The 224,805-nt window shown below is 39.6% G+C and overlaps 16 protein-coding genes across 31 annotated transcripts; 8 read left to right on the top strand and 8 right to left on the bottom strand.

Annotated features, from left to right (window-relative positions):
- Positions 1–7,158: 7,158 nt before the first annotated feature.
- Positions 7,159–15,058, bottom strand: she (Src homology 2 domain containing E). The gene is made up of 6 exons (XM_061716861.1): positions 14,165–15,058; positions 13,423–13,549; positions 11,818–12,072; positions 11,242–11,581; positions 9,527–9,646; positions 7,159–8,816 (listed from the first exon to the last, which is right to left on the bottom strand). The coding sequence occupies exons 1-6, from the start codon at positions 14,618–14,620 to the stop codon at positions 8,624–8,626; spliced, it is 1,491 nt and encodes a 496-aa protein (XP_061572845.1). The 5' UTR covers positions 14,621–15,058; the 3' UTR covers positions 7,159–8,623.
- Positions 15,059–16,378: 1,320 nt separating this feature from the next.
- On the top strand, positions 16,379–37,311 carry LOC133432041 (cingulin). Of its 5 annotated transcripts, none has more exons than XM_061716859.1 (21): positions 16,379–16,533; positions 24,315–25,176; positions 25,314–25,384; positions 27,056–27,125; positions 27,228–27,326; positions 28,107–28,228; positions 28,380–28,491; positions 28,664–28,876; positions 30,171–30,319; positions 30,503–30,529; positions 31,032–31,152; positions 31,251–31,463; positions 31,659–31,880; positions 31,980–32,228; positions 32,350–32,520; positions 32,634–32,795; positions 33,512–33,685; positions 33,824–33,942; positions 34,152–34,260; positions 34,359–34,522; positions 35,279–37,311. In XM_061716859.1, exons 2-21 carry the CDS (start codon positions 24,316–24,318, stop codon positions 35,406–35,408), a joined length of 3,558 nt encoding a protein of 1,185 aa, XP_061572843.1. In that variant the 5' UTR covers positions 16,379–16,533; position 24,315; the 3' UTR covers positions 35,409–37,311. The 5 variants fall into 5 exon arrangements, with proteins under 5 accessions (XP_061572843.1, XP_061572841.1, XP_061572840.1 ...); XM_061716857.1 differs by having other exon boundaries at positions 25,287–25,384; positions 27,231–27,326; XM_061716856.1 differs by having other exon boundaries at positions 25,287–25,384.
- A 5,743-nt stretch (positions 37,312–43,054) lies between these two features.
- On the top strand, positions 43,055–54,076 carry tuft1a (tuftelin 1a). Its single transcript, XM_061716854.1, has 12 exons — positions 43,055–43,226; positions 49,020–49,097; positions 50,137–50,238; positions 50,324–50,410; positions 50,803–50,853; positions 50,984–51,070; positions 51,741–51,851; positions 51,955–52,178; positions 52,260–52,365; positions 52,474–52,557; positions 52,758–52,852; positions 53,078–54,076. Exons 1-12 carry the CDS (start codon positions 43,167–43,169, stop codon positions 53,148–53,150), a joined length of 1,158 nt encoding a protein of 385 aa, XP_061572838.1. The 5' UTR covers positions 43,055–43,166; the 3' UTR covers positions 53,151–54,076.
- Positions 54,077–55,085: 1,009 nt separating this feature from the next.
- On the bottom strand, positions 55,086–59,593 carry c3h1orf43 (chromosome 3 C1orf43 homolog). 3 transcript variants are annotated; one of them, XM_061718384.1, is made up of 7 exons: positions 59,398–59,593; positions 58,124–58,225; positions 57,934–58,033; positions 57,787–57,840; positions 57,516–57,682; positions 56,710–56,768; positions 55,086–56,591 (listed from the first exon to the last, which is right to left on the bottom strand). In XM_061718384.1, exons 1-7 carry the CDS (start codon positions 59,470–59,472, stop codon positions 56,378–56,380), a joined length of 771 nt encoding a protein of 256 aa, XP_061574368.1. In that variant the 5' UTR covers positions 59,473–59,593; the 3' UTR covers positions 55,086–56,377. The 3 variants fall into 3 exon arrangements, with proteins under 3 accessions (XP_061574368.1, XP_061574369.1, XP_061574370.1); XM_061718385.1 differs by having other exon boundaries at positions 57,516–57,637; XM_061718386.1 differs by having other exon boundaries at positions 59,301–59,433.
- Positions 59,594–62,891: 3,298 nt separating this feature from the next.
- On the top strand, positions 62,892–71,332 carry si:dkey-92i15.4 (uncharacterized). Of its 2 annotated transcripts, none has more exons than XM_061716853.1 (7): positions 62,892–62,961; positions 64,640–67,303; positions 67,404–67,608; positions 68,311–68,409; positions 68,497–68,743; positions 68,831–68,941; positions 70,669–71,332. In XM_061716853.1, exons 2-7 carry the CDS (start codon positions 64,953–64,955, stop codon positions 70,830–70,832), a joined length of 3,177 nt encoding a protein of 1,058 aa, XP_061572837.1. In that variant the 5' UTR covers positions 62,892–62,961; positions 64,640–64,952; the 3' UTR covers positions 70,833–71,332. The 2 variants fall into 2 exon arrangements, with proteins under 2 accessions (XP_061572837.1, XP_061572836.1); XM_061716852.1 differs by lacking the exon at positions 62,892–62,961 and adding an exon at positions 63,509–63,704.
- A 3,269-nt stretch (positions 71,333–74,601) lies between these two features.
- On the top strand, positions 74,602–82,513 carry aqp10a (aquaporin 10a). Of its 3 annotated transcripts, none has more exons than XM_061716851.1 (7): positions 74,602–74,730; positions 76,230–76,353; positions 77,017–77,143; positions 77,806–77,943; positions 79,482–79,600; positions 79,693–79,910; positions 80,341–82,513. In XM_061716851.1, exons 2-7 carry the CDS (start codon positions 76,270–76,272, stop codon positions 80,549–80,551), a joined length of 897 nt encoding a protein of 298 aa, XP_061572835.1. In that variant the 5' UTR covers positions 74,602–74,730; positions 76,230–76,269; the 3' UTR covers positions 80,552–82,513. The 3 variants fall into 3 exon arrangements, with proteins under 3 accessions (XP_061572835.1, XP_061572834.1, XP_061572833.1); XM_061716850.1 differs by lacking the exon at positions 74,602–74,730 and adding an exon at positions 76,107–76,138; XM_061716849.1 differs by lacking the exon at positions 74,602–74,730 and having other exon boundaries at positions 76,111–76,353.
- A 3,528-nt stretch (positions 82,514–86,041) lies between these two features.
- atp8b2 (ATPase phospholipid transporting 8B2) lies at positions 86,042–116,099 on the top strand. 3 transcript variants are annotated; one of them, XM_061718381.1, is made up of 30 exons: positions 86,042–86,169; positions 89,991–90,058; positions 95,871–95,929; positions 96,018–96,131; positions 96,364–96,462; positions 96,579–96,640; positions 96,764–96,836; positions 97,172–97,242; positions 97,341–97,420; positions 98,023–98,181; positions 98,263–98,351; positions 98,558–98,754; positions 102,131–102,251; positions 102,344–102,431; positions 102,519–102,553; positions 102,642–102,801; positions 102,893–103,081; positions 104,040–104,155; positions 104,409–104,573; positions 104,857–104,968; positions 105,203–105,308; positions 108,040–108,277; positions 108,395–108,578; positions 109,810–110,033; positions 110,136–110,219; positions 110,459–110,704; positions 111,713–111,851; positions 112,175–112,305; positions 113,907–114,509; positions 114,609–116,099. In XM_061718381.1, the coding sequence occupies exons 2-30, from the start codon at positions 90,034–90,036 to the stop codon at positions 114,696–114,698; spliced, it is 4,059 nt and encodes a 1,352-aa protein (XP_061574365.1). In that variant the 5' UTR covers positions 86,042–86,169; positions 89,991–90,033; the 3' UTR covers positions 114,699–116,099. The 3 variants fall into 3 exon arrangements, with proteins under 3 accessions (XP_061574365.1, XP_061574367.1, XP_061574366.1); XM_061718383.1 differs by having other exon boundaries at positions 86,046–86,169; positions 89,988–90,058; XM_061718382.1 differs by lacking the exons at positions 86,042–86,169; positions 89,991–90,058 and adding an exon at positions 92,696–92,951.
- A 339-nt stretch (positions 116,100–116,438) lies between these two features.
- il6r (interleukin 6 receptor) lies at positions 116,439–122,930 on the top strand. Of its 2 annotated transcripts, none has more exons than XM_061718379.1 (10): positions 116,439–116,598; positions 117,704–118,318; positions 118,743–118,866; positions 119,460–119,638; positions 119,720–119,883; positions 120,009–120,153; positions 121,180–121,205; positions 121,304–121,358; positions 121,667–121,781; positions 121,928–122,930. In XM_061718379.1, exons 1-10 carry the CDS (start codon positions 116,517–116,519, stop codon positions 122,184–122,186), a joined length of 1,764 nt encoding a protein of 587 aa, XP_061574363.1. In that variant the 5' UTR covers positions 116,439–116,516; the 3' UTR covers positions 122,187–122,930. The 2 variants fall into 2 exon arrangements, with proteins under 2 accessions (XP_061574363.1, XP_061574362.1); XM_061718378.1 differs by having other exon boundaries at positions 121,177–121,205; positions 121,928–122,928.
- A 228-nt stretch (positions 122,931–123,158) lies between these two features.
- Positions 123,159–125,214, top strand: LOC133441015 (RIIa domain-containing protein 1). The gene is made up of 4 exons (XM_061718380.1): positions 123,159–123,252; positions 123,347–123,423; positions 124,778–124,824; positions 125,150–125,214. The coding sequence occupies exons 1-4, from the start codon at positions 123,172–123,174 to the stop codon at positions 125,212–125,214; spliced, it is 270 nt and encodes an 89-aa protein (XP_061574364.1). The 5' UTR covers positions 123,159–123,171.
- An 808-nt stretch (positions 125,215–126,022) lies between these two features.
- otoa (otoancorin) lies at positions 126,023–139,028 on the top strand. Of its 2 annotated transcripts, none has more exons than XM_061716847.1 (29): positions 126,023–126,157; positions 127,103–127,178; positions 127,319–127,380; positions 127,645–127,666; positions 127,919–127,967; positions 128,319–128,457; positions 128,804–128,863; positions 128,967–129,160; positions 129,238–129,371; positions 130,078–130,196; positions 130,304–130,443; positions 130,694–130,799; positions 130,917–131,132; positions 131,954–132,124; positions 132,297–132,437; positions 132,553–132,602; positions 132,992–133,112; positions 133,212–133,330; positions 133,432–133,567; positions 133,913–134,106; positions 134,183–134,273; positions 134,367–134,493; positions 134,609–134,820; positions 134,979–135,128; positions 135,206–135,348; positions 135,516–135,652; positions 135,758–135,855; positions 136,896–137,049; positions 138,415–139,028. In XM_061716847.1, the coding sequence occupies exons 2-29, from the start codon at positions 127,121–127,123 to the stop codon at positions 138,495–138,497; spliced, it is 3,426 nt and encodes a 1,141-aa protein (XP_061572831.1). In that variant the 5' UTR covers positions 126,023–126,157; positions 127,103–127,120; the 3' UTR covers positions 138,498–139,028. The 2 variants fall into 2 exon arrangements, with proteins under 2 accessions (XP_061572831.1, XP_061572832.1); XM_061716848.1 differs by having other exon boundaries at positions 126,034–126,131.
- Positions 139,029–149,440, bottom strand: znf687a (zinc finger protein 687a). Its single transcript, XM_061716845.1, has 11 exons — positions 149,354–149,440; positions 145,818–147,755; positions 144,748–145,003; positions 144,455–144,627; positions 143,902–144,086; positions 143,623–143,799; positions 143,372–143,534; positions 143,033–143,266; positions 142,827–142,939; positions 142,201–142,294; positions 139,029–142,111 (listed from the first exon to the last, which is right to left on the bottom strand). Exons 2-11 carry the CDS (start codon positions 147,732–147,734, stop codon positions 141,485–141,487), a joined length of 3,939 nt encoding a protein of 1,312 aa, XP_061572829.1. The 5' UTR covers positions 147,735–147,755; positions 149,354–149,440; the 3' UTR covers positions 139,029–141,484.
- Positions 149,441–151,677: 2,237 nt separating this feature from the next.
- On the bottom strand, positions 151,678–158,820 carry LOC133441013 (26S proteasome non-ATPase regulatory subunit 4-like). Its single transcript, XM_061718377.1, has 10 exons — positions 158,724–158,820; positions 154,928–155,068; positions 154,731–154,845; positions 154,144–154,230; positions 153,649–153,717; positions 153,316–153,531; positions 153,068–153,176; positions 152,810–152,947; positions 151,991–152,046; positions 151,678–151,920 (listed from the first exon to the last, which is right to left on the bottom strand). The coding sequence occupies exons 1-10, from the start codon at positions 158,747–158,749 to the stop codon at positions 151,750–151,752; spliced, it is 1,128 nt and encodes a 375-aa protein (XP_061574361.1). The 5' UTR covers positions 158,750–158,820; the 3' UTR covers positions 151,678–151,749.
- Positions 158,821–160,260: 1,440 nt separating this feature from the next.
- LOC133431908 (phosphatidylinositol 4-phosphate 5-kinase type-1 alpha-like) lies at positions 160,261–175,288 on the bottom strand. Its single transcript, XM_061716844.1, has 16 exons — positions 175,208–175,288; positions 172,329–172,363; positions 171,511–171,603; positions 171,228–171,358; positions 170,994–171,111; positions 170,363–170,515; positions 168,855–169,154; positions 166,244–166,479; positions 166,044–166,127; positions 165,876–165,924; positions 165,065–165,149; positions 164,816–164,986; positions 163,724–163,856; positions 163,584–163,646; positions 163,373–163,472; positions 160,261–163,285 (listed from the first exon to the last, which is right to left on the bottom strand). Exons 1-16 carry the CDS (start codon positions 175,251–175,253, stop codon positions 163,283–163,285), a joined length of 1,800 nt encoding a protein of 599 aa, XP_061572828.1. The 5' UTR covers positions 175,254–175,288; the 3' UTR covers positions 160,261–163,282.
- Positions 175,289–178,783: 3,495 nt separating this feature from the next.
- Positions 178,784–187,799, bottom strand: LOC133431892 (extracellular matrix protein 1-like). The gene is made up of 11 exons (XM_061716843.1): positions 187,561–187,799; positions 186,053–186,115; positions 185,403–185,465; positions 183,234–183,299; positions 182,998–183,030; positions 182,604–182,890; positions 181,632–181,837; positions 180,136–180,424; positions 179,829–180,040; positions 179,560–179,647; positions 178,784–179,437 (listed from the first exon to the last, which is right to left on the bottom strand). The coding sequence occupies exons 1-11, from the start codon at positions 187,637–187,639 to the stop codon at positions 179,252–179,254; spliced, it is 1,572 nt and encodes a 523-aa protein (XP_061572827.1). The 5' UTR covers positions 187,640–187,799; the 3' UTR covers positions 178,784–179,251.
- Positions 187,800–189,297: 1,498 nt separating this feature from the next.
- Positions 189,298–211,577, bottom strand: rorc (RAR-related orphan receptor C). Of its 3 annotated transcripts, XM_061716840.1 has the most exons (14): positions 211,384–211,577; positions 210,511–210,595; positions 205,957–205,986; positions 204,572–204,607; positions 196,929–197,014; positions 195,228–195,369; positions 194,800–195,156; positions 194,610–194,711; positions 194,404–194,525; positions 193,869–194,001; positions 193,682–193,789; positions 193,475–193,585; positions 191,647–191,756; positions 189,298–191,549 (listed from the first exon to the last, which is right to left on the bottom strand). In XM_061716840.1, exons 1-14 carry the CDS (start codon positions 211,420–211,422, stop codon positions 191,385–191,387), a joined length of 1,626 nt encoding a protein of 541 aa, XP_061572824.1. In that variant the 5' UTR covers positions 211,423–211,577; the 3' UTR covers positions 189,298–191,384. The 3 variants fall into 3 exon arrangements, with proteins under 3 accessions (XP_061572824.1, XP_061572825.1, XP_061572826.1); XM_061716841.1 differs by lacking the exon at positions 204,572–204,607; XM_061716842.1 differs by lacking the exons at positions 204,572–204,607; positions 205,957–205,986; positions 210,511–210,595; positions 211,384–211,577 and adding an exon at positions 204,087–204,330.
- A 5,702-nt stretch (positions 211,578–217,279) lies between these two features.
- On the bottom strand, positions 217,280–223,841 carry them4 (thioesterase superfamily member 4). Its single transcript, XM_061718376.1, has 6 exons — positions 223,414–223,841; positions 221,559–221,748; positions 219,890–220,052; positions 219,502–219,612; positions 218,580–218,704; positions 217,280–218,450 (listed from the first exon to the last, which is right to left on the bottom strand). The coding sequence occupies exons 1-6, from the start codon at positions 223,534–223,536 to the stop codon at positions 218,407–218,409; spliced, it is 756 nt and encodes a 251-aa protein (XP_061574360.1). The 5' UTR covers positions 223,537–223,841; the 3' UTR covers positions 217,280–218,406.
- Positions 223,842–224,805: the final 964 nt, after the last annotated feature.

Below are 224,805 nucleotides of genomic sequence, written 5' to 3'. Positions count from 1 at the left end.
AGTTACTGAGTTTGCGTTTGAAATGAGAAAAATTTTCTCTGCTGCTTATATTGCCGTTCCGATGCTGATTTGTCCGCATCTTTATTTTGACGGGACTCCGGTCCCATTGTCACCCAGTAGGCGCGCACATTCACGTTAACGCTGTTTCCCCAGCGGCCCGGGTCGCTGTTATAAGGGTCATCTGACTCGGGCCGCCTGGTCTGCAGACTGGTCCTTTCTCTGGGGTTCGTGTGACCCGGGGCCCCCCTCCTCCTCCTCCTCCCCTCCACTGTGGGCGGGAGACCGCTCCTCTCCCGCATCCATTGGTGCGGCCGCCGGCCCCGCCGCCGGCGCCTTCTCCGTTTCATCCGGTGCGGGTTGAGCTTCCCCCGCTGCCGCTTGGGTTGGTCCATCACCAGCAATGGGTTTAAAAAATCCCGTTAATTTGGGAATGCTTTTAAGCAACTCTTTTTCCCGAATCTCCTTTTTTACCATCTTTTTTCTTTTCTGCGCTCCGCTCTCAAACTTCTTCCCCGACATTTTGCAACTGTCAATCAATCATAGCGGGACGCACCCCAACACACTCTGATTGGTCACCCATGGCCTAAGGCCCCCCCACAGGCTGCGGGGCCCACGTGGGTCACTCGTAATTTGGATCAATCAGCAGCCCGTAACGTGCGTATAGAGTGATTGACAGGAAACCTGACAAATTACAAAACAATATGACTTTTTCAACTCATCATGACCCAAAATGATAGGCCCCTGAAGTTGGCAGGCCCCTGGGCTTCAGCCCAGGTAAGCCCGTGCATTAAGGCGGCCTTGTGTACAGACATCCAACCATACTAGCAACTGAAATACCCTCCTATGATGTGTACGTCCATCAGCCCAGATGTAGAATATAACCTACAGGTGAAGGTCGGAACATTAGAATATGGTGTAAAAGTTAATTTAGTTCAATAATTCAACTTAAAAGGTGAAACTAATATATTACGTAGTCTCATTACACGCAAAGCAAGATATGTTAAACCTTTATTTGTTATAATTTTGATGATTGAATAGTTTATTGATTTCATAATATAGAGATTTTTTCATTTGGGGTTTTCATAAACTGTGAGCCATAATCACCAAAATTATAACAAATAAAGGCTTGAAATATCTCACTTTGAATGTAGTGGGAAATAATATATTTGTTTCACCTTTAGTTGAATTTACTAAGAATGAAGTTTTGCAATATATTCACATTTTCCGACCTTCACCTATATATTATTACATCAATAAATAAGAGCATAATATGTGTCCGTATTGGTTCAATACGGAATGCAACTTTTAATTCCCAATTACGGAACAATTCTGTATTTTAAGGGACGGGTGGCAAACCTACACCCAACAAGCCCTCTTGAGAGCAGACAGTGTCCACTATTGACTTAAAGGGGACCTATTATGGCATCTAATACATATTTTAAACAGGCCTAATGTCTTAAAAACAAGCTTTTGATTGTTTTTGCTAAATAAATTAGAAATTCAGCCTCTGAGCCATGTCTTTATCTTCCCATTCTCTAACCTCATTATCTATGTGGGATTCTGAGTGGGCGGGGAGGCTATGATAATGATGCACTGTGCTGATTGGCTTCCTGAATGACGCGATACACCGCTACGAAAATATGGCGGAAGCTCCGGCCGGCGGAGTTACCGTGTCCTAACACCGACTACGTTTACATGCAGTCAAAATTCGGGTTATTGCTAATATTCCGGTTACTGAAACATTCGGAATATTCCCTTTACATGCGTGAGCAAACAGGGTTATCCCTGTATACATGGTGATTAATCATTTGGGATATCTGTATCAAAACAGCGATGCACGGAGAACATCATGACGCAATTCCCGTCATTTCCTCTTCTTCTTCCTCTATCCAAATTCAAAACAAACTTATCGCTCCCCTTCTTGTAAATCTCGCTATCCCGGTACTTTCTAGCGTCTACAAATGCCAAAATGTTCATAGCCTATCCTTCATTACATTTATAAAATGATTAGTCTCCTCCTGACTCCAAAAGTGTGGCGTGGTCTTGCGTTTCTCCGTGTTTAGAAGAACTTCCTGGACTCGAAAGACCAGGATTCCTTGCGAACAGAGCATGCGCAGAAAACAAATTCATGTTCCGTTTGATCGGGATATCCCGTCAGGCGTTTACATGACCGAATATTCGAGTTTTAAAAGGAGTAACCCAGGGGTCATATTCTGGTTTTTAAAAACCCGAATATGAGCAAATTCAGGTTATTCAAAGGGGTTATTGGTTTTTACATGTCATGCAAAACCGGGTTATTGCTAATATTCTGGTTTTAAAAGGGTTATTGACTGCATGTAAACGCAGTCACCGTGTTGTAACTGCATGCGATGCAGCGAGCGTCAGCGACAAAATCAATTCCATTGCTTTATTTTCTATTGGACTGTCCTAACTGGCCCCGAGCGACGCAGCGCTGCGCTCGCGTGGCGCGCCGTTTTGAGCAGAACATTTGTCGGACGCCCTGCTTCTATTTTCTTCCTGTCGCTCGCGTTAAAAGCCGGTTGAAAGCGCTGTAGGAAACGGTCATGGATGAGGAACGGCTGATCCAGTTAGTTGAAATGAGAAGTTATCTCTATCATACCTCCTCATTTCACTACAAAAACCTCAATAAAGTGGCAGCTGGCTGGAGGGAAATGGACAGAGAGCGTCCGATGTCACGCAGTGCGACACGATAATCGGACGCTCGCATGCAGTTAGGACACAGTGTTTAGTTGTGGGCGTGGTTTGCATTTTGGTTATGTAACGAAAAGGAGCAGAATCTGAACGGCTCGTAGAAGCCACATCACACTGGATGGCTCATCCGGGCGGCTGTACAGACACTGCAGAATTTGGTTGCTCTCCTCCTTCTCTGAGTTGGCAGGCTGAGGGGAGACCACTTTATATATCTTAAAGCAAGAGAAAATGTGTTTTTAATAATAGGTCCCCTTTAACAATGACCTTCACAAACTTGCATCGTTCATCTCTTTATCTTTAATATATCAGACCCGGGCAAAATACCAGCAAAGTGGCATTTTACCCTCTAAAATGCAATTCTTTGCCCCAAATAGACAGTGTATCACATTTACGTGAAGGCACCTTACCCTGATAGTGGCTTGAGGTGTTTCCTTGGGTTTCTGAAGCACCGAACCCACATAAAGCCTCAATTATGGTTCTGCGTTAAATCGACGCAGAGATTACGCCGTAGGCTCTGCGTTGGTGTAACACGGAACCATAAATCAGCCTTAACTCTCTTTCAAACACCGCCTGGGCTGTGGTGCAATTCTTCAAATATGTATCTGCTCTCCTCTGTCAGCCACTTACGTAAAATTGGATCAACATTTTTGTTTCTTCTGACCTCTGATCTTATTTCACAAAGTCAAACATCCAGTAGACACACAAGGACCCGGAGAAGGAAAGAAGAGGCAGACAGCTAAGGAAGGTGTGTGACCAAGTAGACATACTGGATAGATGAAGCCTCTTGCGCTGAATGATAAATGCAACACTAAGGGATATTTGCAAAGAAGATGCATCAAATTAAGTGGGGTGCAGCACACAAGTGAGTATAGGGAGAGGAGGGGAGTCAACAGAGCGTGGGAGGGAGGGAGTGAAGGAAGGATGGATAGGGGACGAATAAACAAAGTAAACACGTGTGCAGGATGGAGGGAGGAGGCGGTTGCCGTGGTGACTATAAAAAGCTCCAGGAGGAAGCGACCTGTTTCTCCTTCATTTAGTCTATTTTCATCACTGCCACACACACAAAGGAAAACACACATGCACTTTTTGCGCACAACACACACTCATGCATGTGTAACGGCATACATGTGCTCATTGCAAACCCATGAATGCTTACGTGCATTTATGGGCAAACACAGGCAAACTTTCATGGTCATGTTATCTTTGTAGACCTTCCTCTTTGTGTACAGTCTTCTCCTCTTCTCTACTTCCTCTCTGCAGTGAATGAGCTGACCTGACAGTGCTCCTCCTCTGCACTGAGTGCTGTGAGTCTCTTTCTGAATTATTTAAAAGCTGGGACCCCCACAAGTGCTTGTCTCCTTCTAACTCCCCCCTTATGCCTCATCTCTCTCTCTCTTCCATCTTTCCTCTGTCCCTTTCTCTGCTGTCATTCTGTCTTTTTAGTGGCTTCAGTCACTTTCTGCAGATCTTTCACATCCGGCAAACATTACATGCAAATCGTATCTGTGAATCACAGACTGATTAGTGGTGTAGGACAAAAACAGTGTAAGAAGTGATGAATGGTGAAATGTGACAAAATAATGTTGAGGTGCTTTGCAGTCAGGGGTGGAAAGTAACAAATTACATTTACTCACGTTACTGTAATTGAGTACTTTTTATGAGTAATTTGTCATTTTCTAAGTAGTTTTTGAAATATGTAATTTTTACTTTTACTCGAGTACATTTTGACCCAAGTATTTTACTTCGCTACATTTGAACCCCCTCACGTTACTGAGTACAAAATTTATGGGGAAAAAATTAAATGCGGGCAGAAACCAGCCACAAAAACAACTAAAAACGCTTGGCCAAACTTGGAAGACTTATTCGCATTCAAACGCACAAAAGGCAACAACATTATAATGCAGTGTAAAATGTGCCTGCCCGGCAGAACGGAGCTTTCAGCTCATCAACATCTAAAAAAATGTACTCTAACAAGTGTGGATGTGTACTTTAATATGCCTCGAAGTTGATTAATTGGATTCGTGACTCATCCTTTTTTTGCATTAAATAACTGAAAGTAACTTTTACTCAAATTACATTTTAAATGAAGTACTTTTGTACTTTAACTCGAGTAAATTTTTAGATGAGTACTTTTACTTTTACTTTGAGTAGGATGTAAGCAAAGTAAAGATACTTTTACTCAATTACAATTTTTCAGTACTTTTTCCACCTCTGTTTGCAGTTAATGCCCCTGCTCTTCGGGACTGTGTACTTTTTTCTCCATTACTTTTCTTCTGAGAAGTAAAGCCTAAAGAAGAGACGTGTTCATTGCAGTTTGGTTGTGTGTCTGCTTGTCAGCGAGATTGGACAAAAACTATCAAGTTTGGATTTCATATAATTTGGTGGATATGTTGATAATGGGGAAAAAAGGAAGTACCCATGAAAGTCAGGATTAACATATAACATCATCAACTTTTATTACTACAGATAATTTAAACTTGTATGTATAACTCTTTCAAAACACACTGGTGGCAGATTAAAGCGCAGTATTTGACATTTAGGGAAAAGCAATGCACCTGTGACAAATCAATCTTCTACTTGGAAAAGAATTGTGAGCTGTAGCGCATTTAAGGGAAAATCATCTTGTAATATTTCATAAGTAGTGCACCATTTTTGAGTCTAAGTGATTGCCATCGTGATAGGAATTCTTAATAAAAAGAATGAGGGCAAATAGAGAACGGCCATGCTTAAAATCATTCAATGTCAACTCAACATCAGCTCGGTGTATCAAAACCTGATTGCCACGATAAAAAGTTGATCAATTTGTAATTACAGGAAGATAAAAAGGTCACTTGTTCTTGTTGCTGTTAGAAGCCAAGAGTGGTATCCGGAGGAGTACTGGCCAGTCTGAACAGCTTTGTATTTGTTGATTTGTATTGACCCTTGCCAACTAAATCTCCTCCCCCCTCAGGTACTTAGGTTTCTTTTCTTTAATTCAAAATAAAGTATGGTCCCATATATCTATGTGCTGTTTGAGTATGTTGCTTTTCTGGTGCTGAGGGGTTTTTTGCACTTTCACACTGTGTATTTATACACAGTGTGAAGATGCCTTTTCCCCTCCTTTTTCCCAGTGTCATCCTTTCTCAGCTGATTGCACCAGTATACTCATGGCATATGTTCATATGTTATCTGTCTGTTTGTCTGTCTGTCTGTCTGTCTGTCTGTGCATATTTCTATTTATTCATTCCTTGGCTCACATTGTTTATGAGGCCAGATCACATTTACCCATAAAGTTTTAAAAAAGAAAAAGAAAAAAATAAATAGTAAAGTCACATGTTTACTGCTTCCACTGCCTGGACCAGGAGAATTCAATAAAGCATTTACGACTGTAGGCTGGATAAATGCAACATACAAAAAAATGTAATAAATAAATAAATAATACTCCAGCACTCCCAGCTTTTGTTTGTTTTCTGTTTTGCCCTGCTTTGGTATTCAGTTATGAGGGCAGAGGACTAACCAAAGCACATCACACGGATGCAAGGAGAGCAGATAGTGGTGTCTGCTGTTGTGTAATCTTCCCATTTGTGACACACTGGGACGCAGCGTAACCAAAGATTGGGGACATCTACTCAACTGGAAAGCTTGGGTTTAAACTTGTCTGCCGCCGTGTTTGTTCTGGACTCAACCTTGCACTTTGAGCCGTTGGGGACGTAACAATCGATGAAGTGATTCATGAACTTAAGTTTATAGGAGTTGGCTACCTTTTTCTTTTTGTCTTCTGCGATTTCTAGCACTGCTCTGACATCCAATGTGAATGGCTTCTCCATTCACAAATCACGATTATTCATAGCTGTTTTTATACTGCAGCCTCCTCTCCTCCCTCTCATCATTCCCCGTAGAGATGGCCCTGCCTCACTCTAACTAATCACCATGGCAACCTGGTAATCCCTGAATATTGCAATTCTGACTCCCCCTTTTCTCTCTCCCTCTCTTACAAACGGAGAGCAGGACAACATGAACACAAACACTCACACATGCGTGCAGACACGCCTGCACGTGCAGTCACACAGGCTCTGATAGAGATGCTCAAACCCACGCCGGTGTTCAGGCTACTGGTTCCACATTTCCCGCCACACGCGCATGCTTCCTTGCATCACTGTGAAGATAAATCCTCTTGTTATTTTGTGAGCATCGTTGCGTTTCTGTGCAATTTAAAAGCATCACCCTTGAGGTCGTGTAAGAAAACACTATTTATGTGCGCACTTTGGGTGTTTGCACTCTCAGGTTTGTCAGCATTTGTTTACTACAAACGTGTGTGCGCGTCTGTAATTGATTTCACACTCAGGTCAGCGGTTTTACCGCCACAAAAGAAAATGCGGCAGATTTACTCTGGTCATCTTTGTTCTTGAACCTTACTTTCACTTTTTCTGCCAGAAGGTCGGTTAATAACACTGTTTTCTCCTCCTGTTAAAATGAACTGTACTTTATTTACTGAATAAATGTTTTACAACAATAATATATAGCCCACGTCATTGTGAGAATGATCTAAAGAATATCCAACCATCATTTCATACATTTGGCTTTTATGCATAGGTACATTTTTGGGGGTGTACAGCGTGTCAGTTTACACCTAACAAAATAAGATAGCTTTACTGTCATATGTGGTGGCTCTGAAGTGCAAAATACAACAGAAAACATCATTACAGCCACACATTCTTTATCTTTACCAGGGTCTGAGGGATCTCAGTCAATCCCAACTATCTTCAGGAGAAAGGCGGGTACAACACATCCATCCCAGGGCAAGCAGAGTAACATTTTAGCAAAAAAAAAAAAAAAAAAAACACCACAAAAAACTTCATAAAACAGAATTTATAAAATGTAGAAAAAAATATATAAGAAAAAAAAACCCTACATTTTAGAAGCATTACATACAAAAATAGATCCTTTCCAAAAACAGAACGACAGAAAACATTTCACAACATGTTCCACCACAGCCAAGGTTGGGACTTTTGTTGGCTGTTCGTCTTTTCAAACATGCTTTGTTTTTGTTTTTTTTGAACAACCAAGCCAAATTTTGAGTAAGTCAGTGGAGATTGAGAGTATGGGCACAGAAGAACCATGCAAAACAAAGCGTGCTGTAGGGTTCTTTTTAGCAGGTTTTGTGAAATGTAATTTTGCTTTCTGTTTTGTTGGGTTTTATAATTCAGAGCTACTCTAATAAAGAATTCATTTTTAAACCACAGTGAAACGAAAACAGCGTGATTCACATGTGTATTTACATTGTTACAAAGTTCTGAGACCCTTCCCATTACAGTTACTCTAAGCACCCAATCAATGAAGGTCTTTCTCTCAAAATATACTGTACAGTGGTTAAAAAATTAGCCTGATTTTTAGGAGCGATCTGTGGATATTTACTGGATGGCAATCTACTCAATGATGATATCACCTTTTTATGTAAATGCATCTCATGATAAAATGTTATTATACAAGCCCTAGTTTAAATATGAAACCTGTGATAGTAAATGGTGTTGTGCATTGTGATAAATATTGTCCGTAGAACCTGCAGACAAAATAATTTCAAGAATGTACCTCACTGTGGAGAAAGAGATGGCTTTCCTCCAACTGCACACACATTCAGTCGGGGCTTGGGCAGGTTGATTTATTGGGAGATAAATCAACATGATGTGATCAATCTCTTGTGGTATCTACTATTGACCACTGGGTGGCACATGGAGGTGATATAATCATATAAACCCATTAAGGTAGTACACAAGATAGTACAAAGCAGCATATCTCTGAGTAGGCGCATGTATTAAAAGATATGGTTTATGTCAGCGTCATGTCTCTCTCACAGTTTATTTATGTGTGCGTTCATACAGGAGCCTGTATGCCTTTGTATCTCCGTGTCTGCAAATGTGTTCTACATACATATTCAGTGTGGCCTAGACACTGGGTGCTGCAGGGTCATGTGCTGTGCTCCAGTGAAAGGCAGTCTGTGTGTACAGTAGTGGCAGACCAGCTCAGGGATGGTAGAGAAAACGCAGCTGCTCTGATCCAGCGTGTAGCCCAGGCCCTTACTGCTCTTAGTCTGGGCCACGATGATGTGCACACAACTTTGACTGGTCCTGATGAAGCAAAACAAAGAGAAAGGCCTTGATAAAAAAAACAACAAAAACAAACCAAAAAACCCCACGTTTGTTACCACTTATCAGAGGATGCCAGAGCTGGCAAAAGATGCTGAAAGCACAGATGCTCCTCCATAATAAGACTATGTTTTTTCTCCACAAGTATAAATGTGGTTAATGATGTGGACTGCTAAATTAAAGAACAGTGAACAACAAGAATGGACTCAGTCGCATGAACACACACTCCCAAACCCCCAAAGGCACCACAGAATTTCAGACTTTATTCTAGAGAACCTGTTCCTGGGATGCTTACTAGAAGAGTCTACAAATCACACACATGCTCATACACTTACAACTTAGATGCTGTTGCAACAATGTCAGCTGTTATAGCTCATTTGGAATGCTTCAAAAATGGGTAAATATTAAGGCTTAATCCCTCTTAGGACAAAGATAAGTTAATGAATTCAGATTTAACCTTTATAGTAGATAAAACAGAGGAATATTACATAAATGTGTCTGTCTACTGTTCATGTGTAGACAGGCCAGTAGAGTGTTTAAATAAACTGGCACTTGTCACTGTTTCCTTTATAATTCACATGAGGATGAACTGACAGCATGGTCCAAAAATGAACTAAATAACTCTCTTTGTTAACTATCTATAGGCTGCTTTGTATATTATGCATGCACTGCCCCCACATGTGTGCACTCACTTCAGAGCGATGGAGTATTTGCTGGTTCCTGACTCGCTGTCTCTCACTAAGAAGCTGGCTTCCCTGCAGCGCTGCAGCTGAGCCTCAGCCTGCTGCCGGCTCACACTGCCATGGTACCAGCTTGGAGAGGCGGTGGAGGAGAAGGAGAGGGAGGGGGGGTGAATACAGACAGTAGGTTACTACCACACAGCTACCACACAGAACAGTGACACGTTGAGTTAAGTCACAAGTCAACTCGATGGCATGTGAAAATGATGAAAGATTTTTATTTTTTTTTTAAAGGACAAAATAAATAAAACAGTCCATCAATGAATTATTGGAAGTGAGAAATACAGGTATGCAATCCTGACAGAGCGATATGATGATGTCTATTGTAAAACTGAGAAAGCAAAGCGACAAAATGGAAAATAGCGACCATGTGAATGTGGCTGTGCCGACTGTTCAAACAGAAGGTGTTGCTGACAGTGGCTACAGGCAAGAGCCACATATAAAGAGGCTGTATGTGGCCTCGGAGCTGGGAGGCAAAACACACTCAACTACAATATGACAGATACACGTACTAACCCGCTCTGAACAAGCACAGAAGTGCCACATGAAAAGAAAGGCCATGCTTTAAACAAATGAGCAGAATTTGAAGGGTTTGCTAATTAAATGTGTCCTGTGTCCGCTCAGTCAAGTGGCACCTGAACATTGCACCCTTAATTACATTTAACATCCATTTAATAGCTTTTTTGAAATGTTGTCCAATTAAATAACACTCAGAATCTCTAAGAATTATTTGCAGGGTCACACATCATCAAAGATAATAGTTTGTGGTCACAACATAGACTTTCTCTGTGCTATATATGACATTAACTTAGATAAATGCTGTGTGACTCCAGACTTTCAGTCTGAACTGAGGGGGGCGCTGTGTCCCCCGAAGCCAAACAGACGGTGTAAAGACTAAAAACTTGACATTTTTGCCCTCATTCACTAGTGTAAGGCAGAACAACACAGACCAAAGATAAGAATTGTACTTTACTTTTGCGGTTTCTGAGAAATACTAGTAATTCTGATAAGGACTAATCTTGCACAGGCAGGAGATAAAGTCACCTGAACGTCTCAGCTCTGATCTCACTTATTTCCTTGTTAGTTCCTAGTTGTAGTGATCGGTTGATCCCAGCATGCAAAGACCTATTTTTAAAATCGTTTCTTTTTGATTATTTGTAGATTCTATAACAGAACTGAAAGAATTTGCAGCTTGACAATCTCACGTTTAGTCCATTTCTTTGGCTTGCTGATTCATGCTGCTGTAGTTTTATGGCTGTAAAACTCTAAAATAAAAATAAAATTTAATGATCCTCTAACCATTTAAACTCAGTATCTAACTCAGAATGGTGTGACAGTGAGAAATTGGAAATCCTCAGTTGAATTAGATGGAAATAAAACATTTCACCAAGGCCGACTGCATCTTTTGGAAATAAGCCAGGCCTTTGCCATCTGTATTGGAGCACATGTTGCTGGAGCATCCGAGTACATCATTTGGCATTAAGGTTGCTTTCACAGATGGGTTCATGATCACCGATCCACCAACATACCTGCAGTGCATGAGTGATGCTGGATTTTGAACTTTGCACTTATTGTACCGCAACTTTCTTTGGAAGGGGAAAGTCCTTCACATGCATCAGTTCAATTCCTTTTTATTCTTAAGTACAGTATGTATTTTCCTTCCTTACCTCTGCTTCTCCAGGGGCAGACTGGTATCAATCTTTGGAGTCTCCCCATCCAGTGGGGGGTTGGGTGAAGTTGGGGAAGGAGGGGAAAGTTTAGTAGGACTGGATGAGGGAGAGTGGGACTTGAGTGTGGGGTAAGAAGAAGATGGAGATGTGAGAGGGGAGAGTTTAAGAATAGGAGAGGATGGAAAGGACACAGAAGAGGAAGTTGATGGAGAAGTGGAGACAAGAGTCTTGTTGCTCCAGTTCCTCTGCCTCAGGGTTTGTTGCTGCTGCTGCTGCTGGCGACCGGAGATTAAAGCATTGTCTTTGCTGGGAGAACAATCCACAGCCTCGAACTGAGCTGGAGGAAACAGAACAGACAATATCAACCTTTCATAATAAAATCCTATCGAAGTATGGCAGACTTGCTAAAGTAAACACATCTCTGGAAATGAATTCAGACGGATAGTTTTGTTTTCTCTCTAAAGCAAACACAAATTTGTTGTGTGTGTGTGCTGTACAAATTAAATTCATGGCATCCTTCCTCCGCACCCTGCACCCCCACCCTTCCCATCATCCATTGCTTCTTTTCTGTACCTGACAATGCTCTAACAATATCCTCTTTTCTCCACTCCCAGGGCAGTTCGTACTCCCCAGCGGGACGGACGTCAGACTCCGGTCGTGTGACAGGGATCCACACTCCCTCACTGTCGCCCTCCAGTCCCCCTTCGTAGGGTGTGTCATAGATGTTTGGGGGTGAGTTCCTTCCCTCGTCGCCCTTCGCCTCTTTCTGACCTCGGTCCAGCAGTACGCAAACTTTCAGGAGGTCTTTGGAACCACGCCTGCGAACCTCTACAACATATGAAGGAGTTGAGAAAAATGTGTTATTAGATATATTTGACTTTTTTGTTCAAGTTGATGTACATCAATATTCAGTTTAAAAACATGCTCCATCCTTTGAATTTAACCTCTTACACCCTGAAGAGGCTGCCGCTTTATGACAGGACGTACTGTACATAAAGAAGCCAACTACAGTATCTTGGACACTCAGTGTGTTGCTCAAAAAAATAAAAACCACTTGATTACTGTCCAGTTAAACAAGCATTTAGTCAAAAATCCTTTCTTGCTAACTAACTTGTACAACTTTTTATAGAGAATGTTGTGCCCTATCTAATGCAACAGGTCCTAAAAGCTTTTATTTTTGTTTTTTAATCCTTTAAGACATATGACTCTTCATGTCATTATTAAATATACTTTTATACCTGCCTGCAATCTGAAGCAAAGATGCTAATTTAGAGTTGATTCAAACATATTTATTGGATTCAGGATACAAATTAAGAGCTGCCCCACTTAACATACTTTCTTTGTCATTGTCGTTTTACACTTTTGGGGAATTTTATTTGTTGTGTTTCTTCACGGCCTGACAGGTAGTCTGTGTGTCTGCACCATTGTGTGCCTAAACAATGGAATTACAGGAAGAAAAGGTCAACACAGTTGCTGATTGGCTGACTAACCAGACCACTTCCTGACTGCTGGGAAGTGATTGGGTAGGACTCAGGGGAACAGGGACCTTTAGGTTTTATACACTTTTTTTTTGGGGGGGGGGGGTCTTTTGATTGTTGTCGCAAGCAGGGGATGATTAAGTGTTAGCTGTGTGTGTGTTTCTGTGAATGTGTGTGTTGAGATGTGGCTGGAGTTGTAGGTGGGGGAGGGAGAGGCACTAGGGCCAACGTCCTATCAAGAGAATGGGGCAAAGGAAACAGAGGCAGGAGACAGGAAGCTGGAAGAGGAAGCTGCACCCATTGTCCATGCACAACACTATTACCATAGCAACCGTCAGTCAGGAGGGAAGTCAGCGGAGCGACTGGGGGTGCAGTTTGGCTCAGAGTCCTTTTAAAATCATAATTTATCAAAAACAAAAGTTGGTGTATTTATGTTGCTGTATAAATGTATTTCTGTCTGGACAATAAAATGCATGATTTTGACATTTTTTTAAATGTTTGAAAGATCTTATTTTTAAGCAATTTCAGCTGAATATGCAGCTCAGGTTTGCGTTGAACCACAAAGTCTGTCCAAAGTGAACATCGGAGAGGACAGTTTGAGACTCTGGTAGGCCAAAGAGGGGAAGGTTTAAAATGCGTGCAGTCAGGATGTCTTTGGGCACCTGCCAATACAGTTAATAGACAATGAGCTTCCCCTCACCTGTGATGATAACCTGGGCATCATATGGCTCCATGTAGCCATCATTCACCCCTGCTCTCTCAGCTTCTCTCTGCTCCTTGGTTTTCTCTGCATCAAACGGATCTGCATAGTCTTCCAGGATGATCAGCTGTTAAAAGAAATATTAAACAATGGGGGTCTGCTGTTTTTACAAATGCTACACTTATAAAACAGAGTAAAGATACTGGATCCCATATAAGAGCAGTGTGTGTGTGTGTGTGTGTGTGTGTGTGTGTGTGTGTGTGTGTGTGTGTGTGTGTGTGTGTGTGTGTGTGTGTGTGTGTGTGTGTGTGTGTGTGTGTGTGTGTGTGTGTGTGTGTGTGTGTGTGTGTGTGTGAATATATGTGTCTGCGTGTCCATTAGTTGTCTGAGTGACAACTAATGGGACAAGCGGAAATACTTGTGCAAAGAGGTCAGTGCATTGTGTTTGCCCGTTTGATCTTACACAATGAAGTGAAACTGCATTTTGTTCTTTTGAAATCAATGGAAACTAAATACAGGTTTAAGCACTGAGGTGGAGAGGGAAAACACAAAGGAAAGCACTGACCTCATCCTAACAATGAAGTTAGTCTTTGCATACAGATTAAATATTTACTTTGACATTGTCTGATGCTTTATTTGCTTCCTTTTCTGGGTTGAGCTGATACACTTAAAAAACAGTATATGAAATATGAAAATCACATAGTTGGTTCATGCATTAGCTCCATTTGACCATTCTACTCACCGTAGTTTTGACGTCTGGCTTTTCCTTCTCGTCCTCAGGCAGCTTTTGTTCACTAATCCCGTTGAGTTTGGGCGTCTTGTCTTGTTTGTCCACTTTGATCATCCTGCTGATGTACGCCTGCGCTAGATTAGACGTCTTCACCTGCCGGTTCTCATCTGACGCCCCGGTCTCCACTTTGCTGTTCTTTCGACCTTTGCCAGTTGTGAGACTATCCCACACCGTCCCACCATAGCCAGCATTAGTGCGCCCCAGTTCTGTGGCGGAGTTTTTCCTGTTTCTCCCGACCAGCAGACCCCCTACTCCTCCATCTTTACGCTGGTTTCCCTTCAAACTGTCTCGTGAAAACGTAGGTTTGGGTCGAGTTTGCGGACCAGATTCGGAGGCCGAGCGGACTCTTTCATTTCCGTTTTTGAGGTTAATGGGGAAATCCCTGAACCACTTTGCCATGGCTGTCATGAAATCTACACTTTTCACAGAGGATACAATAGATCTGTGGTCATTTATACTATTTTGTCTGTTAAGCGCCCCCCTCGAACTAAAGTTGCGCCGTGCGTAAACAGCTCCAACTTTACGCACACTTATGTTACTTAGCCTCTCGTTAGACTAACGTTGGTATGGAGCTCTGTCCAAGAAATCCAAGCATTCAGAGCCAACTTGTGGATGCTGAGCTGATTCCAACTGTCTGAAACTCTGACGATCACACTTAACTCCTGGTGCGTCTTGGAGATGTTTGGCCAGAAGGCTCTAGTTGCGGTCACCCTGCACCTGCAGCTGCAACTATCCTCGCAGCTTGAAGAGCAACTTCTGCAGAGCATAGACGCGAAAGAACTGGAAGTTTTTCTTTGAACCCAGTAAAGATCCCATTCCCGGACCGTGAGATTGGTGTGTTCAGTCGGCCGACCAAGCGAAGTGAAGAGATGGAGAGGAAAGTTGGTTTGCTCACTCAGATGTTGCTGGAGACGGGGGAGGAGCTGCGCGCACGGGGCGGAGTGGGAGTTGTTCTCTGGTAAAGATGCAAGTAAAGCCTGAATTATGGTTCTGCGTTAAATAGACGCGTACCCTACGCCGTAGGGTACGCGTTGGTGTAACGCGGAACCATAAATCAGCCTTAACAGGGAACCCAGGAAGACATCCGAAACTCAAGTAACACTTGTATTCTCTCTGCACCTGAAATCAATCCTGGACGTGGTCAGCCTTGTAACAGCCTGGAGATATTTTTGCAAAGAATTCAGGAGATTATTGTTTTCTGTTGTTGAGTTTTTGTTTCTAAACGTTATTAACAACATAAAGTCTACAACATCGAGTTAAATCCATCTGTCATTAGGATCTACGTATATGTATAATGGATTGTGTTGTGTTCTCATTTTTATTAATACGTTTATAAACCATATACATTTTTTGTTATATTGCAAAGTAAATCCTGTATTATATATGCATTATATAAATCCAACTTTTTATTTTTCATTCCAATGTATATACTGTTTATATTTTGTAATTAAATATTTGTAATTAAATATTTCTTTACCTTTCTCTGCATGTGTGTGTTCAGTGTACTGCTGCTGGACAAAGCGAATTTCCCCATTGATGGAGAAATAAAGGAAAATCTTATCTAATCTAATCTAAACCAGTTATATTTGTGTATGTATATGTATATATATATATATATATATATATATATATATATATATATATATATATATATATATATATATATATATATATGCAAATCCTTTACTCGCTGCTTATTTTTGTTTGTTTGTTTGTTGTTTACTCAATTGTTTTTGGACGCTATGCAATTAGAGCTGATTGATCCTATGATTGATATAGTATAGTAATAGTACAGTATAGTATTTGCCCCATCTACTGGTAAATTGAGGAGACAGCTATTCTGAGATAGGCTATAAAGAATCTGTATTCCATACAACCGATTCTACTTTTTAAACCCTTCTATTTATTTTATTTATTTATTTATTTATTTATTTTAAACTTGACATTAAAATACAAGCTGTTACTTTAGGAGCAAGTGAACAAGTGTAACAAGTGTAGCCTAGCGCCGGTGACTGACGTAAGCCTTTCACCAATAGCAAACGTCGCCAAACTCTCCAGCCCCGCCCACATCATTGCATCAGCCAATCAGAGAGCTTGATCTGGCTGGGTGGGCGGGGCGGTCACATCGCCAACAAAAGGTAACAGGTTGCATTCCCTGCAGCATAATGAACTTTACACTGCCGTGAATTTCTTTGGACTTGTCTTTTCCGTCCGCTCTCTGCGTGGATTTTGATGGATGTCCGTGTAGACATTTGAACCGTCATCTGCGTACGGGGAGGGAAACGTCCAAGAGGAGCAGAGGAATAATTTCATTGGAGAAGGTAACTTTTCGGTTGAATTTTGGGACTGTGATTATAGCCAGACGGCTAAACCAGACAGACAGCCGCAGTTTCCCAGACAGATATACACGCTGTCTGCGGGGGTTTCTGCTGCTGCGGGAAACTAATTTCCTCGATTAAACGGGTTAAAGTGTAATCATTTGTGACAGTGTGTGTTTTTATGTAAGTGCCAGTTTCATTTGGCAGCAAACGATGAGGTTTCGAGAGAAAAACAGTTCACTTCCACCTAACTTTACTTCACAATAACGCTTCTGTGTGTGTGGTGTGTGATATGAAATAACTAAAGAGTAAATATAAGTCATTAAACGTATAATGTAAGATTTTGATCTAGTATTTTCAAGGCTGTTATTACATTTAAAGTTTAAACTAGACGCTGTGGCTGTGTATACACCTGTGCTATAAAAGGTGTGTGTTATTGAAGGAACCTGAGAAGGAGTGTAACGTTCAGGCTCCAAATCTTTGTCGGATATTAAAGCTTTGAGGCGTTTTTATTCCCCCTCTGTAGCTTTTTTTTTTTTTTCAGATGATCAATGCATTTTTTTTTTATTAACAATTGCAAACATAACAATGGTAACAAAACTTCACATTATGCAAATTCACGTCGAATTATAACATATAAAGAGTACAACTCAAATAAAAAACAAAACAAAAAGCACAACACATTATAACCAGCCAGGGGGGATGAAATTATAACAGAAACCAAAACATTTACATACATTTATGGTTTTGATTGCCTTTGAATTATTAGAAAACTTAATAGAGTCCAGATACTGTTTTAATTCGCAATGAAAAGTAAAAAAAGAGGGTTTTTTGCATAAGAATTTAGATTTGTGGATGTGGAATTTTGCGAGGATAATCAACAAATTAATAATAAATGTTTCCTTTGGCTTTGATCTAATTGTTACATGGTCAAAAACACCAAACAACACATCCTTCCAAAATAAAATAAAATCAATATCAATTCTTTCAGACACAAAATTACACATATCACTCAAAAAAGTTTGAACAATGGGGCACAGCCAGAATAAGTGAGTCATTGTTTCCGAATTTACAGACCAAAAAGTACAGTTTGAATCAATATTTTTTTTGAATCTTTTTACAATGTGATCATTTGTAGGATAGAATTTATGAATTAATTTAAATGAAATTTCTTTAACTTTGTTTGTCACCAGGTATTGGTTGAGTGAGAGCCAGACCTTCTCCCCCTCTGTAGCTCCTCACAGCTCAGATGAAACTGATGACAAGCAGCAGCCGATTACAGTGTAGCAGTGGGGAAGGGCTCATGGATTGTGTCATGAATTTCTCTAATAATAGCACATAACGTGCCATGCCTCAGAGTTTCATGCTTAGGTAGTGAAAGACGGTAGAAAAACTGAACTAACAGGCTAGTCCGAGGTTACACGTACAAGCAATACAAACACTCAAACGTGAAATGAAATTCCTGATATCAGCTTCTCTTTTTACTCTGCTCAAGTGTGTAACAGCAACAAGTGTAAGGAATGTGAGCAGAGAGAGAGGGAGAGGTATGTAGGCCCACTCATGCTTTTTGGCATTTCTATGCTTTTTGGTAGCTCTAAAATCCAGCCTTGGCATGCCACTAAACTACTTTTGAGAAAAGTAATAAATGGCTATTTGTCTGAGGGTTTAAAAAAAAGAGTTTGAGCAAGTTTCAAGAGGGGACAGGGATCTGGTTTCATGTCAAGAATTTAATTGAGATGAGAATACTGAGGACCAAGGGGATTACTGTCCTCAAAGGAGGCATCTTTGTCTCTTACTTACACCTCCATGTGGGTGCTTTCTGACTCATGCCTGTGAAATGTAATGTTTCACTTTAAATGAAAAGGGGTAAGTTGCTCCTTAATACTATCCACTTTCAGTAAACGGGCTATCAAGTCTCCAACTGTTTCCTTGCAACTTTGGTCTGTTATTGCTTCAAAAAACAGTTAGTAGTTTTATGACGATTTAAAATACATTTTCTTTCTGTTGCAAAGTAAGTCCGAACCGCTCAACATAAAAGATCACTAAAGGAGTCCAAGGCAGATAGCGTCAAGACAGTTTTTACAGTGTGTGTTGAAGTTTCGGTTCCAGTAACCTTTACCCTTTGCGTATACTTTCAAGAGCAGACATCATCATGAAGATGATGATGTGTTTACAACCGAGTCAGCTGAGGCATTTCCACACGTTGCCACGTCTCTCTTCATTGGCTGTTATCTTCTGATTCTGTTTTTTTATTCCATCTCAGATCTTAACAGAGAGGCAGCTCTGATTCAATTAACTGTGTGAGAATTCAATTTGAGGCCAGAGGCCTAGGGTCCATCAGCACGACAGCAGAGTAATGGCTGGCAGAAGATCTGCGTACACTAGGGCAAGGTAGCTGCTAAGAGCTGGTCCATTCTTTAAGTCCTTATCAGTGGTTGACCATTATTTGTTTTTGGATGGCTGATGCAGAATATTTAACAGAGGAGAGTGAGTAAACCCAATGGTGATTTTGTTTTGTATTGTTTTTTTAGCTGATAAAACCCAACAATTTAATGACAAAGCAGATTACTTTTAAATGAACGTTCTTCGTTGTTTTTGTATACCGAAATACATCTACTGCACTTTCTTTGCTGCACACTTGATTTTAGAGAACATGTCAACCAGATACTGTACATGTCCACCCGTATTAAAAAAACATAATTCCAAAGCTGCTGGTACTTACAGATGGACTGTCCTTTTTATTTATTTAGTCTGTGCTCTTCATTTAATATTTAATAGCTGTGATTAATTATATCATTGAATGAGTCCAGAGTCCTTACAAACACCAGGAAACTGGACCACATTACACCGGTCATGAAATCGCTACACTGGCTTCCAGTGAGTCAAAGGACAGAGTTTAAAATCTTACTGCTGGTCTACAAAGCACTGAATGGTCTTGGACCAAAATACATGGTTGATCTGTTAGTTCCTATGAAGCTCCCAGACCCCTGAGGTTCATCTGGATCTGGTTTGTTGTTTGTCCCAAGAACCAGAACCAAGCAAGGTGAGGCAGCGTTCAGTTATTCTGCTCCTCACCGGTGGAACAAACTTCCTGTAGACCTGAGGTCTGCTCCAACTGTCAGCTCCTTCAAATCAGGGCTAAAAACATTACTGTTCACTCAAGCGTACTCTTAAATTAAACTTACCTGCTGTACTCTACTGCCCTTACTTTTTAACAACTTGTGCTTTTTATTATTTTACTTCTTTTCTTATTCTTACCTATTTGTTATTTACTGTCTAATTATGTCTTGTCGCTTTTAATGTCAATGTAAAGCACTTTGAATTACCTTGTGTTGAATTGTGCTATATAAATAAATTTGCCTTGCCTTGCCTTGAATGTTAGGTCGCTTCAACAACACTGTCTACGATTTACTCTCACTCTGTCACATTCTCATTTTCTCGTCTGTCGCTGCTTTCTCACGTCTCTTAATTGCCTCTGCTGTGATGTCCATTTGATGTCAGCCTGTCATGTCATTGTTATTGTGTGACATAGTTCGGTAAAGGGATGCACAGTTGTTGCAAGACATGATTGGAAAAGTAGTTCAAAGTTATTTTCGTAGGGTTTTGCTGATAGTCGGGGGGTAAGTGTATATATAGAAAAGCAGTCGTTCTGTGCGTGATTGAATATATTTGTATTTCTGATCCTATTCACTTTCTTTGGATCCACTTAAGTTTGAAAATATGTAATCCAGTGAGCCGTTTAGATATAAAGAGTACCATTAGAGACCAAAATCAGAGTGGAATTATTTGGTCCCCCCCATCCTTACCTGTAACTAACTTGCATCATGCTGTCATCATCTATATCGGGTAACGCAACACTTCACCAGTGATTTTTACAGTGCAGGATGGGGGTGAGGGTGGAGGGGAGTGGCTCATACCACACACTGAAACTGACATCTTTACACAGAGGTGCAAAAACAAGGCCTTCCCCCAACTTTCACAAAAGAACATAGTATGCCCTCTGTACAGTTAAGGAATGGGCCTTCATTTGCAAGTGACACAGATTTATTTGTTTGTTTAGTCAGTGTGAGGGGGAGAAGGAACAGTGACATGGGGTTTGCATTCTCAGAATTGCTGCCCTTATTTTCCGCCCCACATCAGATGGACAATGAGATGGGTCCCCCCATCCCTGTCCCTTTGAGCTGGCAGTGGGTTCTTCCTCTGACACAAATAAAATATTAATCTGATGGGGTAAAAAAAATACAGATGAATGGATATTCAGTGAGGAGGAAAAATGTTTTGCTTTAGAGTCACTTTCCTATAAGTCAGTCTGCCCTGACTCCACATATTTATTCACTTTAGAAGAACTAATCTCATTATGTCAGTAAATATTATTGAGCTTGTCATTCCACATGTCTGTGCAGCAGTCACCAGTGCGTGACGTGTTTGCTTGAGCTTGGTGTAAAGACAGTGAGCTGCATACTTTATGCAAGGCTTCACAAATTTGTTGTGACAAGGTGCTTCTTCCGTGTTTCCCAAAGGGTGGGAAAAATTGACTAACTGGACAAATCTAGTAAATTAGTCTGTCTAAGGAGAATGATAAAGTATCCTGGGTGTGAAATCTAGGATTCTAGGCCACCATCACAATCACATATTCTTCTACAAATATTCTAAAACCGTTGATTGATTTGTATCTGCATCTTTCTCGTAATAACTATTATACTGTTTTGTTTGCTCTGCTTATGCAGGCTCACAAAATCAGTCTTGGGGTAAAATGAAAATCTGTGTGCAGGTGCTGAATAATGCATGAATGCATGTGTCAGAGTGAAGCAGAGTTGTGTATTTGATGGTCACTTTTGCAATCCGTTGTGTGTATGGAGGAGAGGGTTCGCAGGAACAGCTTGACTCTGGATGTTATCACACACAGCAGTGATAAAAAAGAAAAGTCAAGTGTTTTGTTCTGTCACTTCATCCTCCCCTCCCTGTCTCACACCTCAGTGGAGAGGACTGGAGGGACTGTTGTAATGATTTTTCACTGAGTTTATTGAACCGTGTCACTGCTTTGACACAAGGGATGATAAAACATCTCTTCAGTTCTTCATGTTATTTCCAGTGACTAAGCAAAAAGTGTGGTCAGTCGAATCCAAATTTTAGAATTCCTCCCGAGAAGGGGAATAGAGAGTCCGTACTAAAGCTGGAGAGGACGGAGCAGTTTCCATGGCACCTGTCTCTATTAAAACTGTCAAAGTCTTGTTAGAGGAATTAGCTTTGGTATCTGTCACTGAAACATCTGGAGGTTTAGTGTAGTCCTCAGAAAGGGAGTGTCATCTCTAGGTGTGTGCTCTCAGGTTAATGACTAACAGAGTACACCGGGAACAAAGTTCACTCATGCAGTGAACAGCCAGAAACTGTGTCAATGTCTGTAAATCTCTGTTCTCGCATTTGTATTCCTTTAATTTAATTTAAAACATGACACATTCTCCAAAACTTATACACAGTGGTACCTTAGTTCTGTCTTCTATAGTTTCAAAGCAACGACGAGACAGGGAAAAGGGCTCCTGAGGAAAGCCTGGCCAGGATTTTTTAGTGGTATCTCTAGGCATGTTTCCACTCGCAGGACTTCCGGGTTGATTTGTTTTGGGGCCGGGCCGTTTGTACGCATCTCAATTACCAGGAACGGCCCTGTAAAAGCGGCCTTCAGGAACCTTTTGCAGGGCAAAAAATGGCCCTTTAGTAGGAGAGGTAATCGGGTTGGCCAACAGGACCCTCCTGGCGGGGGTCCCTGCTGATCAGGGTTTCTAAATTATGTTCGGCACTCTCAAAACATAAATCATTTGACAACAAATCATTTAAGCATTTGGACCAGAGACATTTTGCTACGAGTACATTTAATGAATTTGGAGATTACATGAAAAAACGATGGATGGAGAGACGAGTCAGTTCAGGTCTTGTTGCCATATTAAGATAAGATAAGATAATCCTTTAATAGATTACACCAATACGGCAGGTCTGTGAGTTTTATAACGTCTTGTTGGGAGATTTCCACCCATTCTTCTTGTAAAAGGTGCTGGTTAGGGGAGATTTTGGAACCATATTTCTTTTGAATACGACTACACAGCTAGATGTTTTTGTTGTTGTAATGCAATGTAAATGCAATTGTTGCTGCCAAAATGTGTTATTTTAACCTCATCATCACACAGGGATTTTCCCAAAAAACATCAAGCAGATTCACTTGTTAATTTGCAAATGTCTAACACCGACAGGCAAATAGGAGCTTTGAGGAGCACCAATAGGAGCATCTCCAGCCCTCCTATAAGCGTTTGCGTTTCCGTCTGAGTGCTCAAATCTCAAACCTTGCCCAAATCTTTGCATGTTAATTTTCCTCTCTTTCCCTGCAAATTACATGCATTTTTCTTAATGTGAGTCCTCTGTAAGTTAATAAAGCTTGGATGATTTAAAGGACTGACTCTATTGGTCCTTTTAAATAATAGGTTTTCAGTCTATTATTTGATCCCAAATAGTAAGAATAGATTCAAGCTTTATAAAGTGAGAGTGAGATAATGTCAGAGGATATGCCTTTCTCTTGAAATCCCTCTGTCCTTGGCTATGCCACGTATTAAATGTTCAATTGCCATGACATTTAGTTCAAAATCCCACATTAAAATACTTCAGACACACTTACAAGTGATCTTTGGCACTGTCTCTTCTCATTTCCTTGTATGTGATTGCCAGAGCAGCATAAAGCCAATGTTGACTCATACAAAAGTATGTAGACAGTTTGCCCTCGAGAGACAATAGCTCTTGTTGGAGTGCTGAAATTCCTTGATTCCTCCCATTGTTTAGCTTCACATGAACACAACTTCATGTTTTCTTTTGTCTCTGCTCTGCAAACATATATAGTAGTACCGTATCTTGTAAATACAATTTGGAACCAGGATACACGTGGAATCCTGAGTCCTATCACTCAGCAGTGTGAAGGCTCATATTGTTATCTTAACTATAATAATATCTCATTTCCAGGTAGAGCAAACAAGCAATCTTCCTGTGTGCGCTAGGGATGGGCTAAAAAATGTATCACGATAATTTCTGGCATTTATCCCGATAATGATAATAATGATGATTTAAAAAAAAATACCAATTCATCTCCACCTTTTTAACTATAAATCAATCACCACATTCAGTCTTTGGAGCCCCCAAAATACTGCTCTAAAAGAATACTAAATGCTACTAATTAAATTGAATTAATAAAAAACAATTAAATTAGTACACCTGTACTGCAAAACTGTAATGACTCAAATGAAACAAGTTTGAAATGTAAGAACAGATTCAACATTTATTCAAACTGCATGGCTTAAACAGTGGGATAACTGTGCAAACAGCAAAAGTACCATTGTCCTTCAAGTTTTCTTAGCTTATAAAATCACAAAGTAGAAACAGTACAACCTGATAAATAAAGAAACAGTATTGCCATCCTTTGCACTCACGTTTTTTTGCAGACTCTGCATATAATACAGTAGATGATGTTTGCTCCTCGTAGTCTTTTTAAATCCAAACCAATTCCAGATAATGGAGCTGGGGCCTGGTTTATCAACGAGCTCCTTGTCTCAGATCCGCCCATGTTTGTTACACAAAAACGTCATCAACGGGAATTTATCGTTTTTACCACGAGATGATAAATTCTTACCATGGGGAATTTTTTTGACGGTATATCGTGAACGGTAAAATATCGCCCATTGCTACTGTGCGCTAACTAAATGTTTTTTCTTCCCCCACCTTCTTCCCCTCTTCTCTGCTGTGCCTGACAGCATGACCACACAGTCCTCAGGACGGAAGACCCCAGTGGACCATGGAGTCCAGATCCGCTTCATCAATGACCTTGCAGAAGCTCGTGCAGGACAGCCCTTGTCTCAGCCTAAAGCCAAGAGTCAGTCCAAATATGGAGTAGCAATCAGGGTGCAGGGGATCGCCGGTCAGCCGTACGTGGTCTTGAAGGATGGACAGAAGGGGGACTCGTATGGGGTACGGCTCAGGACTGACTTCCCGCCTGACTACCGCAGCCTCCCCCGGAGGAGAGAGAGGGCCGAGCCGGGACCGGAGGAGTTAGATGTAGGTAGAGATCAGGGAGGGGCACTACGCCGGGCTCAGTCTCACGGCTCGCTGCTGGACAGGGACGGAGGGGCCAACAGTGAGGATTTCCAGCTGTCTAGACCACCTGGAGATGGAAAGTCTGGTAGTTATGGGAATCTGGATGGAAGAATTGGAGCAAGGGGAGACAGAGAGGGGGGCTCGGAAAGTAATATGTGGGATAGTTCATATCGCGCAGGGCTCAGTAGGTCACAGGAGTCACTCAGAGATAATCAGCCCTACTCTCACCCTCCTCAACAAGCAGATGAGCTTCACTCTACTCAGAGACAGACTCCTGTCAACAGACTCGTGAACAGGTTTGACGGTGCAACACCTGCAGGCCAGCAGAGAGGAGCCCCTCCTGCGCAACAGTATCACCGAGCTACATCTCCTCACCCCAGCCCCAACCCCTACGCCTCATCTCCATCCTCAACCCACAGCAGCTTAGGACGCAGCCAAGGCCCCAACAGCAAAGTTTCCGGCCACCCGGCCGGTCAGTGGACTCCAGCGGGGCCGCAGCAGGTGGACCTGGCCGACACACAGGTAACACTTCTTTCTGTTTCTGCTTGAGCGATGTGGTAGATTTTCAGTGAACACTTAACACCACAACACATGCAACATTGCAAGAGCAGTTTTCTGATCTATGTCTTAAGGTGACCCCTGACCTTTTGCTGGACCAGGTTCAGAGTGCTGAGATGAGTGGTGAAGAAGAGCAGGCCATGAAGACTGTGTACAACATCCTCAGACAAGGGTACACAGAACTGTTATTATTTTGTACTTGTCGACAAATCTGTCAGTATCCATTAAAGAAGCAAAAACCCACAATGGTCACTGAAATAACTTAAACCTGATCCCAGTGATGATAATCATAATAGTAGTTGATCAAAAATGATCTAATGAAAATCACACATTGCTTTTGAATTGTGGTTCAACAGAATCATGAAAAAAAGCAAAATAATAAAATTACAAATTTGCTGGTACCCTCAGCCCTCGTGTTCTGCCATCCAACCTTTTGAGGCATTCGAGTGATTTCTGTAACTCTCAGTGAGACTTCTGCACACGTAGACAGGTATGTTGCTCATTTCCTCATGAGCAAACTGCTCCAGCTGTCTAAGGTTTGAGGGCTTTTTTCTCCAGACTGCATGCTCCAGTTCTCTCCATCGATGTTTAAAAGGATTTAGACCAGGGTTCATAGGTCACTTCAGAACAGGCCAATGTTTGTTCTTTGTCATTCTTGAGTTGCTGTGTGTTTTTGGTCATTATCAAGTCAAGCGGGTGTTTATGGTTATTCCAGCCATACACACTCTAATGAAACTGGGGGAGAAAAAGGTGCAAAGCTTTAGGGACATGATGGTAAACAGTACAATATGATACAGTAGTGTAAAGCAACAGATATGGTGCAGCCACAACAATACTGGAGTTTGAAACATTTAACTAAAAGTCAGGAGCGATCCAGAGTCTATCAGGTGGAAGTTTAATTTTGTTGTATAGAAGAGAGTGATGCAGTTGCAGGGTTCAGGATTCTCCTTATATATCTCTGCGGTGACAAAGATAGCTGTGTAGTCGTGCACTTTTGTATTAGACACACTATTCAATGAAGCTCTCGCTGCAAATCATGAGTTCAACATATATCTAACAGGAGACCTCGTCATATATGTAGGCAACAAAGGCCTGGCTATTCACGCAAGGCAATTATAAGTTACATCTTAAGACACACTTAAATTTGGTCATCCTTCCACAAATAACTTGTATTTCTGGAAGGATGATACCAAATTATAGTCATTTTTCTGTCAGTGAATACAGTATTTTGACATTTACTGTACTCTGGTGACAGTCAATGTGCAAAAAAGTGCACAGCACTCACATTTCTGTACCGTGACCTTGGGAGTTCACTTTCAGTCTTTGTGGAAGTTGTTCTTGGCTCCTTGGTTAACATTCATGTTATCCGTCTCGTCAATTTGTCATCAGTTTCCTCTTGCAACCACGATCAGGGAGGTGGAACACAGTCCTGTGTGTCCCCTGGACCCTAAAGCTCTGAATGAAGATAGTAACTGTAGTCACAGGAACATCAAGCTGCTTGGGGATGCTCTTACAGTCTTTACTTTACATGCTCGTGTAGAATCTTCTTCATCGGGTCCATGTTCGGTGTGGTGAACACCATGATACCAAGCAGCAGAGTGGCGACTTATCACCCTTTAAAGATTGAAGATAGTTGGCAATTTTAGGATACTATTATTTATCATTACTTGTGTCAGTTTCGGGTTATTTCATTGACCATTGTGGGTTTTTTCTTTCCCTAATGGAAGAGTACCAACAGATGTGTTCACCTGTTTACGTCACTGCCTCGGCACATACAGATGATGTTATCACATAAAAGCCAAGGTAAACTGTACCTGCGGTAAACTGTAATTATTTCTCTTAGGTCTAGTGACAGTGATGTTGTCATCAGGCACAAAGTCAAGACCATTTTTCAGAACATTCAGAGCCTAAAGGTTTGTTCCTTTTGAACTTATTGAATTATCCATGGAGTTTTTCTGTTACTGTTTAATAGAGACGGTTGAAATGTATTTCTCATCTTACACTCTTTTTGTTAGCAGTCTAAAGAAACCCCCCGGGAAGAGTGGAGGAGAGAAAAAAGGGATCTTGAGATAAAGGTGGCAGAACTAGAAGCTGCCCTGCAGAAAGAAAGGAGGGTAAGTGAAGCGGAGAGAAACATGCAGACGCAGTGTCCTCATAACCTTCAGTCAGAGGGAAATATTTGTCCTTTTTCTTTCTGTTTTTTAATCTTTTTTTTCTGTCTTTGTCTGCATCAAAACTAAAGTTGGTGCAGGTCTCATTTTGCAATGCAAGACCTCAATGGTTTGAAGACACAGTCTACGACCTGGAACATGTGTGCAGGGCTTTTCGGTCTTTACTGTAGTTTCTGGGCCTTGGATCACCTACGTCCTTCTCAATTCAGCGTCCTGATTAAAAATGTCTGTCACTTGAGAATGTTAACATCCAGAGCGCAAAGTAACTCATCTCTTATCTTACAGGTCGCATTCAGCCAAATATAAGCACCTGTCCAAGTCTCCTCCAAATGACGGATAGCTTCAATAATGATTTCTTCTGGTTGAGAATAACTGCTCTGAGTTTTTATTCCCTTTTAACTAATTTAACCTGGAGGGCTAAGGAGGTCGCGGGGAGTGTGCTTCAGATAAATCCTTAGATTAATCCTTAAAGCCCTCTGCGCTAGTCAGAGGTACAGCCACAATAATCTAATGTCTATAATAACTCATTATATGTCCGTTTAAGGAAGCTTGGCAAGTCTTAATCCCTAATAGCTCTTAATAACTTAAGCTCTTATGCATATTGATCAGTGAGCAAATAAAGGGCTGCTACTTTAGCTAAAAGCCAGTTGTTTATGCAGCCAGAGACACTGATGTCTTGTGTTTCACTGCTCTCATTTATTCATCGCCCCTGCTTGTGTGTAGGACTCTGTTGGCAATTCTAATCCTGCTCTGAAAGCCGAGCTAGAGTCGTGTCTGGATGACAATCTGGAACTCCAGGACATGCTGGACCGGAAGAAGAAGGAATTAAATGAGACGCAGTCAGAGTGAGGACCCAGCATCTCAAGCACACCCAAACACAAAGGCTTTAGAAAGGAGAGCTTAGTACCACTAACTACGAGTCAGTCAGGAGCAAGGCAGTGTCATGACACAAGTTTTTTCACCATTAACTATGAATGTGTCTTGTTTTCCTTGCAGGCTGACTCAGCTGCGCATGGACCGGGAGAATGCAGAGACACGTGTGAGAGGGATGGAGGACCAGCTGGCGGAGCTTCAAGATGAACTCAGAAGAGAGAATGGAAGCAAGACGGTACCATGACACGCTGTCGTGCAAACACGACCACACACGTGTGCATAAAACTAAACCAAGTTCTCAAGAAAACATTTTATGAATAGATTATGGGTCACTGTAGAAAAGCATGATCTAATTAAGTTTGTGTTAGAGGTCGTGTCAGCTAATGAAGTTGATATTGTTTCTGCAGGACCTGATGTCTTGTCAAGCAGACCTGATGGAGGTTTGCCAGCTGAAACAGAAGCTGGAGGACACTTTAAGACAAAGAGAGAGGGAGCTCACAGCTTTGAAAGGTGCTCTGAAGGAAGAGGTGGCAACACATGACAAAGAGATCGAAGTGCTCCGAGAGCAGTACAGTGTTGACATGGAGAAGCTCCGCAGCAGCATGGAGCAGGTGTCTCAGGTGGGCATCCGCTGCTAGTCTGAAACACGGGGAAACGCACAATGGACATAAACAGCAACCATTTCAGGTCTCTGAAACTGAATCAAGACTAGGCTACTACGATTAACTGTAACCCCAAAAGTGTGGAGTGACAGAAGGATTTTTGTAACTATTCACACTGATCGCAGATTGCTTGGTTATTGAACAATTACATGAGTTAACTGTGCCTAGTCACTACCGTTATGGGTTCATGTAGACTTCAACTATGTGCATCGTAGATATATCAGTATCTGTTACTTTTAAACAAAAAATAATCTTTTTTGTACATGTTGCAATGACACTGTTAGCGCTTTTGTTAAACACTCATTACAGCCTCGTAAACACTTGTGTTGATTTTAAATGTGGCCACATCATCAGTGGTGTAACTATGAATTAACATCTTACACATAACCAGAGGCTCAAAAATGAGGAGCGCATGTGTTATAGCGGAGCCTGTTTACAGAACACACAAGAAATGGTATTTGTATAGTCTTGTGGACTGCAAGAACTTTGCGAGATCGCTCACGTTAAAAAAAGAGTAATTTCATTCTGAGGTTACAAGAATATTTACTAACTGAGCCATTGCTACCTGAGCTCCGGCCGTGGCAGAATCATCTTGTTTTTGGAAGGCGTCTTTTCTTGTAATTGTCGGTCTGAAATACGTTTTTCTGGCTGCTCTGGAGACTACAATGAGAGAATAAGATGGCTGGAAATCAGTATAATATGGTCATTTATAAATAGCTGAAAATGCTTTATATTAGGAAATACTACATATATTCATCTACAACATAATCTGTCACCTGCAGTATTTTGTTGTATTTTTATTTTTTTGTGGCTCTAGTGGACTTTATTCAAGGTGTGGACAGGAAGGGTGTAAAGAGAGAGAATGGGAACGACATGCAGCAAAGGGCCACAGGCCGAGACTGGAACCTCCGACCGCTGCAGGAGGACTGTAGCCTCAGTACATGGACCCTTGCATTAACCACTGTGCCACCCAGCAGCCCTATTTTGCTGTATTTTACATAAACCAAGAATTAGTCTTTTGTGTCAGGGTTTGATGAGAAGTCCACATTGTATTTTAGCTGAGGTCATGAAACAAATAACTTTCCAAACTATTATAATGTCATGACAAATGTTGTCAAAATCAACCGCATGCATTATGACTACGTAATGATATTGCAACATAAAGCTTCACTACACTTCAGTCACACACACACGGTGAGATGGTAAACGTAAACTATGACACAGTCTTATCTTTTACTTTTTCCTGTCTAAGTCTCACGCCGGGATCGAGGCGGAGCGACTGCGCGTGAACGCATCGGTGCGCACCTTGCAGCAGCAGCTGGAGGACTGCAGAGACGAGAGCAACCACTGGATGGAGCAGTTTCATTCCACCAGGGATGAGCTTCGGAGCAACAAACAAGAGTGAGCCTGTTCAGAAGTGGCCGTAAACTTGTAACATTTTGTCGACATCGATTACTTCCTGGGTTTTTACAGTTAACTTGCACATATTTTTAGAGGTTTTCTTTGCACTTACTTTCCTACTAATGTGTTCCTATTTTTCCCCCCTCTCACTCTGCCTTGTCGCTTTCTCCTTCTCTCTGTTAGAGAGCCACCCAGCAACCCTGAAACACAGTGAGGGTCATAGATTTAGCTACATTTATGTTGAGAGCTGTAGATGTGCCTAACTGTGCTAACAACCGTCTCACCACCTCGTAGTGTCCAGGCTATTCCAGCTCCGTCCTCTTAAATTCATGACTTTACAATAGTTATGAATTATAGTTTAAATTTGGACAACAGTGGCAGTGTGGAGCATTTCAGATTCTTCATTCTGTCCATGTAGTTGTTTCAGTAAAACATTGTGACCAACACGTAAAAGCAGAAACATTTAACACATGGAGGAGTGGTTTGGATAGTCTTCTATTTGTGTCTGTGTTTAGAAAACTGTATTGTTACCACGTCTTACTGAGAATTTGTCTGGCTGTAATGAAATAGCTTGGAGTGCTTATGTATATTGTGTTGTTTGACAATTATATAATTGCTTATTAATCATCACTCCACTAAAGCAAATGCAGGAGTTATCCGTATAATCCAACTGTTGTTGATCAGATAATGAAGCTGCATCCCATTTCATCAGGCTCCTGCAAAACCGCCTGGAGAAAGAGGAATTTGAGGATGAACTAAAGGAGCTTAAGGAGAAAGTGACGACAATGAAACAACAGACGCCAGATCCCAAACACACAGAGTCTCTCAACCAGGTGCAGTAAACTCATCCAAAGCGCCACATTGGTTACTGATGCACAAATGAATGACCTATAAGGCACCGTAACCATCCAACCATGACACGTCTGTTCAGGAGCTCCAGCATTGCAATGCCGAACTGCAGAAAACCAAGTCTGAGCTGGAGAAGCAGAGGACGGAGTTTGATAAGAAGGTCATGGAAATGATCTCTATAAAAAAAGCTCACCAGAACCAGGAGGCTGAACTGAAGTATGAAATCGACCGGCTAAAAGACCAGTTACAGAAGGCCAAAGATGACTATGCGAAAGCAAAAGAGAAAAATAAAAACGTCAGTTTAATCTCATCCTAAAGAAGTTATTTAATGTCTTTAATGTCCACAACAATACAATTTTACATTCATGTTGTAGTTTTGGTATTGGTGGTAATTAAAATGATAATCTCATGATGCATTTTGCCAAGAAATACTTAAGTTTTATAAAAAAAATCCCTTTTTTTGATTGATTGTCTCTTATTCTGCCAACAGCTCCCAGATCCAGCAACCATTTCAGAGTTGGAACAGAAACTTGGTGAAGCACAAAGAGAAGCGAGCCAGCTCAACGAGAAACTCTCTCAAGCTGAAGATGAACTGGAAACCACTAAAACACGCCTGAGCGGCGCTCAGATTGAGGTTAACTCTCTCCAAGACTCCCAGCGCGATCAGGAGGCTGCCAACACTCGTCTCAAAGAGAAGACTGTAAGATTAGAGGTAAGGTTGAGTCCTCGCATACTATATCCATCTCAGTCGTCTCATATGCCAAAAGCAGTTGGCCTTTAAGCTGTAAGTGTATTTCCTCTTTGGACTCAGGCTCAGTTGCAGAGCAACGCAACAGAAAGCTCAGAGACGGAGGTTTCCCTCCAAAATGAGGTGAGAGGCCTGAGATCTGAACTGGATGAAGCCAAGAGAAAAGCTTCCAGGTCGAGTCAGGAGCACCACGATATCAGTCTGCGTCTGGAGGACTCGGAGAGGGACAAGGAGATGCTGAAACAGACAATCAGTCAGCTAGAAGAGACCAAACACCAGCAGGAGAAAGCTGTGGAGAAACTCAACAAAGACGTAAGAAAGACGAACCCTCTTCATATTCTGTAAACAATCAAAGCTTCTACCACCAGGTTTGCTCAATATCATAAAATTCTTCACCTTTTGTGATGTTTTGTCTCCTCCATCATCTTATCAGTACGAGTCCCTGAACATGTCCTTAAGAGGGGAGACACAGGCCCTCAGTGTCCAGCTGGAGGAGCAGAGGGAGCGAGCTCGCAAGGAAATGCAGGATGCGCAGCGTCATGGAAAAGATGCTCAGTCTGAGCTGGAAAAAAACCAGCTGAATCTGAAAAGAATGGAGGAGGAAGTGTGTATCAATAGTGTTTGCTTTTTTTTTTACCTTTTTATTGCATGCCCTGTCTCTTTGTTAAGCCTTATTTTTTAATAGGAAAGTCACATGTGGTTTATTAATTTAATTAGATGGCAAAACAGAAGAGGGAGCTTCAGCTTGCATGCGAGGAGAGAGACAACCACCAGCTTGACAAAGAGCTTCTCACCAATAGATTGCGTCACCTCGAGGGAGAAGTGGAGGCCGGTAAAAACAGCCACAATGAGAAGGCCCGTGAGGTTCGCATCCTAGAGGTAAGATGCTCCTTTTTATCAGTTTTGAAGAACAAACTATTTGGGAGTGTAAGCACTGACCACTGTTTTCATCATTCTGTTTAGCAGGCTTAATCTGCACAAATAACATTTTTTTTCACATTTTGTTGGTATTTGCAATGAAACGAATGGACTTGAAGTCTGATTAAAGCAGAAATAAATGTGTATTTGTCACCTCAGGGGAAAATGTTCTATCATCCTCTAGCATAACATGAATAATTAAAACAATTTCGCAAATGTATAAAATTCACCCTTCAGTCTTAAGAAAATGAAAAGTAGAGTTACTGTTGTGATAGTGACAGATCTCAGATCAGCTCAAATGAAGCTAAATGAACCGGTGGCATCAGATCTGAAACGGCTGAATTAGGCCAAGACTGAGGAATAACTCTGTGCTATTAATCTTTTCTTTCTGCTGTTTTGTTTGATTTACTTGCATCATCACTGCTTGTTGATTCAGTTTTTGTACTAATGGATACATGAACGGATAAACAATATTACTTTCAAATTACTATTGTTCCATCTTGCTGTAAAAAGCTGTCAATACCTACAAATTACATGGGGTAACAAAATATTGTTTCACTTTGTTACTTCTGACCTTTGCTTCAGTATTAGAGGAACTTTATTTCATCAGAAATGCATACTGTGGCCCATCGCGGGGGGATTTCAGGCCAATTAAGGGTTCTCTTATTGTGTCTTAGGACAAACTGAAGCATATGGTGTTGGAAGTGGAGGAAGAGAAGAGTACTGGGGAGATGCTGACTGAACGGGTGGCCAGGAGCAGAGACCAGATCGATCAGCTCCGCTCTGAGCTCATGCAGGAGAGATCGTCAAAGCAGGACCTGGAGCTGGATAAGAATGCGATGGAGAGACATGTGAGCCCACCTGGACCACACTATTACTGCTGTTTGATTCAGCACATTAGCATCCTTACTTGACTTAAAATGGGCCACAAATCCAATACAGTCCATTAAGTTCCATGCTTTGTTGAACTGCTGCACGTGTTCCTGCAGCTGAAGGAGCTGAGGGGCCGCGTGGCTGACATGGAGGGCCAGTCTCGATCCTCGGCTGGAGTGTCCCAGCTGGAAAACAAAATCCAGGAGCAGGAAGAACGCTTGCTTATGGAGGAAAGGTACAGGGCAACAGAAATGGAGAGTGTGCCTCAAGATTATCAGCATTTCATGCACTGTTAGTTTAACTAACAAATAGTTTTTGAGAAGAATGCTGTGAAATCAGTGAAGAAGCCTCCAGCACTTGGTTCCATGTCAAAGTTATTCAAGTGCATGTGAGCAAATTTTACACTCACACGCTTACGTGTTAATGTGTTTTTCTCACTTCAAGGGAGAAGAACTCTATGATAGCATCACAACGTCGTTTGGAGAGGAAACTGAAAGAACTCAACATGATGCTGGACGAGGAGAGACAGGCACACACTGAACAGAAGGATCAGGTACAAATGAATGAATTTGAGATTATGTTTTCATTTTCTAAATACATTAACATCAAACTCAGAAAGTCAGGCTTACTTTAGTCTTGACTTGTTTGCAGCTTGCTCTGAGAGTGAAGGCTCTGAAGAGGCAGATGGATGAGGGTGAGACCGAGCTGGAAAGATTAGATACACTGAGGAGGAAAGCGCAAAGAGACATGGAGGAACAGATGGAGCTGAAAGAGGCCTTGCAGGCCAGAGTCACAGCTCTGGAAACTGAGCTCAAGTAAGTGTTTCTCTTCCAATTTGTTGCTCACTGTGAGCTTATGGTAACAACTATGCAACACTTCCTGACAGTGAGATTATTACACTGGTATTTGTGTATGAGTGAGTAAGAGAAAGACACCTCCTTCTCTTTAAGTCACAAGATTCGGGAAAAACTTTAGAACACTGTTGTAATTGTAATTATTTTTGTTTTGTTCTAACTATTGTGACACATTTTTTCCCCTGTTTTTTGCGTTTGTTTTTTTTTTCAGATGTACAGTGGACATGTTGCTACAGCAGAGCAGTGCTTGTGACTGTCTGCCCCCTTTTCCTTTTTAAAAGTTGGCATAAAATTAATGAAAAATTGTTAACAAAAAAAAAAAAGAACACTGTTGTAATGATACTTTGATCAGTGAACCCAGATTCTTCAACTGTAAGACAAAGATACAGGCACCTGGTAGATATTCACACATCCCCGATGTGGGGTATTTTCTCAGTATGGCTTGTTTCAAACATACTGGCAAATGCCAATGTGTGAAAGGGTTTTTTTTTTGTTTTTTTTTAATGTTACATTTCCTCATGTGCCACAGCAGAAATGAAATCACAAGTGTACCAAAGAAACAGATGTTGTTGCCTTACACAACCAGCAGAGGGAGCATTCTGACTGCCACACTTAAGAGCGCCGAAAAGCTAAATAGAAAAAAAGGATGATACTTTGTAGCACAACAACCTGGGTATTTGAATGCAAAATATAAATATAGTTATTTATGTTTCACAGGAGGAAAACAACTATGCGTCCAGCTTTGGATTCATCAGCCCTGAGCTCGGATGATGACGACAGCGTGTACGAGTCGTCCACCATCACCTCCATCCTCACCGAGAGCAACCTGCAGACCAGCTCCTGTTAAAACAGCAGCTCAAGAGCAGGTGGAAAGTGAGAAATTGTCCCACTGCCATGCAAAGGATGGAGGAAAGTGTATTTCAACTGGGAGAAAAAGCCAGAAGTCAGAATAGTATGCACTACAGACATTGAGGTCAGAAGGACTTGGGAGATAAAATATATGTACTAAAGAGATGAAATGGAAGGAAGCACCGCATCCTGAGACTTTAAAGGAATTTCCTCTGGTGTAATGCGCACACCGAGTACACTACCGCAATAAGGTACTACACAAGGTACTCCAACATACAAATCTCCCAAGAGCACAGCCAGTAACTGATTTACTTGGGAGGAAAAATTGAGCTGGAAACTGGGGGGACGGGACAACCAACTCTTCTTTACCTCTTGTATTATTTTATTCTATTTTTTTTCATTTGGTACAAATGTAATATTTCATGGTTGATACTCCTGCCTTATTTTTGCAACATAGTCCAGCTTGACTCGTCTCTGCTACCAGGTATTGTTCGTTGTTGTTTTTCCCTGTAGATTGAATCACCTCAAGTTTTGCGATTTATTTCCCGATTGTTATCGCTGCAATGGGGGGAAAAACCTGCCGTGACCCATACTGTAGAAGCAGAACTCAGATTTCTGTTTTCCTACATCTTCGAAGAACAAAGTAGCCGTTGAACTTGGGAGCTTGAAACCGATCTGAATACAGAAATGTTGGTTAGGGTACGCTTATATACATGTCTTCACTGCAGAGAAGTTGCATACTGTTTTCTCTGGCATAATAATCAACTGCTGTGCTTCAACATTACTTTGGTGCTGCTGATTAGAGTCATTTTATGATGTATTTTAAAATGTTGACACAATTTCCTGAAGTCTTAATGAAACCTCTGAGTTTTAGTCAGTCGAGAGATGCAGCAGAACAGCTTCTCTTTCCACCGTGTCTTTTCAGCTCTGTTCACAGCAGCCAGTTGAAGGGGGTGGAGTCAAACATGGATTCAACTCCACCCACTTTTTTACAAGATGTGCCTTATTTTATATTGGCATCACAGTTTTATCAACTACCAAGTTACAGCAAATGCTGCAACATGTGAAATATGGTAAAAAATAATCTGGGAAATCTGGATGAGTCTGCACTGATCTCGGTCTGTGATGTCACGTTACTCTGTAAATCCAAACTGCTTACTGAATGACATTTTTTTCAGACTTGAGCAATCACAGTCAAAGTAATATGTTTGTGTTAAGTTGGACATTTTGAGGTCGTAGCCACCTCAAACACCCAAACGTGCTGTGAATCCCCCCAAAAAACCAGACCATCTTTCCCATAATATGTCCCCTTTAAGTTCTTAAAGTGTTCCCACTGTCACATGGCTGAGTTCTGTATCCACAGTGCACATAAAACGGCTGACAACTTAATGGCATAATGGACTGCTTTCAAGGATAGCTTCAAGAGACTGAGAAATGCACACAATTTCACACTTAGTTTTAACTTCATGTAGTCAAATCTAATACGTCCAGTATTATAGGGTTCAGTATCCTACTTGATACATGAATTTGAGTCCTCTCCATCTCCCAATAATAAAAAAAATTACACAAGAAAAAAAAATATAAAAAGATTAAAATATGAAACAAATAAAATTGCCCATTGAATCATACGTGATACAAAAATTATTATTTAGAAACTTGAGGTGTTTTTAATTTCAATATATAATAAACACTTCCTTGCATTGCCTGTATTATTTCATATTTCTGGCCTAAGAAGTACAGAATGTTCTCTGTCCATGAAGTATAGACTTTTTTAACTTTTATTTTACTTCAAATGATGAAATGTGAATTGTATATGACATAGTTTGGGACAAGAGTATCCCACTGTCCAGTCATAAATGTCACATAACAGATTAAAGTGCTGAATGATATCAAAATATAACCAGAAATTTAAAATGGAATCTTAATGTTTTATGTTTTTTATAACCCCTGGTCCTTACTTATTGCACTTACCTGGACATTTTTTTTTTCACTGTAAACAAAACAATTAGATGATGAATGAAATAACTTTAAAGGTTTGTAAGTGAAGCTGTGTCAGAGAGTCATGAGAGCTGTGTGTGGACTAAATTACTGTTTATCAGAGAATAAAATGTTATTCAAGTGTTGTTTTTTTCTAATTGCAATTGAAAATAGAGGCCAAACAATTTCTATGCATTCCTGTATAATCACAACGTATCACATATGTACACTGGCAATGAAATCAATTGCCTTATTAATGTTTAAAGTATGTAAAGTATATTTAACATTTGTAGATTTTTTTTTGTTGTTGATTATAATTAGTTTGAACAATCATGTATAAAATTACATTTTTCTGCAATGAAAGATTTGTCCTCATTTTTGTGAGAATTATATTGATTCATGTCTTGTTAGATGTTTTAGTATGAAAAGAATAATTTTTGACTGGAAGCATTTCATTTCAGCTGCACTTCAGAAAAGAGTGTTTTATTCCATGTATTGATATGAGTTGATCTTCTTTGTAATTTCACTATCACAAGAAGACTTCCTGCCAACTACAATAAAGTTTACAGTCAAAAGATAAATCTGTTGACCTTTTTTTTTTTTTAATTTCTGAGGAAGGTTGACTGACTTCGCTGGAAGAAATCACTGAAAGTGAAAGTCAACAGTTCAGACAAATTCTCATGACTGCTTTATACAATTTTACTCTAGTTTATCGTTAAATTGTTTCTGTAATAGTCATAAATTACTGGATCTGGATGAATGTGTAGCCATAATTTATCATATCTGTTACCCCTGGCATGTTTGAAGACGCCTACAGTATTAAGATGCACTTTGTTATTCAAGTGTTGCTTTTTCTACTTCTACTGTAGAGCCGTGACCCAGCTGTACAGTAGAAGTTGTAAAGCAGTGTCACGTGTTCAACTGCAGATCCTTTTGTTTTTTATTAGATAAGACATGCGCATATATGTACTGTATGTAGTCTCATATGTGACATGTAGGGACACATTTTTTTTATTCTTTATTCATTTTTGGATATAGCAAAGTTTAAAATATTTTTTTTTCCTTTTTTGCTGTAAAAGTACTAAAGGAAAGTATTTTCACATATCCTTAAATATAGATAAAGAGAAATAGATGAGACTTAGCCAGAAGAACTGAAAACCCTGTTGTTTGACTTGACAAAGATGGAAAAGTGTATAGGAAAATCTGTGACCTTTTAATATCGTAGATATAGCAAGAGCAAGTAGATCCTCAGCGTGGAGGATTATCTCAGCCAGGGCTCCACAGTCTTGAAGGTGAAGCACGGTCATGAGGATGTGATGATATGGGACCACTTTGCAGCACTGACTTGTCAGCCGAACTGCCAAACCAAACCTCCAACAAAAAGCAGATGGAGAAAAAAACTGTTTGGGAAATGTATCCAACACTGTAATTCACTGAGAATGCATCGTTTATTCCAGTATGTTTTTAATTTTCAATGAATATAAACAGCTTACTTTTAAAGTTGAACAATGGTACAGATATTGAGAGGTGATATAATGTTGAATCATTTGGCATACAAGTATTGTGCAGAGTTGTGCTCATTTTTTTAAGCAGCAGCTGCTTGAAGTGGGAACCACAAACATGCCAGTGTTGTCATCTGTTATCTGTTATTGCAGAGCTGCTTTGAGTCACCATAGTTGTGATAAACATCCCGAAGGACAGAATCAACTCGGCTGTCGAATTGATACAGAAGGAATTACTTCCTGTTTATGGACATATTCACCCATCTGTGTTACTAAACAATTTGACCTTTTCCAAATCTGTCAAACCTTTGTTTTTTTTTTTTTGTTATCAGTTAACTGACATTGCATGTGCCTGAAAGTCAGGATTATTGAGCAAGAAGCACTGCTCAGTTGGGATTTACAAAATCATCTGATATATTGAAAACAAATTGCACAAACTATAACTGTGTAAAGGGGATCATGATCACTGCAAATGGGCCAGTTTTGTTGTGCTTTGAAGGCTCGCTGCTGCTGGAGCAGCACAGTGGGAGGCATGTCAGGAATGTGCAGGTCAGCTTTCTGAAGAAATTTCTTCAGAACTGCAGTAATGGTTTCTCTATCAGACCTGATTTTAAAAGATAAAGAATCCCATGAATAACTCTTATCTTTCTATCCTGCGTATATTTTATTATCAAGGAGCCTTTGGTCTATGAGGAAATCCAGCCTTCACTGCTTGAGAAAATGCACTTTCATGACTGTAAGCATTTATTTTTGTTGCGTGTTAATCAGCAGCCCAGAGCTACTCTGCAATGGCATACTGTACATAAAAGTATTTCTTGGATACTTTGCAGGCTCCACCTTTGGATCTGTGCCTCATAAATGTACAAATCTCCTGCCAATTTACCTCCCATGGTGGTATTGTGCGCTTGATCTTCAAAAGAAGTCCTTTTCCTCTTTTGTTCACTAAGTGACTTTTAGCACAAAGTCACGCCTTGATTGTTTGCTTTACTACAAGTAGTATCCATGATCCTACGCCTCTGGTCCAGCCAAACCTGTACAGGATCAACGTGTTGTGTACAGTTCCTGTTTTGTCAGATTTTAAAACTCCAGTGAACATTCTTTCCATGGGTGGGATTCAGTTTCCATAGTCAAGCGTCTTCCCAGACACAGCTGTTCAGCCTGACAGCTGATTGGCCAAGATCTGGGTGTATGTTCAGTTTTGAAATCATGGTCTGTTTGCTATTGCAAATGTCAGCCTTTTGTTGTGTAAGCGTAACGTACGATCATAATTTTTCCATTGGCCTCCAGGGGTTTCATGCTTAGAAATACAAGTCTTTGGGGTTTGGACCAAGTTAATTGCATGTGTGTCAGTAATTCTCAATTTAAAGATGAGTAATGAAGAACACAACTGTCCTCATTTTTTAAAACGTCAGTGCTATAAATATCTCTTATTGTATTCAACATCACATGTACGCTGTCCTCAGGAATTCAATGATTATTAGATAACATCATCAAGAGTGTTGTGCAAGCTTCAATTTATTTAAATGTTGCAATTCATCCAAAGAATTTATCACTCAAGCACAGTTACATTGTAGCTATTTTTTTCTCCTTAACAAGTATCACTTTTTGTGGTGCTGAAAATGATCGTATATAAATTCCAGACGCTGGATTCAGTATGAACATTTCCACTTTCTTCAGGTTCCCAGAAAAATGCAGATGACGCCTCCCAAGTGTCCTGCTGGGAGCCACAGCCCTGATAATGGTGGCGAGGGAGTGGAAAGGACAAAGAAAAACATTTGACTGTAAGACTCATTTTCATGAATTAAAATAGTTACATCAGTTACTGAGTAATTCACAGCTGTTTCCGCAGGTTTCATAATTGTATTAAGTCTCTTTGACTCCGTCACCTGACGTTCCAGCCGGTGACCATTTAATCCCAGACAATCTGCTTTTCTTTGTAGCGATGAGATTCTCTTGTGTAGACCTGTGAGCCTTTAAAACCAATCATTTAGATTAATCACTTTTATAAATCATTAGTTACTTTGAGCTAAATATAAGCATGTTTTTGTCATTGATCACATATAGGTGCTGCTGATCATGATCTAGCTTAGGCCTCCAGTTTTTCTCTTTTAAAAACATTTAACAGACAACAAAAGCATGACATTCATTTTAAAATGACATATACAGAAAAATAAGACAATATACTAAAACATTTAATAAAATGCATTATAATCAGTTGTGGCATAAACTGATAAACTGATAAAAATAATCCAGATGAGGTCTGATCATTGAGATGTCTCCAACTTTGCACACCCAGGGACTCCTTCTGATCTTAAAACATGAAAACACAGCATTAAAGAAGACTTTTTTTCCCGACTAGATATTATTATCGAAAATTTTATCTTGCGGATGGATGAAAACACTGAATGAGCATAAAAAAACGTTTTTTTTTAGGCGCTCTACAGTCTCCGTGGAAGACAAGGATGTATATAAATGTAATTCTTCCAACAGTCTGCCTTCTAATTGTGGATTAGTGTGTCTGAATGTGGTCAGATTTAGGTGTGTTGATGGTTTGTAGATGTGTGCATGTACATTCTTGCTCAGTGATACCTAATGTTGAAAAGTTTACTCATTAAACACCAGATTTCCCTTTGGGAAACATTAATGATTTTGATTAATGTGTGAAGAATAGTTTATTCTTCCTGTTCTTGTATTTTGTGCCCATCTCTACTCCTGTTTCAAATTCACTTAGTGTCTTCTCTTGTGTGCAACTCTGAGCTGTTGTTTGCTCCTCGGCAGCTATTAAGGTCTTTAAAGTCTTTAAAGACATTAAAGCTCTGTGGGGCAGCCTGAATCAGCTACACTCCAACGCTCGCTCTGTTACTTCTATCATCTTGTTCCTGTAAATGTGACCTCAGTCATGTCTGGAAGTATGCTGATGACTGTTCACCGACAGAGACACTCGACATGAGGAAATAAACTTGTACCACATTGTTACAAGTACGTGTTTTATGCTACTGCTGACATTTTCCCGAGCTTTGAACTGATTGAAACCCATTCTGCTACATCCGTGATAATCTATCTATCTATTGACTTTACTGAAGAATGCAGAAAAATGAAGAAATTGGCTGGTAACCATTCACCATTTGTACATTGAGCACATGTGAGATATAAAAGGGCTGAAACATGGAGTCAGGGTGGGATTGTGAATGGATTTTGGATGAACTTCTCTCAGTGGTTCAGTTCAGGGGAACCTCTTTATATCTCAGAAGAGTAGCTGCTACTTACATGTGGAAATGAGGGAAAATGGGATGTTTCAAGATGCCTGTTTGAGTGCACAGATAATTACGCTATAAAGTATAAATACACAAAAAGCCTTTTAAATTCTTCTACAAGTCTGAACAAGTCTGTATGTATTCTTCGTAAGTTTGCATTGTTCCCATGTGATGTGAGTTGTTTGTACAGATTGAACTGGGAAATATGTGTTGTTTATTTACCAGAGAAAATCAAAAGCAGCACAATGTTCATTGCAGTGGATAAGTTAGTCATTCATGATGAGGTGGGACATTGAAAAAAAAGAGAAAATGAAGTGAGCTTTTACGTAGGATTTGCACCAAAAGTGAATGAAATGTTCCTTTTCTGGTTCATCTTGAAATTTAGATTAGATAACTAGTTATTGTCATCTAATCTAAATAGATATAACAAGTCTCTTTTTTAATCACTGGGTTTCACCTCTGTGCCTCCACTGTTTTGTAGAGTGAGGAGGAACTTTTATAAGAAGCGTAGTCAAGCTTGAACCTTTCTCACTACATTATTCATGTGTGAATTGAGCTGTGTGCTTACCGAGCAATAATAAGAGTTTGACCATGCTCTGCTCAGCAAAGGATGACAGCAATTACATATTTCACAAATGCCCTCGGTATTTACTTATCTACGTGCTCCTCTGCCACAGTATCATGTGATGATGTGAACTTTCTGGAGGTTTTTGTTCCAGAAGTCGTTGTACCGGTGGCAGCAACTACTTTACAACAATGTGCTCACCCAGCCCTCGTAGTCATTCCCTGACTGTTTCCCTAGTTCCCTATTTGGCTGTTTCGGCCGGCTAGTGGGCGGGCTGCTTTGGTTTGTGGCTCACTCCCACTCTGACGTGGTGAGGAAAAGTTATTAGAGTATCAGGAGGCAGTAAAACACCTCACACCGAGCAGCAGCTACTCCACAGAGACACATCCATACCTCCCCCTCATTTATTTATTTATTCACTATTTGTTTTTGGACTATTTATTCTGTCTCTGTCCAAGATGAACGGGGTGACGAGGAGTCTGTGCACATTTGAAGACATCAGAAATCAAGAATATGCAGTAAGTTACCTCATGTTTTTATATGTTATTGTTAATATTTGTAAATGTATTTATGTGTATCTTCTTTGGTAACTTAATATTTCAAAATGAGGCACTCCTGGCCTTCTTCCAGTATCTTCTGTGCTCCCTTCTTTCCTCTACGTGGCCCTGCATTGTTTACAAGACTCCTGTAGCTCCTCCGTGTGATTTTGTGATTCTCTCTCAGATCTTCAGGCTGGCTTCATCTGCTCTAAGTGGTGTATTTACTGAAGTCTCTGGCTTTGGAGTAATTAAAGTATTATCCCCTCCACCCCTAAATACGCACGCATCGAGGCAAGCTCAGAATTAGTCCAAATAACATCTGTGTCTGTAACAGGTGCCTTCTGGACGCATCATTTAAAGGCTTACACTTGCAGTTGTGACAGGCGTGACCTGGAAAAGCTTTGCTTTAACACCACCTGGCCTGTGAGCTTTTGTTCAACAGGATTAAAAAGCACAATTTGTTCATTCAGGGCTCCTGCTTTGCTGACTTACTACTTTACTTGTAAATGAGCAGAATGTGTCTTTTCCATCATTTTGGATGTTGCCTTCACTGTATCTGTCCACCAGCGGTAAAATCCTTTATCTCACCTGAGAGAGCAGACCTCTAACCAGCACTGTAGTTTACCCTGACACTTTCACCATGCGCCTCCTCCTGAGCTCCGTACCTGCCGTCCACTGAGCTCCCGTCAGACATTACGGGAAAACTGTGGACCAAAGCTGCGTTGAATAAAATGTAACTTGAGATCAGAACTGGAGAACCAGTTGGACAGTTGTGTCAACATTATAAATGTAATTGCCGCCTTCAGCTGTGCAAATGTGAATCTAACAAAAGGTCAGCGTTCAAAGGTCAGCCCACATCACGCAACTAATAAAACTATAAACCGAGGCATGAGTTTGACGCAGTAAACCGTGTCTGTTGAGGCTTTCTTTAGTCTATTACTTTTTAACATGCAATTTTGCATCAACGTCACACAGAAAACAAAACTGAATAGAGTCAAATCCAGCAGGCAAATAGTTGCGGACGTTCAGTATTTACATATCTTACATGATTATTTATCTGAGGCTAAACAGAGCAGCCTGAGCAGAGGTCTGTGTGTATTATAAGAGGGCGGCGAGAGACACCTTAAATGGAGATGAGTCTGCCAGACACCTGAGGAACAGGAATGTTCCTGATAGCAGAGAAATGGGCCTTCAGGCATCGTGTTGTTTTGTGGTTTGGAACAGTAAGGACAAAGTTTCTCCACAAAGCAAATTCAAAAATCCTAATTATTCAGCTTAATTTTGATCTCTAAAAACCCAAAATATATTATTGCTGTTGATATTACGCTGATGAGACCCTTTCTAGATACCAGCACAACTCTCCGTCTAGGCATTATCTCACCTTGTCGTCACAGCTGAGTACATTCCTACTGTCTTCCCTCATTCTCCGTCAGGAGAATGTGACATCACAGGCTGGGAATGGGCCAGACATGACATATAGGTGCATCTATGCTGGGGATCAGCGAAAGCAGGTCAGAGCATGCCTTGTTCACACACAACGCAAGCAAGGAGGAAATAAAATAATTTGTTACAAAGCTCTCTGTTTCTGTAAAGTTTTACCTGATGACATTCTCTGCTTTGATAGTTCACCTCCATGGAACTGAGTTTATATCCAGTCACCTATTCAGGTTATCACATGATGATAACACAAAAGCAAACAACCAAACGGCCGTGTCACACCCTACATCACTTCTTCCTCGGAAAATGTAATTCATCATTTATTCTGACCTTTAGGGTGTAACTTTCACCCTTTACTGGCATCTGACCTTTACAAGTTCAAACTTAAACATTGTGCTGTCAGACATTCAGTTATTTTCACGATAACATCTTAAACATTTACTTTATGAGACATATAAAGTAGTATCAAAAAAGTAAAATCATAATTTCTGAGAGTGGAAAGTGGTGTTTACTTTTCTTTTTTTTCTTTTAATGTCAAATCTGGCAAAGAAAAGCTGTAAATCTGCACATTTAAAGGGTTTAGGGCCATTAATGACTGAGTTTGGTGAAGGACTAGAATGATCAGTTATTATTTAATTTTCTTTTGATCAACAAGTCTGCTAATCATTGCTGTAAAAACACAGAGTGTCTGTTAAAGTTGGATAAAGTGCAGCCTGAGATCAATGGAGTTTGAGATCAATCACTGTCAACTATTAAAACCTGGTAGTGAAACCTCTTTGTTGACTTAGCTTTCTGTTATCAGAAAGACCCTGATCTGAGTCATAATTTGGAGTTCAAAGCTCATTTGGACAAATATCTTGTTTGGCCTCTTTTGTCAACGTGACACGGATGTACGGTGGGTTTGGAGGTCTCACTCATTCGGATAAAAGGAAAGGAGAGTTTATATTCATGCTTTCCTTGTTTGAGTATTGCTCAAAAAGACGACTGTGGGAGGATTTCCTGAATCAAAGTAACTGAAACGACACCTGACGTGCCAGCAGGTTAGTAGTTGTTTGACACCTGTCGTCTAGAGGCAGAGGTTTATACTGCAGTTGGACAAGAGACAGAACTGACATCTGTGCAGCGAGAACATGAAAGCAGTTCACAAGAGAGACGACATGATTTAATGAATGATGATGTGAGTGCACACAAACCTGGGTGGAATTTATTGTGGTATGCAGGTGCTGCACCCGGAGCTATACAAAGGACCTTTTATTCTTTTACACTAGGAGAATAAAACACTTTTATATAATGTTCTGATCTAAGTGAGACACTTTAAATCTCTGCCTGTGTACCAGCAACATTCCCAAAGTTGCTTGCAACCCCTCAGTAAACTTCACCCAGATGGTTTACAGACCTCCCGGTGCCAAAGTCCAGAACAAAAGCATCTTCGTGTCCTTTTCCGCCAGCCTGTACAAAGACATCTTTTGTGTCCATTGTGGTGCGACCCGGCTGTATGTGAGCTCAGCTTCATGTTTCCACCATCAGGTGGAAGGTAACGTGCTCCTACGGTGACTCTATCAGGGTATTTTCCGGTGCTTGAGTGGCTGTATTGGTGTGCATGTGTGCACAGCGTCCGTGAGCACATCCAGCCTTTTGTCCGTGTTCCCAGGAAAGGCTTGAATTACAGGCTGCGTTTGAAAGTGGGAAAAACCACATTCTTGTGTGTGCAAGCTGATATAAAAGCAAAAGTAGACAGAGAGGCTACCACGTAAATACAGGCAGTCTGTGTGTGTGTGTGTGTGTGTGTGCGTGAGTGTGTGCGTGCATTTGCGCCTGTATGTGAATACTCACTACTGTTCTCCTGTTCTCGCCCCCTGCTTCTCTTTCCCATCCTACTTGGTGCCAGAACATCCACGTGTCCTGGCATTTTAAACAAGAGGAGAAGTTTTCCCTCTCCTTTCCCCACGTTGTGTTTATTATATTTGGACCCAGACTCGTGTTGTAGGCTCTTCTCCTTCTCAGTTTTCTCCCTTGTTCTTATTGTTCATTTCCTCTCTTTGATCTCTCCTCCATTTCTCAGATTTATCTGTCTCTCTCTGCCTTTTCCTGTATTACTGTAGCCGCCGGTCTGATGGTCTTCTGTGCTTTGTACACACGCCTTATCTTTTATGGCTGCTCTTTATCATGACATTATGCAACAAGAGGTCATTCATTTCCACTCCGATTGATGACAGGGTTTCCCTACAGAGGCAGTCTCAAGCTCATACTGTTTTAAAATAGATCGCCTTTATCATTTCATTATTTTATGTCAAATTAACTCCACAAATCCTAAATATCCAACATTTTACCATCACTTAAGACTGAAACAAAGCACACAAGTCTACACCTGTAAATGAAACACCAAGAATGGACATTATTATTATTAACCGTTATTTCCTGGCTGATGCTGCACAAATGGAAAGTTTAATTCAACAAGCTTTTTAAAGCGGTTCAAACCAGTGCATATGCACTTATCATGGCAGAAACATACAGAAAGCAGAGTTAAAGTGTGGAACAAACCTGAAAACTACAATATTTCTGTTTCACGTCACAGACACAAAGATAAAAGATAAAAAGATAAAAAGCACGTTATTCAACAATCCAGCTTCCGTAACATCAGGTGTCAGTCTCAGTGGCAAATGTCTAAGCAGCTAAATTCCACACATTTCTTTCTTTATTGGCCACTTTTCTTAAGAATATGACCAGTTAAAGTGATTGAGCAAATTGTGTGTGCATGACCATGTTCCCGCTCAGTCACGTCACTTTTGATGACGGAGAATGAAGGAAGACAGTAGGAATGTACTCAGCAGCTGTGACGACAAGGTGAGACAATGCCTAGAGTTGTGCTGTTATTTAGAAAGGGCCTCATCAGCGTAATATCAACAGCAATAATATATTTTGGGTTTTTAGAGATCAAAATTAAGCCGAATAATTAGGATTTTTGAATTTGAGAAACTTTGTCCTTACTGTTCCAAACCACAAAACAACACGATGCCTGAAGGCCCATTTCTCTGCTATCAGGAACATTCCTGTTCCTCAGGTGTCTGGCAGACTCATCGCCATTTAAGGTGTCTCTATAATACACACAGACCTCTGCTCAGGCTGCTCTGTTTAGCCTCAGATAAATAATCATGTAAGATATGTAAATACTGAACGTCCACAACTATTTGCCTGCTGGATTTGAGCAGCTAAATTCCACACATTTCTTTCTTTATTGGCCACTTTTCTTAAGAATATGACCTTAAAGTGATCGAGCAATTGTGTGTGCATGACCATGTTCCCGCTCAGTCACATCGCTTTTGAGTTTGGTCATATTTGATGCCATTTCATCTTTGATCTGCATCTGAGAGCTGACACAAGGAGGACACGGCCATCACCCATGAGAAAATAAATACAACACGCTGTGTTGGCTGGAATGAGTTACGCAACATCTCCTACCTCCTCCCTCACATCCGCATGCTTGTTGACATGTAGGGAGTTTTCTGGAGACTTCCACATACTGGAGGACACACCAAGTGATATCCTGCGCCAATTTTTTTTTGCTACAAAGCTTATGCAACTTCAGCCCCGTTTCCAAATAAGTTGCAATTCTGTGTAAAATGTCAGTGAAATGTCAGTTAAAAGGGAATTTTCAGCTCTTTGAACCATCAATTTATTTTAAAATCGATCAAAATAACACATCTGTGTTGCAACCATGAAATGAATATGAAAATATTCTCCCTAGCAGCATCTCTGCTCTCTTTGCATTATTTCAAACTAATATCAAGCTTAAAATATTTGAAAATCATTGACCAGGAGTGATCTGTGGGGGTTTGTTTGAGCCCATTTTCAAGTATTTGTGCATTGTTCAATCTTTGACTTAGTCCTCCCTCTTATATTGGTTAATGTGCCAGATACTTTATGGACACAGTGACAGTTTGTTACCATGGAAATAATCTTAGTCTTACTTGACACAACATTTTCTGCCTACTTTCCCAGAAATCCCCCTCCTCTCTGCTCCCAATTGGCTACGAGCATCTGGAGGGTTTCCGCCTAAGTCCCTCTGACGTCCATAGCACACAATTTAAATCAAACAATCTGTTGCTGTTGCAGTGGGGAAAAAACAAAAAACTTTAGCTTTCTCTATGACATTCGTTCTACTTTCTCTTTATGGTTAACGCCCCCTGTTCTCCCCCTGCGTTTGTGTTGTTCAGTGTGTATGACTCATTCTCTCCTCCTTTTTTTCCTTTCTCCTCCTCAAAATAGTCCTTAGTCAGTCCCTCCATCGCATAACGGTCTCTTTGTGGATTCATTTGAAGTCTGATTCACTTTCAGGAGCAGTGCAGGGGACTGCGGCTCACGCTGCACGACCAGAACGAGGCCGTCAGGAGCACAGAGCAGCACAGAGACAAGGTAAGAACATGATGACTGAGGCTAGATGACCGGAGAAAAAAAAAATTAAAACAAAAATCCCAGTTCCAAGCTTTAAAAGTGTGAGATACTCATGTAGTGAATACTTGACCCCACAATCTGGAGTTGAATACTTTATTTGTTGATATTACCTCTATTTGAATTGATGTGTTAAAAAATTGCTGTAATAAATTACACAAAAATCATCCAAATCATATGGGTCTGTAGTTGAATTTGAACTCTATGACATTTAATCATTTCAATGATCCTGTTGAATTAACTTCCTGCACAATAATTTAAAAAAAACTGGTAGTCATGGCATGGGTTGCCATCAGCTTCTCTTTAACACCGTCCCCACGCTCTTGACAAACATTGCTCCCAAAAACACTCAGAAAAGGAGTCGTTGACTTTAATTGGTATTTTCTTCTGAATAGTTTTATTTTGTTAGTTAAAAGCAAAAAGGTTATGTTAACTAATTGCTTAAATACTATCAAAACAGAATAGTTTAACACAACAGTTATGTGTTTTATGCAAATAAAATTACGAACCTCCCTTAGATGGTTTGTTTTGTTGTTGTTGTTGTTTCGGAGTGAGGCCAGTAGGACCAGTAGAACAGTGAAGTTGCATAATGTCTCTGCCCTTTTGTCTGCATGTCCTGCATCTCTCTGCTTACGGTTCAGCCAAGTCTGTCCAAGCAGAGAGGCCCAGATGTTTATGGGTTAGTCACCATAGTAATGTCTCCTGATAATTGGCTCACCGTCTGTTACATGCACACAGGGGATGATTTGCTCATGATGGGACTGCATGTTCTTCATTCTTCAGTTTTAATAATTTAATTACATCATTCACGGAGACATGCACAGGCGTTTCATAATGATTAATAATCAAGTCGGCTGCTGCCTATCCCCACAAATGCTGTGCTGCAATATCCCTTCCAAGCAACTCCTCTTGGATTTTACATTTACGTAAGATATCTGGCGATGTTCAAGCCCAGGCGATGCAATACAGGCCCAGCTGTTAACCTCTCTGCTCTCTTCTCCAGCCAATTGGACGAGCTTTTGCACTTGTGCAACCGGCTAGCGACAGAACAACTGTGAACCCCGAACCGGTGAAGTCGACAGAGGAGCAGGTGGAGATCATCAAGGTGGGTGTGACGTGATTGGTGTGTGGCTTCCTTTTGCCTCGTCTGTTAAATGGACACGTGACCCTGTTTCGCCTCCTCGTTCCAGGTTTATCTGGAGGCCAACAGACAGCAGCAGCAGAAGCAGCAGCAGAGCCTGAAGATGCTGTCAGATGAAGTATCACAGATACAGGAGGTCAGTTTCTGCACAGTATCTCTGTTACACTCATAAGAACACTACGGTCACCCATTCTTGTCAGATTATTTAAAAATGTGTAAAACGTCATGTAAACTCCTCTCTCTTTGGTAGAAGACATATAATTGAAAGTACAAGACAATCACTCAATTACTAATTACCATTGTCAAATGTAGTGTATTATAAAAGCAATATATTTAGTGTGTATAATACTATCTAATTCATGGGTTTAAGCTATTCTGCTGTCTATCCTGAAATATTTTTACACACCGCAAATAATGTTTGGTATGTTGAGAATGTAGACATGCTGGCATTGTTGCTTTTAATAAATGTGAATACCTTAAGTGTTTCATCAGTGTCACTAACTGACTATACTTGTGCGTTTTGTGCAGGTGAGGTATTGCCTGAAGAGTCTGAGGGAGCAGATGGCGATCAAACACAAGGTGAGCATATTTTGTTGTGCCCTCATCATTGTTAACCTAACATCCTGTGGTCTCGGTGGCATTTCCTTCACCTCTCTCCTCTCCACCCTTCACGCTTTTCCTTGCTGACTTCCTGCTTTTCTCTCCGCAGCCAAACATAAATGGGTGGAAGGTTGGAATCCCCTTCAGGAAGAATGGCTCGTCCACCCCCAAAGGAGGAGCCAAAGCTGACACGCAGGTGAGCGGGCTCTCATACAAACAAGCTCTGCTCAGGTTTTGCATCAAAAGAATTGTTCCTGCGCCTGTGTTTTTTTTCTGGATCCCAGGGGGTTTTTAAAATGACGCTTGTGAAGAGATCATCTTCCAGCGAAGACAGAGGGAGGTGTACACCTAAACAGTCAAATAGTAATATGTAGGAAAGCAAGGAGATTCAAACATGGTGAAATAATAAATACGCTCATGGCCCCCCAGGGTGTATTTAAAGGCACGGAAGAGAGCTGTTCCAGCACATTGTGTTCCCCATGATTGCACACATTGTTTTCAGGCGTCCCTCATTCCACAAATAATTCAGCATGTAATAGTAAATACTGCATTGATGTCGTCAATGTTTCGTAGAAACAACAAAGTTGACAGCATTGCTTTGGTCTAATTGTTTGTGTGCCACTTATAGCAGTATCTGTGAGTCAGCCTGCGGTCCGCTCACGTACCAGTGTTGCAGAAACCAGAGCGAAAAACTGGTTATGATCCAACTTCCAGTGACGCAAACTGACACGCCTGTTTTCTTTATCACGGCCAAACCCACGCAGCTTAGAAGAAATGAAAACATTTTTTATAATTACATCATACAAAAAGAATTCATCTGCTTCGACATTACCAATCCAACTTTTTATCATCTGTCTTTCTTTTAGGATGCAGATGACGAAGAAGAGAGAAATAAACTGCGAGAAGTCAGTAAGCGTCTATATGCACAGCTGCAAGAAGCAGAAAAGAAGCACATGGATGAGAAAGAGAAACTGCAGGTAAGGAGTCTCTCTTTTTTCTTTCCTTTTACATCCCTTTAGCCTCATTACATGGAATTCTAGTTCAATGAAAGCCACAAAATAAACTCCATGTTTCCTCCAGGCTGAGGGCAGCAGGCTCAGGGAACATCTGAGCAACCAGGAGGAGAAGTTGCGGGTTACAAAAGAAGACAGTGAAGAGAAAGATACGCGCATAGAAGAGCTCCAGAGGCTGCTGGGAGGAATGGAGCAGGAGAGCGCCACGCTGAGGGAGGCAATCCGCGGCCGTGAGGATGAACTGCACGAGCTGCGAAAGATCAGAGAAGAAGGCCACAATGGAGAGCAAAGGTCAGTAAAAACACACAGAAGCCATTATAACTCTTTTTATGAGTTAAAGATGTAGCTGTAACTGTCAGCGTGCAATTTTAGGACTCAACAGTTGGAGAAGGAGGTGGCTGTTCTCAAAGAAAAGATCCACCATCTGGATGATATGCTGAAATGCCAGCAGAGGAAAGTCAGGCACATGATTGAACAGGTGAGTAGCACATGTGTGTGCGAGACTTCATTTCACAAACTCATCCTCTCTGTGCATGTTTGGGCAGGGCTCATTCACCGTTTGACGTTTTTGTTTGCTCCTCTTCAGCTCCAGAACTCTCGCATGGTGATCCAGGAGCGAGACCGCGTGATCAGAGAGCTGGAGGAGAAAGTGGCATTTTTGGAGGCTGAGGTGAGGACAGCTCATTGGTTTCTCTTTTAAAAATATCTCTGGAATTTAAAGCAGAGATACAGACAATCAAAGTGAAGACTGATGTGGAGGAAAGAGGTCTAGAACATATTTACCCATCTGCTTTTCGTTCACTCATTTGTGCATTACTCCTGTGATTAGTTGTATTCTGAATAACTTATGAAACCATCCTACATGTGCAGAATCGGGAAATGCATGACCAGATAGACTACTTCCTTGGTGGACAAAGGTCAACTTCATACCTGTCATCCGAGCGGAACCCCCAGATTGTTTACAGGTAACTTATTCTGGCTGTACTGTTTCAATAATCTTCATGCAATCGTTGCAGACTTGAAAACTAATAAAGCTGCATTAATTCAATTGGCTATGAACTTGGTCAAAACTAATGTAAAGCAAATATACTTTCAAATACATGCAAACACCCACACTCAATTATCCTAATAATCTAATTGCACGTGTTCAGTATAAAATAAATGAATATCTGCTCCTCTAATTGCAACAGTAAACCACTCAAGCCATCCACGTCCTCCAACAAACCACTCCCTTTGATCAAAGTCATCGAGATCAAGTCATGAAGATCCTGCGCAGAGGAAGCAGACCCACCCGGACCAAAGTGAAACAGCAGCTCTACTAAATAGAAAGATCAGAGCTGAGCCTTCTTACACTGTCAACTCTGACAATTCAATGAAAAGATTTGGACCAAGCACTCTTTGAAGGAAACAATGGACAGTTTGGCAGCACACATTGTGCATGTCTATAATGAATGTACATATTGTATATCAGCTTAGATGTAGCTACAGTAGACAAACGGATGTACATTTTGTGTTTTACTCGCAATGCTGCCAAGTGCATACCAGTGTTTTCTCTGTCCTGCTTGTTTTCATCACCTGTTTGACCTTTGGGTTTATGATGTTGTGGCACAAAACGCAGAGTGACATAGTTTTTCCAAGTTCATGACCCAGTGTCATGACCCATAAACCTCATGTAGGGCAATGTAGTATCAGCTGACCAAGCTTTCCTGACAGATCATGTGAACGACCTTAACCAGATGATTTAAAGTGTGTCCTTGTACTCATCAATCATCTCTGACTCTGTTCACTTGTGTGTGAATGGTATAACACTCTAATATGTAACTGAAGATTATCTTGTCATTATGTTTGTTGGGTTCGCTGACATAGTTTTAAAAAACTGACTGGCCTTTAAGCCCCCATAATTAGGGCACTTTATGAAACTTAATTAAGTACAAATGAAGACTTTTAGCATTATTGCTGTTTCATTAGTACCGTTAGCATATCTTACATTTCAGTTCCCTGTCATTGTGTAAAAAGTCTACTTGTATATATTGTCAATGAATGGGATTTGATTTTTTTTTTATTTTTTAACTATTGTCTCCATTGTATTTATTTATTAATAACCTTTGACACTTTGATAAAGGTTTTTTATTAAGTGCATCTTAATCCGTTTTGTGTTTGTTGTTAATAGAATAAATGCTTTAACTTGATTTGGACTGAGTTATGCATTTACTGTAATATAAGGAATTATATCAATGGACAGCATGGATGGGAGCTTACTGTCGACATCTGGGATGTCAGGTGTTCCTTCACAGCATATATGGGATTACACCACCTGTTGCAAACAAAAACCGCAAGCAATCTTTCCCCACCGTTATGGTCTTATTAAAGCCTTCTGTCTGTTTGCATAGTGTATAATCCATATAGAGAGATGTTGAACTGTGCTGCTGGAGCCACATCTCCAAAAATATGCTACTCCTGCTGTCTCTTTCTCAGCACTATAAACTTGTCCATTTAACTTCCTTGGGATTTCAAACTATGATGGGCAAGAAGAAAGAATGGTTACAATCTGTTGCTTCTTGCTCTTAATTCTCTTTCTGCTCTTCATCCTTGACAACTCCTCTTCAATCGTCTGCATTTGGGGTCTTATTCAGGTTAAACTGTAAGCTGGTTTTTGGGAAGTTTAATCATCTGCTTCCACAAGTGAAACAAAACAAACAAAAAAAAAGTTTTGGTTGTCAGGGCCACTGGAAATTCCTAAAGAGATACAAAGACACGATTTGATCAGTGTCACTATTCAGGTTTAGTACAATGTGTCCTTACAGCACTGACTGGAAGCAACAGGGTGGATTACAGTACAGGAGGCGCCCTCTGCTGGACACCACTCACACTAAAAGTTATTGTAAAGAAAAGCAACGCTTTTTTTCTTCCTCTTTTTAGAGATTGATAGAGAGAATACTTGTGTTCCACATATTGATTTGGCATAGATTTTACATCAACTATACTTACTGACACAAGCATCCTTATTTATCCAGTCTGCAGGCTGGTATTATTATTGGAACACTGGCTTGTGACCTGCTTAGTTGCTGGGCTCCAGTGTCCTGCCCAGGGACGCTTCTGACTGTAGGGTAGCTAACTCTGTTAATTAACAGAGTTTAAGTTTGACTTTTAAGGTGAACCAAGTTTAAAATAATAAGGAAAACTGTATGGTTAAAGGAAAACAATTCATGTTCTTTATTTATCACATTTTGTGTCAAACGAAAGAAAACCTTTCATATGCGCAAGAAACGCTTGAACATGGATCAATGTGGCTCAGGGTTGCTATATCTGCAGAAACTCAGCCACATGGGTTTGGGCATTTTCCATAATCCATTTCAAAACTTATCTTGTAACCATTTCAGCCACATCTGGTTTTCTCCTGGTATTCCACCTTCATGCGTTTTAGGTTGATTGGTAATTCTCAGTTGTCTGTAGGAGCCGAACTGAACATGCAAGCTTATCCATCTCTATTTGGCCCTCTGGGTTACATAAACAGTGTACTGCATATACAATTAACACCTCTTAACTGACAGTGTGGGACTGAACAGGGTGTAGAAGATGAATAAGTGGAGGAATTCACAAGTGATAATGCTGATCATATTGTGCATAACATTATAAAACTCATCAGTGTGTTGCTGTTTTATTTGGATGGTAATTTGTGCATTATGCTCCACAGAAAATAAAAATAGGCAGGCATTAAAATGGCACCCAGGGAACCCTTTAGTTCCAGATTAATTAGAAACAGGTCCAACATCAGCGGACCCGTCTATAATAAGTCAATAGAGTTCCCTTAATGCCATATCTCACATTCAGAATACATTAAAATGAGCTAAATACTGATAAGTTACATTGCACTGAGATATTTGATCAAATAAAGAAAAAAAAAAAAGAACCATTTAATCAAAGTTCCTGAAGAGAAGTATGGCTTCTGTAACACATGGTTTTTAAAAAACAAAATGGAAAAAACAAACAGTCAAATCAACTACCACAAAAAGTGCATAAAAGGTAAACGTATCTGACAAAAACTGTGAAAAAAGCCATAAACACTGGTTTTCTCTACAAAGACTGTCAACTATTAGTATTTACACACAATTGGTTAATTAAACACATCTGCATAGGCCTTAATATTGTGCAATAAATACTGATTGTCTTCACTGTTATCATCTGCAATTGCATAGCCCCATCGCCGTGTTTTTGTTTTGGTCAAATCAACCCTATAACTTAAGTATTTTTTTTTATAATGTAGCATTGATACATGCAATAATACAAGATATAAGCATAAGCCACACTTAGGCAAAGAGCATTGTACCAGTAGTCTGATATGCACCATTCAGTAAACCAGGCAGTACACGTTTGTATACCAAGGCAGTGTTTTTGTTTTCTCTCCTCAATAACTGTCACTCTCCATTTAGGCACTAATCAATGGCAACGCTACCTCGCCAACTTTTCCTTTGGCCAGATGTAAGCACATTTTAGAGTGTACTATCCAGAGTGTTGTAGTTGTCTTTGAGGTTTTTAAGCTCCAGAAAGTGTCTGGGCCTCTTGCTGCGCTGCTGTGCTGCAGATGTGAGGTAGGTTGTTTGGGTGGGGGATGAGGGTGGGCTTTCAAGCTCGGTGATGCCGGTCAGGTCTTTGGCAGCAGCTTGATGGTGCTGGCTGTGAGTGCTGCTTCGGCGAGACTTCACACTGAAACATTGTGCGGAGAGCAGATTTGAAACGACACAATCAACATTCCACATTGGGATTAGCTTAAAAGAATAGCTGTGAAAGAGAAATGGGGGGGCAGGGCCAGTGGCTTACTTACATAGAGGCCAGCTCGGCTAGGGCCTCCTGGTATTTTAAAAATTCTGCCTCACCGAAAGCCTAAACATAAAAACAGATGTAAGATCAGTGAAGACATTATCTACAGAATCCAGAACATACTCAGCATCTTGTTTTCAGAGGCATCCTTTGCTCAAAAGTCTTTCCAAAGCTTCTGTAAGTGGGCCAGAGTCCACCTGTGCTGAATAAGATATACTTAAACATGCACACAAAAGATAACATATTTGATTTTTACATATTAAAATAAAAAAAACGACAACCTGAGCTCATAGAATTGCAATACACAGACATTTGAGGAAGGATACATGAACTTTTGGAAAGAAGTTTAGAATTGAAAAACACACCAGAATCTATCATTATAAAATGGGAAAAGCTGGAACAAACAAGAGTGAAAAGACTTGGTCAGAGAAGTAAAAGTTAAGTAAATGAACATCATGAATGAACAAATGAACAAATTAAACGGATTGTTTTCTGTGGCATGCGCTGGGAAAGAATACCAGTAATCTCAATACTCGTTCAAAGTACTCGTTTTTTTTATAACATAAAACACTCCAAAAACCTGTTTTTATTTAGCAGCACTTGTGACATTGATTAAAAAAAAAAAAACTTGACTTGACTTGCCTTGAAAAATACATCTTCAATTTCTTTTTCAGTTAAATTTTTTTTTATTACCTAAATATTTTACTTAATCCAATTTAATAAATTCAATGTAAATGTAATTTATTTATTATTTTATTAATAGGAAGGGCATTATCACAATTTTGAGTCCTTTGTGCAAGGATGGCTTACCTCTGCACCATAACGTGCTTTATTGTAGCCATCTAACACAGCATCAATCAGACCGCTCTGGTTGTCTCTGAACATGCAGTTGGAATTCCGCAGCTGTAGAAGCCACGTCCGAAATCGCTTTCCTGTCACGGCGGTGGATGTTCCACCCAGTTCAAAGAAAGGAAACTCTAATGAAAGTAAATGTAGATGTCAATGCAACAATGGGAAACATCTGATGAGCCATCACAAAAAGAAAACACATAAAGCGTTATTAACAGACAGAAAAGCTGACCTGTGTCTCTGATAGCATCCAGGGCTTTCATCCTGTACAAGTAGTCATAGGAACCTGTAATACACGCAAACACACAGCCTCATGAATGAGCTGGCATTATAAATACTCATGTGCATCCTTGAAGGTGTGTTTTTGTGCTCATCTAACCAGAATGATTTAGTCGGTCATCATCTGAAGACAGCAGACGAGGCTCAAATTGGATTTTCTGGACCAGGTTGAGTTTGGCTTCAATTTCTTGTCTTAGTTCCTGAAATATGGACACAACAGCAAAACATATCAACATTTTAGCTAAATAGCAAGACGTTGTACAGGATCACAGTGCAAGTGTGCATTTCACCTTGGGTGCATTGTGGCCAACGGGAGCGTGAGGTCCCCTTCGAGACTTCATGGCAAGACGCATAATTTGTCTTTTAACAAAAATGAAGAGTAAAACAAACACCTAAAGAAAAAGTCAAGAGTTAGAAAATAGATCAAAGTCAAAGTCAAAGTAGCTTTATTGTCGATTCATCACATGTCAAGACATACAAGAAATCGAGAGGACGTTTCCCACTTCCCACGGTGAAACATATAAAGTGCGCAGGCGCAGGCACAACAGATAGACAGACATTCTTAAAAAGTTCACATAAAATAAATACAACACAACATTTACTATTACTAAGATGAGTGCAAAAGACAATTTTTGTAAAAAAGAAGAAAAAGAACCATATTTGGATATTGTGTGCACTATTTAGACATAAACAGTAAACAGTAAACAGTAAATTAAAGTGACACAGATGTTATTATTGTAATTTTTCTGCTTTACATAAGTGTATATACAATGATCAGTTAACCAGTAAAACCACCTGTGTAGGTGAGGCCAAAACAACAAGTGAGCCATGTGCAGATATCTGGGGCTGTCAGGATAAACAACAGCAGCAAATATCCTCACGTTTAATCTATTCAGCCAATTAAATCCTGAATCTTGTCAATAGAAATTATAATAGCAATGCATTACTATTTTATGATAGAAAAGTTTTTTTTGTTATCCAGTTAAAATACAGTATTCTTGCAAATGCTCATTTGGATGTTTAGTTTCTCAAAAATACATGCTAGTCAACAGTAATTCATCTGTATCCCAGACATGCTATTTCTGCTGAGGACATCTAGTTTTAAATGTCTACACAAACGCACCCATAAGAAAGTGTATTATCAAAACAAACTGCATGAAAAACTGTGAACAAGACAGAGGTGGTGAAGGTTTTATGACTGATGTAGTTTAGCTTCTCTTTGGTGGAATTCCCCTACATGTTTTTAAAAATAAAATATGATAATTATTTGGGATACAGTTGTTCGACCACATTCCTTCCATGTAAATAGTATGTTTCAGATCACTGAAGCTTTATTTTCTTGTATAATTTTCAAAGCATCCAATGTGTTGTTTAAAGGAGGTGACATTTGAAAGAGCTGGCTCTCTAATGTAATTGAGTTAAAGTAAAACACTTTAACTCTGTTATAAAAAAAAAAAGTTTGTTTACCTTCAGCTTGCCGCCATTTGAATTTAAACCTTAGCTTCGTCTCTTCCAAACTGAATCCAACTACAACAGAAACAACAGGAACTTGACACAAACTCACCAGACTTCCGTAAGCCATAGCGAGAACAACGTTAACGCTGGACAGGGAACCCTCAGCTTCACCTTCGTTAGACATGTGGGTTCGTTTATATATCTGTATTTAAAGCACATCGAATTAATTTGACAAGATAAGCAGATAAAACGAAAGTTTGACGAAGCTTGTTGCTGTTACATTCCGCCGCCCTGTTGTGTTGACTTCCGCAGTGAGTCACGTGATCTATGGGCCGGTGTTGCCTTCACGCGCTTCACGACGTTTCTGGCTTCTCCTGCCACCTGCTGTTGAAAGAGACTCCATACAAGCAAAATACAGAATTAATTTACTATACTGTATGTGTGCACAATTAAATCCAGAGGTGTCAAGAGTATTTACATTCATTACTCAGGTAGAAGCATAGATACTAGAGTTTAAAAATACTCCTGTAGAAGTTGAAGTATCAACTCAAGTTTTTTACTCAAGTAAAAGTATAAAAGAAAAAGTAATGTAAGGGGGGGAAAAGCCATTGAGGTCAAAAGCCATTGAAATGAATGCATCTTAGTATAATGCAAATATATTAAAGAACCATATATGTGCACTATTGAGCATTAATATGTGTTTCAGAGAGCAGAAGATATGATGACTAGTTGCCTATAAGTATTGTAATGGTGCAAAAAGTAAAACTTCAGAGGCATGTTATCATTTATCCTAACCTTTATTTGAATGTACATCCAAGTTTAGATGCAGGAATCTGAGGACAACGGATGTAAGAACAAAACTGGACAAGAACAACCAAATTCACTCTATCCGGATGGCGCAATTTAACTGGATAGTTTTTTTTTTAAAGGCCGAAATTGAAATAGAGTAACAAGGCTGTTTTTAAAATGTAAGGAGTAAAAAGTACAGATAATTGCGTGAAAATGTAAGGATTAAAAGTAAAAAGTCGTCTGAAAAATAATTACTCCAATGAAGTATAGATAACCAAAATTTGTAATAGTATTTGTACTTCGTTACTTGACACCTCTGATTAAATCCCACATATTTACCATTCATTGAGTTACGTTTTATGCTGCTTGAACCTTGACTCCCAATCAGACTTAATTTGCATGGTACTTTTCATGCAACTTGTGCACCGCAAAGTGTTTACAGTGCTTTAAATATAAATGTAAATGTTTTATTTATATAGCACCTAGGGTTGTCACCTTTCAGAAATAGAAATAAGGGACGCCCCGATTTCAGCAGCACAGGCGCCAAAAAAAGGGACATCCCCAAAACTTCTAAACTGCATAGAAATGTATTTATTTTATATGAAAAAACAAAATGCTTTTATTTAAAGTTTAAAGTGCTTTAATAGCAGTGAACTTGCATGACTGTACAGACAGCCAACAATATAGCAACTGAACCAGCCTCCTATGCTATGTTTTTCCACATCAGCCAAGATGGATAATATACTGTAGCTACAGGTGAAGGTCGGAAAATTAGAATATGGTGTAAAAGTTAATTTATTTCAATAATTCAACTTAAAAGGCAAAACTAATATATTACATAGTCTCATGACATGCAAAGCAAGATATATTAAACCTTTATTTGTTATAATTTTGGTGATTGAATTGTTTATTGATTTCATAAAATATTCTAATTCTTTGCGATTTTTAATTTGGGGTTTTCATAAACTGTAAGTCATAATCATCAAAATTATAACAAATAAAGGCTTGAAATATCTCACTTTGAATGTAGTGGGAAATAATATATTTGTTTCACCTTTAGTTGAATTTACTATGAATTAAGTTTTGCAATATATTTAAATTTTCCGACCTTCACCTGTATATGATGACATCAATCAATAAGAGCATAATATATGTCCGTATTGGTTCAATACGGAACACAACTTTTATTTCCCAATTACGGAACAATTCCGTATTTCAAGGGACGGTACCAACCCTAATAGCACCTTACATCGACCTACAGGTGAACCAAAGTGCTTTACATAATAAACATACAATCAGCAAAATAAAACAAGAATAAAACATATGAACATATAAAACATCAAGGTCAAAGTATAAAAAAGTGTCGCCACGTCTACTGGGTATTAAAAGCCACCCTGAATAAATACGTTTTCATTTTAGATTTAAAAAGGCCCAGGTCAGAGATCGCATGTAACTCACAGGGGAGCTTATTCCAGAGCCTGGGGCAACTGAAAAGGCTCGGTCACCCCAGTGCTTCTGCTTTGACCTGGGCACTTCCAACAAATCTCAGAGCTCTGCCAGGCTCAGGCACCGTTAAAAGCTCTGATAAATAAGGAGGGGCAAGGCCGTTCATAGCTTTAAAAACAAACATTAAAAGTTTAAAATCAACTCCAAAACGAACAGGCAGCCAGTGAAGGGAATAGAGGATCGGGGTGATATGCGGCTAAAAGAAGATTGGGCGATGCCAACAAAAAGTGTATTGCAATAGTCCATTCTGGAGCTGACTAGAGCGTGGATATCACAGCAGAATAGCAGAATATAGCAGAATACACACACACACACACACACACACACACACACACACACACACACACACACACACACACGCACAAACACAAACACACTTTGAACCACACTTTGAAGTGGTTAAAATAAATGCAGGAGATATTGAGGAAATACCATCATTAGTCTGTCATTCAACAAAAATAATTTAATAATGAAATCAATAAAAAGTAATAAAAGAATAATGATAAAGCTCATACTCCATACACAGTGAAATCATTTAGAAATGAGGAAAAGCTAAGCAGAAAAGGCAAGGCAAGGCGAGGCAAGTTTATTTGTATAGCACACTTCAGCAACAAGCTGATTCAAAGTGCTTTACAGAGACATTAAAACATCACATACAAAAATAAAAAGCTTGCAAATTTGAAATTAATTTCCCTCTCTTATCTTCAGAACCAGTTTCACCCTGACTGAGCTGTGCAAATCTTTTTAACCATCCCTAATTTAGCTATCTAAAAGACAGTTAGAAAAGTTTGTCACTGAACTCATGTTATCTAGGGACACAGCGGTATAAAGTTGTGTGCCATCAGTGTAACTATGGAAACTGGCGCTGACCCTCCAGATGATGTCTCCAAGAGGAAACACGTAAATATGCAAGAGTGGTGGACCACTCCCCCGAGTCCTACACCCTAAAGAATGAATTCAAATCAGCAATGTGTCTGCGGAGCCAGGCCATATTTGCATTCATCTGCAGATACACTGAGTGCCATTCTTCTGTAACGGACAAGAGTGGGTGTCTGTGGAGTATTTCCTGAACTATTTACCCCTACTCAGTCACTTGTGTCAGTCCAGATGGGCATTCTGTAACCTACCAGACCTTTGTCTGTGAGGCTAGTTAATAACTGGTCTATTGGTAGCCAATCTTCTTTCTTTTTTTTTTTTGCCTACGCCCAATATATCTGACTCGGTTCAGTGTAACGAGCACAGACAAACATTGAGACATGACAGATTTAGTGCAGCGACAACCACAGTTTCCTCTCTCTCAACGGAAGACAGTAGAAGTTACAGGTGCTTTCAAAACAGTGGCACTGAGACGATGAGTTTCCACTCGTGCACCAAAACTGTAAGTAAAAAAAATACTTTTTATACTTTTTATATGTTTCAACTTCCAAATCTAAGATATTCTTTACTGTGTATTTACAGAACAGTACCACAAATTTTCAACTTACAGTATCCGCAATGCACACAGTTTTGTTGAATGTATGACATCAGGGAGGTGCACACTGACTGTATTCATGCCTGCTGGTAGTTCTGCCTCTTTGTAGTTTCTGGTCCCAATTAAAGGTGCTCTGTTATTATGTATTTTGATAGTGCTCAGCCATGTTTATTGGACTCAGGTTTGCCTGAGGTGGGACGATATTATGAGCCTGTGTTTGGGAAATATCATTCTGGTGCCATTTCACTAAGTTATTTGAACTTTACCTCCACTCCCTTGAGCTACAAAAAGCTGATGTCACAAATTGCAGAGTGTGCAGGCTGTGTTAACATGTGTGTCTGTGTGAATTCCCCGTCTGGCCATTTAGTGGTAGACACACAGAAGTGTAGAGAGGAATGCTGCCCTGTCAGGGGAGGAAAACAACAATGGCAATGGGAGGAGATGGAAAGGCAGAGGGAGGCTGAGAGGAAGAAAAAAGAGAGCGGACAGGATGACAAACCAGTGTAGCAGGTTTGCGTCACTGTACGCAGTCCATCATGCAAAGCTGACGGAAAGAGAGAAGGGTTAGGAACTGATGTCATTACTGTCCACATTACCTGAGTGTGCAGCACAATGGCTTAGGAGACAAAGAGAAGTCACACTTTTGGAAGGTAAGATATTTGCATTTTGAATATGCGTGTGGATAAGCGAGCTAATTTGTGAATGTGTTTGTTTCTTTCGGTTTAATGGAAGTTCAGAGTGTTGCCCTGGTTACGCAGATGGGCGGCTTTGTGAGCTAGCAGAACAGGTGTTTCTGTAAACTGACACGGAGACTCACCTACACTTGAGAGCAGCGCTGGAGACTGTTTACAAAAATTATACACAGCAACCTAGACTAAAAGAATTAAATGATCCAACATTTCATATAATTGGACAAGCTGTGGTCTGTTAAACTAGTTTACTAAATAACCAGATTCAGGAAAACAAAAGAGATCAAAGATAGTTTCACTAGCTTCTGCTGCAGACTCAGATATATAGTCCATCAGGAATTCTACATTGCTTTCTGTGTAAATGAAAGTGCCTATTTCCACTTCTTTAACTATATTATCTGATCATTCTACATCACATCCACGACACTCGGATTTTCAGTCAGTTTCAAGTCCCTGAAACACATTGCACAGAGACTGGTGGTGGTGATTAAACACATTGTTTCTTGCTGAGTGGATTGCTGTTAGGTGAGTTTTTCCAGTTATTGTTTCAGTTTTAGCTGACAGGTAGCCTTAAGTATGTCGCTTGTGTAAACAAACGTTTAATGTGTCTGAAACAGAGGGCTGCTCTGTGCGCTTTGAGTTGGAGGCTGTAGTAAAATGACATAACTGGCATAGCTTTCGGTGAACGTTTTCAATTCTTGTTATATTTTGTTTTGTTTTCCCCTTTTAGTCTCTCCTGTTTTCACATCTCTGCCACATACTGTCCACTATCTTCCTCCACACTGTGATTCTGTTTCACCATTTTGAGTAGCCAAAGCAACCACAATCCACATATCACAACATTCCAGCCTGATCCATTCTGAGGATGGAAATTTGTACATTTTTATGCTTGGCAGGCGATGGCAATGGGAGCTGCTCCCTGAAGTCAAGCAGGGAAACTGAAGAGTCCCCGGGACAGGAAATCAAGAAGAGGAGCCAGAGATCCATCACTTCCAGACCACAAAGCAAAGAATATCTTAATTTTGAACATATCGTTTCTGTTGTGCAACAAATTACACGAAAGCAGTGTAATTACTCAAATGAAGTGCTTTCAGAGGGCAGGGTAAAGGATAGTTGTTTGGAATCTGTTAAATATCAACTTCTCTCTCCACTTTCCTTTTGGGATCTGGCATTTGACAGGAGGTCATTAACTTTGTTTACTCTTGGACAATGGACTTGTCCTTGTTCCCCGCTCCTCTGGGTGAGTACGACAAGCAGAGGACAGGCAAGCAATTCACCGTCCGCTCAGCTAACTCCCCCTCATACAGTCTCACTCGCAGGCCAGGTGTCAGGAAAAGGGAGACAGCTGAAGATGTGGAAGAAAGAGAAAGACAAATGACAGATGCTGCCATAAATGCTGAAAACAAAGAGGAGAGAGACGCTGGATACCAAGCCACAACTTGGAGCAGCTCTGTCAAAGATGAGAGTAAGGAAAAGGATGCATCAGGTTATCCAGTGCCAACAAACCAGAGCAGCAAAGCAGACAAAACCCCTCCAGAGTCTGGCGCTGATGGAAGAGAAAAGACTGAATTTGAAAGGCAGGGGAGGACTGAGGGGAAGAGATACAACCTGCCAAGCAGAAGTAAGAGTTTAGACTGGAAAATTGGAGCAAGAAGCTCTGTTCCAGGTAGCAGAGCTGACACCTCCATAACGTCACCCAAAATAGGAGGTGATCTCAGTGAACAGCCTGGAGGTTTACTGGACGGGAAGATGGGAACTGAGATAGGCATGATGGGCGGGGCGGCATTTTCTGTACAGGACTATAAATCTGCAGGTGCAACTTATAGCCAACACAGGATCTCAGTGAATCCCACGAGCCCGATTTCAAACACCATCAACAGGGGCAATTCTCTCCCTTACAGATTTAGGTCTCAGTCCGGACCTTCCTCAAAGTTCCCGGAGAGTTCTAATGGGCCCAAAGGCGGCGAGAGTATACAAGAGCGAATAGAAAAGCTCCTTGGGTCAGCTAGTGAGAAGTCAGCAAGCTTTCCCAGGCGGTTTTCAGGAGGAGAGAACAAATGTCCATTGCAAAGCAGGATGGCAGTAATTTGTACTCAAAAAGACACCAACACCTTTGGGTGTGAGGGTTCACTTCCTCCAGACACAAATACAGCCAAAGAGAAATCAGCAACTGGACAGAGACAATCACAGTTCCACAGCAGATATTCAGATGAAGTTAAGTGGGGGAAATGGACCATAGAATCAGGCACGAAGTCCCTGGACAGGGCCAGAAGTAAGAACACGAAAGCAGCTCAGATCAGATCAATCAGGACTGCTGGGGAGATTACTGACACTACAAAGCCAAGCAGTTTCTTAGAGATATTCAAAGATTCATCTGAATTCAGTGAAAAAAGCCTGAAGGTAGGCAATGAAGACCGCAGACCACAATTTCAAGATGAAAAAACCAATGAGATGTTGAGTGAAAAAAGTGGAAGACTTTCTGCACAGGAAAAAGAGAAAGAGAAGAATGAAAGAGCAAAAGAACAAACTGTACAGAAGACTGGTTCTGTTGATGAGGATGTGTTTGAGACAAATCCACAGAAGAGTACACTGAATACAGTAGAGACAAAGAAGATGCTGTTGGTTCCTTCTGTGGAGAGCGTGAGAAAGAAGATCAGTCAGTTCGAGGCTCTGACACAGCGAGCAGCAGGGCAAGTCCCACTGCCCAGACGGACCTTTTCTGTGCCAACACCGTTTAGGAAAGGCTTTCAAGGGATAAAGAAGAGCGGCTCAGCAAAAGAAATAAGTGGACGAAGTGATATAGAGGAGGGACTGAAAGAAGCGGGCGAGAAAGAGAAAGCAATGGGAGGAGGAAAGAAGTTTGCATCAGAGAGGTCTTTATCAGTGGACGAGGTTGGACTAAGACGAGGGAAGATGGAGACGGGAGGAAACTGTTTGCTTGATGAGACCAACTTCTCTGAGGATTTCTGTAAAAATTCCAGACTCAAAGAAAAACTGCATATCCCTCTAAATGAAGGAGGTCAAAGACAAAGCAGGAAAACATACTTAGATGAGACAGATTTCTCCAAAGTCTTCCATGTGCAGCTAAACCCACACTGTGAAGCAACTTCTCCAGGTAGTGATGACGACAAGATTCCAACAAACCTCCCGGACAACTCGCCTTTTATTTCACCTTCACCACAAACAGAAAATGATGGTTGCATTGCAGAAAAGAAGAAGACACGTGACCTCACAAATGCAGACGAATCTGAAGGTTCAGCCGCTCCTCCTCTCCCTCTTACTCTTCACAACTCCTCCTACAGCGACCTCTCTGGCCTGCACTATTCAGATGTCAAAACAGTTGGCCCAAAGGGGAAGAAATTTAAGTTTGACCCATCTGCGTGGCTAGCTGGCTTGAACCCAGACTACAAGGTTTTCGATGATGATGAAGATGATTATGAGGATGATGATGAAAGCACACAGGTGGATGAAGATTCGAACTATGACTCAGACTCTGGGGAGTCATCGGGGACCATCACCAGCAATATGAGCCAGTCAGATCGCAGGAGCTTTTCTGTCAGGTAGGAAATATTTATATCACCAGCTTTCCCCCTTGATGGAGGTCGTCGTTAACGTAACGGGTGACTGTTTTTCCTCCAACACTCTTTCTGCTAATGCTAGTCTTTCTGAGCTGTGGAACTTTGCTGGACCTGACTCTGACCTGGATGAGGACAATGACGTGTGGCAGTCAACAACCCGGCGATCTGTCTCAATGTGCTCAGATATCTCAGATGTCTCAGTCTTCTCCTGTGTGTCCATGCTTCCCACTGAAGAACTTGACAAGCTGCTGCAGGATGTGAGGAAACTGGGGGACGACGCCTTGCAGGTACAATGACATCATTTCTTTACTTTGTTGTGGCACTCAGCCAGTAATACTTATGAACACTTTAAACATGCTGGGTTTTTTTCTGTCTGTAGTTGCTCTGGTCATTTCAATAGCCTCTCCTTTCTGGTGTACATACATCTACATTTGCTATTTATTTTGCTCCCCTTGGCCAATCCACTGCAAAGCTGCAACAAAATCGTTTTGTTTTTTTAAATCATATATAAAATAGACCACCAAGTTCTCTGGGCCTAAGTTCATTCAAGAGGACTATAGTGGAAAACTGATGTGATCATACAAAGCAAAGTTCATAACTGCTGCAGCAAATCATGGACACATTCTCCAGGCTCCATTCTCCGGAGTGTGATTATTAGGCTTGCACAATCGATAACAATGTATAGAGGTTCTGAAGCCTGCAAAGTATTTGTATTTATCAATTTATGAAATTAAAAACATATTTATACAAAATGGGTTATACATGGTCTAAACCGTTAAGCCCATGTCTACTTTGGAGCCTTAAACTGTGTAGTCAGTGGTTCAGGTTAAACTACCATTTTTCTCATACCACAAGGAGAATAAAAGAACTAATTCTTCCCCTCCTTTTATCAAAGTTCTCACATTTAAATGTCCATTAATGATATAAGATGTTCTTTGAAATGACAATATAACAACATTTTAATATTTTTTATGTTGTCTCTCTTGCAGGACACTGATGGTGTGCAGGTGGTGGTTCTCCACAAGGAGGTAGGGGTAGGACTCGGCTTCAGTCTGGCAGGAGGCGTGGACCAAAATAAGCCTATAACCGTGAGAAAAAAAAAACTTGTCTCTCAATAGAAACATTTAACGTTTAACCCTCTCCTGACCTTCTTGTTTGTTGATTTCCCCACTTAGGTTCACAGAGTGTTCCACTCAGGCGTTGCTGCCCACGAGGGCTCCATAAGGGAGGGAGACCAGGTTTTGTCAATCAACGGCACCGCACTGAGTGGAAGTCCCCACTTGGAGGTTCTAAGGGTTCTAAAGAAGGCCAAGGCTAAAAACCCGGGAGTAGTGGTCTTGAGAAGAGGTGATGTCAGCAGTCCCTTAAATAAGGGTGTACAAGAATGTAATGAGGAAGCAACACAAGCTCAATATGAGACAGGTGGGAGAAGGAGCTTTACAGAGAGATACAGATCTCGCAGCACTTGTTCACACTGAGGTTCTGTGTCTGTGTCTCCGTGTTTCCCAGGTCAGCGTGTGCAACTGCAGAAGAAAGGCCGGGATCTCGGCTTCAGCCTGCAGGGAGGTGTCGACTCCAGCGAGGGGAACAGACCTCTCACCGTAAAGAAGATTTTTCAGGGTGAGAAGTTAAAGTTTCTGACATTTATGCACTCGTTTAGGAGCTGTCTTACCCCATGCAGTTCCACATGCCCAAACTCCTGCAAACTCCTAACTCTTAAAGATTTCATGAACATGGGTTTGCAAACATTTCTAGGATTAACAGAAATAATCAGTGGTGGACAGTAACGGAGTAAATTTACTTGAGTACTGTACTTAAGTACATATCCAGAGGATTTGTACTTTACTTGAGTATTAGATTTCTTTGGTACTTATTACTCTTACTTGAATACATTTCCAAGAAAAATATTTTTACTTTTACTCGAGTAAATTTCTAGGAAGGCTGAAAAGTACTCGTTACTTTCAGGTCTGCTCTTTTTTCTTCTTCCCTAAAATCCTATTGGACACAAGCTGTTTTTGTCAAAGGAGGAGACCTATCACAGTGCACGCTCTCCACTGGGATGTACGTAAAGCGGAAATACGTCAAGCCTCCTCAAAACGATACCGCCAAAGTAGCCTGCGTTTGTCAAGACTAAGCCGCAACAAGTCAAGACATAGCCGCAACAATTAATTTAGAAAAAATATAGTAATTTACTGATGTGGAAAATAAGAAATTTACTCTTACTCTTACGTTTACTTAAAGTAAATTTAAAAGCATTTACTTTTGGATACTTAAGTACCTTTAAAAGCAAGTACTTTTCTACTCTTACTCGAGTAACATTTTGACTGAGCTACTTTTACTTGTAACGGAGTAAATTTTGACCAGTAGTATTTGTACTCTTACTCAAGTACTGGGGTTGAGTACTCTGTCCACCTCTGGAAATAATCAATAACTTCATTCAAAACCTCTTAAAATTCATACATTAATCCATCATTATTTCTCTCTTTCTTTTTTGCTTGACTGAAAGCAGTGGAGGAAGATTGTATGTCAAAATTGAAGTACAAGTATTACTATTACAAATATATTGTAACAATACTCTTACAAAATAAAAGCTGTGCATTCAAAATATAGCACTTAATACATCCATCAATCAATTTAACTTTTGCTTATCACAGTTCGTGTTGCAGGGGCAGCATCCCTATCAATGATAAAACGTGATCAAAGATAAAAAGGAATAATAACATGAAAATGTCACTGTATCCACAATCTTATTCTTGTAGTCACTACCCAGGGTTCAGCTGATTCCAGCACAAAAAGGGCAAAAGGCCAAAGTACTCCCCCAGACAGGTCGTCAGTCCAACGCAGGGCCACAAACAATCATACACGCTCACACTCACTCACTCAGTCAACCTAACATACATGTATTTGGACTGTGTGAGGAAGTTGGGGTACCTGGAGAAAACCCACACAAGTACGAAGAGAACAAACAAACTTCACACAGAAACTCCTGCCGCGAGCTCAACCAAGAACTTTCATGCTGTGAGGCAACTCACTTATTAGTGCTAACCACTAATAACTAATAACTACCGAGTAGGTACTAGTGGAAAAGTGCCATACCCCCACTTACCACCAATTATCTGATGATGGTTGAATTTTTCAGAATTATATTACTTGCCGTTTTCATACAATGTCTCTCTTTCTGTCCTTCATGACTTCCCATTTTATATTTGCTTAAATGTTCTGACTTGGATGAAGTTGCTCAATGAAGAGGCAGAAAAAACATTCCCTTCATAATGATGCCATCAAAGGTTCAGACGAATGAATAACAGTTTTTTCTCAAATGTTATATTTTTGCTTTTTTCCCTCAGGAGGTCCCTTTGACAAAGTATGTCCTGGTGATGAAGTTATAGAAATTGAAGGCATGAGCATGGTGGGGATGAGACGTCTTGATGCCTGGTCATTCATCAAGAAACTTCCACCTGGTCCTGTGGAGATGGTGCTACGTCGCCCCCTGAAACATGTGCCATCATGAGGACTGTAGAGGTCATTTATCCTCTGTACAATGAGGGTATGCCAATGAGCCAGAAATTAAAAGCCGTCCTTAAGAAACAGCATCACCTGCTGGGATAAATTTGAACTGCATGACAACAGCTAATAAGTAGTCATTATGACAACAGGCGCTTGAAACCAGGTCAAAAAAATATTTCTCACTTGCTCTGCTTGTATGATCTACCTCAAAGGCGTGCCATGTAGGTATTCGCCATCATTAAGTCATATTCATTTGAAACAGAATTATTTTTCATTACATTTAGCAGATCCTTGCAAAGCGACTTACAACAGAGGAATAGGATCAAGCCACAGTAACAAAGTAGATCACAAAGTGTGTGGACCAAGTCAACATTCATATGAGTGCAGCTAAGACAACATTCAAGCTCAGTTTGGGATGTAAAACTGCACTTTTTTTTGGATAACAGTTTGTATTATCTGAAGTTGTAATTTAGCACTTGTAAATAAAAAATATATTGTCATAGATTGTGAATAACTGCTTGTCAAAGTTTATATGTTTTTTTTTAAGCCTGTCTTTCACCAATAACAATGTGTATATAGGCTCCAGCAGCCAGATTTATTTGTTTGTTTGTTTATTTGATGACAAAAAGCATTTCTGCCAGTAAAGGTTTCAGGTGATTTAAATGAGTTGAAGGAACAAACTGAGGGCATTGAAAGGTGTGACTGGAAGAAGACTTAATATGACACTTTCCCAGGATTCAAAAGACATTACTTATGAACCAGGTTAAAGGAACTTCAGCATATAATAACCACAAATTAGATAGTGTTTTACCTCTCTCACGTGGCTCCTCAATCATCAGTAGTTTCAGCCATTTTGCTCTGATGCCTTTTAAAAAGGCAACAAACACAGTTATATATAGTATAGTATAGTATAGTATAGTGGGTATGTTTCCATCTGCTGGTTATGCTGCCACGTAATTGCTTTTGTGGTGGCATAATACATGGTAACAACCACTGCAGGACCATTACTTATGCATACTGTGCACTGCAGTGTACACAGTAGACAATATGCAGTCTCTAAAATGGGGGTCAGGTAAAGCCTGGGCTATACTTGCTGTTGGTGCTTGCGTTCGCGTCTGTTCGTGTCCGTTCGCCTGCACCACCAACCGCAACGTCGCTCGCGTAGTACGCGAGGAGAGCGCGTCGTACCGGCGGTGACCAATAGGGGGCAGTAAGCAGAGCAACAGTTGGAAAAGTGAATAAATATTTAGTAGTAGAGGTAGTAGCAGTAGCCGATTAGACCAACAAACAAGTTAAACATGACAATATTGGATGATGTAGGAGATTATAACATTGCTTTGGTTGCGATCTTGGCAAAGGAAACAGCGCCAGCGACCTCCGCGCCGTCACTTGTGGCCAGCTGGTATCAGACCGGGACCAGCTGGTATCAGACCGGGACCAGCTGGTAACTGACCGGGACCAGCTGGTATCTGACCGGGACCAGCTGGTATCAGACCGGGACCAGCTGGTAACTGACCGGGACCAGCCGGTATCTGACCGGGACCAGCCGGTAACTGACCGGGACCAGCCGGTATCAGACCGGGACCAGCTGGTAACTGACCGGGACCAGCTGGTATCTGACCGGGACCAGCTGGTATCAGACCGGGACCAGCTGGTAACTGACCGGGACCAGCTGGTATCTGACCGGGACCAGCTGGTATCTGACCGGGACCAGCTGGTAACTGACCAGCTGGTATCTGACCAGGACCAGCTGGTAACTGACCAGCTGGTATCTGACCGGGACCAGCTGGTATCTGACCAGCCGGTATCTGACCGGGACCAGCCGGTAACTGACCGGGACCAGCTGGTATCTGACCGGGACCAGCCGGTATCTGACCGGGACCAGCCGGTATCAGACCGGGACCAGCCGGTATCTGACCGGGACCAGCCGGTATCTGACCGGGACCAGCTGGTATCAGACCGGGACCAGCTGGTAACAGACCGGGACCAGCTGGTATCAGACCAGCTGGTATCTGACCGGGACCAGCGGCACTTGCGGGCTGAGCGAGAACTGCAGGTCGCTTACGCGTTCAGTGTCTTTTTGAGAACGTGCACGTCGACGCATCAAATGAACGCAGGATACACGTGGCGGCCATGATGCGTACGCGTACGCGGTCTGAACTGCAAGTATATCCCAGGCTTAAGTGCTCATTCTTGTTGGTTTGCTTCAGATCAAAGGCTTTTAGAGTGAGTTTGACGATTTTTACGAATTGGGTTTAAGTGCATGTAGCTGGCGTATGGGCATTTTAATGAATTACCTAGCACCTAACACAAGCTCACAGATGCTCATGGAACCATCAAAAACTTAAAGGGGACCTATTATGGCATCTAATACCTACTTTAAACAGGCATTGAATGTCTTAAAAACAAGCTTTTGATTGTTTTTGCTAAATAAATTAGAAATTCAGCTTCTGAGCCATGTCTTTATCTTCCCATTCTCGAATCTCATTCTCTATGAGGGATTCTGAGTGGGCGGGGAGGCTATGATAATGAGGCTCTGTGCTGATTGGCTGCCTGAAAACGCGATACATGGATACACAAAAATGGCGGAAGCTCTGGCCAGCGGAGTTGTGGGCGTGGTTAAACGTTAACGCATCGGAGGTCAACCGATGCAAATTGCATTTTGGTTACGTAACGAAAGGGAGCAGAATCTGAACGGCTCGTGAAGCCACATCACACTGGACGGCTCATCCGGGCGGCTGTACAGACACTACAGAATTTGGTTGCTTTCCTCCTTCTCTGAGTTGGCAGGCTGAGGGGAGACCACTTTATATATGTTAAAGCAAGAGAAAATGTGTTTTTCATTATAGGTCCCCTGACTGATTTGTGGCTTCGGAGACCAAATTCTTGCTCATATTTTCAACAATCAAAGAATTAACTGGAAAATGGAATACAGTCTAGACATTTGATTAAACTGTGAAAACAGGATTAACTCTGTTATCAGGTGAGAAACTCACCCTTTACTTGTTGGGGAGGTTTGGTGGTGGAGCTGCACACATGACTCTGTCCTGCCAGTACAATGCTTTCTACAAACACTTTACACTTCCGACTTATATTTACTACTTTTATATCAGAATCTTTTTTTAAAAAAAACACATTTTTTTATTTTATATTTTTTTATGCTTTGAATAATTTCTTCTTTGAATTATAATAGAGGATGTAAGCTCACTGGCAAAAATAAAAGGCAAAGCTTCGAGGCAGTGGTGGATTTAAAAAATTTGGGGCCCAAGGCCAAGGCAGGCATGGGGCCCTCTGAAATGAGAACTTCTCATTTTTTATTTTCCTCCTCTTTTCAGAACCGCTGGGGTAGCTTCTTTTCATCTTTGCGTTGTTTTGTGTTTTCTCTTCTTAATTACGGTACTCTCCTCTTCCTCTCTCCCACTTGGCGGTTTGTTTTTGTTTTGCCACTGTCTTCTTGGATCCTTTCTGCACATGCAATGTGGACTGATCCAATGTAGTGGACACTGGAGGGGGGGCCCCAACATACATGTAATACGATACGCATTCTGCTGGCCTTTTAGTGAGAGGATTTTAATCCTAAATATAACTAATACACCCAAATAAGTAATCACTGTATTAAGGATAAGTGTATGAGGATTTTACGGGGCCCCTCAGAAACTTGGGGCCCTAGTTTTGCCTAATGGTAAGTCCGCCCCTGCTCTGAGGACTGAAGACAAATCAGGATTTTGGGGAACTTAGTACGATCCTCTCTGGACTCCAGCACCTCTGTCTCACATCCCACTGCATTCATGATGATCTCTGCAGATTTCAACCACGTCTCTGTTTCCGCTACATTTTCAACTTTGCAACCGTTGTTCGTGAACCGTTTGAAGTCCATGGATGGTTTTGGTCTCTTTTGAAAGGTAAAACTCTGAAGTTTTTCCCCCAACTGTCAGGATCAATGTAAGTGCTACTAGCATTGAATAATCTAAGTTTGAACAAACTGAAATACAAGGTTTTTATTTCAGCCGGAAATTTGTTTTGTAATCAGATGTCTGCAGATGAGTGTAGCTGTGACTTATTAGCTGGAAAACACAATGAGACCACAGCATGAAGCCTTATCTAGTGCAATTTCAAATTTGATAACAATACCACAAAAAATGAGTATTTTCCACATGTTTCTGTAAGATTATGTATAGACCTTTCCAAAAAAAGCCATTTGGAGATGCCAAAAAGCCACTTGGATAAACATGGTCATAACTCTTGAACATACAGTCATAATTTTAGCCTCTAATGAAAGAGGAAGTGGTGGAAGCAGCACACCAAAAAATGTCGATGCAAGACAGGCTCAGTTAAAAATATCCATCTTTTATTGCGAAAGCTGACGCGTTTCGGCCGGAGCTTTCTTCAGAGCAAATTACAATTAATTTGGGCCGTCTGATGAAAAAAGTGTAAAACATTATTCACATCAAATTTATTCAGTTCAATTCAATTCCATTTAATTCAACTTTCCCCTGAAAAACAGAGCATTATGTTGAAACCTATCCTGGGGAAACTTATATAAGTTATTACGAATGCAGGAATAGGATAAACTTAGTCTGTTAGACTGACTTTTGTTATCTGATGTTAACTGATGTTCCTTTGTGTCAGCATTAACTTGTACTTTTATCTGCTAGCAACCAGTTATTAGGTTAGAAAAGTCCAGAGTGCAGTGAAAATGTTCTGATAACATGCAGATTCCTGATGATCCGAGGGGTTTCTCTGACATCAAGTTCTTTTTTTGCTTTTTTTTTACCCTTTAATTCTTTAAATCCAAAGATTTAGTTTATTAATAGAATAATCTCCTTGGTGGAATATATTTATTCATGTCAACAGCAGAAAAAGCTTTTGAGTGATAATGATGAACAACTTGTCACGCTGAAGAGCGGCTGCACAGAAGCAAACTGTGTTGGACCACACTTAGGTGTGCTGCATGCAATGCTGCATTTTTTATGTAACCATTATTATTTAATAATTTGGTGTCACTTGTGGATGTCTCACACGTAAAGTGAGTTGCTGCTCGCCTGCATTGATTAAAATGAAAAACGCACTGGTGCATGTATGCACTGATGCTCAATGGTCATTCAAATCTTCAGCTTAGTGTCATGAAATAGCTGAGATGTTATAAATGCATCCTGTAGATTCTTTACTCTCGTTCACTGCCATCAACATATTATCAGACAGTATTATCAGCCACAGCACATTATGTACTCCGCAGCAGTAACTCAATAAACGAATGATAACCCTGTGTTTGGAGAGCTGTGGAGACAGACGGGGCTGCGCAGGAGACAGGTGGGATACAGTGCACAGGTCCTCAGGTGAACAAGAGCGTTTGGACGTTCAGGACAGTCACTGCCTTCACTAAAACTCTCATCACCTCCAGGACAGACTGAGCCCATTGTTGGATAAGTGGGGGTGCAACCATGTTGAAGCGGCGTATACTGAAAGTTAGGAATGCTCTGGTGCGAGAGTGTATGGCTGAGCTCTTGGGAACGTTCATCTTGCTGGTAAGACACACTGCACCATGAGTCGGCTTTTGATTTATAAAGCACCAACGAAATTCTCATTGTTTACACTTTGAGACTTTAAACCCCTTCAAAAGTAAACTGAAGTAAAAAGTAAAAAACTGAAACATTATCTGAATAGAATGTTAATATTTTTAGTTTCTTACCTTCAGTTAGTTAAGTTACAGCTGTTTACTGTTGTTTAGCTTTGATCCATAGAGACAGAAACAGGTATATTCGATGTCTAAGTCACTTTGACTTGTAATGAAAATATAATACAAGATAATGAATAATTAACTCAGCACAAATGTGTTTTTGCTTGTAACATAATTAATCAGTGGAGATGAGTTATATTGGAAGTTATATGGTCATTTAGATAAGATACCTGCTTTCATAACAGTCAAAGTTTATTAGTGGATAGATTTTATTTCTTATACTACACATTTGCTTTTTACAAATCTATTTGTATTTTATAATTGTTGTTTTACAAATGAATCACAATGCAAACAGCTAAGAAGTTACATGTAGTTTTTCTCTCTTTTTTTTGCCCAGCATGACCTTTAATGTGCATGTCTTCTGCTCTTGTGCACCTGTAGTTTGTGATATCTACTAGTTTCTCACCATCTTCAACTTTTTCTCACTCTCTACCTCTGCCCTACTGCAAAGCTCTTTGGCTGCTCTGCTGCAGCGCAGGTAAAAACCAGCAAAGAAACCAAAGGCCAGTACTTGTCCGTCAACATGGCCTTCTCTGTGGGCGTGATGTCGGCCATGTACCTCACCAAGGGCATTACAGGTAAAAAAATAAATAAATAAATAAACTAAAAAAACTACTTAAAATACATAAAACAAACACTTAAAAGTACACATAAACTTCCCCATCGTATAATATTTTAACTCAACATAACTTTTGAACAAGGATAGGCCTTAAATGAAATTCATTAGCAGGATAGCAATAGCAGGACTTTTGATGCATATTGTAACTGATATGAGAGCCCTAACACTTAGGTCAGAACTGTGGAACTGCCAAGGGTTAAAAAATTGCAATACCATTCTCTGCAACGTGCATAAATAACATCTGTAAATATCCATCTGTTTTTCTTTTTGTATACTAGTATTTTTTTATTTATTACTATTTTTATTCTCCTTCTTCTTCTTATTATTATTATTGTATATACTGTTTATAGTGTTTTTTATTATTATTATTATTGTGTGATATTGATGCCTCTTGTGTTTTGCACTATCCCCTTTGCTGCTGTAATCTGGAAATTTCCCCTCTGGGGGACTATTAAAGGATTTCTTATCTTATCTTATCTTATCTTAAAACGTTTTTCATAGTTTGAAAGTTTCCCTTTGACTGATAAGTACTGAAGCTACAATCAGAGATCTGATATTCCAACATCCTCCAATCTGTCTCTCTTTCAACTTAAAGCGTCATTCATCTCTATTTCTCCACAGGTGCCCACCTGAATCCAGCGGTGACTTTGAGTTTCTGTGTTTTGGGGCAGGTGAGATGGAGCAGACTGGTGCCCTACTGCCTCTCTCAGGTTCTGGGGGCTTATTTGGCATCAGGGCTCGTCTACTTGGTCTACTATGGTTTGTAATTTTATTATCTCTATTATAGTGAAAAAGAATCATTGATGTATTAACATACATTGCTGGTAGTAGATGAAAGCAAAGGGAATCAGTTGTGTAAATCCAGAATATTAATAAAATGCCAAAATGATTCAACAACAGCAAGTTAATATATATTAGTTTATATGATTAAATTTAAAAAATAAAACCATACACGACTGTTTCCTTGTATTTCTAAAAACAGTAAAGACACAATATACAGTATGTCTGAAATCTGATACATTCATTTATAAAATTTAGAAAAGAGAACACACATGTGTTAAATTGGCAACTATTTGTAATATGCTCAATACGTTTCATTATCATAGACACAGTCAGAAGGCCCTCTGTGGAGGACGTCTGTGAAATCTAATGACCGATTGTGGGGACAACATGGCAAACAAAGAGATTTATAATGCCTCAGGCAGACCTGGAGCAACAGACGATTGGTGCCTTCAGTCTTTACTACAAATTACATACTGAGCTTAGTATAGGGCTCTGTGGGCAAAGACCAGGGTGGAAATCATTACGCAAAGGAAAAACAGATGATGAGTAAGACTCATAAATGCTGAGCTGAGGAATATGGTTTACAGTAAAACACAGTAGAGGTTTCATCATGCTGGGGGACTCAGAGTCATTGAACATGACAAGGCATGACGAATTAGACGACAACAAAGGGATTAAAGGCAGTTGTGTTGATCAGAAAACTACTTATGTATTCAAAATCCTGAATCTTTCAGCAATACAGCGCAGAAAATATTGACAGAAAATGAAAATACACCTTGTTTTAAAGGGGACCTATTATGAAAAACATGTTTTTTTCTTGCTTAACATATATAAAGTGGTCTCCCCTCAGCCTGCCAACTCAGAGAAGGAGGAAAGCCACCAAATTCTGCAGTGTCTGTACAGCCGCCCGGATGAGCCATCCAGACGTGGCTTCTACGAGCCGTTCAGATTCTGCTCCCTTTCGTTACGTAACGAAAATGCGATTTACATAGGTTGGCCTCCGATGCGTGAAACCACGCCCACAACTAACTCTGCCGGCCAGAGCTTCCGCCATTTTTTCGTAGCAGTGTATCGGGTCATTCAGGAAGCCAATCAGCACAGAGCCTCATTATCATAGCCTCCCCGCCCACTCAGAATCCCACATAGATAATGAGGTCAGAGAATGGGAAGATAAAGACATGGCTCAGAGGCTGAATTTCTAATTTATTTAGCAAAAACAATCAAAAGCTTGTTTTTAAGACATTCAAGGCCTGTTTAAAATAGGTATTAGATGCCATTATAGGTCCCCTTTAAGTTTTCTTTCGAAAATTTGAAATTAAAAAAACCTACAGATACAGTAGATATAAAAGCAGGTTTTAGAGGTCAATTCTAATAAAATTAGCAATAGCACCAATATTTGTTAATATTTGTTTATTGTATATATTGCTAATATATGTTTTATTCTATTGCAGAATTTCTTATATACATTTATATATACAGGATTTTTTTCATCATTATCTCTGTTTGTGTCCCAGATGCTATAATGCATTTTAGTGGAGGAGAGTTGACTGTTTATGGCCCAAATGAGACAGCATCTATATTTGCGACGTATCCTGCACCATATATTTCTTTGACCAGGAGTTTCCTCGATCAAGTGAGTGAGGATATTGTGTGTTATCTCATATAAACCAGTAGAAATGTTCCTTTTACCCAACTGATGGCTGAGATTATTTTACATTTGATCAGGTAGTGGGCACTGGCATGCTGATGCTGTGTATCCTGTGCTTGGATGAAAAGAGGAACACCCCTGCTCCCTCCGAGTTGATCCCTGCTATAGTTGCGGTTATCGTCCTCGGGATCTCCATGTCCATGTCAGCCAACTGTGGCGCTGCAATAAATCCTGCTCGTGACCTGGGCCCACGCCTCTTTACACTCACAGCAGGCTGGGGCACTGAAGTATTCACGTAAGTCCCTTATCTTATATTTATATATATTATCTTATACTGTATATACAGGACTGTCTCAGAAAATTAGAATATTGTGATTTTCTGTAATGCAATTACAAAAACAAAAATGTCATACATTCTGGATTCATTAAACTGTAAGCCATAATCAGCAATATTAAAATAATAAAAGACTTGCAATATTTCATTTGATGTGTAATGAATCCAGAATGTATGACATTTTTGTTTTTTTTAATTGCATTACAGAAAATAAAGAACTTTATCACAATATTCTAATTTTCTGAGACAGTCCTGTATACATACGTACATACATACATTACACGTCAGTGGTTATCTAGAGAATAACAGGACTTTTTATCTTCTTAATGATATTTTTGACAGTCATCCAAGGGTTTGTCAGTTTGTCAAAGCAGGCATTTTCTCTCCATAGGTGTTTCAATTACTGGTTTTGGGTGCCGCTGGTGGCTCCACTTCTTGGAGGCATTTTGGGGTCTTTCATGTACTTGATCTTCATCCATTGGCAACTACCTGACCCAGAGCCTTCTGGGAACCAGCTCACATCCTCCAATATTGCTGAAAACATCAAGGGAGAGGGCTTCAAGTGGGAAAAAGCTGAGGAGTTGAAGACAACACATCTCTAACTGTAATGAAATTGTGTCTGATAAGAACATGCTGCATTTAACACAGACAACGAAAAAGCTTTAATCTGGTTGGTTGATAGTATTTCAGCTGTTAAGGTACATTCACATCTCATGATTTTCAATTTTTTTTTTCTTTAAGGAGTCAATTCTTTTCAGGAACTGCTCCAAATTCATGATTAATTTATAGCAGCTTCTGCAGTTCATAGAAAAAAATGTTGCTTGTAAATTTACATCTCTTACATGTAACTTCTAACCAGTAATGGTATCAGTTAACAAAACTAGTGGATAACTGAACTGTCAACAAGGAACATCAGTTTCTGGATGACTGAACCACCAACTCTTCATATTTGTAAACTCTGGCTCTGTCCTGAGAAATTGAGCAGCTTAAGATAAAAAAAAAAGGTAAAATCAATAGTTAAAAGTATGATCAAGTTTTGGAAACTGCAGATTTAGAGCTTTACTCAGAGGGAGCTGAAAATAGGTGAGTCTTCAACCTGGACTGTGTATCAGCTGATCTGAGGCGTTCTGGGAGTTTGTTCCAGACATGACGAACATAGAAGCTGAATGCAGATCCTCCATGTTCTATGTTCATGTTCATGTTCTTCTCCATGCTCTGGTTCTGAGTCTGGGAACTGATAAGATACTGGATCCAGACAACCTGGGGGGACTGGAAGGTTCATACCGGGTCAGGAGGTCACTGATGTATTTTGGTCCTAAACCATTCAGGTTTTTTTTTGTTTTTTTTAGTTTAGTTTATTTTGCACATAAAACATAACAGCAAAAAAACAAAGGTCAAATGAAGCATTGTGCAGGAGAGGTGGAAGCCAAAAAGGCTTATGAAAATGCCTCCCCTTTATAAAACAAATATAAACAACAATAACAACAGCAAAAGCAAAAACACAATATAGAAATAGATAATATAAGACAGAAAAAGACAATTTAACACGAAAAAGAAAAACACTACTGAATTATTGAAAGATGGAAAAAAATGAAGGAAATGCAGTATAATTGCATGAAAAAAAGTACAATTCAAAAACTCCAGATGTGTTTCTGATCTTAACTAAAAAATGATTTTTTCAAGTGTTTTTTGAACAAAGCCAGTGAAGATATTGATTTTAGTGATGTAGGTAAATTGTTCCATAGCGACGGTCCTCTGTATTTTAAAGTGCGTTGATTGTGTGAAGTCCGGCATAAAGGAAGGTGAAAGTTCTTTGAGTGTCGTGTCTGATATGAATGGATGTCTGAGGAAAACTTAAAAAAATTCTGGAAGCTGAGTGGCAGGTCATGAGATGAATATACAAACGTATACATAAACACACAGGTTTGATAGGTATTCACATTGAAGACAGATAACAAATTATATTTTCTAAAAAGAAAATTGGAAGATTCTGTTTTTTTGGCAAAAGTAACCATTCTCAAAAATGTCTTTTGGGCTATCAGGATCTTATTGAGAAAGGTAGGACGTGTAGCTGCCCATACAGAATTACAATACACAATATATGGATAAATTAAATCATAATAACAAGTTTCATCACCACCCCTCCTAATGGGGAGGAGCTAACTCAGAGCTTTATAGACCAGCATCAGAGCTTTAAAGTCTATCGTCTGACGGACAGGCAGCCAGTGTTAAGACCTCAGAGCAGGACTGATGTGGTCCACTTTTTTGGTCTTAGTGAGGACTCGAGCGGCAGAGTTCTGAATGACGTTAGGTAGACCTGTAAAGATGCTGTTACAATAATCAAGCTACTAAAGATGAATGCAGGCCCTGCAGAGACGTCAGGTCTTTAAAATGTAGGTCTGGGTCCACCACTACTCCCAGATTCCTGGCCTGGTTGGTAGGCTTAACTGGCTTCACTTCTAAGTCACCTTACATTCACATATTGAACTAATTAACAGAAATCAACACAATATTGTACCTCATTGGCTGCATTAACTCCAAGGGAATAAAGATGATTTTCTCCACTTCTTGTAAGAAAAGATCATTTTATCTTCTGGGTAAACTTATAACTCGCACTTGCAGATTACATGTTCAGCGCCTCGTGCTGCTCTTGGAGCGGGTCAATTAACCTTGTCTCCAAACAACAATGTGAACAAATGGAACAGAACAGTTGGTCCCCCCCCTTACGTCTGTGCTTTTAACCAAATAGATTAAATATATTTACATTAATTTACTGAAAATGATGACTTATCCTATTATTGAACATTCATAGGAAATATTAATATGCATGTACTGTCTTTTTAACTGAATATGGATATTATTCACTGTTTGTTCTCTGTTTTTGTGTTTTCGTTGAGCCTTTTGTAAATAAATAGTAACAAACTGGTGAATACTATGACATTTGATAGAAAGATCAAAAAACACTAATATGTAAATTCTGTAAAGCTTTTATATGATTTCTGGTGAAGTGTTCAGGATGCACCACCTCTGGGAAAGCCTTCAGCGTTCAATCTCCTTCATCACCACCCCTCCTAATGGGGAGGAGCCAACTCTCCATGTTGTGTTCATATCTTTAACACACAATCCACAAATCACCTATCCTACCTTTAACAGCACCAGTTAGGGATTTTCCCTCTAATGCAGGACTTTCACTTCTAATGCAGTATTTTCACATTGCTGAAACAAATAATCGAAATCCTCATTTCACCCCGACCATGTCATTCTGTTATAGGATATACTGGATAAAAACTGAAACAATGATTTAAGTATTTGCATCCAGGGTGTACTAATGTCGTACTTATTCTGTGTGGACTTGCTCGAACAAACCACCATTTTTGGATTTCAATATCGGAAATGGATTTAAACGGTTTCTTTGACTTGTTTATGTTTTTATTTTAATCTGTTGCTCATTTGGTATGTTTTCATACGCTGCTGACAGACAGAGCACAGACAAGACTCCCTTTGGGAAACCTTGGTCTCCACCATCTCCTGTTCTGTATCCTGGTATGATTAACTCCTGGAACATGAATCACATCATCAGTGTTGTATTGCAACCCATGTAAAACACTCAATAGATGACGTGCAATAAAGTTGATTACAGCATTTAAATGTAAATGCAACTTTTTGGGCTTTTCAAAAATGTTAATTCTGTATTAAAGTGGCAACAGGCCACAATCTATAAAACACCCACATGACAAGTGAGAGACACCAGTCTAAAATGGTTTTCATAATTAGTTCTTCTCATTTGGAAATGTTGCCATGGTAGCAACTGTGCCACTATTCAAACAAAAATAGCTATTCTAGTCCAGTGGGAATATTTTGTGTCTCAACAAGCTTTTCTCAAGATTCTTTGCTTTGCCACATGTACAATATGTTGTGTAGTGGCATAATGGGACACACCATATATTATGGTACAAACTGTACAGACTGTGGTCAGGTATATGAGCCCAGGTCATACATGATCTGTGCACAGCAAACTACACTTTAAACTTGTACAGCCATGTTTATGAAACTATGTGCTGGTACTCCAAAAAACAGAGGGATCCAAGTTTTGAAGATATTATTGTAGTCAAAAAATTATTGAGGCAATGATGTTCAACCACTGACATTCATCTGTATTCCATCGTTCAGAACCAGGACATTTCCAAAAGAAATGAAAACTCCAACAGTCATCCCACTATACAAAACTGGAAACAGACACCAATTCACTAATTATAGAGAAGTGGAGAGCAGGAACAAAGGACGGCAAACCAGGGATGCTGTGATCAGGCTCGCTGGAAGCCTGGTTTGTAGATTTTTAGGTTTAGCAGAAGAACCAGCAATGTGTGGAGGAAGAAAGGCTCCTTAAGAAGACCGGTGGAATTGCTGATTAATTGCAGGTGGTGAGGAATGCACAGGTGGGATGATGGCTCTGACGTTGCATCCAGCAGTCTCTTCGGGAGACCCCGGAGTGCCTGAATGGAAAGAAAAAAAGAAAAACACAAACCAACCAATCCTCCCCAGGCCGCACCCTAACATCTGGAATTAATCAATAAATAAATTATGAATAATAAGAATAAAAATAAGAATAAGAATAAGAATAAGAATAAGAATAAGAATAAGAATGTAAGGCATAGTCACAATGATAAGACCTGAGTGCAATGGTTTGTATTGTTTTGTTGTCGTGTTTGTTTTAAGTGGGGTTTTCCCACCGTTTATGTCTGTTTTGTTTTGTTAGGTTTTTTTTTTGGTTTTGTTTTCATTGTGTTTTGAGGGTATATATTTGGATATCATTTTGGTTCTTTAACGGACCAGCCCAAACTTAGGATAAGAAAGTAATGACAAGTGTTTCCTACCTTTTTTTGATAAGTCCCTTTCATCAAGAAGTGGGTAGGAATATTATTTAACTATTTAGTTATTATTTCAGAGTCATTGATAGAACAGATATGGTAGTGCTATCTGGTGTTCTCAATTGGTGCAGTGAGTAGAATTTTTGGTTAGTATATTTGGCATGATTATAGCACTATGAAATATGTTTTGGTATGTATGGACTTTGACTTTTTTTTTTTCTTTTTGGAAGTTGAGTTGTGGGGGTTTGGTGTTCTATGTATCTAAGGTATACCTTTTTGTGGTTGAAAATATAAAAATACAATAAAAAAAGAATAAGAATAAAAATAGGAATAATAAGAAGAATAATAAGAATAATGGTAACATTTTAAAAAGTGGCGCTTATATAATTATTAAAGAAAAGAAAGAAATGTATTTTTCATTTCTGAAACTCCATTGAGTTTGAGTGTAGTTTGTATGCAGCACATGGTCAAAGTTTCCATATGACGCGTTTCCCATAAAGTACAAACATGCAGAATACACAGATTTTACTTTTATTTTTTAACTGACATTTACTTCTAAGTTAAACACTTACATTCAACAATATTGTGAAAAAATATATGTGACTATAGGCCTATACAACTTTACTGTTCTTCACCTTATGTGAAACTTTATTTAATATGTCCTGCTGTATATTATTAGAATTTAAATTCTAACAATTTATTTAATGCTTACAGCTCCTAGCCAACATTTATATGTGGGACCCATCTGAGATACAAAGGGGCTGAAAGATTTGGTCCTATATGCCTATTTACATTTCAATGGGCTGCAGTGTAATCTGGTCCCATGTCCTACACTGCCATGATGATGGTTTGGTGCAGGACATGAAGCTGACACCAGGGAGCAGTGTGACACTCAACAAATCGTGATTAACAGAAAGGTGTTCCTTCAAGATATTAAAACAACGATTTATAAAATGATAACACTAAGTTCCAGTAATCATCTATTTTTTTAATTATTATCATGCTTATCTATGGATTAAAAAAAATCCTTATCCCGAAATAAGGATGTGCTGATCAAAATATGGTCACCTTTGTTTCCTGGTTGCAGGAGGTGCAGATGGAGGTGGAGAAGGTGAAGTGGGTGCAGACTCTCCTCCTCTTCCTCCCCCTCTCCTCCCTCTCCCCCCTCTCCTCCCTCTCCTCTGCTCTCCCTCAGCTCGACACAAACATGTGAGTGGAGCATCCTGATCCTGATCCCCACCACAGCACCTCAGTGGCCTTATGTCATCTCCTCAAACCCCAACTTCCTCGGGACCTCGACGTTAGGAGTGTTTCCTCTACATGTAACCCATTTTTCAACTAAAACTGAAAAGGTATGTGTTTCCTAAAGTTTATTTTTGTTTTGGAGCGGTCGCTGCCCCCTCAGCATGTGCGGGCTATCACTTTAAAAGAGGGAGATAAATTGTTGTCTCGGGTTGAATTCAGATCTTCAGATCTTCTTGCTGTACCAGAGTACAGTCGTTTACAGTAATGCGGTTCTTTCTTTTGAGTCACCGTAGATTTGTATGCATCATAACATTTCTTAAACTCAATGTGAAAGTTATCTCTGTCAGACTCTTGCTGGAGTGTGAAGAAATACAAACTCCCTGCAGCCCAGCTCCGTTGAAGACTCAGTTTGGATCGGATTATCTGGTGTTTCAGTCGTCTTGTGTCCTTTCTTCTAGATAAAAGGGTTATTCAGTCTTGGGGTAAAAATACAACCGTTTATTTGTTTGTGCATTTTGTGTATTTACTGTACAGTTAGCGAAAATAACCGAGTCAAATTCCCTGTCTTGTTTGACCTGACTTGGCCAAATAAACATGATTCTGATTCTGATTTTGGATACAGAATAAAACAGCAGTTAAATTCCCTAAATTACTGTTTAATGCCATATCATGTGTTGAAATTAGTGTGGCAGACAAGGGAAATTATGAATATCAAAATAAAACTTACATTTTGTTATAATTGTACCACACAAATTGTATTTGTTGCATCAACTCATGAAAATGAAAGCCCCACAGTGACCTACAGAGCATCAATAGGTAGTGGATTTTACTGGAAAATGATGCCGTGCAGATGTCCTGAAACTACATATATTAAGATACATATAAGTATATTTATATAAGTATACATATACATATTAAGATATTTCATTCAAAAAAAATATTTAAAAGAAAAACGATACTCCTTAGTGTCTATCTGACATCCTGATCCACTTAGTGGTCTCTACAGTGACATGTAGATGTATTTTATAAATGCAACAATTGTATTGTTATTCTACTGTATGAAGTTGTCCAAATGTGGACAGTATTGCTTTATTTTCATGGCTCATATTAACTGGGAATGGCAGCACGGTGACTTGGTGGTTAGCACTGTAGCCTCACAGCAAGAAGGTTCCCGGTTCAACTCCCTGGCCAGGCGGGGGTCTTTCTGTGTGGAGTTTGCATGTTCTCCCCGTGCTCGTGTGGGTTCCCTCCAGGTTCTCCGGCTTCCTCCCACAGTCCAAAAACATGCATAGTAGGTTCATTGATGATTCTAAATTGCCCATAGGTGTGAGTGTGAGTATTTCTGGTTGTTTGTATGTAGTGGCCCTGTGATAGACTAGCGACCTGTCCAGGGTGAACTCCTGCCTCTCGCCTGTGATGAGCTGGGATAGACTCCAGCAGAACCCTGTGACCCTGCAAAGAATAAAACAGGTATAGAAAATGGATGGATAGTAACTGGGTGGAATGTATATTGATATATATTTTTTTTATAAATGTATGCCAGAATAGATTGTAAAATACGTAGAGGTGAGTTTCACACTAAAAACTCAATCACCTATTCACATGAGATCAAGTCCCCTGCAGACACATGAGGAAAAACACAACTTATTTTTGTCAAAAATAAATTCTGACATGTCGGCATAGGTGAATTACTTGCTGTTTTAACTTTTTTATTCTTTAGTAACGCAGTGTTTCAGTGCTTTCTTGTAAAATATATATATACATGTATATATCTTCCATAAGATGACCTCCAATCTTAGCAAATATAGAAAAATAGTTCCTGTTCCTACATTTTAAAAAGGGATGTTAATACAACGGTAAAATACAGGTGAAATATTATGATTTTGTATTTTGAATAATTAAACAAGAGAAATAAAAGAAAAATAATCAAAGACAGGCAGTTCTATTATGCTACAAATGGATATTTTCTCAGAATATGTGCAAGATTGATTTCTAATGCAGAAACTTTACACTTATAACTTTATTGTTACTATGCTCTATGAACAATTAACAACTGTGCAAACTAACCTGCTGACCCACCACAGACTCAAAGTGAGTTTATGCACAGTACAGAAGGTTTCAACAGGACCTGTTTTTGTAATATTTAATATGTGTTGGTAGAAGTGGGGTTGCAGCTCACGGCAGCATGTTTCATGAAGGTGTTTGTCACTTCAAAATCTCTGAAATGTCACCCAGACCGCGCAGACACAGTGAGAGATGAAATGCACTCTGCCCAGAGGCCTAGAAAGCTGCTCAGTTATTCAGACTGACCCTGGTGTTTTTACTTCCCTGACTGCAAGCTTTATTAGCCCTTAAGGGCACCGTTGTTCTATAGACTTTAAATCAGAGATATAGAGTTCAGCGGGAAAGGATGTGACAACTGAAAAGGTTTGTAGCAGCCGAGCTTTAACGTGTTGTTTGGATATTTTTGTTTCTCGTAATTCTTGTAAATCCTGAAGTGTTTTGAGACAGTTGGGTTATTGCATATATTCACGTGCTGCTCTTTTGAGGTCCATCCACAGATGTTTTTTCTTTCTTTCTTTTTTTTTTAGAATGTTTAGATCTGTAGGGTAGGGACTGTGTAATTAACTCTCTTGTGGCCTTTCATTGTACGTTGAATAAGCTACATTCTTCTCATTTTTGGGCTAACCCATCTGAAATGTCCTTCTAGATTTTGCTGGCAATCCGAGCCGAACCAACTTTCCTCAAAACATGAGAAAATTAACTTAATCAGTCCACGGGACTTCTTATGCTGAATTTCCTCTGAGACTACATGTCACAGCTAAATGTGTGCAGCTGCTGCATAGTAGAACAAAGCACAACAAGTCCACACTATATGCTTTTTTCTGGGGAGTCTTTTCTGTAAAATTGGGGGTTTGATTTGCCTTTTTAAGGTTTGCTATAACCACCTTTGGAGAAGATTTTCTTGATTTTCCCAACTTCAGCTTGGTACTAAGAGGGAGCTGACTGCAGTGGATTGTTTTAACAAGGTCATTTAATATGACAATTCACATTAACCAAAATTTTAACAAGAGGTACCCAAACATATGTCACTGTAAATAGAATACGGTCTGTGGGTTGAGTCGAAGGGATGCAAAAAAGTCTATGACATGGTAAAAGATGATACTGGAAACATTAGCTGAAAGCTGATCAGCCCAGCTCACGTGAAGAAAGGCGAAGTGGTTCTTTCTCAAGATTATTGATTGAATACTTGCTGCCTTTAACCTCTGTCTGCCATACTGTGTGTGTCTTGTATTGTGCTATTCTAAACCCAAGAGAAAATATGTACCGCCTCACAACTGCAGCCTCATCTGTCATCATCCCTCGCCAAGGTAAAACAGGGAATAAAAGCAGTCTGGCGTGAAATAGTAATAGACTAGAGTAAATGGGGAGAGAAAAAAAGGATCACAGATTTTAGTGGGATGTGCTGTGCAGCTGCTCCATTCCTCTTTCTCATCCTCCGTATGATGAGACTGGCCAAAGTCATTCAACACCAGACACAGTGTGTCATAAAGACAGATGCAGCTCTCTGCTGAGTGCCATTTCCTTATTATGGCTGTAACAAACCAGAGACGACCGGTGCTATTTGTGTCTGTGTCCTGCTGTGCAGTGTCTGCATGCCTCGTCAATTTCCACTTAGTTTTTCACAAAAAAAGCAGAATTGACAATAAGTGCTGTTCATAACTCAAACACACACAGTGATTAATTGGAAACAAAGAGAGCTGTTTTTATTCCTGCACTTTGTTTCAGACATATAAAAGCTATGTTCTTCTTCCCTCTCTACGTTGACTCCAGCCTTTGCTCTTTTCTGTTTCCACAAAGGTTTTTCATTTTTTTTAATACAGATGTTTCTTCTGTCTTCTTCACCATCTCTTCTTTTTCTCAGCAGACAGTCTCATGGGCCATAGCAGAAGTATCCCAGAAGAGAGGAGATGTTCAGAAAGAGGCCTCCTCCAGGTCAGCACCTCACTTTAAACACATTTATCATCTCTGCATTTAAATTGGTTTCTTTAGTGTTTATGCAGCAGATGATTGACAATGGTTATAGATGAGGAAAAAGGGGGCCATCACCTATGCAAGACACCTTACAAATGTCTTCATCGTCTTGCCTTTTAGCGTGTGTTAGAAAAGTCTATTATTGACTAGATTGTAGCTAAATAGTACTTAACTGCATTACCATACAAGTATAAATGCACACAGATCATATGTCGGTAGACTCTAATTGAATTATTCAAAGCAAGTAATAAGTTACTCAGGGATGCACAAAGGGTACGCTGAGCTCAAGGTGACATGAAATCATGGGTTTATTCCAGCCACAGGAAATGAAATTTAACCGGGGACAGTACAGACGTGTTTTTTTTTTTTCTGTCACCTCAAAAAAAAAACAACAGTCTTTCAGTTTGAACCCTGATGTTTCAATATTGCTTCTGCCAGGAAAACCTTGTGTTGGGTATTGACTTCAGCTTCAAACAAAATGCATGGTTGTTTCACTCCCCGGTCTACTACATATTCATAAATTTTTGTACATTGTTTCCAAAACACATCTGGTTTATTAATCATTTGCACACTGGACTTTGTGGTGAGAACGCAGTAGGGTTTGTTTTTTTCATGGCTATTCTATGGATATCATGTTTATAGAAGTGTTACATTGCACCAGAATTTAAGTCTTCCATTGCACAATTTGAAAATGGTTCCTGTTGCAAAATGAAATATTTTCTAAACATTTTGAGATTGTGAATATCCAAACATTTACATTCTTTCAATCTCATTGTACAGTGTACATTGGCATTTAAGGCTTTCTATTCTATACTATTCTGCTGTAAACTATAGCACATCACTTGCATCACTTTTATATTTCATTAACAACTTAGCTGTGGTTTATACTTAACATCAAAAAGTTAAATTCCAACCCAGTGAAGGCATCAGAATTGTTTAACTTTGGCCACAAGAACCGTGCTATTGTCAATTGCAAAAGGGACCATAGTTAGGTGCTGATGCATTAGTTTCTCAAATGTCAGTTGCAGTAATGCATCACATGGTACCAGAGTATCCCTTTGTTCATACAATGGATTTTGATAGTAAACTTCACAAATGGTGGTGTTTTCCTGTCATCATTGCTTGATGTCCATTTTCACTGTCTGAAATCTGCTCAATCTGAAACAATGCAAGAATGTTTTTTCAATACCTGGACTGTGGATTATCTTAATTTAAACCAGCCAATTAGAGGTCAGACTCCTACGTAGGAGTAGGAATTGTTTAAGTAGGGTCATGTTTGAAAGAAAAACATCTTAAAGTGGAGTTTGTTTTACTTTTTCTTTTGTAATTTGCATCAGTTTGGGACCCTCTGTTTGCTTGATTTTAAATGTGTGTGTATTTGTTAACAGTATGATTCAGATAATAGTTTCCTACTAACTCAAAATGTATTCAATACATTAAAGGTGTGGTTATGAGTGTCGGTGTTGTGCCAAAAAGTGATTTCCTGCCAGAATCTGATTTCTTCTGATTTCTGGCCGCGGGAGCGCGCACAGTAGCCCGTTGAACGTTGCTAAAACGTAAGATTTTCAGATAATGAAGCTCAAGAATGAGATCAAGTCATATTTAGGAAGAAACAACTTTTCATTAACTGTATTTGTCCTTCAATCAATTTTTGGCAGGTGAAAATGTCTATTTTGTGTGGTCTTTTAAAAGAGTTAAAAGTAATCCTGTGAGCTCTAGTGTTTATATTATGAAGCTCAATAATGAGATCAAATCATATTTAGGAATAAAACAACCTTTCATTAACTGTATTTGGCCTTCAATCAATTTTTGGCAGGTAAAAAGACCCATTTTCAGGGGAGAAATCAGATTCTGGCAGGCAATCACTTTTTGGCACAACACCGGGTTATTTTTAAAGTAGGCTATGGGATGCTCGCACATGCTTGTGGACTGTTTTGGCCCTGCCCACTGCGGCGCATCGTGTCTTATTAGCCCGCAGGAAACTGGGCAACAGCTCAGGACATGTGGGCTCCAAACCCCAGCCTGGCTGCAGCCTTAACGACGCTTCTTGATCCAAAATGGCGCCTAGTTTCCTCATACCTGCCCAGCTGTGGGATCCCTGCAGAGGCGGGCTCCATGGTAACGCCAACGTGCTGATGGCCATTACGTAATGCTTATAGTGGACAGTGTTTATTTTCTGCATGAGACTCGGTGCACCCTTAATTTGAGCCATAAAGCTGCGCTGACAACACAAACCTGATTTGCATTTGATGTCAAAGCTCTCGCATCATTTCTGCAGACGTAACCACAATCTTTTGAACTAAATTCTGAACTAAAGTTACTGCCTGTCGGTTACGACAACGACTGGGAAATAGAATCAGTAAAGTTGTTCACTGACATTTAAAAAAAATAAGCACGGTGGATTGTTTCTGTAAGGACTTAAGGTTGATTTATGGTTCTGCGTTACACCGACGCGTACGTACGGCTCGCGTCGCCGTGTACCCTACGCCGTAGGCTCTGCGTCGATTTAACGCGGAACCATAATTAAAGCTTTAGTAGGTGCCTTGCTCTTGTGGACATTTTTGGGAGGGCAGATATGAAGCAGCAGGGAGGCAGGGATGGGATGTTCCTGTCAGTTCAACTCAGCCAGAGTTGGGACGGGAGCTTCATCCCCGCGTCCTTGCGGAGGTGCGGCAGTCAGATGTGTCGGTCACGTCTTTGAAACAGCGCACTTTCAACGAGTGCGACGATTTAAACACATTTAAGATGACAGTTCTCAAAGAAATCCCGGGGATATGGTTTCCAGTCTTTTTCCCCCTTGAAAGAAAGAAAAGGAAAGGACTTGATGGAGCAGAAACGAAAAAGAAGCGGACAGGTAATTAAGGATGCAGCTGAGAGGATCATGTGAGGGCTAATTGTGCCCCGAGTCTATAATCTCACATCTATGTTATTTGTGCAAACTGCATCTTTTCTTTTTTTCAAATAAATATCATCTTCCATCCCCATTTCAATCAAATCCAACTTTCATTCCATCATCTTCAATGTAGCCACTGTTCCTGTGTCATGTTTGCATCCCTGAACTGTATACTTCATCATATTGAATGTCTGCATAAACACACCTTTGTGGCTGATTTATCTGTTTCTTCCAGCTGGTTAATAATAATAATAATAATGAATTTAATTTATAATGCACTTTCCATTCGGAAATCTCAAAGTGCTTACAAGAGAAAAAAAAACAACAAAAAAAAAACATTCAGATCATTTATCATAGCTGGCATATGCTTTGTTAAAAAGGTGGGTTTTGGTTACTCAATGTTCCCTTTAACAACGATGAAACAACACCCATGACATTGTTATATCTTTTTTTTTTAGTTCCAGCCAATGTTTTGGCTCTGTGTTACTTGTTGTTTATGTCCTAATAAATACGAGGTAACCTGTCAATTGTGGCTCACAGGATTGCCTTTACTTTTAGCTGATTAGCTGCCTTGAGTGGAGTCTACATGTGTGAGCATAACAGTTAATCTGAATCCAGATTTTGTGTAAACAAATGGCTGATGTCCTTGTTCCTGCTCCCTGAGACGGTGATCAATTCTCCAGGCGCCAGCTTCCACTTCTCTGCTTCATCTGTTTTCTTATTCCTCAGCTTAACTCTCACAGACCACACCGGCTGCGCACCTTGATTTGACCTCCTGTCCATTAGTGTGTCATTGTGTCACTAGCGTTGTTTTCCCAAAGATTAGATCACCATATGAGTGTGCACACTTAGGTGTGTGAATGTGCATGACTGCAGGCAATTCTTTTCATCTGATTGGATCAGCCACCGTGAGAGATGATCTCTTCTCCACAGAGTCTGATCTGATTGTGACTTAGGCTCAGTCGTGGCAATGACATTAGCATTTCCCATAACTATGACTGATTGGCTATTTGGTCATTACTGTTGCGACTTCAGTCTCTGAGTGTTTGTGCAGACGAGCCACTGTTCAGAGCAGTAGGCTACTCACGTGTCCTGCCATGGAGGAAAGAGTGTTAAAGGTACAGCAGGAGTGTAACAAAATTAGTGCTTTGGGATCAGTTTCAATGCATTTACTCCTCATTATATGAGTTTAAATCATTAATTTACTCCTTTATGTCTCCATTTTATGGAAACCTAATGCCAGCAGTAAGCCCCCCTCACTGTAACTTTCCCAGTAGTGGAGCTTTATAGATTGATGCTGGCTACCTGTATAGTATAGAGTCTATGTCAGGGCTTCTGATGCCCTTGAAGTTGTCAGACATTAAACACTTACTGAGCAGTTTGCTAAAGATGCTCAAGGATTCGAGCTGAGTTGGTCAGCTCGTTCAGAAGAAGCTCGGACAGACAGTCTGGACTTGACGTCAGATGCTTGGAAGCCTCTGTGCAATCTTGCAATCTTCGCAGTCTATAAGCGCAGACAGAAATTCCAACATTATGACCTTCAGATGGAGCACATCAACACAAGAGAGAATGGAGAAGGGTTTATGAGTTGGGGAGACTAAAACCTGAACTCAGAGCTGATGTGTTTAGGGTCTCTACCATAATCTTCCAGGTATCCCTTATACCTGTGTATGATAATGCATTCAAAGTAGATGTTAATGGCTAATTTTACTAATCATAATAGTAAGTCACAGTTTTGAGGTTGATTTAGAGTGGGTAAAAAAATGTTAGCATTTTCTAAGTTGACTAAATTACCTGTGACTGCAGCACAGCTGGTCTTCAATCGACTGAAGCTCATCTGCCAAAACAAATTAGTCTTATAACCTGACAACAAAGCAGATACCTTTTAAAGGATCTTTAAAGTGGCCTGTGTTTGTTTGGTGAAGCAGAGTAAAGCAGGGACAAAGATGTAGGTTATGAGCTGTACTTGGCGAGAGGGCTTAACGGTGCAGCAGTAACACAGGAAGCCACAGCGTCATGGTTTATGTGTGAATAAGATCACAGGGTAAGGGCTTCTGCTGTGTGATGCCCCTTCCCGTGACACCTATCTGTCTCTCCGTCACCATCACAACACAGTATTTTTGTATCAACGGTATTTCTATGTATAGAACATGCTTCCCTCTTGAAATGTACTGTGCATGAGGATGTTTGTGGAGCTTGTCTCACAGGCCTGTGCAGTCATTTCAGTTCAAGAGCAGCCTCATCAATATTAGAACAGACGGGTCTGGTTGTGAAGGTGGGGGGACGTCCAAAATATCTCTGCATCAGCGTGAACGCAAATCTAAAAACAGCAGGAAGAGAAAGTGCAGGGTCTGGGGCTCAGAGGACCTTTGTAAATGTATTCAGCTCTTACATTTGCACTCTTTTCAAGTGTACAGCTCACATGTCCTGTTTCTTTGTGGCTTGAGCTTGAGCCGCTTGAGCTTGGTTGCATGTCGTGTGTCTCTGGCCCAGATTTTCACTTTCAGTCATGAACAGACAGCAGCAGATTCAGTTCAGTTTCATGTCAATTATGTTTATTTATATGGCACCGCTTTACAACAAACGTCATATTAGGGCACTTTACTCATAGAAAATTCAAGTCCAGTGAAAAATGTTCCAATTCTATAATCAAATGTGATCCAATTAATGTCATCTTGGCTGAATTCAATAAAATACAGTCTATATAACTGAGGATGCTTGCATGAGCAGAGAGATCAAGATATTTTTTTAGTAACGCTGATATTTTTCAGGGTTACAGTTTGCCACAGATTGATTTAGTTGTTTGACTGCTTTCTGTGTATTTTGCTTTGATGGCTTATCATCCTGAGTGGCCCATGTAAGTGCTTTGTGTTTCCGCAGAGGAGGAGAGAAAGGTCAGAGCCAACGACAGAGAATACAACGAAAAGTTTCAGTACGCGGTGAGAGCACCCACGTTTTTTTGTTTTTCAAAATATGGATGCCATGTCAGAAAACACCTCAAATGACTCCTATTCTCTCTTCATCCAGAGTAACTGCATCGTGACATCAAAATACAACATTCTCACCTTTCTGCCTGTCAACCTGTTTGAGCAGTTCCAGGAAGTAGCCAACACATACTTCCTTTTCCTGCTTATATTACAGGTGAGGTTATCAGAAAGATATGTCTGCATCTTCATTTTTGTGTTGTAATGTGCAAGATATTTTGTCATATGAAACCACTTGGAAAAGGATAGGCACATTTCAGACATGTTCTGCAAGTGATGGGATCAAGATGGGATGCATGTTCTCAGTATGCAAAATTTGCACCCCTTTGCTACTTTGCACACATTCTCACATGAATCTGTTTTTAACCATTGGCCTTTGTGCTTTTCAGTTGATACCTCAGATCTCCTCCCTCTCCTGGTTCACTACCATCGTGCCTTTGGCTCTGGTGCTGAGCATCACCGCAGTGAAGGACGCCACAGATGACTATGTGAGCATGATTTTTTTTTTTTTAATAAATCAAACTCAAAGACGTATTGTCTCTAACTGACAGTACTTTGAGAGTAGTGCGCAACTAAACCACTTCTGTCACATTTTATCTTGCAGTTTCGCCACAAGAGTGATAATCAAGTGAACAACCGCCAGTCTCAGGTGCTCATCCAAGGCTCGTAAGTCATCACGGATGTGAACTTACATGTGTAGTTGCTGTTTCTGATTCTAATTATATTTACAAGGTGTCTTAGGTCCTACAGTATATTGGCTTCATCTGCTACTATGTTTTCCTCTTCCAGGCTGCAGAATGAGAAGTGGATGAACGTTCGAGTAGGTGATATCATCAAACTGGAGAACAATCAGTTTGTGGCAGTAAGTGCACGACCGGCACGGGCACAAACATGCAGGAGCACTTTCATCCATAACCAAACAGCCGTGCACAGTTCAGGGTTTAGCCTGCAACCTGGCAATTAGTCTAGTGCTCTGTTTGATCTTGATAGCTATTAATACTGAATGGTGGACTAAATACATTCATGTTAAATTGATTTCATTATGAATGTGTGCTTCGCTGAAGCATGCGGTAAAGCTGCTAATTTGTCTCTGCATTGTTTAATTTAATGGATGCAAGCTGTCAGCTCTGTGTCATCAGTGTTTTCTAATTCTGCTGCTGTCCTGTTCTGGTGCTAATTCCCTCTCTCTGCTTTCAGGCTGACCTGCTCCTGTTGTCGAGCAGTGAACCTCATGGGCTTTGTTACATCGAGACAGCCGAACTAGACGGGTCAGAAAACACTTCACACACCTAGTCGCAGTTCCTCAGAATCCGCAGAGGTAACGTGACACTACGTATAATTTGCTGCGCATTGTATTATCTTGCAGGGAGACCAATATGAAGGTGCGTCAGTCCGTCTCAGTGACAGCTGAGCTCGGTGACCCAAACAACTTGGCGACATTCGACGGTGAGATTTGAGAGCAAACTCGTCTTCTGTCGGTTTCTCCTTTCTCTTTTGTGATGTAAAGGTCAACGGTTTTCAGCGCTTTCCTCTTTCACCTTCTTGCTCTTAATGGAAAATAAACAACATTCTCACAAACACACACACACACACACACACGCACACACCTTCTGCCCTCGTCTGCCACCGCTGAATGACAGCCTGCTATCACCCACCCACCAGCGAAAGAGCTTTGAGTCAGCAAAGCAGCCCACACGGTCTTCAGCCGCTCAAGAAAATGCATTACTGCAGCGAATCAACCCACACTTTGTCTCGTATCGTTTTACACGACACTAGTGTGTGTGTGTGTGTGTGTGTGTGTGTGTGTGTGTGTGTGTGTGTGTGTGTGTGTGTGTGTGTGTGTGTGTGTGTGTGTGTGTGTGTGTGTGTGTGTGTGTGTGTGTGTGTGCGCGTGCGTGCGTGCGTGATTTCTTTGTGTGAAAATGCTAAATTCAACTCTGCATCTTACTGCTGGGGAAATGCCTGTGTTACTGTAATTAGACTTGACTGTTAGCCTCTGATCTAAGCTTACAAGTGTTTTAGTTTACATCACTCATCTTTGTTCAAAGGTGAGGTGGTATGTGAGCCACCAAACAACAAGCTGGACCGTTTTTCTGGGACTCTTTATTGGAGAGACAAGAAATACCCTCTGAGCAACCAGAACATGCTGCTGCGCGGATGCGTCCTCCGCAACACAGAGGCCTGCTATGGTCTGGTCATTTTCGCAGGTGTGTGATCGTGTGTGTTTGCATGCGTATTAAATACTGTGATGTGTGTTACAAGTCAGTGTTGATGTGTTTAAATCTCAGGCCCAGATACAAAGCTAATGCAGAACAGCGGTCGCACCAAGTTTAAGCGTACGAGCATCGATCGCCTGATGAACACTCTGGTCCTCTGGGTAGGAAACCCCAAACCTCTCACTTTCATGGCTCTGAACTATTTTAGGACATGATCTCAGTGGCTTGATCTGTGCGTCATGTATCTGCTCTAGTGATGCTCTCCATACTAATCTGGGTTTAACGGACTCGGAAGAGTTGAAATATAAAGTAACCCTAACCTGTGTACTCTGTTCTTACTGAGTTTTCGTTTGTGCATCTCTGACAGATCTTCGGCTTCCTGGTGTGCATGGGCGTGATCCTGGCCGTGGGTAATGCGGTGTGGGAGAGAGAGGTGGGCTCCTTGTTTCAGAGCTACCTGCCCTGGGACCCTCCTGTGGACAGCTTCCTATTCTCAGCCTTCCTCTCCTTTTGGTCCTATGTCATCATTCTGAACACGGTGGTGCCGATCTCTCTGTATGTCAGGTAGGAACAAGTGAAACAAATCCAGCAGATGTAAGAAACAAAAGATGCAAGAAATATATGAAACACCGACGTTTATCACAAGTTATTTAATCAACAGTTAAGGCAAATTGTCCCATTTCCAAAGCACAATATTGATGCAAATCCATCCATGTCCGCCTGGTGCTATAGCGAACAATGCACTGACAACAAATTAATCAAGCCATCTCTGTTTTAAATTATTTCTACTATGTATGTTGGAACTAACGAGACTCTGAAAAGCAGCTTTCTTTGTCATGTGTCAAGGTTGGGCTGCTCAAAAGTCTGAAGCCTCATTTATTTTATTCTTTTATACTTATAATCTATATATTGCATCTAATGCGTTCAGTAGTGACAGGTCTGAATCACAGGTAGGACAGTTAAGCACCTGGACATTTATTAGAACCATCAGTTTATAGTCATGCAGAAACTGGTTTGGTGTTTTCCTTATGAAATTAGCAATGTCTTCTCTGAGAAAAAAATAATAATCTGGATGGCAGCATGTGTCGCTCCAAAACATAGTATAGTTTGTTCACAACTGAACAAGTCCCCATGCCAAGTGAACTAATGAGAGTCCAAGCTATCAAACTAAAAGAAAAAATCTAACCTTTATGCATCAGATTGCATAACTGTTTTCCACTTTCACCTCAATCTGCCTTAAGCTTCTGGATGTCTTTTCATTTTATGGAGTTTTAACTTCAATTTCTGGATTTTTTCTGGATCTATCTACATTTCCGCCACATCTCTCTTTAATGCAATACGACCTGACGTTACAAAGGTCTCGGCCATTTAGGGCTGCTTTTCAGCTTTGCTCTGTGTGTATAGAGACTTTTCTGGATTCACTGAATATCTAAATTATGAAACATACAGTATATTATACCCCTCCACCACCACCACCGCCACCCAAATAGCAGCAAATATATAGAGAGAAACATTCAATTTGAGGTCCCTTGCTGTTTGAAGTCTTTCTGCATCTTCATTTCTGTCTAGTTTTGTTGATCACAGCTTAACTTTTTAGAGATTTCTTCCACACTTCAGTGGAGACCGTGTCTATTTTCTATTTTCAATTCAATATAGAGTCAAGGTTTTCGATATTATGTCATTCAATTTTACTTTTTATTTTAGCCGGAAATTATATTATCTGGAGAGAAGAATTTAAAAACAAATGAGCATATAGCATGTATGAATGGATGGTCATCCCCAGCTGAATCAAATGAAAATAATAATAGTAATAGAATTACCAGAACCCAAGCAAGGACATGTTTAGTACTGAGGAATCTGCATAATATGGATGAATGAAGCAGGAATTACAACCAAAAGCGGGAACGGGAATATTTCCTGATAATATGAAAACAGCAAAAGTAATTCCACTCTATAAAAATGGAGATAAACATGTTTTTTCCAACTACAGACCAGTATCCTTGCTTCCACAATTTTCAAAAATATTAGAGAAATTATTTGTAGTTAGGTTAGATACATTTATAGACAGATACAATATTTTAAACAATGGTCAGTATGGATTTAGAACCAATCACTCCACATCAATGGCACTTATGGAATTAACTGAAGAAATTTGCACTGCAATTGATAAGAGACATTTTTTTGTAAGTATTTTTGTTGACCTCAAAAAAGCCTTTGATACCATAAATCATACCATACTTCTAAAAAAATTGAGCAAATACGGTATCAGAGGGGTGGCACATCAATGGGTCTCAAGCTACTTGGAGAATAGAAAGCAGTATGTGCAGATAAATAATGTCAAATCTGAATCACAATTTATTAAGTGTGGCGTACCTCAGGGGTCGGTTCTTGGGCCAAAACTGTTTATTTTGTATATTAATGATTTTGTTTATGTTTCCAAACTGCTCAAATGTATTTTGTTTGCAGACGACACTACTTTATGTTATTCTGGGGAAGATTTAACATATGTGTTGAATGTGGTTAAAAAGGAATTTAAAAAAATAAAAACATGGTTTGAGGTAAATAAATTATCAGTGAATCTTGAAAAAACAAACTTCATGATATTTAGTAACAGAAAAAGAGAAACAGACACTTCAATTAATATAGATGGTATTGAAATTAATAGAGTAAGAGAAACCAAGTTTTTGGGTGTCATGCTGGATGAGAATTTGAATTGGAAATCACATATCAATTATACAAAGATAAAAATATCAAAAACAATTGCTCTGTTACACAAAGTTAAGGATTTATTGGACAACAAAGCATTGTACATTTTATATAACACTCTGATTGTTCCATATCTGACCTACTGTGTTGAAGTTTGGGGAAATGCCTGTAAAACATATATTCAATCAATTTTCATTCTGCAAAAAAGAGCCATAAGGATAATTAGTAGAAAACGATATAGAGATCCAACAAATCCATTATTCCTTCAGTTAAATTTGTTGAAATTTCATGAACTAGTAGACCATAGTATTCTGCAAATTATGTTTAAAGCTCATAAAAAAACTTTACCAATCAACATTCAGAAAAGATTTGAAAAAAGAAAAAGCAAGTATAACTTAAAAGGAACAGAGATTTTTATAAAACCAAGATGCAGGACAAAATTGATGGAACGTTGTGTTTCTGTGAAAGGAATCAATTTATGGAACAATCTGAACAAAGAAAACAAAGAATCCAAATCAAACATTACATTTAAAAGAACAATTAAAACCTGTATGTTAAGGAAATATAACGAAAAATGTTGAGTTTGATTGACATACCCGTAGGCGGTGGTAATTTTATTTAATGTTATTTTAATTTTATTTTAGTTGTTTTTATTCACTTAGTTTTTTTTTTTTTTTTTAATTATTATTAAATGATGTTATTTGTGAAAGGGGCAGATCAGATAAGATTCTTCTTCTTTCTGCTCCCTTTTCATTCATAAGTTAGGAACATTTGTATTTGTGTTTGTATTGAATTGTTTTGTTTTTTGAATGAAAATAAAGAATAAAATGAATGAAATGAAATGAAAAGCACGAGATTCATTACAGCAAAACGTTGTCAAGTAAAACTACACCTGTCTGTCTGACTATGAAGAATTTATGAACAACCCAGAAACGATGCAAACAATGTTGACTCAAGCAAAATATGAATGTAAGCTACATAACCATAGTAAAAGTAAATTTACAATTTTTTTAAAATTTGCCTATGTTTTAGAATTGTTATAATACACCAAAGACGAGGGAAAAGAGAAGAGCTACAGATGAAGCGTCATCTATACTGTTCCCACATTTTAATTATGAACCGTTGCTTAAGTGAATTACATGTGCTAACATAAGGAATAACGTGTTGTTTTTACCTGCTGTACCCTCCATTGCCTCAGCTGTCCTGTAACCATCTCTCATGTGTTGTACACCAGCGTGGAGGTGATCCGGTTGGGTCACAGCTACTTCATCAACTGGGACCGGCAGATGTTCTGCTCGCAGTGCAGCACACCGGCCGAGGCCAGAACCACCACTCTGAACGAGGAGCTGGGCCAGGTGGGTGCTTTATCATCATTTGGTGCTTGTGCTCTGTCTGCTTTTTCAGACTTATTCAGTTCTCCTTGACATATTTTGTAATTCATTCATAGGTTGAATACATCTTCAGTGACAAGACTGGAACCCTCACTCAGAACATCATGAGCTTCAACAAATGCTCCATCAATGGACAAACTTATGGTAGGTGAACACAAAATCAAATGCACTGCCATGTTTACTAAAAGTGCACTTCAAATCTTACAAGTCTGGTGTTGGTGTCACTGTCAGGCGAGGTAACAGATCCATTGGGAGCACCACCAAAGGTAGGTAGACAGTTTTTTAAGACTAAAAATCCATTATACGCATATTTATGGAGTATTATCTTAGCCTTTTGCTCTCCATAATTGTCAGAGACTGGACTTTACTCCTTTCAACCCCCTGGGGGACCCAGACTTCTGTTTCTACGACGACAAGCTGCTGGAATCAGTGAAAGTTGGGGACAATCATACCCATGAGTTTTTCCGCCTGCTCTCTCTCTGTCACACAGTTATGAGTGAGGAAAAGAGTGAAGGTGAGCCAGGGGGAAGGGGGGGGGTGTTCATCCATGAAATGATAACATGTCCATCATTTATTATGCTATTACTGTTGCATCCGTCTCCCAGGAGAGCTGCTGTATAAGGCTCAGTCTCCAGATGAGGGCGCTCTAGTGACAGCGGCACGAAACTTCGGCTTTGTGTTTCGCTCCCGAACGCCAGGGACTATCACCACCACAGAGATGGGACGGACTGTCACTTATTCGCTGCTTGCCATTCTGGACTTCAACAATATACGCAAGAGGATGTCAGTTATAGGTGGGAAGACATCACTGTGTTGTTTTTTTTTTATTACCATTTTAAAAACAGAAAAGTGTAACACCGTTACACACTGAAAGGAAAACCTAGAGGGGTTTATTTTTCTCTATTTTATCTTTAGTCTTCTTTATCGTGGGCCAGTTTCTGTAGCAGCAGACCGGTTTTAAGGCAACCTAAAATCCAAGTGAAACTTCCTTTTAGACTGATCTCCTTCATAATAAAGAAGAATATTTATTTCAAAATAGCAACAGAAACTATGAGCGTATTCATCATCCAGAGAAATGGTGGTATTTCTGAATCATGTTAAGTGCATTTCATGACAGACAGTGAAAAGAAAAAAAAGAAAAAAAAGGGCTTACACTGGGGTTCATTGGTGAGGAGATTTGTCTCCCAACCACACTTCTTTTAGTGAGCTGAACTGTGATTGGCCACAACACCAGCAGCAGCTGCAACAGAAACAAGTGCTACCTTAAAGTTTTATAACCTTTTCTTTCCGGTACATATTACTTGAATCAGTGTTGTAGCCGGTCAGATTGCAACAAATTTAATTATTGGTTTTGGTTTTTTTTCCTAGTTTTTTTTAGTTTAAAAAGGAGGAACTAAAATTCCAAATATGTGCTAAAATATGACTCACGGTACGACTTTAAGGGAGCTGTTGGTGAGGATTATATTTTCCTCTGTTCTTCTGTGACTTTTCCCCTTTTAAGGGATTTAAAAGTGAAAAGTTCAAACGCTTTGGCCTGAGCGTCTGTGGTGAGGCAGCAGATTCTGAGTGCACACTTATGCATCAGCTCCACGTGCATATTTACAGGCAGCCTGCATGGCACATGGTATGAAGAATAGCATTTTTTTAAGCAGCTGAAACTGGGCTCTGGGTATTTGAAGGTGACATAAGAGTGTCTGAATGAATCCCCATAGAATATGTTTTTTAAAGATTATTTCTGTTATTTACCTTCAGTACGTAACCCAGAGGGCCGGATCCGTCTGTACTGTAAAGGAGCTGACACTGTGCTGTTGGAAAGGCTTCACTCTTGTAACCAGGAACTGATGAGCATTACCTCAGACCACCTTAATGTAAGTAACTGCATGTCCCCTCAGATATCATTGGATAGAGCTGCACTGCCACCTATTGTCCATTCACGCAAAATGAGTCTGAAGCAGCACTTTCTTTTATTCTGCTTTGCTTTGTTCAGATGTCAGACACAAACAATTTTTAGGGTAAATGTGGTTGAATATCAACATTCTGGGCTATTTGCATCTTCATATCAGAATGTATACACTAGATATATTTTGTCCGTACGTGTTTTTTTGTGTATTTTATTTCAAGGAGTATGCAGCAGATGGGCTGCGGACACTGGCTCTGGCCTACAGGGACCTCTCGGAGGAGGAGTGGGAAGCCTGGTCAGAGAGCCACCGCTTTGCTGACAAGGCCACTGACTTCAGGGAGGACAGGCTGGCTGCAGCCTATGACAAGATAGAACAAGATATGATGGTTAGTCGCTTAGACTGACTGGCGTTTTCTTTCTCAGACCAGTTTGTGTTTCATGTAAGATGTGCATTAATTCAGCAGACAGAACCAACATGTGGGTCTGAAAAGGGGAATATGGCATTACCCAGACTGTAACTGGTCGGGTACATTCCTGTTTTTTTTGCTTTTTTTTCTTTAACTGTAGCATTTAGTCAGATGTTCACAGTTAAATTGATTGCTTTTAAATTGATGAAATGATTATTGATTATTAATTTATGTGTGTGAATGTTCTCGCTTGTCTGTCCAGCTCTTAGGTGCCACAGCTATAGAGGATAAGCTGCAAGAAGGAGTCCCTGAAACCATCGCTCTCCTCTCTCTGGCTAATATAAAGATCTGGGTTCTCACTGGAGACAAGCAGGGTAAGCTGCAAACACATTTACATCAGGATGAAGGAAATCTGTATGGCAAGTGAATCAGTCTGCGTGACCTATAGGTCTAAAAACTAAAGAGACATTCTTTGTAACTGTTTTGATTTACAGCTGGATGAGTGCTTATAGCAGCCAACGTGTTGAGTAGTCAATAAGCTAAAAACAGTTTGCATGAAAAAAAGTTATATTCCAATTTTGCTTGTCCTGTCCCTGTCTTTCACACAGAAACCGCTGTCAACATAGGTTACTCATGTAAGATGCTGACAGATGATATGACTGAGGTGTTTATCATCAGCGGGAACACTGTCCAGAGTGTTCGTCAAGAACTCAGGTCAGTCTGTTTTTATGGACTATTTGCAAGGTTTCTGGGTTTCTTTTGCATGGTAGAAGCCAGACCGGGAACCTCAAGAGTTTCACAGAAACTATGAATTTCATGCCTGATTGGAGTGTGTGGGTGCAGAGGCCCAGCATCAAGCTACTGAGAGAGAATCACGGAAGCGCTTGTTTGACTCATTGTCTTCATTTAGGTGTTCATATTAAAACTACCAAGTTTGCGTTGTAAAGGCATTTCATGAAACAACTTTTTATAAAAATTAGCAAATTTGATGTAAAATCAAGATATAGCCTGGATTTTTAAAATCAGTTCTCCTTTTAGAGTTTCACTGAACCACTGATATCTGATATTCAAATAAATACAACCAAATTTTCCAAAAAGTTGCAACACTATGTTTAAGGTAAAGTAATCATATGCAACTTTTATTCTATTATTTGGTTTCATAACACGTTGCCACACTGGTCGCCACTATCTGCAGAAAACCTGATCATATTTCAGCTCTGAAGAATATCCCATTTTTATTTCTTTTTTTTATTTGGGGTTTGATTGGATGTTGTGCTGCTTAAGGAACTATCACAATAGCTGTTTACAAGCAAGGGCTTTTAATTCATGCCTAAACAGAACGAGACCCCTCAAACCTATTCAAATTAAAGACAGAAAAAGGCAATAGGCTTATGCTATTAAGGGGGTTTTAGTTCACTGGCATATAATATATATTATAGCTTGTAGCCCTGACAATGACACAGCTGGAATATCAAGAGTGCTGTGTTAGATGTTTCACTGAAACTTGACCTACAGGAGCATCTTCGTGACAACAACACACCTCCTCCAAGATTCTGGTACTATATAAGCAGTAAAGTGTTCAGAATAAAAAAAGTGGGATTTAAGTTCTTGCGAACAACAGATCCTGGACATATTATTATGAAGGAGCTGAGATCTTTTTTCCATATTATCTACGGAGAAGTCACCTATTACTGTAGATTTCTCGTGTTCTTAAGGGGTTAGAGTTCAAGGTTTCAGCAAGCTCAATCAAAACATCACTGAACAATACAAAGCTAATGATTGTGGATTTAAGGAGGACCAGGACTAAGAAAGATGGGCCGCTGTTTTCTTCCTGGGTGAAGATGAGAAGGTGGTGAGGGACTATAGATACTTGAGTCCACACTTGAACAACAGACTGGACTAGAAATGCAGTACTGAGGTTGTCTTCAAGTAGAGACACAGCACACTGTACTTTTAAAGGGAGTTTTGGTCCTTCAGTGTTTGAAGGAAGGGTAAACACCAAGTTGCATATCTTCCTTAAGTCTGGGGTTGGTTCTTTTCATCAAATGATTTATTATACTGCAACAAAATATTTCCTATCCTGGAATAAGAGAGTATCCTTCAATTACTTTTCCATTTCATTGGCAATAGGTAAAAGATAACAGGTGAGTAATAGAAAGATATCATGTTTTGTTCCATTTATTCCTCCTATCAGTGCTGCTTCTAATGAACTGGACTGATATGGCTCACTAGGCAGAGTTAAAAGACAGACTCACGGTTGCTGGTCTATTTCATAATCAAAGCCAAGCTATGAGGTCAAAAGAAACATCCATAAGCCTGCAAGTCAGGATTGTGTAAGAATGCAAAAGCACAGCAGCTTCCATTTTTCTAAAATAGAGGAAGTTGTAACCACTAACAGACTTCCAGAATATCCTGAGCAGCTAAATTGAGTAATTGGGGGTGAAAAGTCTAGTTCGGACAGGTAACCAACATCCTGTGGGGAAGCTTTGCTGATATGGAAACTGTGAAATTATTTAAGATGGAGAGAAGGAGAAATTACCTGCTATTGACTTGAGGCCAGTCCCGGGGGGCAACACCACCGTCTTTCTGCTGACAGCTGGGAGATGCCATGGATGGAAAAACAACATTGAAGACGACATGACGACTTTGAAAAACATTGAGCAAGTCTGAGTGAACGCTTTTTCCCATGAGGTTAGCGTCTTAGGCCTTGAAATCTCTGGAAGAAACCAGAGTCTTAACCTGAACCCAATATTAACACCAACAAACCTGATCAACTTTGAATGTTTCTCCCAAACTTCCAAAGGAAAGTTGAGCTCATTATTCTAAATATGAGTATCAAGATGGTGTTAGTGTCAATACGCTTTTAGTAGTTTGCTTATTTATGGTTCTGAAAATGTATCTAACTTCTATGTTTCAGTCTTGTATTTTAATTTATTTTATAAATTGACAAAACATGAGTTATGCATGTTTTTTGTGTGCAAACCGAACACCCCCCCCCCCCAAAAAAAAGTATCTGAATCCAGTCTGGGCAGATTTGAAATGCTCTGAGTTTGATCACAGTTTTTTTAAGGGCTTTCAAAAGATCTGCATTTTTCAACTTTTTTTGTTTTAGCAGGAAAATGCCAAATCACATTCAACAGGTATTACAACAGTCTAGATCGATCACCTGATCACCGATCACTTGGTCCTGAATAACAAGGTCCTAAACTGTGAGCTGCTGAAATCCTGTGTCAAGCAAAACTGCTAAAATCAAAACCACAACAGGTCTTCTCGGTTCCCAATCCCTGGCATTGACAGTTCTTAACACAAAATGTTTTACAGCAAAGGGGTAGACATGAACAATTTCCTGACTTATTGTTTTTTTTTTTTTTAATCACCAATTGAAGAAATGGTAAATCTGAGGAGAGTCTTGGTTTGTTGATGAGGAGTTTGTGCTTCCCTTCAGGAGGGCGCGGGAGCGGATGATCGAGCTGTCGCGTGCCAGAGATGGAGGGAAAGATGAAGGGCTGGAGGGATGGGTGGACAAGTGTTTCATGGGTAATGGGTTCAGAGAAGGAGATGGACCAGCAGCAGGAAGAGGAGGTGGGAAGCGTTTTCGATGCACTCCCTTTCCCTCAGCTCACTCTAACTTCATGGAGAGCATCTCTGGAGAGTTTGGCCTTGTGATGAACGGTCACAGTCTGGTAGGAATAACACGGCTTCAAACGCTTTACACAAATACATACAACATTACGAACAGACATAATCTAAAATGGTATCTCATCATGAACTTCTCATCATTGTTCTCTGTGCTCTTGTAGGCCCACGCGCTGGAAGCGGACATGGAGGCAGAGTTTGTGTCGACTGCATGCGCTTGCAAAGCCGTGATCTGCTGCAGAGTCACCCCGCTGCAAAAAGCTCAGGTGGTGGAGCTCATCAAGAACCACAAGAAGGCCGTCACACTGGCCATAGGAGACGGCGCTAACGACATTAGTATGATCAAAAGTGAGTCCAGCACAGAGAAAAATAAACGCATTATTGAAATAAGGAGGAAGAGTAAAATTTAAGCTGAGGCGTGTGGCTGCCGTGTCTACCTTTGAGCAATGGAAATTCTCAGCAGAAGTAGTGGTTGTAGAAGCTGTTTATCTACATGATGTTACAATGTGCGACGTGGTCTGTGTGGAAATATGTGTTGCACTGGTTGCAATGTTCCCATGAGCGTAGGAACTGGATTGTAGCGTCTCCAATGTGGTGAGCGTGTTTTGTAAACCTTCTGATTTGCATATTGCCAAACCTGTTTGGTGGTGACAAACACGGACAAACCCACATAACTTTAATTTTGATATTAATGCTTTTAATTAAACAAAATAACTAGTATTAATTGGGAAGGTAGAGTGTGGTAAAGAATGATACCATTAAAGAAGATGAGGTCATTCTAACCTGAAAGCCACATAAATGGACAAGTGTTGAGGGGTTAAATTAGTATTGTTTTTCTCTGTAATAGTCTGGGTTTTGTAAATATTGCCTCACCCTTCGTGTCATTCTGTGGCTGTGTATTGTGACTTGACATGAATTTATGCAAGTACGAAGCAGAAATGCAATCAGTGCAGCATTAAAGGGTGGGGTTGGTTGACTTCCTGTGATTTCTGATGTCAAACTCTCAAAAAAATTGTTTTTTTTTCTTTTTGAGACATTAGTTCTAGTGGCAGATCTGTAAGTATATGAACTGGGACACAAGCTTCACGGTTTAGCCTCTTACAGTAACAAAGCTGGGACTTTAAGGCCATAGTCTCAGGAGTAAAAGTGAAACAGCAAAAACGTCGGCAGCAACTGATGCTGGAGAACCTGCTGAAAGCAGGACAGCGGTAAACAACTAAAGTGTCCGATGACGCAATGCTTTCCTAAAAAAAATCCCATTTCAGCACTGGGGAAGACCTTTATGCATATTAGTTCACATAAAAACCACGCATAACATTCAAGACTTCAGCATTTAGTGATGTGTGTGTGTGTGTAAGCATTTTTGAAGAAAAAAAATTTGATAAAACACAAATGACAAAATATGAACCTTTCAATAACAGTGTAAGATCATGGTATAGTATTTTATATCATTCTGGTTTGTTTTTTTCAATAAATCTCATCATGAAACTCTAAAAAAGAAAGTTTAAAGTTTTAGTTTCCATCTGAATTAAACAATATTTGACGTTTTCCTCTGTCCATGGTCTCTCTTCTCTTGAAGGTGCTCACATTGGAGTGGGCATCTCCGGCCAGGAGGGGATCCAGGCCGTTCTGTCCAGCGACTACTCTTTTGCACAGTTCCGCTTCCTGCAGCGCCTGCTGTTGGTCCACGGCCGCTGGTCCTACCTGCGCATGTGCCGCTTCCTCTGCTATTTCTTCTACAAGAACTTTGCCTTCACCATGGTGCACTTTTGGTTTGGCTTCTTCTGCGGCTTCTCTGCTCAGGTCAGACAAACATGTAAGCATCAAGAAATCAGCTTTTGTGGTATCATTATGTCACGATTTTGATTGTAAGGATGTGTGTCTGTTGTCTCCTTTTTGTTGCAGACAGTATATGATCAGTTCTTCATCACGCTCTACAACATTGTGTACACGTCGCTCCCAGTGCTGGCCATGGGGATATTTGACCAGGTCTCTTCAGATTTGTTCCTTTGTAGCTTTTCGTTCCACTTTTCATTCATATCATTTTAAATTTACACCCAGTCTTCGTTTAGAGGTCTCCGATGTAATAGTACTCCCGTGAGAATAAAATTTCCGTTGGTATGCTTATGTTAGCATTTTGCTTAAACCACCAAGCCACTAACTTGACTGTTGACTGTCTGGAGTCTTATTTTAGCATATAGGGTTTCTCACTTCCTCTCTCGTTGCAGGATGTTCCAGATCAGAGAAGTCTGGAGTATCCCAAGTTGTATGAGCCGGGGCAGCTCAACCTCCTCTTCAACAAGCGGGAGTTCTTCATCTGCATTGCCCAGGGCATCTACACATCGGTGGTTCTGTTTTTTGTCCCCTATGCCGTACTGTCTGATGCCACCCAGAGCAACGGAGTGCCCCTCGCTGACTATCAGACCTTTGCAGTTACCACGGCAACAGCCCTGGTTATAGTGGTCAGTGTACAGGTGAGATTCCCCCCCCCTCCCGAGTGGAGATATCCTCACAGCAGTTTCATCTTTTAAAGGGGACCTATTATGGCATCTAATACCTATTTTAAACAGGCCTTGAATGTCTTAAAAACAAGCTTTTGATTGTTTTTGCTAAATAAATTAGAAATTCAGCCTCTAAACCATGTCTTTATCTTCCCATTCTCTAACCTCATTATCTATGCAGGATTCTGAGTGGGCGAGGAGGCTATGATAATGAGGCACTGTGCTGATTGGCTGCCTGAATGACGCGATACATTGCTACGAAAAAATGGCGGAAGCTCCGGCCGGCAGGGTTACCATGTCCTAATAACTGCATGCGATGCGAGCGAGCGTCAGTGAGAAAATCAATTCCATTGCTTTATTTTCTATTGGACTGTCCTAACTGGCCGCAAGCGACGCAACGCTGTGCAGCGTGATGCGGCGCGCCGTTTTGAGCTGAACATTTGTCGGACGCCCTGCTACTATTTTCTTCCTGTCGCTTGCGTTGAAAGCCGGTTGAAAGTGCTGTAGGAAACAGTCATGGATGAGGAATGGCTGATCCAGTTAGCTGAAATGAGAAGTTATCTCTATGATTCCTCCTCATTTCACTACAAAAACCTCAATAAAGCTGGCTGGAGGGAGATGGACAGAGAGCATCCAATGTCACGCAGTGCGACGCGATAGTCGGACGCTCGCATGCAGTTAGGACACTGTGTTTAGTTGTGGGCGTGGTTTTCATTTTGGATACGTAACGAAAGGGAGCAGAATCTGAACGGCTCATAGAAGCCACATCACACTGGATGGCTCATCCGGCCGGGGTGTACAGACACTGCAGAATTTTGTTGCTTTCCTCCTTCTCTGAGTTGGCAGGCTGAGGGGAGACCACTTTATATATGTTAAAGCAAGAAAAAACGTGTTTTTCACAATAGGTCACCTTTAAATGAAATGGTTGTTTGCTCCTCTGTTGTGTTCTGTTTTTCACGTGTGTATGTTTGTTTTTTTCAGATCACTCTTGATACCGGCTTCTGGACGGTCATCAACCACGTGTTTGTGTGGGGCTCCCTGGGCTCCTATTTCACCATCATGTTTGCTCTGCATAGCCAGACCCTCTTCAGGATTTTCCCCAATCAATTCCACTTTGTAGGTTGGTCCCCCGCTTTTTCTTGGTCACACAAACATACTTTGGCCAAACCTTTGCCGTATGAGCCCTCACATGTGAGTCAGATGTGGTTATTAAATATTCAGTATTCACTTTCTTTATCATACATTTAATGCATTTTGCTGCATCATCCAAAACTGCATCACCAACCTTGCTGAAATACTGAAATTAATCGGAGAACTAATGTTTACTGCAGTTTTGAATCATTTAATTCCACCAGCGACTTTATAAAACACATGCTTGTCTGTGTCTGTACATGTGTGCGTGTGTGTGTGTGTGTGTGTGTGTGTGTGTTTGTGTGAGTACAGGTAGTGCCCAGAACACATTACTGCAACCAGTCGTGTGGTTAACTATTGTCCTTGCAACAGCAATATGTATAGTTCCAGTTTTGGCTTTCCGATTCCTCAAACTGGACCTCAAGCCTCAGCTCTCAGACACGGTGAGAAAGCACTATGTTTCTACATCATCTTTGCAACATGTGTTATTGTCTTTCCAGGGGGTCAGTTTAAAAAAATGCCAAGTCCAGTGATCATCTGCATTTGTAAAAAAACAAATGCGTGTGTGTGAGCAGTAGTTCATGCTGACTTCACAGGTCTTGTCCACTCTAACCTACAATAACATCCAAATATTGACTTAAAAAGTGAGCTCTACTGACTAAAGTTGCTTTCTGAATTTGAGATCAGAGTGTGGCCTCCTTAAGCCAGTCAACCGAAGCTGCTCCCGGGGTGGTGTGCTCCTATTCTAATTTACATGTAGTTTCCCTACAGAGTGAAATATTTGGAGGCTTCAAATAATTGCAAAAATGTTCAAATGTATAATTCAAAGTGTGCGGTCCCTAATGCGATCACTAATAATGATTGAAAACAGTCAAAGTTAAAGCACATGATGGGAACAGGCAGTTAAGAGAGTAGTTCGGATATAAGAATTAAGTATTTAACCCTTACATGTTAAAGGACTGTTTTTCATCTATTGAATCAATATAAAGCTGTCACATATTAATGAAGTAGCTAGAAACATCTCAATAATGGCAAAAGCTAGACACTTCCTACATAGCAAATCACTCCACACTCTGTACTGTTCACTGGTTTTACCTTATTTAAATTACTGCATAGAGGTCTGGGGCAATACATATAAACGTACTTTGGAACCAGTATTCATTCTCCAAAAAAGAGCTATCAGAATTATGCACAATGCCGGTTATCTAGAACACACCAATCCATTATTCATTAAATCCAAAATAATAAAATTGTTCGATATTGCAGAGTTAAGGACTGCACAAATAATATACAAAGCCAGAAATAACTCTTTACCTGGACAAATACAGCAAATGTTTCAAGAAAGCCAGGGGAGATAGGAATTAAGGGAACCAATTAATTTTAAATGACAGTCATGTAGAACTACAAGCAAAAAATGTTGCCTTTCAAACAGTGGAGTGAGGCTATGGAACAGTCCGAGTAAGGAGCTGAAACAATGTCCAACCATCTACAGGTTCAAAAGCAAATACAAAGAAAATATTTTTGCCAAATACAGGGAAGAGGAGACATGAGGTAGTGATTGTGTGGGGATTCAGCACAATGTATGTATATAAAATGGTATATATAATAATTATTATATTGTTTTAGATAAGATGTGTATATATATATATATATATATATATATATATATATATATATATATATATATATATGTTTTATATGTATATTATTTATAATTGCTCTGGTAATAATAGGTATAATTTTTTGATAAAGTAAAGCTTGCTGTTTTATTTTTCTTATTTTTATTTTCAAGCAAAATTGAACTAGACTCAAGGGGTAGGACCCAATAAGTTTTTTACTTCCTCCTACTCCTTTTTGGGCATGAAAGTTTATTTCCCTTTGATTTTGTTTAATGACTGTTTATTTGTATTCTTTTTTGTTTTGTGTAATTGTTTTTTTGGTTTTTTTTTATGCTCGAAATAAAGATTTCAATCAATCAATCAAGTAATTATTGGTGCAGATCTGACAGTGATGTCCATCCCTCTGTTTCCTGGGCCGTCTCCAGGTGCGTTACACTCAGCTGGTGCTGCAGAAGAGAAGGAAGCCTGCAGGACGCAGCGCTGGAGGAGCCTGGCGTGGTGTGGGCAGCGTGTCAGAGGGCCGTCTGGGTGCTCGCGGCGGCTCCAGGCGCTCAGGCTACGCCTTCGCTCATCAGGAAGGCTTTGGAGAGCTGATCACTTCAGGGAAAAACATGAGGCTCTCTTCTCTGGGATTGGCTTCCTTCGCATCCAGACACAGCTCCAGCTGGATCGACACGCTCCGCAGGAAGAAAAACCCTCACACTCCCCCCACCACCTCTGGGGAGTGCAGCCCGGCACCAAGTAGCATCTCTGGGTCGGTTCCACAGCTTTCCAACTCCTCCTCTGTCCTGGGGGGCTCACAAGAAACACCTATTGAGGAGGAAACGGTCACAGCAGCGGCCCAGAATATACAAAGTGTTCCTGCTTCGCTCACACAAACCTCATCAGCTTTAGCGCCGCCATCAGAAGCAGCTGCATCTCAGGACTCAACTCAGGCCTCCGGTGCTGCCACTGCAACCGCTGCTACAGCAAGATCCCATGTGAGAGACCCCCCCGGAGGCTGGATGTGCTCTCTGGGCTCTCTACAGGTCAGATTCTGAATTAAAACTTCTTGGTTTTATTTGTAAGGTTAAATCCTTTTAAGATCTTTTTAAGATTCACTCCAGTTTTTTGTCCTCGTCCATTAGGAAGCTCTGTTTGGTTGGAAGGGGATCATGGCTCGCACCAGTGCATGCAACAGCCCTGGACCCCCCTCTGAAGCCCCCCAGGAGGAGTAAAGGTTCTGCAACAAGATGGATGAACTTCACATTAGCTACTGTCTACTTGGCGCACACACGTCACTGTGTGCGTATCTACATTATACACAGACTGAAATGAGCAAGCAGACTGTTTCAAAAGTATACAGAACACAAGAGGTGGTGGCAGCAACCAAAGACATGGACTTTCCCATCTGTAAAGGAATGAGTGGTGGAACAGCTGATCTCTGCACCGTATGATTACTCCTCACAAGTGACTTTGAAAGAGATTTACAGAATATAAATATGAAGATCAGCAGCAGGTGTAGTTAGAACGATAGCTATAAAATAGATAAAAACTGTTTCTGTTGATTACAAAAGCCTTAAAATAAAAACGCGCAGCATCTCTTAGAGTCAACAATGAGGTGGATAAAAGAACAAGCTCTCCAGTGAGATGCTGACACTGTTATATTACGTTTTCTCTGTTGGAAAATCAGTTTTCAATATAGTTCTCAGTGAGAACGCTATTTTAATTTACAAAAGACTGTTGGAGGATTTGTGTCACTTATCTGTTGTTGATCTGCAGTTTTGTTCTACCATTCCTCTTTTTTGCATCATATTGATGTGTTTCTTATGGTCTGGTTGCGTTGCGCCTTATATAAAGCTTTCATCGCTGTGATTTGGAAGTTTCCTAGTTTGACAAAGGCCGGGTCATGTTAATATAACTCTGGTGTAAAAGCGGAACGAATTCATTGCAACCAGTTTACTTTTGGGTGAAACCTACAAAATTGCAAATTATTAACAAAGCAATGTTAAGAGGTAGTTTGTCATGTCTTTAATCATTAATGTTGGCATTTTCTGGGTGAACACTAGTGCTGATTCCATCTTGTCACACTCCAGTGAAGTGCTTCAGGTTTTTACTTGTCCATGAATAAAAGGAAAGTGTATGTGGATTATTATACATTCACAACGCCAAGACATTAGACTCTTCCTCTGTATCAAGTAACATCTCTCAAGCAAAGGTTCCTGTTTAACACTAATGTTCAAAACATGTTAATGTAGTTGTGCAGCAGACCAATTGGGAAATGTACAATTTTACAATAGTGGAATACCCCACCCATCTATTTTTAACTTTAAAAATACATACATGCTTTTTTGTCTTCCTGTCTCTCATGAGAGAATATTAGATACATAAAATGCAAATGTCACTTGATGTAAGAAGTCCGAGGCAGAAATGACAAAGCAAGTGGTGAAAGTGAGATGAAACAGATAACATGAGGATTTTCATGTTTTAAATTTGACCACAAAAATAAATCAGACATCTTTGTGGCATTGACTCCTTTGTTTTTCGTGGTCTGCCAGCACTTTCTATAAGCTAAAATAAACTTTATCAAGCAAGAGGAGCTTCTTAATAGACATCATTTTTTTGCCTTCCTTTTTTGTATTGGGTTAAAAAATATAAATGAATAAAAATACGAAAGAAAAATAAGTCTTATGTTCTTTTTTTTTTGGAAGCCTACATTCTACATCCACCTATGGACATTTTAAAACTGCAGTGTGCAATAGAAAATTATTTAAAAAAATGAAATAAAAATTCTTAGATGTTTTAAATAGGTGAATATTATAACCGTGGAACTGTGCAGAGCTTTCATGGGCATTTTATTTTGACGCTGAGGAGGATTTCCTCAGTGTAACGGCGCTGAACGAGGGGAAGAGCGCTGGGATTTCACAATAACGGGTCTCAGAAGACACTGCGAGGAACCCCGTCTGCTGGACTGGAGGGCTGGAGCTGCTTAACATGCTCTCCACCTGCTGCTGCTGCACAAACTAGTGTCAGAGGAGGGAGCTTCACGGGGAAACATGGTTACCTTTCTGCTTTTGATTTCTTTTAAGTTCGTTTTGCCGCTTGGGAGCTTTTTTGACGGAGCTTGTCCCCGAAAAGGTAAGTAAATTAATCTACAGAAACTTTTCCTCTAACTTTGTAACTAACTTGTATATATATATATATATATATATATATATATATATATATATATATATATATATATATATATATATATATATATTTGAAAAGCAGCTACTGTTTGAGTGTGATTTACTTCATTTAATTGTTTACTTATTTATCCATAAGTTACTGAACTAAATTACTATAAATTTAGAAAAAGAAATTTTGCAAAAATTACTAACTAAAATAATGATTAATTAATAAATTACAATGAATTGATTACTTGTTATAAGAACTAAATATCCGCTACTACAAACTCAGGTATACATGCACTAAAATCCCTTGCACGTAAAATATCCAAATCGCAAATTTTTACAGAATATAATTTAGTTTTACATTTTCAAATGGTCCATTTAAAGCGAAAGAAGAAAGAAATCTGTCTCACACTTAGGTGTATAGCCAAATGTCGAAAGCATCAAACAGTCCTTTATTTCTTAAATTTAATTTTATTTTATTTTACAAAAGGACAAAAATAAAAATGTTTTTCCTCAATTTGACTTGGAATAAAATGAGTCTTTATGTATTATTGCTTATTGCACAGGTCTTAATCTAATGAGAGTATAATTTGTAGACAGGTGCTTTTACTTTTGATTTCAAATTCTATAAATATTTCAGCACACAGTGAGGGAATTGTATTCACCACACCTAGCAGAGAGCTTGAGCTAGTTTGTATTACTTAATATGTTGTTCTGCCCTCTATTAGCTGAAGTTAGTCAATCTGGTGAACTAGAGGAAATAAACAAACAAGCAAGTGAACTTGAGCAAAGGAACAAAATCTACGAAGAGGATATCATTTAACATGGAGGAGAAACTGTGTGAGGGACATATTAAAAGAGGAAGTTTAAAAGGAGTTGGTCATTTATGCAACATTGCATCCTTTCTCTGCTGCGCCTTGTAAAATGTAGGCACTACTCAAGCCTAAAGAATAGAAACACTATACAAAATATCGTGTCGATCTTTGGTAGTCAGCTATGCACTATAGGTTTTGTCTGTGTAGCGGTTGGTTTGTATGAGTACTTCAAATGTTTGTGTTTCTGTGCAGACCCTGCCCCTGGGGTCCTGGTTGTACCAACAGGAAGTAAGTTGCTTCTAACCTGCGATGGGCTTGTAAAGGTGAACGGAGAGAATGTAGTCTTGACCAGAGTTGGCTCAAATGCCAACAAAATCTCTCCAGTTGGAGTCACAACTCCTCAAAAACTTGCAAGTAACTCTACAGTCTCTACTGATAAGACTGAGATTCAGACTGCAGTGACTACAGTAAATGGTGAATATGACTCTACAACTGTGGCAGCAGTCAGCACCGTGCCGGGAGAAAATACAAACTCTACCACATACAAAACTTCTCCTCACATGCTCCAGCCAACCACCTCAACCAGGACACCAGATGAAGCATCCACCCAGGAGAATGAAGAGATACACAGCCTTGATGAAGTTGAGGAGGGGGAGGACAGCAGCAGAGTACCAAGAGAAGCCGAACTTAAGCTGAACTATCAGTGGAAGTGGAATAAGCAGCTTTCATGGGAAAAATACAGAGAAGTCACAGTTTCCAAAGATGGGGCAATCCTGTCTCTGGACTCGGTAAGACAGACGGATGCCGGGAGCTACTCATGCTATCACAGAGGCAGAGAGATGACTGCCATTAAAGTCATTGTTGCAGGTGAGTTGCAGTAAAATGACCATGAAACTATTCAGTTTCGTCTGATCTAAAAAAAACACAAGAGAAGAACAAAAACCATGCATAGAAAACTTCTTAATCAGAATTTTGTATGGTGAAACCAGATAAAAGGGCCAGTTAAAGCATGTAAACACCTTCATGAACTAATAAGTAAGAATAACTGAAGGGGGAGACCAGGACTTTTTAAAGTTACATTGTACGTGTGCTGAAACAAGCACTGCATTGATCAAACTTTATTTTTCTACAAAAGCTAGTTAGACTCATTATAGCATGAAAGCAAAAATGTTATTAATACCTTCAGTTGTGACTATCATAATAAAACTGCAGCTCAAATACTACCCCTGAAAGTACATTTGAAGAAGCTAAAAATGATCTGTGCTTCTTAATGTCTTCCTGTCTCTTTTAGAGCTTCCTGAGACTCCCAGTCTGTCCTGCTACAAAAAGTTCCCTGGGAGCAAAATTCGTTGTGAATGGAGGCCTCAAAAGCCCATTTTAAAACAGCCTAATTGTTACCTCTTACTGAGTACAAGGTAAGGATTCAGATGATTCTTTATATGTTACAGTTGCAACATGAAGATATTTTTAAATGTTTGATATGTAACATCTAATGTAATGTGAATGCAATGTCACAATTGAGAGGCATTGCCTTCATAAAGGCCACCAAAACCTTGACTGTGCGAAAAACTAAAGAAGCAAGAAAAAAATGAAAATTAACTTCAACTTCAACTTAAACTTCTCGAATGAGTTTGCAGAAGAACTGGCACAAAAGTACTCCCAACACTTGCCAACATTTTTGTACTTTTATATAGAGGGAAACTGAATTTTGCAAGTTAATGGCAATATCACAAGCAATACTTCAGTAGCAGAATGTAAATTCAAGAATAATCTGAAGTTTTAAAATAAAATCTCAAAGGTTGCTGCTAAACGTTTGCAATAAAAAATTGGAATAGTTTAATTTCAAGGCTAAAACAAGTTGAAGTCAGCTCACGCATGAGCACAGAATCCCAATTACATCTGTGAACATTCTTAAAACTGAAAAAGCCATATAACAGTAATTATTTGCCTCTGTGTCATATCTAGCTTTTTGTGAATGACAGTTTTTTGTTTGTCTTTTTCTCCTCAGAGGCTTGAAGAACTTCGCCAGAATTCCCTGCTCGTACTCCTATCTGCACTCCCGCTGTTGGTGTGCTCTGGACCACAATGAGGATGAGATAAGAAGCCATCATTCGGCCTTCCTGTGTGTTACTAGCATCCTCGGCAATGCCACTAGCAGCCTGCTGTATTTCACACCGCTGGAAATTTGTAAGTGTCACAGCGCTTCCGTCCTGATCTGAACTAAAGCTTTTTAAAGCAATGTGCTTGTCTTCCCTCCTGCTCCTTTAGTAAAGCCCGACCCACCCGCAAATGTGTCAGTCCACCAGGAAAAGGGGAGGGAGAGGAGATTGAGAGTCACCTGGATCCTACCAAATTCCTGGAAGGAGCGGAGCGATTATTATCGCTTGATGTACGAGCTCAAATACAGACCTTTAAGGTCCAGCTCTGACCAGGTGTGTTACACTTTTGGACACATCACTTTTGAATTTCTTGTCATTTTTATTTAGTATTCAGTACTCTGTCCAGTGATGGTATAACACTTTTATCTTTTTTTTCTCCTTTCTGTGTAATTGCACAGGTAATGGAGATTAAATACGAGCGCTCATACGTCATCACCGATGTCCTGCCTGGTCATGAGTATGTGATTCAGCTCAGAATGAAGGAAGAATATGATGGTCAGTGGAGCGAATGGACGACACCAGTCAATGCCACAAGTTGGATTGGTAAATACACACACACACACACATACACACATGGCACAAGTGTCACATCAAGCTATTTCATAAGGTGTACATACATTTATCTGACATGTACAGCTTTTTGACAGATAGCAGTTCTTTTATATGTGCTCTATAAATAAACGTAACTTCCCTGAACATGTTTGCGCTCGCTCACTGTAGAGTATTGCGGTCTTAAACACATGTAAACGGTCCTGTCAATAATGAAGTAGACCCATGATGCTTCATTTTATCCCCTCAGTTATACTTGATCCTCCTCAGATGGACAAAAGTTATCATGCGGAGCAGGGACAGCTCTTGTTTCCTTTCCAACTGGATTTCCCAAGAATCTTTCTTCATAAATATGCATTTACTTTGACTTCTTCTTGTTTCTCTTTCATTTCAAATAAGTGTACCAAAGGTGAATAACATACTCTCAATGTTCTGTTGCTTTTGCCATACAGAAATGAAAGCGGTATTAATCAATGAGCATTTTTCTGGTTGTGTAAGTGTTGGAAATATCAAGCATGAACAGTGATCTCAACTTCCTCTGTATGAGCTGACGTTCCTTGTAGTCCCATTTCTGTCTTCTCTCATATTTCTTTACTGGCTGTTTTCAAAATGACAGCAGCGACAGCAGCCCCTTTAGTTTATACTTTTGCGACTAGAAGTTTACATTTGTTAATTAAACCAGTTAGCTTCTTCGAAGTTAAAGGATTAAATACACCGAGTTGACTGTGGCCTTAAACAGTTTGAAATATTCCCCATGATGACATTTAGGCTGCATAAGACTGACAGCTTAACTGACATAATTTTATGAAATTGGAGGCAGAATTGTGCTTATATTTTAAGGTACATCTTACAAAGTATCATAATCCCCTACATTATAACGAACAACCCAGGATATGTGCTTGATTGTCACAAATGTCAGTATCAGGCTGAACCTGTTGTTATGCAGGCTGTCTTTCAGAAAATGACTTTTGATACTACATTAAATGCTGATGTCCTTCTTCTCTTCTGTTTCTGCAGCAGAAACTGATGATCTGATGTCCATGGAGGTAGGAATCTTGACTCACAATTAATCATCATTTTTCCCACTGCTCAATTTAATAGTCTGCAGTAACTAACACATTTTTTTCTGTTTTTTAACTTGCAGTTTAACTTGACCTCCACAGAAGGTTCTGGTTCCTCTGCAGAAGACTACACTGATGGTGATATAACTAGCAGTCAGGAATATATTATTTTACTCTGTGTATACTGTATGTGTGTGTGTGGAAAAAAAGAGACAAAAGCAGATGGAGAACTCCTAAATGTTGTTAGCGCTTTTTAAAAAAAAGCAACTCTCTGCTTCACTGAGCCTCAACAGGAAACACTGTCATCACAATAACAGCTTCTGTAACGCCACAGTAGACATGGTTCCCCACAACTATAACAGACATATTCACATTCAGACCATGTTAAAACATACATTTGCATGACCTTGTATGTATTTGTCTGTCTTCCTCTCTCTTTCTCATAGAAATCCCAAGTGGTGAAAGTAAAACCCCAGACCCGCCACATGAGTGGATCCATTTCATTTGGGTCGCTTGCCTTTTTGCTCTCTTGTCATTCATTTTGACCGTCTATATTTTCAGGTACTGCTAGCTGGACTTAATTATTTAAACATAATATATATAGTGTCATGTCTAACACAATTAGAATAATGTACACCCTAAAAGATATGCCTTAGTCAATCATTTTGACCATATTCATCAAGTGTGCCTCTCTTATTTTATTTCAGACACAAGGACAGACTTATGTCAAAACTCCATTGTTTTAATGTCGCCCCTCCGCTTGGCGACTCGCCTCCACAGCCGTCCTCCACCACAGCAGCACCAGAGAGAGAGGCTCTGGTGACCTTTGCTCCTCCGTTTTACAAGGAACACCCACTAAATGACATACAAGAAGGGGAAGAAAATGAGGAAGAACAGTCCGTCACGGACAGAATAGAGGCCATGCACTTCAACAACACAAGCTATTTCCTGGTGCAGAGGCAGTAATGAATCTGAGGGGAGTTGAACAATTTGACTGTTTTGTATTGTTGGGATGTTTTGCACTTTAAAGCCAGAGCTGCAGGTGACAGGATGAAGAAGGACCTTCTTGAGGGAGATGGCAACAGACTCAGTAGCTGCTTGTTTATATTGCATAGCAATGTTTCTAACTATATCTCACACCCTGATTTACTCAAATGTGTTCATGCTGTGTTCCCTAAGAATAGCCTTTTGCCTCTGTCCAACATCTGCACTAATTTAAGATGCGCTATTAAACTGTATGTTTCATGCCACTGGTTTTGCCTGTAGAGAAAAGTTAGTGTATTTTAAGTTTCTGTACAGTTTAGAAAATATTTGAGAAGTGGGTGTTAAATGCATGGGAAAGATCAAGATTTTCCTGTTCTGTACAATAAATGGTCCTTGGTAGAAGTGTATGTGTAAATATTTACTATGAAGAAACTATGTTATTGGCCTTAAGGTCAATTTTGCTTTATTACCTTGAACTTGAGTGTTTGTGCAGGAGATGGTCCCTTTATTAAGAATTAGAACGGTTTAAATAACATATTGAACTTAAATGAACATGTAAAAACTACAAACATGAAATAACTATGTACATACTGCTGCATTGCACAGGAGAAAATGGGAGTTACAGTGCTAACAGTGGCCATAATCTGAGACAAATCCAAAATAATTTTTAAGCATAAAAAGAAATTAATTTAACTTAGGAAATGTTTATAATCGATAAAGTCGTTTTTTTGTGTGTGTTTTGTTTGTTTAAAAAAAAGAAGAAAAAATAAGTATTTCCAGTGTTTCTCAGTTGATGTTTCCTCCTGGTTTGTGCTGCCACCTGGCGGGGACAGCTGGTAACTGCGGTAGTTTCCATGGCAACAGTTTCTTCTGAACCAATCACAACGGTATGGGTGAAAAGTGTTTTTAGGTGGTTTTCCGTAAATACTTTAAGCTCTGTGTGCAAAGATATACTCCCTGAGAAATCATGGCTGGAAAAGATGGCTTAACGAAACTAGACGTGGGCGTATTAAGTGCTGAGCAGCAGGAGACATTGCGACAGTTTAAGGTAACATTATGGTACTGTTGCTATCTGTTAGTTTGCAAAAAGATGCGTTGAATTGGACACATTATTTCGAAATACGTTTTGTTTTTACTCCCAGGTGAGGACGAGAATCGACAATGAGATATATTTGCGATCTCATCCTGAAGTAGAGGAACTCATAGGTGACTTTTTAAGGTACCATTTTTTTACACACAGTTTGGCAGGCAGATACTGTGATTTCAAGATGATAAAAGATGAGAAAATTGCTTATATTTGCTACTCTAATTATAAAATATTATATATGGCAAGGATCAAATCATGTTAAAAAAAACTATTTTATTGAAGCATATTGCACGAGGACGTGTTTTTCCCTGTTTTTCTCTGTGCTGGGTGAAGCCAAACATTTGTAAAACAAGAACATGAAGATTTTAAGAAATTGTATAGTTTAGAGAAAGAAAATAAAAGCTGCACTTCAGATCTGTGCACTTTTTAAATAAATGCCATTTGAACTTGAAAGATCCTCATGTTCATTTGTCTGGTGCACCATAAGAAATAAAAACCAGTGAACAGAATCAAATGTTAATACAAGCTTTTATTATATCATGCACAATGTTTTTCAGCCGGAGGTACGCTTTTCTCAAACCACATAGGTAGAGGGAAATGCACACTGTGGTCAACAATCCTGTCATATTTATTCTGAAAAAGGGAGATGTTTTGTACGTTATAGGAGCTGAACCTTATCTTGGAGGCCAACTGCAGTGAAAGAAACTTAAACATGCCACACTTTCAGCCATATATTTTCTGTTGTCTAGACCTAATCCGACACCCGACCTTATCTTGTTTGCAGCGTGAGTGCATAAACAGCTGAGCAGTTCAGGATTTACAAATCCCTTGAGTCATATGTGTAATTTACTAATGGATGGGAGCAGGACTTACAAACCTTTGAGTCATCAAACTCTTCAAAGATGATCCCTTGAACAAAAGCATGAGGTCAAATAAGTCTTGGTTTGCATATGCATCTGTTTTCAAAGTCTTGCACTACATGTGCACCTTAATAAAGAAGCTAAATTCAGTTCTTTTGATCAAAACATTGCTATCTTTAAGGCTTTCAAGCAAGTATGGTAAACAAATTAAACTATAAACAAGAGTAAAACTGATCAGCACCAACATACAATACTAAGCCACAAATCATGAATGAAGACCACAAGTTCACAAGGCAAACAGGCATAGTTGAAATACAGATCTGATTTAGGCCATGAAATACTATCAATACAAAATAGATAAACAGACAGAGCAAGATGTCACTCGCCTCTATCGTCGATGTAAAGAACCATAGAACCAACATGACTGATTCCCAGGAGTTAAATACAGCTTGACATGACTATCCCCAACCTGATTCATGACATCAGGTTCAATACCTTGGTACAATGACAGTTTGATATGTGAGCAAATTAATTGATTCATTAATTAATGAATTGATCACAAGTCACTGTAAACCTACAGAAACACTAATCAAGGTTTTACTTGTATTTCTTCTCTCCTCTCACAGGGACATGCTCCTTAAAAGGCCGAGTGATATTCGTGAGTTTGCTGCAGGTAAGTGGTGTACATACACACATGCAAATGTATTTCCACGTCTTAGACAGAACATCAAGTCAGATGTTTTCTAAACTTCTTACCTTATAACAGCTGGTTTTCTAACCAACACAGTCCAACTCTGGATCTTAACCCTATAGGGCACATTTACTTGGATTTTTTTTGTGGTACTTATCGTGTGAAAGAAATCATGCTAAACCAGATGTTTTAAGTAAAGATAACTCCATAACAAGATCACAAATGTGTTGGGATTCATTCAATTAATAATTGAAATGATCTCAATACAAACACAGGCAATATTAGTGTGTACACTACTCTTTTTCAGATTACTTCTCCAGCCTTAAGACTCCAACTGACCCCAGGATGGAAGGAAACAGTGACATGGAGTAAAACACACAGCAGCTTCTCCTTCATGTCGAGTCTCTTTTCACAGCAACTCGTAGATGGATGTTATTTTCAAACAATAAATATGTAAATTCATTTGTGTCATTTTTTTTACATTGTTAGCTTGCTCTCAGCCTAACAAAAGTTATTACTTAAAATTCTGTTTTCTCTTTGTCACATCAGTTTCTTGCTTTTTTCTTTTTTTTGTTAATTTTATATTGTGTCCCATTCTTATTTGCAAATTAGACAAACTTTTCCTATGAGCTCTAACTCATAGTTCAGTTCAGACTTACATTATTAATTTCTAAAGACAGAGCAGATCCTCCCATTGTCATTGATAGACTTTGCATGTCATTCTTTCATGGTCATAACATTCAAATGAAGCTCCTGTTTCATGTTTACCGACCTTTTCCACTGAGTATGAACGGAGCTGACAGGTAGTGATCATATTTCTTTGTTTGTTTTTGTTGCGTAACACTATTTGGTTAATAAAGTGGTATATTGTGATCTGCTGTTTCTTCATTTCAGTTCTTTCCGGCTAAGTTTTTATTTCAAGTACTGCGTGATTTTGGTCATAATCATTATGATTACAAAAGCCACAGGTTTAAAGATAAATGAAAAGACTTGTCAACAGTTTTGACGATTAATTCATCAGTTGAAAATATTCTAAGATTCCATTATATCTTTCTCTCTAATTACCTCTCTCTCAATTTGTCTCTGCTCCGCCTTCTCTCGCTCTCCTCCTCTATTACACACACACACGTATAACCTGTGTGTATCTGATTTGACTAAGCCAAGGGCAGGTACGCATCCATCCAGATCACATCATAGAAGAGATTAGCACAGACGAAGAAGGCACGCATTGTCTTTTTGTCTACATCCTTTTTTTTTCTAAAATCTACAGACGGGAAGACACCGATTCTGTAAGTCAAAGCTAACTTGCACACGGGTCAGTACATCCTTTTTTTGTTTTTGTGAAATACTTTAAAATTATATGTAATTGTATTGAAACTCATGCAGAAACTATACAATTTGTGTGTTCTAACCATTGAAAATAATTGAAATTGAAATAATTATAAACTAAAATGTCTTAACTTTACATGAGGCCATTCCTGAACTTTGAACACAGTTAAACAGTTAATGTAATTACTGTCAATGATGTACTGCACATTCTGTTTGGGTGAGTGGATGCATGGATTGCTTTGGTGTGTTCAGTTAGTGTTGTATTTTGAGATTTTTTACAAATTGTAATTTTCTTTATTCTTGTTTGATTTGTTTCCGTGCTTTATTTTGTATCACAAAATATCACAACCGACTAAAAAATATTATTTTAGTTGTACACTGATATTAAAGCTAACCATTTCATCTAATGTTATCTCATTGTTTTCCTTCTGTAACTTGTTCGGTGATCGCTGGGCATATTCAAATAACAGGTGAAATCACTAAACGACAAGAGGAAAAAAAATATGACTTCAAAGTAACAGCATGCAAATGTAACGTGTATTCAGCATATGAGAGATAAGAAGGATTTCAGAGATGTACAGAAAATGTCAGTGGCATGTTCAAAACCAAACCTGTTTTTCACTGCATGTTATCCTCTAAAGTCCATGAAGTCTCCCATAGGATGGGCAACATGGAGGGTTGCCCGGGTAGTGTGATTAGAAAACCTCAGAGGAGGAAGAATGTCAGTAAACCTGAGGAGCCTCACGTGGAGACAGATTCCATGACAACACGACAGAAACAAAATCCCAACATCCTGCAAACTGTTACGTCTGTGTCACTGAAAGAAAACTCACAGAGAAGCCAAGAAAATTTAAATGAGTATGCCAAACTCAATTACTGTGTTTGTTGATATTAATATCTGTTGTATGTCATCTGCTATCATTTTCCACAGACTCGCAGACTTTTCCTCATGGCTCCAAACGGAGGGACGTGTTTTATTTTGCTCTTTGTGGCCTGTGCAGCTTTGGGTTAGTTACAAAATCATCACATCCATAGTAACTCTACCTTGCATTCATGTATTTTTTTTCACGGTGCACACTAATAAACTCCATCTAGAGCATACAGTATGTGAGCCTATTCATGATCCAGTGCTGTTGTGTCTATCCAGCCAAGCGTCCAGATGTGATGCCTCCAAATAAAGCTGCCTTCAAGGGTATTGCCAAAAAACTGGTGAGATTTTCCAAAGAAACTTAAATTACACACCTAACACACCAAGTCTATTACAACGTCACTTTTGCCGTCATAGTTGGCATTGTGATAATAATATAAATATATGTAGGAGACTGGATGTTCAAATGAAATCACTCAGAAATTAAAGGTTATTCATTCATTTGCTTTGAAAAAAAATCCAGTGTTAATCACATGCAGGGATTTTAAACTACTTCCTGTCTTATCTCTTAAATACCTGTTAAATATTTCCTTCTTTTTTGTCAGATGATGAAATGCCAGAACAAGGGTGAGATAACTCTTAATCCATTGTTTTGACTAAACTGATTTGTGTATGTGAATGTTTGTGTGTAATTTGAAGTTCAATTAAAATACTGAATTATTCTGTGAAAGCACAGAATACACCACACCAATCAAAGTACTATGTGAGAGTGAGTGTGAATGCCCTCTGTAACATCAGTCAGAACTAATGCACTGCAAACACACTGCTCCTGGTGTGATTTACTGTGCAACATATAAATACAGAGCTCCATTTTTACAGGATACCCTGTGCCTAAGATGATGATGCTGAAAAGTATCTTCAATAACAGGTAATTTTGTGTGTGAGTTTAAATTCATTGTTTTATTGATTTCTAGAAGAGGCAAGTGCTGTGGCCAGAAAAGATCCTTTTACTGTCTCTCACTTTATTTAAAGCTATGATTTACATACTTTATGCTGAATGTGGCCTATTACCACAGTCAAGACAATTCTGAGTAAAGCATTTAGCTTTAAGTGCAATATATGGCCATGCTGTGTTTTCCAAGGCCAAGGTTTTCCATAAACAAATAAAAAAAAAAGGAAGCTCAGCTGAATTTGCCTGGATAATCAGAGGGTAACAAGTTTAGCATTTCCTACTATTTCTGTGTGCCAGACTCTATTTCCACTCTTTTTTCTTTGTTAGTGACGTCGCTGCAGAGGACAGAGCTGCTGAGCAGTCCAACTCCCTCCTGCCCACTTTTCTTCATGTCCTGAGTTTAGTCCCTGCAGGCAGAAAGGAAGCCTCATATAGTCAACCCCCGGTGGATGCCTCAGATATAATGGTGCGAATGCAAACGCCCACTGCCATCCACACACTGTTATGCAAGACTGGTTCACATAAGGAGAACTAAAAATGATACATTCTATGTATTTATTGCTGGTGGTAGCAGAACTTGATGATTATTAGCAAACATAATAATAAAAACCTTTTATAGATAAGATCTTCTATTCTTATCATACATTTCCGATTATTAACTTATTAACTTGTGCTTATAAATATTTAAAAAATAGTAGTTTGTATATCTTAAGATTGATGATGCTACATCTATGTTGTTAAGACATAAAACGTAAATGCACACATTTTGCATCATGTAATGCACCTGACTTGTACATATCATTTTTTCGAAGAACAAGATGGAGAATTGCAGTGATTTGTCAGCGATGATCAGCATGATGAGGAACTCCTCTGTCAGTACACCAGAGTGCAAGAGTGCATAAGCCATTTACGTAATATTTAATCAATCCTGTGTACCGCAGTCTAACCAGCCTTGCTATTTCTTTGTTCTCCCAGACGCCACTCGCATGTTACATGGCAGCTTTTGTGGGGCCTCTGTCATGGGCGACTTTGACCCAAAAGGATGATAACTATGTAAAGTCAACTGACTATGACACATTATTGTTGGCTGTCAAACCTGTGCTGCGAGATATACTCTCTGAAAGAATGGAACTTCCCACCAAAGTAGAGGGCCAACGCGTGAAAAAGATGTCAGTATGCTGTTATGCAATTGCTTCTGCAGTTACTTCACAGCTTATATTAAAACTGTAACTGCCGTTGGCTCCAGGATGAACATGCTGCGGGAGGTATATGAGCCCATGAATGAGGACCAGAGGACACAGGTGCTGAACTGGGCCAAAGAGCAGATATCCCAGAACTACTTCAACTGTACAATGAGGCCATCATCGGGTTCAAAATCAAGTAAGAAATGAAAGAAGACATATTAACCTCTTTTTTTCAGAAGTTGACGCACTTTATTTAAATATTAATGAAATGTGTTACACATCTGTCCTCAGCAGGCCCCAAACTTAAAAAGAAAGATGAAAAAACAGAGTAGATACATTTGTAGAACAAAAGAGTAAAATCTCTATAGAGTGGAAATTATCATATTGATCATGATCATTTTCAAAAAAGAAAATAGTGGAACAAACACAAAAACATGCAGTCATACAATACAAGTGGAGAAACAATTCATCCTGAATAAAACAAAGCAGGAAGGTTTTATCTGAACATAAACAAAAGGATAGAGCATTGCATCTAAACATCCCAGCATTTGTGCGTTTGTGTCCTACACATTTGCAAGCCAGAGCGTTTGTGTGAATTTGCAAATACATTTGTGTTTTTGCAAATGTGTTTGTTCTTACAATGGGACATCAGTCAAGGAAACCAGGCAAATCACAAACCATATTTGTTGTTAGACCCGTCAAAGTCCCCATCACTGAACATGACGTTGGGTGCAGCGCCAGCGCCATGATTTAATACTAGCTGTGCTGACAATTACAATTTAAAAGCGCTTGAGGGGCAGCAAAGCACTCAGCAAGATCCGATGATTACTTTTATCTCATTTTGGTTGTTATTTCGCTGTTAATCAAGAATGTGCATCATAACAGCTTCATTGATTACACAGTGCAAAGGGATCATTGCAAACCATCCCTGAAATGGCTGGATTCTGAGGCACTGACCATGATGGGGCCTTTCCTGTCCCGTTTATCACCAGATGATGTTGATTCTTCTCCCAAAGAAAAGGTGAGTGGGTCTACAAAGCAGGATAAAGGGAAATTTTAACTTAGATAGATAAGGAATAGGAATTTAAATGGTTGCCTGTGTTGGTTTTCATTCAAATTCTCTTCCAGCTGTGTGAATTCTTCCGCTCGGCCCAGTTCAGATCCAGCATGAGTCGAGCAGCCAGAATGAAGCCGAGCCTGGGCAAGAAGTTCCTCCAACGAATTGAGGGGTGCTTCAGTGGAAATGAATTTCCAGAACATGTGGATAAGTGTGTATTGATTCATTCATGTATTAGAACAAGGAAAATGATCTAGGTGGACATAACTGAATTTTAAAATTAGTCTCTTTTTTTATAATTTCCTAACCGACGATCAAACTGATGTGATTTTGTCCTTCTTCTAGTGATTTCCATCCAAACGTTTATAGCCTTGTTGAGCGTGTTTGCTTTTCCAGCATTTGCAAGGGAAAAAAAAAAGAATGAAAAACCTCACCATACTGTTGCCTTTGACTTCTGGCAGGCTTGGCCCGCTGGCTTGTTATTACGATGCTCCGATTTTGACCCCTGACCTCAGTAAGAAACTCCTCTCTCAGCTTGATGACTGTGACGTTCCCATAAAGTCAAAGGTTTGTTAGTTTGTTTGCTCGCAGTTATGTCGTCTTTGTCCAGAGAAGCAGCGACAATTCTGGATCTGAATTGTTTATTTCTTTAAATTTTGTTTCTTTATTCTGCCTGCACTAAAGCTGAGGAAGCGCCTTGTCAACAGTGTGATGTCAAACTCCAGCGGAGCTCAAGCATTGCATGACCTGGGTAGAAGCGTTACTCTGTTGTCTCCCAAACAACTGTCAGAACAACCAGCAACCGTTCTGAAAGATGTTATCCAAAGTCTGGGACCCAATGTCAAATGGACACGCAGCCAGCTGCGCACTCTGGTCAAAAAACAGCTTGGTGATAAAAAGGTGAGCTCATAGACTATTCTTTATATAGATGCTCCCCTTCAGTTGTGTCATTAGCCAATGTGGAATCTCTGTCCATTGCTACGCTGATGACACCCAGCTCTACATCAACACCGATACAACTTGCTCTGTTACTCAATCCCTTTCATCACCACTGTCTCCCCTGACTATCTGCCTGGAAGAGATGAAGGCATAGATGACCCACAATTTACTTGAATTAATCAGCTCAAAAACTGAAGCCATAACTTTTCAGTACCCCACATCAGCTCCAGTCATCCCACTTAAACACCATCACCTTTTCAGGCCAGGACATTCTTTCATCTATGGTTACGAACCTTGGTGTGAGTCTGGACCCTCACCTAACATTTAATAATCACATTAAATCTGTGTAAATCATTGTTTTTCTGCCTAAGAACTCCGTTCCTGAACATCTGAAGGCGCCACAGACTATGGTTGCTTTTATAGTATGTACATATATGTACATATATGTACATATATGTACATTTTATATATATATATATATATATATATATATATATATATATATATATATATATATATATATATATATATATGCAAAAAAATCTCTCGCTCTCTCTCTCTCATAGATAGATAGATAGATAGATATACATATATACACACACACATATATACAGTATGTATGTATGTATGTATGTATGTATGTATGTATGTATGTATGTATATATATATATATATATATATATATATATATATATATATATATATATAATAACTCAAATGTATCTTTATTATTATTATTATTATTAATAATAATAATTAGAGCTCATTTTGCTTCTCCTTAGTGTGAGGAGGTATCTGGTGAGGACTTGATGGCCCTTCAATCAATTACAGCAGGTATGCCAAGCTGTGTGCTCAAGAACGCAAAAGCCATGGAAATCCTGAATGACAGAGAAGCCTTGAATAACATATCCCAGCACTTGAGGAAGGGCCAGTTAAAGACCATGCTGCAGGGGGTGAGTAACTATGGATCAGTAAAACAAAATTATTCATAAAGAAAAAAAAATAAGAGAATGTTCACAAACATGGTTTATCATATTAGCAGTTAATTTGTGTGTCTTAGCTCACTGATATCATTCACATGGACTTTGAAAATAATTTAAAAAGGAACCACATTTTTCTTTGTAGCTGCGTGAAAAGGTGCGTCCCTCAGAGCTGCTGCAGAAGTTGCCTGGTGCTTTGCTGCGCAGCATTTCTCTTACCAGTCTAGACAAAGCCAACATCACTTCTCTAGAGCAAGTGGAAAACAAAACCTGGAGTCGGCCACAGGTAAATTAGTTCAATGCCTTCTTATCTCAAAGTTGTGTTTTATTCATTGATTACACAATGAAATAATTGAGACACTTTGGTCTCAACTTGATATAACAAAATATCTTTTAATTAGGCTGCTTACCTGGCAAAGAAGATGCATGAACTCAATCAGCTTCAGTACAGGTGAGATATACAGTTCTGTGACCAAAAAAACAACAAAAAGCTGAAACCAATGTTAATATTAAAGGATACGTTCTTAGTGAAAAAACAAGTTTGATCTGGCTTTAATAGCTTCTGTTCACATTTACAGGTCATATTAATGCTTAAAAGCACTTTGATTCTTAAAATTAGTCTTTAGTTACATTATTGTACCCACACATGTCGCACATAGACTTTATGGGCCTCCAACACCATAAATAAAAGCATCACACGATGACCTTCACCAAATCCATGTCTAATGTCAACTTTCGTACTCTGCATGTTGTTCATTTTTGTGCATGGTCTTGTTATTGTATATATTTTTATAAAACTGCCTAATCTGCTCACATTCAAAATGTTATTTTTTGAGACAGAAGGCTGTATTCAGTCCTTCAGGGAATAACCTGTAAGATGATTGACAAAGTAGCTGAGAACAACATGATGGACATGATCCAGGCCATAGAGGAGAATCCACTCTGGCTTTCCAAAGTTCAAGTAGGTGTTTGCTCACTGACAGTATACATATACAGTACTATTATATCCAAAAACTAAATATACCTGTTAATGATGACAAACATACTGTTTTGTTTTCAGACAGTGTGTGCGGCCCAAAAGATTTTTAAAACTTTGGAGAGAGGGAGAACTGATTATTTTAAAACCATCACTGAACCGGAGCTCGACATGATTCCCACATCCGTGCTACTTTACTTGCCGTAAGCAGGCAGTGGATTTTCTACGTCACTTTATCATGAATTCATCATATATTTGACAAAACATCTATGGTGAAATCTGTTCTTTATCTTAAATATCCCAGTCCACAGAAGGTGAAGGATTTGCCTGACTCTGTGTGTCCCATCTTCCTTAACAAAATGGAAAAAGCCAACCTGAGCGTGTTGCCTCTCCGTGCCCTGTCACGCCCTGCGATCACACAAACAGCTCTGCTCTGCCTAGTGAGTGTACACCTACATGCAGATATATACTGACTGGTTACATTTAAAGAAAACGGCTGACATAAAGTGTTTTACCACCAAAAGATTCCTGCCATAAATTCACAATGTTTCTGACACTCGTGGAAGCATGAATGTTATTTTTTGGAAATATTTATTCAAAGTTCTCATCACACCCTGATGCTCATTCTTAGTATGTAGGTATGAGTATCACCTGCAATGATTCCCTAAGATAAACAGGTAACATGTAATATCTAAACTGAGTTCCAAGAACTTTTAACTTTGATGAGGGGGACAAGAGGAAACATTCATTATTAAAAGCCTAAGACATTCCCTGTCACTTTGCAGGGGAGAGATTTGCCTGAACTGACCACTGCAGACGTGTCAAAGCTTGGGCCAATATTGTGTGAGGTTCAGCCCTCCAAACTCCAGCTCATGGCCCCTGATGTTGTCAGGTTCAGCCTGCAGGCCATGGCGTCCTGTCATTTCATTCCTCAACGCTACAGGGCAGATCTGATTCAGCTGGTCTACCAGACCTTTGGGTAAGGAATCCCAGTGGATGTTGCAGTTACTGTAGACAAAGAAATAGGCTGATGCATTATCATATATTGGCTGTAGGAGTCCATCTGATTGGCCAGCGGAGACTATGGAGTCACTGGGTCCCCTTCTTGTTTTGGATGACGATGCCATATCAGCTCTGCCCAACAAAGTTTGTATTTGCGGCTCAAACTCGAGCATCTAGCTCATCATTTTCCATGTTTGCCTATGTATTTTGTTTTTAACCTTTCTTCGAATCTGTTAGCCTTGGATGAAGGATGTTCTAGTTTTCCTGAGGTCACGCCTGACCAACGGTTCAGCTGCACTGCAAAAGAAATTCTTTCAGCTTGCCACCACCATCACATCAAATGGAGCACGTAAAAGAAGAGCAAGTAAGCAGCATTCATATTTCAGCCACTTTCTTTTATTTGATGGATCTGCCATACTGTATTTTATACTATTGTAGATGGACTTCTCTTTTGCCTCCCCCCCATCTGTATTTCTCAGCTAACAGTGACACTAGCAGCAATGATCAAGGAAATTACACAGAGCCTACCGAGGCATTGATTGAAGACTTGGGAATGGCCAATGTGTACTGGAAAGCTGCAGAGCTGGACATGATGTCAAACACCACCTTTTTGGCGATGGTGGAGATACTGGGGTCAATCTCTGGCTACAGTGCAGACCAGCTGCACGTGTTGAGTAAAAAAGCAGTCGAGGTACGATGGATGAGCCGATTCTGAAACAGCCTATTTAATATGACATGAGCTATTTTGGCAAAATGTAAACACTTCAGATCCTCTATGTTTAAACCCGTAACTATACGTACATTACACTTTTCTAACTCAGCGTGATAAGTCTTTGTGTGTCTTTGCAGACCTTTGGCCCAGTCGAAGAGATGACTGAGAGCGTTGTTTTGCAGTTGGGATGTGTGAATCAGGGTTTCTCCAACTCTGACCTGGAGATGCTGCCTTTTTCTCTGGACTCTTTGGAAGAAATTGCCCATTGTGGCTGGAAAGAGTCGCAGGTGAATTAATGAAAACAGTTTACATTATTGTGACTATAATACCAATAACACTCTTAACATGACTCATGTCTGAATAGACGGAGTCAGTGTGGAAAAGTGTTGCGAAATACAACAACCTGACAGCAGAGCAGCTGAGAGCTGCAGAGATGGTAGCACTGAACAGGTTCATCTGTGGTCTAAACCCCAGTGAGATCGACAAGCTCAATGTGGATGCCTTCAAGTTTGTACAACAAGCAAAACTCCAGTTCTATTCACAATTTAACTTATGTGCATTTAAACCTGCAATAAACATTAGACAAAAATAAGAGTCTCGTTTTACAAAGTGCAAAAGAGCTTAACTGTGGTATGGTGTTAAAAGTTGATACAACGTTGTGTGGTGTGTCTTAGGGATGCTCTGGGCTCCATGGATGATGTTCAGTGCTCCTTTAAGGTTACACAGAGGCTCAAAAATCTTGCTGTCTCTGTGTTTGGAAATCCCAACACCTGGACTGAAGCACGAGTATCTGACTTGGGCAATATCGTTGGTGAGTTAAGTCATAGCTCCAAGGTAGCAATATGGAGGAGAACATACTTTTACCATCTTGCATCCAGAAGCATTTACATTTTCTAATGTTTGTCTGTCTCCACAGCTGGTTTGGATGCAACTGAAATAGCTTCTCTAGACCCATCTGTTTTTGCATTTTTCAGCAAGTCGAGCATTTCACAAATTCCTCCAGACAACTTTGCTGTAAGTGGCTTTTACCAACCTTTTTCCTTCTATCCTCACCCCCCAGCTGTGAGATAAGCCATGAAATGGAAAGCAAAAGTAACCCAAATCTGATTCTTTGGGGGGGTCAAGTGATCAAGTCAGACTTCTTCAGGAAAGTGTGAACACTAAAATATAACCACTTCCATATGTGGTTGTGAATAAGACCCAGGTCTGATTTTTTTCAATGTGGCCACAGTGTGAACAGCCAAGGCGGATTTGATGTGACTTTTACGTCAATCTACGTCGACATTTGTCACTGTTTATCCTTTGCCGTAGTTCCAATCCGTTGCCTTTGCCCTCTTTGTTATTGATCTTATGCACATGCGGGTCAGAAACCCCAAACAGTTCACAGTGGAAGCTGATATAGGCCACATTTGAAAAGGTAAATAAAAAAACAATCGGATCTGAGGGAAATATCCGAATTGAGCATTAAGACTTGCAGTGTGAACTCAAGTAATGTACTATTCCAAGATGCATAAAGAGGCCATCATAGATATTTTATAGAAAGAAGCTTTTGAATATGAAAAGGGTTGGAACTTTATTGTATTATTTTAGTTCACATTTACTTCTCTCATGTTTTCGGGGAGGGGGTGATTGTGAAGCCACAGCTCCAAAAACAACAAGTAGTTACAAGCTGATGTACATAAAGGAGTATTTTGAAGCTACGGAAATAGATGTTTCCTTAAAAACAGAATCAGGTCACTTCCAATGTGTTTTTGTGGAGACCAAACGCACAAAAAAGTGGGTTTTCACTTTATTGGTTGCCTGCGATGAAAAATATCAGACATTTGTTTGACAATTTCTTGTGTTTTTTGGATGTTGTTTTTTTAAGGTTGACATGATGCTTTTCCCATTACTTTGTTTCTGCTGAAGTTAAGTTTTGTATAATTGTACTGAAACAAACTGTGATATTCCTCCTTGTTTGGCCCCACTTAACAGGGGTGTCCAAAGTTTTGACTGGTACGAAACATGAATGCGGGACTTTTACTTCAGTAAAACTACTTCTTATCGTCCTGTAGGCACTCTCTGCTGCACAGCTGGAGTCTCTTGGGCCTGACAATGCCGCCATGGTGACCAGTGAACAGCGAGCAGTACTGAGAAACGATCAGCTCAGCGCACTTGAAAACGCTGAAACTGGTTCTTACAAACAATCACAAAAATCTGCTGAGTCAGGTAAATCTACATCATCATACTTTTCAGGTATTGATTGTTCTCCGGTCTACGGGGAACACCACAGTTTCATTCTGCCATCATGATCTTTCAGAAACTTCTCTGGAGGTTCAAGCTTGTCAAAGTGCCGATTTATCGATAGTCTTTTAAATCATGACCAAGTTGTTTCAGACTTTGGCCTTGTTATGAACTCATCCTCAATAAAGGTGGCTCACTTTATGAGATGCAATAGGAAAATGTAGATACAGTATATATATTTCATAATAAAGCAAAAACACATGATGTAAACATGACAAGAATTTCCTGTAAACAATCTAAAATACACATGACTTCAACTTTAAGTTTAAGATTGACTAAACCAGGAAGGGGATGTGTCTATTCTGAGGCTGAGGACTTAAAACTGCACTGAACGTTAATGCCAGGTTTATCTCAGGTTCATCTAACTCTAGCTTTAACCAACTCATCAACAATGGCCGAAGCAGTCTGACAGTTACTGAGCATAAACAGAGCGGCAGGATTAATGTAGACAACTGAAACAAATTCAAGTAAATAATCAGACATGTCAGCCTAAAGCCTGTTATTCACCAACAATATGGGCTCAGATTGTTTCTTGATACAACACAATCTGTGATTACCTGTGCACTTAAATTATTTAACATGGGCTGTTAGTCATCTACCTTTCAGTTTACTATTGATTGCCTAAGTCACTCCTCTTGATTTATTTAAATACTTCACATACTTCCTGACTTTAGTGCTCATTCAAAAATGTCAATTTTCAACCCCAAAACAGGGTTTGTGACTTCCCTTATGTTATTGTAAATCTGACCTATAGTGTTTAATTGAAATTAAGACCATGAGTCCTAGTAGGGTTTGCAGTTTTTTTAAAATACTGATCGGTTTTAAGACAAGCTTTTATCTTTGTGTAAAATAATGACAACTTTGTTCAAAATAAACAAAGCATCTTTATTTAAAAACTGACTGGCACTGGCATTTTTGTTCTCGATATAAGTCCTACATTTATAGTTGAGGTCCAAGGAAGTTCTAAACACTGGTCACATTTGTTCTGTGACGGAAGTTTGTGTCAACTACACCCCGTCAAAGTATATACATTAGTGTTTCTGTTCATCCTAGCGGCCCAAAAAAATCTGAACATTTGACTGAGTTTTCTCAGTCTAATGTTAAGGCCTCAATTGTTTACAGATCCATATAAAATATAGAATAACCAGACTGAATAACAGGTAAACGTGTATACTGTAGGAGGACCCAGTCTTTCAAATTAAACGTTTAAGTGCATGTGTTGATTGTGACCTGTAACTGCCGTCATTGAATAATCTTTGTATTCCATCTGCATGTCACTGTTGTTTCCAGGCGCTTCAGTGGTGAATGTGGAGGGGATCTGTGCTCTCATCACCCCACTTCTGCTTCTCTTCACGGGGCTCCTGCTGCTCTGAAAACAGTCCTCACATCACATTACTGAGCCAGTTGAAGCTTCCGCTAACCATGCACATGCACCTTATATTACAGAGAATTTCCTTGTAGAGCAAAAGCATAAAAGAAAAAAGCATATGCTGCTTCCAAGTGTATTTTATGATAAAGAGGGTTTATTATTCTAGGTTAAAGATGTGCAATTGTAGCAATCTGATTATATAGGGTTATCAATGTAGTGTGGCGCACAAGGGCTCCTGTATTGCTCTTTTTATTTTACTGAATACTATATAACTTCTATATTTATATATTTTAAAAAAAAAAAGTATATTTTAATAGAATTAAGATGAATTTGACATGTATAATGTTGTCTTTTGTATATGGCTAAAATATATGGATATTATATTTGGAATTTAATTATCCCATGATGACAAAAGCTAAGATTTAGATATTGGATGTATTGCCAAAAAAGACGGTTCGAAAATATTACGCAATAAAAAAAAAGACTAATATAGTAAAATAGCTGTCATTAAAATATTTAAAGACAAAAAACTGAGTTCAAGGCATGTTGTGCTTTTATTTTCTTTCACACAGAGGAGAAATGTACTGCAAAGAAAATGAGGTTGAACTGAAAAACGGGTGTTGAAACACGAGTCACTGATGGCAGCAGCACATTAAAGGGATAATCATTTTATGAAACCAAAATGCATAGATTTTAGCCTTGTGTATATATATATTCCTGACGAATGGTGGTCAGAAATATCCCAGAGGTTTAGATTTCTGGACATTGAACAAAAACAAAAAGAAAGAAAATATAGCAATCTTGTCCTTACCTGGCCACACCATTTGATACATGCTACACATGAACAGCTAAACATCATTATTTATTCTGCAAATACTAAACCAAAACCTAGAAAAACACAGAAGACCCTTACTGCTTCAAAAGAAACCAAGCAGGAACTTATCAGCCAGGTTCATTGTCCAGCTCACATCTGTCAACAGTGGTGGTGACGTGTTGATTTGGGCTCATTTTACATTCACATGACCCGGGAACCTTGCAGCTAGAGCACAGTGATCTCCAGCACCTCTACGACAGAATAATGACTTGGATTTATATATCCCCCTTCAAGGCACCCAGAGCGCTTTACAGAGATCATTATTCATTCATACACATCCTCACTGGTGGTGGTAAACGTTTTGTAGCCACAGCTGCCCTGGGGCAGACTGACGGAAGCGTGGCTGGCAGAATAACTGAAAAACAAATGAACCAAGGTGTTTCAATCATCCAAGTCCAAGTCCAGACCTCAACCTGGTTTAAAATACAGTGGAGGGACCTTCAGGAAGGTGAATGTTACACAAATTAAAACAAACAAATGAAAGAGTCCTACAGAAGATGTATGACTGAAAGGCATTTCTAGTTCAGGTGTCTCTAAATCATGGGGGTACTTCATTTTTCTATAAACTGCTTCTGCATGTTGAATGAAAAGTAAATAACGACAAAATGTGTTAACTATCCATCTGTAGTTGTATTTCTCTCTTTTCAAGACCTGGTATAACCCGATAAAGTCAGGCCAGCGTCGTTGTGTGGCAGCTCTGCCGACAACCGGTGTGTGAATGTGTGGGTGAATGTCTAGTGTAAAGCGCTTCGGGGCTGTAGGAGTACAGCTGGAAAGGGCTATTTGAGTGTAAGCCATTTACCATTTTTTCACATGAAGAGGCAGTATGAATACATATACTTTTTTTTTTAAGAAAAAAAAAAGAACAGTGAACATAGACAAAATGACTGGGGAAGAAAAGAAAAACAACAAAATAGTACGTTTCATCTACAAAATGGTGAAGCCTTGATTCTCAAAAATATCTTTGTATCCTGTAAAAAAGTTCTGACATCCTGAGTTTATTATAGGTCTAATGAAAGCATCAGTAAAACCAATGTATCTGTGCTGACGGTGACAAACATCAGATGACAAATCTGTAGTCAGTTATGCAACTCTGTTATTTAATTTTTCTTAAACCAGTGCCGAAGACTGAAGAAATACAATTTTTAAATGTGCTTTTACGTTTTAGAGAGTCATTAATACAAGTTAAACATAGATATTTATCTTTAGTTTACAGTTATATGATACAGTATGATTTAGAGTGAAATCTATTTCTCACTGAGAATGAAGCAATATACATCTGTTAATTTGATGTAAATGCATACATGTTAAATCTGAACTTTAATTATTTTTTTTGAAAGTTTCTGATAAATAGGGTGTATAACATAACTGTTAAGCTATTTCCCAAACTTAAGAATTTTCCTGTTCTCCAGGGAGTTATTGGTGCACACTCATTCTAGCACAACTGAAGTACAAATACACACCTGAAAAACATATCAATAACAGTGAACATTTGGAGGATGGGTTTACATTTACTTTGCATTGTCCTTGAAACTAGCTGACTGCATTTAAACAATTCTCTTCACAGAAAGCACTCTGCTTTCAAAGGTTTAAAAAAAACATTAAGTAAAACTAAAGAAAATAAATGTTTTTGTGCACTAAAATGTACCTAAGTCAATGGCTGAAATTAAAGTTGTCAATCAAAAATATTGAACATTTTGGAAACTGGCTGTCAATAAATTAAAGGTAAACTTAATATTAACCCAATTACTATATTTTAATCTTCTAAAAAATATATTTTCAGTGTTTTCAACATAAACGCAGGAATGAGAACATTCAAGGTTCTTTACATGCAAACAAGTACGTGGATGTGAAACCAAACCTCCACGGAACAGGAAGTAGCTCTCATGTCTTTATGACTAAACGCAGAAATGCAGCAGAAGATCCTGAGTATCAGAAGGTTGAGGATTATCTCAAATATGAGACGTAACCTTGGACTGTTTTACAATGTACTCACTGATAAACTCCAGATTAGCAATCTTTGGTTAAGTATGTACAAGGGCGCACATGAATAAAGACTCAACGTTAAAAAAGGAACTTGGGAGATTTTTCTTTTCCATTATTTTTCCTCGTCTTCTTTAGGTAGTTTTTCCCGCGTTCCTAGCAATGATAAATGCCATACCATGAGTTCTGAAGTGTGTGTTCAGATCTACTGCCTTTTCAAAATGTTTACCACATACCTTACAGGTCAGTGATCCATGCTCTTCCTTCACCTGACCTGTGGATGACTGACTTGAGGGTGAACCCGGTGCAGAACCGTTTACACAACTCCTGTCATCGTGGTTCTTAAATCTACCAGGGGAGGCTGATGGGTGCCCACTGACTGCTTGTTGGTTGTCAGAGACTGCATCTTTGACTTTGTGGGTGATAAAGCGATGGCGGGATAGTGAAGAGGTGGATGCGAAGCAGGCACCACACTGTAGGCACTGTAGATCTCCACCTTCTGCACCTCCTCGCCTGTGCTGGCTGATGTGCTCCTGGAACGCTGTCTTGTCTTTTGTGGTGAAGCCACAGGGGGCGCAGCTAAAGCCCGACTCGGGCACAGAGCAAGGAGCGGGAGCTGCAGAGGAGGGCCGGGACTTCTTGGCTGGACTCCTCGCATCTGTCCCCTCTTCATTCTGCGCCGTCTTAGCAGCTCTTCTACGTTTCCGGTGAGACTTCAAACTGCCATCCTGTTCTGATGAACTGCCAGCCTCATCAGCTGTCTGATATTGAGATGAATATGAAAAAACATTTTTAGGGAGAATCTCACCCTTTTTGACTTCTTGTCAGAGGCACAGAGGAAGTGGCTTACCATCACCGAGTCCAGGCCTGTACTGTGTCTCAGCTGGATGTGCCTCTCCAACATCATTCTGCTGCTGAACGTTTTCTTTCCCTCCGAACAAAACCTACACGAATACAAAACGTGGTCATTTTTGTTGTTATGTCTTAGTAAGTAAGAGAGATAAGTCCCTGTATGTTATACCAAGTAGTATTTGGAGAATTTAAGTCTTTACTGAAGTTCTTAAATATCAGGCTGCAGGGCTGCACCGAGCCTCAGGATGTTTAAAAAAAAACACAGCTAACTTTCAAACTGTGCAAAACAACAATATAACTATTTTTAAAAAAAAGAAAGATAACTGAGGTATCAAAGCACAGAGAAAAATGACCGTAGATTATGGTTTCAACATCTGGTACTGTACTATTGAAGTTTGTTGAAATATTATTTTAAAGATAAAGAGATTTCAATATGAACATTAACTAATTGAAACTACAAAAATGTCAAATTTGGAAACATAAATGAGGTGTGTGTCGTTTTGTTTTCTAAGATGAATGCCCTCATTTTGAATTTGCAACTACATCTTAATAAGAAAGATCCAGATCTTCTGTATAACAGGGTTGTATGATGTTGTATGAGTATGTATAAAATAGTAGACTTACTGGCAGCGGAAGCCCCGGTTCATGGCTTTATGTTTATCTCTGATGTGGCGCCTCATACTGGACGTGGTGGTGAAGGAGCTCTCACATTTGTTGCAGGGAAACTTCTTCAGAAACTACACAAAATAAAAACAAATAAGGCTGCATCTTTTCAACTGTAGCTTTGCATACAACCAAATCAACTATGAGGACTGCACAGAACTTCAAACCTTGCCATGCTGTTCACTCATATGGGTGACGTAGTCCTCCCGTTCTGTATACTGTGTGTTGCAAGAGAGACACTTCCATCCTGAAGGCATCTTCATCCTCTGAGTCTTCACTTTACTTCCTTTCTCTTTAACCATCAGTTCCTCTCCTTCAGAGCTTTCTAACTTCACGGGTAAACGTGAGGAAGCACTTGGAGTCGAAGGCAACTCTTCTTTTAATGTGGAAGTCTTGTGAGTCTGATCAACAAAGAGATGCAAATAAATACATGCTAAAGTAAATAATAAGCTCCTTATAGAGATATAATAGGGCTGCGTTTGCCTTCACGCTTAACCAAAGAATACCTTGTAATGGTCCAGCAGGGAATTCCTCTGAGAAAACAGCTTGGTGCACTGCGGGCACTTGAACACATGCACCTTCTGATTGGTTAGATGAGTGTCAAAGTGATTATACAGAAGGTGCTTGTGTGTAAAAACGGTGTCACACATCACACACTTATAAATCAACCTGCAAAAAGGACAAAAACAGGGTTAATTCATTTAAAGATAAACAGTATATGACAACATGATTATGCACATCTATGTGAGATATATACATTGTCTGTGCATCAGCAAGTGCTGGATGCTGAGTAGTAATGTGGGTCTGTATGCTGGGGGCAGATTTGAAAGCCATGGGGCAGCTGGGGCACTTGTGGAACAAGTCACAATGAGCCTGCTGAATGTGAGACTTCACAGAGTTCAGTCCTCCGAATACCACCAGGCAACTGGAACATCTGCAGGAGAGAAGTATGGGGGGGTGGGGAAGAATTAGAAGTGGTCCAACAGCACAGTACATCTTTGTTTAATTAAAAGAGACACGTATAGCGATATCGCACCTGTACCCAATGCGGCGTGAAAAGTGCAAACAGGTCTCATGCAGATGTTTTTGAAACAGCGGCTGCTTGACTGCAACCCCACACTCGGGGCATACGTGTGGTGGACTGACTTGATGGATGCGCTGATGTGCTGCTGCACTGCAGCTGTTGGGCAGGAGCATGGGAGGAGAACACTCTCGACACAACTAAACAAGCAAAGAACAGGAGAGACAAAAGTAAGTATAAAGTTAGAAATGTAGCATACCACAGGAAAACAAACCAACTAAACAATCCCAAGCCCTGTCCTGATAAATTGTGCCTTTGAAACACCACAGAGAAATGATAAATGGTAAATGCATGACACTTCAGAGAGACACGACAGATGTATCTACAACAATAAGACAATTGTGATTATCATCTGCTGTCATTTAAAACAGATGAGCAGTTACAATTCTGAGCTCAGCTAAATTCAGTACAGTCTTGTGATCTGGTTGAGGTCATATTTTCATCTGCTGCTTCTGTGGGGCACTTTGTAAAAGATGATTAGAGAAAAAGAAAAACTACATATACATACACTTAAGGTAGTAGCTGGTTTTATTTCTTGGAAATGGTCAAACACCTCCTCTCTGCTGCCAAACTGAGCCTGGCACTCAGGACATTTACTACTCGTGTACTGTACATCCTCTGACTCTTTCTTGACGGGTGCACCATGATGTGACTGTGGTCCTGGTTTTGGAGAGGTCTGGCCTAAAACAAAAGAAGATTGTGCAGACAAAAGAGAGTAAGAAAATCACTAAGAAATCAAGGATTGTAGACGGTAAGAACATCTCAAATAATAATGACTTAAAACAGGTATGATATGCTAACCCAGTGCTGGTGGCTCCTGCTGGATGATCATCTGCTCCACAGGTACAGGTTTCATGACCAGGTGTGAACACTGCATGATCAAGCCTTTCTCCTTGTGCTCTCTGGCATGTAAAAGCAGGCTGCATTTGTTGAAGAAAGCCAGACGTTTGGCGCAGTGATTACAAGTCACTTCAATTCTCAGCGAGCGTCGATCGTAGTGCTGAGCCAAACTGTGTTCCAGGGCAAAGGCATCGCCACACTCCAGACAGCGATAACCCTGAAAAAAGGATAAAACAATCCTCTAAAACATGGAAACTGACAATCTGTGGTGAATTTGCAGAATTTATACAACAATAATTATTTTCATTAACAGCTAGAGATGCTCTGCTGATTAAACCACTCTGTTGTTTTGTCTCAATAATGTCACAATAACTGAAAATACCCATCTGATGTTCCAAAGTAAAGCATTCAAATAACTTGTTCTGTCCAATCATCACATAATAGCTAAAAATATTCACTCAAATATTATAAAAGAGGTGTGTTTTAGCAGTTGGAGAAAACAAATTAAACATTTACAGCTAATAAAAGAAGCTGCAAATGATTTCAAGTTATATCACAACAGACTAGGGCTGTGCGATTAATCGATTTTAAATCTAAATCGGATTTATTAATCAAAATCGATGTTAAAAAAGGAAAATCGGAAAATCGATTTTCCTTTTTTGCAGCTGGCTGCATTACAGACAGCTTGTCTAGTCATCTTTGTTTGGTCAAGAAAATTGTAAATGTTGTCACTTTACTAAACTCAAGGAGGATTTACAGTATCTTTCAATTGCACTTCATTCCCAATAGGGAAATTTGTTTGCTATTTTTCTTTAAAAATAAAGATAAAATATTTTAAACAATTTATTCCATTGTCTTTTGTAGTTTTACCAAAAAAAAAAAATCGTAATCGAAATCGAAAATCGGGTTTTCAGAGAAAAAAAAAAAAAATCGGGATTTTATTTTTGTCCAAAATCGCCCAGCCCTACAACAGACATAATAGTAATATTGATTCATCAATGGTTTCACTACTATACGTGATGACAGCTCACCTGAGCAGGAAGTGTAATGCCCCACTCTGCTGGAAGAGGAGAGATCAGCTCTGGTTTATAACTGGGCAGGAGATTCTTGTTATTGAGGATTTTATTGAAGGCTTCAACCAGGTTGGTTTGACTCTTTGAAATGAAAGCCCCAGTGCTGTTGACTATGGACGCTGGCCTGTTGCAGGTTTGAGGGGGGAGCAGAGGTAAAGGTGTCGGCAGGGTCATCCCGCTATTTAGAGTCTTTTGACCCAAGCTTCGGAGGTTGATTTTACCTGGGCTGACTCTGCAAGAGGAAACCGTGGGCAGTGCTGCCGTTTTTGTGACATTCACTGCTGTGGGGGACACTTTGGGCTTTGGCTTACTTTCTCCTTCTAATGTTGGAGGCAAATCAGATTCATGGAAAAGCTCCTTTTTGGATCGCGTGTTCTGACGTTCTGGTGAAGGCTTTGAACTATCCACATCCTTGGCAGAGGCTTTTGAGCTTCTTTTAGGCATCCCACTTGTCACAGTCCTTGTAATGCAGCGGGTAGGCATTTTGATTTTAACTTTGAGGGGTGGCATCGGAGAAGAAACCGACTCTATAACACTAGAAGTCATTGCATCGTCACTGTCAGCATTGCAGTTCTGCTCGTTTTGTTTTCCCCCATCTCCAGCCAACTTTTCACTCGGTTCTTCAGTGTCCCCAGCCTCATCTTCTTGACTGTGCACATCTACCTTGAGCTCCTCTTGGTGCTGCAATTCACTGCAATTCAGAGCTGGGCCTCGTGCTGACACTAAATCAGTTTTGCTGCTTTTATTGGTTAACAAAAGACCTGTTTCACTGGGTGGTGGGCTCTCAGGGGAGTCTCTCTCATCAATCACATGGTCTGGATATTTCTCCTCCTGGATCACTGCTGAACTTGAATCTAAAGGTAGGGAAGCCTGTGGGATGTGGGGCTCTAGAGCTGAGATGGAAGCAGTTTTGGTGGTAGGCTGCACATCTTCTCCATGCTGAGGTTTAGTTTGTGCTGGTGCTCGAGTGAAACTGAGAGTAGGGGGATGAGGAAGAGGAGAGGTATTATCAGGAGACCCAAGAAATTCTGAATGTAATTTTGGCCTTCGTTTAAATTTGGGAGAGGATGAAGTTACAGATTCTGGACTCTCTTGAATTACCAGCGGACTTCCAAAGTCTGGTTCTGAATCATCTTCGTCTGTGTCTATAACACTCTTGATTTCAGTTTTCGTGCTACCATTTTGGGGTAAAGGGGAGGATACTGGATTGCTCGGAAGACAAGCGTCATCACTCTGAGGAGAGTGAGGTGAAAGGTGAGGGCTCAGAGGTGGTGGAGAGGCAGCATGTGAGACAGTACCAGCAGTGGTGGAAGGCCGAGGATACAGGAGGGGCTTTAAACCACTAATGATATCAGCTGCATCCTGGACGGATCCAGACTTGGCTCCTTTATCATCCTCATTATCATTTAGCGTTGATCTGAAAGGTGAAGTCCGTGGCCATGATTGTGTGCTCAACTGATCCTGATTGCTAGGCACGTCTTCCTTAAAACCATTGGCAATCTGGGGATCTATGGCCGCACTGGAAGACAGTTTAGGACTGTACTGTGATGTAAGCTCATCTAACTTGACTGAAACATGAGAAGCTAAGGCACTGCTTGACAGATTGTCTGTTTTGTCCTTGACAGACTTCTCCTCTTCCAGAGACTCTGACCGCACCGTGTTCTTCACAATCACGCTGACCACAGGAGGCTCACTTTGAGGGGCTGCAGGATCGGGGAAGCAGGAGGGAGTCCCGCTCTTGTCCCCGGCTGTGGCAGTCGCAGCCTCTTCCCGCTGCTCCTCCGGGTTAGACTGAATGGCCTCTTTCGCATCAATATCGGGGATGTCAAAAGCGGCCAGTAGATCATCAAAGTCTGGGGTCTTCATGTCCCCCATCGCCAGAGCAAGGCTCACAACCTTTTTTAGACAATAAATGAGGGAGTATTAGTGATGTCATGTTTAGGGTTGCCAACCGTCCCTTGAAAAACGGAATAATCCTGTATTTATAAACTAAAGTACACGTCCCATATTGAGCTGAACTGTGAGAGTCAAAAAATAGTCATAAAATGCCAATGGAAAATGGCATTGAGCTGTTGAGTTCATAAGTTATTTTTTCTGTTTTACTACAACTGTAGCCTACAGTCATGGCCTTTGAGGCACAAATATGTTTACAAGTTTTCTACAGACGTTCTGTTTGCATTTTTGTTATTGCACTAGTTTAGTTTAGAGTTTATTTACAAATAATTAAAAAACACAAATACAGATAATAATCAGGTTTGTAAAATGGGACTCCCCAGAAGCTACTGTAGCTTATGAATAGGGGCCCAGTCACACAGCAGAACAACTATAAATTACACATATAATACATATACATACAATATAATAACCTTATAACCTAAATAAGAAAAAAAAAAAAAAAACCCTGAGACCTCCTCAGATTTCCTAGATACAAATATATTCTTATAAAAATAATACATCAGGTATTGTATTGGTACATAAAAAATTTAATAAGAGACATAATTTAATAACAATTTTTGTTTTAGTTGTTTTCCCCTTGTGGTGTGTGGCACTAAAAATGTGCACTATTACAGAATGGATGTTCTGCTTTCTTTCTATTGTTTTATATTAATTTATACAATTTTAAGTTAAGCAGGACAGGTTTCTGTTTAAGAAAGATACTTATTTTATTCAGTTAATTTAGTTATTTTGTATTAAAGTGAATTGCTGGATAATAATTGTTTTCCATGTGTTCATGCCATTCAAAAATATGCATCTAATTCAATTCAGGTTCGAGTCAAATAGTTAAAAAAATGTTTCACTCACAAAAAAAGGGGCTAAAAAAAATATCCCCACAACAGGAAGGTAATCGGGTCGGCCCTGCTGGTGAGGTGTCCCTTATTTATTTATTTTCCAGGTAGTTGGCAACCCTAGTTACAGCAGACAACAACAGAATGATCATCTTAATTAATAATACCAAAGTTTTCCTCCGAGTGGATACAGTTACACGTTTACATTAGAGCGAAACCAACAGCTGCTTCACACAGGACGAGAGGAGAGGCGGAATAAAACACACGGAGACGCATTTACCTACAGAAACCACATTAATGCAAAATAAATATAAAAAAAACTAACTCTAAAAAGCCAGACACGGTGCTGTTTACCAAACTTCCCTCATCGCAACAAGTGGCTGCTGCTAACAGCTAGCCTCGTTAGCGGCTAAAGGCTGATTTATGGTTCTGCGTTACACCGACGCAGAGCCTACGCCGTAGGGTACGCAGAGACGGGCACCGTACGGCGCGCACCGCTGCGTACCCTACGCCGTAGGCTCTGCGTCGGTGTAACGCTGACCATAATTCAGACTTAACCCGCTAACGTCCAGCAGCGGACTGACTCCCACCAGACTAAACTCATCTGTTCACTGAAACTGCCATTAAACGAGTCTACGACGTGCCACGGTAAACGAGTGTTAAATTTGGTCAAACTGAAGGCGACACGGAGTTGTGTTTGTTACTTGCCAGTTAGCGGAGCTGGTTCCTGACTCCTGGTCGCGGGGGTTCCGTCATCACCGTGCGACATTCGCTCCCACAAGGTGGAGGTTTGCAGGTACAGGCAGTACTCGAGTTGTAAAAAACAATCAGGGGGGATGGTGGATTTTATCATATGGGGACAGATAATTTGTGCTGATTACAAATAATATAATATATTACAAATAGTAGCACTGACCAAAACACCTGCAGAAATACTGCAGGAATGACATAGCAGCAGTTAAATGCAGCCTTCTGTAAGCTTTAAATATCCACTGGACTTACATCAAATACATCAAAACACAACAATTAAAAAACTGTTTTCTGAACTTATCAATATGACTCTGTCCTTCACCGGATAAGTAAAATGGATCACTGCAAAAACTTTAAATCTTAACAAGAATATTTGTCTTATTTCTAGTTAAAATGCCTAATTTTAGTAAAAAAAAAATCTCATTACACTTAAAACAAAACTCATCACTGGAAAAAACAACAATTTTCGCCTGTTTCAAGTAGATTTTCACTTGAAATAAGTAGAACATCTGCATGTGGAACAAGATTTTTTTTTCTTGTAATAAGAAGATAAATCTTGTTCCACTGGCAGATTTTTCTACTTATTTCAAGTGAAAATTTACTTGAAACAGGTGAAAATGGTCAAATAAGTAATTTTTCTGGTGATGACTCTAAATGTTGAAATAGTAATACCACATTCATTGATTGAATGGCATAAGGGATGGAAAGGCAGGATGGCAGTTTTACAGGGGGGATGATTTGGACTGTTTTTATTTCAGAGGGGATGCCATCTCCCCTCATCTCCCCTCATCCCCCCTCAACTCCAGTACTGATTAGATTACAGGGGTCATCAACCTGCGGTTGTTCATCCTCATTGTAGCGGCTCCCCTTGGCCTTAAACATGAATTATACTTCTGAATCCATTTTTAGTCATATTATAAGTTTATTTTGTAGGGCAGTTATCTTGGAGTTTGAGTTGATGCCATCTAATTTTAAAATAACAATTTTTAATTTCTATATTTATTTTTAAAGCTGCAGCTATTTTTTTTTAATTTATATTGAAGTGGGGTATTTTTTATTTTACTTTTACACAAATATAGACTGAAAAAGGCCTACAGTTCACAGTTTAATTTATTACGTCTACAAATGCACACTGCACTGCTGTTATATTTAGGGGTTGTAACAGATAAAATAAATAAAAGATGAAAACTTTTAAAATCTGTTATTTTTTGCGGCTCCCGATAATATTTTTTGTAGAAGTGGGGGCAAAATGGCTCTTTTGATAATAAGGTCGCAGACCCCTGGTCTATTACATCAGAAGTTGTCTCTAGGCGCTTTCCAGAGACCCAGAACATGAACTCCAGAGCAATTATTACATAAACATAACAAACAATGGCAGGCATAAACTCCCCTAGTGGGAGAAAAACCTTAAGCCAAACAGTGGCAAGGAAGAGGCCAGGATGTCAGCAAGCATATGGCAGACACTTATTAAAGTCTGGTAACATCTTTGCACTTGTACGATACTTTGCACAGGTATACAGGTGCGAATGCTGACAGCTGGCAGACGCACGTTAACACTATAAAGTCTGGAAATATCTTTGTGCAGAAACAGTGCTGTGCAGAAGTCTATTGGCATCTTTTTATTCATTGTTTTATTAAGGTTTAAATAGCATTTTCAGAACTACATTGTTGTCATTCTACAATTACTTAACTGCAACCATTACAATATTTAGTGTGATGATCAAAATCAAGCACAGATTAAATTTTTTAACCCTTTATAGGAGCACTCAATAAAATATTTTGAAATTTCAACTCTAGAAAATATTAAACTGAGCTTTTTTACAGTATAACTTTTTTCAAAGCATGTAGGTTGATTGAAGTTACTAAATGTGGTTATTTGCCCCGTAAAGGGTGAAGACTGACATATTTATGTTTGCTTAGTAAGTAAAAAAAAAGTATTTTATTTTAAATGGGTGATGTTACGATTTTAATGGATTCACTGATAAACTGGAAGATTAACTGTGTTCCCACTGAATCCACTACATTCAAGCAAAGTACTCGCCTTTTTTATTCTGTACATTTATTGAAGAAACTTGTCTGCGGTACCGAGTAGTTATTACAAAAGATTACAACTCAAGCATGTCTGCTTGACACAAAAAGTTAGGATTAGAACCAGCTCTTAAAAAAACAGGAGAGGAAAAAAAAAGGCAGAGGTTGTTTATAGTTTACACAGAGACAAACAAAAGATGAACAAAAGTTGTTCTCCACTGAGGAGTGCTGTTACAGTGAATAATACAGAACAATTATCAGGTCTCTATTATTTATTGTATTTTAAATGGAGCTTCACTTCTTTTTTCTTTTTAAACTCTGGACACTCATTTCTTTTTCTCTTCCTCCTTCTTGTTGTTGGGTTTAGAACCTCCTTGGGAAGACAGAGAGCCCATAGCATTACGGATCGCCTCATTGTTGGGGTCAACTCCAGGGAGGTTTTCTAAAACACTCTGAAGGAACTCTGGGTCCTGCATTACATCATAGTCCTCTTCATCCTGGACACAGATGACAAACACATAAACATGTGTTTATGTTGCTTTCATTATGATGACAGCTTATGCTCACCTTAACCTCACTGGAATCCATGTCAGCACCCGTGTCCATGTCATCAGCACCAAACTCTGCAGGATGGAAGAAAAATTAAATGAATGATCCAGTAATTGTGCTCATTTTTAACCTGGCCTTATGCTTATGAAGGGGTTGTTGTTTTTAAAAGAATATATATATATATATATATATATATATATATATATATATATATATATATATATATATATATATATATATATATAAACGAAGCAGAAATAGCTTCTTATAGTACTCGTGTTGCATTTAGTGCATGTCAGAAAACACAGTAAATATGTACAGTAGAAAATTAAATTACAAGTAAGATATGTGAAAATGTTTTCAAAATTATAAAATCCTTAATTAACTGTATCGGAGCAACAAAACATTAAAAGAAATGGGAAAAAAAGCAACAATTCAATCAACATTGAGAAAAAAAATAATGTGAACAACTGGTTATCATTGTCCTTATATGGTACACAGTATGTGTTCAGTCTATATGATGTGCTAGAAATGATATTTCTGAGCTGATGTCGAAAGACAGATTTTTCTTACACGACTTCTCGATGGTAATTATTGGTCAGTGGGGAAAGTAAATGTGTTACAGAAAACTATTTAAGCTTTTCTCAAAGTGAGTTTTAGGTTGTTTTTTTTTTAATGATAAAACATTCTGGTTACTGCTGAAGATGTAGGTTGTATGATATTTGAGTAAACACTTTGCCACCTGAAACCTGGTAAAAGGATGATTAAGAAGTATGCAAGTACATTATAAACTCCACTGTCAGGAAATGTAAAAGGAAAAAAAGATCCAGTTTCAACCTGCTCCTGGGCCCTGCATGGACATCTGCAGAGCATAGGCAATCTGTTCATCCTCCGTCATGCGACTGAAGTCTGGTAGGGCAGGTGTGGATGACTCTGTATTTGGAACAGACATCTTCAACAAGGCATCTTCAGATTCTGAGACAGAAAGAGGGATATTTACAGTGCTGAGAACACTCGTGGGTCCATCGTACTGAAGGAAAATTAGCAGAAATTGGCATCGATGACAGCAGCTCAAGCTGATGTATAATTCCTCACCATCTGCAGCAGGGGAGGAAATGCTGGTCTCAGTTGTTGATGCCACAGCAGCTCTGCGAGCTTCATCCTCCTGTCGTTGTCTCTGCTCCTCCATGGACACGCGCAAAGCCTAGAATGAAGAGATGAATTGTAGAAGAATATTAGAAATGTTGTTTCTGAAAGACATTTGTTCTCATCAACTGTTCTGAAACTATAAAAGATCAAGAGAAAATGCTCAAATGTAATATACGTCCTGTGTTCTGACTTACCAGGGCCAGCTCGGGGTCTGCGCTGGGATCCACACCAAACTCAAAGTCACTAGCACCCAGGCCCAACACAGCACCTCCTTCTCCTGCCAAGATAGGTGAGGACAACAGAGCGTCGGCCAGACTGGGCCCTGGAGGTACCGTGACCAGGTGGGAGCCCGCTCCCTCTTTTCCATTAAGTGTGTTGATGAACACAGTCAGCTTCTCTGTGTTCATCTCCTGAAAGGCACAGAGATAATTAGCGTGGGCCCATAGTCCAAACATGACAACAAGATGAAGTGCATGTAAGATTTTTACAGAGGTTGAGTATCTGAAGATTAAATTTAAAAAAATTACCTCTTCCCCAAAGTTAATGACATCTACATTGACCTTTTCTTTCTTCAGACGCTTTGCCATTTTGACCAACTACAAAAAGACAGAACGTTTTCAGGTTAAGCAAACACCAATGCTATTAGATCAACAACAAATAAGTGCCTGTTCAGTAAAGAACAATTACAATTAAGTCTGTGTAAAACAGGAAAAAAAAAACAGAGAAAAACAACCTTTCAGCTCTTTTTACACAGGGAAAATCCCAGATTAGAAGGTTTTATGTACTTTACTATGCTCAATTTTGCAATCCGATTTTTTTTATTTTTTTTTTACCAAAAGGAAAGGATAAATGTGTGTATTCAGAGTGGGACACAAGTACAAGTTTCAATACTCTAGTAGAAATGTCATGTGACAGCTACAATTTTCCTCCCTGGTGTCCATACTGAAATCATAAATGTAGTCTTTGTACGGTAAAAACCAACAAATAACAAAATTATAAAAATTTGAACTTAATCAACTCACCTCTTTTTCGTTGTCCTCCACTGGGCTACCAACAAATGCTATAATTCTCATCTTGTGGTTTTTGCCTTGTCGGTGCTTCAGTGCCAGCTATAAAGATGAATACAACAAATGTTAAAGCAAACAACAACAACAACAAAAAAAGACATCTTAGTTTGTCAAAGGTTAGCTCAAGGACACCAATTACATTATATTTTCTCTGCAGATAGACATGACATTTAGATAAATATATAATCTGACTAAAGAGATTTACCAGAACTTCAATAAACAATTCAAATGTACGTTTTGTCTGTGCTTTAAAAAAAAAAAAAAAAAAAAAAAAATTATGTGAAAGAAGGTTTTTTTTTTTGTTTTCATCAACTTCAAAATGTCAAACCATTTTTTTTGTGTGTTTATTTGTTAACATTGCACTCTTACACTCACACTAGGGAGGTTAAATGGAAAGTTTCATCTTGTTTTTAGTGACATCTCTGCTGTATTTGCAACTGATATTTCCACTCCAACTTTCACTGCAGTCTCTTGAGCTCTTTCCAGCTAATCTCCTATTCTGCATAAGAGCATTCACTGTATAATGAAAATCACAGACTCACATGTGCAACCCTTATCCCGGTGCAAAAACAAATGTCCCCTTGAGGTTGCACAGCATGCAGCTTGGAAAGTATTCGTCCCGTGTCTGGAGTGAGTGTGGTCAGCACCTCACAGTTGCTGCACAAAGACAAAATGCTGGTGTTATTATATAGTCATGTTTTAAATGTCACTGCACTTATTAAAGAATAATATGACTTACTTTGCCATAGTGATGAGGCCCACATTGTTTTCAGGGTTAGTGCGAGTCTTGGAGTGACAAACAATATTAACAGCATCCTGCTGGGCCTGCAGCCTGGTGGGCAGGAAGTCTCCATTCCGCATATACTCACTGTTGTCCACGCTAAATATAAACAAAAACAGAAAAAAGCAGGAGTTGAAGCCTTCATTAGTTCTAGAAAAAACAACAAGTAACATATTGATAAGAGGCCTAGCCAAAAAAAACATTTTTTTAAATACTTTTGCTATAAAGTAGGTTATCAAGTCATCTGAAAATCCACATCATGTAAGCCTAAAAGGTTTTTGTGATATTTGGGAGTTCTTTGAAACTAGAGCCATTTTCATTATAGGATACCTTTTCAATATTTGAGTTTTGTGCAAATTTAGGGGTAATGGAGACACAACTAGTGTGTGAACAATACTCCTTTAACTACCAGAGAGGAAGAAGTGGAGACAATCTTCAGCTTCCATTTCCTCTGCTTTTTGCAGCATATGATGTAGACTCCACTCCCATGGTTTAAAATAATTAATTTTTTAATTAAAATGAAAAAAAAAACTTAATAGCAGCTAAACTTTATGCTGAGGCTAACAACAACAACTTGTCTGCAGAGCTGCTGAGAGCGTTTAACTGATACTCTATTGAGGAATGATTTAGTCTTCAGAGTAATCAATGCTTCCTGCACCCTGAGGAGCTCTACACCCTCCGCAGGGAGTTTGACGGTTCATGGGAATTTTCCCAACCAGTCTACATGTGTTTTGTGGATCTGGAGAAGGCATTTGACCGTGTCCCTCGTGCCATTCTGTGGGGGGGCTCAGTGAGTATGGGGTCCGGGGCCCTCTATTAAGGGCTGTCCGGTCTCTGTATGATCGGAGCAGGAGTCTGGTTCGCATCGCCGGCAGTAAGTCAGACTTGTTCCCGGTGCATGTTGGACTCCGGCAGGGCTGCCCTTTGTCACCGGTCCTGTTCATAATTTTTATGGACAGGATTTCTAGGCGTAGCCAGGAGCCGGAGGGGATCCGGTTTGGGAACCTCAGGATTTCATCTCTGCCTTTTGCGGATGACGTTGTCCTGTTGGCTTCATCGGACCGGGACCTTCAGCATGTGCTGGGGCGGTTTGAGGCCGAGTGCGACGCGGCAGGGATGAGAATCAGCACCTCCAAGACCGAGGCCATGGTTCTCCACCGGGAAAGGGTGGCGTGCCTTCTCCGGGTGGGTGGAGAAGTCCTGCCTCAGGTGGAGGAGTTCAAGTATCTCGGGGTCTTGTTCACGAGTGAGGGAACGATGGAGCGTGAGATTGACAGACGGATCGGTGCAGCGTCCGCAGTAATGCGGTCAATGTACCGGACCGTCCTGGTGAAGAAAGAGCTGAGCCGAAAGGCGAAGCTCTCGATTTACCGGTCAATCTACGCCCCTACCCTCACCTATGGTCATGAACTTTGGGTAGTGACCGAAAGGAGAAGATACCTGATTCAAGCGGCCGAGATGAGTTTCCTCCGCAGGGTGGCTGGACGCTCCCTTAGAGATAGGGTGAGGAGTTCGGTCACCCGGGAGGAGCTCGGAGTCGAGCCGCTGCTCCTTCACATTGAGAGGAGTCAGCTGAGGTGGCTTGGGCATCTGTACCGGATCCTCCTGGACGCCTCCCTAGGGAGGTGTTCCAGGCATGTCCCACCGGGAGGAGACCCCGGGGAAGACCCAGGACACGCTGGAGAGACTAAGTCTCTCGGCTGGCCTGGGAACGCCTCGGACTCCCCTGGGAAGAGCTGGAGGAAGTGTTTGGGGTGAAGGAAGTCTGGCATCTCTGTTGAGGCTGCTGCCCCCGCGACCCGGGAACGGATAAGCGGCGGAAAATGGATGGATGGATGGATGGATGGAGTAATCAATGCATCTCAGAGGACAGTCAGGCTCACTCCGCCCTGTCTGGAGGATCTGCAGTACATCCTCCTACACAGGCCACCAACATCCTGATGGAGGTCATTAAGCCCCGTCACCACCTGCTCCCCATCCTGGCATCTGGATCTGCAGCCAGGTCATCGTCGATCAAGTCTCGAAAAACTGACTCAAAACAGCTATTTATAACCATTGACCCCCTACTACCCCCTAATATTTTGAATTTAACTGAATAATCTGAATTATAGATACACATTTGACATGGGACATCGCTACATTTACACTTTCTACGCTGCTTTTAATGTTTACCACTAGAGATGAGTGTATTAAGTTTTTTTTGTTTAGTTTAGTTTATTTCGGTCATGACATCACAAAAAAAAGGATAAAAATGACAACAAGAAAACGAATACACTGTTCAAAGAAAACATTACAAAAAAATGTCCAATATACAATACCATCTAGACCGAAAAAGGTGTAGGCTGAAGCAAAGCTTATTATTTGCCTACCGTCAAAAAGATTAATTAAAGGAGCCGTCTGTAAGAAATGGCCAAAACTGGTACTGCAGTCACTTTCAAAATATTGTTGAGCGGCGTGTACCCTCCCCCTCCTCCCCCCACCAGAGGTTGCCAGGTAGGCTGCAGAATGCAGCAGGAACGTAGGCTGCCATGGCAATAAAAAAAAACAAATCCTTGTTTTATTTCGGACCTTGTCACGACGTAACTCGGATTCATAACGAGGTCTTTTAGTTTTTGGAAAGCTAGACATTTTTTCATCCAACACGCTCGTAGCGGCTGCTGCGATAATTAGAGCCGAGCTGGCAACCCGGATGCTGAAACAATACTGACTTGGTGATTGGGAGATAGGTGGAGGGTGGAGCTTCAGGCCAAAACAAAAAATGATAACATAAACATCAGTTGAGGGCTGCAACTCCTCTTTTTAAACTGGAATATCCTGGCTTGAGTGCTGTTGTCATTGACATAAGTATTTGAAATGAACAGGATTTTTAAATGTCTGTTGACATATCGGGGTCATTTTATGATTCGTTTTATTATTGCTCTTACATACAGCTCCTTTAAGGTAATGAGATGAAAGCAAGAAGTAAGAGAAAAGACTGACAGTAAAACAAATTGCCTCCATGGGGATAACAAAAATTCCTCAAGAAATAAAAAAAAAAATTAAAAGGTGCAGTCTACATCCTTAAAAAATCAAATCAAATCACTAAATAATAAATAAATACTCAACTCAACATAGCAAGCATCACCACTCATTCATTTGATATAAAGAAATCATCCTTCTTTTCGATGTTTTTTCAATAAGGTTAAGGTTCTACATAATTTCAAATCTCTATCTAATGTATTCCATACATCCACCTCTGCCACTGTAGCATCTCAGTTTGGTGTTGGTTCTGATTGTTGATTTCCTCCCCTCTGAGGTTGTAATGGCTTTGTCTTGAATTGAACATATTTTGAATACTACTACTCCACAGGTGAACAGTTGTTTCTTTGATAATCACAACATAGTCCAGGTTTGTTAGCTCTCCCATGCTAACGTGTTACAGAGCTGTTTTCATCCACCAGCAGGAGTCAGTTGGGGATAAACAAACTCTCTATATAGAAATAATTCAAAATCAATTATAAAGAAAGAGAAAAAAAATGATTAAATTAATTATGCTCGTGATATTAATAAAATAAAATTGTACATTAGCCACCGATATCTGCGGTGTCATGTTGGGCTTCGGAGTGACTAAGGGAAAAGCTCGAGTCCAACACAAAGCACCAACATTCGTGATCCGACACACAGACAATGTCATAACATCCACATTTCCACATGCCAAAGATTAATAAGGCTAGCGCTTAAAATGTTACATTTGTACACATCTAAGATTCCTTACCAGACCATTGTACTTTCCAGCACCATCTTGATGCCGTCGTTTACGTCTACGTAAGCGCGGGGGACTGTGGGTAATGAAGTTCTTCTTTAAAGCACTTCTGCAGTGACAGAAGCTGTTAGAAAAATAGATCACCTATACAGGACTGTCTCAGAAAATTAGAATATTGTGATTTTCTGTAATGCAATTACAAAAACAAAAATGTCATACATTCTGGATTCATTACAAATCAACTGAAATATTGCAAGCCTTTTATTATTTTAATATTGCTGATCATGGCTTACAGTTTAAGAAAACTCAAGTATCCTATCTCAAAAAATTTCAATATTCTGGGAATTTTAATCTAAGTATTTATTATAATGTATTGAAATTAGAAACACAATCAAATCAAAATATATATTTTTTGTATCTATGAAAATATTGGGTCTTATTTATTTGTTTACTGTATGACACTTTTTGTATTGTTTAATTATATATATATATATATATATATATATATATATATATATATAAACCAATACATAAAATAAAGTAGAATTCCTCATTGATTATTCATTTGGGAAGTCTTAAGTCTTTAACAATAGCAGATTGTTGACAGTCAGCCCCCCCAAACCTTTAGCCAAGTCACCAAGAGGAAATCAAGCTATGGCCAGAATAGAAGATGAAAGATTCTTCTACATGTTCAGCTGCAAGGTATCCCAGATTCATTTTCATCAATATTGTAGTATTTTCAGGTTTTCATTGTCATTTCAAGTCATTTCACATTCCTTAAATGTACTATCATTAGACCATAACCAATTTGATGGATAAAAGGACTCAGTTTTATGTATTAATTGTACACATGGTTGTACCATGAAGATGCTGTCAACCAAAACACTGAACTATTGAACCTGTGGAAGCAAAGTGACAGCAACATACTATTATTACTTTGACACAAAATGGTTGATTTCCTGAATCTAACTTCATGTTTACAACACCACATATATTTGAACCAGTTGCAAATGAAAGTGTGATCTGATATCTCTGTTGCTTGTGTTTGATCGATCCGTTTTACAGAAAAAAAACCTCTAAAGTTTCCAGTTGTTTACATTTTCTTTGATTAGTTTAAAACAGCACACCACAGATTGGTTGGATTTACGGTCACATTTTAGTGCAGGCTTTTTATATTTCGCTGACCCTCCTCTTCCTGAACCCTTTGCTGGTCTCTTGCAGCACCTGTGCAGATCTGTCAGGCAAAGTATTTGTTTACCCAGAGGAAACCAGCAGAGATCATGTGAAACTCCTCACGTGTAAAAAACACATTCAGCTCAGAGCTCTGCTTCGAGGTCAAAAAGCCTCTTTGCTCTTAACAGCGTATGCCCAAGTTTCATATTTCAGAGGACATTATTTGGCTCCTCCAAGAGATAGAGACACAGATTTCACGTCCCTCTCCTTTTCTCTGTTGCACTTAATAAACAAATAATACAATAAAAATTGTATACATTTACAGAGAAACAACTGAAAGCAAAACCAACGATTTTAGAAAATTTGTTTAATCCTTTAAAATCAGACATGAAAACATCACCACCACATAACTGAAACATGGTAGGAGGGAGAGGCGGCACATGTTGCATGACAAGGCATTTCCGTGACTCATATGTACATATACACATTTTATACACAGTAAAAATATAGTAATTGAAGCATAGAGGACAACCAGCAATGTTGGCTCCTAAGCCATGTGAAACATTCATGTAGAAAAAGAATGGGAGATTAACAACCCAGAATCATTGTGGAGAGAATACATCATATCACAATCTAAACATAGAATATAAAAAGGTGAAATTGTCTCAGTCTCCCCTTATAGGCAATACAAGCTATAAAGTTTCAGACATCCTTCTGTCAGTTTACATACAATCAACTAAAGTACATAATACAACTTTCATCATCTTAACCTACAGCAATCAGTCCTACTTTTAAATATACCTCTTGGAGCTGTAAGGTGGCAGTTTGTGGTATATATTGCATTTCTTTAAAGTCACTGTAGTGTCTACAACTGCCTGACGCAACCCTTAAAGCACCGAGCGGAAAATTTTCTTGTGCCACAATGTGGTACAGAACAAAGACAGACCTGTTTTGCAGCCACCAAATAACAAGTACTAACCATTTAGAGAAGTTAAAAGACAAAAAATTAAAATTCAGATATTACAAAATCTTGATTTGAGTGATTTTTTTTGTCTTGTTCTCGTTTTCTTGTCCAAATCAAATTCCAAGAGTGTTTCCTTTATTATCAATGAATGGAATTATTATTCTCAACCAATGTTTCTGAAATGATCAGATTTTAACATTTCAACAAACCCCAAGAAATACTTAAGTACATTATGGTATCTGGTGGTAAACAGCAGGTCATAAAAGGTATCACAACTTTACTATGCAGACATTTTAAAGGAATGTCATGTAGAATCTTGAAATGTTATCACTCATAAAGTAAACCAATGGTTTGATAAATCTAAAAAGTCTAACAAGGACTGCTTTTGTGACAGATGCAGTCTCTCAGACATGAAACTGTTGACTGGTGAAAACATCCAGTTTTTCTTTTATCCAAAGACAGATCCTTAAAACACAGGTCAGCCCAGCATTATGACCACATACAACATGTCAGTCCATAAAGGAGCATCTCGTTTAACTTTGACATTTGCCATACTAGACAGGAGCTCTTCACCCGTCTTTTCCTCTCTTTGGTGCCCTAACATTTTTAGAATACAGAAAAAGAAAACCTCAGTCCTAAATCCTCAACTCTGTGCATTTATTAACAATTTTCCTTCTTTTCATATTGACAACTCCCATTTCCCCCGCTCCCTCTCTGCTGCATAGACCACTTGTGCTTTAACACTGTAACAGCAATAACTCCGTAGATGAGATGATGTCGAGCTCTGCTACATTCACTAGGTAGTGAGTCAAACTTCTCTATCAGAAATCTCTGATGGTGTAAAAGCTTTCTTCCATCCTCCTCAGTAGCTTGTTTCTACCCCTAAACAATAAAATAACCAAAGTCTATTTTTTACAAAAAGCCACATAACACTAAGTTAAAAAAAAAAAAAAAAAAAGCAAAACACAAATACCTCCACAGTTAGTAACATTGGTCCAAGAGTGAATGTGGGCAGGAGTCATTTCTGTAACCAGCAGAAATGAATTTGAAACAGATATCCATATCATCTGTTGTGAGAACAAAAAATTAACTGCAGAAATGATGAGCCACAGTGATGACATAACCAAAAAAGGGGGCTGTGCTAGTGTTTGCTATAAAATCGGAAATTCTTTTAAACCCTCTCAACTGATTGGCTGGTTCAGATGCACGAATGGCAGTTTGGCGACTACAGCTGTAGAAGATAAGGCAGGTCTCCATGTGCGACAAGAGCATTAACCTTAAAAAAATATCAGTGATACATGAAAATGTTGAGGGACAGTAAGACGTGTGAAAGGCACAGACATGACAGACAACAGGCAGTAACTTAAAATTATTACTGTTCTTTTAAATTAACACTATAAATGTGTGAGCATTTTTTGTCCAGCACACATGGCCACATCAGACGGGGAGATTTTTAGGGTTTGTATAAATGTTGTCAAGTGTTTTAAGACACATTTTATGCAAGCAAAACCTAAAATACATTCAGCAGTGGCAAGATCTACGTAGCACCCCTGTGGCTTCTAGAAGAATAACTTATAATTTGAAATAAACCACTTCGCAGGTTTGGACGAACACATTCTTCTTTCCTTCCAACATGTAGTTTCAAACAAATACTGAACATCAACAGTTAGTAATGAGAAATGCATACTCGACTGGAGATGCAGCAGCAAGAGCTGATTGAATGATTTCTACGGATTACACTCTTAGTTCAACGTCTCTGCTGATGAGGAGTGCAGAGGGGAGTTGTACAAGTATGAACAGTACACTGAAGTGCAAGACACGGAAATGTGAGCTCACTTGGACTGTATGTGAACACAGAATATTCACCAGTCCCATGCAGACAAATGCCTTTCATGTGCTCTGGAGTGAGTGTGTTTGTGCTTATCTGTCTCTGCCCACTCTCTCTTTCTCATACGGTGGACTGCGGGCAGGAAGACAGGAAGACTGGCTCTTCACCATCCACTGGTTATGGGGACCTGGGCTTTTTTTTTTTTTTTTTTTAAATAATATACAATTCATTTTGTTTCATATGTCTTCTTGGCAAGCACCTGAAATAAATTTGTTTTGTAAATGTAGGACTGTAACAGCTACATCAAAGCTGCCAACTAAGGATCATAGGACTTTCTCTGGAACAGCAGTGGACTAATATGGACACATGGATGATGGTTTGGAAAGTTTGAACTCTACCACACCCTACAATCTCCTCATTGTCACAGTGTCTCTGCAGCTTTCAGCTTCATCCAGTGGCTCCTGTGAACGCTGCAGAGCTGAGAAAATAACAGCGGTGTGGTGGTGGATAGATGGATTTCATTCACTTTGTCCTTACATCCGCCCACCCCATTGTCCAGAAGTACCTCATCTCCGTAGATGGCAGGTGGTGTGTTGATGTTCTCTTTCACTGTGAAGTGAAATCCATACTCAATAAGCTTTTGAACTCATTTTGATGGCTTCAACAATAAAATTATAAATAACTTTTCAAACTTACAAAACAGATATTGGTCTCGGGGATTATGTCAGAAAGAGATACTACATCTTCATTTCCGGACAGGTTGGCAGAATTATCAGCAGCCCCTTCCGCCTCCAAACTGGCACAGAGAAAAAAAACAATTAGACTGAAATGTCTTAAAAAAGAAAAAGAAAATAATTATGTCTTATGTAATGACCCAACATTGTCTGAAATATGTGCTACTGCGCACCTGTGAAAGGCTTCCTTCTCAAGCTCAGTGTTTGCTGATTTGTGGACTTCCACTCCTACAGACCTACAAGGATAAACCAGAGTCAGAGCAGAAGGAGCTACAAACACTGGAAAAATGAAATGAAGGGGTAACGGTTTTACCGGAGGGGAGGAGAGGCGGAGGCAACTCCTGTGCTGCCTAGTGATGAGGTGGACAGGTTGGCTTCACAGTCAGCAGGATTATCAGCCAGCGGAGGCGTCCTCGGGACCAGATCTGGCTTTCCCAACTGCACACCTAAAATTGTTGTTAAAGAGGAAAGATTATGTCCAATTTGAACAACGGGATTCTTAATGTAGATAGGAATAAACTGGGGCAGGAACCCAGAGCTCTGCTGACCGTGATTACACTAGTAGTGATTTTGATAAACACAAATAATACCAGACCCGCAATTTTTTTCTTTCAAAAATAAAATCAAAGGTAAGCTCCAAATCATTGCCATAGGTTTACAGAATCAGCAAATGCACGTGTGAAGTGGTTTGTTTCATGTTATTCTTCTAGAATCTCTAGATCTTGCCACTGCTAAATGTATTTTCCATAGACTGGGCCATTACGCATAGTCTATAGATGTCCGTCTGAGCTTTTACAGCATATACAAGACATAACACCTTGTGCTGGCAATATCATTGGGCTAGAGCCTATTGCCCCGTCTTAAACAGCTTTCTGTGACCGATTCTCGGATATATCTGAAACATATTGTTGCTGTTAAAAAATGATCTTTCCCTGTGCTAGGAACAATCATAATCTGCCTTAACCCAAATGTTCAAACATTAAGACCGACAAATATGATCTTGATTTACTATTTACTCAAAATTTTCCACAGACTTTACTTTTTATATCTGTATATCCTTTTGTTTTCAATTCCCATGTCTTCAACTTTTCCCTGACCGTTTCCATCACCTGCCTCGTGTCACGCACCTGTGTGGAAAGCACGTGCTGCATCTTTGTGTAAATAAATGTCTTTTTAAGTGGGAGAACTTGCACAATTGTTGGCTGACTAAATACTTTTTTGCCCCACTGTATATGGCTTTTGGATTTTTATATCTTATAAAATTGTGTTTAAATATTCATTTTCAAAGTGCAATAATTATTCTAACCAGCCCGACCCAACCCCCATTTCATTATGTATATTTTTGTCTGACTCTATCCGTTCAAATCAAGTCACGCATCACTGCTAGTGATGCATCGGTTCTTACCACCGTCACCCTCTGACTCGGTGCTTTTAAAATGGCTGTGATAGACGTGTCTGGAGTCGACAGCAGACTGCCCTGTCCCGTAGGAGAGTGGGGTGGGAGCTCCCAGAGTGGGGGCCCTTCTAAGTCCTCCTTGACCTCCACCACGGCTCTTCTTAGATGGTGACGGTTTAACTGCACAAAATATTTGACATCATGAGCACAAGTCCTCATTAATTTAAAAAGAAAAAATACACACACATGCAAACTTACGTGGAATTTTCTTAAACACTGTGTTGCACATGAACTGCTGGAAACGCTCTGCATAAAAGCCAGGTCTGTGAACAGAAACCGTATCCTGAAAAAGAAAAACAGCAAGAGAAATATTAAAACTAGAGATACAATATTTATCAAGTAGCCTACCTTTGCAGTTTAAAAAAAAAAAAAAGGCACGAAAGATCTTTTCTTTAAAACATATTTTTGGTAGAGGATGGCAATGCCCAGGACTGTCACGTAGGTAGGAGCACAGGGTGATAAAATGGGGGAAGAAACCGGGATAGAAATATTAAAATAAAAAAATAAAAACTTTTTTTGATTAGTGAACAGTTTGCATCTCAAAATGATGTCAACTATTTTGCCAACTGTCACAAGCACATTGGAATGGTAAAGTTAGCAAAATGACAGTGGTAAATAGGGATGTTCTGTTCCAGAAATGTAAAAGCACCCACATTCTCCATCACCTAACCCTTGATCAACTCTAGGTTGTAATTGGTGGTAAATGCCAGCAGACATTAATGAACTGAAGTAACGCGGTAAAAAAAAAAAAAAAGGGGGATACCGGTAGGTCAAAGCATATGTACGATATATAAAAAAATAAATAAACATTAAAAAAACAATAATTTATTGTTAAAGTTATTGGTCCTAAAGTTGGTTCTACGAGCTGTTTCTGTTTGTTTTGGCTTAATCTTTGTTCAATAAATACTGATATGTTAGTGTTTGTTGTCATCTGAGGTTGCGTCCAGCTAAGTTTAAGATCTAATAAAGAGCACATTGTAAAAAAAACAACAAAAACTTAGGCTCTTACCCCATCATGGACCAAGGCCTTCCAGGAGTGCTCCAACTTCTTAATAAACCTAAATAATATAAACATATTGAACATATAATGTAACTTACATAAATGGGTACATGATACTAATTAATTAAAAGCAAATGTATTTACAAGGTACTAAATTCAATGCTTTAAGTTATTTACCTGTAGGACTGGAGAATGTCAATGATGCCAATGTAGATGAGCAACCTCTCTCCTTTTGAATTGCGAGCTGGAATACCTCCCATGCTGGAAAATCAACACCAAAGAGACAAAATGTTACATTATATGCCACTTTTTTTATGGACTGCACTACAAACATTTATACATAAGTAAAGTCAAACACAAGTGGTGGTCACACTTACTGATCCTCTGAGTCAAAGGTTCCCTTCCCTCGAGCCTCCCCCTGGATGGACTCCATGGCTGTACAGTACAGACTTTTCTGGGCTTGTGGCCTACGCTGATCTGGAGTCACCGCACCCTCCAACACTACACCATCCCCGGAAATGCCTCCACTTCGCTCCCTTTCTCTATTTGCCTGGTATATGTTGTGGACCCCCATCAACAGACTGTAATCCATGATCTTGAAACTCTGCAAGAGCTGTAGAAAACACTCAAATCAGACACGTTCTATCGATAATTATCCATGACATCTTAAACTATTGAATCAGCAATGTTATTGACTCTATGATCAAGTTTTGAATGCTTAAATAACATAAGGTGGTGGATAAAGGATGCATTTCAGGAGCAGTACATTTTCAGGAAGCAGGGCCTTTTCCACCAAAACAGAACCACTGCTAGTTTGGAATTATTACTAAACCTGGCACCAGTTTTTTGCTTTTCCAATACTGCTGCTTAACAAAGCACTGGTTCAGAGCCAGGAACACTGGACCTTTGCTGGTACCAAAAACTTGCTGGATAAGAGGCAAGAACTGTGTACATCGTGGACAAGTGGCGGGATTATGTCTCCAACCAAAATCCTTTGACTGCCACTGTTAATAATCATGTCTGTATCCAGCTAGTAAGAAAGATACTAATGAGAAGGAATTCACAAACAAAAGGACACCAAAATATAGAAAAGCTATTCAAAAGGGCAGTTTTCGGCTTAATTTAAAAACAGTGTGGGGTGTTTCAGTAACACTTATGCATGTTTATGGATCCCACTCAACACTCGGAATAAATCATGACAATGTTCATAAATATTAGTCAACATTTGGAAGCACATTTGTTATTGAACGCTGTCCAAAGTACTGCAGACAATTTCTCTCACAGCAAGACTTTCAAACTGAATTTAAAAAACAAAAAGCGCATTTGCATTGTTATGAATATTAACTTAATAAATATTGCCAAAGTTTCCGTATCACATTTTGACATTTATGGATGCCGCTGATAACAGCGGGTATAAATCCAGTTTTTAGCTGCATTCATATATGCAGCATTTGGAAATCTAGACACTTGTTTTGAAGGAAAACTGTTCTCATCTGTCTTTTGTCAACGGTGGTCTTCTACAGAATTTCCCAGTACAGGAAAGGGAGGTTGAACAATGGATAGAACATAATGATGTAATGGTTCCGTGTATAGAAACACAAACCAGTTCTAAGTTCAAATGCAAAACCAGCTCCAAACTGGTTCTAGGATCACTGCTGGTTCCAGGTTGGTTGAACAGAGGTATTTGTAGTTTTTTCCTTGACCACATCCATTATAATCCCAGGAACCAGGGGCTTAAAACAGCACCTAAGGGAGAAATTTCAGCCCTAAAAATGGCCCTCGTAGAGATCAGTATTTTTGAGGGAATACCTGAAACCTGTCTATATAATTTTCTCGATATAGATGTCTCTGTTGCTTATCTTCTGACATCCTGACATGCGACCCACCCTGACCACCTCAGTGTCTGCTGTCTACACCTGTTTACATAAGTGTCTCTGTAGTCCATCGACTTATGATGTATCAGTCATTTGTACATAGAACTCTTAGTTCTTCAGTTAGCAGATAATGACTAATAATATCTTGTTTTTTGTACCACTGACATCATAGCTGTGCCTCTCCTCTCTCTCTGTTCTTCATCCTGTCTTGCCTTTTCCTGCTCTACCCAGCAGCCCTTCAGCAGGAGGGTTTCCCCCTCATGAGCCAGGTCCTGCTCAAGGTTTATTCCCTCTTCTTCCCTGTAAACATTGTTTGGGGGTCATGTTTTGGGTCTCTGGAAATCACCTAGAGACAACTTGTAATGTAAAAGCACTATTTAAATAAAATTTGTGCAGCAATCAATTTATGATTAAAGTCACTTTTTTTATTTTTGCTAAATCTTCTTTTATTTTTTTTTAATTCAATCTCAGGTTTTGTATTTTGACATTAAAATTAAACTAAATATCCTTCTATCTTTTTAAAGAGTTATAAATTTGTTACACAATTTGATAAATGTAAAAATGATTTGATAAAGTAAAGACATGACAAGAAAAACAAATTTGTTGTTTTATCAATTTCCCAGTCTTACATTTGACCTAAACAATGTGACGCAAAAACAAAGAGATAAAAAGCAGACAGTACATACATGTGATAAACAGATATTAACCAGCATTTCTTTAAATTTTGGTAATCTTGAGAAAGAAAACTAAGAGTGACAGGAGAACAAGGACTAGTTAATATAAAAATGATATAGAAAATGTTAATGTGACCCATTAGTTGCTATTTAAGATCAATAAACCCCCCTCCAAAAAAAGACTTTCTAAGTCATCAAAATGAATGGCTCCAGTATCATGTCAACTGCTATCATCCCTCAACATAAAACAAAGCATCAGCTTTGATAAACTCGATGTTCTACTTGTTCCCAACATGATCTGTTTTAATGAGGATATTATAATATATTCTGCTAGTACGTTATGACAGCTTGTGAACTAATTTTAAGATTTTAACGCACAATGCTTGAATAAAAATTGCTTTTAAAAACAAGAAAACAAAAAAAGTGTGTCTGTGACTCACCAAGCAGTCCCTCTGAATAGTCTTGCAAAGGGCATTAAAGTTGTCGGCCTCGAGCAGCAGGCCATCGGGCAGGTCCTGGATGAAGTCCAGGTCTTTGTACGTGGGGACAGCCTTGTCTCGTTCCTTAGGAGAGGCTCGTCTCTTATATGTGGAGCCTTTCAGGTCGTATTTGAGGTGCATGGGGACGATCCTTGGAAGAAGATTGTTCATGACAACAATACGGATATTCTTCCCACCTGCCTGAACGCAGTAAAGTCCATAGAATTTAGGTAGCAAGGTGCGCTTGTTTTGGTTTATATTCTGGAAAGGAAAAGGGAATACAGAAAACCATTAAGATATGCCATTTACCTAAACCTCGTCCTAATAATTACAATTATAAAACCCCATTTTTATGAATCTTTACACAATGCTAAAGAAAATCATCTCTAAATTGTTCATTAATTTGAACATTTAAAAAATAGAACTAGTTAGTAAAAAAAAAAGGGTATTTTTATTATTATCTTATATCATTATTTGTCTACCATTGCATTAAGAAAACCTAGATTCTAGGTTTTTCAGTTTTAAGTGCATTACATCAGTTTTTAGGACTTATAAACTGATGTAACACACTTCAAAATGAGAAGGGAAGCAATCTTACCACTGGGTTGCATCACTCTTCCTTTTTATTACAGTTTATTTGAAAAGTAAGATTACTTTGCCATGGTCACTGATGCAACACTATACTTTCCACTGGATTTTCATACTTTCCACTGGCTTTGCATGATTTCCACTGGCGTTTGCAACTCTTATGGCATGGTTTTTTTTTAAATTCATCTTTGGTATGCAGAGCCCAAGTTTGTTACTTCAAATCAAAGTTGAAAAATGGATGCACCTGAACCCAACAGTGGATAAAGCTTTTCCAAAGTACTCTTGGGCAATGGGGCTGTATTGATTACGGTGTCGTGACAGGATCTCATCCAGTAAGGTCTGAGGGTTTTCAACCTACACCATGAAACACTGAAATATCCCCAAACTCTAGGATTCTTTTCAAAATATCATGCACCTCAGAGATTAAAGACAAAGTTTTTGATTTTGAATTGAATTGAATTTTGAACTGAGAAATGTATAATTTTTTAATCAATGATGCTCTGGTGGATCAGAAAGTAGTGAGCACGAACCCATGCTTTTATGGAAAAACAAGGCCTTCTGAAGTTCTGACACTGTCAACTGTCAACTGTAATCTCTTGATGGTAGAAGTTTCTACATTTTTTTTTCAATTTTTCTCCCCATCTTTGCCTCTTATACCTTTTTAAGCAGCATTGCCTTCTGTTTGTTCACATTTCCTATATACAAGGAATGTGGCCAGTGATGCCCATCATTCCTTTTTTATTTGTAACCATTTAAGGCTAAATTTTTTTTTAAACAAATTCCAAATTAAACATTTACTTTATACTTCAGAATACTTCCTGACTTTTATGGAAATAGGAATTGTAGTCACGACTGGTACTTTCTACTCTATCTGGACTCACCATGAAGTAACCTGGTAGAAGTTTCTGGAGAAACTCTGCCTCCTTATGCTGAACAGTCTTGATGATGAACTCATCATCACTGGAAACATAGAAGAGGGATCCGCTGGCTCCAGAGTTCGACAGTTCAATCAGTGGCTCATTACACAAAGAATACTTCAAAGAAAAGAGATGTCTGCGTTAGTAACACATCAAAAAAGCTTGGGTTTGAATCCTCTAGATAAAACAATGGTAACATCTATGTTTCTTGACAGAAGCACATTTTGAAACCTGACCCGATTCCTGATTAGACAGTTTTATTTATTGCCATAGGTGAAGACCAAAAACATGATTTCTAACTGCAGGAAGGGTTTTTTAACACTGATATTAGAGAAAGGGAGATGCGAGAGAAGGAAATAAAAGGACATTAATGCAAAATTTGATGAAAACTTAACAGCTTAATATCCACTCTGCGTTGGTGCAAACCCATACTCACAGAGCCAATACATCTTGTAACATTATACATAAAAATCCCCAGTGAACAAGAGCACCATGAATCCTCCTTGGCTGGTTATACTTGCTAGAAAGGCTGAAATCCACAACTACCACAACTATAGTTGTGAATATAGGGAGTATGCATGGTGTCAGTACTCACCAGGTAGTCATCTGGCCGGATGCCAAACAGCTCTCTGAAGTAACGGAAAGCAATAGGAGCATAGGTCTTAAAACGAAAGTCACTGTAGTGATGAGCAGGGGTCAGGTTGCTGCCTTCACTGAAAACACATGACACAAAGTTGGAAAAAAGCAAGAGTCAGGAGGTCTGTTAAGCTAAGGAAAAAGAAGAAAAAAAAACCTTAATCTTTCCAACAACATTACTCATTTTACCAACCCAGGGAAGAAGATGCTCTCGACCACCACAAAGTCCTGCATAAGAACATCTCTTTCTGCCTTTTGGCTTAAACTGCCAACTGTGTGAGTGATGCCCAATTGGATTGCACCTTTCAGGGCAGATGACGTGGTCTAAAGAGGTCAGGGAGAAAGTAGAGCAAGCAGTTGAACAAACAGTACTTCACCCATGTCATTTCTACCATTTCACTTATTGTTTATGTACTTTTAGTGAAAGAAACTTGAAAATGTAAAGTAGAACAAAAACAGCGGACACATGTTCCTACTTTTTTGTATGTGGTCTCTCCTGTGGTGGTCTCCACCCCCCTGTGTCCAATGGTCTTCTTCATACTCTGAGTCGTGCCTGAGGAGCCAGGCATCTGATGGAGAGAAACAACATCAGGCGGTCAGATGTGTGTGTGTGTGTGTGTGTGTGTGTGTGTGTGTGTATTTGTCCATGTAAACACGGAACACAAAGAGCGAACTGTACAGAGTGAATGTTTTCCTATGCCAGATGTTTTCATACTACAGAACATTTTTTATTCATCCCATACTGGATAAAAATCTTAACATGACAACCATATCCTGTTACAACCAGTCAATTTCTGACCTAACGCATTCCTGTTCCTGTAAAATCAAATTTTGAAGACAGTTATTCCAATATTTGCAACAGCAACTGGCTGCTTAAATGACGGACCGCTTTGCAAGACATGAAACTTGGATCATTAACAAACTTAAGAGTCTCGGAAAGACCTTATTTGTGTTCAATTCACATCAGGAGGGGTGGCAGAGGGAGACTGCTGGTCATATTTGTGCAACACGATTTGGGCGCTTCTCAAATCCTGTTGTTATTCAGCATGGATCCACCAACCACCCCGTCTCCTGCATCATCCAGCCCTTTTGGGGGATGCCTTTTCACTTATTTATTCACTTGTAATCACTTGTGTTCACTCTTCCACATGAAATCTTTGGTGACTGATAACTAAAGTTGCTGTTACCTCTATGCAATTGTGAGTTCTCTAAACCTGCTGTCCTTCCTTTGGCAGGTCCAACATTTAAATGACTTCATGCAGAGATCTTTTAAAGCGATTTGTCTTATCCTTACCTCTGCAGGGGCCATTTTTCGAATACTGCTGGTCCCTGAAGACAGAAAAACAAGTTAAGCCATGATCTACAATATGAAGTAAACAATGCATCTAGAAACGGTCTCAAAAAAAGAAAGAAATTACTGGACAACTTCCTAAAATCTAGGTAAATGGAAATCCATGCAGTCAGTGTAAAGTTAATACATGAAATAAATTCCAAGTGTCTGAATTAGAAACGTTTGTCATGGAATAATTTCTTAATGGCTGTTTATGAAACCCTCTGATATTTGATTAGTGGGGCTATTTTCAGCATTGGCTGATGACCACAGGACTAATGATGTGTCCAGACCTAAATGTGGCCACAGTTACTAACTGCTGCACTGAAACACCAGCTCTACATGAACTGGAACTATTTCTCCCCAGGGCTGGCTGCTCCATTTTCATCTGCTGCCTGAAGATGTATGTCAACATCACTACATCCTTGCATGGAGAAGAAATGAACAAAAAAAGTCCAAAAGTATACATCTTGAAAGTTAAAAGGCAACACCCGGCAAATATCACTGGCTGTTTATAAAATGCAATGGCTAAAAGCCAAAGATAAAAGGTGAAATGAGAAATTTGAGGCCTTGGGTAAGACAGGCACATGACTGACTCCTTACATAAATTTGCTGTATAAACTTACAACCTCGCCCACTATGGAATCATCCACCGGTAACCAATAGCAACATCTTCATCGATACAGCAGCAACACCAATGAACATATATAGGTATGTGCTGAGGACAAAGGATTATACACCTGCAACCTGCGCAACAATCCTGTTTGTGAAAGATTCATATCTGCCCCACAGATCAGTCCATCTGATCCACAGAAAGACGGCATTTCAACACAAGAAAAGTGCGAGTATCATTAATCAGGCAGAACCGTTGAATACCATGCATCTGTACTTGGTTAACAGTAACACAGTGCAATCCATCGGGAAACAATGAGCATTATTCTGCCCACATCCTCTCTCACTATGCAAAAACAACACAATATATCATTACTACTCATGCAGATCTGCTCAAACACACACACTAACCCACACCCATGCAGCTACCTCGCTGTAACGCTCTCCTCCAGAACCGAGTCCTTATATCTGTGGAGCAGGACATGGTCAGCCTAACTGCCTTATCCAGGTGAGCATGTAAGCACCACTGAACACATTAAACATTATAAAAATGTTTTATCTATAGTTGACAAGTAAGTTATTAAAAAATAAATATATATATAAAAAAAAAAACACACACACTTCCAGGTACATCTTTAGTAAGTACGTTTGCTGCACAATTTGCTACTCTCTTCATCATTCACAGAGCAACTCATGGTTTTAAACCAGTTATTGATTAAATAATTAATTATTTGTCAGATTATACCATACTTTAAGGATAGTAATCTTAGCTCTAGTTCCAATCACTTTGAGATTTTCCAAAAAGTCAATGAAGAACTTGTTAATAACATACAATGTGCAGCAGATTTGGGATAGGAATTACACTAACCTAATTACTTAACATCATCATGGTTCATCAGTCTTACGACAATAGCCCAACCATCTGTTCTTTTCTGTTTACTAATTACTTCTCTGCCAGCTTTTTCCCCAAGTAGCCTGCAGCTGAACATTAATATGGGACACGTACATGCTTTTGAGATAATTTAGAGCCAGTAGAGTCCGTAAATATACTGCTTCTTGGCCCAAATAGGAAACAAGGTCAAAAAGGGCTGGAATAGAAATCCCATTATGTTACTGTCACTCAAGTGTCAGAGTATGTGTGTTTGATATAGTGCTGCATCTTGTATTTGTACTGTCTCGCTGCTATGCTGGAGTCACAGTGGTGCTGTTAAGTCACTATTTTTATTCACTGACACAGACAGGAGGAGGAAGAGAAGCTGCTCTATACCCAAGCACGGTAATGAGAAGCACACAACTAAACAGATTAGTAAGAAGCGTGTCCCCATCATCTGTTCATTTATCTCAAAATAAGAAACCTCACACAGCACGTGAGTATCCTAACCATCACTCTGTTTACTCAGTGGAAACTGAGCCCAACATTGAACTATTCACTGTAATTACATCTGAAATTAATGATCCCAGACAAAGCTGGCATCAGCTGAAGCAGGACCGTGAGGTAAAGGAATAAAGTATGTTTTTTAACCACATAAGCGTCACAAGCCTGCGTCACTGGCTGAAGGAATGTTTCATATAAAAGGAAGAAAAAAAAAATCAAGACTTTTCAGATGGAGCATCAAATAAACTATGAAATCTCGGAAAAAGACTGATTTGAGGGTGGGAGATGACAGATGGAAAATTATTTAAGGTTTACTATAAAAGTGACTGAAATAGACTGAGGAAGAGGAGGGATGAAACAGGAGAGGAAGGCACAAACTATTGCGGATTTCTCATGGATCAAATGTTTTCCTGAACCACAAATTAGTAATTTACTAAATGGTGATCTTTAGTGTGAATTTGCTTCATTATTGTACAAAAACTAGACAATATCAACGCGCCTGCCGGGTTAATGGGCACATTTATATACCAATGTAGAATCCCTTTTAGAATGTAGAATTCCCTTTTAACCATGTTATCAACATCTAAACACGTCACCCCTCAAACACAGTTGGTCTGGTAACAACAGATTAGTAAATTCGACAACAAAATCCCGGTTGAGGAGAATCAAACAAGCTGCAGGAGCTAATTATCGTGTTGGGCTCAAATCCTCCATGCTAACAGCTAACTGAGCTAATCGGGATTTTAAAAAGCCACATAACCACCACAAATCACAATTTTGGCCGCAGAGTAAACTCTACTACTCCGTCTGTACCGTAGTTTTCAAATAACAAAGGGAGAATAAATGAATCAGATACCTGCCGGGACTGTTGATCCCGAGTCTGCTGTTCCAGCAGTCGCCATTACGGTGGAACTGCAGCTCCCTCAGCCCGGCAGCAGCAGCGGCGCAGCGGCACAGCAGCGCCCCCCCGCGGCCGGGACAGGAAATGCCGGGCTCTCAGTTTCACTGCAGAGCGCTGGTGCCTCCGGCGGTACAGCCGAGGGAAAGCGGATCAGAAAACGGCAACAAGGCAAACGTCAAAACAAAATGTTAAAGGGGACCTATTATGGCATGTAATATCTATTTTAAACAGGCCTTGAATGTCTTAAAAACAAGCTTTTGATTGTTTTTGCTAAATAAATTAGAAATTCAGCCTCTGAGGAATGTCTTTATCATCTCATTCTCTAACCTCATTCTCTATGCGGGATTCTGAGTGGGAGGGGAGGCTATTTGGCCCTTTTCCACTAGTACCTACTCAGCTTGCTTCTACCCGCCACGCCCTCATCTTGTGCTTTTCCATTATGGGCCAAGGCGGGTGGAGCCGTGCCAAGCAGATACTTTTTCTGTAACCATTCTGCCGAGGTTCTAACCGGGCTGAGCTGGCACTATATCTGACGTCACCACCCTCCACGCCTCTGATTGATCGGGGGGGGCGGGGCCGTCAGACGTTTGAATCAGGAAGCGGGAGTCAGCGCAAGAGCGACTCGCAGCTCGCGGCGATTTTATTATACAGCGCAAACGTCTGTTTGGTGATCCAACTCTGAGGTGCAGATGTTCATAAACCTGGTGGATGACGAGAGAATTAAAAAGGGATCTAGACGGGCGATAAGGAACGATCAGATCTACCAGGAGCTCTGTTTTACTCTCAGCCGCTCGCGGCTCCAGCTGATTTCTCATCTGCGCGGACACGAACAAAGGGGTTGCGCAATCGAGTACGTCACATCAGCTTCACCCCAACCCGCCCACTTCTCACCTGGCTGTGGAAAAACAAACAAGGAAAAAACGGGTGGAGCCGGGACCAGCCACGCCGAGGCGAGTCGGGCTGAGTAGGTGCTAGTGGAAAAGCATATGATAATGAGGCTCTGTGCTGATTGGCTGCCTGAATGACGTGTAGCAGGGGAGAGCACAGACCATCGCTTTGGGCAGAAGACCAGCCGGCTGCGTACACTATTAAACCGTGTCCTAACTGCATGCGATGAGAGGGAGCGCCAGCGACAAAATCAATTCCATTGGTTTATTTTCTATTGGACTGTCCTAACTGGCCGCGAGCTACATAGCGCGACGCAGCCCGACGCAGCGCAACGCGGCGCGCCGTTTTGAGCTCAACATTTGTCGGACGCCCTGCTTCTATTTTCTTCCTGTCGCTCGCGTTAAAAGCCGGTTGAAAGCACTGTAGGAAACAGTCATGGATGAGGAACGGCTGATCCAGTTACCGGTAGTTGAAATGGAGGGTTAGAATGGAGGGAGATGGACAGAGTGCGTCCGATGTCACGCAGTGCAACGCGATAGTCGGACGCTCGCATGCAGTTAGGACACGGTGTTTAGTTGTGGGCGTGGTTTGCATTTTGGTTACGTAACGAAAGGGAGCAGAATCTGAACGGCTCATAGAAGCCACATCACACTGGATGGATCATCCGGGCGGCTGTACAGACACTGCAGAATTTGGTTGCTTTCCTCCTTCTCTGAGTTGGCAGGCTGAGAGGAGACCACTTTATATATGTTGTATGCACACAGTCGTGGGCTATACATGCTCCCTCTGGCCAACCGGGGCGCCAGATGGGGTGGGGAGGATCCAGCCGGAATAATGTGATCCTTCCACACGCTACGTCTGGCCGGAGAAGCCCCACCCTGCCTGGTGAAAAGATGCGGCCTGCTCACTCCTCAGGTCTAGGAGGAGACCTGAGCTCAGTGCAGGGCCCTCCCGGGGTTGGTAGAGGATGGCAATGCCCAGGACTGTTAGGTAGGAGCACTGGGTGATAAAATGAGGGAAAAAAATCGGGACAAAAAAAAACGAGACGAGCTGGCCTCGTTGACGAGGCCAGTTGCAGTACATTTTGTTTTCATTGATCAAGTGGGGTTTCAAACTTCATTTGGAAGATAAATGTAATTCCGGTCAACCTGAGCCTTATGGTCATGACTACTTAAATGAATCTCTTTTTTTTCCAATAGAAAAAAAAAAAAAAAATCACATTATATAACGGCCTCTGCATTTAACACGTTCAACTATTAATAATAGATGCACATCTATTACTGTTGTAGAGGTGTAGCAAACACTTGATGGACATATTGGTCTTCAGGCAACTTATTTATTTTATCTATATATCTATTCATTGTTAGCATTTATTTAACCAGGGAGGAAAAAAATGCAATCCAACATTTCTTTCTCAAGACTGTATTGGCCAGTATAGGCAGGAGTTAAGAGTAGGAGAGTTACAATATTATAATAACAATATATACATAAAACATGCGCATAAGCGCCACAAAACACCAACACTAACAGCTCAGACAGCCAGCATTAAGGTATGATATTACCACTTATTGTAGACCTTTAAAGTTTAAAAAAGTCTTTGTAAACATGGCTGACGATGATCAGTCATAACATCTACGTACAACCAGAAGTTGATGCATGTAAAATGTGTAAATTATGTAAATCATGTAATGACTCCAGATCCTTGATGTTCAAGTGCATGGGTTTAGAGCTGAGTCCAAGTGTAGGAAAGAGCACATTTAAATGCCCTTTTCCCCAGCCATCTCAGTTTCAACTTTTGGTACGGTTAAAGACTCCTCAAATCTTAGGAGTGAAGACAGAAACAAAATAATTACTGGCTTGCCCCATTAGGCTAAAACATGCTTTTGCTTTCTTTCTACCTTTTAATTTTTTTTCTTTTTCTGGGCATTTCTGTTTCAGATCCATGACTAAACTACAGAACTGTTGTAGGAAAACAGCTTAATGCATGATACTTTCATTCAGAGGGTAGATGCCTTCCTGGTGCAGGTAACAAAAACAAGATGTATTGTGGGATATGTCATTATGTACCGGTATGCGTCTAAACCGGCAAGAGAAATTATTCTAAAGTACATGATTATCTTGGCATGTTCTTTATCTCCAGATAAAATAAGGTGGGGCGCTGGATTTGATCCACAGGCCTTGAGTATGATATGTCTGATCTGGTATAATCTCCTTTTGCAAAAATAACCAGCTTTTCGAGTAGCTTTTGATCAGTCGTGCACATCAACAGAAGAAGTCTTAATGTAGTCCTTGGTACCAAAACAGCTTTTACCCCAAGATTGTTTTATGGCACAAATGTGGACATAATGTTTGTTAAACAGGTTCTCTCCCAGCAGCACTGCCATGCACATTATTGTCTAATCCTGTTCTGATTAAGGACTGGTGTTTCTTTTGTAACCGTTCCTTAGGAGGGTAGCAACTTGAACTATTTATTTTTGAATGTACTAATTATTATCTGAAAAAAGATAATAGTTTGTGACTTTGAAGCATTATGCACAGGAATTTTTATAAAACAAAATTTTAATGAAAATCTTTGTCATTACTTTATGCTCATTTATCTTGATTGAATATTCTTATACAATACCAGAGGCCGAGACGTTTACATGAGCTTAAATTTAAAATGTTTATTCCCAGAACCACGAGAGGCCTTGCATGGAATGTGCCATGTCCCACAGTAAACTAAACAAATGGACTGTTTAAAAATGCTTTTATTAAAACTGTTTAAAATACAGTCTTTGACACAAAACAATATAAAGAGGCAGAAACTGATCTTGTAACTCCAAATGTTTTTAAAGAAACTATCTAAAATCTAATATGAAAAGAGCAGCGCTAAAATGAAAATAATGGTACGGTGACACAGATAATAATCAGGTTTTTAAAAACTAGCGTACCGCATAATTGTAAATGTAACAATGATTCTCAGGTGATCGTAGGTGACTTGAATTAACACTAACAGAAGGTGAAGCTACAATTTGGTCAACATTTTGAATACTCTGAGTGACTGGAAGGCATCTGTCTAGACAGATGAACGTTTCCTTATCTGGTCCAGTGCCAACAAGAGATTGAGAGGATTTAGGACAGAGGGCATCTCTTCCTCTTCTTCTGGCGCGAGGCATTGGTTGCTTTAGTGATGGCATCCCTGACAATTTTGGAGAAACACTGTGGAATCTCTTCTTTTGAAGCCATCTTACAGCAGCGGCGGACAGCTGGAGGGGCTTTCTGCTTTGACGAGCAGACATTCTGGGAAATTTCCTGCATCTGGTTTCATTAAAAAAACAAAGCCTTATGAAATATAACTGTCAAAAAAGATCAAGTTTACAGCTCTTAAACTGTCAGTATTACATTCAAAATGTTGTAATTTACATCTAATTCCAACCCACCTGCTGCATGGAACAACTGGCCTTCTCTTGTTCAGGTAGGGGGCAGCATTGGCTCACAAAGGTCTTGAGAGGAAAGCCAACGGGGAATCTAGACACATTTACTTTGTTACTAAAGCAGCCAACATAATTTTGGACAATAATAAGAAGTGCACAAATGCTTAAATCAATTTCAATACAGAAGTGGGAGTTGTAGGATATTTCAGCATGTGACAGAGCTTTCTGAAAAATCATCAGAAGAAGCAGCACAGAGAGATGCAGTACAGCCCTACCTCTTCTTGATAATATTGTGAGTGTCACATAATTTGGTGAGAGACAGCTCTTCTGTGGCAGAAGTGGCCAAAGAAGTCATGTTGTAGTGTGGATCTGGAGAATTTAACTTGAAACAGGTGTAGCGATCAGGCGTTACATCCCCTGAACAACACTGGAAATCCATCTGTCCAGCGTTCACAGTCGAGCAGAATTTGTCTATTTCCTCACGCCACTACAGTCACACAAAAAAAACAAGAGAGAGCTATGTCAAAAAATACTCAGTGTTGCAAAATATGATGCTTTAAGGTCTTTTTTCCCCTCTTTTACCTTCTGTTCAGCACAGTTGAGTACACCCTGCTTCTTTTTGCAGCACTGTTTCAAACCCTTTTCCAAACGATTTATACTCTTTGCCTGATGAGCCAGTAGTTCATAGCCTGAACGAGGCACGCACTTGGTGTTATAGAGCGGCCGAAGCTTCTGCATGTGACACAGTGGTTCAATGTTATCTTCTGTGGGTTGTCCAAGAGGAAAGTTGATGTCGATTTTCTTGTTAGCAGCTAGTTTCTTTACTACTTTTCTTCTGTTTGTTCTGGCACGATATTGAGTCATCACAGTTCTGTAATGGATGAGACAGTTAGTCAGGTCCAGCTATTACTTCCCTAAAGCTCTATGATTAACCCAGAATTAAGGAAGAATCTCGCACAGCATCCTATGACTAATTTCTCTAAAGGTCACTTTCTTTTGTTAATCTTAAATGATTAATATGGTGTTAGTCATCTTTTTTTTTTGCGTCAGGGCAGTGTTTGGCTGATGAAGCAGAGTTTCACAGCAAAAAATGTATTGGAAGCCAAGCCTAGGTCTACTTTTGCACATTGAAACTGCAGCAGTCAAATACAGGCAAATACACAATAAAAAAAAGAACTAAATAAAACCCTCTGAAATAATATTATATAACTTGGTATGGAGTTAAGTAAGGCTACAAAACCCACATCATTGGTTTTCTTCCTGAACTATTCAATTATTGTCTTCCAATTACATGAAGTTTTAGAGTTTAGAGTTTATTAATTTAGCACAAAAAGATGCATGAAGCACTGCGCAAGGAGGGAACGAAGTTCTATAGCGAACTTGTACAAGGTTCCACCCCTGTCAAAAAAACAAAACAAAGGACAAGCAGACAGCATGCATGAGCTAAACAACAACAAAAGACAAAGACCAATAGCAACAGGAATTCAAGTACTTGAAACAACTAATAGTAAAAAACACAAAGAAAGAACAAAAAATGTGACAAAAGCAGAACAATGAGAAAGAATATATAATTAAAGGTCGATAAAATTAAAGGCCGAGTAGAGAAAGTAAATTAGGTTCCTGTGGAAAGTAAAAATTCCTTTAGGTTTTTTTTGAAAATGCATTGGGAGGAGGTGGACCTCAGTGAAGAGTTTAAGTCAGACCAGAGCTTGGGGCCTCTATAAGTAATGTTGAATTGGTGACTTGAGGTTCGGGAGGACGGTATAGATAAGCTATTGTTACTAAACCTTGTTTGATATGAGTGAAAGTCTGTTGTCAGAATAAAGAAATTGTGAAAAGTAATAGGCAGATCTTATTTCCTGTATATAAACTTATGAATAAAAAGGCATGTTTGATAGGCATTCACCTTATCAATAGGTAAGAGTCGATACTTCAGAAAAAGAGGCGCTGATGGCGCATATCTAGAGGAGTGGGAGATCAATCTCAGAAACCTCTTCTGCAATAAGAGTAGTTTTCTTAGGTGAGTCGGAAGGACCCCATATACCATCACAGGGCCTGAATTTGACTTTTGTACAAACCTCATACATGTGCTGGGATCAAAGTCAAAGTTGTTGGTGGATGGAAGTGGTGTCACTGGAAGTTCCTCTGTTGGCTCGTAGCTTGGGTTTGGAGCATCTTTGGTAAAACACGTCTGTCTTTCATGGCCTCTTTTTTCACAGCAATGATATTGAATATCTTTCACGCTGGAATCCTCCTCGCAGAACAAATCAACTGACAGCTCCCACTATAGTAAGCGCAAATTTAAAAAGAAAGAAAGAAAGAAATACAACACAATAAAAAGACCACCCACAATTATGTGAAACATAGTAACTCAATATACATACAAAAGTTAGTCTAACATCATCAAGGTTATGTTTAAAGAACTCAAGTATTTAGTACTGAACTGTTTCTGCCCTCTGCTTCAGTGGCGCTCATGCCAAAGTCTGTTATGTCTGGCAGGGCTTATCTACTGGAAAGGCCCCAAGGCCTTGTGCTCAGTTTGAAAGAGTCAAGTTATATCATCTCTGCAATGTGAAGAATGTTATATGCTTTATTTGCACTCAGTGCAAACGTTTCTAGCAACGGAAATATGAGTATATGCCCTTTTCTACTTAAAAATGTATATTTTATTTTATTTTACCAGCAATAGACAGCAGTCACAGTGTTTTCAGTTTGGAGAATCAGGGAAGAATTCTAAAGGGGAGCTGATGACGAATTTTGTCATATACAAGACAATCTAGCCCCATAAACATTATAGCTATTGAGATAACGGCTAACTGTGGACTTTTATACAACTTTACTGAGTGGCTCTGAAATACATTGCATTTGGTTGCTGAATGTGTGTTAAGGCAGGTATGAACGATTCTGAAAACCAAAACTTCCGTTGCAAAGTGATATACGTCAGCATTATACAGGAAACCATCCGTCATTTTAGATTACGCAATTATTAAACAAACAAACAAAAACAACTTCAACTGCTGAATTAGCTTAAAGAGTTGTGAAAAACGTACTGCTTGAGTTGCACAACACAGCAGCGCATCTGTCGCCCACGTCTGGTTCCCTTTGCAGCACGTAATAAACCAGGCCTCCGCATTATTGACAGCAGTGGCCTTCCGCCTTTGCTTGCTGAATCCAGAGGATGGAAAGTAAGACTGCGGGTAGCGGGGCCGATGGTCTCCATTGAGACAGACGGCTTGGATGTTTTCAGACGTTGGCCGTCCATGGGGAAACTGAACTGGATAGCTCGGTATTGGAGGTATTGGCTGAAAGAAAGAACGAGGACTAAAACCAGGTCGACCTATGAGGGGATGAGAAGAGGTATATATGCTGAAGAAATACTTTTGAAGAAAGAATTGGTGCAGACTGAGTGAATTAAAAAAGAAAAAGAAAAGTGGATATATATACTTCCTCTTGGTGTCAAGACTGGTCTGGAGTCGCCTGAAAAAGAAGTCATAAAACGACTCACTCTATAATCACACCTGACAGAGACAGACAGGATTTTCCCCATCTCTATGTTGTGGTGGAAACACAATTATCTGTAGCACAGAGAAACTATGTGTAAACCAGAAATGTGCTCATGCAGGACCAAACTGTTTCAGGTCAAGCATGGTTATAACAAACATAAAGAAGATGGCTGGTACCGTTTGGACTGAGAATATCTGTCAAGTCCACCTCTTGCTGCATGGGTGACTGAGGTCGTGGCAACTCTGAAAGGCATTAACACAGGAATCAGAGAATAATCAATAACACATAGATTGAAAGTTTAGACACATAGGGCAACTGAGCCTGCCAGGGCAAAGGAACACCTTTGTCCTGTTAAGGAGAGTGAATCCTCACTGCATGCGCTCTGGTCATTCAGTTGAGAAACAAAGACACATGTAGCTTCATCTGGTGAGAAACACTTCTACGCAACCCAGCAGCATGACTGCAATAAAAGAGGAAACTAGCAGCAACAGCAACCCATGGCTCACATGCACATGTTGGAACAGTTTTGCTGCCTTTTGACTTTCAAAAGGGTAAAGTCAAGCACTGCTGAGTTGAACAGTGAGAGTGCTGCATTGGTTTTGAAGCGTTGCTCCGATCAGAAGTTGTAAAAAATTCAACTTGTCAGACATCAATGCCAGAATCAGCCAATCACACTCTGGCTACACAGTCTTGGCGGAGCCAATGAACCCAAATTTGGGGGCGGGACCGTGTCAAAGCACTTGGTTTTCTGTTGTTCCTAGTGAGAAGAAACTTGATTGGTTGTTCTTTGGTAGGATGAAGGTGTCAGCAAGCGACAATCCAAAGCATCAGAAACAACCACCATCAAGTGTTATTGCGACACTCCTGTGGTGAATGAGCAGCAATAAGAAGTAAACAGTGTATCTAAGTGGAACAGTAAACAACAAACTACATAAGTTTTCTCTGCCTCGATGTAAAAGCCTCCTACGTTAATGACTCAACAGGACAGGGTTGTCATGCGTCGTTGGTGGTCAGGCATTGAATGGCTTGCTCTCTCATGGCTGGTGGAAAAGTACTTTATCAATGAAACAGCAGCTGAACGGGGTCCACTCCTTAGCTTGGTGAAAGTCAGCTGACTTGGAGTTCACACGGCTGGCCTTTTGTCACAGACTTGGAGTCAGACTTTAGCAGAGTGATCGCACTATAAAGAGGAACAGGTGATCCCCTCTTCATTCCGCCTTCACTCTCCAGATTTGCATTCACAGTGATCCGACAAAGGCGCAATCGTCCCTACACCGTGTGTGCTTTCACAAAGCATTATGGTGCTTTGGGAATAATATGAACATGTTTCCTTTCTTCAAGCAGTCCACAAGTCTCTAATGTTTCTGCTCGCTGCCTGCTTTATTTAATCTGCACAGAATAAAACACTGCCAAAAAAAGGGTTGTTGCTGTGGGACACAGAGTAGTGTTGGCCTCAGCATCCCTGTTGCTGCTGGCGTTTGGGGTGTGAACACAGCTGCAAGAGGGAGGCACTGGCTCGGTTTCAACAGGAGGAAGAAGGCCTGACTTCAGTTGGTGGAGGCTCAGTAGCTAGTTCCCTAACCCGAGTGGCAAGGTTTGTAATATGGCAGTCTAACTGGCCTCTGCATCTTCAAACAGCATGGTCAAAAAACTTGGTGGCAATTCCCCCTGTTCTGCTGTGTCTTTAGCTTGCTTGTCACTTGGCTAGGCAATCTTAAACACCCCTATCAGATGGCCCCTCTGCACTCTCACCATCCCTGTGATTAACTGATTTCATCCCCTGTGCAGAGTTTGCAGCCATCCTTGCACCTGTTTCACCATTCTGCAAGACCATTTGACACAGCACTCCCTTCACCTCCATTATGCTGCTGTTACCACTTTCCAAGGGAAAACCGCTTTGAAATAACCACAATAAAAAATATTAGGTTGTTCCATGTCCATGCTGTTCACACATACTCAAGTGTGACATGCAAAGCCAGATGGGTTTTCTGTTCCTTTCAGCCTCACTGCAGACCACTTCTCGAGAACTCTCAAGAGATGAGAAAAACATGATATTGTCTGTGTTTTCAAACTATGGAAAGCTCCTTCCAGTGGTATTAAACATATGTAGGTTTTCGTATTAATTAGTCCTCCTCCTGCCACAAAAGCTGAACTTCATGAGTAAAATCAGCATAATAAATCTAAAAATCTCAAGGGTTTAAGACCCGAACATTTCAATAGCCTCTTGAAGTGGGGAGACCTGGCTCCATGCCACTGTAAGGCTGCTATTGGTCTTTGTGGAGATCCTGCACTAGCATGTGAATGTACACACACACACACACACACACACACACACACACACGTACCTTGCCCAAACCCTTCGTGGAAGATGTCGAACATGTCTACCGGGCGCTGAAGTAAGTCCATATCTAGATAATTGGACAAAGAGAGAGATACTTAGAAAAAACAGATGAACAACTGTTAATTGTTTTTCTGTGTACAACAAATTATGCAAAAAGGGGTTCCAGCACTGCTACAACCGGAAGGCAAAATACTACTTTACAGTTGGTTTATGTGAAAGTTTGGAGGCATGACTTAAAAAACACAGTTAACGGTAAAATTTAAGACAGCTTTTGGTAGTGTTTTTTCATTTAGCATTTCAAAGTACATATCCTATGTTTTGTCATCAAATTGTAAGAAAAATCTTATTCAGAGAGGAGCTGAAATATAGATAAGACTAACAACAGTATTAGCTGTGAAATGATGCATTAGAACTATGGTTAAATATTATACAGTCTACTTAACATTGTATCATAGCAGAAAAATGTGAAATCAAACAGTCACATTGATTCCCAAATACAGTACTGAAATTGTGAATGCTCTAATATTCTCTAAACAGTGTAGAAGGGAGTATGTATGTGATTTGAAACATTTGTTTCACAGACAACTCTCAGAAAGCAGGAATGAGCTCATATTGTCAGATCAAACATGGTCATAACAACAAGTTTAACGGTACCCATAGGATCGAATTCTGTCATGTCTGCTTCTTGCTGCAGGATTGATTGTCGTCTTGGCAACTCTGAAAGGCATATTTTGAAAGCAGTTATTTGCAAGTATATTTTCCAGAGTCTTCACGTTGTAAAAGTAAAACATTCAAACTGTGTAAGTCATGAACAAGGCTGCCTGTTAAGTACTTTGTAAAACCTGAACAATGTTTACTCAACACGTTGCTGCTGTTGGGTTATTAAGGATGCTTGTTTTATTTTTATAGGTTATTAATAACACACTTAATGATATTATTGATTCACATTTAATGATATTATTGATTCACAGAGAAAGATCCTGGAGACTGGCATCTCTGTTACTTTTTCCACAACGCCAATTCACATAGCCCGCTTTCCACCCATTATGCCCTCCTTACTTAGTTTAATCTAGAACAGGTGTGGGCAATTCCCTGTCCTTGAGGGCTGTGTCCTGCACATTTTAAATGTGTCCCATGCATAAACACAACCCTGGTAGACATGGCTGTGTCATTACCAGACTTGTGTAGCCATTAATGATGTATTGATAACGATCTTTAATTGGAATCAGATGTGTTGAAGTAGGGGAAACATGGACACGGCCCTTAAGGACCAGGACTCACCCACCCCTGATCTAGAAAGGATGTACCTGCAAATCCAAACAAAACTGATAGCGGTAGGTCTAGCTCCCAAGGTGGAACTGTGACGTAACAGCCACAGAACAAATGTTAAGGTTGTTCAGCCTCCACGCTACTCAAAAAACACAGTGGACTGGAATAAAGGTTTTACACCAGAACACATCATTTCACACAAGCACTTTTAGCCTCACTGCCGTGTTATGCATGGATGTGTCTCAACACCTCTTTAGAGCTTTCAAGATGTAAAAAATATACATGCACACACATATACATATATATATATATATATATATATATATATATATATATATATATATTATTCAAACTTTGTAAAGCTCTGTCTGTCTGAGACTCCAAAAACATTCAACAGCCTTTTGAAGTGGTGAAAGTTGGCTGAATGCCACTGTAAGACTAATTGATCGTTGTAGAGATACTGCAGGAGCATGTGAACGTAGAGACAACATGTCCTGCAGGATCCCTCAATGCAAAAACAGCCCATATCATAAGTTGGACAGACAAAGAAAGGGAGTCAAAAAGATACCGGGAGAAAGTTGTGCAACTCCTAATTGTTTTGCCTTGTGCAACAAATCACAGATGCAGAGAGGGTGCCAGCAACAAGGAATGTTTGGACTGTATCCTGAGGAAGATCAGTGACACTGGGAAGCAAAATACTACTTCACAGTTGAAGTGTAGGTCAAATCCTATTCTGAGAGAAGATGCACTCTCATGTACACACAAGTATATTTGTATACTTACAACTTCACAACAAGATATGACGAACAAACATGGAGCCTGCCATGAGGGAAGAAGTCAACCATTCCTGGTGTCTGGCAATAATCATGAAGGAGAGCAGTAACATCACCAACCTTCGGATGCAGAAGTGAACAGGACCAGGAGCAGCGCGGTGGAGCAGAGCAGAGCCCAGGACGAGCCTGCAGACCTCATGATGACTGCGGTATTGGAGCTGAATGTTCAGGAACAGCTGGGTCCAGCTGGGAGGACGTCCAGGAAAACACACGGAGCGGGTGTATGGCCCTTTAACTGGACCAGCAGAAGCTGCTGTCTGTCTGAAGTCTGAGCTCAGGACCAGGCAGCCGGACAAATACTTTATAAGGTTGCTGAGGGATTTCAGAAGCATGAAGCCTGAATTATGGTCCGCGTTAAATCGACGGCGTAGCCTACGGCGTAGGGTGTGCGTCGCTGCGTACACTACGCCGTAAGCTCTACGTTAGTGTAACGCAGGACCATAAATCAGCCTTGAGGAGGAGTGAGCAGCAGAAGGGGAGGGAGGAGGTTTTTCAACATTACTCACAGGGGATCACTTTAAATCGGATGTCGTTTAGGAGCCTAATCACAAATTTAGGCTTATGTAGGTATGGTGTTCAGATCATATCTTATTTTTATTCTTTATACGATCCAACTGGTTGTTTTAAAATACATAATTTTTCATGTTGTCATCAAGCCATAAATGATTTAATTATAACCTGCTGGGTGATGTGAGTCAGGCTCCAGAAATACCCTGCATTATTTTTCCTTTTAGAAATACGTTCATCACGCTATAAGTGAACTTTAATGCAATCAGATTTTTTTTTCTTTTAGCATTATTTACATGTTAACATGGTCTTACACACTGATCACATGACTATTTATGCTGCTTTTACTTACGCTTATGTATCCAACAGGGGCGGATCTACAGGGGGGGCAGCTGCCTCCCCACTCAAGAGCCTTGCCCCCTAATTTTAGTGCTACTCGTACAACTCCGCAATCTATTGAAATAAGGCAATACGGCAGGATTTTTTAATGTTTATATATATGTATATATACATATTGGTGATTTTGAATGGCCATAGGGGTGAGTGCAAACTTGTATTTTTTTGCATTTCAACAAGTTTATACGCTCACACACCACAAATGGCATTTCTCACACTGAGAAAGCATTAACTTCACCGCACAGTAATTCCAACAGTCCGTTTTACGAGTCAAAGGCGGACTGGCTGCGGTGTGCTGAACTTTACCATTCATCTTATTTTATATCTTATTGCAAATAACCACATCCTGTGGTAGAAACAGTGTTAGCTGCGTTTGGTAATTTTATTTGTTTATTTGTAAATACAATTCTGAGAAAAAAGTCAGAATTCTGACTTTTTTCTAAGAATTGTTTTTTTTTCCTCAGTGGCCCTGATATTCTTGCATAGGAATGCACCAGTGCAACCTAATTTAAAGATGATCGCCAAAACCCTCCAAGGAACAGCAAAAAGTTTACATAGACATTGGAATTTCCTCATACTGCGCTTTCCTCATACTGCGCTGCGCGTTGTCCAGATAGTTAGATATTATATATTGTGTGGTGTGTACCGATTCATGGTTAGCGCATACATGCAAAATACATACACGTACATATATATGTGCTGAAATATATATATATATATATATATATATATATATATGTACAGAAAAATAAATAAATAACTATATATGTATATATACTGTATGTGTATATGTGTGTGCGTGCGTGTACTGGATATACTCAGAGTTTTGTAGAAATTACTTTTATTTTTTTGGACTGCGGGGTCATCATGAACTTGGCTGCATTTTCCCACCAAAAGAAAAGACCACAGAAAAAAAAATCCCATGCAGTTGTCAAGTCTAGTTTAATGAGTCTTCATTTACTTTCTACAGGCCACAGATTAAAATGGGAGGATTATCTTCCTTTTGCTTTTCTGCCCACAGCTTTTTCCCATCATAAAAACACATCAGCATCAAAGGTTTGGCTTGGGGCTGGTGAGCTTTGTGGGTCAAGAAGTTGTATAACTGTGATGACATTCCTCTGAGAGTTTACTCTTAGGGGAGTAAAAAAATGACAAACAACTCCCAGTAAGCAGGAAATACCCTCATCGCAATACTCTGGTGGTCAGCAAGGTTTAGAACATCAAATGTAACATTTTTTCCTTACTGTCAGGCTGTAATGCTACTAAAAAACATTTTTCTGGTTAAAATAGTGCATGTGCAATAGTTATGAAGTCAAGTGCAGCCACAGTGTCTCAGTGGACTTTGAAGATCCACAACTGAAAAGATGACTTGGCAAAATGGAAGGAAATTACAGTAAAGCTGGATTGTGCTAAGCAGAAGGAAATCAGTGGTGCAAGAAATATCTACCTGACATGAAAGAAACTGAGACACAAGACTAAAAACCACTGCAAATGAAAGTTGTTTAGAAAGAGAAGTAATCAGAAGTGCATTTTCATATCTCAAGACACAAAGCGATATATTATCTTTTGATAGAGCTGTATTCTTCTTTGGGATTGTGTGCTTTCTAACTCTCAGTGGGATTCCTGGGGCTATATTAACTGCAGCAACTGCTTTGTTTATCACATTGTGATTCTTCCAGGCAACAACCAATTGCACCCACAATGACTAATATTTCCTATGTGGCAATTGCTTTAACTGCGAATTTACCAAATACTCTTCAACGTTGCATAGAAGAAAAACATGTTTTTTTTCCCAGAGCATACTGATGCAGGATATTCTTTCCTGCTTGTTTCACCCTTATAAAATTGTTTTCATTACACTCTTTCTAAAAATACTCAAATAATCCTGCAATATGTGTTTGGTGTCACCGCGTCATTCATTTATTAGAATGTTTACATGAAATTAGGTTCATGAACATCTCATTTGTTCCAATTACAGAGGACTACATCTTAACACTGAAACTTTTCAGCTTTAAGCCTTGAACTTTATTTAATGATATTTAGATGAAACAAAGCAAATTAATTTGAGGGTAAAGGGGGGGAAAACACATAAAGGAACATATTCTATTGTATTTGAACATTTTAACAGAAAGAGATTTCTACATAAAGTTTAATGCAACATCCTTTAAAAGCTCAAAAGATATAAAAGCCTGTATGGGTTTATCTGAGCAAAGGAAAATATGTGGTACTGCTTCCCTGTTTGATTTATTGCTCAATCTCAATCATCAGACTGAGGAGAAATACTTCTCTAAAGACACAGAAACAAAGAGGCAGGCTGGGTGTCACTGACATGTTCTGACCCGACAGTCAGTTTGCTGAGGTTGCTAAGCAAGGCTGCTGTCAAAACAGTTTTAAAAGAAACAGTGAATAGAGCAAGATCTCATTAGTGCAAAATAACTTAAAAAGCACCTCAGCAGTGAGATTAGGGTTGACAACAGTATGCTACCGTACAGTATATCCTTATATATATATTTATTTATTTTATTACTCTCGTTTTTTGGCCGTGCTTGCTTTGCAAAGAAACAGCAGCAGTTGAAAAGGCGGTCAAAAGGTGGGGTCAATTTAAGCTTCAGTTGTCAATAACCAACACCCTGCCTCTTTGAAACTCCATGTATGAACGAGCTGTGACAGACAGTAGCTACAACTGGTGAGAATCATAAATGCACATCCTGAGAGAAAATAATTCCTGTACTCCACTGACAATGTGTTCTCACTGAAAATCAAAATGCCTGTTTCCCTGGGATAATCAAAACACTTTCAAGCCATCAAAATATTCAAATTCGACATATTCTACAAAAAAACAGCTCAGCTGGAAGACATGTAATACTTGTTGTCCAACAATTACGGTGCTTCTCTCTTTTTTTATTAGGAAACTATATTTTGTGTTGAAGTTATGCATAGATTTTTGTATTTTTGCGTGCTGCTGATTCTTCTTCTTGTCTTCAGTGAAGGGTCCCTGGCAGTAGCTCTGCTTCAGACGCAAACAGCTCCTTGTAGAGTGGAGGAAACAGAGAGTGAGCAGTAAGCGGGTATCGCTGACTGAACCAGTGCAGCTTCTCCATGTGAAGGCTGCACAGCGAACGCAGCACTGCCATCTTCTGGTACAGCTGTGGGAAGGACACAGGTACGATCAGATGTATTTTTATATTATTTTTATATCAGAGACTGTGAATGTTTTTATATCACACACAAGTTTTCATGTACCTTATGCATCAGCCGTTCTTGGTTGTCTCTGTGTAAAATGTGTCTGAGTCCTAATTCCACGTTTCTTTGCACTTGCTGAACTCTGCTTCGGTCTTCCAGACAGGGGCGATCTGCACAGAAATATATTTGAGATATTCTGAAGTAGATTTTTTTTTAAATACTATGCTTTGTAGTAGGAAGTGGGATCTGGGTTTGAACTTGTTGGGTGACTGAGGCCTCTCGATGTAGAGTTTCAATGTTGTCCCTGTGTTTGTTTGGTTTTCTACCCAGTCAAGGGGCACATATATATATATATATATATATATATATATATATATATATATATATATATATATACATACATATATATATATATATACATACATACACATACACACATACACACATATACATAGGCAGAGAGGTTGAGTGACTTATTCAATAAAGGATTAGTGCGGAAAGTTATGTGCAAAATATAAAGTTAAAGTTTACATTTGCTGATGAAAACATGTCCATCGGATACATTTTGTAAAATACAGTTTGCTATGAGTTTCAGGCAGATTCAGCTATAAATGATCATAATGTGATGATATACATGGCACCTGAACAAAAAGGAAAAACAAAAGCTTCTATAAGATCAATTCAACAAAATGTTGTAAGCCTTTGTCAGTAACGCTGGATTCACATGGCAGTATTACACGCATCGATGATTCCGTCTCCACAGACATCAAATGGGTTGTTGTGAATGACGTCATCCGTTGCCGAAGTGACTTGTGGGTGACGAGCTTGTGTTGCCTCGGTCAAAAGCAAGCACCAACCATGTTACAAAAGCGAGTCAATATCCATCGACTCTCATGCTATGCTTTAGAGCAGGAAGAAACATATTTACAGCCTGGTTCAAAAGAGTTTCGGTCTCAATCACTTGATTTAACGCCCATGACAACTCTGAAGGGGGAGGGGGAATCTTTTTGTACAGCGTCAGGAGAATCTATAAAAAGAAATAAGTTTATTCCTAACATGATTGATTGACAGAAGGCTCAGCCAATGGCTAGCCACTCTCACTTCCTCATATGGTACTGTCATGGTACCACGCTTAGTGAAGCAATCAGCCGTTTGTGCTAACCCATTGTTGGCTAAACACAACCGTAATTCTTTATTTTGCTATAGTCATTATGTGAAACAGCACTGTAAACATCTGCCGGCACCTTTTCAGATATTTGGGTGGGGATCAGTTGAAGGAGCTGATAGCCAAATGAATCCAACATCTGTGAATCCATGGCTGATCCTGCACCGGACCAGAGACACTGAATAACAGTTTGTAATTATTATCATAGAATTCAATTTAACTGTTATAATAATGATTCCCTTTTTATGTCTTCCACAACTGTATTTCTCTCACCTACAGCATCCATCACCGTAATGTAAAAAATTGTAAATCGTGCAAATTAGGTGATGACTGTTAGGATAGCCGATATCTGTATTCCTTTCCAAGGAGTTGGCGACACTGCCCAGCCAATGAACTCATACACGGCTGGCCGGAAGTGAAAGTTGGTCGGTTTGAACACACATTGGTGGACAATGGAGGAAAAACGAATCATCGCCGTCTGCAACTGTTAAATTCCCATCCCTGACTGCATGTTTGACGAACAGAATAGACCCAGAAACGAGAGCTGGCAACCTGCCTATGGAAAACTTGGAATCCCAAGCCAGAAGTGTCAGACAACCCCCTCCGGCACGCCGTGCCGCAATGCTGCCGTGTGAATCCAGCATAGTGGATGCTATGTCCTTTTTTGTTTTAACATAGAAGAATAAATGTCAAAGTTAAGAGAGACAGGTTGAGTGGTGTTACCTGAGTTGATCAGCACCAGAGCGCTGAAGAGCGCGATCTGCTGTTCAGTGAGCTTTAGAGCACACATTCCATGTGCAAAGTCAAATACTGCCGCGATCAAATCCCCACATGCTGTATTAAGAGACGCCACAAAGCACTGATAAGTCACCATAAACATTTACCCTGGTCATTTCAGAAATTGCTTAAGACCTTTGGCAAAATTCTCACCCAACGACTTGAAGACTTCAGTTCCGGCAAATTTACCATCAAAGAACACAGTGTTGTTCTCTGTGTTAAAAAAGCGGCACATCCTGACCAGAACCACCTCCATGGAGCCTTAATAAAAACAAAAAGGATTAAAACTATTAGAAGAGAGTGGGAGGTTGTCGTGCCTGATGTTTATCATGAAACTCACCGGTCTTCAAGAGGGCAATCTGGTCATTCTGACTGAGAATACGAAAACCTGGGATGTGTTTCGCAAACTCCACCACATACTGCACAGCATCAGTCAAACGGATAGCACAGTGCTGCCACATCTCATCCACTGTCTGGAAAAGAAAGAAAGTGAAAAAGAGAGAAAAAAACAAGTGTTTATGGTTTTTTATCTTACATTTTTATTCTCAGAAGTCCTGCAACACGTTAAAAGTAAAGTGAAATGTTTCATTAATACCATACAAAACACCTGTTCTTACTTTTCAATCTACTGCTTCAGTTATAGTATTTCATGACTGTATTTTATACTCCACTCCCCCACCTCACATTTGTGATCAAAGACAGAGGAGGAGGGGGAAAATGATGAAAGACATTTTCAGTTTTCTGTTTGATTCAAACAGACCTAACCTCAAGCCATGTGAAATGACATTGTTTTGAGACTGTCTGAAGTAAGAGGAAGCATGACAAATTACACATGCAAAAAAAGTAGGATGAAACAGAAATACGGTTGGTAGTACTTTGCTCTGGTATGCTTGGATCTCCTCTCTGCTGAACAGTTTCCACTTGAGAGTTAGAAGCTCCTCCAGTCTGTACTGGCTGGTGTCTCTGTGGGACCGCACAATACTGACACACAGCTCCTCTGAGGAAAAGCAAAGGCACTTGTGAATTTTATGAATAGAAAACAATTAGATGCACATTTCACCCCACTGCACAGATATCTCACCTATATTTCGCAAAGAATGAGGGTACGGGTTGTAATGATCCTCCAGAGGGTTGTAAGGATGAATTCCTATCAGATCATGAGACTGCTGTCGGGAGTCAAATCCTGACGCAAAGGAAGGAGGACATGAGAGATAAGGAGAGTAGGATGAAGAAATCTCTGCACTTGAAAGATTTCCACATCTGCACCTCACCTCTTACATCAGAGAGTCCGCTATGGTCTCCCCTCCCTTGGACTCTTGATGTGGGAGACACACCGGTGCCTCTGTAGATCATTCCAGACACTTGTGAATCGTTAGGGGAGCACACAAGGAAAGGGTGAACATCGGCGGCGTAGGGCAGCAGCTCGGCATCTCCGGTGTAGGAGTAGGGTGTGGGCACGGGCTGGAGAAGCTGGGGGGAGCGGTTTTGACCATTCTTGGTGGAATAGGACAATGCAACCTGAGTGTCTCCCTGAAGCTGCTGTTGCTGCTGCTGCTGCTGTCGGTGCCTCTCCACCTCGGCGATCAGCGAGTCCCGTTGACGTTTGGACATCCGCCCAAACTTCACAGCTGGAAAGAACAACAAAAACTAAATATGCTGCAGATGAAAGTGGAAAGTGGACTTGTTTTTATTTCCTCACCATCTCTGCTCATGCCCTGCGCCAAGCACTTCTGTAGACGGCAGTGCTGACAGCGGTTGCGGCTGGCCCGGTCGATCTGACAGTTACTTTGCCTCGAGCAGGAGTACGATACAGTGGGAAGTTGACTGCGCCGGAAAAATCCCTGAGGAATGGATTAACAGTGCATTTGAACTGGAAACACTCATATATGACTTATAAGAACACGATTTATTCAAACACTCAACATATACACGGAAAATATTTAATGATTGGTAAGGATTTAAAAATGATTTCAAATGGGTTCAAGTGAGCAGCAAAACTTGTAAGTAAACATTGAACTGTTATTGCGCTCTGTTGAAAAGCTATTTGACACTGGCACTTTCTAAGTTATGTAAACTTTCATTTGACATATCTTCGGCTTCTCTGTGTTAACATTTCTTGTTAAGTAGAAGATAAATACAAGGCCCTTACATACTGGCTTTTCTTTGAGGAACATTTCCCCCTTTTGCAGGGATCCGTGCCTGTCTGTAAGCGCTGCCTTCCGGAAAGGTGTACAATCTGATCGATCGATCGATCCTTCCATCCATCCATCCATCCATCCATCCATTCATCCATCCATCCATCCATCCATTCATCCATCCATCCATCCATCCATCCATCCATCCATCTTCTATACCCGCTTTATCCTTTGCAGGGTCACGGGGGTCTGCTGGAGTCTATCCCAGACAATTTCAGGCGACAGGCAGGGGTTCACCCTGGACAGTCCACCAGTCTATCGCAGGGCCCAATCTGATCACTATTCATTATTACATCGTTATTCTTGTTCACTCGCTCTAAATTAATTAACTATGCTGAATTGGGGTGATGCGGAAATAAGAAAACCAGGTCAAGGAAAGTATGGCATCACCAATCGTCGAGCCAAAGAATCTGTCACTGTTTGACATTAACATGATAATGAAATAATAATATGACACAATATTGTGAAGCATATCTGTTTGCCGAGTCGTACTCGCAGGAGCAGAACTTCAGGCGACGCCTGTGGTTAAAACCCGCTCGCTCAGCAGCTGGTGAGGAAGACCTGGACACTTTCAGCTGGAGGAGCCGCAGCGCTTTTATTTCCCATATTGATTCTGCAGCTGAATTTGTCTAGTTACACTGTTCAAACCTTCCTGGTCAACTTCTCCACACACACACGCACACATCGTCACTCTCTCATCCACGTGCCTCTTATGAACATGCACGCTAACACACGGTCAGTCTGTTAAAAGGACCATGACAATCTTATGAAAACATGACGAAAGCTGACGGATGTCTCCTCCGCTATGTTTTTTTTTTTTTTATATTTATGATGAACGCAACGCCGTACGTCACGTTACACTCATACAAAATCGAGTCAGACTTGTTTTGCTGAATCCCGGTTTTGTGTATGTAAGGACACGCCTTTGTGGGATTTTTCTCTTTTGCTTGGGCCAGTATGTTAAGGCCATTGGAGTGAAATCTGTGGCCCTCTCTTACATTAATGTTACAGGACACCAGTATGTAAGGGCCTACGGACATTGAAAACAAACAAAAAAAAACTAATACTGAGTGATATAAAGGTTAAGCTATTAAACTTTTTGGAAAAATGCTAGATGGCATGGTGGATAATCTCAAATCTGTATCTTTAAATTACATTTTCAAGCGTGTGTTTGGGCAGTACATGTACATGTGTGTGAATCCCACCTTGCAGCCCTCACATGTGATGACTCCATAATGCACTCCAGAGGACTTATCTCCACAAATCTTGCATGGGATAACTTCAATCTGGGCTGAACAGACAGAAGAAGAAGCTCTGTTAACATTTTTTTAAGCAAAACACTCCCCTTTGCTCCACACAGCTGACAAAACAACTGAGCCAGCAAGACGTGCAAGGAGATGAGCTAGTTTTGATGTTATCTGGCAATTCAATAATACAGGGTATCAAAATGAAGGCATGATCAACAAAAAGAGGTTCTTTTTATAGCCATGTGAAGACAACAAATGTTTTTCTTTGTGTGCTTTTTTTTTTAAAGCCATCTAACTGTTGGTGTAATATCAATGAATTACCTCTGACTGCAATATCAATGTGTTACTAACTAATTCAAAGTCATCCTTAAACATTATATATATATATATATATATATATATATATATATATATATATATATATATATAAGAAATTGATTATTGATGCATGAGTAAAATATGCTCATTGACACAATAACACACATCATATTTTCAACTGAAGACGTAGACTTCAAAGTGATTCCCACCGTGAGAACTTGTGTCTGTCACTGTACTTCCCCTTAAACATCTATCAGTATGTGTGTGACCAACACACTACTTACTAAAGCAAAGGTATTTTCCTCACAAAAAGCTCTCGCCTTAATAAGAATTAACAAAATAGCATAAAAAATGCCTTAAGAGGGGAGTCGTCTGGGGACGTGGAATATTTGCAAATGGAGAAAGACGGAGAATATGAAGGTGTCAACCTCAGACCTCTTTCAAGTGGTTGTCAGGCTTCTCTTTCACTCTGACTGTCCCTCTTTCATGTAATTTCTTTACTTTGTGATCCTTCTCTATCTAGCTCACAAAGGACACAATTGCCAGTAATACAGTCTCTATCCTTCATCACTGCCAGTAATGGCCATCCCCCTCTAACCCCCTCCCTTCTCACCCCACCCCATCCCCCCAATCTCTGTAAACTCTCAGATCTCACTACTTTGCTGAATGGTGATTTTTGGTACAGTTGGATTCGTTAAAACAGCAGAGATGTTGAACAATTGTCTTAGGTACAGGTGGTTTCCCACTTTGTTCTCACAAAAATATCCTATTAAAAATTATATTACACAACCTGGGTTGAGAAAAAGACAAAATCATCTTTATCGTGTCTCATTATCTTCTGTCTTCCTTCCACAACTTCACTGACGGTGCGATGTCCTCTGCAAAACAAGCTTTTATCTCTGCATGCTGTTGTTGCTTACAGTACATGGAGTAGTATTTGCATTTCCGTGAATAACTGTGTCAGATTTTTACCAAGTGTGTGTTAGTGTGTCAGTGTGTGCCCTCTTTATCTGGTAACCAGGATCATCTGACGGCTTGTGAGGAGGACAAGCAGTCTGAGATGAAATAATACACAAACACAGCGGCGGAGGCATGTTTGAGAAAAAGGAAACAAGTAGACCAGAACTGGTAACAAACTCGCTAACTTCAACACTCACAATGATAAGGATTCAAATATTCCACCAATTCAGCTATTTACATTAGATCTAAATCTTTTAGTGACAATAAACCAGTAAACAGGAACATAAAGCATCTGCAAGCAGCATATCACTGTCTATATAGTGAAATTAAGTGACTGAGCAATGGCTGTTTTTGTCAAAGGTGCAGGATATGTGGAGAGCACATCAGTGGTCTCTGTTTTTTTTCTCCTATTTCAGTTCTGATTGTCAACCTCAAACAACAGGAAATCCACCGTGACCCACAACCTTTCACTGCTCACGCACGCAATCACACACCTAGAAACACAGAGTAATCACATACAATGTTCCCCCACCAAGTTTCCATATAATCGTAGCTCTCATCATTCTCAAGCTGAACACCTTGTAAGGAGTAAAACAAAGTCAACCCTAACCATGGTTCATGCCCTAGAAATTAACAACACTAATACAACCTGCAGCTAAAAGCTTTCGAGTACAGGCGTGAACGGGTGGAAGTGACTGTTATGAGCTTTTTAGTTGCACCTTGTTATCTCCAGCCACAGGCCAAAACCAAACAAATCCTGCATCTTCTCATGTACTGTATGTGCTTTGTGAGCGACCGTGAGATAAAAACGCCTTAGCACCGTTATCTCTTCCATTTTTATCTTTTTCGGTAACCATAGAATGGGTGATTGTGTCTCCGAGTCTCGATAGCTAAAGTGAATACACTGGTGGTTTTAGAAATGCTTGTCTGCTTGGGAAAAAACAAAGAAACTTAAATTTGATGCCTGCAAGGCACTTTCAAAACGGTAGTTAAGGGCATGTGTGTGGCGTCAGCTCTTCACACTGTATGCACTTAGGGAACCAAAAGGTTATTCATATTAAATCATTTTTTCATATAAAATGTTATATTCTTAAATGCAGAGGAATTCCTTTGTTGTGTTTTTCATTTAACAACGCCCCAAATGTTTCAGTTCAGTTTAGCATTCGGATTCTTATTACAGAGCCGTATTGTTGTAATACATGCAGAATTTGGCTTAGCATTGTCTTGCTGAACAAAACAAAGCTTTACCTGAAAAAAAAAACTTGCTCTAGATTGCAGTATATGAACTGTTGACTATAAAGTTGAAATAAAACACTTGCTTTTGCTGCCGTTCATTAAATAATGGTAAATAAGAAAAAAGGAATGGGTTTTGATAACAAAATTATTCCAACTTTATAGACAACAAAGTATAGTTGATCATTATCATTTATTCGTACATTTTTACTAAAGTCCCTCCATATATTGGGAGTGTTGACTTTCAAATTGTGTGCTGATAAAACGCTGAACGGTCCCTCTTCTCTTCAGCGCCCACGACTTCCGTGGAAAAAAAAGGTCTAATTCATCAAGTCAAGGGAGAGGCTTCAGTTTAAACTCATGAATGTTTTGTTAAATTCGATTCACTAATAAATGGTTTCCAGAGGTGTTCCTGAGCCCATGCAATAATTTACACTAAAGATTTGCATCTACGTTTTACTTCAGTTTTTAATAGGCATCTGTTTTTAATGACTTTCAGTGTTTTCTTTTTTTCTTTTCTTTTGTGTAAAGTGCTTCCTGTTGCTGTTGAAAAACATCGCTCAGAATTTAAATCTAATATCAGATGTTAAATTGTTGAACTTTTTGCAAAAGCAATTTTTAACAGAGTAGTAAATCCCTAATTTAATCATATTTTTTGTTAATTTCTTAATTGTATCACACTACACAACTGTTCCAGGAGTCCCTTGATCCATTCCCAGCTGATCTAAGCATCTTGCCGGGAATAAGAAAAAATAAAAAAAGCATGTATTTTACAAAATATAACATTTCTCAGTTTCAACAAATGCAATCCTGTCTTTGTACTACTCTTACCTACATGTGGGAATTACCGTAAAGGATTTTCGAGAAACATGGATGTATTTCTGTTCATGCTGATCAGATATACTAAAAAAAAAAACCGATGTAGCCTTATCTACCTCAGCATGACTCAGTTGACAAAGGTTTGAGGTTTTTAGATACTTTTCGCAGAAGTTAGCCTGTGCATGCTCAGTAACAATATATAAAATATATAAAATCAAAAATGATGTGGTGTGTACACTATGCACTTTGATTAAATCGGAGGCGTCTTTCTGCAAACTCTAAACATTTTAATTCCTATTGCATTACAGAGGTGTAAAAAACAACCATGCGTACATTACAGAGAGCTGCTGCGTCATGTACATAAGGGTATGAGCTCATTTAAGCAAAAGTTGTCACTCTAATTGATGGAGAAAGGGTGCTTGAAGATGCAGTTATGTTGTATGTTAGGGGAACATGTTTAAGAAAAGTTCTGGTTTGTTAGTAAAAACGAGAGTGCCACACCGAGAACGTAAGATGTGGCTACACACAGTTTAACTTGGTGTGAAAGCCTTCAAATATAGTTCCTCATAAGCCCAACTGAAATCTGATCAGGTGAGATCTAAACTTCTGCTGTTATTAGCTTGTTGCTAAAGTTTTTATACTGTTCAATGTTTGCAACCCAAGGGGGACCAAAATATTGTTAAGTGGAACTAGTGTCGGGGTTGTTGATGGGACTTTTCAATAATGTCTGCTCAAATGATGACAGGGGGTCATGTTCAAGTTATGACAGTCTTCTATATACTTCCAATGAAATTATACACAGAATCTCAATATACAAACACCCACGAACACCTGGTAAGAGTCATGAGAGTAACTGAGTATGTGTACGGTGAAAACCTTTTACTAATTTTTAACAAATTGACGTATCTTGACCCACATTTCTGACTTGTACTACTGTTGATGGATCAGAACATCACTCGTGTACTATAAAAGTGTGGCGGGATGCACAGCATGCACTTAAAAATTATCCCCAGCCTGGTCTTGTCAGAAAACTCTCCAGAAGCAAAAACATGAAGATTGCTTCAAAATGATGAATTATACTAAAGAAGCTCAAACAGAGAAAAAGCTCACCAATTTGAAATGATTTGACTGTAACACCCAGAAGTAGAAAAGCGTAACACCTAATACTGCAAAACGTCAAAATTGAGGAAATCACTGGAAAAAGAAAACAACTAAGGGGTGAGTTTATTACAGTCCTTTTGTTGTTACATTCTCATGAAATTTAAGTGATAAAAGCATATTTGTGTGTGTGCTGGGCATGTGGGAGGCAGACAATACAGACGTATACCAACCACTTTGAGTTCAGTCGGCTTAAAAATCTACCTGTCAGCAGTCTGTTCTTTGCACTGTAAACGGACAGAAAACCTCAACTTTCCTCTGACGGAAGCTTACCTTTGGTTTACATGCAGGCACAAGTGCAAACAAAAGTTGTATAAACACAACAGCCGTACAAATACACATACACACACTCACAAATCTATCAAATTCTACAGACTACGAAAACACTTGTTGTCGCATTAATATAAAGAATAAGATGAAAAAATGTTTACGTGGTTTACATAAAATGTTTGATCTCGAAATCTATATTTCATGTGTATAATTCGTAACCGTTTTGATGAAATGCCTCACAAAGTCAAAATGTTTTCAATAATTCAGTTTTTAGCAATACATAATTCTTTGCTGTGATGAAATCAGAGAGAAAATCAAATATAATTATAAATATACCAATAAAAAAGAAATGGATAGTGTTTGATTTTTTCTTCACTTTCATTTGACAAAAATAATAAATAAAAAGTAAATATTAATCAAAATGCCACACCTTAATCTTCAATCTATGGCTCATTTTTAAAACGTTTAATGAAATGCACAAAAATAATGTGTGCCAGACAGAATTTTCACAGGACGTTATGACTGAGGATGGAAAAAAACTGTTATTTTACCTGTTGAAAATGACCTTTTAATAAAGCATAATTACCAGGTAAGATATAAGTTATTAACAAGCCTACAATGAGGCATTTCTCGTGATTCTTTTAGTTGTTATACTAATGTGAGAACTCATTCGTTTAAGACTCTCTTTATTATGTGATAAAGACACCAACAGACAAGAAACTTATTTGAGTTCAAGGGGAATTATTATAGTCAATATGAAGATGAATTAACATCAAATTTACCAAGTCTGACTTTGAAGTGCTTTCTGAATTCGGAGGTGTTTGACAGAGGTAGTGTTTTGACAGTAGCACAGGCTATGAATCAGCTCGACTGCTGTATTTCTGCTACCATATTTTGGGGGGAATGTGTCACCTGCGATTTTGATGTTTGCTTTGATCTAAAACCAAATGTTTCTGCTGCTTTGGAAGTTCAGTGCATTTTTTTTGCAACCAGAGGAACAAGGAAATCCTTTCTGACAAAGACACTGTACAAGATCTACACATTAATCTTTACGAACGCAGCCATCAAATTTATAAGAAATGGGCATGTGATTAAATTTCTGATAAAAATCATCGATTTCCAGCTGTGGGGAAGTTACAAAAGTATCCAGAAGCAGTTAGGAGCCTGCTCCCCTCTTGTTCACATGTGCAGTATCCTTGGCACAGCTGCAGGACAGAGATACGCAACATCTAGGCGGCATCTAAAAAAGCAGCTGCAGAAAGGTGTGTGCGTGTATTTATGCATGCATGTATGTGTTTTTGTGTGTCTGCAAATTCCAACCCAAAGACCGCAGAAACAGCTTGCATATACAGATACCTTATTTGCCCTCATTCAGCTCCTTACTGCTTCTACAAAAAAAACTTATAATTGCAACAGATCACATTTTTCTTCATTGTCAGTAACACATTTCCTCTGCATCCTGTATGTGTATGGAGTTGGTCCATTCATGCTGATGCTCTGCAGAGTTGCAGCATCCTGTTTTCCGTGGGTTAGTATTTGATGGAAGTGTAAGCAAGAGAAAAAAATAAAAGTTCGATCTGGGCGCCACATCAGTATTTGGTTTCGTTTGTTCATTATGATTACACAAAAGGGTTCCACTCTGAACACAAACTATTGTGTTGTTAATGTTATAAATCAAATTTGTTTGAATTTACTTGTATCTTAAATAACTTTTCTACACTTTTTGATTGTCATTGTGTGAAATGAACCAAGCTCTATAGCCAAGGTCAGCCATATATTTGGGAGTAAATGAAGGTAGAAATATCTGTAACATGATTCAATTCGTAAATATATCGAAGGGAACACATATTTGAGTCATGTTGTCAAAACATAAACCTGAAACACATCAATTAGTGTGAACATAACTGACAGTCAACTCCTAATGGTGAGAAAATATGTGCATGTTTTGTGGGAGCTCCTCTGCAGGGTAAATCATGTTTACCTCATCAAAGCGTCAACTTATAATAAAACATGAAAATTGTAAATTTAGCAGTTGGCAAATTCAGAGTAATTTTAGCAGGGTTTCATCAGTCTTCCAGGTGTTAACACCTGGAGGAAGAGTTAGAACCTGAACCAAAAGCTACGTAAGACTACAAGATCAAGTCGCTTGAGGCCACAGGTGTCCGGACTGCATGAACAACAAAGCTGTTTTACGGATTTGATGAAAGCTCAAACAGCTCATATATAAAACGAAAACATTGTCAATACCGCTCTACACAGCCACATCATGCACCATCAAAGTAGCTGACGTATTGATAAAATGTCTTTTATTGCTGCCCACAGAAAACAGACATACGAATCAAAGAACTTCATCCCTACCTCGCATCATCTTCACTCCTCCACTTGTATTAGACGCTTGTCCCACTTTCACAAACTCTCTTCCTCTCACGTGTCTTACAGTCTTTTTGGACACTTTTTTTGGTAGGCAAATATATCTATGTACTATAACTCTTAATCGCTTGTTTCTTTTGCTGGTTGTCCTTTAGAGAGCTGTGTCGGCTGTGCTCAGTGCAGCTGCAGAACACATATTCAGACTTTTGAGTGACAGTCACCGCCTCACCTTCCTCACTAGCGCGCGCGTGCGTGTGTGTGTGTGTGTGTGTGTGTGTGTGTGTGTGTGTGTACGTGTGTGTGTGTGTGGCAGAGAAAAGAGACAAAGAAAGGGGGGCTCTCCCGTGCCCTGACGTTTTTTTTTTTCCTCTCTCAGGGTACTTTTTCCTCATACCTTTGTTGTTATTCGTCACCCCCTCACTCTCTAACACCCATCAAAAAAAGTAGCTTTTTGGTGTCTGGCACAGACTCACCATGAGAATAAACATCAAATGAGTTACCAGGAATCACTGGAGATGAAGTAAGAACATGAAAAACACGTAAACATTTCAGTTTAACACTTGATGATTGATCTTTCTTTTTCTTTTCTTTTCCCATGTCTACATGTCTATTTCAACAGTACTCATGAGATCAGCTTGTGGTTATCAGTTCATCAGTTTAAGAGCACTTTCTGTCTTCTTGCGGCCTCTTTCACTTTGTCACCTCCGTTGCATTGCAGCATAGTTAAACCTTATCACCTCTTGAGTTCCTCCACCGATGAGAAAAGCATTGAGATTTCTTTTTAATTCTAGCAATACACTACAATATACTATTAGATACAATACTATTAGAAGCAAAATCATGTTTGCAGATTGTACTTAATTAAGAATATTTGATATTAAGATTAAAAGGGTCAAAAGTAAATCATGTTGTGAAAAATTACTGAATTCTTATTTATAATAAATTGAGGTATGAGCAGTATTCATAAAACTATAAGCTGATCTATACCTTTATGAGCTGCTGGGAAGTTTATATGATTTTTAAACTGCTTATATCCTTTGCATGAAGAATATCTATTACGTGTCTTGGATATAGTGCAGGGTGTAATATTTTACGCTGCAATGAGGTGGAAAAAGTGTAAAGATGAGCAGAAAATTTGAATTATAAAGTATAATAAAAGTACTTCAGAAAAAAAAGGTAGGAACCCCCCACATCTTTCTCAGTCCTCCCGCTCGTCTCCCTTTGTTCTCATTCCTCCATCTAAGGCCAATGAATGATCAAAACCAACAAGGCATCAAAACTCAAAAAGCAACATTTTGAACTTTCCCTCCACTCTGGTTTCACATATATTTATAGTCACTCTCAAATAATTATGAATGAATTTATTATCTTTTAACCCCAATTTGTTTATCTTCCCATCGCCTAATATGAAGGTTGTCTTACACTCAACATCCTCACACTTGATAACACCGCCAGGTGTGCTACAGTTGTGGCAGAAAGTGTTAAACCAAAAAGGCTAAAAAAAAAAGTAAATTAAAAAAAAGTTATCACCATCATCTGCATTCACATGTTAAAGCGCTGGTGGTTGTGTGTGTGTGTGTGTGTGTTTGGTGGCAACACAGGTGCAACACACAGAACCCCTTACAGTTTTGCTAATATAAACAACTCTATGGATGTGTGTGTGAGAGTGTACCAGTGTGTTGTCGTACAGGTGCAATGATGTTGCATGTTCACTAACTATGTAGTTAACCACACCACATGCACAAATATCTAGCACAAACACACGAAATGTTATCACCACAAACAGATGCAAACATGCACAAACTCATACACGCATAGCGGCTAGCATACACAAAAAGTGCGCTTTCAGAAAACTTACTCAAATGAGTCTTCTTGGACACGGCACCTCCTGAGGGAGAAAAAAGATTAGTGTGTGCGTTAAAACTACAAGCAAGACAGAATAATATAGCTAAACGTGCAGACGGCACGTTATTCTATCACAAATTAAAATCACGTCCACTAAACATTTAAATCTCTAATTTTATTCTTTTATCTCCATTATTTTAACAACTACCAGGATTTTCTTTTCAAATAACCTACTAAATTTACCAAAGCAATGTGTAATATATCAGTTTTAACTTAATGACGACTTTTACAGAGAAAACTAGAACACCGACAGTAAATATGGTTTTTAATATTGAACTTAGCGTATTTTTAGAATGTATTTTTTTCTATGTAAGTGAATGATCTAAATACTACAAATGCAACATCATGATGATCAATTACTGTATAATTACATAAAAAGCCTCGCCTTCCAACATATGTGACATCCCGAGAATTAAACACCAGAGGCTAACCCAACAAATAGATCAAATGAATGCTACCGAAAAAAACCCACACTTAAAATTAAGTGTAGGAAGTACATATTCAGAAAAGCTCTCTCTGTCAGCGCCTTAATGGAACTTTGATAAAAAGTTTGTGTAACACAATCCTTCTTTAGTTTTCTTTCATGCACAAACTGGACGTATAAGAAGTGCAAGCAAAAGAAGAATTAGAGGATTTCTATTGACTCTGGTGCACATCTGTGAGAGGTTTGTGAGACTCACACATACTCAAAAGATAAAGGCCGGGTAAGGTGGGTGTATGTGAAGCAACGGGTCCTTTTTTTGTGTCTGTCTGTTTGATCAAACTTGTGATAGTCTGAACTGCAGTGGGTGTCAAAAAGGGTCGGTTCTGAATTTATTTCTGGAGTCGTATCAGTTCTGTGTGTGTGTGTGTGTGTGTGTGTGTGTGTGTGTGTGTGTGTGTGTGTGTGTGTGTGTGTGTGTGTGTGTGTGTGTAAGAGAAAGAAAGAGAGACAGAAAGATGTTTAAAGCCAAAGCAGATAAGTATCGATGGAAGGCGTAGACCTAGCTGGCCTTTGTCTCCGCCCGTTCGAGTCCTCTGTGGTTTTCTCTCTTTCCCTGCCCTCATCAAATCAGTTTTGCTTCATAAGCATAAAGTATGGAATGAAAGCAGAGCAGTGCGTGCATGCACGGAAAATGCAACGACGCACCAGACCTGAGAGAGAAAGAGTTGTTAAATAAATGGTAAACGACAGCGATAAATAAGAGCCAAGCAATCAGAACTAAAAACTACCATCACTTTAAAGCTAAAGGTGTTGCATTTAATTACGTGCCCTGAAAGGAGGATGGTTGTCTTCCCTCTAATTAATCCTCTTAAGAAATAAATACGATTCTTTCCAGATAAATGACTTAATTTTTTTTTTTTAATCTGGTGACAAACCTTAACACATTATAATTAATTAAACATTTTACTTATTTTAAATATGTACAACAATCTTTCAGCAGAAATGAAACGAGCACTTCTGCTCAGCGACTGTGAGCGGGAAAAAAGGATCCGACACGCTCAAAAACATCTACACGTGTGTGCAAAGTAAATCTGACACTGCATGGACACATTTAGCAGGGCGCACCTTTCAGGCAGGCCGTAGCGCCGCCACGCACTCACCACTCAGGAGCCAGCTGATTGCAGAGACACAGACAACAACTCTGCTCATCAGTCAAAATCTCAGTAACTCGTGTGCCCTCTGACATCTAAGCTGGCTGCTGGAGTGACAGTTGCTGCATTACATAACAGCCCTGAAGTAAACTGACAGCAGAGAGGGGGCCGACAACTTTGCCTGAATGTAAACACATTTCTATCAAATAACATCTAACTGTTATAACCAATGCAACCCAACATAGAATAATTGAAACATGAAGGAAAATGCCATCTAGCTTTATGTCACATGACTAGATTCAATAAAAAGAATATAAAAAATAAAATTGAAAAATGATTTCTTTTTTAAATGTTAACGACAACAAAAACAACAAAAATTCCATTGCGTTCAAGTCTGATAAGGAAGATTATCTCATGGTCAGGACTACAGCAGACTGTTGACCAACAAGTGGCATTAGCCTTATAGAGCTAAGAGGGCTTTGTGCGGTCACCAGTTCAACTCAAGTGGTTGAGTGTTTGTCTAAATACTAACAACGGAGTGACAAAAGCAGTGACGGGCAGATTTAACTTGGATTAATGAACATTGGAGAGTTTATTATTGTTAGAAACAGACCATAACTCTCTAATTATGTTCTGAATAAAAGACCATTTGTGCATATAAGATTTTAAGACTTTAAGATAATTGCAGAGAAGAGGCCAAATGCTTTGGTTCCGGTGTTACTCCTGTGTGTCACTGCTGCAACAGCAAGCTACTACTACTACTGTCATTTAGCAGACGCTTTTATCCAAGGCGACTTAAATCAAACATCAGGATTAAGCTCATAAATGAATCCAGAATAAATGGAGATAATCAGATCCACAAGGAACCCACAAACATTCACATGATCCTTTCAGACGGTGAACAGTTTTGAAGAGTGAGTAACACACACAGCTATAGTACGAGAGAAAAATGAGAGGACACCCACAACAGCCACTAAAACCAAGACACTCATCGCCGTAAAAATGCCACCTCAGCAGTATGAAACTACACATGAATTTAAACGAAACAACGACACCTGAACCTAAATAAAACCAGTGCCAGACCTGATAAGTAAGCTGATGCTGCTTTATTCTAAAGCTTTAAACCCTTTAGTATCCAGTTGTAGCATTTTATTTCCCTTTAAATAGCTCTAATCTTGTTAAAATAGTATTTTTCCACTTCTACTTGGGCACTAATGTCCATGAGTACTATGATGTTCCAGCACAACCTGTGCATGAGAATTCAGACATCCTTGGCGTATTTTTCAACTCTATACAACTTTTCAACAAGTTTCTTTAAGCAAAACATAACTAGTGTTTGGCTGCTTAGCAGTGATATGACTGAAGGCAGACTGGACACCAGACTTTAAAGCAAATTATACCTTCAGTGCAAATGAGCATTTGCTGAGCTACGGATGTTGCTGAAACCAGCACTAAAATAACCTTATCTTTCACACAAGTACTCATAAAGTGCTTCTCATTATAGATATACACTGTTTATGTACTCTTGCATACAGTATGCAGCACTTGTGTCTTTACAAGCACACATCCATGATTATAACGGGCGCAAAGTGGGAGTTCAAAGTCCTTCTCAGGGACACTTTGGTACATTGAAGGGCCCAAGCCAAAAATCTTTCAACTGTAAGACAATCCTTGTAACACCTAACCCACAGCCAGCACCTTTGTGTGAATGGACGGATAGATGCAATTATAATTCACTGCATTAATAGGAATGAGCTTGATTATGACTGGATTACAACAAAATGGATTAAACTGGAATATTCTGCAATGTGACTGATGTGAACTGAACTAAAATAAAATAAACTGAATTGAATCAATGCTTTCAAACAAGCACTGCAGCTCATAACACTTAGCATTCATAAACCATGTTACTTTTACCCTGTTGTTGTTCTGCTGTTCTCTGTTTCTGAGTTACAGTCCACTTTCCAATCTTTTATCAAAGAGGCTCATAGAGCCTCTTTGATATATAGAGAATAGAATAAAATAGAAGAGAGAAACTTTCAATCATATTAGTGTCAATTGTGTATTTTTCTCTCTTGTCTTATCTTCTTGTGTCTTTCATCATAGTTGTTACATAATATTAAAATAACTAAAATAAAAAAAGGAACTCAATTCATATTGACAGAATAGAATGATGTTGCAGGACAGTCATGTCATTTCTGTTATTTTCTATCAAGCCTATCACTTGCATTTATAAAAGTAGCTCCACACTGAAACTAATGCCATTGGGAAATGATCAATTTATTTAATATTAACACTTTGAGATGTGACATTAGTTCAAGTACATCTAATGTGGGCAAATAAAACCAAACCTGCAAAGATGCACTTGACATTGAAATTCATGCAACTGTGATCTTCTTTGAAAAAACCCTGCACTGTGCGCTCTGCATACATTGACGTGTTGTTCAATGTTGTTCAAATAATCACCTTTATCCAGCTCACAAACTATGTCGCCATGCTGAAGTGTGCGGTGGGTTTCCATGGCAGAAGGAGTAGTGTCTTAGCTCCTGTGACAGTCAATGGTTTGATTATAGCAAAGGTGATGCTTTAAAAGAAAGGCATTGGCCAGAAACAGAAGCAAAAATAAGAGCTAATCCCGATGGATTACTCCAGCTTACTGCCATTCTTACCCACTCACAGCACCTTACAACACTCCAGCAAAAAGGATGAGGAGGGTTACTGGGGTAAAGATAGATGAGTAGGGAGTGGCTGGAGGTGCAGGAAAGTTGAGCTGATGAATGAGATAAAACGTGGGTGGGTGGGAGTGGTCAGCGTATGGCGCATGTGGCAAAGAGGGACATAAAAACACAATATATCACTAGGATGTTAAGCTCAACAAGTTGCATTAGTCTTGCAGTCATTTTCAAAATTAAAAGTCACAGGTGAACCTTACCTTTTTTGCTGAGGGGGTCAGCGGGAGGCAAGTCGGGCTCTTCATATTCCATAACGCTCCTGTCAAAACGCTGGGCGACCCTACACTGAAAAAAATAAATCAAAGCGCATGTAAATATAACATATTTAAATCTGTGATACAATTAAAAATGAAGTTTGTTGCTTTACATGAATACATCTAGTTTTGAACTTAATCTGCATTTGCTCAAAAAACAAGACTGTGCATTTTTTCCTTAACAAGCAGTATTTATGTAATCCCAGGCAATCTTTTCATTTACACACAAACAACAAGCACTGATCTTGTCGTATTTACTTTTCCTTTAACCATTTTAATCTATTGGGTAGATTGACCAACGTTTAGATGAGACATGCTTTATTTGTTTTATGTACAACACCACAGTAAAAATAATATCTTGCTTGATCCACTTTAAAAAAATTAAGGCGACTTTTTCGCATGAGATTTTTATGTAAGACTAGTCTTTGTATAAACTACTTAATTTTTAGTATGTACAAAATTCATTTGCAAGTAAAGTCAACTTCATTTTTGCAAGTAAAGTCAACTTAATTTTGATAAATAAAGTAAACTTAACACAATTAAATTGACTGTACTTGCAAAATGTATTATTTACATACATAAAATTAAGTTGTTTATACAAAGACTAGTCTTTGTTGATCTACATAATAATCTCATGCAAAAAGTTGATTTTTTTTTTTAAGTAGATCAAGCACAATATTTGTATCATACACACTCATGCACTCTCCTGTCACCAACACACACAACCCACAAAGGTCTGCTCCCTGGGCAGGTGTTGGGCTCCACCTGCATCTACAGCACTGCGTGAATTGTGCAGCAATGTGTCTGAGCTCATCCTACCTGTTTGATTGCTCTTAGCGCCCGGGCCGGCGCAGGCATTTGAAAACGTGCACTGCCATCTCTCCTCCTGCAAAGTCTTCACGGGTCCCAGAACTCGGCCGTCATCTTTGCAACACTATCCGCCCGCGTCCTCGGTCAACAAAGTCGGGTCCCGAGTGCAGCTGGACCGGCCGGCTGCTGCGACGCTGACCGTCCCGGACCGGAGGGAGTTATGTCACCGCCTGTTAAGCCTGAATTATGCTTCTGCGTTAAATCGACGCAGAGCCTACGCCGTAGGGTACGGCGTCGGGTAAACGGCGACGCGGAATCTACGCCGTAAGGTCTGCGTTGGTGTAACGCGGAACCATAAATGAGCCGTTACGTAACAGCAGCAGATCGGGTGTTGCTTTGAAGCGCTCGGTTGAGAAATATAATCCCGTGTTGCTGCTGCCACGAATTCCCGCCTCACCAATCGAGAAAACATAAGAGACGTGGTTTAGTCCATGGGCCAGAGCCCAAAATTTCACTCGTCTGTACCACTCAAGGTGACAAAATGTGCTTATGATTTTTGAAGATATCCATGTCTGTAGATATTGGTATTATAACCCTTCCTGAGTGGCAGCTGTATCATAGTTTGAGTGACATTAATAATAATAATAATAATAATAATAATAATAAATTGTATTTATAGAGCGCATTTTCACCTGAAGAACAAGTCCCAAAGCGCTTACAATAAAGATTAGAAAAAAAAGAAAGAAAGAAGACATTACGTGATGATTCTGTACTTGGTTAACCTTATTAACACTATCTTAAGTACACAGAATTTGATAGCCAAACTATAATCAGATCTTGACATATTCCCATTAATAACCATGTTAATTTTGTTTACAATATTGTTATGTTTATAATGTTTATAAAACTAAGCTGGTTCCTTATCTCATTGTGGTGTCCTTTATGTCCTGTATTTGCATGATAAAGAGTTTGTGGCTGTAGTAGTTTCATAGGAGCCTAATGATGCTCTCCTTATGGTCCTGTGAGTATTCCAGTTTTTGTATTTTGTGTCTCTGGTGTTCCTAGATGACACGAAAGGCGAAAATTGTGTAAAAATATGTGTTGTTTATAGTTTAAAGAGCTGCAGTGACCTCTGTGTTTGTCAGAAATATTCACATCTAAGCTTGAACGAATGCTTAAAAGGTCCCCTTTAAAATAATACCAAAGACAATATTGTGAAACATTGACAGATATCCTGTACTTGAGTCTAAACCAGGATATGCACCAGCATCTAAAATGTAATTTTCTGAAGGGGATGAGTAACTTCATGAGCTGATAACTATGATACAGCTGCCACTCAGGAAGGGTTATCTTACCAAAATATCATCTACAGACAAGGATCTTTTCAAAAATGATAAGCAAGTTTTGCCACTTTGAGTGGTACTGATATCTGGTCTGGCCCATGGACTAAATCGAGGAAAACACAAGAGACGTGGCCTTCCTTCAGTCCAGTGGCCCGTTATTTCACTGATACTTTGGAAACATGACTTGCTCCTTTAAAACCCCTGTTTCATGCCAGGTTTGGTTTCATGTCCTGCAGGGACTTGCAGTACAGCAGTGGATGCAGGATTTCACTTCATTGTGGGTATTCAATGACTCATTTCAACTCAGAGAGGAAAGCATGGTAAATAATTGACATGTCTCCTTAATTAACATCAATGTGGTAACAGTTTTCCAAGACCAGGTGCTTACAGTGGATCCAGACATACATCCGGAGCAACACTTGTCATTGTGGACAAATATGTGACAAAACTTAATTTACTCCAACTTATTGACAAGTATGAGATTCTTGCATTTACACTGAGTTATGATTTGTCCAGTGTTGTTACTTTCCATTCAAGTTCTGCTGAAGAATCAAATTGGTAACTTCCTCCTGGACAAAGCTGCATGTGGCTATTAATAAAACAAGATATGGCAGAGGATCCTTTTGGCCAACTACGCTGGCAAAAAAAAATGTTTTTTCTCTTTTGCTATTTATGGCAGTTAACTATTACATTTTATATTCCTCATTCATCCGTCACCCCCCAAGGGCAATCAACCTTTTACAGTCAAGTTTACACACAAGCCTACAATGGCAATGTGAGCTGCTATTAGATAAACAAAGCAGAACATTGATTACATTTAACTGAACAAGTTGGATATGTGGCTCCTTTAAACTGAAGTCTATTATAAAGTTAACCAATGAAAACAGTAATATATTTACATTTATTGCTAAATATTATTAGTAAATTCAATGGAGAACCATGAACTGTAAACCTGTCCCTTGCACGCACTTCAGTAATAGATTTTATGCTGTTTTGTAAATTGGAAAACAAATACATGACTTCTCAATTGAAAAAAAAAACTATTCTATGATAAAAATCAAAACTGTGAATGCTGAAGGGCTGTAAAACCCTGCTTCCTCACATTATACGTATGATGGCTTAAATTGCTGCAGTGGACAGAGCTTGTTGCTAGTGGTTTTTAACTGAAAATGGAAAAAAACCATCCCCCACCCGCTTCCTCAAAACCCAACTTGACCACAAGTTGGGGACAAAAAAAAAAGTGGCGTTCATTTGCAGAGCGCTCACATGCACAAGAGAGTTTTTATAAACTAGGCAACCTTTCCATCTGTACTTAACTGAGGTTAAAGACATGAGAGGCCCCCAGACGACCACCAGGCCCATACACCGATGAATTTATACTCTCAGAAACCACACTTCAGACCAGAATGACAACAAATTGAAAAGCAGTTAAAGGTGTGTAGATTGTGTGGTATGCTTCTGACCTTTAAATGGTGAGGAGAAACTCAATCAGCTGCACCTGCTAATAAACTAAACTTTCTAAGGGCAACATCCATCCATCCATTATCTATACCCCTTTTAATCCTTTGCAGGATCACGGGGGTCGGCTGGGGCCTATCCCAGCTCATTACAGGCGAGAGGGAGGGGTACACCCTGGACATACTTGTATTCATAATTAAGTAAAAATAAAATAGTAAATCAGAGCCATCAGATGTCAGAGAGCCAAAGAAACAAACAAATGAGTGGATGTAATTTCTTATTATACATACTTAACGACCTGAAGAAGGTAGAAAAATCGTATTAATCTTTATTATAGTGAGCAGGCTGCTGGGCAGGCTGACAGGGTGGAGTTTCTCTGGCCGGACGTAGCGCATGGAAGGATCACGTTATTCCAGCCAGATCCTCCCCACCCCATCTGGCGCCCCGGCTGGCCAGAGAGGGCATGTGTAGCCCACAACTATGTGCATGTTTTTGTGCGGGTAGCTCACATTAGCTACCCAAGGATACACAGAAAGGCCCTTGCGTCACCAGCGGGAATTGAACCCAGGACCTTCTTGCTGTAAGACGGCTGCGCTACCAGCTGCACCATCCTGCCGCTATTAGTTTTAATGTTTAATATCAATATCAGATTTTATAGTCTCAGAAGAACAACAAACCACCTTAAGGCAAACTAAGAGCATAAAGGCTTTACGCTTAGCTATTAGTGGCTGGATGTTGTAATGTACAGCCTTGGAAAACAAAAATAACACCAAAGATTTAAAGGAATTGACATAATTTAGCTATTTCCTTACAGCAGCACAGAAACTGCACTTTTCAAACTTTTTAATTATCTTTTTTCAAGTTCTGATTCAGGTAAGTCTTTTTTGCTGGTGCTCTTAGATATTACACTGCAAAAATAAGTCATAAAACACAACTCAAAAACACCTTCCTGAATAAAAAGGTTTTTAGGCCAGTCTTAAAAGAGTCCAGTGTCTGTGCCGCACTTAGATGGTCAGAGAGACTGTTCCATAAGCGAGTCGCTACTGAGCAAAAGGCCCGCTCGCCCATGTCGGGGAGCTTGGTGTTGGGAACCCGGAGGAGCGAGCAGTTTGTAGATCTGAGGGTGCAGGTAGAGGTTTGGGGAGTAATGAGTTCTTGTTGGTACGGAGGAGGTGCATGTCCATTTATGCACTTATGGGTGAGGAGTAGGACTTTGTATTAAATCCGGGTTGAGACAGGGAGCCAGTGGAGCGAGTGGAGAATGGGTGTTATGTACTCATATTTCCGTTCTCATCAATATCCTGGCAGCGCTGTTTTGAATGTATTGCAGTTTCTGGATGTTCTTGCCAGTGATCCCAGTGAAGAGTGAGTTGCAGTAGTCCAGTCTAGAGGAGATGAATGCGTGGACGAGCTTCTCTGCATCTAACAGGGTTAAAGTGGGGCAGAGTTTGGAGATGTTTTTGAGATGATAAAACGAAGTTTTGCACAGTTGTTTCATGGTCATTAAAGGTCAGGTGAGGATCAAACCTAACTCCTAGATTAGTGACTGTGGAGGAGAGGGGTATTACCTGACCATTGAAGGTGAGTTGAGTTATGGAGGATGACTGAACCTGGTGTGGAGTGCCAACAAGGAGGGCTGCGGTTCTGCTACTGTTTAGCTGAAGAAAGTTGTTGCTCATCCATGTCTTTATCCCCCCCCAAGACATGCGGAGAGACAAGAAATGGCTGCAGAGGGGCTTGGGGCAGTTTCTATGTATAGCTGCGTGTCGTCAGCATAACAGTGGAAGGACATCTTATGTCTGCTGATGACACGACCGAGGAGGAGCAGCATGTAAAAAATGAAGAGGATGGGGCCGAGGACCGACCCTTGCGGAACACCACAGGAGACAGGGAGCAGTCTGGACTTGCATCTTCCCAGTGAGACATATTCAGTTCTGCTAGAAAGGTAGAACTGAAACCACTTGGGTGCAGAGTCTGCTTAGAGGGATGTGCAGGCCTTAAAGGCACAGTGCTTAATTGGCTTAAGTCTTACCTATCGGACAGACATTTTTTTATTCAGGAAAAGCCAACTTTGCTAATGGAGTGCCGGAAGGCTCAATTTTAGGCCCACTCTTGTTTTCGTTGCATTTGTTTCCTATTTTTTCAAGGCTTTACTGACAATATCCAAATGTATCTGCTATTCAGCATAAAAAACGATTGCTTTGGAACACTTAACACAAAGAAGTAAAAGACTGGATGTCACTGAACTTTTTGAACCAAAAAACTGAAATCATAATATTTCATGAGGTTGTCCCAAGTGTGATGATAGTTTTAGTGGATTTTCATCTTATTGTCGCCCTATTGTAAAGAGCCTGGTGTTTTTATTGATAATGCTTTTAAACTGGACATACAAATTAGCTCAGTGATGAAGTAAAGCTTTCTCCAACTTAAACTTTTAACCAAGGTTAGGCCTAACCTGCCACCAAACCAATTGGAACAAGTTGCACATGCATTGATAACATCTTACTTCTACTCCTGTAATTCCCTGAACTATGGCCTTGAACACTCCTCTCTTCACCGCCTACATTTAATCCAAAACACGGCTTCACATCTTCTCACAAGGACCTGCGCTAAGACCCTCTGAACCGCTGCTCTTAAACTGCCCTAGGTCTAGATTTAGAACCAGAGGAGACGGGTGTAATGATTGCCAGCCCCAAACTGTGGGACTCTCTCCCACTGTACATGATAGAAAATAATTCAGTGGAGAGTTTCAAGTCACTGCTTAAAACATACTTCTTTGCACTGGCTTTCAACTCAAGCTGAGTGAGACATTTTATTATATTTTAATTTGTTTTATTATATTGTTTTTATCTGAACTATTAACAGTGTTTTATTATATTTTAATTGTTCATTGTGTTCAGCACTTTGGGGCAGTTTTGTCTGTTTGTAAATGTGCTATATAAATACATTTGACCGTGACCCATTATAATGGTACGCATGCAAGTGTTCCACAGTAACAGACCTTAAAAAAGGTCTGTTTTTGCTTGACAACACAACAGTTAGTCATAATAACTGCATTGTGATATCTTTATTGTCCATAACAGGTCTCATTGAATATGACACACCATGTCTCAATGAGACTAATCTGTATAAATAAATAAAGGCATTTCACAATCATTACAGCTCTAAAGTCTAACATAACGAGAGAAAAAGGTGTGTATCACTGTTTTATAATCGTTGTTTGTAGAAGAATCCAGTTAGTTGGTAACGGTGCTCTGTGGCACACCTGTCCTTTTTGACAGAAAGACACACATGTTCAAAGTGCCAGAGTGAATACACTTTAGTTTGGGGTTTCAAGCTTGTTTCGCCACTGTAAGTCATAATATTTCTTATGGCATGAAAATGTACGCTTCACATTTAAATATAACCACAGCCACCACATGGTGGAGTGACAGCCAACAACCCACACCTGAAAATCAAAACTAAAATATGTAATACAGGAAGCACAACAAAACTAAGGTTTATATCTAAAATACTACAAATATTTGATTAGTATTAAACCCCAATTCTGATTAAATACTGTAAAACTGTGTTAATGGCATCTTCAAACATGCACTTCATATTCAATACTACGTCATACTGACGCAGTTAAAACATCACATTTGGGTGGGAGATTAACAACAAAATAATTTAGAATTCTTTTTGGATCCATATATTATTTGATTTATTTCATGAAAAAAAAAAAATGCTCAGCACATGAAGAATAAACAAATTAAAACAGACAACGAGCTGATGGATTGCATCAAGAAGATGCAATCCATCTTATTATATATTTGTTCTTTAAATGCAACAAGATAACAACGACCATTTCCTTTCCAGTTATACAATATAACTTCTTTGTAGACCTAACGTAATAATAACCTTACAAGATGTTTTGGCTGAAGAAACAGAGTATACAAATGTACAGTGCCATCAGAACAATTAATACTATGTAAGATACAATAAATAATCGTTAAATATTTAAATAAATATTTTGTTCAATAAAAGGCAAATATGTTCTGTTTATGTTTTAGTAACAGTAAGCATACAAAAACATACAAAAAAGAACTGCAACTTAATCATAAGTGAAGACTAAAAAGTGTATGCGTTCTTTATAATGACAATTTCATATAATCAAATAGATGAAATTGGACCCGCCACCTCCCCCAAACACATGGTGCCGACAGTGTTTTTGCAGGCTGGTGTGTTTGCGTCACCCTCTTAGTAGATGGCTTACGCTGATAGATACAAACAGTGCTGCGTGAAAGAAAACAGAACAGTGATGATAAAGATGTATATGGCATAGATGTGGCAGATTATACATTTTCACAATGACATATTCATTGGATATGTTAGCTGTATGAAAAACTCATCAAAGAATGTCACCTGTTGCTTCTGTGTGCAGTTTGGAGCCATCGGTGCTGGTCACTTTACATGAAATAAAGGTTTTCCTGCCTTCCCTCTTGTCCACAGTGGATTCAATCAACACAGTGCTGCCAAGTGGGATGGGGCTAGGGACAAGACAATTGTTTGCTAGAGCAATCTCACCATAAATGATAACATTCTGATTTTGTTTTTACTGATGTACTGGTGGGTAAGGTCAGCACAGTCGCTGAAAGTTTGACCCAAGCTTCAGAGCAGGGTTGCACAATTTATGGAAAATATGCCATATGTAACATCATAGTAGAAAATTGTGATTATATAGCCGGTCACATATCGATAAATACTTCAGTCTAAGAATGAAATGTCTTTCCTTGTAGCTAACGTGGCCCCAGATAGTTCATAGTCTACACAGGCAACGAACAAAAAGTAGGCACATTATTTCCACACCAGCAACAGTGTTTTTTTTTTTTTTCAAAATTTTACTCTGAAATTCAATCTAATTAGCCAAAGATAGCATGGACATATCGAGTCCAGATGCATGGCACCTGTCTTTTCTTTCTTTTTACAATATGTATATTTTTTTTGTTTGCTTAATTGATATTGCAATCACAATACATTTTCAATGAAATGCGCTGCCCTTCATCAATTGAATATCTAATTAGTCAAGTAAATATCCACATCATGCAATGGAAAGCTATGTTGTAACAATTCAGAAAAGCAACCTGAAGTTCTTAAAACTCTACGACTCTTACATCCAGACATTTTCTGTCAATACTAGAGCATAATGTTTTTTTATAAAAGTCACCAGATCATGTTATATTTGAGCGAATATTTAAAATGAAGGACTCTACTACATCTGACTCACTGAGACAGCTTTTTATAAGACATAACTGTTGCTTCTTCATCAAATGTGTCGCTCTCCTACCTGCGATAGTCGATGCTGAGGTTGGCAGTCACCACTGGAGCACAAAGCAGAGAGGCATGAGTGCCTGTAACGGTATCAATCATGGTGGCTATCGCCCCCCCGTGGACATGTCTGGGAGCACATGCAGATGTCTGTTAGACATTAAAGACAGCTTTTAAACTACAGCTTTCTTTTCAACATTAACGTTCAAAATTTAACTTTTTTTTTCTTTCATGCAGTACAAACTTGCCTACTACAACGAAGGTTATAACTCTAATTATTGTCCCCATGTGTAGCATTCAGCTATTATTATTGTGTCATGTTCAATATGGACTGCAGTTAAAAAGATGCAATATCAAAACAGGAAATGGCATTTATACACAGCCTTAAAAGACGTAATTTATCTTACCCTGGTGGGCCTTCCAGCAGATGCCCTGCTTGCAAAATGCACACACACTTCTGTTCATCTTTGCGCATAAAGAGAACGTACTCAAATGCTGCCCCAGGGTTTCTCACGTTACGGGTAAAAAGTCGTGCTTTTGACTGGATTATCTTACTGAGATACACTCCACCTATTGAGATGAATACACAAGTGAACATCCAGCAGTTATTAGGACATCCAGATTGTTTAAAAAAATTAAAAGCAGAAGCTGATAAAAAAAAAGCACAATAATGCAGGTATGTGCTATCTGAAGTAGGCAAATAAATGCAATATTATATTAATATTAATCATATCATTTTACATATCATATTAATTCACACTAGAAACATTACAGCCATAGACTTTTTGCCAGTTCTAAAACAAGGTTACCAAAATACAAATCAAAACCAGGTTAATACCAAAGTTAAATCACTGCATGTGAATATTTTTTCCTTCAACCAGTATTTAATAAACTGGACATATCAGTTTCTAAATATGGGCAACATTTGATTTATTTTGGTCCATTGGACATTTTCTTTGTTATTTTAGAAATTCTTATCCAACTAACAGTTATGTAATACGTCTCGGCTAAAAGTGCAGGTTTTTAGCTTCAGTTCAAACATATTCACATCCAAAGTGAATTTTCTTGTATGCTTGGAAAATTTGTATAATCAGCATATATAACTTTTTAATACATTGTTGAGAATCATTTGCGGATAACAAATGTCAAAAGTCTGGAACCATTCGGCATCATCAAGGAAAGTTGTGGTGGAAAAAATATTCAGAGTAAACAATCTGAGTAATCTGCGCAGTCAAAAGAGCAAATGTCCTTTAAGGCAGTTTGTTACAACAAGAGGTTGTTGTTGAATGGCTCAATATTACAATAATGTTAGAAGATTATATAGTAAAAAGTTGGTGTCATTCACTGTTGTTATGGAGAACATGCAAACTAACACAGAAAGTCTCTCGCCCCGGGTATTGAACCAGGAACCTTCTTGCTGTGAGGCAACAGCACTAACCACTAAGGCACCATGCTGCCAAACTTTGCAAATTATGTTTTTGATAACTGTCCATTATCACTGTAAAGTTCAGTTTTCATCTGCCTGTATCTGTCTGCTTTTACAAAACTACCAACTCAAAAAAACTGGAGCTTTCCTGGAAAGTCCAACTTTTCTTATTTTTTTAATCTCTGAGCTTACTTCACGTCAACCTGCTGTACCTAAGAGCTGGGTTCAATAGAAATGTATAAACCAGCTGTTGTAAACTGAACTGTAGAGACATGGTTGAACAGCCTTTGTAATATGTACATTCAGTATTTTGAACAAAGCATGACAAGGACATTTCATTAAGACACTAGCTTGGAAAAGTAAGGTAATATAGGCTATGGCTTAACTGATCCATATTTGCAGGAGTGACTCTATAAGTCCGTTGCCTAAAGCATCATGGTAGTTGCAGCGTCAACATTAAACTTTTTTTTCATAACACAACAAGCACCATGTCAGAAACCTTAAAAAAATGTTCTAGTTTAAAACTGTTTATGCTCAGTTTACCATTATTGTGTAACAAATATTGTATCTGTGCCCTTGAACATAATTTCAACTAAATAGTTGATCCCAAAATAAGGCAGAAAGATAAACAAATATCCCAATCCTTTTACCTGTAGCATACTTGAGGGATCGATTATAGCTTGGCAGTCTCTTCCACTGCCCACCTTGGCCTTCTTCTCCATCTGTTTTCACCTCACACTGACTGTCATAATATTTGTATAGCTGCATCATTTCTTCTCCCCATGAAGAGTTTGGCAGGCTGAAGTCCCGGGGCTTGAAAGAGAAGAAAGAGGGCAGCACCTGCCAAACAGAGGATGCATGGCAACCTATCAGCAAGTGATAATAGATACTGAGACTTAAAGGGGACCTATTATGGCATCTAATACCTATTTTAAACAGGCCTTGAATGTCTTGAATGATTGTTTTTGCTAAATTGATTAGAAATTCAGCCTCTGAGCCATGTCTTTATCATCCCATTCTCTAACCTCATTCTCTATGCAGGATTCTGAGTGGGCGGGGAGGCTATGATCATGAGGCACTGTGCTGATTGGCTGCCTGAATGACGCGATACACCGCTACGAAAAAATGGCAGAAGCTCCGGCCGGTGGAGTTGTTGTTCCGGCCAGGGTTAGTTGTGGGCATTTTCGTTACGTAACGAAAGGGAGCAGAATCTGAACGGCTCGTAGATCCACATCACACTGGACGGCTCATCCGGGCGGCTGTACAGACACTGCAGAATTTGGTTGCTTTCCTCCTTCTCTGAGTTGGCAGGCTGAGGGGAGACCACTTTATATATGTCAAAGCAAGAAAAAACGTGTTTTTCATAATAGGTCCCCTTTAATATAAGAGAAGATAATGTAATAGGACTTAACTGAAGACAAAAATACAAATACTTTCCCACATGCCAATAACTAGTAATAACATTTGTTAAAAATATTTTGGTAGTAATGTAAGACTGGTGGTTCAACTGGATTATTGAGGAGTATTTTGCAAATACAAATTCATAACAATTTTATGGCAGAATTAGTCAAACTGCCTCACCATGGACTCTTTTCTTGTCTTTTTCATCAAACTCTAATAAGACAATCACGAGTCAGTAACAAACTTCATTCTTAAGGCTTTTAACTGATGCCACGCCTTACTTGTTTGGATTTTATTATCCCATAGTGAAAGTAGACTACAAGCACAGAGAAAAGGCTGGAACTAGGGTTGCCACCCGTCCCATAAAATACGGAATTGTCCTTTATTTGAGAAAAAAATGTTGCGTCCCGTATTGAACTAATACGGGACACGATTTGTCCCGTATTTTCATTAACTTTTACACCATATTCTAGTTGAATTATTGAAATAAATTAACCTTTACACCATATTCTAGTTGAATTATTGAAATAAATTAACTTTTACACCATATTCTAGTTGAATTATTGAAATAAATTAACTTTTACACCATATTCTAGTTGAATTATTGAAATAAGTTAACTTTTACACCATATTCTAGTTGAATTATTGAAATAAATTAACTTTTACACCATATTCTAGTTGAATTATTGAAATAAATTAACTTTTACACCATATTCTTCACCTGTAGGCTATATTACATCTTGGCTGATGTGGACATACGTAGCATAGGAGGATATTTCAGTTGCTAGTATGGTTGTCTGTCTCTACAGTCATGAAAGTTCAATGCTATTAAAGCACTTTAAACTTTAAATCAAAGCATTTTGTTTTTTCATATAAAATAAACACATTTTTATTCAGTTTAGAAGTTTTGGGGCTTTTTTTTTTGGCTTCTGCGCTGCTGAAATCAGGGCGTCCCTTATTTCTATTTCTGAAAGGTGGCAACCCTAGCTGGAACAGAGGACCATAAAGCCAGCGCCAGCAACGTCAAACAGCACAAATACAAAACCCCATTGAGAAAGATGTTCATAACATCTTTCATAACACCCAGGTTGTGCTTCCACCTACCGCCATGGTCCGTAAGGAGGTCCTGAACATGCTGCTACACGGATGGCTGAGCTCAGTCTTCATGAATGGAACTGAACAGAGGCTTTGAAAACCTCTGAATATTCGACCCAGACTCCTTGCCATTTCGAGAAAAACAAAAAACTGTTTACAGAAACCTATTTGTCTTTCGCTTTTGCCAGAGTGCCTTAATTTTCTCCTGAAGATTTATGTAACTTGATGGTGTAACACAGTCGTTGAGTTACAAAAGTGTGAGCGGCTTCGTTAGCAAACTACATTTAACTGTGAACATTTAACAGCTGAAAATATACATTGTTTTCGCGTTTTTACATTCAGTTGTCTAGGATATTACCAATACGCCTTGATACTTTTCACTGTGACTATTCTACAGATGACTTTCCTGCGTCCCGATGTCACGACCAGGACCAGCAGCAGCGTGAAGCAGTCTGTCAACTTCCGGCCGGTGCAGCGCCAGGGCGTGTTCTCATGTCACGTGATTGACAGGCTGAATCCTGATTGGCTAGAACGGTCAGACTTTCACGCCCCTAAAACCCTCGCGGTAGATCCCTCCGCGTTTAACTAGTATGTATTAAGACTCCTCAAGACGCAATAATAATTATCGTCATTTACGTGCGTTGTTTCAGAAGGTTGTTGTATCAATTCCATGTTTGGTTTCTTATTGGAATAATTTTGTTAACAATCTTGACTGGAAAAAGATTTGGTGGTTACCTGCAAAATACTGCAAAATACTTAATTACAAATAAAATTAAAGAAGTTTCTATTAAAATAATTCACAGATTCTCCCCATGTAAAGTTTTTCTTCAATGCTTCAAAAAAGACATAGACACTGTCTGTTGTTTCTGTGAAGGATCCCCTGAAGACGTTTTTCATTTATTTGTTTGGAGTTGCTCTTTCACTACCAAATTATGGGACTATATCTTTAATTTGATTTGTGTTTGTGTTGAACCACATTTCTCCCTTTGCTTTCAACATGTATTGTTTGGTTTCATTGACTATCCATCTGTTTAAAAAAAAACAATTTTATATCATTAATCTTATTATATAAAATGGTTTATTCACAAATCCCGTTTTATTAATCAAAAGCCTCTTTTTTGTATTTTTGAAAATGAGGTCAAACAATATATTAGAACCATTAAGACTCTCCACCAAGGCCACCAAGACCTTAAGTTTGTGTGCTCTTTTTAATGTATTTCTGTAGTTCATTGTGTCCTGATTTACGCCGCTGAGTGTGTGTCTCCCCCTGGCGGTTGTATTGTGTTGTTTGCATTTTGTATTTCAATGAAAAAAAAAAAGTTTAATTATAGATTTTAGCGTGCATATTGCGGTGTGTAGCGGTGTGTGTGCGTTTCTTTACACCAGAGCCAACTCTGACTC

Source organism: Cololabis saira, chromosome 3 (genome assembly GCF_033807715.1).
Source record: "Cololabis saira isolate AMF1-May2022 chromosome 3, fColSai1.1, whole genome shotgun sequence".
Classification (NCBI taxonomy): domain Eukaryota; kingdom Metazoa; phylum Chordata; class Actinopteri; order Beloniformes; family Belonidae; genus Cololabis; species Cololabis saira.
This window is presented reverse-complemented; position numbering and strand designations above follow the sequence as displayed.

Bases quoted from the DNA above. Each gene is read 5' to 3' on its own strand.
- rorc (XM_061716840.1), bottom strand. From the start codon at position 211,422: ATGCCTGCGCCGGCCCGGGCGCTAAGAGCAATCAAACAG. The intron at 204,608-205,956 runs GTAAGTTTTCTG...CTTCATCTCCAG, and splicing joins GTCCAAGAAGACTCATTTGA to TGATTCCTGGTAACTCATTT. The intron at 194,526-194,609 runs GTGAGATATCTG...GCTTTTCCTCAG, and splicing joins TCATTCTTTGCGAAATATAG to AGGAGCTGTGTGTCAGTATT.
- LOC133441015 (XM_061718380.1), top strand. From the start codon at position 123,172: ATGGCTGGAAAAGATGGCTTAACGAAACTAGACGTGGGCGTATTAAGT. The intron at 123,424-124,777 runs GTACCATTTTTT...CTCCTCTCACAG, and splicing joins CTCATAGGTGACTTTTTAAG to GGACATGCTCCTTAAAAGGC. The intron at 124,825-125,149 runs GTAAGTGGTGTA...ACTCTTTTTCAG, and splicing joins TATTCGTGAGTTTGCTGCAG to ATTACTTCTCCAGCCTTAAG.
- atp8b2 (XM_061718382.1), top strand. From the start codon at position 92,843: ATGACAGTTCTCAAAGAAATCCCGGGGATATGGTTTCCAGTCTTTTTC. The intron at 104,574-104,856 runs GTTAGTCGCTTA...TTGTCTGTCCAG, and splicing joins AGATAGAACAAGATATGATG to CTCTTAGGTGCCACAGCTAT. The intron at 110,220-110,458 runs GTCTCTTCAGAT...CTCTCGTTGCAG, and splicing joins CCATGGGGATATTTGACCAG to GATGTTCCAGATCAGAGAAG.
- il6r (XM_061718378.1), top strand. From the start codon at position 116,517: ATGGTTACCTTTCTGCTTTTGATTTCTTTTAAGTTCGTTTTGCCGCTT. The intron at 121,206-121,303 runs GTAGGAATCTTG...TTTAACTTGCAG, and splicing joins ATGATCTGATGTCCATGGAG to TTTAACTTGACCTCCACAGA. The intron at 121,359-121,666 runs GTGATATAACTA...TCTTTCTCATAG, and splicing joins TGCAGAAGACTACACTGATG to AAATCCCAAGTGGTGAAAGT.
- LOC133431908 (XM_061716844.1), bottom strand. From the start codon at position 175,253: ATGGCGACTGCTGGAACAGCAGACTCGGGATCAACAGTCCCGGCAG. The intron at 171,112-171,227 runs GTTGGTAAAATG...ATGTGTTTTCAG, and splicing joins GAGAGCATCTTCTTCCCTGG to TGAAGGCAGCAACCTGACCC. The intron at 165,150-165,875 runs GTAAGAGCCTAA...TTTCTTTTTCAG, and splicing joins AGGCCTTGGTCCATGATGGG to GATACGGTTTCTGTTCACAG.
- otoa (XM_061716847.1), top strand. From the start codon at position 127,121: ATGGCTCCAAACGGAGGGACGTGTTTTATTTTGCTCTTTGTGGCCTGT. The intron at 127,381-127,644 runs GTGAGATTTTCC...CTTTTTTGTCAG, and splicing joins AGGGTATTGCCAAAAAACTG to ATGATGAAATGCCAGAACAA. The intron at 135,856-136,895 runs GTAAGTGGCTTT...ATCGTCCTGTAG, and splicing joins TTCCTCCAGACAACTTTGCT to GCACTCTCTGCTGCACAGCT.
- them4 (XM_061718376.1), bottom strand. From the start codon at position 223,536: ATGGCAAGGAGTCTGGGTCGAATATTCAGAGGTTTTCAAAGCCTCTGT. The intron at 219,613-219,889 runs GTAAGATAAATT...ATGTGCTCCCAG, and splicing joins CTGCTGGAAGGCCCACCAGG to ACATGTCCACGGGGGGGCGA. The intron at 218,705-219,501 runs GTAGGAGAGCGA...TCTTGTCCCTAG, and splicing joins CTCAGCATCGACTATCGCAG to CCCCATCCCACTTGGCAGCA.
- LOC133441013 (XM_061718377.1), bottom strand. From the start codon at position 158,749: ATGGTGCTGGAAAGTACAATGGTCTG. The intron at 154,231-154,730 runs GTGAGTCTGTGA...TCATCTTTATAG, and splicing joins CCGGGATAAGGGTTGCACAT to CTGGCACTGAAGCACCGACA. The intron at 153,532-153,648 runs GTAATTTTTTTA...TGTGCCTTTCAG, and splicing joins TCATTAACTTTGGGGAAGAG to GAGATGAACACAGAGAAGCT.
- aqp10a (XM_061716851.1), top strand. From the start codon at position 76,270: ATGTTGAAGCGGCGTATACTGAAAGTTAGGAATGCTCTGGTGCGAGAG. The intron at 76,354-77,016 runs GTAAGACACACT...CCTACTGCAAAG, and splicing joins TGGGAACGTTCATCTTGCTG to CTCTTTGGCTGCTCTGCTGC. The intron at 79,601-79,692 runs GTGAGTGAGGAT...ACATTTGATCAG, and splicing joins CCAGGAGTTTCCTCGATCAA to GTAGTGGGCACTGGCATGCT.
- c3h1orf43 (XM_061718384.1), bottom strand. From the start codon at position 59,472: ATGTCTAACGAAGGTGAAGCTGAGGGTTCCCTGTCCAGCGTTAACGTT. The intron at 58,034-58,123 runs GTGAAATGCACA...TCCATATTTCAG, and splicing joins TTGGCCACAATGCACCCAAG to GAACTAAGACAAGAAATTGA. The intron at 57,841-57,933 runs GTTAGATGAGCA...CGTGTATTACAG, and splicing joins TGACCGACTAAATCATTCTG to GTTCCTATGACTACTTGTAC.
- znf687a (XM_061716845.1), bottom strand. From the start codon at position 147,734: ATGGGGGACATGAAGACCCCAGACTTTGATGATCTACTGGCCGCTTTT. The intron at 144,628-144,747 runs GTTAGCATATCA...CTTTTGTTTTAG, and splicing joins GCAGGAGCCACCAGCACTGG to GCCAGACCTCTCCAAAACCA. The intron at 142,295-142,826 runs GTAAGTCTACTA...GTATTCGTGTAG, and splicing joins AACCGGGGCTTCCGCTGCCA to GTTTTGTTCGGAGGGAAAGA.
- LOC133432041 (XM_061716856.1), top strand. From the start codon at position 24,316: ATGACCACACAGTCCTCAGGACGGAAGACCCCAGTGGACCATGGAGTC. The intron at 30,320-30,502 runs GTGAGCCTGTTC...TCTCTCTGTTAG, and splicing joins CTTCGGAGCAACAAACAAGA to AGAGCCACCCAGCAACCCTG. The intron at 33,686-33,823 runs GTGAGCCCACCT...GTGTTCCTGCAG, and splicing joins AGAATGCGATGGAGAGACAT to CTGAAGGAGCTGAGGGGCCG.
- tuft1a (XM_061716854.1), top strand. From the start codon at position 43,167: ATGAACGGGGTGACGAGGAGTCTGTGCACATTTGAAGACATCAGAAAT. The intron at 50,854-50,983 runs GTGAGCATATTT...TTCTCTCCGCAG, and splicing joins AGATGGCGATCAAACACAAG to CCAAACATAAATGGGTGGAA. The intron at 52,366-52,473 runs GTGAGTAGCACA...GCTCCTCTTCAG, and splicing joins TCAGGCACATGATTGAACAG to CTCCAGAACTCTCGCATGGT.
- LOC133431892 (XM_061716843.1), bottom strand. From the start codon at position 187,639: ATGAGGTCTGCAGGCTCGTCCTGGGCTCTGCTCTGCTCCACCGCGCTG. The intron at 186,116-187,560 runs GTTGGTGATGTT...TATGCCTTTCAG, and splicing joins GTTCACTTCTGCATCCGAAG to AGTTGCCAAGACGACAATCA. The intron at 183,300-185,402 runs GTACGTGTGTGT...AATGCCTTTCAG, and splicing joins CCACGAAGGGTTTGGGCAAG to AGTTGCCACGACCTCAGTCA.
- she (XM_061716861.1), bottom strand. From the start codon at position 14,620: ATGACAGCCATGGCAAAGTGGTTCAGGGATTTCCCCATTAACCTCAAA. The intron at 11,582-11,817 runs GTACAGAAAAGA...TGTTTCCTCCAG, and splicing joins TATTGTTAGAGCATTGTCAG to CTCAGTTCGAGGCTGTGGAT. The intron at 8,817-9,526 runs GTGAGTGCACAC...TTGCTTCATCAG, and splicing joins AAATACTCCATCGCTCTGAA to GACCAGTCAAAGTTGTGTGC.
- si:dkey-92i15.4 (XM_061716853.1), top strand. From the start codon at position 64,953: ATGGACTTGTCCTTGTTCCCCGCTCCTCTGGGTGAGTACGACAAGCAG. The intron at 67,609-68,310 runs GTACAATGACAT...TCTCTCTTGCAG, and splicing joins TGGGGGACGACGCCTTGCAG to GACACTGATGGTGTGCAGGT. The intron at 68,744-68,830 runs GTGGGAGAAGGA...CGTGTTTCCCAG, and splicing joins ACAAGCTCAATATGAGACAG to GTCAGCGTGTGCAACTGCAG.